Source organism: Sinohyriopsis cumingii, chromosome 15 (assembly GCF_028554795.1).
Source record: "Sinohyriopsis cumingii isolate HCF-2022 chromosome 15, ASM2855479v2, whole genome shotgun sequence".
Taxonomy (NCBI): domain Eukaryota; kingdom Metazoa; phylum Mollusca; class Bivalvia; order Unionida; family Unionidae; genus Sinohyriopsis; species Sinohyriopsis cumingii.
This window is the reverse complement of record NC_142975.1, coordinates 84938311-85200766: the sequence shown is the minus strand read 5'-3', so window position 1 is coordinate 85200766 and position 262456 is coordinate 84938311. Positions and strand designations below refer to the sequence as shown.

At 35.3% G+C, this 262456-nt stretch overlaps 2 protein-coding genes and 2 long non-coding RNA genes across 15 annotated transcripts; 2 read left to right on the top strand and 2 right to left on the bottom strand.

Moving 5' to 3' along the window:
* Positions 1-40987: 40987 nt before the first annotated feature.
* LOC149782239 (uncharacterized) lies at positions 40988-93734 on the bottom strand. The gene is made up of 6 exons (XM_089933617.1): positions 93624-93734; positions 76086-79093; positions 71332-71507; positions 67268-67434; positions 57609-57899; positions 40988-48442 (listed from the first exon to the last, which is right to left on the bottom strand). The coding sequence occupies exons 1-5, from the start codon at positions 93640-93642 to the stop codon at positions 57628-57630; spliced, it is 3642 nt and encodes a 1213-aa protein (XP_089789743.1). The 5' UTR covers positions 93643-93734; the 3' UTR covers positions 40988-48442; positions 57609-57627.
* A 225-nt stretch (positions 93735-93959) lies between these two features.
* LOC149782238 (uncharacterized) lies at positions 93960-150084 on the top strand. Of its 7 annotated transcripts, none has more exons than XR_016414288.1 (4): positions 97051-98223; positions 99888-99986; positions 104313-104583; positions 107594-107745. It is a non-coding gene; the product is annotated as an uncharacterized LOC149782238 (long non-coding RNA). The 7 variants fall into 7 exon arrangements; XR_016414291.1 differs by lacking the exon at positions 97051-98223 and adding an exon at positions 98230-98438 and having other exon boundaries at positions 99888-100111; XR_016414287.1 differs by lacking the exon at positions 97051-98223 and adding an exon at positions 108308-108488 and having other exon boundaries at positions 98445-100111; positions 107594-107710.
* On the bottom strand, positions 119010-246527 carry LOC149782236 (high affinity cGMP-specific 3',5'-cyclic phosphodiesterase 9A-like). Of its 6 annotated transcripts, none has more exons than XR_016414284.1 (14): positions 246056-246526; positions 196479-196628; positions 186025-186076; positions 172525-172627; positions 169755-169894; positions 162866-163007; positions 160892-160987; positions 155034-155156; positions 153455-153615; positions 150111-150213; positions 143129-143233; positions 136655-136801; positions 123743-136038; positions 119010-123628 (listed from the first exon to the last, which is right to left on the bottom strand). XR_016414284.1 is itself a non-coding variant. In XM_089933616.1 (13 exons), exons 1-13 carry the CDS (start codon positions 246141-246143, stop codon positions 135871-135873), a joined length of 1578 nt encoding a protein of 525 aa, XP_089789742.1. In that variant the 5' UTR covers positions 246144-246527; the 3' UTR covers positions 119010-135870. The 6 variants fall into 6 exon arrangements, 2 of the variants coding, with proteins under 2 accessions (XP_089789742.1, XP_089789741.1); XR_016414285.1 differs by having other exon boundaries at positions 119010-123666; positions 123819-136038; XR_016414282.1 differs by having other exon boundaries at positions 119010-124084; positions 124123-136038.
* LOC149782237 (uncharacterized) lies at positions 150432-157543 on the top strand. Its single transcript, XR_016414293.1, has 3 exons — positions 150432-151541; positions 155671-155863; positions 156213-157543. It is a non-coding gene; the product is annotated as an uncharacterized LOC149782237 (long non-coding RNA).
* Positions 246528-262456: the final 15929 nt, after the last annotated feature.

Below are 262456 nucleotides of genomic sequence, written 5' to 3'. Positions count from 1 at the left end.
TTATGGATGACTTGAGTAGTATAGTGGGGCAATATAGGGTCTATGGAAATCCCAGTTAAATAGGTGTCACAGCACTATGGGGTCTATGGGACTTGAGCATGGGTGGGTCTGTATAGGGTCACTAGGAATGGAACAGGGGTGACTTCACAGTACTGAACACTGGCAACAATGTTGCAAGTGGCTGGCCTCAATTGGGACCAAAGAGTGGTGGGGGGGGGGGACTAGCACGTTTGGCAGGACATAGACATATATAACACATACAACATACAGACATAGATTGATGAATATCAATCTAGACATAGATTGATGAATATAAGTCTATCACACAAACAACTATACAACCGACTAAAAAATTTTTTAGTCATGATATGCTCTCCACAATCCTCAAAAATAAACTATCCACACACGGGAAGAAAAAACTATTTTATACTCTCCACAAACCCCAAAATATACTATCCACACATGAGAAGAACAAAAAACTATTATATACTCCCCACAAACCCAAAATCATCTATCCACACATGGGAAGAGAAAAAAACAAACAATATCTACAATCCACACACGAGAAGGTGAAAAACAATATTATCCACACAAACGTACACAAACTCGTACAAACACGCATACACACAATGTACATGCACCCATGCAAATACACTACTATCCACACAATGTATGCACATGCATGCAAACAAACACACAATCACATCACATCAGCAAAGGAGTGTTTATAGTTGCACAACTCCACATTCACACAAATTGGTAACTTAAATAGTCTCTTTTCTAGAGATTTTGGGTAGCCCTGAGAAAGGCTGTATTTTTTTTAAAAACTCCAGATGCACCTGGTTAACGGTGACACCTCCCAGGCCGGGCACCACGGACAATGCCGGCTCCAGTCATTGCCCCAATTGACTGTAGCTGCTGAGCTTGCAGAGGTATCTTGAGTGGTATCATCATCCCAAGCTTCAGTTTGCGGGACCCTGAAGACTTTTCTCTGTCTTCTGTGTCAGACCCATGGTTGTTGTGGATGCTCTCGCAACTCATCCTCCCAGTTTTCCGTCTCCTGGTACTGGTGGCAGAGGTTGTGGCTGTGGTGCTGGTACTGGTTGTGGAGGTTTCCTCACCTGAGGCTTCACATCACAGAATGGCCTCAGCATTAGGTGAGGTGTGATCCTTTCTGACTTTTCTTTTTTCTATTTCCTCTCCTCCTTCTATTCTCGCACTTTCTTCTATGGCCTCCATAGCCAGTTCATCCAGGAGGCACCTGGTACACTCCAGGTGCATTTGGAGTTCCAAGAGTTCTGTGAAGCTGCTGCTCATTTTTTCACAGTTGATGAATCAATGATGAGTTGCCAGACTGACAGTCACTTCCTTTATATGTGTCAAGCATGGACATGAAGGAAAACATCCCCTGTTACCAAAACTTACAAGACCCATATTATCACAAAAAAACATGGATCATGTGGACCTAAAAGAAACACTCACTTTGTACCTACAAGCACCAACCACAATCAAAATTACACACAGACTGTTTGACAAGCTAAGGAAACGAAGTGCTTATAGACACCCTTATATTTTTTTAAACTTACTAACACAGATGGCAATTGAATTAGTATCTCTTTTCTAGTGTATTGGGGTAGCCCTGAAAATGGCTGTTTTTGGTGGACAGGGAGCTATGGCAATCTTTTATTGTCTAAGATTGCGTCCCCGTCTGGCAGCAGGCTTTCCCACAGGATAGGGTTTGCTTCGTCGGAAAGAGAATGAGAACTCTTTCATGTCTACATGGCAGTTGACAAATCCTCTGTCTGGTTCCTGTTGTTGCTGCTGTTCTCTCTGCTTCTGAAGTCTTTACTTCTCCATCCATTCTTCTTTCTCTTTATTGATTTCCTCTCTGAAGAGCACTTCTATCAGGTCTTCAGTCACTTTCAGCATTCTGACATTATCTCTTAAGGCTTCGGTATCAGGCTTTGCCTGACACGGTGTAAATTCACATAAGTTTTGTTCATCTTGGATAGCTTTGAACACATCTTCATAGAAGGATGAGTCAACAATGGATGGTCAGACTTGTCACATGTTTAGGCTCAAATAAACAGTAACACAAGAAAGAGTGAAAACAACAAGCTTTGAAAAAATACAATAATTTATTTCCCTGGAAAAATTGTAGAAATGAAAAAATATGAACTTACAGTTTTATAGAATTGAATCAAAAATAATCCAAGAATAAAATTTTAGTAGTCCTAATAACAAAATGTTATACTGATTTCAAGTTTGAATCCCGACAAGGAATCCAAGATGAAAGACGATGACGTATGCTGCAATATGTAGTGTTGAAGTCTACAGTTCCTTGTAGAAACAAGAATTATCACTCCAGTTTCTGATAACTGAATAAATTTTTATTTTAAAAAAAACCTGTCCTTGTCCATTAAAATCACATGAGCACACATATTTTCCAGAAAAAAATAACAGAATTAATCCTTTTGAGTCCACATAATTTGAAATAACTCCAAACAGAACAACATACAACTGCTAAGAAAAGGCCCAACTGTAACTGAGAATAATTCTCTAAAACAAAGATTATATAGTCTTGTAAAACGTAAACAAGGGGTCACGTGATCATCTTCTGAAAGGTTATAGAAGCTAAGTACTTGTTAAGGATCATGTCTACCCAGTGTGACCCTGACAAAAACCAATAATTTTGCTCTAAGAAATAAAAAATTAAACAAAATTGTTTACATCTTAAACCCGAAGTCCCATCGTGACCTCGACAACAACCAGTCATTTTAAAATAAAGATAGAACTTGTTTATGTAATTGCCACAAATTTTGAAACAAGGTCAGGATTTACATCAACACCAGGTGTTTATAAACTAACAGTCAATGTCAAATTATTTTCTGAAAAAATAGTATCTCTAATGAATAAATCTACATTACAATATATGTAATAAAACTAATTTTTTTTAAAACTGACAATGGAAATATATATTAAATCAGATGTAATTAAATCAAATATACATAACACTGGCGACTACCCAACTTTATATGGTTCAAGTGTGGACATGATAGAAAACATCCCTACGATTTTTGTTGAGTTGGAATGCTAGGATTGTTGATTTGAGGGAGAGGGATAGAGAGAAGTCAAAGAGCATGTATGATGATAAAACTGGAAAACAAACAGTAGACGCATTTTTTCAAAACAAATTTTTTATTCAAACAAAAATAACCAACAACTAACCATAAAAGTTTTTCAATTAACCAACTATTTTTGACAACGTTGTGAAGTTAAGCTAGACTTCCATTGATGGAAGTCATTGGGCCATTGATTTACACTACGTTTCCTAGCTAAAAGACAAAATATAGCCATAATGGTCACAAAACCATCGATCTGCATTATCAACGTTTCTAGAAAAGTGATGATCAAAATAAGTCACTAATGTTCTAAAGAATATCCAAGAATGCATTGATGAAGAAAATGTCTTCGCATATAGTCAATGATGTCGTCTTCCAAAGGTAGCAATCCATAATAATCAAAATACTCCACACAACCTTTTTTAGGAAACTAGATGGCTACCCAGCAGGTTCCTGGGAGATAACCATCATCTGTGTTGATGACATAAGCTTGATAGTCTTGAGGTTTGCAATGAGGAAGTTCATCTTTACCAAACATGACAGGATTCCAAGAAGCCATGTATGAACTGTGGTTCAAAAAGTAGTAAAGTTCCCAGGTATCAATTTTTTGTGTTGTTAAGTTTTTTCTGTGGGTTTTTTTCCACAGGTAATGATAAGTCATCAGTTCCATCCGAACTTTTTGCTTGAAAGTCTCTGATAAGTAACAGTTTCTTTGATTCGTCTCCGCACTGTGAGTCAAGAGAGCTTCATTGTGATGGATCTCTAAAGCCATCAGTGGAGGAGAGGAATGATCATGCAAGTATTTATACCACTGAATCAACAGGGCTTCTTCCGAGATGAGACTCCAAGCTTTGTCCAGATACTCGTCCAATTTTTCTTCATCACTCGGCATCAGATATTGACCGTGTTGAATTTGACTGGGATGATCTTTTTGACATCCATAGCAATCTTTCTTGATCAGTTCCGTAATTTTTTCTGCCAGGTGTTTGGCAAAACAGGAAATGTTATTCTTGTTCTGGCCATCTGGACTTCATCACTATGTCCTTTTCGTCTTTGTGTTGGGGTTCTACTTCCACGGTATCCTCTCATTCCATTTCCATAGATTCTCCACTATTCAAACAAGGATTACAGGCTTCCATAGTTTCTAATAGTCTCGAATGACTTCTCTCAAACAGTTGATTTCTATCGTATTATCAGATTCGGCCTACAGGATGACGTTCACCATGTTGTTTATGGGTATTGGCTTTGCGAACTGAAGATCCACATGAATCTGGCTGGATTTTATAGGGTGGAATGTTCCTTGTCACTACCTTGGCCTGGAGTGAAACTAAAGGCCCACAAAGTGTAACCTTCTGCATAAGCCTCGTACGTAATGCCGTGACTGGTGTTGGTTCCTAACTGTCCCATGGCTTCATACAGGGACAAGAACGATCTCAAGTAATTCTTCTCGTCACTAAAGTCAGGTACACAAGGTTTTGCCATCTCGACTGACTTCAATCTTGGACGCGTTGTAGTGCTGCAACTCAAAAGGATTTTCCTCGAAGGCTCCGTTGAAGGTTGCATTTTTGACAATACCAATGATCTAACGTTTGGTTAACTGTCCTTGGAACAGATGATCTTCGATCATGGATCGATCGATGTCCAGCGGGAATGGTGAAAGTTTTCACTTCCACGCGTCGTGTCCGATACTTTGCGTCATTCTGCTCAAAGTGTGACTGATGTCGTTTCTTACCTTAGGTAACACTTCCACATGTCTTACGTAGAGTCTGGCTTCTTGAATGACTGTTTGTAATAGACAGACTCGGCTATCAAATGGAAAGCAACACTGCTATGATTCAGTCTCAGGCGGACATCCACTTCGTTCAACAAATACTTCTCTTGCAACCACATGTCTAAATGCAAACGATCCATTTAGTTCTGAATTTTTGTTGAGTCCATTGATTTTGTTTCATCGACAGTTGAATCCCACATTGTGGTTTGGTTCTTTATCTGTAATCAAATCGGTATTGTTAAATTCTCCTGCTGTGTCAGGATTCCATACCACGCAGGCATCCAGATGAGTGTTCTTGGCTTCTTTTCCGTACGTCAAGAGATTGTCCAGGTATACTCGGTAAGGGTAAGTGTTCATGCTGCTACTGACCAGTTATTCAAGTACAAATCCACTCCACTGAACAAGGAATGCGTGAAATTGTTGACGGGATCTATTTTATCTTTGTCCTTTATATCGGGACCGTCCGTCAATGTGTCGATCACTTTCACTTTCAAGTTCAGGTAACTGCTATTTAGGTCAGTGTAATCTTCGGGCTGTCCTTTGATTTCAAACTCGATGGGAGCTGATCTCGAGTCCTTGACAGAGGAGACTTGATGAAATTCGACCCATTGGGATTCTTGCATCGTCATCATGGTGGGTGGCATGGCAAACAGATCCAGTTCTGACTTGGAACAGCCGAAAGACTCTAGGTGCATCGTTTTCCTCCGTGTGTGTTTTTTAATAATCAAAAACATCTAAGTCTCGAGCAGTTCTTTTTTTTTCTTCTTTGTCTTTCTAACTCTAGGGGTATGAAGTCTTCTGGAAGGGTGGCTTCTTCGTCTCTTTCTGCCTTGTCCTTGCTGTGGCATGAAGGAAGCGGGAATGCCTGACTAGGGAGCGTCCAGGGCATTTATAGGGGTTTCTTGTCAACCCAAAATGTCTTTGCCCTTTTGAAGCAAGACATTTGTGCCTGTTCTCAAGAAAGCTTCTTTGGGATTTTGTTTGTCGATGATGACATTTTGGAGAAAAGACAACATTGGTTTCAAAACGGGAGCCACCGAACGAAAGGTCGATTAAAGCATATCTCCTAAACCATGTCCTCAGTGTCGAGGGACGCCTCGATACACTGGATACATGGCTTACAACTCGTCAGAGAATCGTTTTAAAAAATGGAGTTTCACTGTGACTTTCCCTTTGGAGAATGGAATATTTTGTCCCAGATCTCCTTTTATAGCAATGTTGACAGTGTCAAAATACGACTTACCGACGGGTAAATAGTGAGGATATACAAATTCGAGGTGAACGTGATAGGTGTTTCCACCTTCCTAGTCAATGCTTGTGGTAGAATCCACTTTGAAAAGAATGACACGTGGTAACCGTATGGAGGTGTGTCCCACTACGTTGTACTCCACCACATCGGAATACACAAAGATCAAATTGAGTCCTTGGTTCAGTTCTAAAGGGGATCAAAAAGCATTATAAAAATCTATATTATTGTTATCTTCGGGATCAGATTCTGTGCTGCCATCTGTGGATGTCCACCCAAAATTTCAAACAAACTACCATTAAACCTGATGTGCAACGTGTTATTATCCTGCAATTTAATCAGTAGGCGATGAGCCACTTTATGGTATTCAATCTTAACACTTTTTTGGGGCTCTGTTCAGGGCTTTGCCAAACGCTGATTCGAACCTGTCAGCAATTGTGTCCACCAAATGTTCACCGCTAAAATAATAGCCTGCCGAAATTTTCGACGTGTAGATGCTGAATGATGATTTGTTGTTAACTTTGTGTCACCTGAAAACCCAACTTAATTCATCTCTTCTTGCAATTGAACGTTCAGGATTTCGACCTGGAAAGTGTTTTGAGTTTCATTGATGCTTTTGATTTGTGTAAGGTAAATCATTTCCACCAAAGCCACTTCTTAATGGTTTCGTGATCCAGTTGGATGGCCTGATGTAATTTGGCCTTATAACAACACAAAGTATTGTTGGGAAACACCTCCATGGAACTGTCACAGGGTAACGTTAAATAAAATTGGTTCTTATTGTTGTTCATAATTCCAGAGTTCTGCTGCTGTCCGATGGGTCACTCGAAGTCAGAGTAGTGTCTAAAAGAGGATTGTAATGGTGGTTGTTGTTGCTGCAGGAGTGAATGACGTTGGACGCAAGGCTCGTGTTGTTCCCGTTCGAGCAGTATTTCAGGGAAGGATTGAGAAGAAGGTAACCGATGCAACTGCTCAGCAAAATGGCCCACAATTGTTCGTCTCCTTGTTGCAAACTCAAATTGGTAATGACTGCATCGATGACACAATACACCGCAAAAGACGATTTGCGTTTTAGGCACACGTTCTCCACACCACACCCCCAAAGGTTGCTTTTGTAGATTTTGCAGAGAAGAACTCCGCGAAGGAGTGGTTATTGCGGTGGTAGCGACTGAGTCTGTGTGGAAGGTCATGGTGATAACTTCTTTTTATAGTCGTTGACTTGCGAAGCGTCGATCCATGAATCAAAACTGGGAGGATATCCTTTCCAACGCACTTTGACTTCTTTGACACGGCGTTTTCACACTTTTCGGGTTATTTGTTCGAGAATGATTTCGCTGTCGTACACATCGTCTTCTTGGTTACGCGTTGTAATTCGGGCAAGTAAAACGTTCCTTTTAACATTTCCCCGCTCATGTCTTCCAATTTATAGACGGCAGGATGACGGCCACGCAGTCGTCCAATGACTCGAAACAATTTGGTGGTCCAGTTGGGTAAGTATCTTTTGTCAAAAGTGAGTATGGTTTTGCCAATGCGCACCCAATCTCCTGTTGCCAATACTCCACTTTTCTTGGGGACTGTCACCGTCGTGGATGTACCAAACAGACGCTCAAAAACAGTCACTTCGTTGTCGGGAGTCACTTCTTGGGGGTGGGGCACGCCAATGTTTCGATGGTAAGATTGGTTGTACGCTTGGACCAGGTGCTGAAAGACGTTGATGTACTTGATAGTGCGTTGATGCGTAAAATATTTCCACATGCTTTCTTTCAAGGTGCGTTGTAAACGTTCCACGATGCTGGCTTTGGTTTCGGGATTCTCGATGGTAAAAAAAACGAATGTCTCGTTTCTTTAATTCGTTTTCGAAAGCTTGATTAAGAAATTCGGTGCCTTTGTCAGCATGCTATCGAAGGATGACGACTGATTTGTTTCAACACCAGTTTGAGGACTCGCACTAATTCACTGCTAGATTTGGAAGTCAATGGCACGACCCAGGCAAATTTAGAAAAAACGTCAATGACACAAAACAAATATTTGTAGCCACGATTGTAAGTCATCAAATGAGAGACATCGGCTAAATCGGCTTGCCATTGATGATCCATGCCCTCCACTCGGGTGCGACTTCTGGAAAATTTTCATCGAATGGGTTTATGTAAGGTGTACGTGGCTTGTTCTTGTAACCATCGTTGCATTTGAGGTAAACGGAGACTTTTCAGACGGTTTTGGCAGCACGATACAATTTCTGAACTCCTCCGTATCCCGCAGGATGGGATGGATCGTAGTATATGTTAGCTAACACCTTCTTCACTTTTGTTGATAGGTCACCCACTCTTTACTGATGCTACTCTTTTTTTTTCATGTGGTATTTTCTTGGCTTCTAATGCTTTGCGTGTCCGGCGAGCGATAGGTGTCGAGAAGGAGGAGGATGTCTGAACAAGGGTAATCGATTCTTGTTTCACTTCTGTCTTCACTTCTTTCCTTTTCTCTTCTGATGAAGACGATGTGGCCATGATCTTTTTAATCCATCCAATTCTGGATGTTGGTGGTGTTGTTAACTTGCGTACTTTTTCTGGTGGAGTTTGAAACTCTTCTTCTCCTTTTTCTGTCTTGGTCACTGGGGATAGTGGTGGTAGTGGTGACCTTTTCATGAGGGTCTTAAAATCTTTCATAGTCGGCTGAGCTGTTTCGTCTACAGCTTTCTGGTGAAAGAGTTGCAGTCGTTGCAAAAGTTGACCGCACCTTTGCAATTTTTCTGTTTCAGACAAATCGTTGAGATCCATCATTGATTGCAATTCGTGTTGTAACTGGGACATCTCGGTCAAATGAGGATTTAGAGGCAAAATGCGGGGTCCGTTCTTGCCAACTATGGTATTCCATCCATCGTGTGTAAGGTAATAAAACCAGTTTTCGTCCTTTCATCAGATTTCAAAGGTCATGTCTGAGATCTTTTAACTACAGAGGTCCTTTTTATCTTCTTGTCCCTTTTATCTTGGAGCTATGGCGGGTAAAACACTTCACATGAGTCCCAACGTAGGTCCTACTATTGCTTTAGTAAGAAGTCCTAACAGGGGTAAAAATCATCCGCGTTGCACTTACATCTTTTTCTTTTGATCAATGGGTATTTTCTTCTGGACCATTTGACGAAGAACGTGTTGATGATTGGCTAAGAGTTTTATTTTTTTCTTCTGATGTTTAGACAAAGGTATCGTGACTTTCAAGACATTCGAACAACATTCGCATAAGTATCGATGTCATCTTTGGAGGCAGTTTGAAGAATTTGTTTTCGCTTGGGTGGAGAGGCTTTGGGCAGGACGAACAACACGTCCCAATGTTTGGCTAAATGAGGAGGAAATCCTTTCCTTTTCTATCCTTTAAGGTTTGAAGATGAAGGTCTTCTGGAGATGACATCTTTGTTTGTTGGTTTCGGAACACACACACACATCGAAACTACACTGACGTCGATTACTTGGCACACGCCCTTTTATCTTTTTTGGACTATCGCTTTATCAAAAAGGTGACAATGTGTTTTCCAAAATCGCCAAAGATTCCTTCCTTTGGTTGCTCTTCCTTTTCTTTGGACGACTGTGTATTTTCTGGGGGTGACGCCGATGCTTGGCTAGGCGTTTGTTCGGATGACTAGTCTGTCCTTTTCTTTTTCCTTTTCCTTTTTTTGGGAAAGGAGCACGACGATTGTGATGGTATGTATTTCTTTGAGGGGACATCTTTTGGCGTTCCGGAACACAAAAACACTGACTCCATCCTTTACTAATGTGTTTTTTTTCTTTCTTTACTGTAATGCGTCGCCACTGATTGTCTTTACGTCGAAAGAACTTGATGACAGGCATCATACGTCATGGAAGGGTTTGCAAAGGACTAAATCGGGATAGATTTTGCTTGGACAAATCCAGTAAACTCTGCAACTTGCCCGATCTCTCTTGGACTTTGATTTTGGGGGCATATACTTTGTAAGCAGCTAATACTGTAGCTAAATAGGAGGAGGGTGTCACCGCTTGAGAAGTTCTTGGAGACGTAGGATTCCATTCTTCCATCAAGTAAGGAAGAACGGGTGTCAAATTGGGTTTGGCAGGTATCACAAACAACGGAGAAGTGGAAGAAGCTGAGGCTACTGGAGACGAGGTCACCCTCTCTGCAGGTCGTGGTTTGCGAATGTAAGGTTGCGTCCTGGCCGAAGTGCCTCTCCTGCGAGTAGAAGCTTTTTGCTGGGGGATTTTCTTTCCCGGAGCTGTGACCTGGTTTTGACACCGTTGCTCCTTTTCTTCTTTTGAGTTAGTTTGGCTTTTTGGGGAGTGGAATTTTTCTTGGGGAGGACTTTGGGGGCATTGGGATCTCATTTTAAGAGGGAGCGAATGATGACACTTCCTAGAGATCTGCTACCTCCAGGTTTCAAAATGATTTACTTTTTAGGTTGAGTGTCGATGCGGATATCGGACAGTTGCGTCGAGGCTACTTCGTTTCTGTCAAAAAAGCATTTGGTTTGATGAGGAATGTGAATGATGCCTTGCAGTAGTTGACGTGCTCTCACCGTAAACCATCGTAAGACTTGTTGAGACTGGCTTCTAAGACACGTATTTGTGGAATTTTTTTCGCGACTGATGCCGTACACGGCACGAATCAATTTGACGTGATGATGAAACTGAATGGACGTAATGTTGTCGTTGTATGAGACAGACCCAGAGGTTTTTATAGATTTATTTTGTTAAGTCGACGACGGGGACATGTACACGACTGGTCCTCCGTCTTAGCACCAATGGTGAAACAGATGGTTACGAAATCGCAAATAATCGGGGATATAGGGTTTTAAATCCATGAGTAAATATGCGTGTAGGATTTGAGTGGCATCGTGTCAGCCAAGGTGTTCCTAACTGTTTGGCTACGACTTGCACTTGCGATTTATCTCAATACATTTTAAACAAGACCACGTAATTAGCACTGAGACTAATGGTGTGATGGACTTTACTTTGTTGAACAAATTTAGGTGATGTAAATGACACTGGCATTACGATGATGCTCTTTGCGCGTAAACCACACTTTAATTTCTTCCTCGTCTTCTCCTAACATGTCGAAAATGACCAGATGGGTTTGACTGGGGTCAGACACGATCATGTCGTCTTCTCCAGGAATGCCTTCCACAAACATGATGGAACCGCCTTGACTTTTGCGCAAGAGACTGTACGCCGATTGCCACTCTTTGTGGCAATCGGCGTTCAATCACAAGATCCGTTAAGGTGGACGTTCGATCAAATGATGTTAATGTTCAATCAAACGTTTGACAAATTCTGTTTTGCTGGATCCGGCAATTAACATGTTAAAGGGATAACGAAGATACAATATCTCCCAACTGACACGATCTAAGTGTTCATCGATGACTTTGAAAGTGGAGGAAGAGGGAGCAGAGACAGCAGAGTAGCCATGCCACAGAGAATATCACTCTTGTCAGGAAGACAAACAAAACAAGAGTTTTTATACTTTTTCCGGACACGCTTATTAATTTTTTTAAATGGAACAACACGAAAGACAAAAATACATTAAAGCCAAAGGGATAAGTACAACGATAAAATACAAATCATAACGGTAATCAAAGTGGTATATAAACAAGTCTCTGTACAACATGTTTTTGGTAATAAAGGTGTAGTAGAGACAGTGTGTAATATTCGTACAGTCTTCTACATTGGATACAATCACACAGGTGTCCTCCCGAAAATTGTCTTTCGGAATGTCCATGACAGTCCTGTCCTGAAGGGTGTGGTTGTCCTCTGTGTCTGGTTCTGTTTATTCTGATACTGTCACTAACACAGGTTTGAAAGCTACTCTTTCGTACACGTTTGAAATAAGGATCAAAATTCTTGTGCATACCTGACCACTTCTTTGGTCCAAGGCTCGAAACCCCACTTTTTCATGTCAGGTACATCTGTCCAATGAGGGTGCAAGTCACAAGTTACTCACACCTCGTCGTACACATCTTCAGTACCTAAAAGTTAACGAATCTTGTTGTCCTGTAGAGGTCGAGAAGTATCCAGATGAAAACTGCAAGGCTTTTAACATAACGAGTCTCTCGTGGACATTAAAAGGGACCACTTTCATGTTTTATTTGGTGGTAGGTACTGCACGTAAAGAGTCCACAAGAAGTCGACTGGTAAATGAAATCCCAATAAGCAAGTCACTAAGACACACACCACACGTCGACTCCAATACATGGGACACAGTTCTGGTAATAAGTGTTGGTAATCCTCCACCGTTTGAATCCTCTTATTGATTTCCTTCCATTGAATATGTTGAATCACCACTGTTAAAGGTCGTGGCATGGTAGCCCGTTTTTTATACATCTTCTTGTTGGAGGAAATAAGTGTACAGATATGATCGTCCTTCACTTCTAATTGTCCATTTTTTATTTAAAATCTTCTCCTAGAGCGAAATTAATGAACATGGTGAGTAATTTCTGACCACTGCCAGTCAGGGTAACGGTCACGAATGTCAAAAAATCTTCTAATGTAAACGGTCTAAAGTGGAATAATCGGATGAACGCAGACTTGATGCAGAGAAATCGGACGAGTTTGTTGACTTTTTTCATTCTCATCTTGTGAATTTCCCTACACAGAAGTTCTACAGTCACCAATTGAAAGTTTGCTATGGCAAGTCCCTGCCAAACATCCTTGTAAATATTCTCTTGCAGTTCGTTTGGTAGTCCTTGAATCTTACTTTTAAAATGGAAATGATTTTGGCTCCATTCAAAGTCACTTTAGGACGTTCGGTACTTTGTTCCGTATATTATCTGAAAATCTCCCATCGTATCCCAATAAATTGTGAGCCATCACCGTGGCATGGCGATGACAATCTCCATAACGTTCGATGTCCTCTTGGCTCCAGGTCTCGTCGATGGGGTCTATGATCCATTGGGGAAATCGACTAGCGTGTTCGGTCCCCGAAAGATTTAACGTTCTCCAGGAATGACTAAAGATAAGCGCTTGGATGCACTTCTCTCACGCTCGATGAGCCACACAGAAATTAGGATTGTGAATGCCGGTCTCTTGCATGCATTCGAAATCGAAAAAGATGAAATTCCCTTTCTTATGGCCATCTTCCTCTTGTTTGGAATGGTATTTATGAATGTCGCATTCGTGTTCCAAGTCCACGATTTGGTGACAAATGTGACATCGTTTCTTTCCTGAACATACGTGTGCCTTGGCATTATTGGTACGTATGCCTTGTCCACAAGTAGGGCACAATCTCAGGAGTTGGCAAGCACTTTTCTGCTGTGAAATGATGTTGGTAACAGGAAGGGCTGACAAAAGTGCGCTGACAAGCATGGCAATGCACTCGTTGTTGTCCTTCGTCAAGACAGGGTTAAGAAGCCAAACACCTCTCACATTTCGATCTACAATGATTGTGTTGCTCTCGATTGTTATAGCCATAGTCACATTTCTCGCAGTAATATCTGTATCCCAGGAATCCTGAGATTCTGGTAATGGCATCGAAATGTTCATCGTGATGATAGACGTGAATGTATTTTCCGTCTTTTAAATTTTTGCATCGAAACAACAAAGGACCACGCCCTTCTTGAGAATGCAATTTCAATGTGTAGCGTGGAGCCAAGACGTCTTGCAATTTTTTCATCTCTGGAATGCCACAGGGTGTGTCTTTGGTTAGCCCCGCTTGCTGTAACAGGAGTTCTGCTTCACTTCGTTGTTTGGCTCGGTCCGTTTGTCGAATGTTGTCCCAGGCTCTTTTCCATTCTGCCGTGTCGTTCTTGTCGGCATACGTTCGTCCCACCACCATGGCACAGGATAAATACACATGGTCTTGAGTGTTGTTAATATGATCGAGGCTACGCTTGATGCTACGAAGTTCGTTCACCAATAACACTTTTCTGCGTTGTTCGGTCCCTTTAGGGAGAGACACGTGGGTCATAAACAGTGTCGCTTTTCCGTAGGTGATGTAAAACTTGTCACTGGATCGTTGCACGTGTTGAATCTTGTCGATGACTTTGGATAACTCGGTAATGAACTTTTCTGCTTTCTCCAATGGTACGTCGGATTTGAAATCATTAAACCTCACCGTGTACGTATAGTCTGTGGTTCTAAATTTTCTACAGAAGCGCTTTTCCGTCTCTCGAATGTGGAAGCACTTTTCTGGATTTACTGGTGGTGGTGAACTTTGGCTGGGTGTAGACTCTCTGGGTCTAGATTTTGGTTCACTCATGTCATCTTCAAAATCGCTGGCATGAATTTGAGCCAATACTTCAGCTACTGTCGAGTCGATAAATCACGTTTCTGACTCTTACTTTCTTCTCCTTTTTCCACATGATGCGATCGTTTCGTATTGACTGCAAAAAGTCAAAGACTACATTTTAAACGCCATGGGTCCCTATATCCATGTCAGACCAGTGCTTTTACTATAAAAAGGGTCAGTGTCTTCCCTTCCAGTATTCATTTCACTCTCAAACCGACCACAACGATGGAGGAGACAACACAGATCGAACTTCTGATCAGAGCTTTGCGAGGTGTCATACGAAAGTTTTCTTCAGAAAAGCCTAAAAATTCCCCTACTTTCGAAATAAAAGTCAAGATACTCGCTATATCTGTAAGAAGAAAGGACATTTCGGCTACAGAGTGTCCAGACGGTCAAAAAAGCAAGACAGGTGTCAGAAGAGACAAAAATCAAGATACCTTTTATCATTGTCAAGATCTTCAGAATGCTCTAAAAACATCAGGAGGAAGAGAGAGGATCAGAACAGGAAGTAGAGGTACCCTTCCAAGAGGAAGAACACAAACGATTCCGGAAGGAGAAGAAAAGAAGACGATGAGAAAGTTAGGAAGAAGAGGAAGAAAAACCTGTGAAAGTGTAGAAATTAAAAAAACAGAGCGTGAACAAAGAAACACAAGACGTTTATGAATATTTTAAAGTATTGTTTTGTGAATTGGATTGTAAAATTTGTACCAGAATAGACAAGACAGAAAATGTAAGAGTCTCTTGGTTTTAATTTTTTAGAATATGGATCTACACTCACGCATTCACGCACGTACATCATGGGGCTAAACATGGATTTTGAGTTTTAATTGATTGTGGCAAAATAAATTATATCACTTTTCGAGAGAGGTGGAGGGCCCTGAAGAGGGCCATTGTATGTTTGTTTTTTTAAAAACAACTCCGGAACGGAACGTAATCCGCTTTAACTGCCTTAAGCCTTTGCCACAGCCAAGGCCAACTTCTCGACTGGCTCCTGTCGATGATTTGGTAGAAATCAGTTGGGGTGGTATCGCAGGGGTAGTAACAGGGTTGGGTTGTTTGGCTCGGGAACGTCTTTTTCTCTTGGGTCGTATTAAAGAAGTCTGATACATTTGTTTCAGACTTCATAACTCTACTAAAATATCTAAGAATACCATCACCGTTTGACTTTCACTGTCCTCCTTCGTATGCCTTGTTTCTTTTCTCCTCCTTCTTCGTGTCGTGTCCTTCTTCTTGCCTCTTCTTTTTGTTGTTGCTTTTGAAGTAGAAAAGCTTGTTCTGCTTATTTCTGCTGCTTTAAAAATTTCTCCAAGTCTTCTTTATGTCTCTGTTTAAAATCTGTGTCGTGTGGTAAAGAAGGAGAAGGTGGCGAAAGTACTGGTACCGGAACAAATTCTTGCGAAGAAGAAAGAAAATCCACTAAATCACAATTAAAATCGACCTTTTCTGGAGGTAGGAATGTGTTCACTTTGGTAGCCGCTGCTATGCATCGCTTCTCGTCTCCACAGCCGGTGCACCCCCAATTCATCGTCTTCTTCTGTCGCATTGATTCGCTATGCACATACGCATCTATGTAGCGAACGTGACGTCACAGTCAGCTCTCTTCGGATTGGAAGACAGACTCCGCATTGTGACTGAATTTTGTAACGCGTGTTTGGATTGGTAAAATAAAAAATCAATCCGTTTCGATCCGCTCTTCCACTAGAAATAACTTCATTCCTTTCGCCTGTTCCCGTCACAAGATGTGGATAAACGAAGAATCATCTATCCTTGTATCGTCGATGATGTTCACTACGGACTTACCGGTGTATGTGAAATCATCATGGACAATTATCCGGATCACCGATACAAGCGTTTGTAAAAAATGAATTTATGTCGAGAGACAAGGCTGTTTGAAGAGAGTCTCCATCTTCGGTCAAGAAGTCATAAGAAGTTTGAGGAAGAGAAGAAGGTGTATGATATGCCCTCTATGTTAACGGAATGATGTTTAAAAATATACTCAAAGGCCCTTTTCAGGGCCACTAATGTTGCAATAAAGAAAGCATTGTTAACAGGCCAAATTTATGTATTATTTTATTAGTGAAGTGTAGTTGGAAGAGTTATATCCAGAAAATACTTTAACACTTGTATTTATCATTCATACTGATTAAATCGTTTTATATTTTACCTCTAGTTGTTCATGTATTTAGGCTGTGGGCATTGCTGACAGGGGGCTTTGGAGTCATCAAAGATTAAATGTCCACCTTTCTGCCGTATTAGCCCTAATACTGTAGAAGGTTGTGACTTGGAAATTGGACGGCCTACTATCGCAGAAAGGCAAAACATAAAAAGATATATTTTCGTTTTTTTTAAATTATTAAATAACTGATTTACTTTCACCTTGCTCACGAGGTGCCATATAATCTAAGAAATTAGAACAATATTTTTAAATATGAATGTAGAACCTATGTTATTTTCTTTTAAATCAAATATACCAACCCTTATGGAACGACCTATTACAATCCACGAGAAACCTTCAAAAAAGAAACTACTGAGCGGAAAATTTCCAAGAGAAAACTAACATTTCGTTTTGAATGGAGATGCTTTAACAACGCAATAATTTTTTTTTTTTTACAATCATTTTGACTATTAAAATTGAATCGGATACACCTTTATCTGGCAAAGAAATCGCACAGCATAACAAAACATTCTGCTACAGAAGAATATACAGAAATGTGTAGCTACCACAAAAAGATTTACAAATATATGATTACATTCAGCTCCCTTACGTCCAATCAAAAAATGCCACACATTTCATTACATACATGTGCGTCACCTGTCTTGATGTTGTTTTGCCACAACCCTTGCCAGCATTCTCAATAGTTAATGTTTATAACGGAGACAAATTTGTAAGTTAAAGAAAAAACAATTGTCTCCAATATGACTTTTATGCACAATTATGGTCTTCTTGACAATAAATACATATTTATCTAACCTACTAATGAACTAACTATGCATCTGATTGAGCTTAACAACGCTTTAGCGACTCTAATCCCATCATGTTTTTCTGATAACAAACTTGATAAATATCCTTATATCATCAATATATATATATATATATATATATATATATATATATATATATATATATATATATATATATATATATATATATATATATATTTGTATTATGAGCAAGATTTACCCTTATTAATGAAGTGATCTTAAAGACGATTGACTGAGCTTATTGCCACTTTAGAGACTGTATTTCGGTGCCTAATTTAGTAAAAAGACTAATGCAGTCAAGATGTGACAAGAGTTTTATTACGAGCGAGACCAATGCCTGTTTATGAGGTGATCTTGCATTTGATTGGCTGAGTTGTTTATTTTACAACTCTACAAATTTGTTAAAATAGGTTTTTGATCAAACTTAGTAAGAGCGCATGTCATCAAGAACTTGGTCGAGTGTGATCATGACTGAACCTCATACATATTAATAAGCTGACATTCTATGTCATTCGCTGACTTTGTCAACCAATTTAAAAAAGAAATATTTTATCAGATTTTAACAAGTTTGTTAAATAGTCTTATATTATCAAGGTGCTGAATGAGTGCAATTATGAGCAATATCTACGCATATTAATGAGGTAATTATGAATTTTATTGATACGCTTCTCTGTACTATGAAAAATGAATTCCAGTAAGATTTTGCTCCATATCGGTAAATAATTTTTTTAGAAGAAAAAAAATGATTATAATTATCGTAGACAGGTTTATAAAATATGTAAGATCTGCGCATATTAATGAAATGCCTTTCATCTGATTGGCTACGTTTGTCCAAATCTAGCAATAAGAATCTATATTTCTCATCCAATACCTACAATGCCTAGCAAATGAGTTTATATCATTAAAATTTTGAATGACTTTGATTTTGAGCAAGAGACTGCATATTAATTAAGCAATAACTGTTGTTGTTGTTGTTGTTGTTGTAGGGTTTAACGCCATTTTTCAGCACAAGATAGGCTATACATGGCGGCCAGTATTAATGGTGGAGGAAGAACCCGGAAAAACCCCGGAAAGAACCACCGACCCACGAGAAGCTACTGGCAAGCTTTCTCACATAACCACAGTAGCCGAATCCGAGACTCGAACCGACGTAGACAGAGGTGAGATGGCAGTGATCCGTAACGGTGAGCGCTTTAGACCACTCGGCCACTCGGGGCCCCAGCAATAACTGTAGAAAGAGCTTTGATAAAGATATAGTAAACCAGTACAAATCAACGTTATAATGTTTAGAGATAGTATACAAAGGCCGTGCTAGTACAATATTACACAAACCTTTGTAACATTATGGACAACTGTTACGTTGTATAAGCCAACATTATGGTCAACTGTTACGTTGTATAAGCCAACATTATGGTCAACTGTTACGTTGTATAAGCCATATGAGCAAGACCATGCCCACTTGAGCCTTCATTAAAGTTTTATCGGCACCATTAAACACGTAATGCAAAAAAAATACTTGTGAAAATAATTGCTATGGTCATTCATTGTTGAGAAGTTACAAGATTTGCCAAAGTTTGGGAGGTCACGTCGGCATTATTTTCATTTAAGACCATCTATATTTGTCCGATACCTATCCCCTATTTGGTCTAGTGGTTAGAGCGTCCGCCTCGGATGCGGGAGGTCGTGGGTTTGATCCCTGGTCCAGCCATATCAAAGACTTACAAAAATGGTACTAATAGCTTCTTCGCTTGGTGCTCAGCATTAAGAGGTTAGTGTTAGGACTGGTCGGCCTGGTGTCAGGATAATGTGACTGGGTGGGACATCATGATGCCCCAGTGCTAGACATCATTATAAACCGCCACACTGCAGACATTGAAGTTAAATGACTGAAAAAATTTTTATAAAAAAAAAACATGCAAGCAGAATGAAGTTCCCCTAAAAGATCAGTCTTACTGAGTAACAATGTCCAGACTGGAATGGTTGTGCTGGGTTTGGTGCTTTACGGCACAAGTTATTTAGTTCCAAGGCAATTGAAGTAGAGCGCCTTGCCCAAGGACACACCATGGTAGCTGACATAGGCTGATCCGATAGTAGGATCCGAACACGAACTTTCGGCCCTAACCTGGCACGCTTGCCATTGAGCCACCGCGATTCCTCTGGAGTTTTGAACCCCAGTCATTTTATAGTAAGAGACCTGTTTTCCCGACTTCTCGAGATCAAACCTGCTAATTCAATAACCAGAAGCAAAGATCGTTTACTTGACAAAGAAAGATAAGAATCGCCATTTTATGGGGAAAATAGTACAACAAAAATTAATTTATATCAAACTTTAGTATGCAATTAAAAGTCTATAATGGTTATAGACAGCTTAAATACATCAAAGATGCATTGAATAATTGAATAATCGGTGTTAAACTGAGAACAGAAGGAACAATAACATTTACAATTCTGACTAGTCCTTTAACCTTTAATTATTTCGTCTTTTCAGATAAGGCGGTTTAGTTGTAGATTATCGGATAATAATCAGACGCACGCGTCTTGTTTAGCCTTACCAAGTAAAACGCTAATCTAGTCTCAGATCAAAATGTTTCCGTTTATAATTTAATCTTTTTTTAAATCCAAGTGCAAAAGACAGAAACGTACTCAGTAAGAAAGAAAAGCAGGAAATGTCAAAATCAAGCATCATCTGAGAAAAGGTCAGCATTTTATAATGAAAAGTAACCGTTAACGAGATCAAAGCATAAAATGTCTACTAATAAAAGGTTTAGTTTAGAAATGTGTGCTAAGAACATCAGTGCTACAAAGGAAGTAACAGACATGTTTGTAAAGCTATAGCAGGTTTTCCAGCGAGTGGAATGTTCTCATTATATCAGATCGCTAGTTTATGAATATGTTTGGATGAATATAATAATGAACATTTCCGATGAATATTGGCCAACAATGCACAGTTTGGAGGAATATTACGATAAACAGTTTGAAGTAATATTACGATGAACAGTTTGAAGGAATATTACGATGAACAGTTTTAATGAATATTACAATGAACAGTTTGAAGGAATATTACGATGAACAGTTTGAAGGAGTATTATGATGAACAGTTTGAAGGAATATTACAATGAATACTTTGAAGGAATATTACAATGAACAGTTTGAAGGAATATTACGATGAACAGCTTGAAGGAATATTATGATGAACAGTTTGAAGGAATATTACGATGAACAGTTTGAAGGAATATTACGATGAACAGTTTGAAGGAATATTACAATGAACAGTTTGAAGGAATATTACGATGAACAGTTTTGAAGTAATATTAGGATGAACAGTTTGGACGAATATTACGATGAACAGTTTGAAGGAATATTACGATGAACAGTTTTAAGTAATATTACAATGAACAGCTTGAAGGAATATTACAATGAACAGTTTGAAGGAATATTACAATCAACAGTTTGAAGGAATATTACAATGAACAGCTTGAAGGAATATTACAATAAACAGTTTGGAGGACTATTACGATGAACAGTTTGAAGGAATATTGCAATGAACAGTTTGAAGAAATATTACGATAAACAGTTTGAAGGGATATTACGATGAACAGCTTGAAGGAATATTACGATGAACAGTTTGAAGTAATATTACAATGGACAGTTTGGAGGAATATTACAATGAACAGTTTGAAGGAATCTTACGATGAACAGTTTGAAGTAATATTACAATGAACAGTTTGAAGGAATATTACAATGAACAGTTTGGAGGAATATTACAATGAACAGTTTGAAGGAATATTACAATGAACAGTTTGGAGGAATATTACAATGAACAGTTTGAAGGAATATTACGATGAACAGTTTGAAGTAATGTTACAATTAACAGATTGGAGGAATATTACAATGAATAGTTTGGAGGAATATTACGATGGACAGCTTGAAGGAGTATTACGATGAACAGTTTGAAGGGATATTACGATGAACAGTTTGAAGGAATATTACAATGAACAGTTTGAAGGAATACTACAATGAACAGCTTGAAGGAATATTACAATGAGCAGCTTGAAGGAATATTACAATGAACAGTTTGGAGGAATATTACAATGAACAGTTTGGAGGACTATTACGATGAACAGTTTGAAGGAATATTACAATGAACAGTTTGAAGGAATATTACGATAAACAGTTTGCAGGGATATTACGATGAACAGCTTGAAGGAATATTACAATGAACAGCTTGAAGGAATATTACAATGGACAGTTTGAAGGAATATTACAATGAACATTTTGAAGGGATATTGCGATGAACAGTTTGAAGTAATATTACAATGAACAGTTTGGAGGACTATTACGATGAACAGTTTGAAGGAATATTACGATGAACAGTTTTAAGTAATATTACGATGAACAATTTGAAGCAATATTACAATGAACAGCTTGAAAGAATATTACGATGAACAGTTTGAAGTAATATTACGATGAACAGCTTCAAGGAATATTACAATGAACAGTTTGAAGGAATATTACAATGAACAGTTTGGAGGAATATTACAAATGAACAGTTTGGAGGAATATTACAATGAACAGTTTGAAGGATTTTTTGTCGTTGTTGTTGTAGGGTTTAACGCCATTTTTCAGCACACGATAGGCTATACATTGCGGCCAGTATTAATGGTGGAGGAAGAACCCGAACAGTTTGAAGGAATATTACGATCAACAGTTTGAAGTAATATTACAATAAACAGTTTGGAGGAATATTACAAGGAACAGTTTGGAGGAATACTACAATGAACAGCTTGAAGGAATATTACAATGAACAGTTTGGAGTAATATTACAATGAACAGTTTGGAGGAATATTACAATAAACAGTTTGCATGAATATTACAATGAACAGATTGGAGGAATATTACAATTAACAGTTTGGAGGAATATTACAATGAACAGTTTGGAGGAATATTACGATGAACAGTTTGAAGGGATATTACGATGAACAGCTTGAAGGAATTATAATGAACAGCTTGAAGGAATATTACAATCAACCGTTTGAAGGAATATTACAATGAACAGTTTGGAGGAATATTACAATGAACAGTTTGGAGGAATATTACAAGGAACAGTTTGGAGGAATATTACAATGAACAGTTTGAAGGAATATTACAATCAACAATTTGAAGGAATATTACGATGAACAGTTTGAAGTAATATTACAATGAACAGTTTGGAGGAATATTACGATGAACAGTTTGAAGGAATATTACGATGAACAGTTTGAAGTAATATTACGATGAACAGTTTGAAGGAATATTACAATGAACAGTTTGAAGGAATATTACAATGAACAGCTTGAAAGAATATTACGATGAACAATTTGAAGTAATATTACGATGAACAGTTTGGGGGAATATTACAATGAACAGTTTGGAGGAATATTACAATGAACAGTTTGGAGGAATATTATAATGAACAGATTGCAGGATTATTACAATGAACAGTTTGGAAGAATATTACAATGAACAGTTTGGAGGAATATTAAGATGGACAGTTTGAAGGAATATTACGATGAACAGTTTGAAGGAATATTACGATGAACAGTGCGAAGGAATATTACAATGAACAGCTTGAAGGAATATTACAATGAACAGTTTTGAGGAATATTACAATGAACAGTTTGGAGGACTATTACGATGAACAGTTTGAAGGGATATTACGATGAACAGCTTGAAGGAATATTACAATGAACAGCTTGAAGGAATATTACAATGAACAGTTTGGAGGAATATTACAATGAACAGCTCGAAGGAATATTACAATGAACAGTTTTAAGTAATATTACGATGAACAGCTTTAAGGAATATTACGATGAACAGCTTGAAGGAATATTACAATGAACAGTTTGAAGGGATACCACGATGAACTGTTTGAAGGAATATTACGATGAACAGTTTTGTAATATTGAAGGAATATTACAATGAACAACTTGTAAGAATATTACGATGAACAGTTTGAAGTAATATTACGATGAACAGTTTGAAGGAATATTACAATGAACAGTTTGGAGGAATATTACAATGAACAGTTTGGAGGAATATTACAATGAACAGTTTGAAGGAATATTACGATGAACAGTTTGAAGGAATATTACAATGAACTGTTTGGAGGAATATTACAATGAACAGTTTGGAGGAATACTACAATGAACAGACTGAAGGAATATTACAATGAACAGCTTGGAGGAATATTACAATGAACAGTTTGGAGGAATATTACAATGAACAGTTTGAAGGAATATTACAATTAACAGTTTGGAGGAATATTACAATGAACAGTTTGGAGGAATATTACAATGAACAGTTTGAAGGAATATTACAATGGACAGTTTGAAGGAATATTACAATGAACAGTTTGAAGGAATATTACAATGAACAGTTTGGAGGAATATTACAAGGAACAGTTTGGAGGAATACTACAATGAACAGCTTGAAGGGATATTACAATGAACAGCTTGAAGGAATATTACAATGAACAGTTTGGAGGAATATTACAATGAACAGTTTGGAGGAATATTACAATGAACAGTTTGAAGGAATATTACAATGGACAGTTTGAAGGAATATTACAATGAACAGTTTGAAGGAATATTACAATGAACAGTTTGGAGGAATATTACAAGGAACAGTTTGGAGGAATACTACAATGAACAGCTTGAAGGAATATTACAATGAGCAGCTTGAAGGAATATTACAATGAACAGTTTGGAGGAATATTACAATGAACAGTTTGGAGGAATATTACAATGAACAGTTTGGAGGAATATTACAATGAACAGTTTGGAGGAATATTACAAGAAACGGTTTGGGGGAATATTACAATGAACAGCTTCAAGGAATATTACAATGAACAGCTTGAAGGAATATAACAATGAACAGTTTGAAGTAATATTACGATGAACAGTTTGGAGGAATATTACAATGAACAGTTTGGAGGAATACTACAATGAACAGCTTGAAGGAATATTACAATGAACAGTTTGAAGTAATATTACGATGAACAGCTTCAAGGAATATTACGATGAACAGCTTGAAGGAATATTACAATGAACAGTTTGAAGAGATACCACGATGAACAGTTTGAAGGGATATTACGATCAACAGACTGGATGAATACGGTCATGAACACTTCAAGGAATATTAAAACAAACAGTTTGGAGGAATATAATTATAAATAGTACGCATGTATATTTATGAACAGTTTAAAGGAATATTACGATAGTTTGTAGAAATATAATTAAATAGTTCGGAAGTATATTTATGAACAGTTTAAAGGAATATTACGATAGTTTGTAGAAATATTATAATGAACAGTTCGGAGGATTATTATGATGAACAATTTAAAGGAATATAATAATGAACAGTTATGGAGGAATTCAACAAAGAACAGTTTGGAAGAATACTATGATAAACTAGTTTATAGGAATATAATGATCAACAGTTGGGATAAATATTTCGATGAACTGTTTGGTGCAATATGCTATTTTAAATCTGCAGCATAAATATATAATTGTTTTTCCTTTCTTAAAGGACTCTCTTATTATGCGTTACACACAGCTTCAGTTTAGCCGATGCATGCATCCATTACTAGTACATATATTTTAAAACCCTTTGTAACTAAATGATTCCAATCAGGATCAAATCCAACACCCGAGTCGAGAATTCCTTATATTGGTATTTTCTCAGTTGAGAGAGAATTCCGCAAACTTAAAAAATATACCGAGTATAGGAAACAATCTTCTGAAAGTTAGCTTTTAATTTTAGAAAGCAAAAAATATTGAATGTTGTAACAATGAAAAGCACACACAAAAAACTCGCTGAATTATTCAATTTTTGAGAATGCTTTTTTTGCTGTTGTTGTTGTTGTTGTTGTTGTGGGGTTTAACGCCATTTTTCAGCACATGGTAGGCTATACATGGCGGCCAGTATTAATGGTGGAGGAAGAACCCGGGAAAACCCCAGAAAGAACCACCGACCCACGAGAAGCTACTGGCAAGCTTTCTCACATACCCACATTGGCTGAATCCGAGACTCGAACCGCCGCAGACAGAGGTGAGATGGCAGTGATCCGTAACGAAGAGCGCTTTAGACCACTCGGCCACTCGGGGCCCCTTTTGAGAATGCACTTAAATGCAAGTCAAGACGTTAGTGAAAACTTGAGAAATGAACAGTGTATGTGTGTGTATGATTTTGATTTTTTAACGTTGCTTTAACACTTTTTCAGTCATGTCGCTACGATGCCTGCAGTGTTACAGTTTATTGTGATGCCTAGCGCTTGGGCATCATGTCGCAGACATGTAGCATGATGTCCCACCCAGTCACATTATCCTGACACCAGGCCGACCAGTCCTAACACTAACCTCTTAATGCTGAGCGCCGAGCGAGGCAACTGTTAGTACCTTTTTTGTAAGTCTTTGGTATGACTTGGCCACAGTTCGAACCCGCGACCTCCCGCATCCGATATATGAACTGACTTGATACAAATAATGTATGGCCATCCATTATTTCTAAAAAATAATTATGGCCATCATCGCATATAAAGAATACCAAATTAAGACACATATAACATATAGTAGAAGCTGGTCCATAGCAAACATGAGGATGATTCATTTACAAATTAAAATATGAAAAAATTAAAAGTTTTAGGAATCACTAGCCCTAACACACTTTTACTTCTTCACCAGTACTGCTCATGGTATTTTTATAATTGTAACCAAGACAACAGACTTGATGAATAATGTGGATGATTCCGGGAAATTAAAGACATTTTTGTTTCGTTTCGTTTTGCAAATTGTTCACAATTTGAAAACTTAAAACTAAAATAATAGCCTTACATAAAACTAAATTATCATTACATAAAACTCAAATAATAACACTACATAACCTTGATAAGCTTCAATGCACCTAAATCGTAACAACTACAAAAGCTAAATATACTAACGAGCTGGGTGGATGATTTATACTGTATGTATGTGTATATATATATATATATATATATATATATATATATATATATATATATATATATATATATATATATATATATAAAGAAGGAAGTAATACGAGATCTTCGCTCACGAGTAGATTTTATTTTTCTGATGATTTCAACATATATACTCAGTGAAAGTTTAGCTAAAAATATTCTAAAGTAAACAGGCACCATCTAAGACAATATTTCAAAAACGCAAATCCATTGCTGTCTATCGTGTAGCATTAGGATTCTATTTAATACTGTAACGGATATGTGCTACAATAATATGCAATGAATTAACATCTCACGGATCGATTAACATTCGAGATATACAAACACATAATTGTAAAAAAAAAATTGCACTGTAACAAAATGAAGTCATCTTTATCGTACATTCTAGGAAACAAAGTAGCCTGTGACGCCTGTTGATTATGATTACATATAAAAAAAAAAGGACGGTTGCTATAGCATCTGCATCATGGTAACTATGTCTAATAAGTACACAGATTGGTTCCCTCTGATCGAAAGTCACTGTATTGCTGCGTATCACATTTGCTAGTGATAATCTGAGATCTGTGTTTTCACACGTATTCAAATACGTAACTGTTAATTAAATGCTGGATAGTATTCTTAACACATTCACAGTACCGATGCCTCTCTCTGGCATGCAAAAGCGGGCATCGTATTTGGTGCTGTCCATCGGATTGCTCGGCTGTTTCTGTTACTTGCACATTATGCATCGGTAGGTCACTATTGCAGTCGATACATGTCTGATACGGTAAACATCAGTTCCACCTTTTGATGACGCGAGGAGCAGGTGGCAATCATTATAGATATAAATGGTCTTACACACACACCATCATTTATAATGTTTACAAAGCATTTAGCCAACTTTCAGTTTTAGAACATTTTTCCCGTGATCAAACTTTGACATTTAAGTAAGAATTCATGTCAAAATATATTTCAGAATCCAACACACAAATGTCACCTTCGCATCTGTCGTACTACATTCACTCTTAAGTAAACCATTGACTACTGATGGATGCATCCCCTTCATATGCACGGACGTAACTGCTTTCAAAAAAGGTGTTTTCTTTGGATCCTCCAAACATTACTGTAATTCATTCATAATTTATGGTACCGTCAATTACATGGTTATATGTTTGACATTGATGGTATCATGTTTGACATTGATCATGTCATGGGTTTGACAATGAGTGTTTCATGTGTTTGACACTGTATAATATTTGATACTGACCAATCGTGCGTTTGACACTGAGCATATCATATCTGACATTGACGTGTTTGACATTGGCCATGTCATTTGCTTGACATTTATAAATCAAACTGACTGTACTGTACAAATGTATATCAAATCTACCACATGTTAGAAATTTGTATTAAACTGACCACACTGTACAAATGTATATCAAATATACCACATGTTAGAAATTTGTATCAAACTGACCACACTGTATAAATGTATATCAAATTTACCACATGTTAGAAATTTGTATCAAACTGACCACACTGTACAAAAATGTATAGCAAAGCTGCAAGTATCATGATGTGTTCCTCTGTATATCTCACTGGCCAACTGTTCCACACCTATATAGACATAAGAAAAAAACCAGTTTTCTATGATTTTATTTCACTAATTAACAATTGCATATTTGAATACATATATAAAATTAACCATATCATGTATATGATACTGACCATATATTTGACAATGACCATATTACGTGTTTGACATTGACCATGTCATGAGTCCAACAATGAATGTCATGTGTTTAACACTGACCATATCATGTGTTTGGCATTGACATGTCATGTGGTTGATACTGACAATATCAGATGTTTGACTTTGACAGTGTCATATGTCTGACATTGTATCTCATGTCTGACATTGACCATATAATATTTTGAAGCTGAACTTGTCATGTGTTTGACATTGACTGTATCATGTGTTTGACATTGACAGCATAATAAAAGTGTTATGTGCATTGTACAAGTGGTTCAAGGATAAAAAATGGAATGCTGTTTAAGATCATTCTAAATATTAATAACAAATCAATCTGCATGGAAACGGCTTTGCTCTTCCATAATAAACTGCATACACTTGTACCATTCTATAACCATCACGTTTAGAGTGTGGTCAGTTTTATACACATTTGCACAGTGTTGTAAATTTGATACAAATTTGTACAGTGTAGTCAATTTGATATACATTTGTACATGTAGTAAATTTGATAAAAACTTTATGTACAATGTGGTCAATCTGATATACATTTGTACAGAGTGTGTTCAATCTGATCCACATTTGTACAGTGCAGTAAATTTGATACACATTTGTACACTGAACAGTAAATTTGATATGCAATTGTAAAGTGTGGTCTATCTGATATACATTTGTATGTGTTCAATTTGAAAAACATTTGTACAGTGCAGTCAATTTGATACACATTTGTACACTGTACAGTAAATTTGATATGCGATTGTAAAGGGTGGTCTATCTGATATACATTTGTACGTGTTCAATTTGAAAAACATTTGAACAGTGTGGTCAATTTGATATACATTTTTACAGTGTGGTTAATCTGAAATACATTTTACATAAATTCTCACACTTTAGCATCAAATTCTTTTCATAAAAATTAAATATTTTAAAAGTTGGATGTTTAGCTAAAAATGCTTCAAGCATGTAAAGTAATGGCCAAATGTTTTAACACAGCAAATCTACCATATGCTTACTACTGGCTCTTTATACTGAGGATTGATATATCCCACATGACTTTTTCTCACTGGCCAACTGTACAACACCTACATACAGATGAGACAAAAATCAGTTTTCTATGATTTGATTTTACTGATTTGTAATAAATTACAATTACTGTAAATAAAATAATAATAAGTTGACTGAAATGATGGCAGACACCTATAATGGAACTGAAGCTGATCCTAACACTGAGAATAATTATTCCTCACTTATCGCACAAACTAGCTGTGGAATGTCACTGTGTTTATATCATATGCCTGATGGTTAGAATCATTATGTGAAAGAGATCAAACCTAGCAGCATGCAAAGCTCAGTACATAAGTGTCTGTTCTGGCAAGCATGAATCATCAAGATGTGAACAAGTCACATGTCCATGTAAATAATCCAAGAACATAACACACACTCATCTTTGTTCTTTTCCATAATGAAGCATGTGCAAAACACAAGAAAATGGTGAAGACTATAGGGGTAGTCAATTCTGCATTCAATATTTTATATCTACGCAATACCTAAAGAGCTCACCACCCAAATTTTGCTTGATATTATTATCTGAAGTAGCAACTATGAGGGAAGCAAAATGTAAAAATGAGATTTTACCCCAATATAAATGACTTTTACATGTCTGTGGCAACAAATTTTCCATTTTGAAATACAAATATGTTTGAGGTAAAGTAAGTTCATATTGACTTTTTAACAGTTTTGAATGGTAAAGATTGTACTTATTGACATGGTGATGTAGCATTGTTTGTATTGTAGATGCTTTACTCCAGATGGCAATATACTTGTCATCTTTCCAAGCAGTCTTATGAATCTGCCATGGAAAAATTCTTCCAATACTTCATACTTTGAGCCTTGTACCAGATTGACAGCAAGTTCACTTTTCAAGTCACCATGTGTTGAAAAATGGTATTAAACCCATAACAACTTTTAGAACATTTCATATTTTTTTGTAAAAATTTAATCTAAAGCAGGATCATGTGTAACATGATAAGGATCAAAAGTTCATTGCAAACAATAAATACAAAAATAGTTAAATATAGGATTCTTCTGAATTCTCTCTGTGAATATTTTAAAAAAACCTGACATACCAAATCATGGATATCATGCATATAAAATCTTCCAAAACCCTGTAACCTGACCTTTGACCTCTTGACTAGTTAAGCCTATGGTACAATGCAAATAAAATTTACCCCAAAAGGTGAAGACAAGTAATCCATGCAAAACCAGTCCAAGTTTACCAGTAGATCTTGTTTACAGACTGCATGTATGTATTGCATGTATGTATGTATGTATATATAGGTACGTACGTACGTACATAAGTCTGTATGTATTAGCATCTAAAAGCACCTCAGCACAATAATGGCTATATCATGCCAACTAAAAACAGTTCTAAAAAGTAAAACTGAACTGCAATAAATCTTTAGGAAGATAAACCTCTCCAAACAAAGGTAAACATCAAATACTAAAAGATAAAATATAAAGGCAAACAAAATATAAATCATTAAAATACATGATTACATTATTTTAAACATAAACCACATTCCCTTAAAAAGTAAAAAAAAAAAAAAGAAAAGAAAAGGAAAAAGACAAAATACAATACAAAACAAACAAACCTGTCTCTTAATGTGGAAGAGCATTATTCACTTTCAGTGGAGAAACTGGAAGGATATGCAGTCTGGTTGAAGCTCATCCTTTTAAGGTATGTATGAGTCAGGAATGTACATCTTGAAACTGTTAAGAGGAATAATACCCATTTCCTGGGACTTGCTCTATTTGAGTGATACCACTCTGCTATGTAATTGTTTTGGGAGTTTTCATTCTACATGGTTTTGCCAAGTACATGTATATAGAACATTCTGATGTATGTAAAATCTTAAGTCATTCTAGAATCTAGAAATCTGACTGGATTTAATTTAATCCTGACCAATCAAATACCTTAAGTTTAGACTTAAAAATTAAAACATTTGGATAAAATTGGGTCAACAGATCCAGACATACCTAAAAGATTTTACAATCTGACCCCAGCCCATAAAATATTGTATTCAATTGGTTTCTCTATGAACTTCAATTATATTTCCTTTATTTATCCGGTATGTCCCCCAGGTAACCTGCATGAGGTTTGATGGAAATGATTGATTTGGCAGATTTGGCAGAAAAAGGGGTTTCCTCCTTAAAAATAGATAACATTTTTTCAAATGGCTATTCCACAGATTGCAGTATGTTTTCCAACTTTCAAGAGGTCGTAATGACTTAGTTTAATTCTGGAATGAGCAGTGGTCGATGTAAAAATGTATAATATTGCATTTGATCCTATCATCAATATATGTCTTGAAAATATTGAGTTGTGGCATCAAATATTAAACAGCAATAGTACATAAACAAATGACTCCAAACACTGTCCATATATGGCTACTTGTGATTGTTTCACACTGAAGTTATATAAGATAAAATGTACTAAATCAACAAAAGAATGAAATAAACTCAGCCAAAAAATTTTAAATAAAATAAGTACAGCATAATGGAGTTAAAATACTTAACTTTCTGTGGCTGCCTATGGATACTAACACAACAATAACAACAAAAAAAGTCATGGCAGTCTCTAGTTATGCATCAAAAGTATTTTAAAAAATTAAAAAATTCAAGATTAACCCAGAATGCTGTCCTGTAAATGTTTGTGAAAATTGTCCACGTTTTTCAAGATGGAAGACTGAGATTTACAGTTCTATTGCAATGGTTCACTGCTTTTAAAATACGCTAAAGTCTAGGTCTCTGTAAACAGCAGACTCCAACTGTAAATGGTATGTAAATAACAGCACACTGCTGTTACATTACAAAAATGATTTGTCACAGAATTAACAACAGAATTTGTATGATAAGGTAAATATGGAAACACCTGCACTTTCCTGGCTGTGTTGGCAAGCGAATAGGCAGAACAGATGGTGCATTAGTTATACATTATGAAAAGCTGGCAACTGTTTTACTGGACCAATCAATGTTTTGCTGACATCAATATTTTTGTTTTTAAATAATTAATTTTAAGAAAAGACCAGAAAAAGAAAGTGTCATAATAAATCTAACTTTATTTTATGAGCACGAGTGCAAAACGTTTTTCTGATTTTAAATCTACAGCTATATACAGCCTGGATTCATCATCAAATATGTATAGGCCTATATCTGTACAATGTTACAAGAATCTGAGGACAAATTTACAAAATATAGTAAAATTGACTGGAACACCGATTTGAGCAATTAAAATATAGCAATTTTTTCCATTTTGACTCTATTTTGTTGGCCTTTCACATTTTCTTAGTAGTCAATGAAATGTTCAAATTACCCTCTCCACTTAATTTGTATCACTACATATAGCTATTTATCCATTACAAGATCCAAGTGGTTTTCAGGTCTGGGTGCAGACCTATAACTTGTATATGCTAGCAAGGTTTTGGGACATGAAACTCCATATAAAACGATTTTTTATTTTTATTTTTAAAAAGAACATTTTTAAGAGATAAATGTGTTGGCTTGAAAACAGTCAAATATTGTAGACTGTCTGACAGGATTCATTTGCATAAACTTTTGAGATTCTAATTCTCAAATGTACCACATGCAATTGGCCACACAGTTTTTTTTTTTCTTTCATAATAGAAGTTGCTCAAAATTTGTTTCAAATATTTAAAAAAATGACAACCATACCGGACTTAAATTTTTGTTTATAAGTCATGTTGTCATGCTTTGTACCTCTAACAAATTACAAATCTTGACATGAAAGCTCAAGTTATTTTTAGAACATAAATGTATGTGAATTTCAGTTTGAAATGTAATTTAAAGCAGACTACATTTGTTCTGGTACAAATCAACAAGTTTTGCAAGTCATTGTGGGTAATTTTTTTGTGCAAGGCATTGTGGGTAACAATGGTATGATGTTATCTTTTACTAGTTCACCTCTATATCAATGAAACTTTTGCAAAGGATAACCCAATACCAGTTATACCCATAATACCATGCTGAAAATTACCCACAATGACCTGCAAAAATGACGTTTTGAGCAAGAACTTTTCAATCTAAAGTCATCTGCAATGAACTGAAACTGATGTTCTTTTAACTGTTCAAAATAACTCAGCCCGTGTTGTCATGATTCGTAGTGAACCATATTTAATTTGCTTCAGTGTTTCTTTCTTCAGAAAAAATTGAAGGAAATACCTACTATACCATGGTGAAATGGACAAAAGATTGCTAAACAAGTAAATTGTTTACAAACAATTTTTTAAAGCTGTCTTTTCCCCCAAAATTAAATAAAAAAGCATTTCTTGAAAGGCAGAGAACTGCAGCAAAACCACTGGCTCACATTACTTTTGACCATGATAGAAAAAAACAAAGAACGAAAATAGAACATTTGCAAAAGACAGCTCAACAGAGCTTACATCCAACAGAAGCAAATATTATGTGTATGTATGAATAATAAGCCAGTCCCATGACAAAATACAGGTTCCAAAGAACAATGTTTCGCCTGCAAATTATGCTGTTTGAACTGTATTTACCTGAATATAATTAGCTCTCACCTGCACAGCACAGGTGGCAGATCTGGGTCCACATTGCCTGAAATCATTTGTGGAAGCATACACCCTATCATATTATAGTACAGCATCTCTTTGTTTACACCCTTTGCATGTTTCATAAATAAGCAAAATGGCATGTTACCGGTACACAAGTTTAAATTTTTTTTAAATAGAGCATTTTACAGTGTTTACAATAATTCCATTTAAGTGATACCAATGTCACACCTGCTGTTAAAAAAAATGTGATACAATGAAAGCACCTCTTGCTGCCAGCAGACATATATCGTATTAGATCTATAGAGGTTTTTGTTGTTGTTATTACATCCACTGCTTGGAAACTGTGATGGTAATCACCTCTCACTACACCCACTGCCTGAAAATTGTGATGTTTATCACCTCTCACTACATGCAATACCTGGAAACAGTAATGGTAACCACTTCTACGCTAAATTTTGTCCACATACTGTTTAACATGTACAAAGATCACAAGTTAACAGAGGTTTTCTAATCTGGAAAGAGAAATGTGACATGCATATGTTAGGTATTATTTTGCTTAATTTTAATATATCAGTCATTTCAAAAGCAAAAATCATGAGGTCCCCACCTCATTAACTGCCAGTAAAGGAACATACTAATGAGGCAGGAAGACTACACCTCCATCAACACATTAACAATTACATGAAATTTGTTTGGAAAAGAGAAATATGCCAGTGTCTATTTCAATATTCAATTCTTTGCCTTCAGCTGTGTTACCCTCTATACCATGTATTCACAGGCTATATCAAAACAGATCACTACATGTCTATTAGCCACTCTATGCATATCCTAAAACTCAAAAGTCTATTCTGAAACAGGAGACCCAGGAGGGCCTAAGATTACTCACCTAATTCTAAATTAGTCTAAAAGCCAAATATACCAGGTAATAGCAATTTCCTGGGTAATCTATGTTAAGACACAATTTCCAGTTCATTGATTTTAACATGTGATTAGAAAAGTCTTGAAATGACTAAAACAGGAGACCAAGGTGGGCCTGAGATTATTCATCTGATTAGAAATCCTTGAAAAACTATACATTCCCTGAATTTTGGTAGAATGTATTTTATAAAATATTTCTACCAAATTTAATTGAAATAGGCCATGGAGTCAAATGATTGCTAAAGCAGCCACTAAGCTCATGACTTGAATAGAACATAAAGAACATTTCCATAATGTCTGATCCCATCACTGCACAGCTTAATGAGACATATTTTCTTTTCACAACTTCATGAAATTAAATTGGTAGTCAAAATGCTATAGGAAAGCAATCACAAAACAAAACCTTGGTGGCATATGTTTGATCAAATTGGTTCACTGAATTTCAAAGTTCGGAAATGTGCAAACTGTATTTTCCACTTGGATGCTAGAAAAAAACACTTGTAAGGGAAACCACCAAATGCAGACTTCAACTGAACATAACACAAAGAGAACTCCTACCAATGAATCTGGAGATGTAAAATACACAGTACAAAAATCATACAGTTTCTTTAGAAGGCCACTAAATCACAACTTTAGCAGAACATGCAAGAAAGATTTCTAAAACATTCCAAAAATGTTTTCCATCTGGATGCTATGAAATGGAACCAATAGAATCCACCCAAAACAAAACCTTTTTCAGAATGTATTACATGGCTGACTTGTACAAAGCTTGATCAAAACCAATCCAGTGGTTTTGGAAAAGGTGTTAAAAATAAATTTTACTTTTGGGTTGCTGTAGAAACTAAATTGTTGCTGAGTAAACTACAAAAAGAAAAGAAAAACTGAAAGAAAATTTCATAACTTACAATTCTATATAGTTTGCTAAACAATTTGTTCTGAAGGTTTGGAAATGTCAAATGAGTTCTGTGAATGATACCAAATGTTTAATAGTTGTCTATTTAGGCAACAGTAGGGTATAGTCTAGTTATGGTATTGGTCTTAAAGTAAACTTAATGTGCAGAAACCATTATCAGACTTAATATGACCATGACATCAGATTTTTAGAGCCCAGAATTTATAAGTTTCTTTATAACCCCAAAGTGCAAGCCATTCACAAAGTTTGGTCAAGGAACTGACTCTCCAATGAAAGTCACTCAGCAAAACATACTTTCCTTTTAGAATGAAAAACCATGACCTTTGATCTCTTGACCCCTTTCTTTGTCTCAGTGACCATGAAAATTTAACCTTTTGAATCTAAAATCAATAGGATTCTTTCTTACTTAAGTGATCCACAAACTTTGGTGAGGGTATTGGTTGAGAACTGAAATTTTCGTACCAACACCAATGTACTTCTTTCAAAATGATGTTGACCTTTGAACAAATGATCCAAAAATTAAATGGTTTCCTCCTTACCCCATGTATCAGCCAACTATCAACTTTGGCCCAGGACTGTGATAAAGAACACACACAGTCCTACACAAACCAATTTTATTCTTTCTGTAACAGCAACCCCGACCTTTGAACTTTTTATTTCAAAATCAATAGGCTTCTCCCTTACTCTAAGTGCAGGTCATCTGCAAAGGCTTGTAACTGGAGACTGTGGAGAACTCATGTTACCATGTGGAAAATGTTTTTTTAAACCAGTGGCCATGACCTTTGGTCCCAAACACTGAAAGGATTCTTCCATACAAGCCATCCAGCAAGTTTAAGAGCTGTAGCTCTTGGATAACTCCATTTATTGTGCAGAATCCATTTTTCTGCTTTTAATCAGAGACCATGACCTCCTCCTTCAGTCAGTTACCTTAACCTCTGACCTTAAAATCATTCAAGTTCTTTCTTATCCCAAGTATATTCCATGTACAAAGACCTGTAACTGTCAATTGTGGAGAATTCATGCTATTGTGCAGAATCCATTTTTCTGCTTTTAATCAGAGACCATGACCTCCTCTTTCAGTCAGTTACATTAACCTCTGACCTTAAAATCATTCAAGTTCTTTCTTATCCCAATTATATTCCATGTACAAAGTCTTGTAACTGCCAATTATGGAGAATTCATGCTATTGTGCAGAAACCATTTACTGCTTTCAGTCACAGTGGGTCTTGACCCTTAATCTTTTGATCCCTAAATCTATAGGGGTCTTCCTTAACCCAGGTGCAAGCCATTCACAAAGTTTGGTAACTGCTGTGAACTTTAGTTACTGTGTGAAAACCTTTCTTTTTTCAGTCTGTGCCTTTGATCTTTGACCCCCAAAATGATTCCTTACCCAATGTGCATGCCATCATCAACATCTGGTAACTTTTGATTATGGAAAACTTGAGCTATTGTGCAGAAACCATTTTTCTGCTTTCAATTTAAGTGACCTTGACCTTGATCTTAAAATTTCTTAAACCCTCCCCCCCCATGCTGATATGATTCTTACTAACTCCAAGTGCAAACCATCCACCAAGATTGGTAACTCTGAACAACTCTGGTTATCATACAGAAACGAAATTAGTGGTAAGCAGATGGATGGCTTGACCCAGAACATGATAACAAAACATGATCTGCCTTGTAGCAGTCAAATAAAAAAATGGACAAATAATGGATGATGCACAATTTACTATGTATGATAGATATTGGGTCGTACTATAACCTCACATGTCTAGGGTACCCAAAGCATGTACAAGAATTTTGCTCATTCTTTGTGCATGCACTTTTGCTATCTATACTTGCCGATCACTCCTAACTGCATAGACCCAGATCTGCAAGCACATTATGTGATGCCAGATCTGGGAGTGTGGAGTTGGACTCAACACTTATAAGTGAGTATATACAGTGTGTATGAATCCATACATACATAAAATCATTAACAGATGCTTACAAAGAGAATTTGTCAAGAAGAAATATATAGGATAATTAAGTTGGACAGATATGAGGTAGACATCTGAGATGCAGCTTTTATAAATACAAAGATTGTGTCTGCTATAGGTGCTACAAGATATAATGGATTTTGAAAATGTGAACATAATAAGAAGCCCAAGTGGACTTGAGATTTTCCGCCCACCTGACACATACCTAAATATCAATGCAAGGAAAGCTGGCCATGATATCTGGTCAAGTATGATGCTTGCTGATGTTAATAGGTCTAGTTTTTAGTAAAAGCAGCCATTATACTTGATGAGATTTGCACTATCTATATAATTCTAAAAGGCTTTAATGTCAGAATGCTTTCTATCAAATTGGGTCGAATTATATTTAGTAGTTTTGGGGAAATGTTTCAAGTTATATTTTTTTAGCAGTAATAATATCAACTGTTCCAATTTAAAAAGCCATTTTCAAAAAATGTTTCTGTCAAGATTGGTCTAATTCTGTCCTGCTGTTTTGAAATGAAATTGTTCACAAGCTTTCCAAATTTTAGCAACAGTGGCCACATCTGATGGAACCCCTGTATTATGCATAGATTTCAAGACCCTCATGCTGTCAAACTGAATCAAGTTTTGTCAAGTTTTGAGAAGTGATTCCAGAGTTATTTTTTTTATTTTGAGTAACAGCAGGAACATTTGAAGGCAGAAAAGAATCATCTGTACAAATTTTGTATACAAAATCAATTGATAGAACGAATTAGAAAAAGTTGTACATTAAATGATGGGCAAAGTTTCTAATCTTAGTATCAGCAACCATATTTGATGGCAGATCAGAATGATATCGTATAAATCTGAGGTCGTGATGCCAAATTCTCTTAGCTATTTTTAAGAAGTTCTTGAAGGAATTTCTATTTTGCAAACAGTGGCCATATTTGACGATGGATCAGCCTCGTTTGTACAAAAGTGAACGACATTCCAGGATGTTTCTATTACAGTTTGGTCAAAGGGTCAAAGTCAGCGATTTTTAAGGAGTCATAAAAAAAATTCTTTCAATTGAGTGTGACTATATCTGATGGCACAATTTATTTAAAATTTATTGAAATGCCTTTATGCCAGCAGGCTTTCTGTCAAATTCTGTTCTTTAGCTTTTAAGAAGCCAGTAAGATTTTTTTTTTTTTTTTTTAGCAATGACAGCTATATCTGATTAAACTGAGTTCACTGGCACAAATTTGAAAGGCCTATATGTAAGGATGCTGTCATCCATGTTGGGTCAGTGGATTTTGATAAGTTTAAAATAGCAAATGCTGACGTACAATAGAACACAAGCTCACCTTACCTTATGGCCAGGTGAGTTAATATTTTGAACACAGTTGAAACTGTTGCCACTATAAAAATTATAACCAATGTATCTCTATGTGCTAGGGCGACAAAAGACAAGAAGGCAACTAATACAAATCCTTGAAAGATCAACATCATAGGAAATGTCATACAGTAGAACCCTGCACATCTAAACTTTGGTGAATCCAAACCATCATCATTTCCCTGAACATTTCAGTTTCATTCAGTGTAATACCCTTCAGTATAACACTGCCCTCTTACAATGTATGTATTGTCATGGCTCCAATTAGCCAAATGCTTTTGTATCATTGCTAATATAAATTAACTGTACATCTTGTTCTATTACTTGCCTCATGAATAGTGCAGTGCTATATCAATAATTTTGCGATACAAGGCCTTTCAGACTGCAGAAAAGGATCATGAACGTAGGCAAAACCAAGTTCTCTACTGAAAACTGACATCTCTCTTTTTAACATATCAAGTTTTATAAACCTAAGAACATGACATGACATGTTATCACTTTCCTTTGGTTATTTCTGGGGAAAAAACGTCTGCATGTGAATATCTGATGCAATCACTTCCTGTAAAGTCATCATTTATACTATGTGTGGGAGTTGAGGCTTTTATATCTCCAATGCATAATTTATCAGTTGATTTTAATTTATAAGAAAAAAGCGACATAACATCATCAAATTTAGCAAATGTTTCCAGTTAAAGAAAAGTACAATCAATAGAGGCCAAATCACATTCAAATATATTTTAAAACTTAATATCTACAAAAAGAATTGTTTGTTTTCACTGAAAAGAGTCATTTGTCTGTATTGTCTCAATAGCCTTAAATGTTCCCATTAATTTGTTATTATCAATGCATCACACTAAGCAAGTTACATGGACCTGGTTATTTGCACTCTTAATTAACAGTATCATTTATATTTTCTTTAATGAGCATGATAATCAGAGTTTCATAATCATGGGTTTGTGTTATTAACCAATCACCCAATCATAATCATGGGTTTGTGTTATTAACCAGTCACCCAACAGCTCCTAATCAATACTTTTTTTAAAAGTATGGACAGACATAAAGATGGATGAATAAATAAAACACGATTCCAGGGTAGCTCTTGCATCTGATGTACAGCTTAATATTTTATGTTAATACCATCAATATCATAAAAAATTCTGACAACCAAAATGAAATTTGTGAACTGACAAAAGTTAACATTACATGTAACTCCACGAATGACATATTCAAGAGTGAAAGTTGGAATATGATGAAGGCTATAGTGGCATATGCCACCATATTACCAAAAGGAATCATGGTATTATGGCAAGATGGAATGATCAGTTTTTGAAGATTAGTTAAAACTTTCTAAACTTCATTAAGTAAAAACAGTCATTTTGTTGTGTGCTTCAAATATTGATCAAATGCTGAGTACATTATCAGGCAATCTTTAATAATCACAAGTTTGCAGTTATTTCATGTTTGAGAAATTGCATCTATAATTACTTTTTAGCAGTATTTAATACAGTATCTTAGAACTCTTTGGTTTGGTTCAATTAAGTGTTTTCTGGCACAGCAACACAAGTAGGTTATTATGTGCCACGGTTTTTGACGTAAAATGTCTCACCCTAGGACACACAATTGGCTGATAATCTCAGATATGCCAAAGGTAGGATTCACCTGCACTCTTTCAATGAGAAGTCCAGCAATGTAAACTCTGAGCCAACAAAACTCCTCTCAAAACTACTGACAGTGCCAATGATGCTGTCACTGTTAACAGTGCCAATGATGCTGTCACTGCTGACAGTGCCACTGATGCTGTCACTGTTGACAGTGCCAATGATGCTGTCACTGCTGATAAAGTGACACTGTGCCAAATTCAAAGGCAAGATAAGGACCTCTGCTGTGCCCATTTGATGTTGCAAATCTCAGTCAAAATTCAGCAGCCTGAAAATCAGTTTATAAAACAGGATTTAAATGAAGATGATTGAATACAATAATTTTCCACCATGATTCTTCATGCAATCTCAATTTGTATACAAACACACTTGATAGCATGAACATAGCAAGAAAAAGCTGTACATTAAATGAAAGGCCACATTCACTTTCTGGAAGTGTCTAAGAACAAAGCAAAATGGACAATTCATTTTGAGGGACATAATGTTTAATACAGAAAATTCCCAAACATGACAATAAACAAAAATGTTTTCCTACACTGATAAGCATGTTTGTCTGTATAGATAAAAACACAACTTGTTAGAAACTATGCAAAGCACACCACTTAGCACTGATTTCATAAAGTTACAGTCAACTCTCATTAAACCAACATTCATTACAATAGAATATTCAGATTACAATGGAAAATATCCATGTTTTAAGGATTTTACACATATTACCTTTATCTTTATATCATGTTGTACTTAATATTGACATTCATGTGAAAGGGTTTATTACCCTAGAGTTTTTGTGTGGTTCTTTATTTGTGCATTTCATATTTACTTCTAGTTGGAACTATTTATCCATTATTGTGCTGAGGGGCCATTATATATATATATATATATATATATATATATATATATATATATATATATATATATATATATATATATACACACACATACAAGATCATGAATGGGACCACATGTGTCTAAAGGTAAATTTGATCTTTTTAACCAAATATTCAGCTTCCATTTCTAACAGTAATTTCCATTAACATGAATATTTCCTTCTATATATTTTTCTTTACAACACCATAGTAACTCTCTGGAATATGTATTTAATGGGATTATTTTTGAAGATAGTATGAAAACATTTTAGTTCTCCAAACCTCCCTCCAACCCAATATGTTCTAAATGTAGGAAAATATTAAATTTAAAAATAATCATGATAATATTAGATATAAAGCATAGATTTCTTTCTCATTCTTCCTATTTGATTGTTTTAATAAGAGTTGACTGCATTTTTTATATTTTTGAATACAATACTAATCCCTCTAAATCATATTGATACATTGAGTATGTACATAAATCAACATTTTTTTTTCTTCATTGTAAAATGCAAAACTGAATAAATCCAAACACAAAGATGTAAGATTTTATGCTGTCTTCCCATATCTGGATAAATCCTAAACAAAACCTGGAAGTGTGGATATCTAAAGGTGAAAAAATACTAAACAGAGGATGATGTTGGATGTTGGACATTCTGATAGATTTAGCTATAAAAAAGAGAAGAAAAAAAAAACAACAAAAAAAAACCAAACAAGGCATATAAATACAGCAATACAAAGAAGAGGAAAAAATGAAAAATTGTACAACTGCATAAAGAAAAGACCAGATGTCTAAATAAGCACACAGACATTTCATAATGCCAGTCATTACATGACCTACAATATATGTACTAATTGTTATTACATTAAATCAATGACTACATTTCAAAATCTGACGACAATGTATTATTTTTTACAAACATGCATTTGTTGACTTCAAATAGATTAATCCTAGATGTTGAATTCTTCTGTGCAGCATGTGAAAAATGTTAGTAGTGGAAAACTTCCACATGCACCGTCGGAACAAACCTAAATGAAGCTAGAGACAAGCAACACTGTACATAAAATACTTTTTAAGGTACTGCATTTTTTTCCAATAACTAATGAAAGAAGGATGTATTGTAAATAACACTAAATAGTACACATAATTACTTGTAAGCAAAGTCTAAACCACAACAAATAATATGACATTAGCATTTCCATCATCTATTACAATGTAATGCAGCCCTTTAGGACATCTGACAGAGTTACAACCAAAATAGATTTCACTGTACAAATAAAAGATACGCTTCAAACTTGGTATTTTATTTAACAAACAATGACATACATGTATGAACCTGTAATGATAGCTGTCCACTTTTTAAACTAAATTTCTCCTAAAACTGAGATTTTACATTATTCTTTCAGATGTTACTTTTGACAATGTTATATTTATCAGCAGCAGAAATAGCAGAAAAAAAACAAAAAAATAATATAGTTTCAGCATTGCAAACTTTAAGTCTTTCCACTTATAACTTTTACTCAGTACCATATAGCCAGTCTCATGTTCATGTACAATTAAGGCCTAATACATACACAGGTATAAATTTTGTTCTTGATGAAAGAGTTGAGGAATTCCTCAAATATTCCAACATTAAAAGGAGAGCATTTTCAGCTTGAATTAAAGATATGACAATATTTCAATCCTTGATGCCTAATAATTTTCAGTGAAACATGCATCATTTCCAACAAAGAAATAATAAAGAGATCCCATAATCTCAATTTCAAAGGCAACACCTGCCAAGTGACACAGAAGAAAGATGAAAAGTGACATGAATTATCAATCCCCTGGATTAACCATCTAGTGATAAATCATTTTTTCTAATAATAAATCAGACAAACTTTCCATTGTAAGATTTAAACCAGTGTATGTCAAATTTGACGGAAAAAATATGTGTTTGTAAAACACAAATGCCCCCAACTGTACACCAAAAGGTAAAAAAATTCAAAACTGGAGAACAAAAATCTTTAAATGGCTAAAATCACATGAAAGTTCAATCAGGTCATCTACTAATGCATAAACAAATTCACCTATTTCAAATCACACAAAGGCTTTTTTTATCCTGAAGTTTAAAAAATGTGCAAAACATTAAAATTGCTATAATAACCTAAAAGTCTAATCAGATCTATGTTTAAATACAAATATTCCTACCAATCTGATTTATCTACCTCAAGTGGTTTTTGCGTAAACATGCTATCAAGGATTTTATTAAAGAAATCACAACTGAGAAAAAAAAATTCAAATTTTGTTTTTAAAAAAAATATTGCAAAACTGATGCAAATCTAATCAGGTCATGCCCCGGCCAAATTTCATTTATCTTTATCGAGTGGTCCTTACACACCTCTCTTGAGATGGATGCATAGACAAAACCAAATCAAGTCATCACTGCTGAAAGTAGTGGGGGCATAAAAAAAATAAGAAGCCCTAGATGTCCACTTGTGTACTCAGACAAACTTGGATGTGGGCCATGTGTTCCTCAAAGATACCATTCCTGACAGAAGTGTCCGAAACACAAGCTTCACATACAACACACGTTTTATAAGCTAAGTTATTCAAGTTTAGAAAGAACACTAAAATGTGCAAAACATGTTTCCCATTCAACAGCAATACAGTCATACACGATGTTATTAAATTGCATTAAAATTCACAAAAATCATAAAACAAAATGAGACAGCAATTAAAGTCAAATACATTAATTGGACACTGAAGATGGACATGCTGGTTCATTCAGTGTATGTAAACACTTTCTCTAACTGGTTGTATTTAAATGTCACATACACAAAAAGAATTTCTATCAAATACAAAAAGTCCTGAAATACAATAGATAAAATCATGGGAGCTTCTTCTTTCATAAGACCGAAAAAAAGTGAATACAACTATCTCTTAGACTGGAACAATCAAGATCCATTTTAATGGCAAGAAACATCCTTCTATCAAATCATATACAGTTTGCTTCATCCACAATCCAAAATGCACCCCGAGACATTTAACGGTTTTTCTCTAAATTTTTTAAATTGTAACAGCCGCTATAGTCAATCCTTGATCAGCATAATTTATAACAAATTGAAAGCTTTCATGCCAGAATGCATTCTTTCAAATATAGTCAAATTATGTTCATTTGGTTTTTATTAAAGGTTGCTTAAATATTATTATATTTTCAGAAAAGTTGGATATATCTGATGCCAGATGACATTATTTGTACCAACTTGCAAGCCATTTACATGAAGACGATTTGTCAAATCTGATGAAGACTTTTCTATTTTTAGTAATGAGAGTCACATTTGAAATCAAATACAGATATCTGAGAGCCCTGCCTGGTTGCTAGAGTATTTGGTCTAAACCTGTTGAGGGGTTGTTGAAACGGCATTTAACGATTTTTATATTTTTAGCACTGGCAGCCATATTTGAGGGCAGATTGGCATTATTTGTGCAAACTTCAAAGCCTTTTATGTGAAGGTGTTTTCAATCAAATCTGATCAATTCTGCTGAGCTAGAAAAAGCAATTTACAAGTTAACATTTTTGTTTGTTTTAGCAAAGGCAGACCATATTTACTGACATATCATAATGATTTGTTCAAATTAGTGCTGCCTGTGAAATTTCTCAAAAACTTCTGCTGAGATCCTGCAGAAGTAATTAAAAATATCAAATTTAATGGATGCATGCTAGACGACACATAATGAATGATGGATGAGGCCTGATGGGGGAAGGACTATACCATAAGCTTACCCAACAGGTGAATTAAAAATGTATGATCTCAATGGATGAAAAAGAAGCATGCGATTTACTTAACATAAACAATGCAATTTCACAAAATATGAATGGACGATACAAGTACAGTTGACCTGTCCATATATTCACCATATCTGTGTACAACACACCCTTCCCATTGCACAGACCCAGATCTGATGGTGAAACATATACCCATAGCACAGACCCAGATCTGATGGTGAACAATGTACCATTTGTAAATCACATGATAAATTCTTGAGTTCTGATTGACTAACTATGAAGATTTATTTCTTGAGTTCTGATTGACTAACTACAGAGATTTATTTATGGTCAGCACTGTAGACAATAACAGAAACACAGACTGGAGTCATCCCTATTTGCTTTTAAAATGCACAAATTACTTCATTTTAATACTGCAGGGATTGGGCCCAAAACATGATCAATATAAGGGCAATTACTCTAATTCACCTCAAACAGTTCCTACAATAGTATACATCATCTGCAATGCAAAGGCATGCTGTAAACACAAACCTGAATGTATTTCTAGCTTCTATAAAATTTTACATCAACCACGACAAATTTATATACATTTTCCTGCATTATTAATTTCAATGGATAATACCTTGTCAGGCATTCAACCTCTGGCTACTGAACATTTATGTGCAAATTAGACGTTACAAAGATGAAACTGAATATTTCTTCCAGGATCCATCAAGTTTCCTTCATCTTTAGCAAAGTTGTTGAAATGGCAGTTTTAATTTCTGACATACATGTGTGATTGTTGATGAACTGACTGGTTACAACAGCAAATCAACACAAAAATGACTACTTGTAAGGAAAGTATACTATCTACGGACACACAACGGCATTCAATCAAAGCTGATCTGGGCAGCAGTAAAATCCATAGTGCATTGACAGAGAGTTCGCCATGTTAAACACTGAACTAATCCAGAAATTTAACTGTCTATAAACATAAATGTTTCGCATGTCTGAAGACATAGTTATTTGCATGTTTTAAGACTCAATCTGCAGTCTAAGGTGTTGGGACATTTTTCAGCTAAGATGTTTACACTGTTTTCATAGAAAGGTCACAAAATATGAATCTCCTTCATTGCAGGAAAAATAAATCCAGAGAAAAAACATACAGAAAATATTAGACTAGGTAACTTACAATACAGTAATTAAAATCTATTACCTTATAATTACATGTTGATGACAAAAGTGCTACAATCTGGATCATGTAAAATTTTGTCCTAATTTTACTAGTGCTGAAACAACTAGTCAGCTTGTCAACAATGACTGATTGGCGACACAAATGTCGACTACAAAACCAGAAGCTACCCTACTTTTTCACTTACTGAAAGGGAACCATGGTACTTATTTGGAAGCAAGCCAGTCTCGTAATCTAAAGATCGCAAGTTGTATACCCACCCAGGCCAGCTTAAGTTGGCTGCCTCATTGTGTCACTGGGAAAACACTTTGCTCCCACTTTATCAACATGATATAGCCAATATGTTCAAAGTGCATTTAAAACATAAAACAAAGAAACCACAAAGGGACTGATGTGCTGCTGTCAAAAAGAAATTTCCAGGAATTCAACAGGACTTTCCATTAAGGATGAGCAGCAGTGACCTTATTTCATTTAGGACCAAGCTGCCCTTGCAAAGAATGTGTGTGTGTTTGAAATTTCATAGCAATCATCCAAGTTGTTTAGATGGATTAAAACTTGTGCTAAGAGAAGGATGGTTGAAAAACAGGATATCCCATAAACTATCCTGGTCTATCACCAACAGAAGTATCATTGACTCAGTTCACTAATTTGCTGGGTTTTAGTACACATCTTCCAAGTCTTTGATAAATCCAATCTCTCATTTCAGTCATAAAAACAGAAGCATATGAACATAATTAATATACTCTGAGAAAAACTATAATATTGGGCAAAAACAGCTGGATACAAAATAGGGATTATCTCAAACTGGATACGAAATAGGGCTCATCTTAAGCTGGATTCGAAATGGGGGGATCTCAAGCTGGATTTGAAATAGGGTCATCTCAAGCTAGATTTGAAATAGGGGTCAAGTTGAATTCAAAATAGGGGTCATCTCAAGCTGGATTTGAAATTGGGGTTATCTCAAGGTATAAATGTACCAAAAGGAGTTTACTAACAATATAGCTGAACTGGAAATAATGCTCTTCATCTGGGGGCTTTATTTTTTTTATTTCTACAGATAAGCTTTCAGTACTATTATGACTCTGCATGTAATCTTGCAACTGTTGTTGTTGTTGTAGTAGTAGTAGGGTTTAATGCCATTTTTCAGCACAAGATTGGCTATACATGTTGGCCAGTATAACTGGTGGAGGAAGAACCAGGGAAATCCCTGGAAAGAACCACCATCCCACAAGAAGCTACTGGCAAGCATTCTCACATACCCAGATTGGCCAAACCTGAGACACAAACCCACGCAGACAGAGGCGAGATGGCAATGACCTGTAACGGTGAGAGCTTTAGACCACTCAGCCACTCAGGGTCCCAACTTGCAGCTGCAGTTACATACAAAGTTATGAAGTCTTCTCATTCTACAGTGCCTAAGGGTATACCATATTTCCATGTCACCAGGAGTGGTCTGTACAGTTTTGACAACGAATATATGACAAGTGTTTTCTTGTTATTGGTTACCTGATACTAAATGAAAATATTTAACACATGTGCTTCAGAGACTGCAGGCTTACCCCAACATTATGGGGTTCTTTTTTTTGGGGGGGGGTAATCGTTAACAATACAAAATGCAAGAATCTAAATAACTTTTTCTGAATGACTATCAAAATCACTAGTTGTTTCAGCACTATATTTTTTTTTACAGCAATTTCAGTTTGTTTCTTGTGATATACTTATATATTTACATATTACTTTAAAACAAAAAAAGAAAAACTAACTTCAATTCTTTTGGTCAGCCTCTGAAATAAATTTCATTCATCATTTTCAAATCAAGTTCTCATCAAAACAACTTATCCCCTAGACAAAAAAAAAACAATTCCACTTTTCAGAGTCTAACCTTGAACACTCTCAAACACATTTATGGCATTCTTTTGTCTGTGACTTCACTATGGACATGCCTTGGAAACTTTGCCTCTGTGTCACATGCTGTATTATAACAGTAACAGTAAAACTTGCCACTTGGAGTCCTGAAGTTGGAAAAATCCTGATGACCACGATTTTGCTGGTGATAAAAGGTTGAAGAAAGTTCTACACTTCCTGGTCCAGAATATCCCCAACTGACTCCCCTTCCTATTCAAAATAAAATTTTATAAATAAAAAAGTGACATTTTCAAAGCATTTTCCAAATATAATGAGATCTGGTGCTAAGAAAAATTAGTTTTCCAGTGATACACCTAAAATGAAGCAACCCCCTTCTGCAAAGACAAATAAGCTTAATAATGAAAGACAACTAACAGTAACAAGGGTTCCACAGCACTGTTTTACCTGTGAAAGCAGTTATGATGATACATCTTTCTGCATGTGCAATGGCAAGACAGGAACTCCGTATATATATGAACTCAAATGTGAAATGAATATATCTCAAAGTTAAATACAGCAACTGATGAGGAGGATAAACTGCATACGATTTTCAAACTTCAACACAGAATCTAAACACAAATGCAATTTTTGATGACAAGGCAACTGTTCACATCGCCACAAAAAAGTGATACTCTCGTCACTCACTGGCCAGACATTACAGCTGTACAAAACTGAGGTGGCATTTCAATAAGGTGTAGCCACTTTTTGATAGAAGAATTATAAAATAATGGTGTAGGATCCTGTACGCTTTCCTGAAGTTGTAAATTTTCAAGCATGTGTAAGAAGCTGGTAATATAATTTATTATATACTACCTACACAATTTATCATGAAAAACCATTAATACATAAAGATATTCTGCTGCATTACAAAATGTGACAATTTCATTATAACCCCACAGCATGAGTAGTGTGAGTGCACGTTGCATTCTCACCCCTTTGGTTAGTAGTCCACTATGTAGATAACTGACATTTTTGGGCCAAAACCTTTCTTTTTTCCCATAACAGCAACTTTGGCCTTCAATCTTTTGACCCCTGAACTGAGTTGCATTTTCCTTATCACAGTTTAAGCCAATTACGACGTTTGGTCTACATATGTGATGAAGAACTAATGATATTGTGTGGAACCATTATTATTCTTTCCATTACTGTGACCCAGACCTTTGACCATTTGACCTTGTTAGTGTTCTTCCTAACCCCAAGTGCAATAATTGACAAAGTTTAGTAACAGCAGATGAAGAACTGTTATGGAAAAGAATTGTATTTCTTCTTTAGCCACAGTGACCTTGACCTTTGACCCCAAAATCTAGATTCTTCCTCTAACTGATTTTTTCATTCGATGTTTCCTTTATCCAGTGTTTATTCCAGAAATGGAAAGTGGGGCTCAATGGCCCCAACCATTCAGAAAGTGGGGTCACAAACACCTTTACTTGTTTCTTGTTTATTGTAGACATTCAAACACAGATCATTAGCACATGCACTTGTATAATGAAGTTATTAATTTCTACAATAAATATTAATTTGTCCAGCACTGTATGCTTTGAATCAATTGTTGTGCAGTCGGTCTACAGCATGGTTTTCCACAATTTATTGCCTGTTAAAATAACCCTGTCTACTGCACTGGACAGGGTTAATTTGGCCGACAAAGTAACTATCAAACTATGCTTTGGTCTCGCTCAACAAATTTTCAAAATACAAAATGCTGAAAAAGGATATTTTCTAGGAAATAGTTCAACCACAAAATATTACCTGATGACATTAATATTTGGAAATCACTCTGCTACCTCCGTATCCAGCCATCCATGAAGATAAATCTTTCGATTTATGATACATATAGACTAAGAGAATTAACTCTTACAAATTACCATTCCTTGATTCCCCTTGGTGACCATTCATATCCTAGACATTTGTGAGTTTAAGCTTGAGTAAAATTTGTTTGCATTTGCAGGAAGGATGGAATGAATGCATAGCTGCCAACCTTCCAGGCTCACAATTAGTGAAAATAGGGATAAAAAGTCGTGAATTTGGACAAGAATTCGTGAAAAATACCATGACAATAACTCCATCCACTCCGACCGTCAATACTACACTATATCAAGTTCGCAATATAAAACTAAAACACTACATATATGCAGAAATATTTATTTATCAAGACATGATACTGTGGCAGACTTGAACTTCCTCAAATGCTTGATCGTAAATTTGTTTTCTAAACAGTTCAGACTTCTTGCCGGCTGGTTGATCTTGGTGACTAAAATTACTGACAAATTTTCTGCAGCTAAGGAGGCCCTAAAGTCTTATTTTTCCTCACAAGAGAAAATACACTTTCGCTTGCACTGTTGCTGTGAGGAAAGCACAGGAGCTGCAGCACTTTTGGTCCTTCCACATGAAAATTTGGAATCGATTTTCGAGTCCGGCAACATTTGTCAGAACAAATGTTTAGCATGGTCTCCAGCTGATAAAGGTAGATTGTGTTCGACAAGAAAACTCACAAATAATGTTTCAGTGTTGGTAGCCTGCATTTCTTCCGCCAATTGTTTAAAATATTCCGGAGCTGAAATCTGCAAATTCTTAATTTTCCCAACTTCTACGTGTTTTTTGCAACCGACGTGCTTCCTCACATCGTCTCTGCGATGGCACACTGAGTGCAAAAAGCATGATGAATATCAATGTTTAATGGCAGAATGCACGGCCAATTTTTGATATATTCCAAATTAAACTTCACTTTTTGAGTAATAAAGTTCTTTTTTCTTAGTGGTGAAGACGTTTTCAAAATCGTACATGCGATGCTGAACCGTAACTCAAATCATTGTTGGTGACGCATGCGTGGAGCAAAATTCCGGTTAGGCCCCAGTTTCTCTCAAATGCATTTGTAAAACTACTCTTATACATACAGATTAAAATAGGCTAAAATGCTTGATACCTGGCCAACTGTACTAATCGGCTGTAGATCTACTAATATCACGACAAGCAGTACCGGACCGTTTTGGCAACTGCGAATATCACGACTAGTGCTTAACGGGAAATCGGTTATTTTATTAAAGATTTAAAATAATTGAGGATTGGAGAATTCGTGAATTTTTGGCTTGCGGCGTGAATCCGTGAATCGCTGAAAAAGTCGTGAAATTCACACCAAATTCGTGAGGGTTGGCAGCTATGTGAAATGTGTAGTAATGTAATCGAGTAAATATTTTTTGATAAACATAATTTACCAAAACATTCGTTTTTCCATCAGATACACCAACACTAACATTACAACAATAGTTAAGAGGAGAAGGAAATGCTTTCTTCTATCCACATTAACTAATTGGAGCAAAGTGATCAATCTAGTGAAAGGATTAACTCCCATTTTATGTCATCTATATACATGTGAGAGTGATCCCTGATATCCCTCACCTGGCTATTGCATTTACATTTAAAAGTTTCCCAGATTGAATCTAGTGAAAGTTGCAAGGTCTTGCCAGAGGATGCAGCTGTGCTGTCATGAATGAAGCATGGTATCTGTTTGGGCAGCATCCGGTTACCAAAGAGATTCAACTCACTCCGCTGCAAGGTCATGTCACAAAAATAAAGGCTGCAGAAAGTAGACTGAGTATGCCAGCCAACAGATTCCACTGTCTTGAATTGAGATGTTACATTTAATGCCCAGGCTTGTGGATATCTCTCATATTTCATGAACCGAAATCCTAATGCTGATCCCAGAACTCGTGTTAGCCACGTAATCAGTACTTATGGGGTTGTCTAGCCTTCCTGCCTTTACTGGTAAACAGAGCATCTGATGGTCGCCAGTCATTGTTCAGGTCCCTCTCCTCTCCTCTCTCAATGGATTGCGTGAGAAACTTTTCAAAATGAAGATAGGTTGTGTCATTGGTATGATTAAGCTGTTGGAATGTAACCCGCCGACAGCACATGCAGCTCACTCACTCTGGACTTGATTGGTTAGATGAGACTGAGAACACCATACCATAATAAAAAATTCTGCTGATTCTTTCATCCACTCCCCTTCATTTCCCAGAGATTGATGTGAAAGAGCTTTCTGTTCCAGTGCCCATCTGCTGCTGACCATCAAAAAGTCCTGTATCAAGTGTGCCTCACCCCCATCTGACAAACTGCAAACTGTGCAGATTTTGATTTATGGTTGATGGGGTTCTAAAGGTTTTTCTGCTGCTAGCTACTCCCTGTCTTGCCATTGAAGCAGGAAGTGTTTGAATTCAGTCAAGATCATAATCTGATAATCTAAACAACCTGGGATCAGCCAATATTGTGTCAGAACAGCAATCTGCAGACAGCACATGTAAAGGCAGCTGAGGTATGGGTATGACAAGTCCTCAGTTGTACTGAACAGGCCAAGGAGAAACTCCCTCACTGTACTCAAGTGTGGGTCTCACCTTCTCTGACAAAAAACGATACAACTAATGTACTTGGGAGGAAGGCGAATCAAACTGGTAAGAGTTAGAAACTACCTACATAAATTAATAATGCCAAGAAGGGACAATCTCCAACATCTCTACATTGACCATCCACCCTAAACTGCAAAGCAGGTAGAAAGTTGTTCATATCACGAGTTAAAATTGAACTTTTTGCAGCATATTGCCAAGCTACTCTGCCATTTGCAAGACATCCTGAAGTTGGATATATGGCGCAGTCCAATGCCTAGGTGAAGGCCCAAGAGCTGAGACTACGGCCAAATGGAATGGCATGGATGGAACTGATATAATACCTGCGGTAGTTCAAGTGAATGTATTTATAGTGATGCTGTGAATAGGTACATGGAAATACACACTGAGCAAGTTGTGACTGATGGACCATTTGTTGTATAGAACAAATGACAGATGGACCTTGCCATCTCCATCTTCTACATTGGGGGAGTAACAAACTGATGGAGTCTGTTCACGTCTGAGAGTTTCAATTTTCTGTTGGTTTTTGTAACCAGAAAAAGTTAAGAATAGAAATGCAGGGAGTCTGGTTTTCAGGCTATCTTCACCACCCATTTAACCATCAAGTTTTATCTCTCTCTTGTAAAATGTCTCCTTTTATGAGATTGCTCGGGTTCTCTGTCTTGAAAGGGGGGAGATGAAAGTGGAGATGACTGGATGATCAAGACCCAGAGCCCCAAGAAAAGAGTTTGATCAGGTCTGGCAGAACAGAAAGAGTCTGGTGCCTACAAGAGGATCACCAGTGGGTGGAAGGGATGGCAAATGACAGTTGACAAAAGGTTTGGAGGAGAAAAAAAACTTTTCTTCTCTCCCCTCTCTCTGCCTATTGGCAGAAATTAGGACAGATGGCCACCCGTGACTCGCCTGGCCATGAAAAAGCTGGCCATTGTTGCCAAGAATTACCCCTGCAGTCTTTCTGTCAAAGAACATCCCCTCTTGGTATGCCTCCTGAACAGGGTTGTGTAGAGAAGAGTTTGTGTTGCATGGAAAGCTGGAGGAGCAACTCCTGAGCTGCCTGTTTTATGAACTCCTGAATTCAACCCCCAAACAGAAATGAAGAGCTGAATGAGTGGAAGCATGTTACTGCATGATGCAATTTAAAAGAAAATTGCAGAAGTGCATCTCTTCATTTCATTTCAAGATTACAAGAGGCTGTTAGGGCATTCTCCATTGCATGGTCAGTACCCCTATTGACTAACCTGGCGATACAGCGTACTGATCCCCAAGCACTGCCACTTCTGGCTTCCTTGGTTAGGTGAAATATTGCAAGAGACGTCAGGTTGAGTAGCGAAGAAGCTGACAGGATATTCCTAACTTATATGTGGCATGAAACACTTGCCTTTCCACTTTATAAGAAAGTGAGGCAGTAATATCCTTGGCTAGGGTAGTTACATCTAATAATAAACATCAATGTGACTCACCAAAATGGCCCTTAAAATACTGGGGTCATGACTTTTATCAGAAAGACAGCCAGTAATTTGCGGCACAATCCTGAAGATGGATGTTCCTATCTTTTTCAGTGTCAGCCAAGGCCATAATCCTGTACAGAGAATTGACTGCTGGTGGCACAAGGCATTCAAATGAAAGCAAACTTCTGCACATCTCTCAGACCGCCACCTTGAAACTGAATTTCCATGGCTATATTAAAATAGTCCTCCTGTATGCTTTACATCCAGGGTATAGTTTTCCATATGGTAATTTTGAGGACAGTCCGAGGTGGTCCAACTGAGGAATGTGTCTGGTGCAGTTGGCTGGGCCAGACTGGACAGTTGTAAAAGACAGTTCCAAACGTGATGCCAGTTTGCCAAGTAGTGTTATGCAGGATTGGTCAGTACAGTTGGCTGGCCATCGAGGGTGGTGTGCTGGGATGAGTCACTGTAGGAACTGTCAAGCAGCATGATGTTTACCAGACGGAGATGACATTTTCATGATTGCCAAAACTGTATCTTTTTGTTCAAATGGTTGAACTGGTTAACCAGCTGCCAAGATGACCACATCCATCAAGTGATACTGAACTTGTAGGCCAGTCCACACAGCAAAGCTGGAAGATAATCCCACATGGCCGGTTTAAATATTCTTGAGTCCATGCATGGGCAGGGAAAGGGACTCATGTCCACTGGGCTACCAAATTGGGTCAAAAATGGTTCTAGTTTTGTTCAACTTGCTTACTGACATCCTGAACAGAGCCTGCTGTAGAATGTGTATCATACGCGAAGTAGCTATAGTGGAACTGCTTGGCATGACTTAAATGGATCTGAAGTGATCACTGCCACTGTTTTAGGTCTCTCAGTGGGGAAAGTAGGCAACATTTCAACCTCCCACATAAAAATGGCAAACAATTCTTAAATCTCATGAATGCCAAATACTTCAGGTTTGGAAGATCAAGAACTTGCCCTTTTCTTGTGGCTCTTCAATTGCCTTTTCCAGAGCTTGCCCTTCAACTGCCTTTTCTAGAGCTTGCCCTTCAACTGCCTTTTCTAGAGCTTCTCTTCAACTGCCTTTTCTAGAGCCTGCCCTTCAATTGTTTTTTCTAGAGCCTACCCTTCAACTGCCTTTTCTAGAGCCTGCCCTTAGATTGCCTTTTCTAGAGCCTGCCCTTCAATTGTTTTTTCTAGAGCCTGCCCTTCAAATGCCTTTTCTAGAGCCTGCCCTTCAATTGCCTTTTCTAGAGCTTGCCCTTCAATTATTTTTTCTAAAGCCTGCCCTTCGATTGCCTTTTCTAGAGCCTGCCCTTCAATTGCCTTTTCTAGAGCCTGCCATTCAATTTTTTCTAGAGCCTGCCCTTCAACTGCCTTTTCTAGAGCCTGCCCTTCAACTGTTTTTTTCTAGAGCCTGCCCTTCAACTGCCTTTTCTAGAGCCTGCCCTTCAACTGCCTTTTCTAGAGCCTGCCCTTCAATTGCCTTTTCTAGAGCCTGCCCTTCAATTGCCTTTTCTAGAGCTTGCCCTTCAATTGTTTTTTTTCTAGAGCTTGCCCTTCAATTGTCTTTTCAAGTCATGGGGCCAAATATCTTCTACCTACATTACACACAAAGTACATGGGTAAGGAAGACCATTTTGTGTGTCAAGGCATGTCTCATGGTTGTCCTCCAGAACTTGAAATCATCTGCATTTCTTACAGTTCACTGACAGCTGGTATGAAAGAGAGAAGACAAAATAAACAGGTGCATACAATATACATAATTGTTCACACATGCGAACTCACATTACCAGGACTACCATACAAGCGCGTAACAAACCAATTAAACTGATTAAAAAGTGCATAAATATGAATAACTTCACCGGAAAAATGCAAATGATGTATACACCATATATATCAGCCTTCTGACTTACTATACCAATGGAATTTAATGCTGGAGGGTCAAAAATTGATTATAAATTGCAACAGATTCTTCAGAAGTCCAATTCTCAGCTGGCTGGTCAACTTGGCACAAATGGGGGGACAGTCTGGTTGTCAGCAGACTGGATAGTACAATAAATGTCTGGTTTGTCTGTGCATTGAAATGGACAGTTCAGCAAACCAGAACACAGTATAACATACAACGATGTGGCCAATTGGTATATGCCATGACTGGCTGAAATAATGAATTCCTGGTCACTGATCATTGAATAAGGCCACCCAGCTGGATGGACTGACAGAATGGCAGCAGGTATAGCATTATAAGGCCTTGACTGATGGCAGAATGGGATCATCCACATCCCAAAAATACCCCATGCACCCCCACTTACAGGCACGAAGGCCACGCTCGGGGTACTTGTGCCTACTAGACAACCTAAAATATTGAGGACAGCTGCTCATAAACTCCAAGTCATCACTGGAGAAATAACAGTGATGGTGGGGAACAAGTAAACTTGAAGCCTGCAATTGTGTTGTTTCTTCTTGGACTAGACACTACGTTCAATGCCTGTGAAGACTGTGTGGCTGGCAACATCACTACCTATTGCTCTTTCATTTTGCAACTGACTGTGTTCATTGGACACATCACTTTCAATTGGGGTGAAAATACATTCTGTACATCACACTCCATCTCTCTGGACAACGTTTGTTACGTAAGAAGTGAAGAAATACTAGCAGTGTGCATGAAAACAACCAATAATGGGAATGAACGATACCTTACTGTGAAAAATTCAAAAATTCAATAAATTACACATAATTATGACTGCAACATGAACTAAATAGGCTTACACTCAATACTATACCAATTTTGTTGATTGATGGTCAATAATCCAATATGATGGTTTTCATGAGAGATACAAGATGCAATGTACATAATATCCAGCAAAAGCTAACACTGGGTAACCAACCTTCCATGAACGCTGGATTTTTAGAGATAGCAGAGCGTCTTCATGATGTTATTGTGATCAGGGAATATATTCCAGGGACCAAATGTACAAAAGTTCTTATATAATGAATGATAATGGCAATTTGACAGTTAGGTTACACATTTTTGAATGCTGTTCTCCAAAATGGTCACTTTGATATCATTGATTTATTTCTTCATCTATTTTGTTACACAGTTTATCTTCTCTCTTAAAAGAATTTTTTGTGTACATTTGACTCACTTGTGCCAATATATTTCATGACAAAGATTAAAAAATCAATTACTTAAATTTCAAATGTTGTGATTATACAGTACTTGGTTCTTTCTCACTGAAAAAAAGTGATACATTTTAGCTCTCTTCACATTAAGTTAATCTGGTTAAGAACAGATTCAAAAATGTTTGCAGTGTTAAAAATTTAAGTATTTCTCCTTTGATAAGCCAATGGTGGTTAGGAAGAGCTGTCTCACTAACAATTACAACACTGTATGTTCAAAACTATCAACATGTTTGTTACTGATGGGGATGGAATTCATTTTGATGGAAACATGAGCTTATCATAGGAGATTTAAGTGCATATACAAAATACTATTATCTACTTTACACAGGCAACTGTTTAACATACATTAACTGGAATCTTTCAATCAGAACATGCGACCCCTACGTGGGCGCATCATAGGATGCATTATAGGGCGCATCATCATAGGTGAAGGGCGAATGCCCATAGGAACTGGTCCACGCATACGGGGTCCATCGTACATATCTGGTGCAAATCGTCGTGGATGGAAGCCAGGCCCTCGCATGAATGGTCCATCAAAATCTTGTGGAAATCTGCCAGCGGAAGGTAAATCCATCTCCATGTCATCATCATTATCGAAGTCAATGGGAGGTCTAAATGGACCATCTCGTCCACGGCCTACAATAAACACAGATAGCATTCTACAGTCTACTGTTTATAGTCAGAATTAAGTATCTGGATTCATAGTTAAGAGTTTAATTTTCCAGACAATAATGTTAGGGACGATACAACATTTACCAAGATTGAACATTTTCCAGACTAAGGTTAAGGAGTTCAAGTCCATGGAGCAAAGCCCAACAGCTTCAAGTCTTTTCAGAGTACAATGGCAAACAAATGAATTTAGCAAACTGCATAGGACTACTGTTCTCACACGACTGGTTACATACCATATAAATCATTTATGAATTACAAACAAAAAATAAGATTTACATTTCTGAAACCAGAAATAGAAGAAGCAAGCCTTTAAGGCCGATCAACCAAGTTTGTGACAGTTAACAGTTCAAATAATGTTTAAAAAAATTGTTGCATATTATTCCTACAAGATGCAGTCTCAATGTTAGCCAGAAACTTCAAACATTCTGGATCTAAAGTGAAAGGATATAAAATGAAAGAGCTGTACAACGGTTATTATGATAATGCAGTCATAAAAATGTATTTGTAAAACCTTAAATCAGACTTGACTCTCAAACGGTATACTTCAAGGATTATAATATGGTTGAAATTATTGTGTAAGTAAAGATAAAATTACTTTTTTTTAAATTCTCATGATTTTGATTTCAGAGTAAGGTCCTAAAAGAGCTTTTTTAAAAATTACAAAAGTTCAGTTTTCTTGTTCAGATCATTTTGAGACTGGGGAATAAGCTTTCAGCCAGCATTTTAGTCCAAAAATGTCAAATTTACAAGCGGCCTCATTTTTTTTTTTATACATGTCCAGAACCAATATTTAATACAGTAATTTGATTGTGTCTGTTTCCAAATGTCAGGTTTTCATTACTAAAAGAAGTGTTGTCTAAAGTACATTATAACAATTTGTTGTTGTTGTTGTAGGGTTTAACGCAATGTTTCAGCACACGATAGGATATACATGGCGGCCAGTATTAATGGTGGAGAAAGAACATGGGGAAATCCCAGGAAAGAACTAACGACCATCGAGAAGCTACTAGCAAGCTTTCTCACATACCCACACATGTACCAACATGGTTAATATTATATCATTAACCATGTATAATATCATTATAAATGCTAATCTTTACAGGAAATGGGCTCAACAATGGTACGATGGAGTTTTGGGCTTCACACAGCTGGTGAGTTCTCTTTGCTGACTATGACTGGATATAACCATCAAGATCATCATATGGTCAACATAGGCTAAATATACATGTAGCTTTGTGGATTCACACCAGAATTTAACCTTGAACAAAACAGGGTACCAGACAAAGATTAAAAAAAGCATTTGACAGTAAGAGTCTCACTTCCTTTATAAACAAGACATTTTGTCTACTCTACAAAAGTTTAATCTGCATGATTAAATTGCAGTACTGTACAGACAGCATCACAGGAATAAATCATCATAAAACTTTAATAGGTCATTACATACAAGGAAACTTATGACATTAGAAGAAAGAGTAAAAGTTATTCGACTGGATGATAATAGGGGATTTTTGCCAAAATATATGTTGGAAAGACTCGATATACACAACAGTGTAACAAAAAAAGGATAATATTCTGCAGCAGTGGAAAATGGAGTAAACGGAAAGAGAATGATTCTAAATGCCAAGCGATGTTTGTAGCAAGATTTAAATGACATTTTTGAATGGTTATGCAATGTGTGTGCCAACAATATCCTACTCAAATTTTATGCATAAGAATCAAGAACGATTAATATATGTTCACTTGCAACAAGTCTATTCATAAGACAAGATTCATATTAATTAATGTTACTTTTTAAATTATATTAAATGTTTTGAAGTTAATGTAGCTTTCTTATTACATACATATATACATCACATCCATCAAATATAGCTGGAAAGGTTGACCCTCTTATACGGCCACTTTCCTGGTGCAGAAGGGGCGGCCATATAAGAGGGGGACGACTGTAGTAGTAATGAGATTTACTAGATATCAATACTGGATGCTTGAGCAAAACCATTTTTATTCAGATCCAACAAGTCATCAAATGAAGTCGTCTGGTAAAATTTACAAGTTGATTTGGAGAAGCAATAAGATTTTCAAGACAGCTGCTGTGGTTGATATAATGGACAGCATGTTGACACTGGTTTTTCATTAAGGACTAACTAGACATCATAAGAGGTGTTTTAGTGAAACCCCCATTATGATATGATCATCAATTCATGAACATGAGATCTTCAAGATGGCCACTGTGGTGACATATTACATGTCTGGACATCATTTTCATTTAGTAACATCCAGACCTTGGGATGAATTCATGTTAAATTTGATTACAATTCTGACAAGGAATAACAAACTTGTGCTAACGGACAGACACTGGATGTTTGGCAACAAAAAATGGACAGACACTGGATGTTTGGCAACAAACAATGGACAGACACTGCATGTTCGGCAACAAACAATGGACAGACACTGCATGTTTGGCAACAAACAATGGACAGACACTGCATGTTTGGCAACAAACAATGGATAGACACAGGATATTTGACAACAAACAACTGACAGACACTGGATGTTTGGTAACAAACAACAGACAGACACTGGATGTTTGGCAACAAACAACAGACAGACAATGGATGTCTGGCAACAAATGACACACAGGACAACTTTCATATAGCCATGAATTTATGTCCTGATAAAAATGTTTCTTTTTTTAACCTTTAAAATCGACACCATCTAAAATAAATGAAATGATAATGTTGGGAAGACGATAAATTTTGATGACACCAAAGCCATGTAGTTTAGTTTTTGATACTACTACTACTAGTACTAATTCCTAGATATTATCTACTCAACTAGTTGACAATAAAAACACAGTACAGTCATGAGACATCTGTAAAGGAAGACACTAATGATGATGCACAATACTTTGACTAAATTTTGAAAAATTAGATACCCCAACGCCAGGGTCCTCTCAGATTCTAGATTGGGGCCATCCCATATTCGAAGTTAGTGGCATGTTAGGCTTGTCAACAAAACATTAAAAAGTGTCACCATATTTGCCTGACAAAACAATGAGCATGCTGATCAAATGCGATGTTTTCAATCTGAAGCTCTTGAAAGACATTGGTAAATTATTAATATTCAGTCCCACATTGGGGCGACATTCATGGGTCCCTCACCCTTATGCAAATAGTTTACTTACCAGCATTGCAAAGTATGAATTGTATGGAGCAAAGCATGTGACCTATGAATAAGGAACAGTACTATTTATGTTCTCTGTATTTATTGGTTACCTATAACAAGTGCTCACAACAAAATTCCATCAATACCTATATGGTTGTTTCCTACTAGGTTCTTCGGTATCGCAGCAATTTTCTGCATAGCATCACCTATCCTTTGTTTAACCTATATACATTGGATGACCACTAGTTCTGCATCACCAGTTTTTTGGGGAAAAATGTTTGAACTGCTGGTGAGTATACTATTTTAAAAATGTACCAATGAATTTCACTTTTTCAAAACAGGGCCATAACCTATGTTCTCAAACAAAATCTATATCTTTTTAAAATCGTTATCACAAATTGACTAAGCAGTTTGTCACCTGATAATGTCCAATGATTTTATGCAAGAGTCTGATCACATGATTACCATATTTGTCATGATAAAAAGATATTTAATCTATGGTAGCAAATAACAGTCAAAATAAGAAGGATGTTAATGCTGTCATTTTCTGATGGCTTTCACAATTCACAGGTGTTGACTTGTCAACTTTGTGAAACTGATGGAAAATCATGATAGTCATGTACCCTCTATAGCAGAATGTGAATGAAGTTCAGTCTCCGTGACAACATCAAATGTATAAAGAGACGTTTAAAACGGGTTGGCAAAATAGGGCCCGTGACCCGTTTTTATCAATTAATTTACATTATAGGCTGTCTCTTTAAAAATCACATATCCAGCACACTCCCTGGAGGAAGCTGCCAATGCCTGGTTTAAAGCAACTGATTTTAAATGCATATGAACATCAACTCTACTAATTCGTCAATATAGTCAGTATTAGAGAGCAACTGGACAATGATTGACACATGAGCTGGAGGAAAACATTGTTAAAAGTAAAATCTGATAAAAATTTAAGGGAACAAAGTCGGATATAAATATTGTTCGAAAATACAGTACTGTAACGCATCAAATAATCTGGTACTTAGAACTGGTTTACATCAGGACCTGGAGAAAACACTGCTTTTAAAGAAATCAAATCTGATCAATATTTTAGCAGACAAGATTATGCACAATTCTTTTTTCCTTAAGTACACTATTTTGTCAGGAAAAGAGCAAAGAAAATGAGTTAATTTTAAATATTTTTATATTTCTTTCATTTTTTTTAAAAAAAAGTAATGCAAATCAACATGTGCTAAAATTATGGTAAAAATGTATCGCCATGTGGGCAAATGGAATTTAAGTTAAGGCAAGTGACATTTTTAAAGCCACTTGTCTTGGGCATGCCTGTGAAAAAAATTCTTTGTGCAGTGACAACTTCACTTAATGAAAACATAAGAATCTGATATCCAAACTGAGCTCAAATGAATTCCAGATCTGCACAAACAAGTTTTACTTAAATCCAACAGTAATTAGGGAAACTAATGTAGAGACAAAAGTAGGTGCATATAAATCAGGGGGTTCAACTCCATGAAATGATGATGCAGACAGAATGCTGAAAAATCAACTATGCCAGGTGCCATTAGTATAAAATTGCATTCCGAAGGAAGTTATTGTGCTGATAGGAAAGTGAAATGGTCAATCAGGGGCCATAACTCTGCAAAAAAAGACAGACATATTGAGTGATGTATAATCATATACCATTTCAAGGATCCAGTGATCTTTATTTTGATCCTATATTAGATAATAAAAAATAATTTCAAAAGTCTTGTATAATCAATATATTTAGAAAAGGTTGATCGACCTCATTTGCAATATGTTTATGCTTTTACTTTATTCAAATAAATCTGAATAAACTGACGAAAGGCACACCTTGTTGAGCTTCTCTTCAACAGTGTAAATTCATTCTGTTTAAACATGGAAAGTGAGGTATGAAGAATTAAAATTCCTAACAACAGCCACTTTTGTTTCCCCACCCACAAAACCCCATAAAACAAAACACAATGTATACTTAAATGCAAACCAAGTAATGACCCAATTATGATGCTGCAGTTACATGTACACATATGAACTAGTTTACATTCCGACTTCGTGTACAATGTAAGGGACTGGCAATTAATTTAATGGGTTAGATTATTCTTTGTGACTGGGTATTTTTTGTTTCAAGTAACAAAAGGAATGGCACAGTGTCCTTTTTTATACTACAAATCAGTGAAAGACAAATGTTTTCAAGCATTTACTCCAACAATTAGAAAATTAAATGACCTCTCCCTAATAAAGATCTGGCTTCAGCGGATGTTCTGCAAAAATCAAAGAAGTGACCAAAGTTGACATTATCATAAAATATGAGCATCAGAATATGTCAATTTCAGCTTTGGAAAGGTGTTTTTCAATCACACAAAGCCATCTGACTTGGTGTGCTGTAATTAACAAGCTTCGGAAAGGTGTGTTTCAATTACACAAAGCCATCTGACTTGGTGTGCTCTAATTAACAAGCTCAAATTATGGTCCTGTTAGTAAGGACTGTTCCATTTACACATACATGGGAAAGGCAGTTTTAAAAAAAATATATGCTAGGGTACTTTAATCTCAAAGAGTTCATATTAAAAAGATAAGAAATTCTGTATCTATGGGTGAGTACCCCATTTTAAAAGTGCCTTCCCTGTGTCCCATATATGTTTTAATGGAACAGCCCTAACAATGGAAGTGTGATTAATTGTTCCTAATTAATCTGACCTGAACATATTGTTGAAATAAATAATAATGTGGATAACTGACAATTCTTTGATGTTCAAATATTTTAATTTTGAATAAAAATTTAGGGCATTTTGTGTGAAAGTCTCCACATGTATCCTATTATTTGCCCTTTTTTATAAGATGAAAAAATAAAAACAATTATCAACATAAAAGTCATATAGAAATGATGTGTTAATAACGTAATCATAACACAGATCTAATTCTTACAATTATTCTGATGCGTTTTCTGTTGTGACTGTTAGAGTATTTGGCCATTGAGACCAAACAACAACAAAAAAAAAAACAACATGCAAACTAATTTCTTTGAATAGTATCTGGCATATTTCTGTATGTGGTATCCTGTTTTGCAGCTAGTAACTGTGGCTGAGTGGATAAAATGTGTGATATGTGCACACACTTTGGAACATAAGTTGAGTTTGCACCAACTGGTAGGGATTAAATATTCATTCTTTCTTTTTTCCTATGTCTAGCATGGTTGAATTTTCTTACCACTTACTAGCTTTTTTTTAAAAATTTCATCCTTTGAATCTTTATTTTATAATTGGTCAAATTTTTATATTTTAATTCTGAGGATTGTCTAAAAAGGTCAACATGTCAAGCATTGAAAAAGTAAAATTTGGTTATCATTAATAAGCATCTCAGCATTACTTTTGAATAAGCTAACATTGGTGAAAAATTAGAATCATGAAAAACCTTCACGCCAGAAACATCTTATTGGCTTGTTGATGAGGCTGCCAAATACAGGAATACTTAAACTTACTGAATCATGTACAAAAAAAAATGTTTCTAATGTTAAGTGCAACTGATTATGATAATACAGTGGTGATTTTGGATTCCATATTGAAAGAGAGAGAGGAGAGAGATGTCATCTACAATCAGTATGAAGTGACCTAAGTTGAAGACGGTATTCCTTCCTCATGTACATCTCTATCTATTTGGATGGCTTGTATTACTCTTTTTCCCTCTCTCTTTCGCTCTCTGGATAAAATGATTGATGTTAATTTACATTTCTCTAACATGATGTAAAATGACTTTATGCAATCATTTGACAGTAGTACTATTTCTTTATCATTTCTTTTAACCATAAAGTAATGAAGTTTTATTTTTTGGCAAGCATTTGAACAAATATCATATACAGTACTGTGCAGTGATGAATAAATCTGAGCAGAAACAATATTATGGATATCTTTCATCACGCTTTATATGCAGTACAATTCTACCCACTTATATTGACATTACTTATGTTGACAAACCGCCTATGTTGATGAAAATACAAACTCCCCGTCATGTGTTATATCATTACTACAAAATTTGTCATGCTTATGTCCATGTGGAGATTAAAAAAAATAACTGCACATGTCAACAGAACCAGTCAGTCCCAACTTGAACAAATACTTTGGTTTTTTTTATTTTCTGAGTTGATTAGCTGCCAGTTCCGACTCGTACTTTGCTCTACAATTATCTGATGTTGCCACCAGGCTTTAATGTTGCTGCCGATTCAACAAATGGACACAAGTGTGGTCCTCAAAAGTTGGTTTTCACAGTGACTTCAATAGTATGTACACCCTTCACCAAAACATACCAGTGATAATCTTTCATAAAAACAATGCACCCTTCATCAAAATATGTTGGCGCCAAAAAAGGTGACAAGTTTTCATTTCCCTGTGAGTAGCCAGAAGTTTATTCTATTCAGAAAGTGACAAAAAGATTAAAATCAGCAAAGAAAATACAGCTTAACAAAGACACGTCTCTATCTTTATTTGCTGGACTGGGTTTTCTTGTGATGCTAAGTATCTGATTCAAAGGAAGTAACTGAGTTTAGTTCTCCAATGTAAGAAATGTATGTGTAGTAAACTTGTAATAAAAGAAAGAAGAATGTTTTAAACAAATGCTGTCAGCGACCATGTTTTACTGAATGGCTATTTGTGATAAGCCTTCAAATAGTAGTAGTAGTAATAGTGTGTGTTATTAGATTTTTAACATAGCTTTAAAAAAATTTCTAGTCATAACCGCTACAATGTCTGCAGTGTGGCAGTGTGGCAGTTTATAGTGACATCTAATACTGGCGTATCATGCTGCAGACAGGTAGAATTATGTCCCACCCAGTCACATTATCCTGACACCAGGCCGACCAGTCCTAACACTAACCTCTTAATGCTGTGTGCCAAGCAAGGCAGCTGCTAGTACCATTTTTGTAAGTCTTTGGTATGACTTGGCCGGGATTCAACCCTGTGACCTCTCACATCCAAAGCAGATGCTCTAACCACTTAGGCCACCAAACACTAGAAACTATGAAAATATTCAAAGACCAAAATTTGGTTTCACAATACTTTCCAAGTTTTACACACAATCATCTTGTATTTGTCAATTACAGGCAAAGAATGTTATTAATGCATTAGTAGTGAAGTTCAACAGCCAGAGCCCTTACTATTACTTGCACAGAGATTTGATGATATCTACGTATTCAGTCACACAATAAATATTTACTTAAAACAGGCAATGGTTGTAAAATTGATGATTATTTTCTTCTAGACATGTAACTTATGTTCAGTCTGCATGGACTATTCAGAAAAGTACATATACCACCAACTGCAGTGTGAACATTTTTCAGGTTTCGGACATTTTTTCTGGATGTTTATTTGGTAATATAAATACATTATTTAATATGTGAACAACACTTTTTTGGTAATGTAACAAGAAATAATGCTTAACTACTGCTTAAGAGTTGAAGTCTGTCAGTGACAGGGGCCCCGATAATAGCATCAATATTTTACAAGTAGAGCAATATAAAAAAAATAGACTTTGATAGTTGTTTCATGAATTGGTTCTATTTCTTTTAAAGCAATCTTGGGGCCCCGAGTGGCTGAGTGTTCTAAAGCACTCACCGTTACGGATCACTGCCATCTCACCTCTGTCTGCATGGGTTCGAGTCTCAGGTTCAGCCAATGTGGGTATGTGAGAAAGCTTGCCAGTAGCTTCTCGTAGGTCAGTGGTTTTTTCCAGGGTTTTCCCCAGGTTCTTTCTCCACCATTAATACTGGCTGCCATATATATCCTATCTTGTGCTGAAAAATGGCGTTAAACCCTAGAACAACAACTGTCAGTGATATACATAAAGATATGAACTTGTTTGAAAAAAGTAAATATTCTGGCCAAACAAGTGCAAAACTCAGTACAAATGTGAACTCCTGTCCAAAGTTAACAAACTGTATTATTATTTTTTTAAACAGATTTATTCTGTGATGTCTGCTCACACAAATTTCTAAATAATCTACACACATGCTGCATTTCAATGGGATAGAATGATCCTAAGTATGGCATTTAATTTTGGAATTTAGAGCCTGAATTCTATTTTTGAGCTCCAACGTTTTGTGACTACAGGCCCTGATCTATGCAGACTCTTAATCTAACATATAACCCTAAAAGATCATCACTGCTTACCTCTTCCTCCACGCCCCCGACTATGTCCCCCATCACCACGCCCTCTTGGCTGAGACATCTTCTGTTGCATGCGCATCTTGTTTTTGTGTTTTGCTCCATTTAGATGGGCATCCATTTGCTCTTTGCATGTCACTATCACTCCACACATTTCGCATTCAAGTTTTTCCCTTGAAAAAGATAGGATGATAATGAAGATAAAATCTGAAGGAGAATCAATATTTTAGCATTAAGAACAATGCAAATGAATATTTTGCCTTAGGTGGCCAGTGTTTTTTCTCTCTTTCTTTTAAGCATATCCCATGATATCTTTGTAGGGGGTATATCAAGTTAGTCACATCTGTCCAACACTTCAAATCATGTTTTGTCACAGTGTGCCATTAATAATTTTATTCCAACTCTGCTCTTTTCAAGGGACTTCGTGAACTAAAACCAAATTTGGTATGATACTTTTAATCAAGAAGATCTAGATCATGTTCAGTGGCATTATTTTCCAACCAAATTTATGTCATGGCCCCTGTACAACCTGGAACTTTACCTTTCCATTACATCAAACTGGCATGGGCATCCATGACATGTGGACACATCACATTTCTCCGAACTGCATAGGGACAACTGCTAATATAATGCATCTTAAAGCCCCATGGCAACAATATTTCCATGCAACTCTGCAGTTCCCAGCTTGTACCCAATATCTCCATGTGAGAAAGCTAGTAGCTACTCATCCTATGAGACAGAAAGCATCTTCCCCCGCCCCCCCCCCCCGGAGTTCTATTAACACTATGAACAGAATGCAATAGGAGAGGCCTCCTTATTTATATCTCGGAAGTTTAATTTGTCTCAATCAACCTGTGTAAGTTTATCATGAAAAGACTAGCTGATTTCATGTGAATTTCCATCATAAAACAACCATATTTTTTGCAAGTGGTTCAACTGGTCACTCAGTCCCCCCCCAAAAAAAAAAACATGTTTCCTATTGAACTGGTTTTAAAATTAAGGTAGGTAGGTAGGTAGGCTTTAAAAAAAAACAAACATTATACATATTATAATGATTAGTATATATAATAGTATAATATACTAAGTACTGCAAGTGAAACCAGTCAACTTCAAGTTTCAGTCTATCACTAGCTTGCATAGTGTGTGATCACCTGATTTATGAATACATTGCCTGTCCACTGATATAGTAACATGTACAGCTCATGTGATTTTTCATTTCTCCATGCATCATGGTGGGGTAGCGACATCATAGAGAAGATTAAGAAAAAGTCTGTCCACCATCTCCTAGCACATCTTGACAGAACTGCTGTGACTTGTCATGGAAGCTACTATGCACACCATGCTTTCTCACAGTAGCATCTGACCATCACCACAGAGTGAATGTGGTGGGAATAAAATGGCTGTGATTTACATTTTATGACTCCAGTAAGCATGTGCTAAAGAGCTGCACTGAGTGAAAAACATGTACATCATTTCCATTATAAATTAACAGACACAATTTTTTTTATTTCTTCCAAATTGAATTTTAACTCATTCGGCCCCAGAGGTTTTTGTCGTTTTCACCTGAAATGCAAGTAGGAAAGACATTTTGGGGGCTATTTCTAAATACAGAGATCTCGGAAACACTTAATTACGCGTATTTGGATGCCAATTTTTGATCTGGCATGCAGAAAATCACTGAGGCGGGAGTCCTCCGTACGCATATAATAGATGTGCAGCAAAATTCAAAAGACTTGCCAGTCCTGCTTCAGCCACCTGCTTTGTGGGAAAATGTGTTGATCGATTAGCTGTGCTGATATTTAAAATGACAGAATTCAGTGACTGGCATACCCCTTGATGTACATACATGTTGCCATTATAAGAGTACATAAAAAAGAACATGATGCAATAGCTGGGCGGCCAGTTCAAAGGCTTTGACTGGCAGCCGGGTGGGAAAATGTACTGATATTTACAGTGATTGAATTCAGAGTCAGAAAGACCCAGAGATGTACATGTGGTCATCTACAAAAGTACATCAAATAAACAACTTTAGCTTTCGTTATTGTGTTCATTTCCGAATGTATCGGAATAAGTAGTGCACGAGAACATAGACATGTTGAGACTTAGACAAAATGCCATTCATAAATTTGGATACGTATTTTGGGGTTAAACGGCAAACTTATGAAGACTGTAACAACATTCAGAAGAGTGCTAAAGCTGCTAGAATTGATAGTTCGGATAGGACAGTAGCTAAGTGTAAGAAAGTGTGTGATGCCCAGCTTAGTGTTTGGAATAAATTCTTACTTGGATTGACAAAATTCAGTATCGCTCTGATGGACGAACAAGAGCTATTTAAGAGGTACATTGACTGACCATACTTTCTTTAAAAATGCCCCTCGCCTTCGCCCGGTTAGTTCAAGTGTTTGTAGCGAAATGCATTCATCAATAGATCAGTAGTTAGGCCAAGTTTTGATATCAATTACGTTGACAAACAAACTCCTGCCCATTCACAAGCATATGTTTTGATAGCTGATTGACCATTAACCCTTTTTCGAGTAAGGTAGCAACTATCAATTTCCTGCATGATATCCATAGATGATAAAACATACATATTTTTTAAGATCAGAATCAGTGATCTGGATATATATTAACTGCCTCTTGTACACTATTTCATCATAAAATTAGTTTGAAACTGTAAGTGAACCAGTAGGCCTAACAGGAAATAATGGCGGACTTTGCTAAGTCTGGGATGTACCAGTTTATTAGATTGTCCGTTTTCGTACATCATCGGGCAAATATTTCCAGAAAAATATACAAATTATTGAAAGCAAAGCCAAGGTATTAATTTATTAAAGATTTAACTTTAAACTGCAAATTATGTAGGTCAGAAACGTAGAGGACAATGCTATGTTGTGGAATTCGCGAGATGCGCTTTAAGGTCTAAGCTGTTTTCCGACTTGACAGGTATTTGCGAAAATACGGGATAAAACAGCAAATCAGATACTATTTAACCATTGCCTAAAATTACTACAAGGACGTAGACAAATAAATAAACCATAAATTTGCAATCCTGTCAATGGACTGTTGTAATGATGCTATATTAAAATGAGTGATTACATAACGGAAACCTCTCCATCTAAAAATAGATGCACTCACGTCTGTGTTGATTCCATAGGAAAGAAGAGACTGCAACTTTTGATGGTGGGACTCCTATTTTTACCAAACTGGGAGTCCTGTACTCCTTGTTTTAAAATCCTAGCGAGATCTCTGTAAATACATCGTAATACATCAGCGTTCAACAGATTTTCCATGAGAATAATGCCTAGTTGTATTAGAAACATAGTTTTTCATAGGTTATTTTGCTTGCGCATGAGCAGAAGGGTAAAAGTTGGAGTTCTATATTTTGTGCTTAATGGATCCATCATTTTCGTATCGAGACCACTCTTTATTCCAAATGCCCACCTTATCCTCGTTTTTGCAAAGGTTTACCTGTCTGTGTGCAGTTCAGACTGGTCTGCCTTAGATCTGAGGCCAAAAGGTCTAAAATCCGGACACAAAATCGCATTCCAACCACAAGCAAATTTTGGGTTAAAAAAAATCGGGTCCAAAAAATGAGGTTTTTCCCTCTGTATTTTGTAGTGCAATTAGACCTTCCAGATTATTTGGTATCATTGTAGAGCTATATCTGTCTGCTTTTTTGTAATACCACCCACTTTGGCGTATCTTAAATGACCTTGATGCTGCAGAGCTCGAAAATAGGGTACAACCTCATCACGCCTACAGGCAGGATCGGGGCTGAATGAGTTAAAGAACATCAATATTAACAGCTAAATGTCAAATGAAAATACAGTGTATCAAATCACCAAATTCTTTAGAAAGAGAGACTGGGTGGGGTGGGGATGCAGACATAAAAATCCGTATTCATATTTTCACCATATACATTTTTTTGTCAAAATAACTGGATAATCAATGCTTACATTTCATATGCAGCTACTAAGCATGTCTATCTGAAGCATGATGCATCAACAATAAAATCCCACTGTTGGTGAGAGAGAAAAAATATATATATGGAAATGAGACTGTAACCTTACCCTTCCCCTGTTGACTCTTCCCCATCTGTGCCCCCTGATTTTGTTGACTTTGCTTTTTTCTGGTGATTCTTGCCATTATAGTGCTGGACTGCTTGCTTTATGGAAGTGAAGGCTACATCACACAGCTTACAGAGGGTATCCTCACCAGGCTGCAGTTTCAGGGCTTCCAGTTGGGCCTGATGTGACAACAAATATTTAAACAGCAATAGAAGCAAAAAATTACAGGCACTTGTCACTTATTGAACCGAAATGGCCTGAATATTAATGGAATAAGGTTCATATTGATAATAGTAACAGTAAACAAATATTTCAATTAAATAATATTGTAACATCACATATACATCAATGTAAAAGCATATATAGATACGTGTAACATTGAATAAAACCAGCAAAAACTCCTTTTCTAATAACTCAGAAGATACAATATGTCAAACTGTTTATTCTATATCAACTTGATGAACCGAATAGAACAACATGCTGTCAAATTCTCGTGTCATATTGAAGTATTCTTCTCAAGACTTCATATGTTGTGGTATCTTCAATTCTGTAAACCATATGCCTACTCGTACTCCATCTTGCCATACTATTAACCTTGTTGATTAGCTGATGCAATATTGTTTTTCCCACCACGGTAATTTCAGTGCTAACAAAAAAGAAATAACAGGAATCTCTAAAGAGTTTCAGGATTAGGAGTCCTGGATGCTTCACATCTTGGAGCTCAGGAGTCCCAATCCTGCATGTATTTCTGAGTCCCTGGCATAAACTCACAATTCACACTCAAAAGGATAGAAATGAAAATGAAAAAGCACATGATCATTTCAATATGTATCTAGATTAACTTCTCAGGATTGATACGTACTATTTTTCAGACTGTGATACGTAATATTTTACAGACTGTGATACCTAATATTTTTCAGACTGATACCTACTATTTTTCAGACTGATACCTAATATTTTTCACTTTGATACCTAATATTTTTCAGACTGTGATAACATAATATTTTTCAGAAACTTTGCATCATGCTATACTCTTGCCATCTGCAAAATTAATTTTTCAAATGAGCTGGTTTCTTTACTTTTTGTTGTTGCATGACTTAAATTTATGTATGTTATTCTAGTTATCTAAGTCAAAAACAAGTAAAGGATTCTCCTCCATTATTCTATTTAATTTATTCACTTTATCACTGTATGGAACTGTGTTGCGTTGAAGTCATCATTTTTCTGCAATTTCATGAGTTTTGTCAACAGTATATGGAATTGTCTTTTTTGCAAAGCACATTATCCTCAAAAACAAATAAATGAGCTCAGTTAAATTCATGACTGCTAAAGGCTGATAGTTGCAAGGTAGTATTTCTAATTCAAGTAAAAGGATTTTGCTTTCCAGTAGTCTTACACCACTAACAAATTATTTTTAATGTACCATCTGATTTCCCCCTCTTTAAACCATGAGAACTGCTTCTCCCTATACAGGTCTCTAAGTTTTCATGTTCGCAGTTCTGACACCAGTTTATGTGCATCATTCACAATAGTCGAGATGGGGTTAGCATTAAATATACATTCCAAGTTCTATTCACTTGTGCTCTTCCTCTTTTGCCATTTATTTGCATTAGTGTGGTCTTCATAGTAAATCCGGTTCAAAATAAATGATAACAAAATTTGCAGACTCATTTTTATGAGACAAAAAACTTTTCTGCGCACATTAAAAAAGTGTATACAGATATCATAGCATCCTAGTCTAAATTCCTTGATTGCCAACATGTGTACCCTTGGATTTTGATAATTGTTTTATATATGTGATCCATTTTTGACATATGGGAAATTCCAGCATGTGCATTTATATGATGCATGTTGATCTGGCCTGAAGCATGACTCTTGATTATGCTTCAGGTGCCTCCAGCTCAATTCCATCAAAACACTTGCCGTCTTCCAGGCACAGCTAACACATCAATGATGTCATGCTTAGTTGTGCGTAACCAAGTTACGGTTATATTGTTTATTATCTTGAAAGATTTAGATAGAGAAAGAGGGAAACAACTTGAATGAATCAACTTTTGATTGCTTGACTGCCTGTCAAATAATAATCAAGACAAAACCGTGAAACATAAGGCAGTTCATCAAGGAAGTTGTCAAAGTTTAGTACACAGACCTTTTGTTTAAATGAAGATTAATTTGCTTTGTCCGAAGAAATGTGGAAAAATTCTGAATGAATTTTGACTTGATTGAATTTAATTTCTGATCAAATTATGTGAATTAACAAAACTATTAAAAATATCACAGCTCATCAAACTTAAAAAAACTGTTTAAAATTAATGTATCATGTAGTAAAATTCACCAAAAAGTGTGCACAATGAATATATCTGAACTTCTACAATCATGATCTGGCAAAGGAGTATGTTTTCTTTTTTGTCTCAACCTCATAAATGACTTCAGACTCCAAAGAAACAAAGTTTGTGTCAACTCTGAGGAGAATGAGAGTAAACCTCTTAAAGACGTTAGAAAATTGAAGGAAGAGTAGGAAAGTCAATTTCTGTTGGTGAAAAATGCATTGAAAGATGGAAATGCAGTGACGATGTGTCATCTGCACAAGGATGCTGGAAACTCAAAACCATCTGCCATGGACAGCAGTTCCAATCATCAAAAAAATTGCCGTAAATTCTCTTGCTGAAATGGTTGTTGCCACGATTTTTGTTAAAGGCTATATATATCTCTATGCAAGGCAAATGAAATGTTAATAAGAATTTCTGTTCATTCTTTGCTTGCAATATGGATGATTCTCACGTCAAAGGTGGAATAGCATGGAAAAAGCCAAAGTCGATGAAAAGTTTTTTATACCATATGTTTTGCAGCAGGTTGATTTACTGGTCTTGCAAAAACAATCTTTAAAACTAGTTTCTTAGTTATCAATGATCCTCCAAAAACTTAGCATGTGCATATCCAGGCAGTATGTGCAGTTGTATTATTGACTATCGCGACTTTCTTAAAGCTGTTGTATATAAACTGCCCGATATATTCAACAAAAACTCTCTTATGAACTGAATCAAACTCTCCCATATATTCAACAACCGAATCAAGTCATATTATGAGATAATTGATGAACTGCAGTAAAACTACAAGTGAAGCAAGGCCAACCTTTTACATATAAAACTTGCCGTCAGCAGATCAAGGAAAAGTTTTAGTTTCAAATTGTTTCAATTGTTGTATACAACGGATACTTTTGAAAATTTTGGCAAACACTGCAGCCTTATTATAAAATGTAAAAATTAATAACTGTACAGAAACTAGGAAAATAAACTCTTCCCCAAAAAGCAAGCATAAAGAATATAGAGGATAAATATGTCAAAATTCAGTAAAAGGTATATAAAATAACAAATGCAAAATGGTAAAAAATATGTCTGTTCAAAATATCTTCTACAAACAGCTTTCCCTGAAAAAGTCAAGAATGATCAAGCTTGAGCAACTGAAGGAACGAAATTTAAGTGTGTTGCAATGTCTAATGTCTATCCGCATCATTAATGTAATTCTTAACATGTCTATTGTCGCATAACAGTAAAGTTTTCATATTGGGGGAAAATACAAAATACTCTCTCTTGTTTTGTCAATGATGAAGAGAAAGTTCTGTGTGCAATCATATCCTACCAATAAGATTCAAATGCTTTCAAGGAATCTGCAGCTTTTGGTACATATATAAACAAGATTTTACAAAATATATGACCAATCTGCAGTTGTACCAATTTTGCAATTTCATTTTCTGGTCAAACCAATCAAATTGAGACAATCACAGTCACCTTCTCTACTATCTGAGTAAGAAATTACATTTACTCTTAAAATTGGGGCTTTTCATCCCATTCTGAAATATTAAGAACACAGTGACTTTGTTATTGAGATCCAGGGATTAACATAGATATTGATACAATTACTGAGGTATTCCTCCAAAAAAACTTAACGACCTGGAAAGATGTTCCATAAGAAAAAATATTTTTTAATGTTTCGAATCTAAGTAATGAGAATACAGACAGAGGATAGAGCTTATAGTTGAATTAATTTACAGAGATCGAAATGGAAGAAGATAAATCCAAAGATATTGCTGTTCATTGTCCTTTTTCCTAAAGTAAACATATTGCTCCAAATATTTTTTTAAAAATTTTCTTATCTTAATGTCATATATGACAAGAATTTAAATCAACATCTGAAACAATAACAATGGAATTATTCTAGCATTTCCTTTGAAAAGAATTTTCAACGACTGTTTCAAGTATTTATATCATTTGAAAAACAAAGAAAATTACTACCAGGCCTAATCATGTTCCTAAATTTGAGCTGCCTTCCACGAAGAAGAAAAAAAATGGACTGAAAAGTGAATGGATCGTTGTTTTGTTGTTAATTTTACTAGGACCATAAAGTTTATTACTAGCTTTAGTAATTGGATCTCAATTTAGTAAAAGAGAATGGAAATATGCCATAAGTCATATAGGAACTGAATTCCCTTCAAGCCAAATATTTCAAACAGATTGGGAATTAACTATTTCTAAAAATTGGCGTTTAAAATTACACAACACAAAAGAAAACAAATCATGAATTTCCCGGAATAGTGTTAACTGCAAACCCATAATATGAAGGATGACATGACTTTAAAACAAACGTGAACCAAAATTGTAAGCATTCAATACAGCTGCTATGCTGATGTTGTCGCTAAAAAAAGTGATACATATACATGTCTCGCTATCTGCTGCAGACAAGATAGAAATTACACTCACTTCATCATCTTCCTCTTCTTTGGTCTTTTTCTTCTTCTGTACTTTTGAATCAGCATCCTCACCACCAGTTGCTGATGATGCCTCTGCTTCAGCTGCCTCTAGTACTTTGCTTATATCCTGTGTTCCAGCCAGGAAATCCCCGCCAGACTGTAGGAATATTTTGACTTTCTTGACGTGATTCTTGCCACTGTAGTGTGTCATGGCTTGTGCTGGTGCTGCCAACTTGGCTTTACACAAAACACAATAAAATGGCTGCATTATAGTCTTTAGAGCTGTCTTGGCTTTCTCTTTTGTATCATCACCTCCTGCGCAATACTGATTAACCTGATTATGAATGACCTCAGTCATATCAAATTTTCCTGCCTGGCCAGATTCCTGGGCATTGACTGTACTTGCAGCCGAAACATCTGAAACTGGTTTCTCATCCTTCTTCACAGGTTCAGCTTCTTTTTTGGAAGCACCTTTTGCAGTATCTGTCTTGGGTGTATCCTGTTTAGCATCAGTCTTAGAAGAATCCTTCGCAGGGGTTGTTTTACTTGCAATTTTCTTTGGTGGCTCATCTGAACCTTTTGCAGGAGTTTCATCCATTTTTCTCTTCGGAGGTGGCTGCCTACTTGGAGGTTGGGTTGTTTCCATCTTGTGTACCTGAGGCGGAGGATTAAAAGGCTTTCCCTTTTCAAGGACATTTGAAGGTTGCTGATTATTCTGTATTTTAGCTGGTCCAAAGTTACCTGGTTGACCAAATCCTTCAGGCTTGCGAACTGCTGCAGTGGGTAGAAGTCCAATACTGTCAGGTTTTTGTTTGTTGAAATTTGGTTTTCCAAAACCGTCAGGTTTACGATTAAAACCATCAGGTTGACCAAATCCCTCAGGACTGCGATTGAAAGAATCTGTCTGTCTCTGATCAAAACTGTTCTGGTTTCTGTCTCTAAATGAACCCCTGCCTCTTACATTATCACCACCTCCTCTGCCCCGAAAGCTGTCACCTCTTCCTTGAAAATCATCTCCACTATCTCTTCTTCCTCCCATATGATCTCCCCTGCCTCTAAATTTATCTCCCCTTCCTCTCCCTGTATTGTCTCCCCTACCTCTTCCACGTCCTCTCTGGAATCCTGAATTCTCATTCATATTTCTACCAAAATCTTGGTTTTCAATACTGGGTTCATCCCTTCTGAAGTTTCTATTTCCAAAATTGCCAGAGTCATTTTTTAACCCAAGCCTGGATTTATCAAACCCTCCCTGTCTGTTGTTTGGACCATCTCTTGAGTTAGCAAAATTGCCCGACTGAATTTCATCTTTTGGTCCAAGTCTAGATTTATCAAAAGCACCTTGTCTGTTATTTAAACCACCTCTGGATGTTTCACTGCCATCACGACTGCCCTGAAATCCTCCAATACCTCTTCCTCTGCTTGAACCACTGTTACTGAATCTACCCCTGAAACCACCACCTCCCTGGCTTTCTGCTTGGTTGGAAAAGTTGGACTGTGGTTGACTTGAGAAACCATGTCCAGTCTGATCTGCTTTTGGCCAGTTACTACCAGAATTAGCCACATTCTGACTAGGACCAGACGTATTGCCTGCAGGTGGTGTAGAGTCAAAACCTCCACTGTAATTATTCGAACCATAACCAGGCTTATTGTATGAGCCTCCCCCAGTCATGCTGCTATTACTGTAGCCACCTTGAGATGTATCAGTAAAAGACTTTTTATTACCATAAGATGTTCTGTACGAATCTTTATTACCACCATAGGAACTCTGATTTGTATTGTATGAGCTATATGAATCTTGATTTGAACCATAGGAGCTTGGATTCGCATTGTAGGATCCTGAAGTAGTACCATAGGATGATTGGTTAGCATTGTAGGGAGCTTGGTTTGCTTGGTTTGCAGTGTATGGTGCTTGGTTTGCTTGGTTTGCATTGTAGGGTGCTTGGTTTGCATTGTAGGAGCCTTGATTTGATCCATATTCTCCTTGGTTGGTTCCATATGATCCATACGAATTTTGACCAGCTCCATACGAACCTGTGGTGCTACTGTTTCCACCGGAGATATTACTAGTTCCATATGAACTCTGGTTTGCCCCTCCATATGAAGAACTCGGTGCTGTATTGTATGCACTCTGAGGGTTATTACTTGTGTATGAAGACTGACTGGTTGAATAGGATGCTTCGTAGCCAGCCTGCAAAGGAGGCTGTGTTCCATATCCAGTAGATTGGGTCCCATACCCTGAGCTCTGACTGGCTCCATAGCTATTCTGAGCATCATAACCAGTCTGTTGTTGTGGCAGACTGCCATAAGTAGAGCTGGATCCATAGCCAGTCGCCGGTAGCTGGGTTTGACTTGCATAAGATGAACTCTGTGACTGTGCACCGTAAGTCATAGCAGGCTGAGAGGGTGTGCTGTAGCTGGAACTCTGTGTGGTCGCTGTTGAGTAACTCTGTGTGGTTGGTGCTGTGTAACTCTGTGTGGTCGGTGCTGTGTAACTCGGTGTGGTTGGTGCTGTGTAACTTGGTGTAGTTGGTGCTGTGTAACTCGGTGTGGATGGTGTTGCATAAGTCTGTGTGGTTGGTGTTATGTAACTCTGTGTGGTTGCTGTCGCATAACTCTGAGTGTATGGTGCAGACTGGCTGCCATACCAGCTAGCATCATAGGCTGTAGCCTCTGTAGCTGAAGCTGTTGCAGCTGATGTTCCATAGGATTCATACCCCGTGGCATTGTATGATGCATCGTAACTTGTCTGCGTTGTGTAGGGGTTGGTGGCATAAGCTGATTGGTCATACCCATATTGGGAATAATTGCCATAGCTTCCTGTCTGTGGTGTACTTTCTGTGGCTGGTGGCTGCACAGCGCTGGCAGCAGTGGCTACAGTACTTGGAGGCTGACTAGTTCCATAATTACTCTGTGGTTGAGTGGTTCCGTAGCCCGATGTTCCGTATGACTGGGTAGAATAATCATACTGTGAGGAAGTGTACGACTGTGGTTGCTGGTAGCTCCCATACTGGGAATAGTCTGAAAAGAGAAAAATAATATTTGTTGGAAGCTGATAAACCAACAGATTTTGACCAATTAATCTGGAATTGCCAATTCACACACCTGTTTGATTAAAAAATTAATTAATTCTTGAGTGCTTGTAAACAATATCTATGACAAAAACATTTTGCTCAAAATTCAAAATGCACAAAAAATTTCCTATTTTCCATCCCTATCAATATTTACCAGATAAATCCCCCCCATTTAGAAATTCTCCCTCCCCCTTTTTTTCTTCTTCAAAGTTCAGTCCTAGAATAGACCCTGGTGGAATAAAGAATCAATCTAATAATAGTCGGCCTGATTTCATTCACATGTTAATGTTTCACTATGCAATTTATCGTAGCACTATAAAAACAAAAATCTTTCAACCTTTGCATCATGCACATTTTATCAATTTGACACTAGCCTGATAGAATTATTTTCCTAAGGCATAAAAATATGCACAGATCTCTCTAGTTAAACATATCCACAATATCAACCTATTTGTCCAATTTTATCAAAATTGGCCAGTCAATAGTGTTCATTCCAGAAATGGAAAAGCAGGGCAAAAATTTGGTTTAATTTACCCACCCACCCCAACCCAAAGAAACGACAGGGGCCATGAATATCTTTATTCAGTTCTTCTTGTTTGATGAATTCTCACATAAAATTGTCACAGAAACTTGCTCTGAATCACTCATTGTGGAATCAGACCATAACAGTTATTTTAGATGACAAAAAAACATTGGCAAAGTGTGCTATCGCCTAATTTAATGACGACCGATTCAAAGTATATAATGCTGGAAAAGTTAATCCCCTGTGACCACTATCAACCTCTCCCAGTAGTGAGCCTTTCATACTGGGATCTGAATTCCTCATGCTCAAGCAATCTTTTCTCCATCTGGAATTTATTTTAGACATTCGAGTCCACATTTTTTACTCTCCATATACTACTCTGGAATATTTTGTCTTTTTCTCCCCTTATATTTCTTTATTTCGATGATATATGGACAATAGAAATTAATTTGAAAAGTCTAGAACATTTCGTACAATTATAAAACTTGCATGCTGACTTGATGAAAGGCCCATCTTTAGCTTCTCTTAAACAGTGCAAATTTATCCTACTGTTTAAACATAAATAGGAATCCTTCAAGGTATGGACAAGTAAACTCCTGTTCAAAAACACAAAACAACTAAAATGAAAACATTGAATTTACACTTAAACGTGAACCAAGTGTTTAGTCCTTAAACAGTAATGGTCCAGTTATGAGACTGAATCAACATGCACCAACTATCAACTAGTTCAATTCTGAATGTAAGGGAGTGGCTTTTTAAATGTATGGAGCTAAACTGTTTTTGACTAGTATTTTTTTATTATTTCATTCATCACAGGATAATATTGTTTAATTTTGTTTCAAGTAAAGCAAGGAACAGCATGGTGTCCTTTTCTATACCACAAATCATAATAAGACAATAGTTTTCAAGCATTTACCCCCCCCCCCCGAAACTTAAATGGCCTCTCCCTAATAAAGACTTCAGCAGATGTTAGCAGAAATCAAGACAGTGACCACTGCAAACATGGTTATAAAATGTTAGCATCAGAAGCTGTCAATTTCAGCTTCAAAATGGTGCGTTTCTATCACACGAATGACTTGGCACATTGCATTTAATACATATCGCTCCGATTATTGTCCAGTCATTAACAACGATTTTTTTAATACTGATTCACATTTGAACTGTCAATGAATCCCGACCACTCACGGAAAGACATACGTCATGCATGATTTACAATCAGATACCATTTCAAGAATTGAGTGATCTTAATTTCTATCAAAAATATTGGGGCAATAAAATAAACAAGAAAAGAAAAAAGGTTTTGTCTACTCTGTACATTTAGAGAAGGTTGATCTACTTCTTTTGCAAGATGTTTATTTTTACTTAATTCCAAGAAACCCAAACAAACTTGCACACTGAGCTGATGAAATGCATTGATCTTCTCTTGAACAGTTTATCTTGCTGCTTATTCATGAAAAGTAGTACTCTAAGGTTCACACAATGAAATTCCTGTTGACAGCTATTTTTGTTTTAAAATACCCTTACAAGAACAAGAGCAAATTCTATGAAGGCCATACTGACTGTTTGTGCATCACAATTTTCATTCAAGACCAACCAGACCATATTATGAGTGTGTGGAGAGTTTCAAGGCAATCCTTCAAAGTTTAGAAGGAGTAGCTATAACAAAATGGTCCTGATGGACAGATAACGTGTAGCTATAACAAAATGGTCCTGATGGACAGATGACGAGTAACTATAACAAAATGGTCCTGATGGACAGATGATGAGTAGCTACATCAAAATGGTCCTGATGGACAGATGAGTAGCTATAACAAAATGGTCCTGATGCACAGATGACAAGTAGCTATAACAAAATGGTCCTGATGGACAGATGACGATAAACACAACAGTGTTACCACAAATTGACTAGTTGCATCGAATACAATGCTGTAGATTAGTTGCATCAAATATAAAACTGTCTATTTAACAGACCACATTGGATCAGAAAAATAATAAAATTGATGGTCACTGTCTGAACAGTGCCTTTCAAAACAATACTTAATTCATCAGGGGACATTGACAAGGACGACACCAATACACCGGCATGTTAGATAATGCTGAATAGCAATACATTTAAGTAAAAGTAAACAACACAAATTACAAAACTGAAACTAACAAGCAAATAACAGTAATTGGCTAAGTGTATTAAATGCAACTGATTTAAGCACTTGACCAAGGTAGAATAATAGGAACTGTATTTGTAGATTTCAGGAAAGCTTTTGACATGGTGGATCATGAAATCCTTTTGAAGAAACTGAAAATCTACCAGTGTGATGAAAGAACAATTAGATGGTTTACTTCATACTTAAATGAGAGAACACAACATGTTTACATAAATAATGTTCCGTCTGAACCTGAAACAATTAGATATGGAGTACCACAAGGCTCAATTCTAGGTCCACTACTATTCATTTTATTTATTAATGACCTACCACTTTTACTAAGAGACTCAATATCATCTACAGATCTCTATGCAGATGACACAACATTGTCAGACATCCAAAACACAAAGCATGAGCTCGAAATTTCTTTACAGAATGCACTAAACAAACTGGAAAACTGGTGCACATGTAATGGCATGGTGGTAAATACTGGTAAAACTAAAATATTACTTATCTCAACACGGCAAAGAAGGACAAATCTTGATAGTGATGAACTATGTCTGACATGGAAGGATACAAATCTGCAAATAGTCTGTCATGATAGGCTACTTGGTGTTCTGGTAGATAATAACCTATCATGGACTGAACATATCAAACATACCAGTAAAAAAGTCAATTCAAGTTTATGGCTTCTCAGTAGGATAAGACATTTTCTCCCTGAAAGGCACAGGAAACTATTTTATAACAGTTACATACAACCCTATTTGGACTACTGTAGTACAGTATGGGGTAATTCAAATGATAAAAACATAGCAAAGCTGGCACATCTTCAAAAAAGAGCATTTGGGCTAATATCAATCCAGAAAGAAAGCAAGGAAAGTTTAGCTGATAGGTTAAAAATATTACCTATTAAAGACCGAATCTGTTTGAGAAAAGCCAAATTAATGTACAGGATATCTCAGAATAGTGCTCCTGAATATTTACAATCACTATTCCAGTATAGGCTACCTGGTAATACTCCCCACCTGCGATCCATGTCTACCAAACAGTATAAAATTCCCAAACCAAATAAGGAGTTATTTAAAAAAAGTTTCCAATACTCTGGAACTCTGCTCTGGAATAGTATTCCAGCTGAGATTAGAAATGCCCACTCTATTTCCTTCTTCCAAACCCAATATATTCAGTGGCTTCAGAGATGCAGCTTAAATAAATAAATTCCTTTGTATGAGGGCCTCAAGGTAGATTAGTTTTTAGCTAATTGTGTTACCCTCTTTAAATAAGGTCATTATTATTATTATTATTATTATAACCACGTTTGTACGGTGCACGTTGTAACAATCATTTCCTGATGTTTCAAAAATAAAGGAAAACCGATGAAACATTAACAAACAATTGTGTTGTAGATGTGTTCATATATTATATGAAGTAAAGATTGCTGTTAAGAAGAAAATGTCATGTCTGTAAAAAATGATACTTCTGACTAAAGTGAAACTTCTTGCAAACTCTTTTTTGGGGTTATATTCATTTACCATCTGTACCAGATAAAATATCTAAACTTTTAATAGAACAATTTACTCGTATTTTTTACACACACTCACTCTACTCGTTGTAAAACCCAAATCTGCATCCCATTTACCTAACCCGTCTTATATTACTTTCCTCATTTTGCTTCTGCCTGCACACGACCAACATTTAAAACTCTGTCAGTGAGCTTCTACTTATAAATTTCAAGAACATGCACAGTTAGTTTCCATAATTAATCTCTTTGTGGAATATACAGATCAATTATTAAAAGAGAACGTGTCCTCTTCCTGAACAACCAACTTTTTATATAACAATATAATAATCCTTCAAAGATATCACACTACTCTGAAACTTGACATCAACTGTAAGAAACAAGTTACAGGGCTTACTTCTGATGGTAGTCTGTCTTTATATGAATATATGGGTAAATGTACATGTCCAGCTCCCCAAGGAAACTCTAAAAATAACTGTGATGAATACATTCACACCCCTGCATATGTAATGGACAAACTCCTTGCAACAAATAAATCTAGCACTGCTTTTTAAAAATTCAAAAAGTGCTCTGAGCTAAGAAGTTTTAGAAGTTTCTAACAAATTTGAGACAGCTAATATGGAGATAAAAAGGAAAACAGAACATATAAGTGGTAACAAAAGAATTATTGCAGATAATGTAATAGAAATTGAAAACCAAGTAAGTACAAATCATCCCATTATACGATATTTTGTTCACTGATGCACAACTGAGAGACTTAACAGTGACTTCTTATAAGCAGTTGACTGTGACCAGGACTGACACTGCCGATGCTCCACTGTTTACTGGCCCCATTTTTATTCATGACAATACAGTAAAAACTGTTATGAGCGACCACTGCTATGAACGACCACCTATTATTTCCAACCAAAATTGTAATGCACAGATCGATTTTATTATATAAAAGCTGTTATGAGCAACCACCTGCTGAATGTGACCAGTGACCACAATGTCTTGGCAAAATATGCATTTCAACACTGCTATGAATGACCGCATTGCAAAAAAACAACAACAGATCGACACCAATGAACTTCACTTAAACCTTTGTAAACAAGAGAGCTCGGGATACATGTACAGGGCTGAGCAAATCCCATAGCCCGACATCCCGGACTAGACATTTTTGAAGTCGGACAAGTAAAATTTTCCAAGTCGCTAGTCCGGGACAAGTGCTTTTTAAAAAAGTCGGGCTAGTCCTTATTTTCGTGCTTTAATCACTATATCTGCCTTTATTTGGCCAATCATGCCGTCTGGGCGTACTGAATACTTGATTCTACCCCTCGTCGTGTATACATTTACATTCTTTTACCGCTTGACTGCATATTGGACTAAGCGACCAAATTATCAGCAAATCAAAACATGTCAAACAAAAGAAAGCCAGCATGATCAATTAGCAGTGTTGTAAGCGGTTTTGTTGCAATGAGTTTACTCAATCTAGATCATAACTAGCGGCTCACTATGATTTTAATCCAGCGAGTCAGTGGAATTAAATTAATGAAAGGTACTTTACCGACATCAGTGTTGGTTTCCTTTATGAACTGATTAAATGACAGTAATGATTCTTCCACGTGCGATATTGTGTTTGAAGCGAAACAATTACGCTAATTAATGAGCTGTTTCAGTTCGTATTTAAAAGAGAAAATTGATGTTATGATCACTTTAGAAGTAGTTGTCAAGCAAGCTGATAGTTACTCTGTGGATAAAACGAGTTTGCTAAATTATTTTCGCAAGTAAGGTAATAACGGCGATTTGGTGAAGGTAAATTTGTTTGAAAATGGAGGGATAAAACGTAAGACGGATACTAAGTGTGCGGTAGCTATTTCTGAGTGTGAACGAGGATTTAGTTCAATGAACTTAATCAAGACTTCTTTAAGGAATTCCTTAAACTAAAAGACTTTACAAATGCTACTGAACATTTCTGCAAATGGACCAGAGCTTGAGGACTTTAACCCAGACACAGATCTATCAACTGCTAGCTTAGTGCTGGTGCAAGTGGCAGACATATACATGGACATATTTTCAAATCCATCAGTTAAAACATATACACATGAACCTGAAGAAGCCAAATATATCACAACCAATGTTTTTGAAAAATTAAATTCTTTTAAGAAATAATTATGTTGTATATCGTTTTGTTTGTTTTTTCTATGGATTAAGCATATACGTCTCATCAAATCTCGGCAAGTGATTACCATTTTGAGACCAGTGAAAAATAAGGTGGGACTAGTGACGAGTAAGGTGGGACTAGTGAAAAGAAAGGTGGGGCTAGTGAATTTTCTGAAACCACTTGTCCTAGACTAGTGGTTAAAAAAAAATTTGCTCAGCCCTGATGTAGCATGCAAACAAAGTGCACATTAAATTACACTACAGTTGAACAACCATATAGCAAGATAAATACCACTAACCATCATTTAATCCTTTGTAACAAGGACTGCATAAATAGTAAAGATTGTTCTAATACGGTATTTTTAAAACAATTGGCTAGCTACCAGTTTTGTGAAATTTACAAGTCCAGTATATGGTGTCATTTGTAAACTGCAGTAAACCAGACTAAAGTAAATGTCACTAACCACCATGGTAGTGACAAAGTCATGTGAATAGCCAGTAAGACTAACCATTTTTTCATCAAAAGGGAGTAATGATGGACATATGCAGTCAATTTAGAGATTTTGTATTTTTTTCTTTATCTTTCTGAAAACCCACACAACGCCAATAGTTCTAATGTCCCAGTGAGAAATCATTTGAAAGGGTTTCAGTGTAGGGTTGAGTACATCATTTGTCTTTCCAGTTAATCCGTAAAGACTGGGCAGGGGTGGGGGTGGTGGAAAGAGCTCTCTGTCTTTAATACTAGTAATTGAGAATCATTTCCGGATTCTTGTTTTTAAAATTTCTTTTGTTACAGGGTTTCACCAAGCCAACATTTATTTACCTAGGTGCAGATGGTCGCAACCATTGTTTATCAAGCTACAGCACTGATGATTTAAACTTCATCTCAAAATAAATGTATTGTTTCTTGATAAGTTAATTATATCTTTTGGTTTCATTCATTGGTACATAGTATATATTTATTCTACATTTCCCCAAAACCTGATAAAAACCGAAATACATCTAGTCATTACTACGTCAACACTAATAACAATGGCAGAACCATCCGATGAAAAAAAGACAAATTCTAACACTGGAAGAAAGAATTAATGTAAGTGAAAGAAGTGAAAAAGAGGAGACCGCTCTCAAAATAGCAGCCAGGTAAATCGGGTATTTCTCCAACTGCGGACACTGATAGTGACAAGTCATCTATTGGTGAAATTCTCCTTCAGGTTATTTCACATTCTACAGTCATAGAACATTTAATGGAGATTAAAGAATATGCTTTACAATATGGCAATCCCAAACTTTTGCTTCTTTGATCAGAAATGAAGATACATGTTCAGACCAAAGAGCTGAGTAAAAAATATCAACAAAGAAGTACAATGGATTTCGTAACGAAACAAGATTTAGTGCATAGAATAAGATATATACCTCATAGCTAACTGTGCAATTTTTGTTACATTTGAAACAACTCTAAAATGTATTGCCATGTGAAGTTACCTTATGGATATGATAAATATTACCTTTGTTTTTTTTCACAAATCACATACATGAACATGTACTAATATATATACATATTCATGTGATGTTCAAATATAAATTTGATTCACACTGTTTGAAAATGTATATCTTTATTATATAAAGTTATTTTAAGAGGAATGCATGCAATATTTAACAAGACTTATGGATAACGGATATATGTACAGTGAGTATGGGCATTTTTTCTTGTTCAACAATGCTAACTATTGACCCTGGAAACCAGTCCATTTTCAGACACATCTTATGAGAGACCACCTGTCTTGAGAGACCGCTTTGGTTGGCAGAAGAGGTGGTCTCTCATAACAGGTTTTACTGTAGTAGCTTTGAATCTTACTCTCAGTTTTTTTTTCTATCATAAAGTTAAACAGATTGATGTGGACATGACTAATTTAGTGATTGGGAAGCTACAACAAGAAAACAGTGAAGGCCATACAAATCCAAAAAACCACCCATGTTTTTAGCTCTCATCATTTACAACTAAATGCAAAACATAAACTGGTAAATGATGCAGTCGACAAGACAAACTGAGACAGGATTCTAAATAAGCTCTTCGGAGATGACGGACTTTTAAATGTCAATTACATCTTTTATTTGGACATTATCATGGAAGAAATATCACACAATTTCACGAATTTCTGATATATTTTTAAAATACTTTGATCAAATTTTTAAAGATCAAATTAAATCTAAGGTAATCCTGTCAAGAATGACGTATTGAAAAGAAATCATTGTCAAACAATAGCTGCAAATCTGTCAACCTTATATTGACACCAAGCTGCAAATCATGGCATTTAATGGACATTATACATGACAAGTTTAAAGGCATCATATGTACCAGACAATATTGACTCACAGCCTATGGAGGGTGACTACCGCCATAATTCAGCCATTTACAATTTGCATCAATGAACAGAAAATACATTTATGGAATTATGGTGATAATCCCCCTCCATAATGGACAGTTACAGACATTTTCTGATATCTAAAGCCGTGTGTGGGCAGCCAAATGAAATCGTGAACATGAAAGATTTTCGCAAGTTGATCCAAAAACTTCAAAATATGGTGATTTTCATCTGAAGGAACAACTATGATTTTGGCATGTAAGAACAGGGGAAAGAAACCTAGTCAAATAAAAGGACAGTGAACGAACAGGAACAGCAAAAACAACAGACTGATACTGACACAAACAGGTGGGTTTTTATAGACATTATATTTTGGAAGCGTTAACATATATGTTACATTGCATTATTTACATAATTTATAAATGCTATTTGTGACATTTAAAATTTCTCTCTGAACGTCAACTTCAAATACTGTTTCTATGTGAAACAGAGGTCTTGCTAGGATTTTAAAACTAGGAGTCCAGGACTCCCATTTTGGTAAATATAGGAGTCCCACCATCAAACATTGCAGTCCCTTCTTTCCAAAAGAATCAACACAGGCATGAGTGCATCTATTTTTAGATGGAGAGGTTTTCGTAATGTAATCACTCACTATAATATAGCTTCATTACAACAGTCCACTGACAGGATTGCAAATTTATGGTTTATTTATTAGTACACGTACTTGTAGTAATTTTAGGCAATAGTATCTGATTTGCTGTTTTTTCCTGTATTTTTGCAAATACGTGTCAAGTCAGAAAACAGCTTAGACCATAAAGCGCATCTCACGAATTCCACAACATAGCATTGTCCCATATGTTTCTGACCTACATAATTTGCAGTTTAAAGTTAAATCTTTAATAAAATAATACATAAGCTTTGGTTTCAATGATTTGTATATTTTTTCTGAATATATCTGCCCGATGATTTAAGAAAACAGACAATCTAATAAATTGGTACATCCCAGACTTAGTGAAGTCGGCCATTATTTCCCGTTAGGCCTACTGGTTCACTTACAGTTGCAAACTAATTTTATAATGAAATATTGTATAAAAGGCAGTTAACATACATCCAGATCACCGATTCTGATCTTAAAACACAAGTTTGTATGTTTTATCATCAAAGGATAGCATGCAGGAAATTGATAGTTGCTACCTTACTCGGAAAAGTGTTAATGGTCAATCAGCTATCAGAACATGATGCTTGTGAATGGGCAAGAGTTCATTTGTCAACATAATTGATATAAAAACTAGGCCTAACTACTGATGCCTTGATGAATGCATTTCGCTACAACACCAGAAATAACCGAGCTAAGGCGAGGGACATTTTTAAAAAAATGGTATGGTCAGTCAATGTACCTCTTAAATAATCACCGGGTAAAGTCGTTTTCACTTTCCTAACAGAAGAAGGCAAAGTTTACATTAGGAAATGATCACAATAACGAAAGCTAAAGTTGTTCATTTGATGTACTTTTATAAATGACCACATGTACATCTCTGGGTCTTTCTGCCTCTGAATTCAATCACTGTAAATAGTGCATTTTCCCACCTGGCCACCAGTCAAAGCCTTTGACTTGCCACCCAGCTATTGCAACATGTTCTTTTTTATGTACTCTTATAAAATGGCAACATGTATGTACATCAAGGGGTCTTTGAATTCTGTCATTGTAAATATCAGCAGGTGGCTGAAGCAGGACTGGCAGGTCTTTGAATTTTGCCACACACCTATTACATGCGTACGGAGGACTCCCGCCTCAGTGATTTTCTGCATCCCAGATCAAAAATTTGCATCCAAATATGTGTAATTAAGCGTTTCCGAGATCTCTGTGACACAATAACAGCCTAGTAGCTTTTACTTCCATTCTTTTATATTTCATCACATTGTGTTGTACGTATAATTCTTAAATATTCATTTGTGTTATTTTGCCTGTCTTAAATATTGACATGCCAAGCCATAAAATACAAATCTGATTACACTGGACAACAAATTTTTACAAAAGTCATGTTACTGAAATAAAATTAGTCAATTCTTATCAATTTTTATGTGCTGAACACGAATATGAGTCAAATTGCAAAATTGGCTCTAGTTTTTTTGTAATCTGCAAGAAATTAATGTTTACATAACGAAATGCATTCCAATAGTAAAAGGTCAACTGTAATAGCCTACCTATAAAAAATCAAGTCATTGACTACATCTTAGATTTCTTCGCCTGTCTCTTGTACAGCTGTTCGGGAGCATCTCTGAGGAGTGTCCAGCAGTAGTCAGCCAGCATTGTAGTGGACCATTTTCCCTGGTATCTTTGTTCCATTGTTGCGATATCTTGATGAAAACGTTCGCCGTGTTCATCACTAACAATACCACAGTTGCTAGGAAAGAAATCCAAATGGGAATGAAGGAAGTGAATCTTTAGAGACATATTGCAGTCAAGTTTCTTATACTTCATCAACATGTCTTCTACTAGTTCCTTATTGTTTTCTGCCCTAACATTTCCGAGGAAGTTTGTAGAAACTAGGCGAAAAGCATTCCATGCTTGTTTCGCGTCACCTTCCAGCAAGTTGTTGAACCGGTCATCTTTGAAAAGCTCTCGAATCTGAGGACCCACAAAAACTCCCTCTTTAATCTTTGCTTCGCTGAGTCGAGGGAATTTTTCATGCAGGTATCGGAATGCTGGCAAAGTCCGGTCAATGGCTTTCACGAAGTTCTTCATCAAACCTAGTTTGATGTGAAGGGGTGGTAGCAAGATTTTCTGAGCCTCAACCAGAGCTGGGTGTTGGATATTCTTCTCTCCAATGGCTACATTCTGCCTGTGAGTCCATTCCTTCCTCATGTAGTGCATTTTCCTTGCTCGGCTATCCCACTCGCATAAGAAACACATGTATTTTGTATATCCTTGCTGCAGTCCCATTAAAAGGGCAACTAACTTCAAATCACCACAGAGGTGCCAGCTGTACTTGTTATACTCAATGGAATTCAGTAGCTGCCTTAAGTTATCGTATGTCTCTTTCATGTGGACAGCATACGCTACTGGAATAGATGGAAGAATGTTTCCATTGTGCAAAAGCACAGCCTTGAGACTCAGTTTCGAAGAGTCCACAAATAGTCTCCATTCTTGTGGGTCATGAGTGATTTTTAAAGCATTCATGAGGCCCTCAATATCGGAACAGAATATCAGATTACTTTCCTTTCTGAAGAAAGGCTCCAATTGCTGGTGGCGCTTTCGATATGCAGTAATTGTGACATCTTCTTCTAGAAGATTCCATTGTTGGAGTCTTGATCCTAGCAATTCTGCCTTGTTCTTTGATAAGTCCAAATCACGAATCAGGTCATTTAGTTCTTCCTGTGTTATTCTGTGTGGGGTTGATGATGCACCACAGTGAAAATCTGGATCACTGCATGCTGATGGACCAGGAGAAGAACAGGTCGACTCACCTTTGTCTTCGTCAGATGAATCAAGAGAATATTCTGCTGGAGGTTCTGGAATAGGAAGTCCCTCACCATGTGGAACTGGTCTCAATGCAGACGGAATGTTTGGGTAGACTATTCTCGACTTCTTTCGCTTCGTTATTCCGCCGGAAAGAGGAGGAACCAAGCAGAAATAACAGTCATTTAGGTGGTTGCTTGGCTCTCTCCACACCATTGGGACTGCAAACGGCATTGATGACCTTTTGCAATTCAACCACTGTGAAAGCTGTGTTGTACATGTAGCACAGCATATATGCGGAGCCCAAGGCTTGTCTTGGTCACCAACCTTGCATCCGAAGTAAAGATGATATGCCTTCTTCACTTGAGAATTGATACTTTTCTTCTGGTTGGCAAATGTCACTTCCCCACAAATATAGCAAAAATTGTCCGCGGTATTAACACACTTTTGAGGCATTACTGTTCTTTATTGTACGTAAATGGATAAAATAATAAGTTTTATGTAACAGTAGCTTGAACTGTCTCGCACAACGTCTAAAATATTTTAAATGCTGAACCTATCTGATTGGGCTTTATATAGTACACTGCTTACGTCAGCTTCAGCAGCCGCCTGGCATTAGTATAATAGGCCTACACATGTATAGTACACTGCTGACGTCAACTTACTTCAGCAGCCGCATGGCATTAGTATTGCATTGCATCAGAAAATGATGCAATCAACTGTGGATGATGTGAGCATGATGGTATTATGCAATGTTACATCATTATTCCAGATGTTGCTGCAGTCCTACTGGAGAAATTTACACAGTGAAACATAGAAAATGAGGTATATGAATATCTTCAAAACGAGAGCCAATACAAATTTTTCACGGTTATATTCGTGTTCGGCACACCAAAATACTACAGATTAGGGCCTTTTCAAGTCAGTAATGATTTCACTGTTGACCAGTGTTATTTTATAAGACCATGATTTTTTTCATACACAAAAAAATGAGCAGCATAGTTAAACAAAGTCTGATTAAAATAAGATCTTCACTGTAATGGGTGAGGCAGTGGAGATCTGATTTTAATCAGATTGGGTTAAACAATACTAATGCTTTAGCAGCACTGCTGAAAACAATCATAATACACCTGCTCATACATGCCAAAACTTGATTCATGCAGATATCCTGCATAAAAATTTATTGTTCGTAATAAACATATTTTATGTAAGGTAATAAAATTTGTGTACTTACACATTTGAAGTACAAAAGAGTTACTGCCCCCTGAAAATCACTCCCCACCAACATCAAAATACACACAAAAAATTAAAAAGTTAAATAACCATTTGTATAATATTAAATGAAATGAATGGAAATAAAGGCATAACAAATTTCAGAAGCAGAATTTGTACTTTAGCCTTTGTTCTGTTATAATCTATTTTTTTCCCAAGATTTTGTTTGTTTCGGAAAAGTCTGACCCTCTCTTAAATGTTTCAGAAGTTGTTTCTGGACGTCAAGTGGTGACATTTAAGTGCCACTGGCTCCATTAAGATAGTTTTGTAGCAAACTAAGTAAAAGCTTACTATTAAATAAGTGATCAAAATCAAACACAAAAAATAAAAGTCTGAGGAGTACTCACGAGTTCAACCAATCATATGCAAGATAACCTCATTAATATGCATGGGTCCTTCCCATAATAAAACTTTACCAATATCTTTGGTAATTAACAAGTCTGATTTGTATTAATATAAAAAACTCTGATTCAAAACAGCCTTGATTGTCAACAGGCTCTGCCAATCTAATGCAAGATCAATAGCAAGGGTCAGAATCGCACGAGTTAGTAGCCTTGTGTTAATTGGTAGAAACGGAAATTAGTGCTGTCAATGGATTCCATTTATTAACAGAAACAGATGTCTGTGTCGCACGACTAGAGAGCATGTTATCATTTAATGCAGATAGAGATTCTAATTTAAAAAATTATTGCTGGACTGGGTCTAACCTAATTGACCGCAAAATACTTTTCTGAGACGTTACTCATTATAGTAGCTCCCCGAAAATAGGTTCAAAATATTTTAAAGAAAATCCTACTAGGTTATTCCATGCAATAATTTACATGCATAAGATGGATGGACTCGCCATACACTTTTGCCAACTTTAAATTAGGAATGCTTCTGATGTTGCTATCTAGGAGGCAACAGTAATGCAGTTTAATTATATATGAGCAACATTTATCTAGTGTGGCCTACCACACAACGTGTTTTAGGCCGCAGCAATCCAAACAGGTCATTGGATAATGGAGCTTGAGCAGCTAGAAAAATATTAAACAACTTTGTATAAAACATCTTTAAATACCTTGCTGACTCGTTGCCATAGTGAACTTTGCCTAGGATGTTAAAAATACAAATCTTTTTCTGTCAAATCGCCAAGAATTAGCGAATTTTCGCCAAGCAGTTATCCGCCATAACAGCCTATACTGCAGCAAATTGCTTGGTATAAAATCATTGCAGGAAAAAACGTTATTTAACAAATAACGACAGTTGCTTTAACAGAAAGTTAAAATATTATATTTAAAAAAAATAATTTTGATTAAATAATTTTGAGCTTGTAATAATTAACTGAAATTAATAGAGTTTGACGCGATGTCTACAATTTTAAATTGGCATCCGGTACCTGTTTATTATATTTTCTCCGGTGTCGTGTAGCTCCGCTAAAACGCGAAAATTATTTGCGTTGTAACTCGCACAATGCAGACAAAGTGAGCATACATTTCATGTATTTCACCTGCTTAAATTGACATTTACAAAACTAATAAATTAGTATTGATGTTTACAGAATAATCCATTTAGATAATTGTACATTGACAACGAGGCTAATATTGATACAAATATAATAACTTGACTATTTTAATTATACATGTTTTAAAATAACCGTTGTCAATTTAGATGACCTGTGATTTAGTTCTGTGGTTTAACTTTCCATTCGCCCATTTATTTCCTTATTTTACAATTTGTTTCTGTCATATATATTTTCTCTTTTTATGCATGGATTTTCATCTTCAAAGCAATTTGATATTTATCATCATTTTGAAGTTGAGCCAATCACTGTGATGACAGTTTGGGAAAAGATAATACATCAACTTGAAGGAGAATCTTGACATTATTCTATCAAACCTTGAAAGTGAAAGTATGGTTTTGATAAAAACCAGGTGAAGACGAGTACCAGGCATAAATTCCAGGACTTTGTAATAAGATACATAATAAAAAAAACTTTTATCAGAAACCAACTTTTGCCTTTTGTGTTACAGTGATTGTACTTGAAGAACCTGCAAAACTCCTAGGGGTCAGAATTGTCCATCAGTAACAGAAATTTTTGCCAACATTTATCAGTAATAGCTAAACAAGCCTTGATACAAATACATATTCTGAAACAGATTTGACATCATCTGACACCAGAGGCTTGAAAGGCCTATTATACCATGCATTTATGATCCGAAATTACTATTTTTGTCCCATAGTATGGCATTTCTGTTGCCCAACCAAGACACTGTGCTAATAACCAATACACTGCACAAATAAACTTAAAAAGTGGCATTTAATTTTGGTAGATAGCAGTACTACGTATAATGAACTGTTAAAAGCAGATGCATGCACTCAGCATGTTAGCTACGATGTCGTAGCCTGAACTTGATTTTCTTGTGGTTGAGGTAAGGGTACTAATATTAGTACTATCAGCATGTAATATGGTTATCAGGACATTCAAAGTCTTCCATGCTTGCACGATCTTGTGAAAAACAAAAGTCTTAATATTCTTTCAGGCATGTAAATATAGGCAAACTCAAAAACAGGTATAGTAAAATTATTTGTATGAAATTCAGATGATACATTTACAAGAACAGGTGCTTCTTTTAAGAAATTTGTCAAAAGTTCTAATGGCATGAAATGCAGTTATGTAGTGTGTATATAAGAAGTGTGCATATATGTAGTGTGTATATATGAAGTGTGTATATATGTAGTGTGTATATATGAAGTGTGTATATATGTAGTGTGTATATATGAAGTGTGCATATATGTAGTGTGTATATATGAAGTGTGTATATATGTAGTGTGTATATATGAAGTGTGTATATCTGAAGTGTGTATATTGCTTTAGTTCAATCAGTGCTGACTTATACTTTGCTGGCATTTTAGTACAATGTAGGTATGCATGTTGCATCTATGAAAGAAAAAGAAGAATATATATATATATATATATATGGGTTCTTCCTCTACCAAATATACTTGCCACCATGTATAGGATGTGGTGAAAAATGGCTTTAAGCCCACAAACTATGACCATGTATTTTCTCTGCTATGTGACATGCAACTATGTGTTACTCATGTGTTTCTAGGTATGTTCTTTGTTACATCATGTACACCTCTGTATTAATCTGTATCTTTGTATATTCTCTGTTATGTCATGTACAGCTATGTGGTAATCTGTGTATGTTCTCTATATTGTCATGTACAACATTATCACATTAAAATAAATGTTGTGTCAAAACACCTATCCACTGGACATGAGGGAGGCAGTAGACTATGTAAGAGGTGATAGTCACTGAGGTTTTTGCACTCAAATGCAAACCAAACTTTCTTTGCCTGTTCGTAATCTTCTGAAATACCTTCTTATGATAATGATGAATAAAACACTTTGATTGGTGGTAACTGAGTTTCAGTTATTGTTCCAGTCATTTATGTACTCAAATGGATAAACACCTTTCCTCGTTATCAAATCCATATTGGTTGGACAGTATCGATGAGTGATTTTGAATGTTTCCACTGTCAGATTGTTCACTAGTTCAAGGACAAATTCATAAACTGTATGAAATTGATAAATTGCAACTGTCCCATCCTCAACGTCATGTGTTTTTCCTTATTGTTGGGGATCACGCTTAGCGGTGAGTGTGATGCTGTGGCTACTGTTTTTATTATTAAGTGGCCATCATACCCAAGCAAGTTATGAACTACCACAGGAATTTTGGTTTTGTTGGGGTACATTCTCAACTGCAAATTACAGTGTTGTGTGCAGCACTTCTGTACGCACAAGCAATATGACAGTGATCAGGAACCTTGGAACTGGGACTTTTATTTTCTTTGATGGATGAGCTTTTATTGGTGGAAGGACTTGTTCTTTCAATGCAAGCTTTTTCAGAAATCCAGCAATGAGTGGCTGCAGAAAATTCACGAGTTTTATCACCAGTCATAATTATGTCTGCTGGCAAATAGAGCTGCTGCTGAATCCATTTTGCTGTAAATTTGATCGATCTGAGAAATGCCTTAAATTATCATGTAGAGAGCTATGCACTGGTTTGCACTGTTTGATTGATATTATCATTATTCAGAGATGGCCGCATCTACCACTGAGAAATTCAGACATTCAAAATAGTAATGACTGCTGAGCAGTTCTTGAGTCTTAAATTTGTATGCAACGTGTGTATAGATATTTTTACCTTTGTGCTTGCTGTGACAGTTAAGTAAAATGAGCAAGATTCTATATCTATATTAAAAAGTATCAATGTAAATTGATTCTGATTCTTTCATTTGTTTCAGCAGCAATGCATCAATCTGTCCGCAGAGAGAATGTGGCAGCCTTTATCATAACTGACCATATTAACTGTGATACTTAGGATAAGTGTTTCAAATTTCTTAAGAGAATTTTAGCCATCTGCATGGGAAATTTGATATCACCAATGCTGAGCTGACCCAGCTGTTGCTGGTATTACTGAGGCATATCTTGGCGATCACTAGCTAGATATAGTCCACTTTTCTTACACCACTATTGTGCTCACATGCAAATTGCCTTAGTTGTTGTTCCATTGTTTTATTTGTAATTGTTGTTGTTGTGCTGCAGTTGCAGCCAGTGGTGGTGGCATCACTGCAATTATGGGTCTCAATAATTTAAGTATTTTTGCCTTTCTCATATGACATATTCCATGCTGCCATGCAAGTTGTTTTAGCTGTGTCACAGTAAGTATGTTTATACTAAGTAGGAAAGTGTAATTGGGAAAGTCTATCTATGACTTGTTTTATTTTTTGTATTTTATCGGGATCACAACTACAGTTGCTTCAGTTCTGGTTATTATTCATTTATTTCTGTTTTATTGTGTCTGTTCATACTTGTGTAGCTACAGGTGTTTATGGATTCAATTTATTTCAGCGTATTTTATAGTATCCATAGGGCTGGCAACGTTGATTATTTGATTTGCCTCTGATGCCACATTTAAGACAGGACCGTGCCCCTTACATAATACCTGCACCTGTGACTTACAGTACTCATAATGGCATGTTCTGACACTGAGTTAGTATTTTCCAAAGCTGACAGCTTTACACGTGTTGTGTCCTATTGCCATGGAGCTTCCTACAGGATTCATACGGTCTTTGACAGTTTGGAAAAAATTAGGTAGCATTTTCAAGGCCTTGAAAGTTTGAGAAAATGGGGCAGATTACCCTGAGGTCTTTAAAAAGTCTTTGAAAATTGAAATAAACCCAAACATTTTAATTTCTTTCTTTCTATAATCACAAATAAAATTGTCCAAGGTTGTTAGATTCGAATGTAGTCTAGTTTCCTGGTTTCTTTATTTTGATGACTGATTGAGTTTCATTTCATCATTAAACAATATCATTAAATAGTATTTTGCATTCATTGTTTTCTCATAACATAACTTGTATACAAAATGTTTGCGAAAATATCTCTTGGAAATCTGTTTGTGGTCTTTGAAAGTTTGGGAAAAGTCTTTGAATTTATCATTTAGAATTCTGTGCACACACGTGAGCGTTTTATCAACCTGAGATCACCATGCTCATAGCGCAAATGTGTCCATCGCCACTATATTATATCCCCAGTTGGAATATCTTTAAGGCTGGGTGGAAAGAAATCATCATAAAATCCACTATTACCATCATCATATGGATATATGGTAAGTCAACATTTAAAAACAGGTATTCTCAGATAAAATACCTAATTTTTTACTTTATCAAAAAGACCGTTAAAGTCATATAATAAGATACATTCCATCATGGTTTCAGGCCAAACAAGCTTAAATTACCTGTCAATGAGTATTATACCAATTCCAACTAAACAACAGAGTCCCATGTGCTGGTGTCCAATAACATCAAATTTCTTCAAACACAGGTAAATTTCCTGTAGTAATTTTGCTTCATCATGTACTCTTCATGCATAATATATTGTAGATTATTTTTATTTGCCTGAAAATCTGCCCACATTTAGTTCATTCCATTATTTAGGTCACTTCCAGGTTAACCAACCTATCAATCTGTACTGAGTATGTTTCAGAGAATGCATACAACATTTTTTTAATTCTTTTATAAACAAGTATGATGCATTCATATGATACAGTGATCTCAGATCATCCATCACATTTGTGGTATTCCAATCATTTGGCAGATTTATGCCATTATTAGAGATATCCGTAAATTCTTTCAGTATATATTGGGAGTTGATGGCCTGGCTACTGCTCAACATTTGCATATAAACTAAGTATTTCTTAAATATGAAAATATTCACAGCACAACTATATATTTTTCTTTTGACAGTACAAAATCATTATTAGATGTGATATAGAAATTATACAGCAATGTGGAGAAAAGTAAATACAGAGTAAGTATAGTTAGAATCAGTAATACAAGCCTGTCTATATTTAGCATTGATCAAAAAAGTAGCTGCCATTGTGAGTTGCCTGCACAGTATTGATTGGTACCATATACAACCAGATCCATTCTACATTCAAAAAGTAGTGTGAAAGGCTGGTGTTTTATCATGGGGGTATAAGTCGAGGACGGGTGGAAGGCCACAAAGAGGCCAATGGGGCAAAACACCCACTTCATGATACTCTAGTCATTCCTAAGAAGAAGGAAAAAATAATGGACCTTTGTGATTTGTTTGAAATGTTTTGGGTTTGATTCTGACGAACATACCAAACATGCATTTGTCTGTGTCGTGATGTATTTTTGCATTTGTTTTTCATAAGATATAGACACATGTTTTTTGTTGGAGAGACGGGTATTTTTATTTGGCAATATTAAGTAATATTTATTTTCTGATTGTTATTTTTAATAGGACATTGAAAAAATATAAATAATAACTGGGTACTGGACTTCACAACATATGTCTAAACTGCCTCAAACCTGCTCCACATCCCATTTGCCTCAAACCTGCTCCACATCCCAATTGCCTCAAACCTGCTCCACAACCCATTTGCACTATTTTTGCTGTGGTAGTGGCTGCTGCCCCTGATGGAGTCTCAGTGATAGTTGGTGTTATGGGAGGTTTATAATTCTTTGACTATGTAAGTCTCTTTCTCCTGAATTTCTTCAAAGAGAAGAGACTTTTTACACTCCTTTCAGTTGTTTTAGCCTGGGGAAGAATGTGCTTTCAAACACAGTTTCTGAAGTTCGGTGTACACTTACTTCAGCCTGTTCACAGGTCATCGTTTTCATCTCTTGATGCTTTTTCTTCTTTTTTGTGTACAAAAGTTTGTTCTTTTAATCATTGTGAAAAAAGTTGCACTGCTCATTCTTTTGTTTATGTCAACATCTTCTGGCAGTGATGTTATTATTGCAGGAAAAGGAGGAGGAGAAGGTACCATACAAATTCCTGAGATGATTAAAAAAATGCAGGTCAAATACAAATCCAAGCCATTATCTGGAATGGAATTATTGGGTAGTTATGTATGCGATTTGGGGTAAAATGAACCTCTTTGGGGACAAGGGTATTTAACATTATACCTAATAAATGGACCTCTATGGATTCAAAGGAAAATGTAATGGGCCACTATGGAGCGAAGGGTAATTTTTTTTTTTAGACCTTTCTGCAGTTTTGTGTCTTTGAGCATGTATGGGATGAAGGGAATTGTAATGTTAAAATTTTTCCTATTGTTTAAAATTATGGGTCTGTACTGGGCGAAAGGAAAATGTAATACTAAAAATGTCCATAGGTTTAACATTATGGTTCAGCATGGGGTAAAGTGAGAATGTAATGGTAAAACTACACTTACTATCCAACATCCTGTTTGAGTGACCAATATGTTATCTAATAGCAGCAACCAACATTTACCATCAAATACTTCACACTTACTATCCAGCACACAATTTAGTGACCAACACCATGCATATACTAACCAACAGCCCGTGCTTGCTATCCAACACACCTTTTTAGTCGCCAACAACCAGTTGCCAATGAGTACAAGTACTTGCACATGTACATAGTATAACACACAAATGGAGGGGGTTACGTTTTCATTTTGAAAGGCAAAATATACAAAAACATACAACATTTTGATAATGTTTAAACAGTATCTCTTTTCTAAGAGAATTTGGTGGCTATGTAAGGGGTATTTGGTTTTGGGCACATCAATTTTAGTATCCACATGTCTGGGTCCAGGCTTCACAGGCACCACATCATCTCCATCTATCTCCACCCCAAGGACTGATGGAGACAGAGAGCCTAAAACTAGGCTTTACAAGCCATTAGCTACAACCTTTACAAAAAGAGGAAGGATTAGGGCTAGTCACTTCCTTCTGCATGTACAAATAGCAAATGAATGTTGAACATGAACACATTTACAAGACTGACAACTTTAAGAAATAAAGTAACTTCCAAAGATCTAGTACAGTATCATTTTGCAATCGCTAAATACTATTTTCTGTACTAAAGAAAATATATATACATCATATTCATTAAACCCCATGTCTATTTTTACAAGTGTGTAGAGAAATCACTTCCAAAACAAGTCAGTCAGTGTTAAAGAAGGAATCCAAGACTGCACTGGTGAAGGAAAATATACAATATTCCACACACACACACCTATAAAATCTCGCATTATTGAATTGATTGGATACAGTATTTCTTCTCATGATGTCTACGATAACGACTGCCATAAGATGGGTTATATAGGAATCAAAATATTCCACGCCATAGACATTGGAAAAGTAGATGGCTTGCCAGTGGGTCCTGGAAGATGAATATTGTCTGTCTTGATGAGATAAACTAGAATGTTTTTAGTGGTTTTTAGGGTTTTTGCAGAGGAAGTTCATCTTTAGCACACATCTGATGACAGAAATGGGAAAGAGCGCATGATGGGTAATGCTTGATAGTGTCAGTTAAACATTCCACAATTGCAAAAAAACCACTGCAACAACAACAACTACAAAAGCACAGACAGAATTAAATTAGACATGCGGGTCTTTGGCACATGCCGCGTTTTGGGCTTGGAATGCATTTAATACCAGTGGAAACAGTTTTGCCCTATACTGCGTTTGAATGAGAAGAACAGTGAAGACTGCATCATTTTTTTTAGTCATTCGAAAATTAAAATTACATGAAGTATAAAATATGTAGATTGATACTATATTTTTACTACATGTAGTTGAATGTCAGACAAATTATATAGGTCATTGAAACCTTTGTCCTAACAACTATTTTATTTGCTAAAAGGCTAGTCAGACCGTTAGAAAATACACATTTAAATATTATCTCATGAGATGTTTTTATATCACCCTTTCATTATTTGAACAGTGCAAGCAAATAAAAGATAATCCTTTCTGCTCAGCTTTGTATCAACACTCACAACATACAGATTTTGTTATGGATGATACCTGGTAAAATTGTTTAGTATGTATTCTGAGAAGTATATAATTTTGCCGTTCGAAAGGAAAAGGACATGTTGAATTTTATGGACTGATATGCCTTATCTTCCATTAAACTCCGCAAATGTCCCAAGGTATGAAATCTTAACAGTCTAAGTATACAGTCAAGGTATGCAATATAATCTGTTGCCACATGTCCTTACAATTATTGTAGAATAAGTATTTATGTGTTTGTGTTTTTTGGATTTTTTAACATAGCTTTAACAATTTTTCAGTCATATCGCTATGATGTCTGCAGTGTGGCAGTTTATAGTGATGTCTAGCACTGGGGCATCATGTCACAGACATGTAGCGTGATGTCCCACCCAGTCACATTATCCTGACACCAGGTCGACCAGTCCTAACACTAACCTCGTAATGCTGAGTGCCAAGCGAGGAAGCTGTTAGTACCATTTTTGTAAGTCTTTGATATGACTTGGCTGGGGATCGAACCCACGACCTCCTGCATCCGAGGTGGATGCTCTAACTAACCACTAGGCCACCAGAGCAGTAATAAGTATTTAAAAAGTAATTTAAAATGATCTGGTCAGAGAAAGAATATTTCTGTCATTTTAAAACATGAAAAGGTATGTGTTGCTGGGTGAAATCTTAAGTTGTGAAACCTAATCGAAACTGCTAAAGCAACACAAAACTGGAAGACCAACACAATGTACAGAAGGTTGGTAACTTATGTGTATTTCTCAGATTCATATCATTTTTGAAAATTTTCTTGTGTATTTTCTATTACAAAAACATGTCAAAATTAATATTACTTATTTTCATTATTGTATATTTCCATACTAAACAGCAGAATCATGTAAGTAAATTATAATGAAGTCTAATCTATCAGAGTTCATAGTGCAAATTAATGTGAGGTAAAAATGACCTTGAAAAATTGATGAAAGGATGTGTTTAAAGGCCTCGTAACCTTGGTGAAGTGTAAGGTATGGCACTGTAACCTTGATGCAATGTGATGAATGGCCACTTAATCTTCATGCAGTGTGATGAATGGTCCCGTAACCTTGATGAAATTTGAGGAAGGTCATGTAACCTTAATGAAATGTGATGAATGGCCACTTAAACTTGCTGAAACATGATAAATGGACACTTAACCTTGATGAAATGGGATGAATGGTCCCATAACCTTGATGAAATGCGATAAATAGCTGCATAACCTTTGGTGAAATTGTCGAATGGCCATGTAACCTGATGAAATGTGGTGAATGGCCTCATAACCATGATGAAAGGTGATGAATGGTCCAGTAACCTTGATGAAATGTGATGAATAACCTCATAACCTTAATGAAATGTAATAAAGGACCTTGTTACCTTGAAACATGAATAATGACCTCTTAACCTTGATGAAATGTAATAAATGACCTTGTAACCTTGAAGAAATATGATGAATGACCTCTTAACCTTGATGAAATGTAATAAATGGCCTTGTAACCTTTATGAAATCATGTGATGATAGATATAATTAATTTTTCACCTGTAAATATGTGTGTAAAGTTTCTTAAAAGTGACACGCAGTTATACTGTTTATTGGCGAGACTATTTCTTCCATAGAACCCCTAATTTTCCCAGATAAGTTCCTTAAACCAAACCAGTTTTTTTTTATAACTACTGATGTAGGCCATAATGAGTGGAGACCATTTTTCATTAGGAATATCAAGATCCATCTTGTATTCCGAAAGAGATTGCATGGGATGATATTTCTGTGGATTTGTGATATTTCTTCCTTCAGGTTCCACTCCACAAATATGGTCATGACATAAACCGTTACCAGTCAGTCAGTCTGTCTGTCTGTCTGATCCGGTCACAATACGTCTTGCTTTTAGGTCAAGCATATTTTCCACAGGTGATAAAGAACATGCTGCTGGAGTAAAGATTCTGCTCAGGTCATTATCTTTCCACTGAATTTGAGTGTTATATTTATACATTTATCTAAGGGAACGACAATTCCGATGTTCAACTAGCGCAAAAAAGCAAACAAACTCAGGTTATCTAATTTTGTGTCACTGAAAGACAAATCAAAAGTGTGGATTTGTATAGTTTTGTCCATGTCATTTCCATGCCGAGCCAAGTCAGTATTGAAAATGTATCTTTGTATTTGAGTTGGACTCTACTGAGTATCTATGTTTCTTTTTATTTGATGTTTTTGTTTGTAATACAACTTTGCATTCAGCTTCTTGTCTGTGCGCTTTTTGTTCTGTAGAATGCAACTTTAACGATTTCTTCGCAGTGACTTTTTGTATCTGTCGCAATGCAAGCTATGTGAGTTTTATAAGTATTTGTCAAATTAAATGTCTGAAATAGAATGATTTAAACAGATATTGTGTGTCCTGTTTTTAAATTTCAGAGTAGCAGTTATGATGTCAAGCCCATATATCCTCAACACTATCACCAGGACTTGTTCATAGACAAAGACCACCCAAACACAGGGACACTTGAACAGATGGTATCAGGCTCCTTAAGTCCAATCCCATTCTCACAAAGATCTACACAGCCTCCATTTTGTTCATTTGATTCCGAGACTGACATTGAGGTGATTGACTTATCAACACAGTCTCCTGTGGTGAAATTGTTATCCCAGTATTCACTGTTTAACCCGTTATGAGGAGAATTTTGTGGTAAGGATTGATGTTTAAGAAATGTTTTTTTTCATTCTAAGCAGTGAAGCCTGTTATATGATGTCATATTAAATGACCAAAGACTTTACTTACAGCAGTGGGATTTTTTATACAAAGATCAGATGAATAATATTATTCCTGTTGATATTGCTTATTTCTTAATTAGTCAATTTAGTTGAATGTTTACTCTGTTTTCACTAAATATGTATCTAGAAGTGTAACAGATAGAAGTGTGAAGTTTATTTTTTAATGAAAGCAAAATATGTTAAATGAACATATATTTTATTTCATCAAAAATAGTATATATTTTTTTTATAGCCAAGTCCAGTGTTAAAGAGAAATCCCCAAAAAAGATTTTCTTTTGGTTCTGTTATTGAAGCTGAAAGCTGTATTGTAAGTTTTTGTGATGTTGTATAGTAACTAAACTATCACAAACAATAATTAGACTGTGTTCTCTTTCCGAAAGCAAAACTAGATATGTAAATAAAATAAAAAAATTTATTACACATAAATTATATATTTGTCTCCCTATCAGAAAAATAAATATTTAACTTTAAGTTAAATGAATTATGCCCATGAAAAAGGGAAAGTTTAACTTGTGAAAGTTTCTAATGAGTTTACTGTGAATATTAAAAATCTTGTTCGTCATGCATACTTGAAAATGGAAATGAAGATAACCCTATTATTGTCGGGGGAAAAAGTGAAACATGCTTTCTTGGTAGGAAATGCTGTAAAATGGTACATTGGCCAAGTAATATCTCAGGCAAACCAATATCGAAGAATGATGCTGTAAACTCTAATTCTTACATCATCAATTGTTATGTGCATGCAGTCATCTAGTTATAATACACTTGTCACACTCTGTAATTCTTCTCAATTTCAGTCAATTATAATGTGCTAAATTATTTCCTAAAAAGTGATATATTGTTTTAAATGTATAAGTTATGAAAAGAATAACATCATTAGTAACAATCTTTTCAGAAATAATATTCTTTGGTAAATTACAAAGAGATGTTATTAGAAAAGTACCAGTACTGTCAATAGTATGTGCAAGAACTAATTTTATTTGTTTTAAAATAAATGTACACTTAAATATAAAAATGTAAAATGTTGCTTGAGTGCTTAGATCCAGTATTACCTTCACTAACTGATGTTATTAATACCTCTCTCTCATCCGGAGAATTCCCATCATTTTTCAAAACTGCCATTGTAAAGCCTCTCCTGAAGAAACCACCACTAGACCATAATGATTTAAAGAACTACTGCCCAGTTTCAAATCTCCCATTCATGTAAAAAAAATCTTAGAAAAGGTTGTTCTATCCAAGCTTGTATCTCATCTGAATTCAAACAGTCTTTTTAGCAATGTACAATCTGCATATTGCCCTTGCCACAGTACTGAAACTACTCTTCTAAAAGTAGTTAATGACATTCTCTCTGCATTGGATAGCGGAAAGATTACAGTCCTCACCCTCCTTGATTTGTCTGCAGCATTTGACACAATAGACCATGATATATTACTTCACCGTCTCCAGCATGTATTTGGCATTCATGATTCAGCCTTACTGTGGTTCAAGTCCTACTTGGTCAACAGGACACAAATTGTATCTGCAAATGGAATACACTCCAGCCCAGTTGATCTATGTTGTGGTGTTCCACAGGGGTCCATTCTTGGACGTGTTCTCTTCATTCTGTACACTCAGCTGCTCTCAAGTGTCATAGATCATCATCCAGTGTCTCACCAATTGTATGCTGATGACACCCAAATATACAAATCTAGCCACCCAACTGAAGTTGATGCTACCATCCAAGGTGTAGAGAGGTGCATTTCTGATGTGAAATCATGGATGACATGTAACAAGCTGCAGATGAATGATGACAAAACTGAGGCCATTCTGATCACAACATAAAGACTTTCTCATTCACATCCTTTACCTCAAACAATAAATATCAGCAGTGCCAACATTAAATAAAGTACTCTCACATTGCACCAACATATCATGAACATATGCAAGGCTGCATATCTTGAGCTGAGACGCATCAGCTCAATTCGCAAATATCTTTCAGTTGATGCCACTAAAACACTTGTGTGTTCATTAGTACTTTCAAGACTGGACTATTGTAACTCAATTCTGTCTGGTTCATCTCAATATCTACTCCAGAAACTTCAAAAAGTTTAAAACACAGCTGCTTGGATCATACTTAGAGTACCACAATCATAGCACACCTCCCCGTTGCTCTGTACGCTACACTGGCCATCCATTCGATCCAGAATCAAACACAAAATTTGTTCTCTGTGCTATGTTTCACTGTCGGACTCTAGTCCCACATACCTATCCGATCTCACCCATGTGTATACACCAGCAAGATACTTACGCTCCTCTTCTGACAATCGTATACTCATTATTCCAAGTATGAAAACAATGTCATATGGACAACATTCTTTTGCATACCAAGGCCCAGCAATGTGGAATGAATTGCCCACTGAACATAGACACAAAGACACAGTGATCACATTCAAGAGGGCTCTCAAAACTCACTTATTTTGACTGCAGGAACAAACTTAAAGACTTAATAATGTTTCCTACCTGAAATATTCTCAGCTTTTTTATATATTTTTTAATGTTTTTTCTAATTTTATGGTATTTGTTTATGTAATAATATTATTATATGTTTTTTATTTTATAGGTGTTGTCTAATGTTGTAAAGCGCTTTGAGCTTCTAAAGATTAGGCGCTATACAAAGTCCACGTTATTATTATTATTATTATTATTATTATTATTTTAGGGGCAATATTGTTTATATCCAGTTGATTATTTTATGGTATTGTCTGTTTAATGGAAAAGTTTGAATTTACTGACAGTGAACGGTTTTTCATGTAACTGAGTTTTTCTCAACTATAGGCTATTAAACCATGCTAAAATATTTAATGTGAAAAAAGCACATTTTATGATAATCCAGGGATATTCTACTAATGAGAAAGAAAATTATTTTTCTTTTATATTTATCGCAGGTTCCAGGCTACAAAGAATGGTATAACATCAAGTATGCTGGAGACAGTGCGATTAATTTATTCATATCACCTGTTTGAAGATTACAAAAGAGGGGATTTAAAGATTGTTGTTTAATGGTATGTGCATTAACATTAAAATATCTTAAGAATCATTTTTATAAAAAGTTTTGTTCTTTATTTTTTATTGACATTTGAAAACTGAGTTACTTGACCAGATTTCTTGTCATGTACATGTTATAATTGCCTAAAGTGGAAACCCCGAAAAATGAGAAAAATAACCAGTTTCTGATCGATCTTGCCACAAGTGTGCTTATGTACCCAGGCAACCAGTTATACATTTAGATATTTAAATGTGTTTTGGACTTATTTACAGTTTTAAAATTTTCATGCATACAAATGGAATTTTTGCCTAATGCACCAATGAGTCTACATTTTGGCAGACACCTTGTTTTGATAATCAAACTTTAAAATTTTGTTAACATTTTAAAGAATTATATATTTTAAAAAGGTTTTCAGATTTTGACTTCTCAAGACTTGAACTTTCCAAAAATATATGATTTACACATGCTTTTTAACATTTTGAAAATTGTGTTGAACTAGCTACTGTAGATGTAGTCCGATAAATCAACCCTGCAAATCTGTGTTGATACTGATGGACAATATGTGGATCTGATGTGACCTGTTCATTAAAATGTACAATTTTGCTGCATGCAGATATTTCCAGAACAAACCTGCGTACACTTTAGACACATACCGGTAATTGGTAACAGCCATATCAAGGACAAAATTCAAATGGCCTAAGGACAGATGGTTGTGCTATTCCAGGTGGATTTACAAGTCACCAAACATATGATTTGCTCCAGAAATATAATGTTAATGTGACCAAAAGAACCTTTCAGCCGACAGTAGCTACACAGCCACAATAAATACCAGTAAGTGTATAAAATGTACACCGATGTGTGCAACCAAATTTGGATGCAGATAATTGCAGCTTTTAATGAATAGATGATATCAGCCCCTCACCTGAAAATCAAAATCATCATGGGTGATGGGCTGATTTATCGACCTACTATAGATGCAGATGCACATCAGAAGCACACATTACGTAATTCATTCGCTCATTTTATTCCCTCCTTTCTTCTATTTTTCTTCTTAATAATAATAATAATAATCATTTCTTTTACTTGATTATCACAAGTATTCTACATAATGGGTAACATGGACATTTCGTTATGTCTCATCGGTCTGACCGATCTACCTCTTTTTATTAATTTGCACTATTTGAACCAGTCTATACATACTAAAACACAAATTGAATATGAACAGTGCCTGTCAAGAGTCAGAATCAAACACAAACAAATAATTATAATCGAGTTATTAGGCACAATTTGATTATCTGTTGTCTTATATGGGATTTTTTTAATTATGATGATGTGTAATTTTTATGGTGAAAATTGTTGTAGTGGTGGCTGAGAAACTAAATATCAATTCTGTAGTTTTATTTTTCCTTGACAACTACTTGATAGTTTTTCCAAAATATGATTGATGTTGGTCAAGAAAAAAATGTATCATTATTTAAAAAAAAGATCATAAAGTTATAGTGCTTTATAGCATTTAGATCCAATATTAATTAGTGCTATAAAGAATAGTCTGGTTTCTGATTAATTATTAATAGTGCTGTAAAGAATAGTCTGGTTTCTAATTAATTATTAATTAGTGCTATAAAGAATAGTCTGGTTTCTGATTAATTATTAATAGTGCTATAAAGAATAGTCTGGTTTCTGAATAATTATTAATTAGTGCTATAAAGAATAGTCTGGTTTCTGATTAATTATTAATAGTACTATAAAGAATAGTCTGGTTTCTGATTAATTATTAATTAGTGCTATAAAGAATAGTCTGGTTTCTGATTAATTATTAATAGTGCTATAAAGAATAGTCTGGTTTCTGATTAATTATTAATTAGTGCTATAAAGAATAGTCTGGTTTCTGATTAATTATTAATTAGTGCTATAAAGAATAGTCTGGTTTCTGATTAATTATTAATAGTGCTATAAAGAACAGATAATTATACTGGTTTCTGAAGTTCTAAAATTGGCAATGTTTGGAAGTAAGATACCCTAATCCTAAAACTAGCAGAAACAACATTTTCTAGTTTTGATCCTCCTATCATGGAAGAAAATGCTGCAAACCAGCCAAGAAGGACAGTTTGGTCCACTTTTAGCTATCTTTCCCGTTTAGTTTTACTTCCAAGCCAAAGAGACATATATCCAAGAATTTAGAACCAACATTTTGAAGTCAAGCGAGTTCTGTCTGTCACAGGTGTCAAAAAGGTAAAAGCATCTCTATTTGGAAACTTCTCTACTTGTGAATGGATCAGATCCAGTCATGACTTGTATTAGCATTATGTCCTCTGCATGGTACATGTATCATGGTAACTTTTCGTGTTTTTTTATGCTCTTAATGTGTCATCTATCTCTGAAGGGGTAAAAAAGAAGCTGATATCATTTAGTTAAAGAAATCATAGAATTTGTCATTTTGTATTGACTCTTTCAATAGAGTTACTGTTGATTCATTACAGATATTCATTCATTCAAGTATTTTAACAAGGTGTCCAGAGTTTTAGTGCAGAAAAAAGACAGGTGGGCAGTGTCCAGTCTTTGCTTAACTGAATCAAACAACTAGTCATTAATAAGAGTTCAAATTATGACTGTCTACATACAAATGAGTGCTTCAAATGATAGTCATTTTGGTTATGGACATTTTAATATCTCTTAATATGTTGTCTTAATAATAATAATAATAATAATAATAATATTGTGGAACTAAGAATAACATCTTCAGTGACCATCCTCCCACATATATACATATCAGTCTACTGGGATTTACATGGATTTCAATAACTCCAGTTCTTGACATGCAGGAAAGAGATCTTCGACAACCAGATGTTTTCATGACATTTACTTGATGTCTTTTCTTTGGTTTTAAAACAAATTACACAATCATACAGTATTATCCTTGAGAATTTTCATACTTTCTTCTTTCCTTTCTTTTTCTATTCTGATAATATTTACGTTATTTTCAGTCCCATGAGCATTATTTATTTCCGTCTTGCTTTGTAGCTTTTAGTCATCTCCCATCTCAGCTGAATTAGAATCAGCATTTCACATACATTTTCTTTATTACTGAGGCTAAAAATACCAAATTTAAGTTGTTAAAATCATGGATATAATTGTTTCTTGCAAAATCTTGATAAATACATAAAATTTCTATGTAGGAAAAAAAATTCCTTCATACAGAGATTATGTTTCATACATACAGCTAACTACAGACATGCAAACAGAGAAGTCGGATTTGCAGTTTCATCCTTAAAATTACAAACATTTAGAGTTTTCTTTTAACTCTGATATTTATTTCACGTTTGCAACATACAAATTACACATTAATGATTTTAGGGATGAAAACACAATAGCCCATTTCTACTCCCAACCCACCAGGTAAAACTCAAGCTTCTAATGCAGGCAAATGGATATTAAAGATCGGTGTTAGTGATAAAAATAAAGATGAACTATGTGTCTTCCATTGTATGTATTAGGTTAGCAGCATCTGTAGTGTTGTGGGGATGGTGTGGGTGGTTCATCAATAGTATGTGTGTATATGTAATCATAGCTTGTCTTAATTATGACTAAAATTCGCTGTAAATATGGTAATATTCAAATACAGAGTGGTATTGAAAAAGAAAGGGTACCAAATTCAACTAAAATATTTGTATTGATGATAGCAAAAATAAACTATTCCAGATATCAATAGCAAACAGTTTACTTCCAACTGCTGGAACAATGATGAAAATAAGAGCAGTGTTTAGTATTAAAAACGTTACACCAGTCTCCATTAGACTTAACCCTAGTGTTATTGGACAGGCTAGTATGGTATAGGGTACAAAGTGTCTTATAGTATGGTATAGTCTATAGTATGGTATAGGGTACAAAGTATACTATAGTGTGGTATATGAGCTTTAATAATAATAATAATAATAATAATAAGGGCTTCAACACCCATCCCTGAAGCACACAGATCTCAAAATCCACGTAACAGTAACACATATGAAATAAGCCAGATTGCAATCAATGTGGAGGAAACTCCAGGACCCAAGTTTATGATAGGTGCAACAAATTCTTTTGAGTTCCACAGAACCCATAACCAGACTGGCACCTCCATAAAGTAATGATAGGTAATTTCCAGGCACAAGTAGAAAGGTTAGAACAGGAACTCTCTGTACTAAAATCAAAGAGTCTACACAGCATTCAAATGGATAAACTAGGTGCAAAAAAAGTGTGCCAGGAAACCCAAACAACACAATACACAAACATGTCACCAATTAAACAAGATGAGTCTCTTCTACAGATATTAGATGGGCAGAGACAAAAATTAATTACAGCACATACTGTAAACACTGACCATCATGTGTCTCACTCAACATCAAAACCAGGTACAGAAGAAACTGCTCTAAAGACAACCTCCAATTACCCACAGCATGAAACTAAATTAAATACAAATACTGAATACAGCAGTCACCAAACTCTCAGTCAGTCTAGTCATGGAAATCAAGAAGTCCAAGCAATGCATCTGAATCCCCCACTTGTCAAAATCACCAACATAATTAAAGACAGAACTCTTCTCATAGGATCATCAATAATCAAAGGAGTAAGAACAAGAGGGTTAAATAAAACTGATGTAAAAACCCATAGAGGTGCAACTATTAATACTATTGCAGAAAAAATATTGGAAATGGATATGTCACCATATCATACTGTAATTATTCTCATTAGTGGCGATAATTACAGTAATGTCCAATCTTTAAAGGGCATTGAGGATGATTATGAAAGCTAGTTGTATGCCATCAGGTCCAAAAACACAGAGTGTAAAATAATCATCTCAGGTCTACCGCCAAGAAGGGATGTACTTATGACTCAACTAAATGACACCCTAAGTATGTTGTGTGAAAATTTCCAAATACTCTTTGTTACACAATGCAGGACCTTCTTCAAAGTCAATCGAGTGAACCAACAATTATACCAGCAAGACCAAATCCATTTGTCCAACAGAGGTACTGCCATGCTCGTTAGGAATATAGACCAGTACATAAGACTTATAAAAGGGGTTGGGCATGAGTCAGAAAACTGTTTGTATTGTGGAGAGCACAGTCATGTAACACAGTGGTCTCTGCATGGAAAACAGATTTGTTGCCATCTTTGTAATGAACTAGGACATAAGCAAAAGTTGTGCACAAATCAATAGGTAGAAGGCAATGATGTGCAGGCATATGCAATACATATCCAGCAACAAAATGCATTAGAATATGTGTATACTTTTCAATGTAATAATTATAATTCTTAATAAACAGATTTCAGGCACTATCTGATTTGTGTACAAAGTGCAACTTGTTAACATGTAAACAACTATGTGATACTGTTCAAGTTACTTCTCCCTCTGAGGCTTCTTAAGTGTCTAATATATCAATGTCTTCCTGTAGGTATGTAAATCAGTCTCATTGAACATTCTCATGTGTCTACTACATGTGGTCATGGTACAACAAATGGATCTTGTATGTTATCTTCTTCATGTGTTTATGTAAATAATCAAGGCGATGAAAAGAAATCTGTCAAGTCTAAAAACAACACATTGCATACTACCTTGTCTGAAAATCAGTCCTCTGATCAAAATTGTTATGTCTTTGGCCTCTTCAAAAGAGGTCTGCAAGTAATCAACCTAAATATTCAACACATCCTCCCTGAACTGAATGAGATAAAGTTAATATTACAGCAAACTAGATCAGTCAGTATTCTAGGTCTATGTGAAACCTTTCTTTCTGATGATAATGATGATTTGGGTCTCCAAATACAGGGGTTCAACTTTGAAAGAAAGATAGGGAATCCATGGGAGGTGGGGGTATTCTTCTCTATATAGACAGTTCCATTAGTTATAAAAGATGTGTTGATCTAGAAACTATTGGGGTAAAGAATATCTGGATCGAAGTAATCCTTGCCCAATCAAAGCCAATACTCTTATGTTCAGTTTACAGGCCACCTAGTTCCACAGCTGATTGGATTGATAGATTTGAGGTGCAAATTTAAAAAGCATTACTAAAGGAAGATTTAGAAACTATCATATTAGGTGATTTTAACATTGACTACATGAAAACTCCACCATTAACATGGATAAGTAACTTTGAAACTTACAACTTTACTCAATTAATTAACACCCCAACTAGAGTAACAGATAAAAGTGCTACTATCATTGATCATGTCTATACTAATAAACCTGAAAATATAAGTGAAATTAATGTGCCAGTGTATGCACTGAGTGACCACTACCCAGTCTGTATAACTAGACATGTTCCGAAATCATCTAAAAATGGTCAACACATTGAAATACAATACAGGGACTTTAAACAGTTTGATGAGGAAATGTTCTTAAATGATTTAGTTTGCAAACCCTTCTAATCAGTCTGCAATATAGCTGATGTCAACACTGAATTAGACAAATGGTATGGATGTTGAATGCATCCTTAGACAACATGCCCCAATTAAAACAAAAAGAGTTAAACACCAAATTACACCCAAATGGATTACCCTTGAGATCAATGGGCTAGGTACCTAAGATATTTTCCACAAGAAAAAAGACATGAAAAGGTACATAAAGTGGAGGAATAAAACTAAGCACCTGATAGATAAGGCAAATGAGAACTACTATAAACAGGCTATTGATGAAAGTAAGAGTTCCAAGACATTGTGGAAGCATCTAAAAGAGCTGAACCCACCCAGGAACAGTTGTCTTCCCCCATGACTTAATCAAAATGATGATATTGCAACATCTGTACAAGACATTATGGAAATGTTCAACAGTTTCTTCATAAGCATCTCCAGCAACAGTATTCAGAACCAGACTAACACCCCAATTGAACTTGATGCTCTTCTATTATTTATAAGGGCTAAAATTCCTGATGATAATTATTTTTCAATAGCTAATGTTAGTGAAGCTGATGTTTTTGATATGCTAATTAAGGTTAATATTAATAAATCCTCTGGATTGGATGGGATTGGTCCACGAATTCTTAAAATTCCTGCACCAGTAATAACAAAATCACTAACACATATCATAAACTTAAGTATAATAAGTGGTAATTTTCGAGAAACACTGAAATGTTCAAAGGATACATATATCTTTAAGAAAGGAGGATCCAGGGAATTACAGACCAATATCAATTTTACCTGTATTGTCAAAATTATTTGAAAAGCATGTAGCCATTCAGGTCTATACATTTTTTTAAACATACTCTCTATTTCATAAAGTGCAGTCATGTTTTAGAAAGTACCACTCGTGCCAAACAGAACTTACTAAATTAATTGATCTTTGGCTGAAGGAAATGGATAATGGACATGTGACTGGGATTGTTTTCTTTGACTTCAAGAAAGCCTTTGATCTTGTTGATCATGAAATTCTTCTGCAAAAGTTTAACTGTTACAGGTTCGACAATCCTTCTTTAAACTGGTTTAGATCATACCTAAATCAAAGGTCTCAACAAGTATACATTGGCAATATTAGCTCTCAAACTCAACACTGTTCATTCAAGGGTCACCTCAAGGCTCAATTTTAGGCCCTCTCCTCTTACTTATTTATATAAATGATCTACCATTAAATAATGAATCCACAAATACAGATTTGTTTGCAGACAATGCAACCTTTTACACATCTAGTTCTGATACTGAAGTTATCCAAATGAGATTAAACTCAGACCTTATTAGAGTCCAAAACTGGGCACAACAAAATAGCATGGTAATTAATGAAAGTGAAACAAAATGTATGATTTTGGGGACATCACAAAAGCACACAAGTCAGGGAACCCAGAACTATCTCTTGCAATAAATATCATCCATTAGAAAATGTCAAACATGAAAAGCTTGTAGGTGTGACTGTAGATAATAATTTATTATGGAATGACCATATTGATAAGCTTTGTAAAACACTGTCATCCAAAATTGCCCTACTCTGCAGAATCAAGAAATATCTACCTATGGACACTCACAATCTATACTACAAGTCATATATTCTTCCAACAATGGATTATTGTTTAAAGGAATGGGGAAACTGTGCTAAATCTGAGCTTGACAGGATTTATAAACTTTAGAAACAAGCAGCACGCGTAATTTTAGGTGCATCTATTGATCGTCCCTCAAAAGCATTATTTACAGTACTCAAATGGTTCACAATATATGACAGGATAGATATTCACAAGGCAGTTATTTTATATAAATGTCTACACGGAACTGCTCCAGAGTATCTTCAGGACTTATTCAGGCCTTTTTCAACACAATACCAGTTGAGATCAATATCACATGGAAACCTTCATTACCAAAACCAAGAACTGAGCAATTTAAAAAGAGCTTCCAGTACTCTGGTACAGTTCTGAGGAAATCAGAACCATCAACCCAAGAGAAGCTACTGGCAAGCTTTCTCACATACCCACACTGGCCAAACCTGAGACTCAAACCCACGCAGACAGAGGTGAGATGGCAATGATCTGTAACAGTGAGCACTTTAGACCACTCAGCCACTCGGCGCCCTGCTATATGATATAAGATGACCTAGAGTGTGGTATATTGTATAAGGTGATTTATAGTATGGTGTATGGTATAAGATGGTCTATAGAATGGTATGTGGTTTAAGGTGACCCATAGTATGGTATCTGGTATAAGGTGGTCTATAGCATGGTATGTGGTATAAGGTGATCTAGAGAATGTTATGTGGTTTAAGGTGACCTATAGTATGGTATATGGTATAAGGTGGTCTATAGCATGGTATGTGGTATAAGGGGACCTATAGTATCATATATGGTATAAGCTAGTCTATAGCATGGTATATGGTATAATAATAAGGCAACCTATAGTATGGTATGTGGTACAAGGGTCTATAGTATGGTACATGGTATAAAGTGACCTATAGCATGGTATGTGGTATAAGGGTCTTTAGTATGGTATGTGGCATAAGGTGACCTATAGCATGGTATGTGGTATAAGGGTCTATAGTATGGTATGTGGTATAAGGTGACCTATAGTGTGGTATGTGGTATAAGGTGACCTATAGAATGGTATGTGGTATAAGGTGACCTGTAGTGTGGTATGTGGTATAAGGTGACCTATAGCATGGTATGTGGTATAAGGTCACCTATAGTATGGTATGTGGTATAAGGTGGTCTATAGTATGGTATGTGGTATAAGGTGGCCTATAGCATGGTATGTGGTATAAGGTGACCTATAGCATGGTATGTGGCATAAGGTGATTTATAACACGGTATGTGTTATAAGGTGGCCTATAGCATGGTATGTGGTATAAGGTGACCTATTATTTAAGAACATACTTATTGGTTCCATTAGCACCAATGTAAAGAGGGTTATCTTTTTAAAAAAAAGTGGTCAAATTGTTTCTTGAATACTGGCTATTCAAATTCTTTCAAAGTTGATGATTGTGATGATACTAAATCTGATATCTTAACCACTTTGTCTATTTCAAAGTCGATGATTGTGATTGTATTGAATCTGATAACCAGTTTGTGTATTTCAAAGTCAATGATTGTACGGTACTGAATCTGATATCTTAACCACTTTTTGTATTTCAAAATATTTCAAAGTAGATGATTGTGATGGTACTGAATCTGATATCTTAACCAGTTTGTGTATTTCAAAGTCGATGATTGTGATGGTACTGAATCTGATATCTTAACCACTTTGTGTATTTCAAAGTCGATGATTGTGACAGTACTATAAATCTGATATCTTAACCACTTTGTGTATTTCAAAGTCGATGAGTGTGACGGTACCCGAATCTGATATCTTAACCACTCTGTGTATTTCATAGTCGATGAGTGTGACAGTACTGAATCTGATATCTTAACCACTTTGTCTATTTCAAAGTTGATGATTGTGATGGTACTGAATCTGATATCTTAACCACTTTGTGTATTTCAAAGTCAATGATTGTGATGGTACTGAATCTGATATCTTAACCACTTTGTGTATTTCAAAGTTGATGAGTGTGACAGTACTGAATCTGAAAACCAGTTTGTGTATTTCAAAGTCGATGATTGTGATGGTACTGAATCTGATATCTTAACCACTTTGTGTATTTCAACGTTGATGAGAGTGACAGTACTGAATCTGATATCTTAACCACTTTGTGTATTTCAAAGTTGATGAGTGAGACAGTACTGAATCTGATATCTTAACCAGTTTGTGTATTTCAAAGTCGATGATTGACGGTACTGAATCTGATATCTTAACCACTCTGTGTATTTCAAAGTCAATGATTGTGACAGTACTGAATCTGATAACCAGTTTGTGTATTTCAAAGTCGATGATTGTGACGGTACTAAATCTGATTTCTTAACCACTTTGTGTATTTCAGAGTTTTTATTTGGATAAACTTCGTTAGGCAAAACTTCAATGATCACATTAAATATATACCAAAATATCAGTGTACCCATCACACGTACCTACATTATGAGAAGCATTAGTTCTGTTTGTATTCATCCATCTTAGAATAGTTCTGTTTACCTGTATACGTACATATTAGAATAGTTCTGTTTACCTATATTTGTACATATTATATAGTTCTGTTTACCTATATACATACATATTAGAATAGTTCTGTTTACCTATATATGTACATACTAGAATAGTTCTGTTTATCCATATATGTACATCTTAGAATAGTTATGTTTACCTATATATGTTCATATTAGAAAATTTAGCTGTTTGCATTTTTAAATATTAGAATAGTTCTGTGTATCTGTATCCATACATATTAGATGATTTGTCTCCAATTTTCTATAAACATAAATAGTAGAAGAATTAGCTCTGTGTTTGTAGCGAGACCACTATACTTTGAAACTTAATCCTTTTTCCCATTGTTGTTTAAGCACCAAGACACATGGAAGATCCAATTTAGGATTAAACCCAGCAATATCCATCAATTTTGCTTCCTATCCACTCTTTCATACTTTATCATAAAAAACGTAAAGATCCACTTTTTGAATGATTTAATCCAGAAATTTCTATCAATTTTGCGTGCTATCCACTCTTCTACACTTTATGACAAAAAAACATGCAAGATCCACTTTTTGACTGATTTAAAGTTAACTAATTATGACATACATGTAAGAGGTTTGAATGGTAAAAGTACCCCCCCCAAAACAAAAAAAATCATGCAGATTTAGCATCTTACCCCCCCCCACCCTTCCCCTGAAGAATGGTTGGTTGCAGATGTGCACTTACAAATACTACAGTCGGAGTGCTATGAGGGAATGTGCACACATTATGTCAAAAACTCCTCCTCTGAGAAAAAGAAAACAATAACTGAATTGAAATTAATAATAAAATAAGTGTATTGTTTTATTTGGCATACAGGTTAATATAATTAAAAGTGATAAAGTGAAATATTTGATCTGTAAACTAAAGTAGAATGATCTACAGTGATTTCTTATCAAAATAAATTAATGTACAGAAATCATAAGTCGGAACTACATATAAATCTTTTAATATTGCAAAAAGAGTGTAAAATCTCATTTTACAAAGATTTACAAAAAATATCTTTGACAGAGATGTTGCTCTACTAGATACAGGTATTATATATACTAGGTCAGAGAAATGTAAACTCCATGTACTGTTGATCATTGTGTGTATCATATATAAATGTACTTGCTTATAAATTGAGTCCAACTGCAAACATAACAGACCCAGATCTACTGTTACATAGTCTGTTAGGAGTAATCAGTAGAACAAAACACACAGACCCTTAGTTGATAGTGCATTATGCAATGGCAGATCAGGGTGTGTTGTTTGCAGTTTGACTGGACTTATAAGGAATTATTACGGTAAGTTGGATCAAACTGTTAACAACATTAACCATGATCTGTCATCACATCATAAGCCAGCAGATCAGAGTCTGTGTTGATTGTTCCACTGATCAGTCATAATAAACTGTATAGACTCAGATCTGCCAGCAAATTATGTGACAGCAGATAAGAATCAGCGTCCTTTACAGCTGGATTTAACTTGCAAATATCTAGCCTTCCGTGGAACACGAACTGAACACAATGTAATGATTTTCCCTCAACTGTACTGGATTTACCCAAACTATTAACACAAAAACTTTAAGACCGAATGTAGGTATGGACAAAACTGTAAGACAGAATCTACATATTGACAAAGCTGTATGACAGAATCTAGATATTGACAAAACTGAAAGACAGAATCTAGATATTGATAAAACTGTATGACAGAATCTAGATATTGACAAAACCATAAGATAGAATATAGATAGTGACAAAACTGTAAGATAGACTCTTCACATTGACAAAACTATGACAGAATCTAGATACTGACAAAACTGTATGACAGAATCTAGATACTGACAAAACTGTAGGACAGAATCTAGATACTGATAAAACTGTAGGACAGAATCTAGATACTGACAAAACTGTAGGACAGAATCTAGATACTGACAAAACTGTATGACAGAATCTAGATAAAGACAAAACTGTATGACAGAATCTAGTTACTGACAAAATTGTAGGACAGAATTTAGATACTGACAAAACTGAAGGACAGAATCTAGATACTGACAAAACTGTAGGACAGAGTCTAGATAAAGACAAAACTGTATGACAGAATCTAGTTACTGACAAAACTGTAGGATAGAATCTAGATACTGACAAAACTGTAAGACATAATCAGCAGGCAGATATTGACAAAACTGTAAGACAGAATCTACATATTGACAAAACTGTAAGATAGAATCTAGATACTGACAAACACCTCTGCGGTTATAAAACTGGCAGAATATTAGATATGCAGGAATAAGTCCGGCTCAACTGTAAAAATCCCAAAAGATCCTGATCTGCCACTGCATAATGCAGCAGCAGCAGATTAGGTTCTATGTTGGTTTTTTTTTAAACATGTAATCCTGATAAAACTGCCTAGATCAAGATCTGCCAGTGCATTGTGTCACAGGTTATCTGGGTCCAGCTAGTATTTGAATACCGGTATATATGGTATGTCTTGAAGGATACCAGTAAAGAAGTGAAAATTTATGTTGCATAAAGTCCTATTTCATGTACAAATAGTATTTACAGACATGTGGGTTAAAATCTTTAGTAAACAATAGAGAAAAATAACAAGATGGGGATTCCACATAAAATATTTCAATATGTACATAAAAAAAGACAACAACTTTGAAATACTAATTAGCTGGAGATGCAGTAAAAAAAAACTATTTAAATCTATGGAAAATTGACATAAAGCAGTCTGTATTGCAAACATTCTGTGAATAATATCAAGCATTTGTGTAAAGCATAATAATGAACTCATAAGCACCAAGTGATGGTTGAGGTACATGGGAGGTAAAACATACTACTGTTTAAACCAGATTAGTTTAAATTTGTTCATTTTGTGTAGACTTTATTTGATCATATATTTAAAGATTTATAAATCATTACATGTAATTCCAATATGTTGGTTATACACTAGTGCTAAAAACTTTTCAACACAAATGTTAATTTCATGTGTCAACAGGAAATGCACACTATTTCTCAGTCGACAAATTTGGGTGCATTGCCTTGTAAAATTTGTAAAAACTCGTAGGCTTATTATTGGTAGAGGCTTTATTAAATGAAAAAACATTTTGCAACAGTAGCAGATGGGCCTATTACCAAGTATGGGCTTATCATCGGACAATTAAGATAGTAGAATTACTAGCTAAATCTGCCACATCTATTCAAACAAAGTCAAACAATGTTTTACATTATTTGGTTCAAACCTTTGTAATCTCTTCTTTCTGACCTTGATACATTTTTGGGGTTAAAAGTCACATGGAAATCTTCATTGTCATTAGGTGTATGTAGACTGTACTATGTTTGAGATTTCAGATTGTTGTTGTTACATTGTTGTTTTGGGTTTACTGACACTTTTCAGCACAAGATAGGCTATACATGGTGGCTAGTATAACTGGTGGAGGAAGAGCCCAGAAAACCCCAGTAAGAAACACATACCCATGGAGAGCTACTGGCAAGCTTTCTCACATACCCATACTGGTGATATTTTGGATTGTAAATTTTCTTACTTGTTTGCATGTATGTTATGTACTCCCTCATGATCATACTATCCATGTGTGCCGACACAAAATATACAACCTAATAGTGAGACGACAATGCTAATTATAAGTTTACTACCACATAATGAAAAGGGATCCATGACCATACCTGTATTATAATGAGTGTCCTTATAATGGGGGTCCTGTAATATCACTGATCTGAAACATATGGCCAAATCATTAGCCCCTCATTATAATTATTATAATGAATGGACTTATAATGGGGGGGTCCTGTAATATCAATGATCTGAAACATATGGCCAAATCTTTAGCCCCTCGTTATAATTATTATAATGAATGGACTTATAATGGGGGGGGTCTTGTAATATCAATGATCTGAAACATATGGCCAAATCATTAGCCCCTCATTATAATTATTATAATGAATGGACTTATAATGGGGGGGTCCTGTAATATCAATGATCTGAAACATATGGCCAAATCATTAGCCCCTCCTTATAATGCTGATAAATGGAAGTCATCAAGATTATAGCTGAGGTCACATTATACTAAGACAGATTATGGATAAAATCCTTGTTCACCACTAAGATGGAAACCGTGACCATATCTATGTTATATCACTGTAATAACTCTAAATATTGTAGATTCACTATTTTTCTTGGAATACCAATTTTCTTTGAGTTATGGTTTCTAAAAAACATGAAGTCACAGACCTCATTGAACAATTAATAAGCCTTCCATGAAAACAATGGAACCCCTTCCTTAATGCACAAATTTTAGTACCAATGAAAATGACCTTTTTTCACAAAATTGTGAATCAAGTGTTCTGTGCATCAACTGAAGGATGAGCAAAAGATATGCACAATGAATGTACAGTTCACCCTCATTATAATGTTATGTACCAAACTGCAGTATAACAAGAACTGCACACAGCATGCAAAAATGCTGCCAACCCGCTGGTCCAATGCCAAATAATTTTGCTGCTGTCTTGAGCAAAAACATGAGTAGTCAGTCCATCTGGCCATTTTAATCAGTAGTTAAATCAAGTACATTTAATTTACAAATGTTATATATTTTATATTAAAAATGAATGACAGAAACCAAGTGAAAAATAACTGATGGTGAACTATCTGTAATGACCATTCACAATTCTGGACAGGTTGAGAAAATAAATGACCCATACACAGACTGCGTTCAATAAACACATCTGCTGTTTAACACTCTTCTGCATACACTCTACGTCTGATGACAAATATTACAAATCTTACTTCCTATTCCAATGCCAACATATAGGTAAAGCCATCAAATGCTAAAAAACAAAAGCACACCCATGAAAAAATATTTAAAATCAACAGGACATTACTAAACTAAAAAAATGTTTTTAAAATAGTTGCATTTCCTGAATCCAAGCTAATACTATGACAATGTTGTTAACTGTTCAGCCATATTCTGCTGACCTGGATTCAACTGATCCAGTACCAGCAATCCTCTGCTGGCACACATTTTCCCGTAAATATAATTACTTGGGCAGCTGTACTCTGGATGCCAGAACCTGATCATTGGAGGCTGGGTATAGTTCCGATACCACTACTGATGCCAAGGCAATGGATTCGAATTGTTAATCTTATTCATGATTCAGAATGGCCATCAATGACAACAAGTGACTGTGTTGTTGCAACCTCTAGTTGAGTTATGTATGGATCTGTGTTGTTGCAACCTCTAGATGAGTTATGTATGGATCTGCATTGTTGCAACCTCTAGATGAGTTATGTATGGATCTGTGTTGTTGCAACCTCTAGATGAGTTATGTATGGATCTGTGTTGTTGCAACCTCTAGATGAGTTTTGTATGGATTTGTGTTGTTGCAACCTCTAGATGCGTTTTGTATGGATTTGTGTTGTTGCAACCTCTAGATGCGTTTTGTATGGATTTGTGTTGTTGCAACCTCTAGACGAGTTTTGTATGGATCTGTGTTGTTGCAACCTCTAGATGAGTTATGTATGGATCTGTGTTGTTGCAACCTCTAGACGAGTTATGTATGGATCTGTGTTGTTGCAACCTCTAGACGAGTTATGTATGGATCTGTGTTGTTGCAACCTCTAGACGAGTTATGTATGGATCTGTGTTGTTGCAACCTCTAGATGAGTTTTGTATGGATTTGTGTTGTTGCAACCTCTAGATGAGTTCTATATGGATTTGTGTTGTTGCAACCTCTATATGAGTTATGTATGGATCTGTGTTGTTGCAACCTCTAGATGAGTTATGTATGGATCTGCGTTGTTGCAACCTCTAGATGAGTTATGTATGGATCTGTGTTGTTGCAACCTCTAGATGAGTTACATATGGATCTATGTTTTTGCAACCTCTAGATGAGTTATGTATGGATCTGCGTTGTTGCAACCTCTAGATGAGTTATGTATGAATCTGGATCAGCACGACAGTAAGCAACATTGTCAGTAAAAAGATGCAACAATATGCTGAATTTAATCAAATTCATTAAATACATGTCATATAAATATATTGTTTTGTGTTTTCCATTTGTTTCCATGATACAACATAAAAATAATCTTCGTGCATTAACTATAATTTGCATTATGATGAAATGTGGGACCAGTTGATTTTTATAGACAACACAATTAGCATTCTCACACTGCTGGTCCTGTCAGCTTGCATGATATCTTGGCAAGTTTCACACACCAACTGCTTACATACTTTATGGTGGTATAATGGAAATGATTAAAATCTGGCCAATAATGATTTTAAAGAAAATTAAAGACATCACACTAGGTTTCCTACAACCCATATTGTCATGCAACTGACAGACAAATTCTAGCACAGTAGTTTAATTTGGCCATGGAACCCAAAGTAGTACCACAATATAATCAGAAAGTAATTATAAAGATGACATTATTTTTTGATGAGCTGTATATGAGTCAGTTTAACTTTGACCTACCTCATCATTGTTTTGTGGACCACAGTGTGATATTACTTTGACCTACCTCATCATTGTTTTGTAGACTACAGTGTGGTAATTACTTTGACCTACCTCATCATTGTTTTGTGGACCACAGTGTGGTAATTACTTTGACCTACCTCACCACTGTTTTGTGAACCACAGTGTGGTAATTACTTTGACCTACCTCATCATTGTTTTGTGGACCACAGTGTGGTAATTACTTTGACCTACCTCACCACTGATTTGTGGACTGCAGTGGGGAAATTACTTTGACCTACTTCATCATTGTTTTGTCAGCTGAAGTGGTAATTACTCTGCCTTCAAGGCAATATACTCTACGGCTCCCACAGACACCATTATAATGAAGGATACTGTATCACATATTTCATTACAAGGTGTTACAGTCCACACTCCAATTGACAGTGTTACAATGAAGGATGCTGTATATTGTATTTCATTACAAGGTGTTACAGTCCACACTCCAATAGACAGTGCTATAATGAAGGATACTGTATCATGTATTTCATTACAAGGTGTTACAGTCCATGGCTCCAATAGACAGTGTTATAATGAAGGATACTGTATCGTGTATTTTATTACAAGGTGTTTTAGTCCATGGCTCCAATAGACAGTGTTATAATGAAGGATGCTGTATCATGTATTTCATTACAAGGTGTTACAGTCCATGGCTCCAATAGACAGTGTTATAATGAAGGATACTGTATCATGTATTTTATTACAAGGTGTTAAAGTCCATGACTTCAATAGACAGTGTTATAATGAAGGATACTGTATCATGTATTTCATTACAAGGTGTTTCAGTCCACACTCCAATAGTGTTATAATGAAGGATACTGTATCATGTATTTTATTACAAGGTGTTTTAGTCCATGGCTCCAATAGACAGTGTTATAATGAAGGATGCTGTATACTGTATTTCATTACAAGGTGTTACAGTCCACACTCCAATAGACAGTGTTACAATGAAGGATACTGTACCAAGTATTTCATTACAAGGTGTTTCAGTCCATGGCTCCAATAGTGTTATAATGAAGGATGCTGTATATTGTATTTCATTACAAGGTGTTACAGTCCACACTCCAATAGACAGTGCTATAATGAAGGATACTGTATCATGTATTTCATTACAAGGTGTTACAATCCATGGCCCCAATAGACAGTGTTATAATGAAGGATACTGTATCATGTATTTTATTACAAGGTGTTAAAGTCCACGACTTCAATAGACAGTGTTATATAATGAAGGATACTGTATCATGTATTTCATTACAAGGTGTTACAGTCCACACTCCAATAGACAGTGTTATAATGAAGGATACTGTATCATGTATTTCATTACATGGTGTTTTAGTCTATGGCTCCAATCGACAGTGTTATAATGAAGGATGCTGTATATTGTAATTCATTACAAGGTGTTACAGTCCACGCTCCAATAGACAGTGCTATAATGAAGGATACTGTATCATGTATTTCATTACAAGGTGTTACAGTCCATGGCTCCAATAGACAGTGTTATAATGAAGGATACTGTATCATGTATTTTATTATAAGGTGTTACAGTCCACACTCCAATAGACAGTGTTATAATGAAGAATACTGTATCATGTATTTCATTACAAGGTGTTACAGTCCATGGCTCCAAAAGACAGCGTTATAATGAAGGATACTGTATCATGTATTTCATTACAATGTGTCACAGTAATTGGCTCCAATAGGTGTTATAATGAAGGAAACTGTATCATGTATTTCATTACAAGGTGTTAAAGTCTACGACTTCAATAGACAGTGTTATAATGAAGGATACTGTATCATGTATTTCATTACAAGGTGTTACAGTCCATGGCCCCAGTAGACAATGTTATAATGAGTGATACCATATCATGTACTTTATTACAAGGTGGTCTCACTACAAGGCTGAATACTCTGGCTCACACAGACAATATTATGAGTGCAGTAATTATAGGTTATTGTAACTATACGTACCGATATCATTGGTGGCAAGTGACTGATGAGCTTACAAATCAACCAAGCAAAGACAAGTCAACCTGCAGAGTTCAACAGTATATATATACAATAACCTGTTTATTATATACTTTTATTTATAATTAGCTTTAGTTTCTAGATATCTTACTACTACTGGAAGCATAAAATCTTGTAATCAAAATCTTTTAATATTACTGTAAATATACAAATCTTTTAACATTACAGTATGGATAAAAATCTATTAATATTACTGTATGGATAAAAATCTATTAATATTACTGTATGGATAAAAATCTATTAATATTACTGTAAAGATAAAATAACAAACATGAAAATAAACACGCTCTCTGTATTCTTTGCTCAACCTCATTCCTGACACTCATGAAAATATGAAGCAAACTGAATGGCATCCAATCTGATTAAACTTGACATCGTCTTATAATACTTAATATATTCTGCTGACCTTTGGAATTCCCATTCCACTTATTTTAAAAAAACTTTGGAATTCCTATTCCACTTATTTTAAAATACCTTTGGAATTCCCAATCCACTAATTCCCATTCCATTTATTTAAAAAAAAAAACTTTGGAATTCCCATTTTACTTATTTTTTTAAAAACCTTCAGAATTCCCATTCCACTTATTTTTAAAAAATCTTTGGAATTCCCATTCCACTTATTTTAAAAAACCTTTGGAATTCCCATTCCACTTATTTTAAATTACCTTTGGAATTCCCATTCCACTTATTTTAAAAAAACCTTTGGAATTCCCATTCCACTTATTTTAAGGCTGCTCCAGAGGCCTAGTGGTTAGAGCATCCGCCTTGCATGCAGGAGGTCGTGGGTTCGATCCCCAGCCAAGTCATACCAAAGACTTACAAAAATGGCACTAACAGCTGCCTCGCTTGGCGCTCAGCATTATGAGGTTAGTGTTAGGACTAGTCATCCTGGTGTCAGGATAATGGGACAGAGTGGGACATCATGCTACATGTCTGCAACATGATGCCCCAGTGCTAGGCATCATATAAACTGCCACACTACAGACATCATAGTGATATGACTGAAAAATTGTTAAAGCTACGTTAAAAATCCAAATCACAAACACACACACACATATTTAAATTACCTTTGGAATTCCAATTCTATTTATTTTAAAACGGCCTGTGGAATTCCTGTTCCACTGATTTTAATTAACGTATCAAATTAAGTACTGCATGTTATATTGGGGAGAGTCATCATTAGAAGCAAATAAGTTCTAAATAAAATATTTCCCTTTTATAAATTTTTAATTTGATAGGTGAGTTGAAAGATAAACAGAACATAACCTCAAATCGATGTCCAGAAGATCTTCATTATGCTGGAATGTTCAATTTTAATCAAATTGAATGACATCACAATGTAAAATTTCAATGATGTCATAATGTCATGATGAAAATTTTTATTGTCATAATGTCACGACATAAAATCTCAATGATCTCATAATGTCATGATGTAAAAATTTCTATGATGTCATAATGTCATGATGTAAAAATTTCTATGATGTCATAATGTCATGATGTAAAAATTTCTATGATGTCATAATATCATGATGTAAAATTTCTATGATGTCATAATGTCATGATGTAAAATTTCTATGATGTCATAATGTTATGATACATATACTTATCAATGATATTTACCACTTGATATATACAGAACAAACTGTTCAACTGATTTTTTTTTCAAAGTCTACAGGACAAAATTAATTAAGTGATTCAGAAAATATGTGCATTTCCTATAACATTAGAAAGGTACAAGAGAAGTAATAATTCAATGCCTTTTTCAAATTTTCATTTTCCATTGATACAAGAAAAGTAACTAATGTGATTAAATAATTCTTTGATTGTCAAAACAAAAAGTTCTCTTACAAAAGTATTAACTCAATGATTCTTTAAACTATTGTGTATTACTGATGGTATCCATTTATTCTAACAAGTCAAAACATTTACTTCAAAACATTCTAATAACTATAAACAGATTAATCAAAATACAAGCTATCCTGAGATAAGTAAAAAACTGAGATTCATATAGAACTAAAGTTATAAGTGGTGGGGGCATTACAAATGGCCCCACTCCCGACAATGGGGGCATTACAAATGGCCCCACTCCCGACAATGGGGGCATTACAAAGGGTCCCACTCATTATAATGTTGTTGTATGTGTATTAAAAAGAAGGAACTTGTGTTTGGAACCAAAGTTACAAGAGGATATAAGTTCTAGGGCCATATCTCCTCTAAATGATTGTTTTGAATGCTAGAAATTCTCATCAACATAAAGCTGAATCTCAAATTTGGATGAAATACAATGTACAGTCCTTGGTACGATAATGCTGCAGAAGCACAAGACAACAGAAAATCAAGAGACATAACTCCTCTTACTGTTTTGGAATGCCAGAAACCAAGCTTATTTAGCCTTACAAATATGCAGGTACATTATAAATTTTGGTTAAGATCCCGCAATCCTTAGTAAGGTTATGCTGAGGAAACCAGTCAGGAGGATGGGTAAGCAAGGAAAAGAGTCTGTTGACGAAACTGTAGAATGCTGAAAATCAAACTCATTCAAGGCATCATCATGCCAAACTTAAATGAAAATAAAATTCATTCAAGGCATCATCATGCCAAATTTGACCAAAAATCAAAATCATTCAAGACCTCATAATTCCACAAGTAACTGAAATCCAATAAACATTGTGGCAAAGATATACTGCAGAAACCAAATTAAGGAAGATGAGAAACCAGGTGGACATAACTCCTGCAAATAAATTGTGATTCACTATAAATCAAACTTAATCAAGACTTCCTCAAAGTAAAGCTACATGCAAAATTTGGTGCAGTCTAATTATCCTTGCAAAAGTTATGCTTCAGATACAAAAAATCAGAATAACACTCAGGGGCAGTAAATCCAGTCAATGACAATACAAACAGAGAATGTACCTCTTTCAAGATATCAATACAAAGCTACATGCTAAATTTTGTTGAAATTCAACAGTCTTGTATAAAATTGATGTTGCGGATACAAAAAGTCTGGAAGACAGACAATCAGGAACAATAACAACTCTAAATGACGACAAAGGAAACTGGAATTTCAACCTCTGTTAAGGTCTCATTAACATAAAGTTGAATGTAAATTTGGGTTGAAACTTGAGCATCCTTGGTCAAGTAATTCTGCTGAAACCAGCATCAAGAGGATAAAGATTCAGCAGCCATAACTCCAGTAAAAGATGTCAATGAATGCTAGAAATCCTGGAAGGCCTTATCCATATACATTCTAAATTTGGCTGAAATCCAACAATACTTTGTATGCTGAGGAAACAAAAGTACAGAGGATCGGTGATCAGGGAAAACAACTTTTGTAGCTAACATTATGGATCACAACATTTTCAACATTATGGATCATAATTTCTCTACAAAGCCAACTGGATGGACAATTACAGATCACAATTTCTGTATGCAGCCAATAGGATGGACAATTACAGATCACAATTTCTGTATGCAGCCAATAGGATGGACAATTACAGATCACAATTTCTGTATGCAGCCAACAGGATGGGCAATTACAGATCACAATTTCTGTATGCAGCCAATAGGAAGGACAATTACAGATCAAAATTTCTGATAAAAGCCAATAAGATGGGCAATTAAAGATCATAATTTATGCATGCAGCCAGTAGGATGGACAATTACAGATCACAATTTATTCATGTAGCCAATAGGATGTACAATTACAGATCAAAATTTCTGATAAAAGCCAATAGGATGAACCATTACATATCACAATTTATGCATGCAGCCAATAGGATGGACAATTACAGTTCCTAATTACAGCAAATGAGGTCATGGAGAGTTGGAAAGGGAAGTTACTCAAGGCACATGAATATAAAGCTGCTTGCCAAATTCTGGATGATACCCAATAGTCCTTGATAAAGATATGATGCATAAATGAAAGTCAGATGACTGGGTTATTAGGAACCATAACCCTTCAAAATAATGATATAAAAGGTTGAAAGTAGAACTTGTTTGAGATCTCATCAACAGAAAGCTTCGTACCAACAATTCCCAACAGAGACAGAATAACATTTTTGATGCCTAGATAGAGGGAAGGAACATAACACTTCAACCAACATATTTATTACATACTCTGAGTTTTTATAGGATTTTGTAAAATGTATTGAAAAGGAAAACAGAAAACATATATAAATCCACAGACAGTTTGAATACAACATTTTCTGAGAATTCTAGAACCTGATCACAAGATTCACGTTTATATCTCAAACGTACATCAAAACATACACTGAATGTGCAAAAACCACACATAATATCTGCAAGCCCCACCTTTGTTTACATTAAAAATCTTGTCTGTATTATGAGAAAATCTTTTTCCACCAAACAAAAGTGCCAATTTCATGACTAAATTTCTTATATTAGAACATACCCTGCATTGTCATCCAATTTATGTAAATTTGGAAATGAGTGGATGAATATGACTGGAACATGTGATGACTGACGCAGCCAAATATCGATGACACAGCACAATGCTGATGATGCAGCCAAACATTGATAGCACAGCCAAACATTGACAACACAACCAAACACTGATGACACAACCAAAAACTGATGACACAACCAAACACTGATGCCTGATACAACCAAACCCTTGGTGCCTGACACAACCAAACACTTGATTCATGTAAAAGTTGAACTGCAAAAGATTGATATTGATCATTTGTCACAATTTTTGTGGACATTTACAAGCAAATATTAATATAGTTATAATACATACTCAATGAATTGCTTTATTCTGAATTGCAGATCTTTAGTTGTGTTAGCTATCTGATGTGCCAATCTTTTAACACTTCAATATAATGTTGGATACTGTTGCCCTAACTTTAAGTTATGTAAGTATTATGATTTTCTATATCCTATGTACATGTATGTATATTAGAAAGGTTTTAATACAACAATCAAGCTTTCTCTGAAAGCAATATATATATATATATATATATATATATATATATATATATATATATATATATATATATATATATATATATATATATATAATATGTATGTATGTATGTAGATGTGGTGACCATTTGTATAAGGTCAGAAGTCATTTCGAATTTAACTACATTATGCCCAGTGGGGTCTTCAATCAAATTTGTTATAAAAATTATTTAAGCCAAAGATCAACATCTGTCACAGACACATACCTGCATGCAACATATCTAACATGAGTTGTTTTCGGCATATGGTCAATGAGCTTACAAGTCAAAACAAGAATTCCACCTGACAAAGTGCATATCTAATACAGTGATGATTGTGTATTCTACTTGATAAATTGCATCAGTTACCACAATTTTATTTTTTTTTTCTTTACTCCAATTCATTCCTAATTTCTGTCATGACACACATGAATACATTGGGCAGGCTGGACGACACCAGAAAGTAATTATTTGGATCATGCCATAATGTTGACAATGGTGTCACTATTAATGCCACATACTGCCTGATAATGATGTCTACAGGAAAATATTCAGTTATTAAGTCAATGAGACAACATTTGAGTATATTAGATAAAAAAAATGATGTTTACAAAAAAACAAAAAAAGTGGAAAAGTTATACCCAAGTCATGCTACCATATAATGCTAGGATGATGATAAGAAAAGGACAGAAAAGCTAAAAATAGAAGGTACCTTATTAAAACACAAACTGTTCTGAAATCAAACCGAATCCAAAAGCATACAGAAAATATGGCATGTAATTTTGTGTGTATATATAAATAATATATTTTTCATATTTTCTGGAACATAATATGCACTTCTAACTGCAGTGCGCACTCAGATTGGCCTTCCCATAATGCATTATTAGATCAAGGTCTGTGCTGCTTGTTTTATGATTTCAAGAAATAGATTTAACTGGCACACACATTTTTTACTGCACATTGGCATAAACAGTTTTATATGGCACACTATCCCAAGACTTAAAGACCCCAATCTGTGATGTACAATCAACTGCATGTCAGGACTGGGTAAATATGGCAAATTCTTGTACATCATTCAGCTGTATATTTGTCTTGTATATTTGTCAACTGTATACTTATTTTCTTCTTTCAAAGCAGAGAATTTAATAATTAGGTATTCTTGCATAGTCCAATCGAACTCCAAACAACACAGATGCAAATTTGCCATCACATAATGCATTGACAGATTTGTCACCAAACAGTTTGTTAGGACTAATTGGAAGAACAAACAAAATTGATCCTGATCTGCTGGTGCATTAAGTGACTGCAGATTAGGGTCCATATTGTTTCTGCAGTTGAATCAGACTTGTATGCAAATATATACAGTATTTTTTTTCCTTTGTTGGAACTGGTTGTGGCTTTAACTAATCTGGCTCGTTATTTTGTGAATATCACAAAACACAGACATACAGAGTGGGTTTCAATCTTGAGATGTTAATCACGCCTTTTTGAATGTGTTAGGTAGCTTAGTAACCAAAATTAATTCTGGGTGTGTTTGATCACATTACTGTACTTGAGTGAGTTTTCACACAGTTATCGAGTATTCTCATTTCAAACATAAATGGAACATCCAAAATTTGTCCTGATAACATGGTTTACATTGATCAAATGTTTCTTCATTAAACATTACTAGTGCTTATGGCAAAAGCAATACACTGATAACTTATAAATGTATATACTAAAGTAAGAATTATCCAGGTAATGTAGGCTTGCAGCACAATTATTTCAGCTATAATTGCACTTTATGAGAATATGATTACATGTACCATTAAGTAACAATTATTGAGTTTATTTCACTGCTCAATGATCAATAACCACTCCAGAAAACACATGTGACAAAATCAGTGTTAAAGAACGTGGACATTTTCCAACGAGGCCAACCAAGAGGTGGGATCAAACGTAACAGTATCATGCTATGACATCACAATGAAAGCTCTACTTATCGGAGTATTTTTTTGCTATGCCTCTGTACTGGTAATGTTTCAACCTAATGTCTACTTTTCTTGACTAGGTTTAGTACTTGAACACCTTTGTAAAAGTTCTCAGTGATGGATATATATTTGGCCAAAAGTTTTGTGATGATATAAAAGGTGCACATTGCTCAAAAATCAGGAATGAACAGACTCTGGTAAAACTACAAAAGTATTACATTTTAGAACAATAATTACTATTCTATTTCAGATCAATAAAGGCACCTCTATGACCACATGCACATTTTAGAAGAGTTAGCTCCCTTGGTCTGTAAGAACTCGATGATTTATTCTCTTTCCCAGATTGCAGCCAGTAAAAAGATATACAAGATCCATTTATGAGACTTAATTTATCCCAGAAAGTCACCACGGTAGTTTTGGAGACTAATTTAGCATGGTAAGTTACACATCTGGCATTAAGTTAGGTGGTAAAGATACACCAGGCATGTATGGTGTTGCATTAAGTGGTAAAGATACACCAGGCATGTATGGTGTTGCATTAAGTGGTATGGATACACCAGACATGTATGGTGGTAAGTGGTAAGGATACATCAGGTATGTATGGTGGTAAGGATACACCATGCATGTATGGTGGTAAGTGGTAAGGATACACCAGGCATGTATGGTGGTAAGTGGTAAGGATACACCAGGCATGTATGGCGTTAAGTGGTAAGGATACACCAGGCATGTATGGTGGTAAGTGGTAAGGATGCATCAGGTATGTATGGTGGTAAGTGGTAAGGATACACCATGCATGTATGGTGGTAAGTGGTAAGGATACACCAGGCATGTATGGCGTTAAGTGGTAAGGATACACCAGGCATGTATGGTGGTAAGTCAAGTGGTAAGGATACACTAGGCATGTACAGTATCAAGTGGTAAGGATACACTAGGCATGTATGGTGTTGCATTAAGAGGTAAGGATACACCAGGTATGTATGCTGGTAAGGATACACTAAGCATGTACAGTATTAAGTGGTAAGGATACACTAAGCATGTACAGTATTAAGTGGTAAGGATACACTTGGCATGTATCGTGTTGCATTAAGAGGTAAGGATACACCAGGTATGTATGGTGGTAAGGATACACTAGGCATGCATAGTGGCAAGTCAAGTGGTAAGGACACAACTGGCATGTATGGTGTTAAGTGGTTAGGACACCTAGCATGCATGTTGGTAGTTCATAAGACTGATTAAAATATACAACATGCACAAATGGTGGCAAGTTCTCATATTGATTTGGCCCATAATGTTGTGTGGTCAAGATACACCAGGCAGGCATTCTGAAGTTTGTGAGATTGATTTAGCCCATAAAGTCAGGTGGTACTCACACATAGCATGCATGATGGTAATTTGTGTGAAACTCATTAAGATACTGGTCAATAATGTTGACAATGGTGTCACTATCAATGGGTGTGTGATTTTAATAGAGGTGTGTGCTTATGAAGGGTTGTGTAAATATCATGCCAAATATAGTATCTTATATTTTCAACTGACTTGGCATCTGCGTAATAAATGAAATCACCATCAATGAATATCAATGCAAATTTTTTGTCACACTGTTAACAATGAGCTGCTAATTCAAGTTCCATTGAAGTAAGCAGATTCACTTTATTTAAACCTTTAATTCAAAATATCAAAAGAATAAAACAAACAACAAGAACAACAACAACAATAAGGATGACAACTGATCCTGAGCATAGAATAATAAATGAAAAGTAATACTATCATTGGAGTTTCCGATTCTTTCTACACCTGTCTTCATGACTTCTCTTGAAATTTCCAAGAGTGTATACAAATACACTACATCCATAAAAACTACAGTACAAAGTATACTGGAAATAAACCTGACAATTTTTTTATATAAAATCACCCTTAAGAACTCTGTGACAATCACAAGCATAAGTACTTCACAAGATTTGTCAACCACCAAAGGAATGTTCCTTTTCAGAGTCCAAAAATCAACCAACTGTGGCTGATCCTGGGTCATTTCTCTTCTTTTTCCAGCTATTAAGCTAACACACATTTTGGCACAAACCACAAATACCCTTAATCTTTGCTTGTCTGTTGCAAAATATCATGTGATTTATTGCATTGTCCAATCACATTCACTGATATTTAATGTCAGTGACCTTTGACCCTGTGACCAGAGTTTGTGTGATTGGTCAGTCCATTTTGTTTGGGCATTTCATGGGATGAGTCTTTTTTCTTCTTGCTATTTTCTTCTTCCAATGCCTTCTGCATTTCTGTGTAGTAGTCTAAAGCCTTCCGGACTGGTTCAATAATATCTTCCTGCAACAAAATCAGAAATGTTAAAAAAGTCAGTTTTGTGTAGTAGTCTAAAGCTTTCTGGACTGGTTTTAATAATATCATCCTGCGACAAAATCAGAAATTTAAAACAAGTCAGTTTTGAAATAAACTACCATTTATAACTGATCATTCGACATTTGTTTTTAAAATTCTTGTTTTTTTTTTATCTTATTTTAATATCAAATAAGGTTTCAGCAACATCTGTGTTTGACAGTTAAACTAAAAATAGAACTGATAATTCATTTTTTTTTTACCAATCCAAAAATTTTACAGCAAGTGGCTTCCTAATATGGGGATATGAATTTGGTGACTGTTGAGAATTTATTTACAGTTTTGTCAATGTGGGTTTTCTGATACTTATTATATGAAAAGCCGCTTGTTTAAGGATAGAATGAATATCTCTGGCAGTAATAAATGAGTGTCAAAGAAAATTATAACATTCTAATCAATCATTTCTGCCGCAAATTTCCAAAAAGTAATATAGTTGGCAGTTTACAGGAATGTCAGCATGTGTCTTCAGCCTATGGAAACATGGGAGGGATGGCTGGGCTAGATAGCCAAAAAGGGAGGGTCTGTACTTGAATCCTCTAAGACTCACCTCTGTTACTGGAAACAGTTGCCCAAGAGCTTCAAAAAGAGGCAGCAGTACGTATTTTATGAACCCGATTTGGGATGAGGATTTGGTCACCTTATCGCGGTCCATAAAAGGAGCCACAGGAAGCCCTTCAAGTTTTTCCACATCACTCTGAAAAATCAAAATCCCGATTTTTATACTTACACTATTTATGTAATTTTATACAAGGCTTGTCAACAGAAGTCATTTGGATCATTTGATAGTATCTAACTTAAAAATCTAATTAACAAGTTTTCTTTGTCTTTTCTACCAATGTATTAATCTCTGCAAGAATCTGTATGTAATAATCAGAATTGCTACAATTTAGTTAGCTTGTTCTTATTAGATTTCTGAAGGTTTGGGTTTTATAAATAAATCTTCATTGCTTACAAGAAGGAAAATTGATGACAATATTATATAAATAACACCCTAGAATAGTTATGAAATTACTCCAATTAAGTTAGGTGTTCTAAATTTTATTTATTTCTTAAATACAAATGTTACCAGTGCAAATGCTAATCAACCAGTCCCATCAATGCATATCACCTGCATAGAGTGGAGAAAATTATGTTGCAAACAATGCTTTAGAGTAAGAAAATGAAATGAATGTATTTCTGACATTGACAGGAACTTCATTCATAATGGACAGTGTCAGAAGTCAACACTATGACACTATAGCCCGTTCTACACAGGATTTCAAATTTTATCTTATCTGTAACTCTAAATTATCTGGTCAGCATCATTAAATGCAGCTAAAAGTACTTAATTTGTTTAACAAGAAGTACATGGATTTAAAACAAATTAGGTATTTTTACCTGTATTTACAAGAAGTACATGCATTTAAAACTAATTAGGTATTTTTACCTGTATTTACAAGAAGTACACGCATTTAAAACAAATTAGGTCTTTTTACCTGTATTTACAAGAAGTATATGCATTTAAAACTAATTAGGTATTTTTACCTGTATTTAATGATGCTGATCTGAAAATTTAATGAGTGACAGATAGGATAAAATAGAACAAACTACAATGTACCGTATTTACCATATGTTTTCGGACTGCAACAAATAATTACTTTTTTTGTTCTCTGAATGCATATTAAAGTCTTTAATTAGGTGTCCAAAAACATACAGGTGAAGATAGATTTATTCCCCCCACAAACGTCCGTAATGAAGTTACCGTTAGCTCACATGATGACGTGCTGCCATGAAGTAAAACAAGTATTTTGTTTAACACCACAGAAAGGATAATGAATGAAAAACAGGCATTACTTGCCTATTTTGACTATTTGATACATGTCCATCCATTAGAAAACACAGCCATACATGTATCGACAGTAGAAATACTGGTACATGTATGATGGCTAATCTTAGAACACCAAGGGTGAGAGGCTCCATAGGGTGAGTGTTGTATGCACACCTAGGAAGGGTAAAAATAATAAGCAAGTTTCAGAATACGAGTCGGCGTGATTAATATGTTGGTATTTTTAAAAATAAAGGTTATCTATTTGTTGTGGTTCTCCCTCTTTTTTTTCCACCTAGCCGAGGGTAGCTTCAAAATGAGCAGAGATTGCTGACTCAAAACAACTGACTGCTTAAAGATTGTTTTGATGCATGTCGGAGATTTCAAGGTGTCTAGGTGATAATTGTTAATAATATAACTTGTGGGATTTCTTTGACAGGTGTGTTCGGAAATAAAAGGCAGCCATCTGGATTTCATTAAAAGAGCACACCATGTACCAATCATTTAGCACCCACAATTAATATTTATTGTCTACAAAGAGGTTTATTACCTGCAGAACAATAACTATGTTTAAACCTTGGTATATAATGCCTCGGGGATAAGGGGTTTGTTTTGTTGCTCAATGCCAATGAATTTTACTAATCCATACCGACTCTCTGATGTATTGTTTAATGACATAAAGCAGAGGTCATGGTTTCTAATCAAAGCCATAACTGTCACACCTGTTTGAAGTGGTTTCGTGTGTAACAATGTCTACACTGACAACCAATCATATATTTTCTACACTGACAACCAATCATATTTTTTTAGCCGATTCAAGCTATTAAGATATAAAGTATAAATAAAATACCTACCACTATCAAAAGTTTATATACTGGATAGCTGTCGTTGTGAAACATAATATTGTTAGTACTGTAATAATTTTGATGGATAAGTTTATCATACATTATGCAACAAGCAAGGAGGCACTGTCTAGTTTGTGGAGGGACTCCCCTGCCAAAATCGTCTCCAAAGAGGCCAGTAGGCCATCCACAGAAGTGAACTTGAATTAATGATTCTGAGGATGCATTACAAAAAGAACCACCTATGAAGAAAGCTGCTCTAGATGACGAGTCTGATTATCTTGAACCTGAGAGTGCTCCGCCCGGTTCTGAACATGGTCACTATAAACATTATACATTAAAGCAAAAGCAGGATATCGTTAACAATGCAAAACTTTGGGAATTAGACCTACAGCAGAAAAATTCAAGATTCTGAAATCCACGGTGAGTACCTGGATGAAAATTGACTTTTCTGCAGATCTGAACTTGGAACGGGCAATTGCCTAAATGTGGATGACCCATTTCATATGGACAAGCTATGGATGACAAGATAGCTCAATGGGTGCTCACTCAGCATGACTTACAAAGTCCATTAAGTGTTGAGGGAATATGTATATATGCCAGGGAGCTTGTCTCAACAGACTTTCCAGAGAGCAAATTCCATGCCAGTCGTTCTTGGGGAGAGAATTTCATGACAAGACATTGGTTTCTGCTCAGAAGCAGGACCTCTCTTGCCCAAGGTTTATCCAAGGATTTATAAGAAAAGATTGGTTCGCTCTACAAGTTTGTGATGGACAGACATGAGGAGGACAAGTCTGACGATAAGTTTATTACTAACATGGACTTTGAAAACGGTGGACAAAGAAGGAATGAAAAGCATTCTGATTCATACAACTGGAGCGGAGAAGAGACACATTACTGTCGTTTTAGCCATTGCAGGTTCTGGCAACATATTACCCCCAATGATTATTTTCAAGGGAAAGAGACATCTAGATTTGAAGGCACCAAAAGGGTGGACGATCGCAGTTCAAGAGAAAGCATGGATGGACGAAACACTAATGATGCGATGGATTCAAGAAATTTATTTGCCATTCACCAGAAGAGAGTGATCACTGTTAGTTAATGACTCATTCCGGGCTCACGTCACTGATGATGTGAAGAAGCAGTTGCGGCACGGAAATGTTGTGCCAGCAATAATACCAGGAGGCTGCACATCCAAGTTGCAACCTCTTGACGTGAACATCAATAAACCTGTCAAGAGTTACCTCCGCCGCAGCTGGAAGGAATACATCAGGGATGCTACGAATGCATTAATATCATCGAATGAAAGCAGCAATGGATGGATCAATACAGCCAGCAAACAGATTGTATTGGACCGGGTTGTAAATGCCATGGACACATTGAAGGAAAAGCACACAATGATAATGAAATCTTTCAAGATGTGCAGCATCAGTGTCAATCTGAGCAGAAGTGAAAATGTGCTAATCAGAAATGACAAACAATTAAACAATATGGATGATGATAGTGATACAGAATTTGAGAGCTTTTCGCCTGAGGACCTAAAAAAGGCTACGGACAAGCTACTTGAAAATGAATAATATACTTAAATATTACAGCATTAAATCATATTTCTTTTAATTCTTTGATATTGCTGATTTTTGTGTATGGCTTAATATAAAAATATTTATCTATCTATCAATCTATCTGCACACACACACACACACACACATACATATGATTAAGAATTTTAAATTACATTAAATAATTGATGACCAAATGAAGCAAACTTTGTATAAGTTAAATTAACGGCAAACATGCTGTGAATTATACAATAAAATGATGCAACAGATCTTCCTCGATTGTGTCCAAAAACATAAACTGTAGAAAAACTTATAGCGAAGCAATGTCTGAAAACTTACATGGCATTTAAATATTATATTTCCCCCCCCCCCAAAATGGGGTGTCTGAAAACAAACGGTATCTGAAAACATACGGTAAATACGGGTAATCCCATATCAATATCGTTACTGTCAGTCATCAACTTAATCCATACACAATAATAACTTTGGTTCAGCATTCATTTATATAGTAAATAGTTAAATTGTTTCCATGCACTGTATAGAATGTTTAGTTTTAGTGGGTTGGTGTGAGTGAAAGACATCAACTACAGCATGTTAGATCACAGTCATCTAAAAACAGAAATCGTCAAAATCCAAACCAACCCAGTTCCCCAGCAAACAAACACATGGTTATTAATTTGTTTTGAAAAAAAGTAAATAAAAGCACCAATGGTATACAAAAAAAATTTAAACTCCATAATGCCCTGTACACTGAAAAAAAAGAACTTCTCAATCATTGTGCCAGGATTAAATTCTTCAAAGTGATAAGCCAACTCTCCTTCAGGTTCTGTGTTGTTGCCAATGATCACTGATCAAAGTCGGCAGGGATATGGAACTATGACTGTATGAATAGATAAGTCACTGATCAAAGTCGGCAGGGATATGGAACTATGACTGTATGAATAGATAAGTCAGCTTCTTACAAACTGATGTTGAGACAGTTGCAGTAACTTTCAAGACTTAAAACACTTTTTACAATTTTTCAGTACATGAATACTGACAGTCTCATCTTTTTTTGTTACAGAGGCAAATTTTATCAGTAAAAACTGATATATATCAGTGTAATGTAACCTCTTGCTTAAGGTATAGGTTAAGTTTTGGTTTGATGTTTTATGGCAGAGCAACACAAAGTAGGTTATTTAGTGCTGAAGCAATTGGAGTTAAGGACCTTGCCCAAGGACACACCATGGTAGCTGATTTGGGTTATTTCAATGGTAGGATTTGAACCCAGACTCTTTTTCTCACAAGTCTGGCACACTAACCACTGCAACTGCAGATCCTTCATGTATGTAATAAATCTTATGATTTTGGATGAATTTTGTATTTAAAATTTCTACTTGATTAATTGCATTTAATTAGGATTTATTTTACTTGATTTTAACCCATTGATAATGTAATTAAACATGAAATAGAAAAATAGTTATTATTACATGGCCTTGCTAATAATGTACCCCCAGTATGGTAGTCCTTCGCTACAAAGTACCTGCTTATAACACAGTATCTTATAAAGAATGGGTATGGCTAGGGATCACATTTTGTTAGTTTTAACAGCGCATTTAACACATTATTGACTGTATTATGCAGAGGAAATGAGAGCTATGTCTTCCACATGGACACACAGAGGCAGCCAACCTACCACAGTATAATGCAATCTTGTTTATAATTGCTATGTATATTTAATTTATATTGTGTGCTTAACCTTTGTCTGCAATTGAGGATAGATTCTGGCCTAACTGTCATTTTTTAAAAAGATGTTATTTCAATTTGAATTCAAGGCCTAACCTTATTTGCAAACTTAGAATGTTCTGGAAAACAAATTTGTGACCCACATCATAGGCATTTTATTCCATCTTAGGTCAAGTGAAATTAGTACATATTGGTTTGGTAAACAAAGTCTTAATTCCTGTTTCTAAGTTCAGTCTATGGAATGATTTACTGCTGTGTTCAGATATAATTTGAGAGGAATCATTTATTTAAATTATTCATTGGAATTTCAAAGTGCTGATTGACTTTTTGGACTAAAACACAACGTTGGGATTATTGTGAATTCATTCAAGGACATTCTTGATTAGATATATTAAGACTAGTGGTACATCAGCTCATTCAAGACTATTAGTACATCAACACATTCAAGCTTAATGGAATTCATTTGGAACATATTAAACTTTTGGCTTTGTGATGATAGAGCATTTAGGATTATTTGGGATTTAATTTACAATATTGCAAATTCTTCTTAAATTTTCACTTTGTAATTTAGAGAAATAAATAATTTGTTAATTTTGATAAATTTGTTGGTTTCACTTTCTTTCTGCAACATAGTTTAAAACCGTAGAATTGTAACATAGTGTACTACACTTTCATGGTCCTCAAGAACATTATAGCAAAGAACAGTTGTTCTAGGTGACTGCTTCTATAGCATGGTATACTTAAATATTAAGAATAATCAATATATACTGAATTACAGTTGGTTCCATTACTTTGCAAGCAAAAGGTCATAACCAACTATATTATGCAGTGGAAACGTGCTCACCTTGCACTTCTATGGTACCAAGTTGGGCCTTGCTACCTGCACATGCATAAATACATATATTTGTGTGTTTGGCAGTGCTTCTACATTATTGGTTTTCACCTGGTTCTTTGATTTCATTCACATCAATGCAAGCAAGTGGACCATGAAGAGTACGTTGCTAAAGTCACGCCATCATTTTGCACAAATGACAAAATTTAAGAAGTGTTTTACAAATTTAATTTCAATTTTTTTGTTGAGGTTAAACTACCTGGTTGAAAAATTCCTGCAGTAAGCATTCTATCCAAGGTTCTGCCACTTCAAGTGGTCGAGACTCATTTGAAATATCTGCTGCCTTTATCAATATCATCATCAGCTACACAACAGAGAGAGAGAAAGAAAAAAAAGGTAATCAAACAAAGGGAGACAACTTTGCCCAAATAATAATATATAAGGATGACTGATTATAATAATAATTAAATGACAGCAAGAAAGCTGGAGAAAAGAAAAATGTCAGAATTTCTCATACAGATGATAGTCATTTCTTTCCAATCAAGAAAATAACCAAAAGAGCTTTGGAGTTTCTCATAAGAATTCGAAAGGTTTTTAACTTTCAAATATGGGATTCCTTTCTTTGCTGTTAAATGTCTATATTTTTGGCAAAAGAAATTATTCCAGATTTGAAGATATATGAACTATATTAAACTCTACATACAAATAGCCATAACACGAATGACTGATCACTTAAAACAAATCACAGCTATTACAAATGTAAAACTGACACAATCTGACCTCAAATGCCTGTGACTAATAATTATCTCACTTGATATCTATGCATAAAACAGGCCTAAACCTTCAGGTTTGAATTTTTGACCTTCCATGAAATAAAAAAAAACAACTTGATACTGTTCACTGGAGGTGTGTGATTTCAGTGTCAGAAACCATGATCTTAGACCTATCCCCCCCATCCCCATCCCCAAAAAAACTTATTAGCAGGTTCTGCCATCAAAGTGTTGTAAACCTATAAAGTATGATGGAAACTGGGGCAATGTAAGTTGTTATATCTTATGTATACATCATGTGACCCTGAACACTGATCTATCAATCTAACTTAAAAGGGATGCATCACTGAAGCTGAAGGAATATTGGATGCAGTAAACTTGAGGAAAAGGAACCTATAATGTGGAACCAAAAATGACAATTTTATCTCAAGTGACCTCAACTTTTTATGTCTGGGTCTGAGAATCAATTGGGTTGGGTCTATTATCAAGTGCAGACAACCTATGAATTAGTTTGATGAAAACTGCATGCAGGAAACTTACATAGCAGAAACCAGTAATAATTACCGTACTGGCCCCAGTGATCATGAAATTCTACCGCTGAAGTATGACCTACAAATGAAGTTTGATGAAAATTAGGCCAAGGAAAGATGACTTGTCATGCAGAAAAGAAAGTCATGCATATCTCCAGTGACCTTGACCTTGGTTCAAGCAGCTCCAAATTCAGCAAACGTAAGCCTCCACCTCTGAGAGAGGGACATATACCAAGTTTGAGAAAGAAAAAAAAAACAACCATAGGAAATAAAATTTCTGTTGTGGAAGCCATCATATCAAGAGAAAGATGGAGAGATGGATCTTCTTATTGCTATATCCACAATCACTAACCATCAGGGGAGATAACACATATCAAATTGAGTGCTACAAGAATCTATTAGATCATTTAGTAAATTTAAAGGATTTGGGATATACAATTTTAATGATTTTGTCACTGGCAATACACACATCCCAGAACTATATTGTCATTGGCAATACACATGTTCTAAAACTATACTGTTACTTATATGAATAAAAGTTTTGAGATTTAGAAATCTGGCTAACTTTGCAAAACATTCTGCATGTGCTTTTGTGACATTTCTATTTATATTTGCACATTACTATAGGTCTTGTGTATGAGAAATTCTTGACAGGATGCAAGCAAGTCCCTTGGTTATAAATCTCTTAACATGCAAAGTATTCAGAAAAAGAACTTTTTATTTGTATATTTTTTATACAATGTAGCAATAAAGATTAAACAAATTTCAATGGACTTACTTCAGCTGCTTTTTTACTTAAAGAACCAAAAAGATCTCCTAGGACTCTTTTGCTGTTCCACTGACCATATGAATATAACGATCTGGACTTTTTCTGTTCCACTGACCATGTGGACAATGATCTAGACTTTACATATTTTTCAAAATTAACCAAGGGACTGAGACTAGAAAAATTAACAAATGATTTCTGGTACTACATGATAGACATGTATCTAGAGACAGTGAATCATGATGAAATACCATCTAATAAAATATGCAATAAAACATAAAAAATATACATATATAGACACAAACACCATTCTAACTATTGAGGAAAATATTGTTTTTCAGATTTCTTTACTGAAGAAATTATACCCTCTAATCTCTAATCTCAGTTTTGTTGGGTGTTTAATGAAAACTGACAATAACACAAAATAAAAATAAATTTTTTTAAATAATATATATTTGGAAAATGTTCAACAAAAACTGTATTTGAATTTATCTGAAGAGTTCCCCAATTTTTGAAAAACTTGTGATGTAATTTGAAGAAGAAAATCTTTTTTTCTTTAATTTCTATGACTGCCTATTAAAATTTTCTTCAATATAAAAATTAAATCTTTAAATAAATTGAAAATTTCTCATTATCCTAAACAGAACAGCCTCTGCAATAAAGAAATCTGGATAGAAAGATTCTCAAAATGAGAAGAAATCACACTTCATTATGACACCATAATTCTCATATGATAACCCCAGCCACAACTTGAACAACTATGGAAAATAAGCACACAGCTTTTTAATGATAATCTAAAGCAATCTCTACTTTTCAACAATGTACATGGTAGATCCTCTGGGTTTTATCATTCGAAAAATATGGTTTACTACAGAAACAAACCCATCCCAACAACACCAAAATAGTAAAAGTAAAAAAAAAACAATATCTATTTTGAAAAACCTGGTTAAAGAATTCCTGAAGTAAACAATCCAACCAAGGTTCAGCTACACCCATAGGTCTTGCCTCATTTGATATGTCTGACACCTTCATTATAATCATCATAAGCTAGTAACAATGAAAATAAAACAAACATTTCAATTCACTGGTCCATACATTGCCTCAAGGTATGAAGTATATCCCTTAATATAAGGTCAAAAGGTGATTTGAAGTTATTAACTTGCTGTATTTGATGCATTCAGAGCAAGAAAGACCTGCAGCATTTGCAATATGCCCTGGCCTTTCCACCAATTCTTGGAAAAACGCCTCTGAAAAACTATGGCATCATCACAGAATATAACAGCATTCATTGCTGTGCCTTACCAATTGACATATTCTTTGCTGAAACATTTCCAGGTTTCTTTTTTCAAGAATGAACAAACAAGTTACAAGATCCTTGAATGACATCATATATATATATATATATATATATATATATATATATATATATATATATATATAAAGAACACAAATCATATGGCGAATAACAATCCTTTCAAGTGCACTGGATCCAGCAAGGGATCACATTTGTCAGGGATTGATTAAGATAAATGTATTAAATTGACTACGAACAGTGCAAAACTAGTATTTAGTTAGCCTAAGCACTTTCGACTCTTAATGAGTCTTTTTCAAAGGCAAATACAAAACATAGACAAGACAAACAAATAAAACAGACAAACCATTGTCTTTGTAAAACTTTACATGACAATGACTTTTTGTGGATGCTGAAAGATATTTTATATTGACCTAGAAACCAATTTCTATATTTTTGTATATTTTTTTTAAAAAGATTCATTAAGAGTCGAAAGCGCTTAGGCTAGCTAGATACTAGTTTTGCAATGTTCGATGTCAGTTTATTATTATATATATATATATATATATATATATATATATATATATATATATATATATATATATACACACACATATATATATATATACACACACACACACACATGTATGTATACATATATATGCCAGACAAGATGAAAACACAACACTACATGTGCAGCTTTATGACCAGTTCGCAGCTGTGTCTGCTTTATACAAGAGTAAAAAAAAATGCAATTTGGGTGAAGTATTTATCAGAAATGTTTTGCTACATTATTAGAACTCAAAATATACATGGATCTAGGTAAAACATGTACATATATGTCATAAAGAAAGTCTGATGTATTTCAGCTTGTAGTCATGTGACTTAACCCCATATAAAGCCTTTTCAATACACTGATAAACAAACTCTAAAACTGCTTCAATGGCATGTCATCACAAATCCTCATAAATGAAATCCTTATTCCACCTCCTCTCCAAGCCCCCTCTGTATTCACTTCTAATTAGAAATACATGTCTTCCTTCTGTGTAATTCTATGTTATTCTAGTCAGAAAATATTTTGAAAAAAATCAGTGTAATTTAATTTTTTTTACTTTCTACCAGGAATCCCTTGGACTGAAGCCAAAAGATGTTCCTCTCAAAGATTGCAAGCACAAAAGCAAAAAAACTCCGAAATTTTGTGAATTTCCACCCCGTGTTTTAGGATATGTGGTAATAGGCAGACAGACAGATGGAAGGTGTCACAATACCCCTCTTGCTAAGTATGGAGATAAAAACATATCAAAGTATTGATTCCTCTATTCAGTGTATAAAGTCACCGAACTGATATTCATAAAACTGTCCTTAGCAATAAATATGGTTGAATCAGAACCAAAGTCCCTTGAAGGGACAGATGCTCTACTCTCTGGATTAAAGAATTTCCAGGAATTCAAGATAAGATCATTGAAACCATCTCTGATATTTTTGCGCAATAAGATTTTCAAACTAGCCACTGTGGCAGCCATATTGGATGCTAGATCAGCTCCATTTCCATGGAGAACAAATCAGGCACCACTAGAAGACTTTTGTGAAAATCTGATGTTCATATGACCACACATTCAGGAGAATTAGAGACAAGATTTTTCAATATGACCATTGTGACAGCCATATTTGAGGTCAGTTGGCATCATTTTCATTCAAGATCAATAAGCCATCATAATCAGTCTTCTGGCAAAAACCCCATGTCAGTATGACTTATTTCCCTTTAGGAGGCATATCACTATCAAGATGTTTAACATAGTTGCCATGGTGGCTACATTGGATGTCAGATTGGCACCATTTGTATTTAGTACCAAATGGACATCAGTCTTCTGGTCAAAAATCAATGTCGATCTGACTTTCCATCTAGGAGAAGTAGTGATATGTTGGTCACTGTGATGGCCATATTGGACATCAGATTTACACAATTCTTATTAAGATCAACTAGACACCATAAGATTTCCAAGATGGCTGCCACAGCAGTCATATCAGAGATCAGATTTGCACTATTTTCATCTTGGACCAAAAAAAAATCATTTGTCTTTTAGTGAAAACACCAAGTTAACATGACCATCTGTTCAGGAGGAGTAGCAATAACAAGATTTTCAAAATGACTTGTGGTGACCATATTGATCACCTAAGTGGCACCATTTTCAACGAGGACCCTTGGGATGAATGTGTGTATAAAGTTTCAGATAGATGGATGACAGACAACAAGCCATCTCATAGTTTTTTCTGGTTTATAAATAGTAGAGCACAAAAATGATATCAAGTCTACATAAACTGTTGATTGTAATACAGTTTTTATTATAATAGGAGGTTTTCTTATTAGGGTCTAAGAGTACAAACTGATGTTTCATTTGTCCAACAATAAACCAATAGTCACTATGAAAAAGATTTGGTACTGTCAAAATAACTTCTTCCTTTAAACTTTGTAAAATCACAAATATACTCTTGTTATTATGAAAACCATCTCATATGTACCCCAGAGGTATCTTTGGCAGTCTAATTTCCTGTGTACCCAAGAGGTGTGTTTACGCAGTCTCAATTCCAATGTACCCAAGAGGTGTGCCTGGAAGTCTCATCTCACATGTACCTAAAAGGTGAGTTTAGCAGTATAATTTCATATGTACCCAAGAGGTGTGTTTGGCAGTCTCAATTCCAATGTATCCAAAGAGGTGTGCTTGGAAGTCTCATCTCATGTAACAAAGAGGTGTGATTGGCAGTCTCTTTTCCTATGTACCCAAGAGGTGTGTTTGGAAATCTCATTTTATATGTGCCCAATAAGTGAGTTTGGCAGTCTAATTTCCTATGTACCCAAGAGGTGTGTTTGGAAATCTCACTGTATACGTGCCCAATTGGTGAGTTTGGCAGTTTCATTTCCTATGTACCCAAGAGGTGTGTTTGGCAGTCTCATTTCCTATGTACCCAAGAGGTGTGTTTGGCAGTTTAATTTCCTATGTACCCAAGAAGTGTGTTTGGAAATCTCATTTTATATGTGCCCAAGAGGTGTCTGGTAGTCTCATTTCCAGTGTACCCAAGAGGTGTGTTTGGCAGTCTCATTTCCTATGTACCCAAGAGGTGTGTTTGGAAGTCTCTTTTCCTATGTACCCAAGAGGTGTGTTTGGAAATCTCATTTTATATGTACCCAAGAGGTGTGTTTGGCAGCATCGTTTCCTATGTACCCAAGAGGTGTGTTTGGAAGTCTAATTTCCTATGTACCCATGAGGTGTGTTTGGCAGTCTCATTTCCTATGTACCCAAGAGGTGTGTTTGGCAGCATTATTTCCTATGTACCCAAGAGGTGTGTTTGGAAGTCTCATTTCCTATGTACCAGAGAGGTGTGCTTGGAAGTCTCTTTTCCTATGTACCCAAGAGGTGTGTTTGGTAGTCTGTTCCAATTAAAACTTTGTGACCAAAAAAACCCAAATAATATGTTCTTGTTTACTTGCAAAAAAAGTCACAATAACAAAAACAACTTTATTTCTATAAAATGATCACCAGATTTGTTTCACCTTCATTAAAAAAAGACTTTCTTTTACCTCAAGCATTATGTGAAAGTGCTCAGCATCACTATAATATCTTGAAAGAAAATGTTTCTTCTTAGCAATACACTTATGCTTGTGTCCATGGTCATCTCAATTCATAACTGTGTGTACATTTTAGTTACACGTTGGTCAGAACAATGACTTCATTTCTTCACCTAAATCACAAACACAACAGAATCATAACCAATAATTAAAAGCATTTTTTATAATACTAACTGAAACATATCACAGATCATAATTTTTTAAGAAATGAATGTCGGTAATTTTTAATTGGAAATTACTATACTACTCCAATACATACCACACTTTTATGTTCCTTGTTCTTGAAATCAAAGTCTGGAATTATGGATTTGAAAGTGCTAAGAATCTCATTATGTTTGGCCATATCAGTTGACAGTATGCACCTGAAGACAAAATAATCATTCCATTAAATACGACAAAAATAATAAAACAATTTGCTCCATGCAATATGTAACACCCCCCCCACAAACTCAAGTATCTGGTCATGCCCATCATGTCCACATTTTACAGGTTCAACTGTGTCCAGTGGCCCCTCATTATAAAGCTAAGAGTACAGATTTATGTTCTTATTTTGAGTTTAATGTTATTTCTCAGTCCAAGATAGGCTATACATGGCAGCAAATATAACTGGTGGAGGAAGAAAATGGGAAAACCCCAGTAAAAACCACCTACCCATGGGAAGCTACTGGCAGCTTTCAAACACAGCCACATTGGAGGAGTCAGAGACTGCAGACAGAGGTGAGATGGCAGAGACTGGTAAAGGTGAGCATATTAGACCACTCAGCCAAACAATGCCCTGAGTACTGAGTTATAGGTGAGGTCACCTTATACTGAGATACATTACATGGAATTATACAAAGATACATTACATGGAATTATACTTAGATACATTACATGTTATTATACTTAGATACATTATATGGAATTATACTGAGATACATTACATGGAATTATACTTAGATACATTACATGGAATTATACAGAGATACATTACATGGAATTATACTGAGATACATTACATGGAATTATACTGAGATACATTACATGGAATAATACTGAGATACATTACATGGAACAATATAATTCAACCAGCATAAACTAATCCATGACCATACCTGTGTTATATCAGGGACAGTGTTATTCTAAGGGGCTTCCCAACGGATTCCATGACTATACCTATACTATATCTGGGACTGTGCTATACTGACAGGCTTCATAATGGAATCCATGACTATACCAGTGTTATATCAGGGACAGTGTTATTCTACGGGGCTTCCCAACAGAATCATGACCATACCTCTGCTATGTCAGGGACTGTGTAATACTGAGGGGCTTTACAATGGAATCCATGACCATACCTATTTAATATCAGGGACTGTGTTATACTGAGGAGCTTCATAATGGAATCCATGACTATAACAGTGTTATATCAGGGACAGTGTTATTCGATGGGGCTGCCCAATGGAATCATGACCATACTTCTGTTATATCAGGGACTGTGTTATACTGAGGGGCTTTACAATGGAATCCATGACCATATCTGTGTTATATCAGGGACAGTGTTATACTGATATGTGGTATATGAGGAACCACTGTACTTGAATGCAGAAGCTTGCTAGGTCAGGTCTGCTCTGAATTGGACAAATGAAGGGGTATAATGCAAGAAGAGTCATCAAGGGCCATTTATCCATAGGATACTGATGGATAGAAGGTGAAATAAGAGTACTAAGAATTACACATTATATGCCAACTCTGTATTTAATATCCCTCTGTCTTAAAGTTTATGTACAGAAATCATTTTTCTTCTTCAGTCACCATAACATTTTGATGCAAAATTCAAGTAGCTTCTTAATACCCTACATGCCAGGCATCCACAAAGTTTGGACCAGGTCTGTGATGTTTAACTAATGCTACTTTGCAATATTTTTCTTTTTCATTCAATGTGACACTAATCTCTGACCTTTTGAACCCAAATCAAAAGGCATCTTCCTTACTCCAAGTAAAAGTTGAGGTATGTGATGCAGAACTTATGTTACTGTGCAAAAACCATTTTTGTATTCTTTCAGCCACAGTGACCTTTACTTTTCACAGTTTTACTCCAAAATCAAAATGCTTCTTGCACACCCAACTGCAAGCCATCCATAATATTAAGTAATTACAGATGATGAAGAAGTCAAGTTACTACATGGAAAGCATATTTTTTTTCAGCTTAAGGGATCCTGACCTATTTTGAGCCCAAAATCAATGAGGTTTCTCTTACCCTAGGTGCAAGCTATTGACAAACTTGGTACATGTAGATGATGGGGAACTCAAGCTATTGACACATTTGGTACATGTAGATGATGGGGAACTCAAGCTATTGACAAATTTTGTACATGTAGATGATGGGGAACTCAAGCTATTGACACATTTAGTACATGTAGATGATGGGGATCTCAAGCAATTGACAAAGTTGGTAAATGTGGATGATGGGGAACTCAAGTTATTGTACTAAAGCTAGTTGTCTTCTCTTTGTCAAAGTGACCTTGACCTTTGGACCCTGAATACAATTGGGTTATTCCCTACCTCAAGTGCAAGCCATCCACAAGGTTTGGTAAGTGTAGATGGTGGAGAACTTGAGTTATTGTACAGAAACCATTTTTTTTTTCAAACACAGTAACCTTGACCTTTGACCTTTTTTTATCCCAAAACTGACAGGGTTCTTTCTTACCCCAGTTGCAATTTATCCACAAAGGTTCTTAAGTATATGGTAGAAAAATCAAGTTATTGTGTAGAAACCATTTTGAAATTTTCAGGTACAGTGACCTAGACCATTGAATTTTTACACCCAATTTTTATAAGATTCCTACTCACCCCACGAGCAAGCCATACAAAATGGTTGATAACTGTATATAGTGGACAACTTGAGTTATTTTGTGGAAATCAAAATGATAGCATCCAGATGGTCTGACAGAAAGCATCATAACAAAATACTCTCCATCTTATGGCAGGCATGAAAAAGTGGCATTCCTTCAAAGGATGAAATTGAAACCTATATAAAAATAATTTAAATATGAAGCAAAAACTTTGATGACTGAAACATCAATCACTCAAATACCCAGCAATAACTTGAACTCTGTCTCAGTGCAATGTTTTTTTATTATAAAAAAACATTCAGAACTATAAAAACTATGAAAAAAATACTGTTGCCTCCTGGTCCTTCATGTTTTCTTATTTTTTCTGTAATTTTCGGATTTGATTAATTTACCCTAACCAGAATCCTTTGAAAAAATAAAATAATTTAGTAGATGTGATTTGTGTTCAAATTAAAGTAAATCAAACTGATCTACAATTCTGTATCATATAAGGTCTCAAATTTTGCTTCATATTACTAACTTTTCTATCAATTACAATTTTCCAAAATTTCTTAATTCTTCGCTTGTACAGTACTCCTAACTGGAATTGTTTTTAAGTCTTGTTCTTCTGTGAATAAAACCTGGAGGATTGTTTTTTAATTTGAGAAAATTATATACTTTTATTCGAGAAGAATAAAGAGAGGCCTTCAATTTAACACTGTACTTTGCAGTTTCCTTTTAAAATTTGGAAACTGATCTAGAAAACTGATTATTAAAAATATTCTCTTACTTGATCATTCCTTCTCGAAACCTCCTGAACTGGTCTCGAGTCAAGTTGCATAGGAAATTGCTATGTTTTTTCTCAAGAATCTCAAAGGCAACCGCACAGTGATGATTTTCCAAAGGTGAAATATCGTTATAGCGTAAAGCTAATTCTGTTTTGGCATTAATCTGCAACAGAAGACAAGACACAATTTAAATTTACTAGTGTGTGTGATAATATCTAACAATATGTATTCATTTATAAACCTGGTCCAACTGCAAATAACACAGACCCTGATCTGCCGTTTCATAATACATCGGCAGACCAGGGTCTATGCTATATGTTAAACTGATTACTCCTAACTGTACAGACCCAGGTCTGCCAGCAAACCTGGCCCTGTGGAATTTGCAGTTGGACTTGACTTGTGATATGGTTGGTAATTTTGATAGTGGAGATGGGCTTATTGCCAAGCTGAATCTTATAACAGGAAAATTGCAGTATATCCCTATCAATTATGTCATAGAAGCCTTTACACAAATGAGAATGGTTTCGAAATTTTTAAAAAATTATGTTGTAAAATCATTTCCAGTGATTTTCTAACACAGTGGTGGCTGAGCAAAAAATAACTCATTTTCTTTAAAATTCATGAATTATTCCTCTCCCCCCAAACCCAAATTGAAAAATTGTAATTGTCGTTCTTTTAGTAAAATTAAAACCTAATACTTGTCTTCAATCCATTTTATAAAAAAAAAATTGTAACACTGCCATGACTGAAATGACAAATTATATTTCTGAATCAGAGTTGCAAAAAGAAGATGGGTAAGCATATGGGATTTGTGACAAATTGTCTTGCTTTGTATGTATTTGGAATCAGTTGACAATCTGAATTACTGGTGTGCATTGGGGATTAGTTAGCAATTTTACTTACAGGTATGCATTAGGGATTAGTTAGCAATTTGACTTACTGGTATGCATTGGGGATTAGTTAGCAATTTGACTTACTGGTATGCATTAGGGATTAGTTAGCAATTTGATTTACTGGTATGCATTGGGGATTAGTTCACAATTTGACTTACCTGGTAAGCATTGGGGATTAGTTTAGCAATTTGACTTGCTTGGTAAGCATTGGGGATTAGTTAGCAATTTGACTTGCTTGGTAAGCATTGGGGATTAGTTAGCAATTTCACTTAAATGGTAAGAACTGGAATTTTTTTTGGCAATGTGACTTACTACATATGCATTCTGGATTAGTTGGCAATTTGACTTACTTGATAAGCATTGGGGATTATTTGGCAATTTGACTTATTTGGTAAGCACTGGGATTATTTGGCAATTTAACTTATTTGGTAAGCATTGGGGATTATTTGGCAATTTGACTTACTTGGTAAGCATTGGAATTATTTGCCAATTTGACTTACTTGGTAAGCATTGGGATTATTTGCCAATTTGATTTACTTGGTAAGCATTGGGGATTATTTGCCAATTTGACTTACTTGGTAAGCATTGGGGATTATTTGACAATTTGACTTACTTGGTAAGCATTGGGATTATCTGACAATTTGACTTACTTGGTAAGCATTGGGTATTATTTGGCAATTTTACTTACTTGGTAAGCATTGTTGTATCCGGGGTGATCCAAATCATGGCAAATGGCTGAGGTAATGAGGACTAAAATGTCAATGTCATCTAACATTGAGGGCAAGTTTATTAGCCATGTTAGACCATACATCTGTAATAGAAAGAAAAACAAATCACCATGATGTCCCTTTCTTTTAAAAACTGCATACTTTTTACATATGTAAAAGAAATAAATGTATATCAGTGTATCCCCTAGGGGTGCAAGACTGAGAGTCAATAATCTCCTTTGTGTCAAAACTTGGGGTCCGACTGAATAAAAACTAAACTTTGGTATCAAAATTGGGAGTCAAATTATAAATTTGGGGGTCTCTGAAGCACAAATGAGGGTAAAGGGAAACATTGTATATACACATACCCAGCTGAACAATTCTGAAAGCTTATAAACTGAAACATATATTGGTAGTCACCATGTTATTATCACCATGATATACAAAGGAAGTAATAAATAAAAAAGAGAACAGGTGAACTTATGGACATTACTGAATATAATTGTCATGGAATTGTATAAATCCCTTTATTTATTCAATACATGTACTCGGGTTTCATTTTTTGTGTGCAACAATACCCAAGGGTGATTTATGTATATTGTATATATTTCGAAACAGTGAGTTTGGTTCATCCTATGCCGCATGTGCGAAGTGCTTTCGATGGGAAAAACCGAATACTTCCAGTGCACAGACGATGTATGGCAGCATCGTCTTTGTATAAATGCCTCACCTTTAAACTAAATCTTCACATTACAGAAATTCTTGTCAGTGAGTGGTCTACTTGAGGACTTACACATCTTCAGCTGTAGAGGTATGTGAGTTATTTATTAATTTCTTGTGTATAATTTATAACTATTGTCCTACCACATTTTTGTATATTTCTATGTAGCTTCAGCTTACATAGCATAATGCAAATATTTTCTATTCTTGTTTGTGACTTAGCAAGATATTTAAAGTTGCAATAGAAAGTTGCATTTTAAGAAAAGTTTAGTACCGTAGGATTCTTGTTGGGCACGGGTAGGTTCACTTCTGAACTGTTGATTGTTTTGTGATTATTGTGCTCATAATGTAATCTGTGTAGCTTACCATATATAACATCATTACATTTTATTGTATATGCCCATGTCGTGCATAGTACATGGTGTTAGATGTATTTTCAGCTGATCGGAGTCACAGCTGTAGAGCTGATCAGAGTCGATGTGGTACCAGCTGGAGAGCTAACGACAGAAGTTGACCATAACAGCTGTAAAGCTGAACCATAGCAGCCATAGAGCTGAGTTGAGTAGCAGGTGATCGGGTGTTGCTGACCAATTGGTGAGCACTGATTGCTTGAGTGACCAAGGAACTGAATGGTGATCGGTGTCTACCTGGAATACTGACTGCTTGATTGACCAGTGTGACTGGTAGCCAACTGTGCTGGTGACGGAGTGTGTAACTTCATACATGTTATCTTTTAGCTGTGGGCTAATTTTGGGGTTTGCAATACCCAGTGTTTTGGGATTGTAAAGATATTTTGTATGATATAATGTCCCTTTGTTTTTATCATTTTACTATTTGAGTAAAATACCTCATTTGTCATTATACGAGTGAATTCATTTTTACTATTTAAGTAAAACACATCATTCTTTACATTGAGTGAAATTACTGTGAATCATTCACCTTTGTCCTTGGGGCCCCGAGTGGCCGAGTGGTCTAAAGTGCTCTTCGTTATGGATCACTGCCATCTCACCTCTGTCTGCAGCGGTTCGAGTCTAAGATTCAGCCAATGTGGATATGTGAGAAAGCTTGCCAGTAGCTTCTCGAGGGTCGGTGGTTCTTTCTGGGGTTTTCCCGGGTTCTTCCTCCACCATTAATACTGGCCGCCATGTATAGCCTATTGTGTGCTGAAAAATGGCGTTAAACCCCACAACAACAACAACAACCTTTGTCCTTGTACTGTGTAAGGTCATTTATTTTGTATTTTCATTTGTTGCATTATTAGGTTTGTGCAGATTATATTAATTTGTCCAATATTTGTATCTTATACACATGTATTAATCATAATTCTTTTCTCATTTAAGTCATTCATGATTAAACATTGTACCAGTATCAACATGTGTTGATGTAGCATCACCCACAAGCAAATCTCATTTTCCTTTCTGTCTGCATTAATGTAGCATAATCTGCCATCAGGTTGTTTATTTCATTATGCTTGTGTTAATGTAGCATAATCTGTCATCAGGTTGTTTATTTCATTATGCCTGTGTTAATGTAGCATAATCTGTCATCAGGTTGTTTATTTCATTATGCCTGTGTTAATATAGCATAATCTGTCATCAGGTTGTATGCCTGTGTTAATGTAGCATAATCTGCCATCAGATTGTTTATTTCATTATGCCTGTATTAATGTAGCATAATCTGTCATCAGGTTGTTTATTTCATTATGCCTGTGTTAATGTAGCATAATCTGTCATCAGGTTGTTTATTTCATTATGCCTGTATTAATGTAGCATAATATGTCATCAGGTTGTTTATTTCATTATGCCTGTGTTAATGTAGCATAATCTACCATCAGGTTGTTTATTTCATTATGCTTGTGTTAACGTAGCATAATCTGTCATCAGGTTGTTTATTTCATTATGCCTGTATTAATGTAGCATAATCTACCATCAGGTTGTTTATTTCATTATGCTAGTGTTAATGTAGCATAATCTACCATCAGGTTGTTTATTTCATTATGCCTGTATTAATGTAGCATAATATGTCATCAGGTTGTTTTTTTTCATTATGCTAGTGTTAATGTAGCATAATCTGTCATCAGATTGTTTATTTCATTATGCCTGTATTAATGTAGCATAATCTACCATCAGGTTGTTTATTTCATTATGCCTGTGTTAATGTAGCATAATCTACCATCAGGTTGTTTATTTCATTATGCCTGTGTTAATGTAGCATAATCTACCATCAGGTTGTTTATTTCATTATGCCTGTATTAATGTAGCATGATCTACCATCAGGTTGTTTATTTCATTATGCTTGTGTTAATGTAGCATAATCTACCATCAGGTTGTTTATTTCATTATGCTAGTGTTAATGTAGCATAATCTGTCATCAGGTTGTTTATTTCATTATGCCTGTGTTAATGTAGCATAATCTACCATCAGGTTGTTTATTTCATTATGCCTGTATTAATGTAGCATGATCTACCATCAGGTTGTTTATTTCATTATGCTTGTGTTAATGTAGCATAATCTACCATCAGGTTGTTTATTTCATTATGCTAGTGTTAATGTAGCATAATCTGTCATCAGGTTGTTTATTTCATTATGCCTGTATTAATGTAGCATAATCTGTCATCAGGTTGTTTATTTCATTATGCCTGTGTTAATGTAGCATAATCTGTCATCAGGTTGTTTATTTCATTATGCCTGTATTAATGTAGCATAATATGTCATCAGGTTGTTTATTTCATTATGCCTGTGTTAATGTAGCATAATCTACCATCAGGTTGTTTATTTCATTATGCTTGTGTTAACGTAGCATAATCTGTCATCAGGTTGTTTATTTCATTATGCCTGTATTAATGTAGCATAATCTACCATCAGGTTGTTTATTTCATTATGCTAGTGTTAATGTAGCATAATCTACCATCAGGTTGTTTATTTCATTATGCCTGTATTAATGTAGCATAATATGTCATCAGGTTGTTTTTTTTCATTATGCTAGTGTTAATGTAGCATAATCTGTCATCAGATTGTTTATTTCATTATGCCTGTATTAATGTAGCATAATCTACCATCAGGTTGTTTATTTCATTATGCCTGTGTTAATGTAGCATAATCTACCATCAGGTTGTTTATTTCATTATGCCTGTATTAATGTAGCATGATCTACCATCAGGTTGTTTATTTCATTATGCTTGTGTTAATGTAGCATAATCTACCATCAGGTTGTTTATTTCATTATGCTAGTGTTAATGTAGCATAATCTGTCATCAGGTTGTTTATTTCATTATGCCTGTGTTAATGTAGCATAATCTACCATCAGGTTGTTTATTTCATTATGCCTGTATTAATGTAGCATGATCTACCATCAGGTTGTTTATTTCATTATGCTTGTGTTAATGTAGCATAATCTACCATCAGGTTGTTTATTTCATTATGCTAGTGTTAATGTAGCATAATCTGTCATCAGGTTGTTTATTTCATTATGCCTGTATTAATGTAGCATAATCTGCCATCAGGTTGTTTATTTCATTATGCCTGTATTAATGTAGCATAATCTACCATCAGGTTGTTTATTTCATTATGCCTGTGTTAATATAGCATAATCTGCCATCAGATTGTTTATTTCATTATGCCTGTATTAATGTAGCATAATATGTCATCAGGTTGTTTATTTCATTATGCCTGTATTAATGTAGCATAATCTGCCATCAGGTTGTTTATTTCATTATGCTTGTGTTAATGTAGCATAATCTGCAATCAGGTTATTTATTTCATTACGATTGTGTTAATGTAGCATAATCTGCCATCAGGTTGTTTATTTCATTATGCTTGTATTAATGTAGCATCACCCACAAAAAGATCTTGGATTTTTACTTGATAAGATAAAACTACCACTAGTTATTTACAGTTCTGATAACCACTTAGCTGCTAACATTTTATGTTGCACTAATATGGTAAAATTTAAAGCTCATTAAAACTTGATGACACTGAAGCATCTCTCCCTTGTTTTAACCCAGCAGTTGGCATCCGTAACCCCCAACCACATTATGTACCAAACCAATACATAACAAGAACTGTATATATACTTAACCATAGTATGGTGGAAATAACTGAAGTGTGTCAAATAATAACATTATACAAACAAAATAATAATAAAATACTAAGCTTCATGTTGTTTTCTTTCAACCCATGTTGTCAAAAATTTGACAAACAAGTTCCAACACATTGGTTCAATTTTGGTCTTAGGATCTACAGCTGTGCCATGTTATATATCATATCATGTTTTACCAAAGCACATTATAACAAGGGAGAACAACAGTATATTGTCGTTTACTGTATTAGTTCAGACTTGTAAGAATTGGAGCATACGAACAAGCAAATCTGTGAATTCTTTCCTGTCCTAAAACATATAGCATCAGTACTTTGACCTATGACCTTAAAAACATGACCAAAACCATGATAATGGTGATAATACAAAAACTGTATGAAGTGTTATAAATTGATAAATTGATCAAAGTTACAGGGTGGAATAGAAAATACAGCAGTCAGACAGATGGGAAAACTAATGGATGGATAAATGAATGAATTGACAGATGGAATAACAACAACTATGCCTTCCACATTTTTGAAGGAAAAGACCTGTTGACCAAGCAGGGCACTTGCCCTTCACTGCTCCTTTTGACCAAGCAGGGCACCTGCCCTTCACTGCCCCTGTGACCAAGCAGGGCACTTGCCCTTCACTGCTCCCTTTGACCAAGCAGGGCATGTGCCCTTCACTGCTCCTTTTGACCAAGCAGGGCACTTACCCTTCACTGCTCCTGTTGACCAAGCAGGACACTTGCCCTTCACTGATCCTCTTGACCAAGAAGGGCATCTGCCTTTCATTGCTCCTGTTGACTCATATGGACACTTACCCTTCATTGCTCCTGCTGACCAAGCTTCAAATGGGTAACAGCTTTGCCAGTATAATTAACTTATTGCAATGGACTAGAGTCCAGTCCTGAATTGCACTGTTTTGTCAGTTGCCTATCACCATGGAAACCCAGATTAAGCTCTGCCTTTATATCCTGATAGAAAAACTTACACTTACAAATATAATTAGGGACGGAAAAGACAATAAAATGAATACTCACCATCTGAGCAACCATAAAACAATGTTTGAAGTTATGAAAAGGCACTTGGTTGTAGTGGCGATACACCTCAAACAACCACTGGGCCAATACTGGGAACTGAAACAAATATAAAACTAAAATTACACTGTAATTAAAGAAATCAAAACCTTATTTCATGTAAAATTAATAAGAAAAAATTCTCATTTCTCAGTACCATGTCAGTGGTGAAATTTTCTGTAACCCCTTTTGGAAACCATATTTTTTAACTAAAAATAGTCAAAAATATATTTAAAAAAACATCTGGTCATTTCACTTATTTTTCATTCTTTCTGTACTGAATTCAAACATCATCACAGATGCAAGTAACTAAACTGCGATCTGAATTACTATATCTTTTATTCTACAGAAGTACATGTTTACTGTTATTTGGAAGGGTCTATCTTTTACCTTCACATATTTCACTTAACATTATACAGCCAGGATTGTGCTTATGTACCATTAAACCACACAGACACACACACATAGACACACACACATACACATGCACACACACACACACACACACACTTTTGCAATTATCTGCATATTCTGCATCTTACTATGTACAGAATATACCTAGACTTGTGAAAAGCTGTCCAATTTTAAAAAATCCCATAGACTTCTAAGGAAATTTTCTTGTTTTGAAGATGCTATTAAAATGAAACATCATGGTGGATTTAATTATGCTATGTATTAAAGCTGTAAACAAATCCAGCTGTCAGGATCTACATTTTGTCAAGTTAAAAAATGTATGGTTCAAAATAGAATCAGCACATTAACTCTCAACGGAAAATAGTACAAAGATGTTTAGCACTGTGGTCTATGGGGCATTGACTCGTCCATATTTTTAAGTATTATCCCAAATCTAAACTTACGATATTCATTTAAATTCATTAATTTTGTTACATAATATGAAGATATAAAGAATTTCAACTCTGAATCAAAAAAGCGTTTTTGTTTAAAATTCTTTAATTTGCACACGACTTTAATAAATGTAAAAAATGAACCTCTGAATCAAAGAAACGTTAATTTTTGTTTATAATTCTTTCTTTTTGTTACATACCTGTAGTATCAATAAATGTAAAGAAATTTCATATGAATTATTCAACCAAAGATCAGTGTAATCACTGTCTGCAGTTGGATGGATATTATATGAGAAATTATACCAATTAGTTCTGTTCCTATTAACTGATTTTGTCAAGCATCTGCTCACTTTCAGTGAAAAAACCCCAATTAATTGATTTTCATCAAGCAGTTGATCACATTCTGTGAAATAAATAACTGATCTGATTTGGTAAAGCATTAGGTCAATTTCAATGAAATAATAAATAAAGATTAAAGTTTATGTGATTAGCTTTGGTCAAAATTCAGCTGTGCACCAAGTTCTGCTGATTATGGATTTTTGGCGCATTTCAAACTGAATTCTGTTTTGGATAAAACATCACGTAAGCAAATTAATTTGATTGGTAATCAATTATCTATGCATCAGAAGATAATGATGTTTGTAAAGATATCTCTTATGTTGAATAGGGATTGACCTCTATATTGAACTAGTATGCATCTTTGCATAGAACTGGGATTTAAGTCCCTATTGAACTAGTATGCATCTTTGCATAGAACTGGGATTTAAGTCCCTATTGAACTAGTATGCATCTTTGTGTAAAACTGGGATTGACCTCGATATTAAACTAGTATATATCTTTGCATAGAACTGGGATTTACCTCCATATTGAACTAGTATACATCTTAGAACTGGGATTTACCTACATATTGAATTATTTATACATCTTTGTATAGAACTGGGATTTACCTCCATATTGAACTAGTATACATCTTGTTGTGCAGAACTAGGATTTACCTCTCTAATGAACTAGTTAGTATATATCTCTTTGATGAACTAGGATACAAGTCCAAGTACATTTGATATAGTAATAAATACAACACTAGTATAGATACCTCAATGTTGAACTTGGATATAAGTCCAAGATCTATGTACATTTGCTGCAGCAATACAAGCATCTCAGGTTCATCCCACTGCCAGTTGTCAAATGTGGGTTTACGCAAATACTGCCTCACCTCATCAGTAATCTGTAGATGACTGAAGGAAAAAAATCTCTATAAAATACAGTAGTCCCTCACTATAAAGTACCTTGGAATAGAGTTACAATCCCTCCTGGCCATGGATCCCATTATGTAGCAAGCCAAAACTGTATCTACAGCTGAGCTATCTGATTAATTGCAGCAGAAACAACTGATCCAACCAGATTGCTCGTAATATTTACCTAGATAGATACTTGGCAATAATCACAGTGACCTCCATAGATAAGGTTACTTGCCACATGTAAGATTTTCCAATTAATTATTAACTCAAACAAGTTTTTCTTTTGAGACAAAGTTTGTATATATAATGTAAATCACAATACTGAATACCAAATATGTCAAATGAGTTCTCTTATGGATCAGATTCTCTTGCGAAGTGCAAAAACTCTTTGATCCACAAGAGGGCAATTGATTAAAACACTGCTTCAGCTGGTGATATATGCCAAGGGTCAATGTGGAAGAAAGTGAATCTTGGCAAGAGAAATGATGAATTACAGTATTTTTATTCAATAAGACATGATGCCCACCTTGCAAATCTGTTACAAAAAAGGGGTTGGATTATCATTGGAAAAGTTTCCAAAACAGAGATCTTCCTGATTACAATGCCTTCATTATAATATGATTCCAGATATAATGTGGTATCATGATTGACACCATTACCAAAATGAAACCACTGTATTTGAATTGACCTATCGCCAGTTGTCAATCATTCTGCTCGATTGACCAATCAGCGAGCGCTATTATACACACCTCCAGACACTGTTTACGTCCGCCATTTTCCTCTGACAAGCTGATTCTGTCAATATCGACTTGGCTATTGTATATATTTGCTAATTCCGCAACGGTTTGGAGAAGTCGCCCCACTTCGCCTGGAGAAGTCGCCCCAAGGATCATATATAGTAATTCTGAGATACAGCCACATGGTTAAGGCTTTATTTATTGTTGTTTTTCTTCAACTTAATAACTTATTAAATTTATAAAATTTGCAATTTTTCAACTTTTCCATTTGATCAACTCCGCTTCTGTACTTAACGAAAAATAAGTGTTATCTGTCCCTTTTGCTCTGCTCTTCAAATCATTAGATGCATTTTAATAATATTTGTAGAGATAGTGTTATCAATATTTTTTATTACATTTACATCTAAAAATGAAACATGCGTACTAGATGCAGTATAAGTAAATTTAATCGTCGGGTGAAAATGATTTAGGCGATCAATCATTTTTTTCAGTTCTTCAGTTGAATGAATCCAGATCATAAATATGTCATCTAAAAATCGTAATTCGTATTATTAAATTGAAAATAATTATTTTCCAAGATAAGTTTTTATTATTTTACAAATATCTTTGCTAGATAGTGTGCTATTATTAGGAATGTTATCAAGAAAATATCTGCATGCTTCAATACCATCTGCATGCGAAATGTTGGTATATAGTGATGTTACATCTAATGATACAAGGATTTAAATTATCAGATAGATGTGGAATAGACTTTGACTTTTTAATGAAAGTAGTTGTAACTTTAATGTGTGAAGGAAGTGATTTCATTAAAGGTTGTAAAACACTATCAATAAATTTTGATAGGTTTTCAGTATATGAATTACAACCTGATATAATGGGTCGTCCTGGAAAATTTAAAGGTAAAGCATGGTCAGGATTTTTAGGAGTTTTGGGTAATATGTAGAATTGAGGTGTACGTATGTTAAGAGGGAAAGTATCAAATTCCTCATATACGGAATTATTATTTTTGAGGTGTACGTATGTTAAGAGGGAAAGTATCAAATTCCTCACATACGGAATTATTATTTTTAGCAATCTCATTAATGCATGTTGAAATTTTTTATTTAATTTCTAACTGACGTTCAACTTCTTTAACATAATCATCTTGATTAACAATAATAATAGTGTTTGACTTATCATCCTTTTTAATCACTATGCTGTCGTCATTCATTAGATTATATACAGACTTAATTTCGTCCTTATAAATATTACTGTGATATTGCTTTAATTTAGTTAATATCTTTTTTGTGATCGCATATATATATATATATATATATATATATATATATATATATATATATATATATATATATATATATAAATATGAATCACGTAAAAGATGACTTAATTGTGTTATAAAAAGGTTATTTGGGTGACAAGTTTTGGGATGACTTCTCCAACCAATTGGGGCGACTTCTCCAACCACTCTGGGGCGACTTCTCCAGATACGTGGGGGCAAGTTCTCTGCATACCGACGTAACTTAGAGAAGTGCAAGCAATGGATAAATGCTCTCGCTTTCTGTCTCTGTCTCAATGTTGTTTCATATGGCAAATACTGCTCACCAATATCGTCTGGTATATCTTTTAATGTTATCATGCACGCCATTTTCACAGAATGTTTGTCGGAGGTTAAGACGTTGTCAAGTCACGTGTTCGGTAGACGGAGTGATCTACCTTCTGGCGTAAGGTCAATTAGCCCATCAATGCTATGACAATATGGGCTGAATGACAATATAATGACTCTCAGTATTAGAGATATAATGAAGTGAAATACTTAATTTACATCAAATAATATTACTATACATATGACTGGCATATTTTTTCACAGGTCTATATTGTAAGAATTTTAATATCTAGGATCTGTACCAGGTCTATATTGTGAGAATTTGAATATCTAGGATCTGTACCAGGTCTATATTGTGAGAATTTGAATATCTAGGATCTGTACTAGGTCTATATTGTGAGAATTTGAATATCTAGGATCTGTACCAGGTCTATATTGTGAGAATTTGAATATCTAGGATCTGTACCAGGTCTATATTGTGAGAATTTGAATATCTAGGATCTGTACTAGGTCTATATTGTGAGAATTTGAATATCTAGGATCTGTACCAGGTCTATATTGTGAGAATTTGAATATCTAGGATCTGTACCAGGTCTATATTGTGAGAATTTGAATATCTAGGATCTGTACCAGGTCTATATTGTGAGAATTTGAATATCTAGGATCTGTACTAGGTCTATATTGTGAGAATTTGAATATCTAGGATCTGTACCAGGTCTATATTGTGAGAATTTGAATATCTAGGATCTGTACCAGGTCTATATTGTGAGAATTTGAATATCTAGGATCTGTACCAGGTCTATATTGTGAGAATTTGAATATCTAGGATCTGTACCAGGTCTATATTGTGAGAATTTGAATATCTAGGATCTGTACCAGGTCTATATTGTGAGAATTTGAATATCTAGGATCTGTACCAGGTCTATATTGTGAGAATTTGAATATCTAGGATCTGTACTAGGTCTATATTGTGAGAATTTGAATATCTAGGATCTGTACCAGGTCTATATTGTGAGAATTTGAATATCTAGGATCTGTACCAGGTCTATATTGTGAGAATTTGAATATCTAGGATCTGTACCAGGTCTATATTGTGAGAATTTGAATATCTAGGATCTGTACCAGGTCTATATTGTGAGAATTTGAATATCTAGGATCTGTACCAGGTCTATATTGTGAGAATTTGAATATCTAGGATCTGTACCAGGTCTATATTGTGAGAATTTGAATATCTAGGATCTGTACCAGGTCTATATTGTGAGAATTTGAATATCTAGGATCTGTACCAGGTCTATATTGTGAGAATTTGAATATCTAGGATCTGTACTAGGTCTATATTGTGAGAATTTGCCATTATTCTCTTTAGATACAGTAGCAGGGTTTGCCGAATAATTTGTTGTTGAAAAGTAAGGAGTGGGCTTATGATAGCCTAAAACCATTACAAATACTTTAGGAGGAAAGATGGTGAATGATTGACACATTAATATAGCAAGGAGAAAGTTAATGTAAGCTAAATTAGGTAACTGTTTCTGAAGAGCAACAAAGACAATTTATAAAATTTCATTTATAAATCCTGAACAATTCAAGCAAAACATGTTTATCAAATTAATATCAGCCTTTGTTTGATGATTTGGTCAAAATTAAAAAGAAAATGTATCTTCTGGAGTGTTTAAATCAATAAAACAGACAGACTGATGTTGATTATATGAATATTCCTTCAACATACTTGTTACAGTACAGAAAGGTTAAATCAGGAAATTTGCAAATCTTATCAAAAGATTTCACTTCAAATCCGACAGATTTCCATTGATCGAATTATCAACATGTGAAAAGGAGAGAAAAATGCAGTAATGAAATGAATTTCTACATCTTTATACTTAAATAAGGTTAGGCAGAATACAACCAAACAAGCACAATATCCAAACAAGTACCGTACTCCCATAGAAGTCCAGTCCAACTGTAAACAACACAGATCCATAAATGTGATGGCAGATCAGGGTGCTTGTTCTACGGATTACTCCTAACAAACTGGATAGATCCAGATCTAATAGAATATTATGTGACAACTGACCTGGGTCTGTGCAGTTTGCATTTGGACTCAACATATAAGTGACTATATACAGTACATTATTCAAGAGAATAACAGAATCACAACTGTCTGTGCACACTAATATCATTACGTCCTATCTTGATTCTGTCTTGGTCCAATTTTCTATTTAAGCAAGCCAGCATCAACATTTATTTGCAGAAAAGAACATGATGATTACATCTTCATTACTGTTAGGAAAAGTATATATATATATATATATATATATATATATATATATATATATATATATATATATATATATATATATATATACACTTAAATGGCATCACTTACTGTCAGCTGCAGCATTTAAGGTGAAATGTTTGGTTCCCATTCCCAACTCCCTGATTTAATTTGGTACTGGGTCAATAAATACATACTTGGGTCCATGCTAGTGGGCAATTTGGTAAAACATCCTTAAAGCCTTGTGCATACTTTATTACAGTAGTAGGTCAATTATCTAGCTTTAAAGTCGTCATTAATTTATTACCCAAAGATGCCCTAAAAACCAAAGTTTATTGCACCTGGAATTGATTTCATGCCATAACCCACCCCTCCTTTGTTTCAACAAATTGCATTATTAATCAAAGTAAATATAAATGTTTGTGTTAATTATAACTTCAAAGAAAGTGTTAAAAAAAGAAGCTGCAGGCTCTGTAATCAGTTTTGGTGCAAATTTGATGACCAGCAATGCCAGAAGTTACAATGCTCTCAACAAAATTTAAATTAGCCCATGATACTTGAAAAGTTAATTTTTTGTAGCCCAATCAAAAGCAGATGCCTTCTGCCAAATGGAATTATCCAGGTCCAATGCTAATAATATCATTATCTAGGTCTATTACTAATAATATCAATTATTTATCCCAATGGAATTATCCAGGTCCATTACTAATAATATCAATTATTTAGCCCAATGGAATTATCCAGGTCCATTACTAATAATATCAATTATTTAGCCCAATGGAATTATCCAGGTCCATTATTAATAATATCAATTATTTAGCCCAACGGAATTAAACAAGGTCCATTACTAATAATATCAATTATTTAGCCCAATGGAATTATCCAGGTCCATTACTAATAATATCAATTATTTATCCCAGTGGAATTATCCAGGTCCATTACTAATAATATCAATTATTTAGCCCAATGGAATTATCCAGGTCCATTACTAATAATATCAATTATTAAGCCCATAGAATTATCCAGGTCCATTACTAATAATATCAATTATTTAGCCCAACGGAATTAAACAAGGTCCATTCCTAATAATATCAATGATTTAGCCCAATGGAATTATCCAGGTCCATTACTAATAATATCAATTATTTATCCCAATGGAATTATCCAGGTCCATTACTAATAATATCAATTATTTAGCCCAATGGAATTATCCAGGTCCATTATTAATAATATCAATTATTTAGCCCAACGGAATTAAACAAGGTCCATTACTAATAATATCAATTATTTAGCCCAATGGAATTATCCAGGTCCATTACTAATAATATCAATTATTTATCCCAATGGAATTATCCAGGTCCATTACTAATAATATCAATTATTTAGCCCAATGGAATTATCCAGGTCCATTACTAATAATAACAATTATTAAGCCCATAGAATTATCCAGGTCCATTACTAATAATATCAATTATTTAGCCCAACAGAATTAAACAGGGTCCATTACTAATAATATCAATTATTAAGATCAATGCTGCAGACTATAAACATTGTTTGACTTGTTTCTGAAGTTGCCATTTTATGTTTTACAACAACTGTGGTGAAGCTCACTCAAGAGTACATAGCGTTCCATCAGTATTGTAATCATCTGACATGTAAATATGCAAAGACAGAAATTTAAAAGCACATGTACGTTATACATGTACATTATGAGCTTTCTACATCCATCTTTCTCTATTTTCACTAACTCTGCATTATTTTAGCCAAAGATAAAGGTTATTTTGGCCAAAACATCAGAGCCCCCCTGTTCTCATTTTAACTACCTTAATAACATTAAAAAAATGTTGATAAACAGGTGAGACTGCTATATCCAGTACAATAAGATTAAAGATATAAATGGCTTTAAGTAAGATTATCAATAATGGCATACAACTGTAAGACTGACCGAATTAAATTGTTTTATTTATCTTCATGTGTATCAAAAACTGAGATGCAAAACATTGGGGCATGAACCATCATTGCATCAATAAATGTACATCCATTGTGTCAGTAAATTCACATCCAAATGACAATTGTGTACCTCATTTTCATGAATTTTTATTATAGACAGATTGCTTATGCCATCTGCTTACCTCATTTTCATGAATTTTTCATAGACAGCTTGCTTATGTTCCTCACTCTTGCACAGTGTCTTTTTGTCCCAGAAGGGCTGTAACGTTGTACCTGATGTCAGGTCCTTAAATAATCCAAGCCAGCTGAGATGCTCAACACCCTGAAATAAAAAGACAAAGTACAGCCTCACTGACTTATTATGGAAGAAATAGTCATGTTGATGATAAGCACTAGAAAGCATATAGAAAATTAACATAGGAGTGTTTAATATTTCATTCAAATTAACATAGGAGTGATTAATATCTTACTCAATATATTTTTTTTTATCTATCTGTGTCAATCATGACCACAGCTTCAGTTATCTGTTGTTAAGTGGTGTGTATGGAGATGACTAGTGAGGCCAATCTGGGAATGGAAATCTCTCCTGGATGTGGAGCACACAGGGGTTGGTAGCTTTGGCTTTATGAGTGACACCTTTTATGTCTGCCTCCGCAATTTTCCGCTGTTCTGTTGTGCGAGAGCCAGAGGTGATCATCAGGAGGGTAGTCTTGTGCAACAGTCCTCTGTGAGACACTGTTGATATGCAGGTTTTTCAAGGACACCTTCAGCGAGTCCTTGAAGTGCTTCACTTGTCCTCCAACAGTATGCTTTCCCTCGCAGAGTTTGCTTTTTTTTAAAATCCTGTCCTGCCCATCTAAACTGAGCCCTCTGGAGCAACGTGAAGACAGAACTCATACCGGCCCTCATGAGAACCTCAATATCAGGAATTTGTCTTGCCACCTTATCTGCATAATCCGTAGGGGGCAACTCATGTGGAACTGAGTTGTCAGGAATGTCTGCTATAGACAGTCCACTTCTCACTGGAATACAAGAGGATGGTGAGCACTGCAAAGAGGTTACACTTTCAGCCATAATCATAAGACTGATTCCTCTGCAGTCCCAATCATTTCCATGTAATCTCCTGAAGGCTGAGCTGGTTTTGGCAATTCTACTCTTGACCTCAATGACCTTGATGTTGACTGCCCAGATAAGTGAAACTGTCAACACCCTTCACTGTGATACTGGGTTCACAATGTAAGCTTCCCAGGAACTGATTAGTACATGACTTCATCTTTTTGGTACTGATCATGAGACCATAGTTGTCACATGTCTCAATGAACCTATCCAAGCCATCGGATCCTGGGGCTTTCCACAGGACAGCTGACTGATGGCTTTCTTAACCTCTTGCACTCTAGGCATAGTGTCCAGCTCAGCATTAGTTTCCACTTCAGGCAAGTGTTCTATGCCTTCATCATAGATGGATGATGGATGGGTGAGGTCATCACTGACGTGTGCAGCCACTTGCTCCAGGATCTGAGCCTTGTCAGTAAGCAGTGTTGTCCCATCTGCACTGAGGAAGGGAGAGTACCCAGAAGACTGGGGGCCGTAGACAGCTTTCAAGGCATCATAGAAGTGCTTTGAACATGTCTTTCATATCATCTGGTTTGGTCATTGTTAGAATATAGGCACTGATCAACATGGCACTCTTCTTGTTTCCCATTGGAAAGTCATTAGGCAATTACTGAGGCCCTTGGGAAGGCCAGAATGCTTGAGCACTAGATTTTATTTCACTGTGAATCTGACACCTGCCTCACTGCCATTCCAGCAGAATGTATAGCTGCCACCCACTTCTGACAGTTGGCCCTTCCTAGCAACCAGTGCAGTCCAACTCTCTGGTCTATCAGCTTTGGAATTGTCCAAAAGAGTTTGAACATTGCATGTGCCTAATTTGAGCACCATCATATTTTTCCTTTTTGTTGATGTTTGACTGCAAGGATGGACCAACTGCCAGCCATGGTAAACTGGCCAGGGAGAGATGAAGCAGTCTATGCTTAGGACATCTTTTCTAGCCCCTTCCTCACGCTACACAGGTGAGAAAAGTGATATTAAAAAAAGGGCTGCTTGATAAGCAGGGGGCTGCCAAGTTCCACTGCTGCTTCAGTCTAGCAGAAAGCAACCCTATGCCCTGAGCTGTGTGCAGGTTCATGGCTGCAGCTTAAGTGTTATCCTCACTTGCTGTTTTGTCACTTCCTCATTGCCACAGGACTTGGAATTGTGTGGTATGGGTTTGAAGCCATGACATGCACTAGACTTGGATTAAAGTGAGGGAAAGTGATTAATATTGCATTCAAAATTAACGTTAAGAGTGATTAATATCTCATACAAATAACACTGGAGTGATTAATATCTCATTCAAATTAACATTGGAGATCATTAATATCTCATTCAAATTAACATAAGAGTGATTAATGTCTCATTCAAAATTTACATAGGAGAGATTAAGATCTCATTCAAAAAGTATGAACACCAAATAAGTCTCATACGTTTCAAACTTCTGACATAAAAAGACAAACACTAAGGTGGATCAAAAATCAAGGCATGTGAGACCATCTTAGCTAGCTTGACATTTTCAAAGAACAGGATGGGGTTAGGATGAAGCATGGTCCTTTCATTGGAAAAAATGCAGTAATATTTCTCAAAAGTTACACTTTCAAGCAATGATGAGGATTCTGAAAGGTATCTCAATGTCAAGAAACTACCAAGACTGGTCAAATGGAAGGGCATGCATGTACAATAAATTGCCTTTTCTTTGAGATGTCATTAATCACCATAATAACGACCAAACATCTTAGAAAGTGCATTATTATTGACATAATAATAGCAGTATATAGGTAAAATTAAGAGATATAGTTAATAAAATTAAACATAATTTGAACGGTTATTTTCCCAAAAGTTGGTTGCCATGGTTACCTGTAATTTGTCTCTGAAGGTTTCCATTTTCTCCTTCATTTGCTGAACACTCACTGGTAGTTCTCCACTATCTATGTAAACCTTTCTTTCCAGCTGACAAAGCCTGTAATTCCATTAAAAGATATTTTGTAAATTTAGGCAATAATAACATAAATACTATAATTACTAGTGATGGGTGCATCACAAAGGCCTTGACCTCTGTAATTAGCTTAGCAAGATCTTAAACATTACAAGTATTGTTGGAAAACCAGTTTAGAGCAGATAGGCATTCAGGGGCCATAACTCTACTAAATGAAAATGTTACACATCATTCATTCACGGGTCATAACTCTACTAAATTATAATGTAGAACACATTAAATTTAACTCAAGATCTCATTAGTAAAAATATTTTTTTTGAAATGCAACAAAGCTTAGTAAATCTATGCAACAAAAATGATAGACTGTAAGACAGACAATGTGGAGCCATCACTCCTGTAAAGATGTCATGGAATGCTTCAAATCAAAATAACTAAAGGTCTCATCCAAGACATGCAAAATCTGGTTTAAATCCAAAAACATTTGATGAAGTTATCTTGTAGAAACTAAATTCTTGAGGTCAAGTAATCCAGGAGCAATAACTCTTCTAAAAGAGACTATACCTGTTCAATGGTAATTGCTCTAAGTTAGTGACAAGCGAACAGTCCATGTGAAGATTTGAAGTTAACTGTCTGGGGATATAACTCTATTCAAAATAAAGTGAAGATTTGAAGTTAAATGTCAGGGGATACAACTCTATTCAAAATAAATTTTAAAAAATAAATTAAAAAAATAAGAGGCATGCCTTGGACCTGAGACACTGCAAAATTCAATTTCAGCAATCTGGTGAAAAGAGTGGATTAGATTACAAAGATTACTTCCTAAATATAACACTTTTCATGGGAGTCTGAACAGTGGACTGCCTCATAGGTGAGACTGTCTTATTCATACAGACAACTAATTCCATTCTTACAGACCATAATGCAAATGTCTGGCCAAATTACTTAAAAGTTTAAGCCAGGTATGTTATATAGAACTAATGTTATTGTGTTGAAACCAGTTTTCTTCTTTCATTCTGTGATCTTGACCTCAACTTTCCAACCCCAATACCTACACTAAGACACAGTGCATGAGCACTAAGACATGGTGCATGAGCAATGCCTACACTAAGATATGGTGCATGAGCAATACCTACACTAAGACATAGTGCATGAGCAATGCCTACACTAAGACATGGTGCATGAGCAATACCTACACTAAGACACAGTGCATGAGCACTAAGATATGGTGCATGAGCAATACCTACACTAAGACATAGTGCATGAGCAATGCCTACACTAAGACATGGTGCATGAGCAATACCTACACTAAGACACAGTGCATGAGCACTAATACATGGTGTATGAGCAATGCCTACACTAAGATATGGTGCATGAGCAATACCTACACTAAGACATAGTGCATGAGCAATACCTACACTAAGACACAGTGCATGAGCACTAAGATATGGTGCATGAGCAATACCTACACTATGACATAGTGCATGAGCAATGCCTACACTAAGACATGGTGCATGAACTATGTCTACACTAAGAAACAGTGCATGAGCAATGCCTACACTAAGAAACAGTGCATGAGCAATGCCTATACTAAGAGAGTGAATGAGCAATGCCTACACTAAAACATGATGCATGAGCAATGCCTACACTAAGAACTAGTGCATGAGCAATGCCTACACTAAAACATGATGCATGAGCAATGCCTACACTAAGACATGGTGCATGAGCAATGCCTACACTAAGAACTAGTGCATGTGCAATGCCTACTCTAAGACATGATGCATGAGCAATGCTTACACTAAGACAAAGTGCATGAGCAATGCCTACACTAAGAAAGTGCATGAGCAATGCCTACACTAAGACATGGTGCATGAGCAATGCCTACACTAAGACACAGTGCATAAGCAATGCCTACACTAAGAAAGTGCATGAGCAATGCCTACACTAAGAACTAGTGCATGAGCAATGCCTACACTAAAACATGATGCATGAGCAATGCCTACACTAAGACATGATGCATGAGCAATGCCTACACATAGAACTAGTGCATGAGCAATGCCTACACTAAGACATGGTGCATGAGCAATGCCTACACTAAGACACAGTGCATGAGCAATGCTACACAAGAAATAGTACATGAGCAATGATACACTAAGAAACTGCATGAGCAATGCCTACACTAAGAACTAGTGCATGAGCAATGCCTACACTAAAACATGATGCATGAGCAATGCCTACACTAAGACACAGTGCATGAGCAATGCTACACTAAGAAATAGTGAATGAACAATGCCTACACTAAGACATAATTCATAAGCAATGCATACACTAAGATACGATGCATGAGCAATGCCTACACTAAGACATGATGTATGAGCAATGCCTACACTAAGACATGATACATGAGCAATGCCTATACTAAGACAGTGCATGAGCAATGCCTACACTAAGACATGATGCATGAGCAATGCCTATACTAAGACAGTGCATGGGCAATGCCTACACTAAGACACAGTGCATAAGCAATTCCAACACTAAGACATAATTCATGAGCAATGCTACACTAAGAAACAGTGCATGAGCAATGCCTACACTAAAACATGATGCATGAGCAATGCCTACACTAAGACACAGTGCATGAGCAATGCCTACACTAAGACATGATGCATGACCAATGCCTACACTAAGAACTAGTGCATAAGCAATGCCTACACTATGACACAGTGCATGAGCAATGCCTACACTAAGACATGATGCATGAGCAATGCCTACACTAAGACACAGTGCATGAGCAATGCCTACACTAAGACACAGTGCATAAGCAATGCCTACACTAAGACACAGTGCATGAGTAATGCCTACACTAAGACACAGTGCATGAGCAATGCCTACACTAAGACACAGTGCATAAGCAATTCCTACACTAAGACACAGTACATGAGCAATGCCTACACTAAGACATGATGCATGAGCAATGCCTAGACAAAGACATGATGCATGAGCAATGCCTACACTAAGACACAGTGCATGAGCAATGCCTACACTAAGACACAGTGCATAAGCAATGCCGACACTAAGACACAGTGCATGAGCAATGCCTACACTAAGACACAGTGCATGAGCAATGCCTACACTAAGACACAGTGCATAAGCAATGCCTACACTAAGACACAGTGCATGAGCAATGCCTACACCAAGACACAGTGCATAAGCAATGCCTACACTAAGACACAGTGCATGAGCAATGCCTACACTAAGACAGTGCATGAGCAATGCCTACACTAAGACACAGTGCATAAGCAATGCCTACACTAAGACACAGTGCATAAGCAATTCCTACACTAAGACATGGTGCATAAGCAATGCCTACACTAAGACAGTGCATGAGCAATGCCAACACTAAGACACAGTGCATGAGCATTGCCTACACTAAGACACAGTGCATAAGCAATGCTTACACTAAGGCATGATGCATGAGCAATACCTACACTAAGACACAGTGCATGAGCAATGCCTACACTAAGACACAGTGCATGAACAATTCCTACACTAAGACACAGTGCATAAGCAATGCATACACTAAGACACAGTGCATAAGCAATTCCATAACCAAGACATGGTGCATAAGCAATGCCTACACAAAGATAATCATAGGCTATAACACACTTTGCCACCAATTTAGTTGAAATTTAATAATAAATGCAAATGCTGGAGTGTTCACAATGTTGTGTATTAGTAATGACGATGCTTAGACGATCAAGGGCCATAACTCTAAGAAACGTGCAGAATGTTGATCCTGTCCAAGTTCATGCTAAGATGAAGCTTTACTGCAAATCTGGTTAAAATCTTACGCAAAACATTGAAGCAAATTATTCACAAGGCTGTGCATTTGCAAAATATATACCAAGAACATCAAGGGCCATAACTCTGTGAAATATGGGCACAGTACCACCATCATTAAATCTCTTCCTGAAATAAAGCATGAACTCAAATTTGCACCCTTGATACTATATTAATCAAGTGCATATCACATGTTCCTGTTACTAACTGTTACAGGTTTTGACACTCATGTAAAAGATATATAATTTCCTTTTCAAAATTAGAGAGTCAGTATTATCATAAAATCTATTTTGTACCCCCTTGAGTTCTTTACTTTAACATCACATAGGCACACAGCACTGTGGTACTCTTAGGACAACCAAACCTCTCTAATGGATAACAGGTTCTTTTAACAGCATTTGAATGGCATAAATATCTAATCATGATAAAGTCATGGGACTGATGGTGTGAAAAGCTGTAGACTATTGATGACTGGAATTGGTAGATATTGATTGGTTTAATATATAATTAAATTAACAACCCTGACTATGACACCTTTTCATAAAACCTTCATTATCCCAAAAAATCTATTTTCCTGTATCTTTTTTTAATGAATTGCCTGAATAAAAGCATTTTACCATTAAGCAGGGCTAAATATCAATGGCATGTCAAGCAAGCCAATAATCAAAGTGCTGAGAGTACTGAGAGCTAAAGTGAGCTCAACATACATAAGATCAAATGGAAGAACTTACCATAATGATGGCAAGTCCTGGAACACTCTAAGTCATGGAACACCCCTAATTATTTTCAAAAGTATATCTTTTATGACCAATAAAAGTTGGGACACGAAATCACAGCAATTTTTTCATGTGCAATATGTCTTGGGACACCATAGATATTTCTATAGATCAATTAACATATTGTATTGACTGTAATGTCAATAAAAAAAAGAATGGACTTCAGGGTTGATAAGGGACTATCCTTATGAATTATTAATTGGAAATGTTATATATTAACATAATTTGTTTAAAAACATAAATAAATATGTTTATTATACCTGTTTTCATATGATTTCTACCTAATTCAAACATATATAATCCGATCAACTGATGACACAAATTGAGCATTTTCAGGTTGTTTGACCATATTAACAGTAACTTTCCTTTATGTGCTATAGTTTATTATTGTCAACTTAGGCATTATTACATTACAATTGTCAAAAGTCACCAATAATTACATATTATTTGCCTTGAAAATATAAATACCCAACTCATTCAAAGGTAATAACAGTATGACAAAAACAAAAATAGAGTTTGGTTCAATGCTCAAATTTAGTGAGCCTTCTACATCATGGTGTCACCGAATATACACTGATGAATGAAATAAATCACTTGGTTTTGAATCATAGGCACCTCTGCACTAAACATCAATAATATCTTTAAAAAAAACAACAAACAAGTTTCAGAAATAACGCTTTGAAAATAACTAAAAACCATATAAATTCAGAGGAAGTTTGCTTTGATGTAAGCAACCTTAAAAAAGTAAAATTTTACTCAGTGACGAAAATCATGATAATACTGAGTAAAAGGCAATTACACTTGGAAAAACCACAACAGTGATGGCTACAAATTCAATACATGATAAAGAATTTACAAAGTGATTAATTTTATACAACTACTGTGCATGGCATCTTGACCTTCTCAACCTACTTTCAATTTTAAAACAGTTAATTGGTGTGGAGTAACGTAGTAGAACAAATGGGTACCAGCACTGCCACCCAATTTAATCTTAACCCCGCCAGTTTGAGGGTTTAAATAATAATTAGCCTGGATTCCAGTCAAAAAACAAAAGACAAATTAGTAAGTTATAAACAAAATTAGATGCCAAAACAAACAGCATGCTAAAATCAACAGTGGAATCACTAATGTACAGAAAATTATAATTCTGTGTTAAGCCAAACACAAAACTAAAATGGAATCGTGATGATCTTAGTCAATCTATATTCAGAATTTTAGTCAAAATAATAATCATTCTTTAATGACTACATGACAGTTATGTGAATATGAGCTGATTATGTGCCTTATACAATTAAACAGGTGTCTTTTCATACAGATTACATCACTCTGTAGGATCGCTTATATCACTGAAAAATGGCAAGGATTGCTTATCACGCTGAAAAATGCTAACTTTTGAGCAGGGATCAAAGTAAGTAAAACAGTAATGGACAGCTAGCTAAAATGCATCTAATATTTTTGGGAATAAACAAAGATATAAGTGACACTATGCAGGATTTTCAGTGTCAGTACTTTACACCATAGTACAGGTCCCCTGTTAATTATGAAGTCTTTGTTTACCTTTAAGCTTTTTCGTACCTGAGAAAATGGAAAATATGAACATGCAAAAAATAACTTAAAATAACTTAAAAATAGTCACAGTAGTTAATACCAGTTTGCTGATGTGATAGCCAAACATCAACTGGTGGTCACTGCTGTATGGCAATCTTGCCAATTTTGTTTTTAAATGTTTTGTGTGTATAAGTGTTGGGACACCAAAAATGTTACATTTTGTATCAGCATTAAGTACTAGGACACAAAAGTTTTATTTGTATTTTTATACCCCAAGACTCCACAGATATTGTGTTTCTGGGTCCATTCTATTATCATCAACATAATGGCATAAATAATCCTAATGTTTTTATATGTCTCAAGAATTTATATTAACATCTGTAACACTGCTGAGAAAGCACTGTTGAGAAGGTTTTGTCTTCTATTGCTTCAATTATTATAATCAAGGGAACAAAATCAGGGGAGATAACTACAATAAGGGCTAATCATTTATGTATATATTTGATTTACCTCTCAAGACATAAAATTTACTACAACAGAAGGATATATTCTTCATTACTAATTATAGTAAGACATTAAGTCTATTGCTTCTATCAGTAACACAAACTATATTTGGTAAATGAGAATCGACACTAAATCAAACACATTAAGAAACCAAAACAACCTTTAAGACAAAATAAATAACTGCGTTCCTCGGATTGGGATGTCTGCAGTCTGTTAATGACATTATGATAATGATCAAACAGAAATGACAAGGAATCCTTGAATATCTTGGTATTAACTTTAGGCAAATATTTAGAGAAAAATTTTACAATAGTTTAAGTTGAATACAGTTAGTGATTAAGAAAATATATGGTTTTTAAAAACACAGTCAATGATGCCACTAATGCCATTGTTGTCAATGATGCCACTAATGCAATTATTGTCCCCGATGCCACTAATGTCATTGTTGTCACTGATGCCACTAATGTCATTGTTGTCACTGATGCCACTAATGCCATTGTTGTCAATGATGCCACTAATGCCATTGTTGTCAATGATGCCATTAATGCAATTACTGTCCCTGATGGCATTAATGCAATTACTGTCCCTGATGCCACTAATGACATTGTTGTCTCTGATGCCACTATTGCAATTGTTGTCAATGATGCCACTATTGCAACTGTTGTCTCTGATGCTACTAATGACATTGTTGTCAATGATGCCACTAATGTCATTGTTGTCACTGATGCCACTAATGCCATTGTTGGCACTGATGCCACTAATGCCATTGTTGGCAATGATGCCAATAATGCAACTGCTGTCTCTGATGCCACTAATGACATTGTTGTCACTGATGCCACTAATGCCATTGTTGTCACTGATGCCACTAATCACATTGTTGTCCTGATGCTACTAATGTCACTGTTGTCACTGATGCCATTGTTGTCAATGATGCCAATAATGCAATTATTGTCCCTGATGCCACTAATGTCATTGTTGTCACTGATGCCATTAATGCCGTTGTTGTCACTGTTACAAAGTGACACATACATCTTGCCATTTACATGCAATACAAAAAGGAATAAGATGGATTTTTTAAAATAAAAAAGCAGACTGACCTGTGATGATGGTAATGTCATTTATGCAAGTACTTCTCATGTCTAGCAAGGATCAGATTTTAAAATCTCTTCATTTTATTGTCTTGACTTTTCTGAGCAAAATGTGTCCATTTGTGTGTGTGTGTGTGTGTGTGTGTGTTAGAGAGAGAGAGAGCACATGATGTCATCAATCAACATCAGTGGTATAAACCCAATGCTGAAATTCTGAAGCAAGCTCATAACTCGATAAGTTCGGTGGAACACTTGTCAGTTTGATAAAGTTAACTCCCTTCAGTGGTCAACTTCATTACAGAATGAAAATTGATCCATTCCATTTGTAATTCAGATAAGGAGACATTGAACTGTATCTATTACTTAGTATAATTGCAGATTCCCCAGGGAGCCAGATGATATCAAATTAAAGTATTAATCTTGTAGTAGCTTCCCTTTGGCATTTAATCATTTCATATACACATATGTTCATTTTCCATTAGTCCTCTATTACAAAACATGGTTCACCAGAATGTGATCTCTAGCCCGCAGGATGTTATTTGTTTGGCTCACTGTTGCAACACTGAAAAACAATACTAGCTATGGGGTAAATATTTGACTGACAAGACAGCCATACTTATTATTTAACATACTGTCAATAGTGCATGATTTCATGTTGTATGTAGAAAAAGGGGTTGATTTAAGCCCAGAAACATTTATTTTTGGTCTACAATACTCTAAGCACTGTTTTTAAATAATTGCCAAATTGTTTGTTGTGAGTAATTTTATGGGAAGTCAGTCCATTCACGGTCCTCTTTCCTGTTCAATAAAGTAACATTTGTGATGCAGCTGTCACAGCCTTAGATATGAAATCTCTCAACTTTTGTTCAGTATACCATAAATACTCACTTATAAGTCGAGTCCAACTGCAAACTGCCCAAACCCAGATCTGCTGTTGTATAATGCACCAACAGATCTGGGTCTGTGCAGTCTGCTAGGAGTAATCAGTAGAACAAACAAAACAGACCCTGATCTACTGGACATTATGCTACATCAGGTCTGGAACGTTTTTGACTAGACTTATAAGTGAGTATATATGGTAAGATCTTTACATATCTGAAAATCAGAGGTTGTAGAGATTTGTATGCATTTTGGATTGGGAAGTTGGTATGACTCTAAAGTGGGTAATTACAGAAAAGATCTATGTTGCTGTTTGTTGATTTGTTTTCTCTACTCATTGATAAGTTTGAAACTGTATACAAGTTGATGGATATACAGTTTTCATTTTGATAGGTGGCATCTTCGCTAGCCAAGGTTCCGATAACCCTATCTACACCTTGGCAGATCGAACAGCTATATCGGTGCTTTGTCCTAGCGAAATCTATTGGATTTCATGTGTTACTTCCTTTAGTTTGTAATGCCAATTAACCAACAGCGTGGTGCATTGTACATCTGCCAAAAATGGTGGTTGCAATTGACCTAAAAATGATACTTTGGAAGCTTAACGTCGAAAGTATGACTATGTACAAGAGGGAAGCCATGTCAGGTGTGTTTGAGTGAAAGGTATTTGTGCAATCATGGAACCACACTGAAAATTGCATATTTATTAGTCCATTCAAGTTGTGTGCTCCCCTTGTCTTGATCACGTGGGAACAGTGTTCAAATCTGAACAACTTAATTTTGGTTGGATGTGGTGGCTTGCTGCCGCATCCAATGAAATTCACAGACACAAAGCACAGAAATATCTACTCGATATGCCAATGTGTAGATAGTGTTATCGGAACCTTGGCTAGCAAATATGGATAGGTTTTGGCTACAATGGGTATATGCATGTGTTTGCCCCAGGTCAAAGCTGAAAATTGTTTAATACTATCTATATATAACTTCCTACATGACTTGCTATGTTACACAGGCAGGATAAACTTGAATCATCTCCCTTTGTGGAGGGTGAACCTTTCATGTTGAGTAGGCATGCCACAGTAAGCACATCAAGGAAATTATTCAACTGCAGATTTCTTCTATTTATTACCTAAAGAGTCAAGGATATCGATGAAAATTCCGATTTAATTTATCAATACAAAAGATTTACATGTGTTCATTCTAATCTGTTTTCAGGAAACTAGAAAGAAAACAAAGTGACCTATATATTTTTTTTTCTGCAGATCTGCATTGACTGCACATTATATCAAATGTGAATAATGTCTTTAATGCAATATCCTTTAACAGACACCTCACTTAGACATCCACCTCTCATACAAAGCATTAAGTGTCTGACTTTCCCCAACTCTTATTTTCCACTTCAATTCTACCTCGCTTAAACATCCACCTCTCTTAACAGCCAAGTTAGTTCCAGCACCATTGATGGCTGTTAATGAAAGGTTACCATCTACCAAGTTTGATCGCTATTACAAAGTAATTGTAATATTTCAAACCAAATTTGACCCCTATTTCTAAATGTAATATTTCAACATCTTTCCATCCATTCATTATCTTTCAAGAGCCATTTATTTATAATATGTGGCCCAGACAGTGTAACAAAAATGATTTTGCTTTGCACCTATGCAGCTATGGGTTTGACCTTTGCTTTCAGCACATGCAAGGGTCAGTTGGTGGTCAGATCTCTAGAAAAGATTTTAGTGAATCTAGTATTTTACTCCATACAGCAGAATATTTTGTAAGATAACATTGCTAAACCAGATATAATCTTAATCAACAGGGTGTTTTCCATGTCTCTAAGAAATGGTCCAAAAAGAAAGACTTACTCTGGGTGCACTCGATTATATATCTCTTGGACAGCTGTGACTATGATTGAGAAATCTGATTGCTAATGTGCGCAAAGCATCTGGAATTCATCTTGATCACAAAGTTTATATTAATCAAATGCACCATGGAGCCTAAACAAAAGAAATACGATGACAACAGTGGATACAATGTTTAAAATCAAAATGTTTTGCTTACTTTGAATTACTTTTTTTAAAATTTCATCTGTTTTTAGTCACAATTTATTGGCACAAAATCTGTTAATTTGTTGCTTATCCACCCAAGGCCTGCAAAATGATCACAAACATTCATGAACTGGCATGAACTGTTAAAGAATTATTCATTAACTGGGTTCATGAACCATTCATGAAAGTTCATAAACAGGTTCATGACCTGTTCATGAATATGCATGAACTGAAAATGGTCAATTCATGAAATTTTGAATTCAAGAACTGTTCATGAACAGTTCATGAAATATTCATGAACTGAATTCATGAACAGTTCACAAAAGTTCACAACTGGGTCATCATCATTCATGAAAAAGTGCATGAACAAATTTATGAACTATGATGAACAAAGTTTCTCATGAATGATACATGACTTCATGAACAGTTCCTATTAAAAAATTTGATTATATGACAAACTTACAAATACTGAATCATAAAATTACCTTAGATGTGGGGTTTTCAAAACAGTACAAAATGCAACGTATTATCTTAAAAACTTTATTTAATTTCAGATAAATTTCTAACATGCAACAAAGAACATGTAAACTGACTCTTAGCAATACTTTTTGTATGTTCTGTAATTTTTCTTTGAAAATTTTTCAAGAGATACTGGGGCAGTTGTGTTCAATCAAATGTTGAAGCATAATTAACTTTTATCATCAAGGGGCTGTCTTTCCATGGGTTTCTCCAGACTTGACCGATCTTTTTCCCTGAGATTGACCTGTCAGATAACTCTTTTGCGAAGATGTTCAGGGCCTATAATTTAATCGAAATCCTGCCCATTGTCACTACTCAATGTCTCCATCTCCAACTTGAGCTGTTCCATCTGATTACTGTTTGGATCTTTAACATTGCTACAGAAGTCACTACTTAATGTCTCTTCCATCTTGGCCATAGGTACCTCCAGTTTTCAAATTTCATTCCTTAACCTACCAACTTCTTCCTTTTATTTTATTTTTCCGCTGTCTGATCTGAAAGACAGATAAAGTTAGATTATTAGTACAGATAACCTCTGATCAACATTGTCTTCAGCTTTTAGCATATTATTACTGTACCCCACTTTATTTACTGAAATAGTTATGATCCAGCTCAAAATTATTTAATCCCTTACACTTAATACACAACTTACTGAGAATTTATATTATTGGAGAATTTTGTCACTAGTTTTATTTTAAATGAAGCTGACTAGCCATAGGTATAGTCACAGGAGTCAAATGTTTTAATCAATAAAATATGACAAAATTTTGGACAACATCGTATATGAATATTTTTAGTACAGATAAGGTTATTTTTCATGCTTTCAAAAATTAAAATGTCAGATTTGTGTGGTATAGGCCCTAATGTCACTAATGCATCCACTTGACTCTGCATGTTGTGTACTGCTGCTTCCAGTTTCATCACATTGTTATTTGTTGCCTGTACTGTGTAAAATTTGACACATTAACTAGCTTATTTTGTTTGGTTTTAATTTACCAAATTACACCAACTCACTGAAATAGTAATGTCATGAAACAGAAGACAATACTGAACAGCTAAATTTCTATCATCAATGTATGGAGATCAAAACCTGGGGGTATGATAATGTTTAGTGATTTTCAAAAATTCGAAAAGCATGTTTAAATTGGGTCAGAAAAAATTATTTTGTCATTAGTTTGGTTAAAACTAATATGATGACATATAAAAACCGGTAAAATATCCATATAACTTCCACTGAAATAATTATAACTGACCAAGAAAATGATACTCACCACAAAATTATGATGATCCTGGCTGAGTACGCTTTTCTGCCTAATTTTGCTCTCACCAAATCATTTCCTTCGTATTCTTCATAATCGCTTCTCTGCACTTCTATTTACTTAAAAGAAATGATATTGAAAATATTCTCATCTGTCCATTCCACGGGAGTCCACCTTTTTGTTCGATTTTTTTTTATTTGTTGCAGAACCATTTGGGTGCTCTTTTGTTTGTGGGGAAAAGGAGGCTCAACTGCTGAAATCTTGCGTGTATATTAACCAATCATATCATGTCTTCTTTCAAAGTCATCCAATCAGGATAATCGTTTACATATTTCGGTTTTGACGGCAAATTGGCAACCAGTGACTAAGTCAATAGAATATGCAGTTTATGACAGTAATGGACAAAAACATTACAACAAAGTCATTGAAAGCTTTTATAGCAAATACATTTTGTTCCTGCTGGCCTGAAAATATTTTCTCATATTAATCCAAAACTACTCAGGTGAAGTACACAAGTATTGAATAAAAGATCTCTATGAACATTTATACAGTATCATATCATTTAAAGAAAGAAAAATTATTCACCTTTATTTAAATTTCACTAATATTGTGAGAAGTTTGTATGATGAATTTTCATGAACATTTTATGAATATAATGATATAGAAATTTCATATACATTATTAAGAAATATCTTGGTGGTGCATCAAAGTACTTGAATTGTTCATGAACCAAGTTCATGACATTTCAGGAATTTCAAAGATATTATAATAGCAGTCTAAGTGTTTTGTACATAAAAAAGCACAAAAATTTCACAACTATTGAGATAGCAAAGAACAAGTTTTTAGAAATAACTGTACAAGTAGCATCAAATATATACCCAAATAATATTTTAAAAAAGAAACAAAAACTGCTTTTGTACTAAAAATGGTGAATTAAAAGGGTTTTTAAATGGGTCTACACATTACCTCTGTTCTACGGCACTGACATCAAGTCCCAACTGCTCAGCTAAAGGCACACCTGCAAGGTAAGATAACTCTTACTTCAAAATTATACACAATGGATAAAATGTAACTGACACACAAAGACAGACACAACAAGAGTCCCTAAATGAAACTGACACTCTACTGGGAAAAAAGAATTTCCAGATAAGACTATTTCTTCCTTTTCACTGCTGAGTGTTGAAACCATCTAAAGGTATTCTTCAGCAATAACAAGATTTTCCAATTAGTTGCTGTGGTGAACATGTGGAATGTCCAATTGGCACCATTTTCATTCAGGACCAAGTTGGCATCTTTTGAAGTCTTTTGTTGAAAACCCTGTGTAAATATGACCATCCATTCTTGGTAAGTAGTGACAAAAAGATTTTAAAGACAGCCACTGTGGCAGCCTTATTGAATGTACAACTGGCACCATTTTCATTGAGGACCAACTAGGTACCATATAAAGTGGAAATCCAGTGAAAATCCAAACGCTGATATAGCCATCCATTTGGGAGGAGGAGAGAACAATAATTTCAAGATAGCCAACAGGGTGGCCATTTTGTGGGTAAGTTTGCATAATTTTCATTTAGGAAAAACTAAACACCATAAGAACTTTTCTGACTGAAATCCAATGTCAAAATGACTTTCAATTTAAGACAAGCAGTGATAATAAGATGTTCAAGATGGCTGCTGTGATGGCCATAATGGTCACTCAATTGGCAGAAATCTCATTTAGAAACAATGAGACATCGTAAGAAATCATTTAGTGAATACCCCATGTTGATATGACTACTCAAGTCAGGCATAGTGACAACTAAATTTTCAGGATGGCCACTGTAATGGCCATATCAGAAATCAGATCAGCATGATTTTAATTTAGGAAATCAAAATGAGCTGTCTAAATATCCCCAAGTGAATAATAACAGGATTTTTTAAATGGCTACCATTATAAATGATCATACTTGATCCCAGATTGGCACCATTTTTATTCAAGACCAAATTGATATCATAAGAAAACACTCAGATGACCATCCATTCAGGAGGAGAAAGTGGTAACAAGATTTTCAAGATGGCTCCTGTGGTGGCCATATTGGATGTCAGATCAGTGTCGTTATCATTTAGGTCCATCTAGACATTATAACATTATAATAAACCTTTCAGTGAAAACTTCATGGTGATAAGGCGTAGCATTAAGAAGAATTTCAAGATATCAGATATTTTAGCAATTTCTATTTGATGTCTGTGACCGCTCCGGTGGCCTAGTGGTTAGAGCGCCCGCCTCAGATGCGGGAGGTCATGGGTTTGATCCCAAGCCGAGTCATACCAAAGACTTACCAAAACTGTACTAACAGCTGCCTCACTTGGCGCTCAGCATTAAGAGGTTAGTGTTAGGACTGGTCGGCCTGGTGTCAGGATAATGTGACTGGGTGGGACATCATGCTACATGTCTGTGGCATGATGCCCCAGTGCTAGACATCACTATAAACTGCCACACTGCAGACATCGTAGCGATATGACTGAAAAATTGTAAAAGCTACATTAAAAATCCAAATCACAACACATCACATCACATCACACTTAGATGCCTCTGTAGCCCCATTTTTATTTAGACTCTGGGATGAATGTGTGTGTAAAGCTTCATGGCAACTATAATGGATATCAGAGTAGCCCCATTTTTATTTAGACTCTGGGATGAATGTGTGTGTAAAGCTTCATGGCAACCATAATAGATATCAGAGTAGCCCCATTTTTATTTAAACTCTGGGATGAATATGTGTGCAAAGATTCATGGCAACCATAATAGATATCAGAGTAGCCCCATTTTTATTTAGACTCTGGAATGAATGTGTGTGTGTGTTAAGTTTCATTGCAATCCTCCATGCAGTTTAGGAGAAGCAACAACAACATATATGTTACAGACGATAGAAGTAAGACCATCTCATAAGGTCATCTGGTGTGTTTTTATGTGGCAATCCTTTCCAATGAAATATTCTTTCAAGAAGAACCCAAAATGTATCAGATCATTAATTATACTGTTTACGAGAAACATTAGCCTTAGATTTGTATTCTTAGAAAAGTCTGGCTTTTTTTCCTGAAAAAAGTGTTTAACTAGTAAACTCAAACATCTTTGGTTTTGAATTTGATTGATAGAAAGATATGATCCATCCTTTTAATTGGATAATCGACTATGTTTGTGATCGCTCTCATGTGTAACCTAAAAGGATCTTCTCATAAACATAACGGAGATTCATGGATGTATAAAAAGGCAGCAGTCAATGCCTTTGTGCAAGGTCTAAACTTACCATATATACTTGCTTACAGGTCACATTAAAGCATCAAATGCAGAGACCCCGAACTATGTCACAAAATTTGTTGGCAGATCTGGGTCTATGCGGTATGGTAATAATAATCAGTAGAACCAACAATGACGACGCTGATTTTCCAGCGTATTGTGTCACAGCAGATCATTAGTCTATGTTGTCAGCAGTTTTAGGACATGACATATAGGCAAGTATGCATGGTAAATTTAAAGTGTTGTCATCCTGATGTAAACATCTCATTAATCAACAACTCTATATGAGTGAAATTTCTATAAAGAACAACCAAGGAGCAAATAAATGAGTCCTTTGTGGAAAGGTGCCTATATATAAGTCAAATACTATGGGAATGCATGGGAACAATGTTACCCTCGCTTTTTTGCACATTCAATTACCTTTTTGTGGTTGCCACTCTCCCCCACATCTGAGTAACATGTGTTCCCTCACTTCTTCATTGAGTTTGGTCAATTATTTAGCACTACACCAATGTATTCCATATAATACTTGCAAATGCCTAAATAACCATACACCCATCTTTTTGTCAAAACTCACATAAAAATAATCTTTTTTGAGCACACATCTCTTATCCTATCGTATGCCTTTGTGGCAGGAGTGGCTACTCAAAACAAGAATTACAAAAATGTGTGTGTTTGTGTATATATATATATATATATATATATATATATATATATATATATATATATATATATATATATATATATATATATATATATATATATATTTATTTATTTTATGTATTTAATAAAAGTGATTTAATAAGGCATTATTCCACACATGCCTCCCTGGACTGAATTCAATCTTTCTATTTTTCAAGTTAATTTTGCAATCTAGTAAAATTATGATTTATTTCCAGAATAATGGATACATAAGTGGCACGAAAAGCAGCATACATGTACATGATACAGTAAGTTAAAAATACACCACCTAAACATACATACTAAAATAGGACCTCTTCTGATTTCACAATTCCATGTTAAATGTGATAAACCAATGGGAAAACACAAACAACAGAACTCTACAATGATTCAAAATGCATGGCCTAATTTAGACACAGTTTACAAATTTGTGTCAACCAGAGTGTGAATGACAGTTGTTAAGTTTACATAAATTTGGTTTGGTGTAAATAAATAATGACTTAACTACCTCATGTAAAGCAATAAAATATCTCTCTATAATGGTTTTCTCAGGGCTTATATACTTGTATGTAAGACATTTTCTGTTCTAATCTAAGACATATTTCAGTGTAGTTTTCTAAAAAGGTACATTATTCAGTCTCTTTAACAATCAGACGTATACAAGGTAAACCAAATTCAATACGAAACCTGGATAATCAAAACAGTAAACATGTGCCATGATAAATGTGAAAATGATTCAGTTTTAATAATGATTTTGGGGAAAAATTATTATTTCATTCAATTACATCACATTGATAAGGTACCATATTTTCATGACATTAATAATTATATACTAACTTATAAGTAGAGACCAACTGCAAACTGCACAGACCCAGATCTGCCACTTCAAAACGCAGCACCAGATACTAGTCTGTACAGTCTGTCAGGATTAATCAGTGGAACAAATAGCACAGACCCTGATCGACAAGCCATTATGCAATGGCAGATCAAAGTCTATGCTGATTGCAGTTGGACTTATAAGTGAGTGTGTACAGTAGATAAAATAATTACCATCTGTCAACACCGTCTATTACACATACAGATCTGACATCTTGATATTCTATCCAAAAGGGGACCAGTACTAATATTATTAGAAAAAATGTTTTCAATCAGAGAAAATTCTAAAATACATTCCTGATTAAAAGTATTGTAACCTTCAGTATCAAATATGCAGAAGAAATACCCATAACAGTAGGGTAAAGAGATATCTATGACAGAAGGATCAAATATGCATGAGATATCTATGATGGTTGTTGTTGTTGTTGTTGTTGTAGGGTTTAACGCCATTTTTCAGCACAGGATAGGCTATACATGGCAGCCAGTATTACTGGTGGAGGAAGAACCCTGGGAAACCCCGGGAAGAACCACTGACCCACGAGAAGCTACTGGCAAGCTTTCTCACATACCAACGCAGAGCCTGAGACTCGAGCCCACACAGACAGAGGTGAGATGGCAGTGATCCGGAACAGTGAGCATTTCAGACCGCTTGGCCACTCGGGGCCCCCATCTATGATGGTAGTATCAAATATACGTGAGAGATATCTATGACAGTAGGGTCAAATATGCAATAGAGATATTTATGACAGTATGATCAAATATGCATGAGATATCTATGACAATAGGATCAAATATACATGAGATATCTATGACAGTAGGATCAAATATGCATAAGATATCTATGATGGTAGTATCAAATATGCATGGGAGATATCTATGACAGTAGGGTCAAATATGCATGAGATATCTATGACAATAGGATCAAATATACATATCTTTATGATGGTAGTATCAAATATGCATGAGAGATATCTATGACAGGAGTAGGGTCAAATATGCATGAGATATCTATGACAGTAGAATCAAATATATATATATATATATATATATATATATATATATATATATATATATATATATATATATATATATATATATATATTACAGTAGGTACAAATATGCATTAGAGATATATATGATAGTAGGATCAAATATGCATGAAATATCTATGACAACAGAATCAAATATGCATGAGATATGTATAACAGTAGGATCAAATATGCATGAGAGCTATTTATGACATAAAATAAGCATGAGATATCATTGAAAATAGAATCAAATATGCACAAGAGAAATCTATGTCAGCAGGATCAAATATGCATGAGAATTATCTATGACAGTAGAACAAATATGCATGAGATATCTATAACAATAGAATCAAATACGCATGAGAGATATCTATGACAGCAGGATCAAATATGCATGATAGATTCTGATGACAGCAGGATCAAATATGCATGAAATATCTATGACAACATAATCTAATATGCATGAGAGATATCTACGACAGTAGGATCAAATCTGCACGAGATATCTATGATAGTAGGATCAAATATGCAAGAGATATCTATAAAAACTTGATCAAATATGTATGGGATATCGATGACGGCAGGGTTAAACGTGCATGAGATATCTATGACAGCAGACTCCACCATGATACAGTGTACTTTGAAAACATGCCATGAAATCAGAATGAGATAGATGAAAAATCTTACAGAATATAAAGCTATCCTACACAAAAATAAATGTAAGTGCGACAAATTTTCTTGCTCATAGTTTTGGAATATTCATGGTCAACTGAATGGAATGTAATACAAAAACCTAAGTAAAAACTTTATGACAATGCTTTGGACATGTTTTCACAAGAAATGACAGGAACAGTAATAACTAAATAAGCTGAAGGGGAAAACAATGAAGATCATATCAATTATTTTGGGGTTCAATCAATTATGTTTACCTGTTTGGTAAAAGTTAACCCTCAAACTTTTCTTGGCATTTTGTATCAATGCACATGGAAGAAAATGTTCAAATATCCCATAAAACTTTGCTTTCTGTACCAGTCAGATGTCTGGATTGGCTTCAGTTTTGTGGGTTTAATGCCGTTTTTCAGCACATGATAGGCTATACATAGGGACTGGTATATCTGATGGATGGAAAACTGATAATGGGAAACTGCTGGCAAGCTTTCTCACATATCCATGCTGGCTGAAGTGAGACTCAAACTCACACAGAACTGAGGTGTGAGTGATGTGTTAAGGCAAGTGCCTTAGACAATTCAGCGACCCAGGGTCTCACAATTCACTGACCCGAGCCTGAAGATTCTGCCACCCAGGGCCTGAAATTATCAAAAGAGTGAAAAGAAAATTTGCATAACATTATATTAGTGATATACAGACTCTATACAACCGTACAAATTCAAGGAAGAAAAGTTATTCTTTTTTTTTTTGATTGCTAAAATTGCTTTTGAAAGTATTCACAAAAGCTAAAAATAATTTGTTGTCTTACTTTTCATATCATTTATCAAGTCATTTTATTTAGTTGGCACTGTATAGTTTTGTATTCTGCTTATGATTAGTTCTCTAAAGATAAAGAATATTCCAGTTTTTCTTCCCTGGTTATACTTGCCACTTAAAAAAGCCATGTAAATCTCAGGTATTGTTATTAAAAAAAGTTTAGTTTCCTTTATTTTGGTGTATAATTGATGGGTGTAATTTGGATTATAAAGTATACAGCTTGGCCTTACATTAGATGTGCCCCTATAAAAAATGCTAGCTCTGTTTGGTTATTTTTCACTTCCTAGTCTTCAGAGGAAAATTGTAAAATAAAGAGTTGACAACTGTTTTTTTTATATAGTATTTACACACATGTATTTTGTAATTCAGTTGTTGCACTTTTCAGAGCTAGTATTGTCTAGTCTGGCAAAATTCATTTTCACTGTTTTAATAATATCTAAATATAGTGTACAATAGATGAATTCAGGCTGATTTTAAGAGCACAAAGGAGCAGTCACTTTAGTTAGTTGTGTGCTTAGATCACATACAGTATCTACAAAGTACAATATCCAATGAAATATCAGCCACATTACATGAAAGTAACATTGAAATATCCCAACATTCTCTCCATTGTCCATGTTGCAAATGTAAACAATTCATCATACACCTGTCACTTTCTGAAAAGTTCATAATATAGAATGCTCCCTTAAGAAATCTTCAAACTGACTATATCTTTCAGAGTTATTTTCCTTGTCAAACCTGTTTCCCTTGTCTCAACCAGTTTACAAAATGGCACAAGCTACACGCACATTCTTCCTGCCAATGACTTTTATCACTGACTTAGGGACTTTACTATTTTAAGGTAGGGTGTGGACTTAGGCAAGGTTTCATGAAAATATCTGTAGGGGTTAAAAAGTGATAGCCAGGATAAGGAAACATGTCACTGACTTACAATGTTGTGCACTTTACTTTGCGGCAGGGGTATACACAACACTGTTAAGTCAAAATGTGTTGTGACCCTTACTTTGAGGTGGGGGGTTAAAAACAACACTGTTTAATCAAAATGTGTAATAGACTTAAACTTCATTAAAATATCTTTATCAGTTCAAAGGTTATATCCATACATGGATAGAGGTCACTAATTTATATTTTCCCTTCTCATGACCATGACTCTTGAGACAGGTGGCATCACTAGGTTATGTGGCATGCATCACTAGGTTATGTGGCATGCTATCTAGTCATGATATACAAGCTTATTAAACTTTCATTAAAATATCCAAAGTGGCTCAAAAATTGTTCTCTGGGCAAAAATATAAAGCAGATATACATTTTCCCTTGCTTTAACCATCACCTTGAGGTAGGGGGCATTGCTATGGAAACATGTATCTAAACATGATATATGACTGGCTAAAGTTCCATTAAAATATGTTAAATAGTTCAAATGTTATACTCTAAACAAGTACCGGGTATATGTGTCAAGTAAGTATATTTTCCCTTCATGTGGTCCTGACTTTGATTCAAGGGGTGTGATTATGGTATGTGACACACTGTGTGATTATGCTGTGATACACTGTGTGATTATGCTATGTGACACACTGTGTGAGCATGGTATGTGACACTGTGTGCTTATGGTATGTGACACACTGTGTGATTATGGTATGCGACACACTGTGTGATTATGGTATATGACACACTGTGTGATTATGGGATGTGACATACTGTGTGATTATGCTATGTGACACACTGTGATTATGCTATGTGACACACTGTGTGATTAAGCTATGCGACACACTGTCATGATATATATAGTTGAGAAATGTTTCACAAAAGTCTCTCAAGCCACTACATAATTATACTTCCAAATGTTAATGGACAGACAGGTGAATGGACAATACCATTAACACAATATGCCTGACTTAAGACATGCATATCCAAAACAATTACCAAAAAACTTGTCCTATTTGCATAAGTATTCCAATATTACCATACTAACTTAATTCTAGCTATTTTAAAGAATTGTATTCCAATTGAGATGTATATGCAGTGACAGACATGCATGTCCAATATAATTATTCTAACTAGATGTACCTGGAATGACAGACATAATATCGTATTGAGCTATTCTATTTCAGTTTTGATCAGCTGTACGTCCAGTGACAGACATACATATCCTAATGCACTATTATGACATACATATCCTAATGCACTATTATGACAGATATACATATCCTAATGCACTATTATGACAGACATACATATCCTAATGCACTAGTATGACAGACCTGCATATCCTAATGCACTATTATGACAGACATGCATATCCTAATGCACTATTATGACAGACATGCATATCCTAATGCACTATTATGACAGACATGCATATCCTAATGCACTATTATGACAGACATGCATATCCTAATGCACTATTATGACAGACATACATATCCTAATGCACTATTAAACTTCAATTTGGACAAGATGTACATGCACTGATAGACATGCATATCCTAATGCACTGTTTTGACAGACATGCATATCCTAATGCACTAATAAATTTCAATTTAGACAAGATGTACATGTAGCAACAGACATGCATATCCTACAGCACTTCATAAAAATGTTTTTCTTATATTACACACAACATACATTCCTTGTGTCCCTCTAGATCTTTGATGCAATGAAAGACCAGAATGTTTCCTGTACATTTGTCTTTCAATAACGTTTCAAAGACTAGGATAAAAACCAAATAAACAAGCTGAATTCTCAGATTCACCAATTTTTAATTATTTTATTAAAGAAATTTCCCCAAAATTGGGTCTGAGGAAAAAATAAATTCTTACTGTTTACCTTCTCTGAATATGCAAGATGAAGTGATGATGAAGTGAATTCCCCAAAATACCCTTCTTCAAAACTGTTCAAAAATGTCCTCAAAATCGACTTGGAGTGAAAATATCAAATCTTATTATGCATTGTCACGACCCACTGATCTAACGTACACAGTATCAATAAAATAGTGTGGGAGAAGTAGTAACAATGAACATGATTGGCAAAATACTTATTCTATTTTTTATATGTAATTTATTAAGAAATTTCTAAATGATTAGACCCAAAGAAAAAAGTCAAACCTTACAGTGCATCTACACCAACCACATCTCAGGGGCCCCCGAGCGGCCGAGTGGTCTAAAGCGCTCTCCATTACGGATCACTGCCATCTCACCTCTGTCTGCGCCAGTTCGAGTCTCGGATTCAGCCAATGTGGGTATGTGAGAAAGCTTACCAGTAGCTTCTCGTAGGTCGGTGGTTCTTTCCAGGGTTTTCCCGGGTTCTTCCTCCACCATTAATACTGGCCGCCATGTATAGCCTATCATGTGCTGAAAAATGGCATTAAACCCCACATCAACAACAACAACAACCAACTACATCTCAAGCTTCCATAGATCCATGGAATTCCACCAAGCAGTGACAAAGAAAAAGTGATGACCAGCTTTGTCATGGTGGACAGACACACTGGGGTGGCACTATTGCTACAAGTGATAATGCAGCTTTGTAACAATCAAAATTCTGCCAAAATCTGTATTTTTGTTAAGTGTAAAACACAGTTTACAAATGAAGAAAAAGGAGGATGGCTGGAAAAGAATTATTACAATATTTTTCCAGTACAGATTCTTCTCTGAAGCTGCGTGGTACATGACAACGAGTAACTTTACATTCTTTCCTGTTTTATATACTACCTGTTTCTACTTTTTTGTGTGTGAAGGTAACCATTAAATGCAACAGTTCTTGTGATATTACAAAAAAGGATAACTTTAGTGGTGAAAAATTCATGAAAATCAAAAGCAAAGAAGGTGTTTTTATTGGGAACAAATCATGAATAGGGCATTTAATATAATTCCATACCAATATTTGGATAAGCATCATACATTGATCAATACAGTAATAATTCCCTACCAATCTTTGGAACAGGATCACATATTGATAAATACAGCAATAATTCCGTGCCATTCTTTGGATAAGCATCACACACTGATAAATACAGTACTGTACAAGACGTTTTCAGAAGCATTTCTCGCTCACTTTCTGAAGCAAAAACATCTTACCAGGACAGTGAACTGCCACAACCTCCAGTCTGTAGCGATCATTCGGTGTGTTTTCTGGTAAACGCGGTGATATGTTCATAAGACTTCCCTTGGCATTATATAACTTTAGAATGTCCACTGGCCCCGCTTCAGCAGCTGCTCTAAACGTTTCTAAAATAAGAAAGAAAAATATTTTCCTAAAATACACAGCCAATAAACATTCCTACTGTCAAAAAAAAACCTTGAATTTTAATATTTGTGGCTAACAAATAATAAGTCATATTGCCCAATTATAGCGACTGACAATGCCTGCCTATCTGGTAATTCAACTTTCTTAATCTGATTATTTTACAATTGTTTCTGTTATTTTAACCAATGTTGAAAAGCAAAAGACTAAAAAGCACCTGACATTGTTTCAATGGAAATGCTTGTATAAAGTATTGCATCACTGTTTTTTTATCTCGCAGTCTTAAATCAATATGTGCTGTGTAATCTGTAAGGACAGAGAGAAGATAGAAGCACTAGTACTGTATTACCAAAGATGAAAAAAAAAATACAATCATGGATGAAAATCGAACATAATACTTAATTACAATGATCCATCATTCAAGTTCAACTGCAGTTAAAAGTATTTTTTTCACAAAATTGTACATTCTTTGTTCTATGCAATTCTCTGTGATTTCAGACTTAACCACAGTTGTAACCAGTCTCAATGAGTAATCTACATAAAGCAAAGATAAATGCAAGCATTTACAATTATAATTACAGGTCACAAAAATTCCTGCCAACATTTAAATCCTCCTGAAAGCACAGTTCAATTTATCCACCCATTTTTAATCCAAAGGAACATGAAAACTTTAATCCATGAAACCCTACGCATATACACTAATTACATCACAGTGCTAATTAAACAATATGCATATTAAGTAATTAGAGCACAGTGCTAATATAGTAATTATAGCGGTGCTAATAAAACCCTGCACATATATACTAATTACAGCACAATGCTAATTAAACTCAATGCAAACATATGAATTAGAACACACTGATAATTAAACACTATGCATATATACTAATTACAGCACACTGATAATTAAACACTATGTTTTATAATAACTGCAACACAATGCTAATTAAACACTATGCAAATATACTAATTACAGCACAATGCCAATTAAACACTATGCATTATAATAATTACAGCACAGTGTTAATTAAACCCTATGCATATATGCCAATTACAGCACAATGCTAATTAAACACTATGCACATATGCCAATTACAGCACAATGATAATTAAACACTATGCATATATGCCAATTACAGCACAATGCTTATTAAACACTGTGTATATACACTAATTACATCACAATGATAATTAAACCCTATGCATATATGCAAATTACAGAACAATGATAATTAAACCCTATGCGTATATGCCAATTACAGCACAATGCTAATTAAACACTGTGTATATACACTAATTACATCACAATGATAATTAAACCCTATGCATATATGCCAACTATAGCACAATGATAATTAAACACTATACATATATGCTAATTACAGCACAATGCTAATTAAACACTATGTATATACACTAATTACAGCACAATGATAATTAAACCCTATGCATATATGCTAATTACAGCACAATGATAATTAAACACTATGCATATACACTAGTCACAGTACAATACCAAAGCTCATACTTCACTGATTTTTGGACAAAACCACTCAATAAACATTATAAGAATCAAGTCTCTTGGTACACACAAATGTTTCTCATGTTAATAAGTTAGAAATTGCACAATTACACAAGTCCAGCCTTTTCAAAGCCATAGCTAATTAGAATTGATCTCTCACACATTTTTTTAAGCCACTTTCCTCCACTATACACACCAAAGGTTGCCACAGCTTGCTGACGGCATGAGCATTGGGGACAGTGCTTGGTTCTTACATGGAATTATGGCACCATTCACTTTAGATTATCATCACAACCTCGTGATGGTGCAACTTTATGGACAGTGGTTTAAGTAAAAATAATAAAATGTTACAAAAACTGATTTGCTTGGTGTTGTTGGTTGTGTCAGCACTGTTGAATGTTGATCAGACAACAAAACATTGAAAAGAATTTATCATAACTGGTGTTTGAGTTGTTCTTTTAATGTAATACTGTAATACTGGTGTTTGAGTTGTTCTCATACCGTAATACTTTTGTTCTGTATCTGAGGTATTTGAAAAAGTTAATCCACAATGAGGTTAGTCGACAAAGTGGTTAATCCACATAGAATTTAATCGACAAAATAAAAACCCATAAATATGCAAACTATCATAGAGGCAGAACAACAAATTTAAGCACGTACAATTTAAAAAAAAAAATAAAATCATGAAAAAGAAAAGAAACTACAATATCATAATAATCAGTTTGAAACATTTGTAAAACCACGATTTAAAACCAAAAGACAAAGCTCATTGGATTTAAAAATGTATGACTTAAAACCCAAAGACAAAGCCCACTGAATTTTCAAAAACAAATTTTTACTTTAAAGGGAAATTGATACCAGCAACCTTACTGAACCATCCACTACATGATTTGTATTCCTTTTTCTCTGCTGACTTTTGTTTTTACTTGTGGAGAGATAGTGCACCCTTACATGTTAATTATTAGTTGTCGATACAAAATGTATACTTTCATGTTAATTGTTATTTGCAAGGACAATATGTACCCTTACATGTTAATGATTAGTTAAAGAGACAATATGTATTCTTACATATTAATTGTTAATTCCAGAGGCGAAATGAATCCTTACATAGTAATTGTTAATTCCAGAGACAAAATGAACCCCAACATGTTAGCTGTTAGTTGTGGAGACAAAATGTACAATACCTTCACATTTCATGGTAATTGTTCCTGTCAGTTTAAAAAGTATATTATTATACTGAGTCAGCAGTAGGTAATGACTGTGCACTGGCTTCATGCAACAACTGATGCAGACAACCCTCTACAAATCTACATTGATATCCTTCAAAACTGGACTGAGTTTATAACCTTTCAAAGCATGAGAAAAAATTTCAAAGAATTTAGAGCAGTGTGAGATAAAATCTCAGAAATTTGAGCAATTTCATTCAAACTCTATCAGTATAACTTCTCGCATTTTTGTTGAAGCTACAGTTTTATTCTCCTTTTGAATATTTATGAAATTTGTTAAAGTACATCAAAAAATAATGACCACATCAAATTGTCAGTGTTTTCATTAAGGATTGTTGTTTAATTAATATTAATTAATGCATGCATAGACCACACAAGCAATGGCCTATTACCCTGGTACATATGAATTGGAATAAGAGTTTAGTTTTATTTTGAAAATGGACATTAAAGAACTACAAGAAAAATGAAGACTAGAAAACTAATAAAATTTCACACAAAAATTTTGGACACCTGAAAAACCCATCGCCTGCAGCAAGAGACAAGTTGAAAATTTAGTTGGCCAATTAATTCTTTTTTTGGATTTGCCAAGGATCTGATAGCAACAAAGGCCCATATTTGATGACAGTTGGTCAAGTCCTGAAATGTATTCTTGCCAATTGGTCAAATTTTATTGAGAAGTTTGAGATAAGTTTGGGGGGTTTTTTTAATGGAGAGGGGACAGTAAATTCTGCAAGATAACTGATACATTCGATGCTGGATAAATATCATTTGCATACAATTTGAAAGGCCTTCCAGCTAGGAAGCTTTTATGAAGAAGTTGTTCAAAGGATTTTCTATTTTTAGTAACTGCAGCCATAGCTGATACTGAATTAGCATCTCTTAATGACTTCACGTGATGATGCTTTCTGTCAAGTTTGGTTGAAAATGGTCAAGTAATTTATGGGAGCTGAAAATATCAACTGATACATGACTGATGCAAGTGCATACCATAAGCTAACATTGTTGTATGGCCAAGTCATCTTTAAATTTGAATCCCTTTGAATTTATATGAAAATCTTGATGTCAGTCAAGCATAAGGTTTTAGATTTTTTTTCAGCTGTTTTGTCAGAACTTAGGTGCCCTGAAAATAGCACATGTATAACCTTTGGGATCCCTAAATCGAATGCTCAGAGTTAGCGTGGTCCACTGGTTGTGATGCTTGGCTCATGACCACATGGATGTAGGTTCAATTCCCACCATCATATTGGGCAAAGCATATTACTCTCCTTGCCTTGGCACAATGAAATCTTGAAAATATTACTGTACCCTAACACACACACACACACACACACACACACACACACCAATACCTCTCCCATGCAGTTTTTTCTCATCCATCAAAATGTGATAGAATTTAATGATTGAAAAGTATCAGTGATGATATCAGTGTTATAGTGATCTGTTTCTAGGTCATGAATCAACAGCTACATAACTGGTATCTAAGCAATTTGTATGGATTGTAGATTTCCTATTGAAAATCCATGAAATCAACAGCTTTTTAATAGTATCTTAGCTATTCTTATGGATTGTAGATTTCCTACTGAAAATCCATGAAATCAATAGCTATTTAATGATATTTTAAGCTATTCTTATGGATTTTAGAATTACTATTGAAAATCCATGAAATCAATAGCTATTTAATGGTATCTAATCTATTCTTATGGATTTTAAAATTACTATTGAAAATCCATGAAATCAATAGGTATTTAATGGTATCTAATCTATTCTTATGGATTGTAGATTTCCTACTGAAAATCCATGAAATGAATAGCTATTTAATAGTATCTAAGCTATTCTTATAGATTGTAGATTTCCTACTGAAAATCCATGAAATCAATAGCTATTTAATGGTATCTAAGCTATTCTTATGGACTGTAGATTTCCTACTGAAAATCCAAGAAATCAATAGCTATTTAATGGTATCTAAGCTATTCTTATGGATTGTAGGTTTCCTACTGAAAATCCATGAAATCAATAGCTATTTAATGGTATCTAAGCTATTCTTATGGCTTGTAGAATTACTACTGAAAATCCATGAAATCAACAGCTTTTTAATACTATCTAAGCTATTCTTATGGATTGTAGATTTCCTACTGAAAATCCATGAAATCAATAGCTATTTAATGGTATCTAAGCTATTCTTATGGATTGTAGATTTCCTACTGAAAATCCATGAAATCAATAGCTATTTAATGGTATCTAAGCTATTCTTATGGATTGAAGATTTCTTACTGAAAATCCACAAAATCAATTAATTTTTAATAGTATCTAAGCTATTCTTATGGATTGTAGATTTCCTACTGAAAATCCATGAAATCAACAGTTATTGAATGGTACCTCGGTAATTCTTATGGATTTTAGAATTACTATTGAAAATCCATGAAATCAATAGCTATTTCATGGTGTCTAAGCTTTCTTATGGATTGTAGATTTCCTATTGAAAATCCATAAAATCCATGAAATTGTCTATGAGCTGTACGAATAGAAATGTATATGGAGCTCCGTAAGGTCTATCAGCAACACATTCCAAAAGTCTGGCTGCTTGTATGAAGACCTGTAATGATCAGTGACCTTATTAATCCATTTTTAATTTGACAACCAAATCACTGTCAATCTTTTGCAGCCTAAATGATGATTGTTTGATGAAAAAAGCAATAATTCACCCTAATGACTGTTAAAAACAGACATCTGATGAATGGCTGAGCCTCTGACTTACCATAACAAATTTAAAAAAAGAGTTATCTGTAAATGATATATCCCTTTGGTCCCCCATTTATGATCCAGTACTCTCCATCTAAGTACTATTTACAATTATTATTATGGTAACATAACAAAATACTGAATGTGAAAAATTCTAAACATCAAAAGACACCTCAACACATCTAGCTTGCCTCAAAGTTGATTGGCTTCTATCTCTAGCACTGGGTAAAAGCACATGCAAGATTTTAAGAAAAAATGCTTAAGAAAACATGGGATAGACAGAGGAACTAATGAATGGACAGACAGATGGATGGATGGATCACTCCTAACAAACTGTACAGATCCCAGCTCATTATGCAATAGTAGATAACAATGCAGCTAGTCTAATAAGTGAGTATATACCGTACACCAAGATAAAACATAAAAGATAATGATATTAAAATTCAGTAAAAGGTAAATGAAATAAAAGATAAAGGTAACACATGATATTGTTATGTGGTTTAATGCCATTTTTCAGCACAGGATAGGCTACACATGGCAGCCAATCTAACTGGTGAAGGAAGAACCCCAAGAAATCCAGGGAAGAATCACTGACCCACAGGCTTTCTCGTATACCCACATAGGTCGAGCCTGAGACTTGAACCCAAGTGGACAGAGGTGAGATGGCAATGATTGGTAAAGGTGAGTGCTTTAGACTAATAGGCCACCTGGGGCCCTGGTAACACATGTATTTTCTTAAAACATTATGGTCAAAATGTTCTATATAAACTGCATTCTGGATGTCGCTCCTTCAATTCAAAATATTTTTTTGTTTTAGAACAACCTTTAATGTTTCACCATATTCGCCACATAACTCTGGTGACATGCAATGGCTTTACATCTTTATCCTCACTAAGACACAGCAAGGGGGACAACTCTTACATAAAATAATCTTGACACACTGTAAGCAAAGTGGAGACAACTTTTACACATGATTGTGAAATAGGTCTATTAATTAAAACAGGGTCTGTGTTGATGAGAGCTAGGACATGAGGGGGTTTGATTTTAATCTGACAATATACAGCATCAACAACAAACAAGAACAAAAATAACAAAGTCAATCATAAATGAATCATACTGCTTTATTGCACAAAATACTCTATGGTAATATATTAACCACATTTCCTCCATTAAATTGACAATGGTGACATATAAATTTCTTCTCCAATTTTATAAACAGCATACTAACATTACCTTTATACTACACTTAAAATTCATAAACATAATTAACTACACACAGGTGATGGCATCAAATTTCATACAGGATAGAGCTGGATAATACAGTATGTTTAGTTCACTCTTTGTTATATTAATTTTATGTGGATCTGTTATGTCTGTTCATGTTTCTGTGTGTAATGGTTTCCGAGCACAAACTCAAGAAAATACTGATGAACACTTGAGGTACTACATCAGGACTGGGGTTAATTTCCTGAATGAAATGGTAGTCTGTACACAAATCTGCAAACAGCCAAGGACTGGTTCTTAGCCATCAGTCTGCAGTAATTAAATAGTCAAATATTTACATCTATTAACTGTGGCCTGTATACACTTCAGAAGTACTAGCCATGGCTCTTTTTTGTGTTAGGGGGATAGAAATAAAAACATAAATACAGTAGAATCTTCCTTAAAAGACCACACCTGCTGCTAAAAAATAATGGTCTCTCAAAAAAGGTTGTCTCTCATGACAGGTCATAATACCATATAATCAATAAGTCTGTGCAAGAATAAACTGGTCTCTCAAGACAGGTGGTCTTTCATACCTGTTGTCTCTCAAGAAGGTTTTACTTACTGCAGGCAGCTTATTTCATTTATTAGATGGTCTGCACCAGCTGCCGCATGACAGCAGTTACTGTCTGACTGTCATTTATTCATAACTGTATATCCAGAGTGAATACACACATGGTAGCTTAGCTACTAACATAAAACTGCTGTTTAGAATTTAGAACATTTGACAGCCAAGCAGTAACTTGTCTTGCAAGGCAACTGCTGAAAACCCGTTACCTCTGCCTTCAAATAAAACAGACACTCCTGCATAAGTTGAGTCTAAATGCAAGCTGCACAGATCTAGATCTGCATTCACATGATGCACTGGAAGATCTGGTTCTGTGCAGTTTGTTAAGCGTAATCAGTGAACAATCAACATAGACCCTGATCTGCTGTTTATACTATGGCAGATATGGATTAAAAAAGACAACATGGTGAAGGACAGTGATGACTGAGTTGGAAAAGATGGGACTTCCTAGGGCAAGGCACAAGCCATTGCTCAAGACCGACCTAGATGGTGGAAGATAGTTGCAGCCTTATGTCCCTGACTGGATAAAGAGAACTAACTAATAATCTAACTAGAAAAGGATATCTGTTGTTTGCAGTTGGACTCAACTTATAGGCGAGTACATATGGTACTTCTCATTTTTGTTTATCATCACAATGATTTTGTGCAATTCTTCATTTTATTAGAGTTTCACTTTAAGTTTGAACCATATAGCCCTTATGGTACTGATGTGCCTTTAAACGTTAATATATAATTACATTTTTGATATACAGGGGACCTATAAGTTTCTTATAATTGGCGTATTTAATGAAGTAAGTGAAACATCAGATTATACAAGTATTAAATAAAATATTAGATACAAAATGTCAATCCATGATTCACCTACATTTCATCTGCTGGTGACACATTAGCTGTGTATGGTGGCATAAGTCATCTTGACAAAAACTTCTGGTGGAACGAAAGCAGTTTGTTTTTCTTCCATTACATATAAGCCAACTTCCGGCAGAAAAAAGCAGTTTGCTTTTCGTTCATTACATATAAGCCAACTTCCGGTGGAAAAAAGCAGTTTGCTTTTTGTCCATTACATATAAGCCAACTTCTGGTGGAAAAAAGCAGTTTGTTTTTTGTCCATTACATATAAGCCAACTTCCGGTGGAAAAAAGCAGTTTGCTTTTTGTCCATTACATATAAGCCAACTTCTGGTGGAAAAAAGCAGTTTGCTTTTTGTCCATTACATATAAGCCAACTTCTGGTGGAAAAAAGCAGTTTGCTTTTTGTCCATTACAACATATAAGCCAACAATTAAAGTCATAACTTCCTTCCAGATTTATCAGTTTCATTGAGTCATATCAAAATAAAGAAAAATTTCACCTAACTTTACCTAAAGTGTTTTAAATACAAAAAACAAAAGTTTGAAAGAAAATTTTCTAATCTAATATGGACCTTAGGAATCAAAATTAGAATAAACCAATGTGTGTGTGCAGTAGGTGTGATCCTGTGACTTACTTCACCATGCATTTTCTTTCTTTACCTGTTCTGGTGCTTTCCCGTTTTATCAGTATTCCAACCAACTCCATAATAAGGCACATTTATCAAGGGTCTATTCTAGAACTGTTAATGTAAAGAATAAAAAGTTGGACTTGAAAATAAAATGCATCATTTTCAAGTACTGATATTATTTTTCATCATCATTTTTGGGTAAACTCCCCACATATCCTACAATCTTGTCTTGGAATAGATTCTGATTTATCCTTTATCTTGCCATCAAGCTGCAAAATATTTATTTTTCCCAAAATCACAGTTTGCCAGTTGTTGGCAAATGCTTTACATGTGTGACATACAAACAGTTTGCAAACATTGCTTTTGAGTAGCAAAGGGATAACAAACAGTGACCTAGAAAAGTTTTTGCAAATAATGTAAAATGTGTCTACAAAGACCACTGAGGCCACCTTTCTTGCAGTATCAGATTTGCAATGTTCCAATTTATCAATTCCATAGTGACAATACTGTCATGAGACCACTGTGAGACCACATTTCTTGCACGACCAGATCTGCAATGTACCAATATATTGATTACACAGTGACAATACTGCCATAAGACCACTGTGAGACCACATTTCTTGCAGGACCAGATTTGCAATGTACCAACTTATTGATTACATAGTGACAATACTGTCATGAGACCACTTGTCTTAAGAGACTATAAATTTTTTGGCATATGGGGTGGTCCTTCAAAATAGCGTCTGCTGTAACATACTCAGATATTTTTTCCTGCTGCAATTGTTTTGCAAACAGATACAAAACGTTTGATTTAGTTATGGTACACTAGCAAAGGTTTGATTTAGTTACAGTACACTAGCAAAGGTTTGATTTAGTTTTAGTACACTAGCAAAGGTTTGATTTAGTTACAGTACACTAGCAAAGGTTTGATTTTGTTACAGTACACTAGCAAAGGTTTGATTTAGTTACAGTACACTAGCAAAGGTTAAGAAAACAAGGACTTGAACATTTCTTACAGTGCATTTATTTTGAAAACCCGGGCTTTGATATCTACACGTTTGATGCTGCTCAGACCCTGCACACAAAATACTGTCAGCAACTCATCTTAAGATCAAAACCAAAACTTAATCAATTTATTTAGATTGAACTTTTATTTAATTATTAATATTTATTACCAGGAAAATCTACTAAAGTAATAGTAAATGGTTATCAAAAAAAAAAAGTTGCAAACAACAAAATCCAACTTCTGACCTTACAACAATTTGAGTGACTGTATTACTTTCACTTCAAATTTTTTTATATACAATTAGTGTTCTTCCATGCTATCTTTCACAACCGCCCATTAATCAATGTTTTCTATTATGAAACTAAAAAACTTATAATGGGAGCTAAACAAGTATTATTACAAGTGGACTGATATAAGATTAACTGGAAATACCTAATTTTCACCTGAGATAGATATCTCGTTAATGTATAAGTATCTTAATAATTTTTAACTAATAAATAAATACATAAGACTACATTCAAATACCAGAATTGTAAAAGTTTGATGAGAGTTATGAAGTATTTGCTGTACTACAAATGAACCATTTGTGATTCCTTATTTGATCACACATGCCTGTTCCTTGGTTACTCTTCACAACAAACTAATCTTTAGTGCATTTTCTCTACAAAGCGAAGGACCATTTCACTGAGTCAATGAAAACCAAAAGCTTCATGGGTAAATTACTTTAGAATGGGCTCAGCCCAACCAAATGAGATTGTTGAGAGCGAGTTGCAAAATACAGACACTAAAACTTGCCAGTTCTCATATGTGCGAGACAAACAACTAAGGAGTCATTTGAAATCTATCTAAAATCATCCCTATACTATGACACTACAACCCCTGCATAGAAACAAAAATTCCTCAAATGTCAGCACAATATATAATCATAAGACCAAGAATGCCCCAATGTTTGAATGTCTAGCTTTAACAGTATTGGAGGAATTCAGGACATTACACATTTATGAATGGACACACAGAATGTGTTACATAGTGTAGGAGGAAATCAGGACATTACACATGTATGAATGGACATACAGACTGTGTTACATAGTGTAGGAGGAATTCAGGACATTACACATGTATGAATGGACATACAGTGTTACATAGTGTAGGAGGAATTCAGGACATTACACCTTTATGAATGGACATACAGTGTTACATAGTGTAGGAGGAATTCAGGACATTACACATGTATGAATGGACATACAGACTGTGTTACATAGTGTAGGAGGAATTCAGGACATTACACATTTATGAATGGACATACAGACTGTGTTACATAGTGTAGGAGGAATTCAGGACCTTACACATGTATGAATGGACAAACAGACTGTGTTACATAGTGTAGGAGGAATTCAGGACATTACACCTTTATGAATGGACACACAGACTGTGTTACATAGTGTAGGAGGAATTCAGGACATTACACATTTATGAATGGACTTACAGACTGTGTTACATAGTGTAGGAGGAATTCAGGACATTACACATTTATGAATCGACATACAGACTGTGTTACATAGTGTAGGAGGAATTCAGGACATTACACCTTTATGAATGGACACACAGACTGTGTTACATAGTGTAGGAGGAATTCAGGACATTACACCTTTATGAATGGACACACAGACTGTGTTACATAGTGTAGGAGGAATTCAGGACATTACACATGTACGAATGGACATACAATGTTACATAGTGCAGGAGGAATTCAGGACATCACACATTTATGAATGGACATACAGACTGTGTTACATAGTGTAGGAGGAATTCAAACAAGGAAACCTTGGATTATATTACTGTTATTCAACAAAAGACTGACTGGCACATAATTACAATGCAGTTATTAGTACATTAGTACAGTAGAGACTACTGGCCACTACAGACACATCAACACCTTCAGCATTGGAAATATCTGGAATATCACTAAAATTTATGCAGAACCATATTTATTTGGACTTGTCTTAGTAAATCTCTGATTATTTAGGATTTAATTAGCAATACCATAAGTTCTTTTTATATTTTCACTTTGTATTCTAGGGAAATAAATTATCTGTTCAATTTTACAAATCTTGTTGCTTCTCACTATTTTCTAATGCTTAATTTAAGCCCATAGAGTCGTAATAATATGGACTTTATCACATACTGCAGGAGTTCAGTATATTAGACATGTAGAAATGAACGGACATACAGACTGCTTCACAATATCCCCAATGCTTCTACTGAACTTAAAGTCTCAACAAAACTTTTTTATAAATTGATTCCTTTTTTTTTTTTAAATTCCCTATCTGACTTGAAAACTGTATATACAGTACATTCAGTGTATTGATGATAATTTGTACTGGTGCAGCATGCTGTTGTGTGTAATTCAATGAACTATGCCATGGAATTCACCTGCCTCTATTACTTCTCTCAACGGGTTTAACTTGCACTCAGATCCACTCAAGAGTGGATTCTACATGTGTAGTGGGGTGTACTTCAGAGGAATGTTACACAAACATGAGTGGAAAATGAATCAGGACATTACACATGTATGCATGGACATAAATACCATTTCACAATATCCACTATGCTTTTTGAAAATGAGAGGATGAAAAATAAATGCAAACTTTCACATTAATATTTTTTGCATGTAGGTCACATATCAAAATGGTTTTCTTGCTGTGCCTATAAATTCTACTATCAAATACTTTGTGCATAAAGGTCATTGAAGGTCACTAAACAATAATAGCTGAACTATCTGTGGGAGGACAAGTAACCATTTTAATTAATAAAGATGAAAACTAATTTCAAAAATTGAACACAGTTCAATAAAAACTGTGGATCACTGTATATAAGCAAACAAATCTCATGATTAATGATGGTTGCCTTTGAACATAGTCCTAAATAGGTCTCATTTTATACCAATATATTAAGCATTGGATACAACCAGGTAATGCACAAATACAGTTGGGACTGAAAGTGTCAGTTTCCTGATCCCAATTTATGGCAATGAAATTTGAGGAAGGGATTAAATTCTAAGGCTTTACACAAAAAAATATGAATTCCATTGTGTTCTTGCATTAATAACTTGGTCTATTACAATCTTATTTCCTACTACTTATTCTGCAGCCAAGTTTGTCTCCAGCTGACATGCTGGTTAACAAACACAATCTTGCAGGAAACACGTGTGTGTTCACTGAGAGAACCATAACTGAGTCCTGTTATACTTAATGAGGTCAATTAAATCTACTAAAACAAGGAACTTAAAGTTCTTTGCATAAGGAAAATATCTGGATAAAATCACTCATGAAAATTCATGAAACGTACTGCATTCCTGTTCACTGAAACTGGGGCCTTAATTTCACTGGGTACTGTATGTACTCAAATGCAAAGTGCACAGACCCAATCATGCATTTCATCTTGTGCTAGCAGATATGGGTCTATGCAGTTTTTTAGGAGCAATCAGTAGGATAAACAATACATACTCTGGTCTGCTGGCACACTATGTTACAGCAAATCAGCGTCTATGTTGTTTGCACCTGGGCCCAAGAGTATTTTTGGTAAATGAATACTCTATGCAAATAAATAAAATTTAAAAAAATCAAAGTCTATATATCAGCATTAGACAGAAAAATAGATTAGGTCCATAGATGTGGTACATTACTGTTTGTGTGTGTGTGTGTGTGTGTGTGTGTGTGTGTGTGTGTGAGATTTGGATTTTTAACTTAGTTTTAACAATGTTTCAGTCATATCGCTACAATGTCTGCAGTGTGGCAATTTATAGTGATGTCTAGCACTGGGGCATCATGCTGCAGACATGCAGCATCATGTTCCACCCAGTCACATTATCCTGACACCAGGCCAACCAGTCCTAACATTAACCTCTTAATGCTGAGTACCTAGCAAGGCAGCTGTTATTACCATTTTTATAAATCTTTGGTATGACTCGGCCGGGGTTCGAACCCATCATCTCTCACATCTGATGCTCTAACCACTAGAGTGCCAAAATGATCAAAAATCTGATGCAGCATGTATGTCTTTTCAAAGGGAAAACAAAAACCAAACAAACATGTGGCAATAATAGGGTTCATAAACTACTGATCATAAACTACTGACCATATTAAATGCTGAACAACAGTATAGTGTAGAAGTCTGATAAAAAATTTGATGATTGTGTGTTCATGTTGTTAGGGGGAATAAATAAAACACCAGTAAAACGTGAGTAATAATTTAACTTTATGTAAGTTAAATATATTTTTGCCAATTCATTTTATTTGTGCATTTAATTTGGTCAAATAATGATATATCTTGTTTTCTTACCATCTATATTGTCACACATTCCACATACCAATTTAAGTACAATGGTTTAATTCTGGTCAAGGGGTCCATAGTGCTACTTCTTGAACCATATTATAATGAAGGGTGTTATAGCTAGGGAAAGGTGTATCTCGTTTTCTTTTAAATCTGTTCTGTGACCTATGCTACAATACCTTCAAATATGCCATAACAACCTGTGTAACACTCCAAGCTTTATGTATTATGTACAGTTGTTTCTTCGATAACTTACACATTACATCCATACCTATCCACAAAATATGCAAAAATTTCTAAATCAACCAGTGCAAGTAAATAAAACTTGTTCTAAAAAATTTAAATTCATCTGAACCAAGAAAAGAAAAAAGAAACTATTGATATCATGAAAGAATATATCATAATAATAAACAGAGATTCATGTTTCACTGTAACATGTCAAAACCAGTATAATAAATTGGTAATTTATACAAATTCTTATATAAACCAACCCAAGCTGATAATCCAGTTTCATACAGAACTCTTAATATCATCAGGCTGATAATTCATGTTTTTGCAGGGCTGTTAATATAATAATAATAATAATAATAATAATGAAGACTTTGTATAGCACCTAATCTTTAGAAGCTCTAAGTGCTTTACAACATTAGACAACACCTATAAGATAAAAAAACATATAATAGTATTATTACAAAAAACAAACACCATGAAATTAGAAAAACATTAAAAAATAAAAAACATGCTGAGAATATTCCAGGTAGGAAACATTATTAGGTCTTTAAGTTTGTTCTTGCAGTCGAAATAAGTGAGTTTTGAGAGCCCTCTTGAATGTGATCACTGTGTCCTTGTGTCTAAGTTCAGTTGGCAATTCACTCCACGTTGCTGGGCCCTGGTATGCAAAAGAACGCTGTCCATATGACATGTATGAGGAGACTTATGATCCAGGTTTATGGTTGTTAATTTCATAATAATGCTGATAATTCCAGTCTGTATACAGGGCTGTAATTGTCATAATGAGGCTCATGATCCAAGTGTAAATACAGGGCTGTAATCATCACAAGATTGATGATCCAAGTGTAAATACCGGGCTGTAATCATCACAGGGAGGTTGATGATCCAAGTGTAAATACAGGGCTGTAATCATCACAAGGAGGTTGACAATCCAAGCGTAAATATAGGGCTGTAAATATCACAAGGAGGTTGAGGATCTAAGTGTAAATACAGGGCTGTAATTATCACAAGGAGGTTGAGGATCCAAGTGTAAACACAGGGCTGTAATTATCACAAGGAGGCTGACGACCCAAGTGTAAATACAGGGCTGTAAATATCACAAGGAGGTTGATGATCCAAGTCTAAATATAGGGCTGTAATCATCACAAGGGGGCTGAGGATCCAAGTCTAAATACTGGGCTGTAATCATCACAAGGATGTTGAGGATCCAAGTGTAAATACAGGGCTGTAATCATTACAAGGAGGTTGATGATCCAAGTGTCAATACAGTGCTGTAATTATCACAAGGAGGTTGATGATCCAAGTGTAAATACAGGGCTGTATTATCATAAGGAGGTTGAGGATCCAAGTGTAAATACAGGGCTGTAATTGTCACAAGGAGGTTGATGATCCAAGTGTTAATACAGGGCTGTAATTATCACAAGAAGGCTGATGATCCAAGTCTAATACAGGGCTGTAATCATCATAAGGGGGCTGATGATCCAAGTCTCAATAAAGCGCTGTGATTATCACAAGGAGGCTGATAATCCAAGTCCGTATACAGATCTGTAATTATCACAACAAGACTGATAATTCAAGTCTAAATACAGGGCTGTAATTATCACAAGCAGGCTAATGATTCACAGGGCTGTAATTATCACAAGGAGGTTGATGATCCAAGTCTCAATAAAGAACTGTAATTAACACAAGGAGGCTGATAATCCAAGTCTGTATACAGATATGTAATTATCACAAGACTGATAATTCAAGTCTAAATACAGGGCTGTAATTATCACAAGCAGGCTAATGATTCACAGGGCTGTAATTATCACAAGGAGGCTGATGATCCAAGTCTCAATAAAAAAACTGTAATTAGCACAAGGTTGCTGATAATTCAAGTCTGTAGACATATTTGTAATTACCACAAGACTGACAATTCAAGTCTAAATACAGGGCTGTAATTATCACAAGGAGGCTTATGATCCAGGTTCATATACAAGGTTAATATTTTCAGGAAACTGAAAATTACTACCAACAGACCTGGTGAATTTAACCTATGTCTGGTCATTATAAACCAGTACAGCCACAGTGAACATTATGATTAACACTGAACAATGATTTCTCCTGTGATAAAATTGAAGCTGACTAGTGTACTGTATCCCTTCTGTACCCATCTTCATAAAAGTTTCCTGCATCACTTATCACATTTAAAAATTAGTTTTCGCTGCACACACTACTGCATGCCTGTGTGACTGGTTTTATATGCCAGTTGAATAACAAGTTGTTGCCAGTCACTTTTAAATTTATCTTAAAAAATTGTTACAAAGACAGAAATGTCAGAAAAGAAGCAGGAAAAAACAACTTCTTGATCTAGAACGCCATATATTAAGTTATGACTTAACAGAGGTAATGGACATGAGGATAGCACTGTTAAATGTACAGCATAAATGTACACCTGGAAATGTACAGCTGGAAATTTCAAAGTTGGTATTTGCATCAAACTATTCAAAATTTTAAATACAATTGATATCATCTTGAGTTAGAGTCAATGAAAAAAGAACCCCCAACAATTTTTAATAATGAATATTTTGAAATGTTTGCAATCCACAATTACAGGTCGCTTTCAGAATCCAGAAAGTACCCACTTGTTACAGTACATTATAGAACTCAAAACAGCAAATTTCATTTCAGAGTGGCTACCATATATTCCTTCATTTCACACATATTTTATTAAAACCTTTGGGCGGTCAAACACACATAAATGCACACACAAAGATACAAATAAAATTATGGTGAATTAAGTATATTTTGTGGGATACCAATTTTTGTACACTTTTGTGGCTGCTACAAACCAATCAGAAAACAGTGATCTGAAATAACAGGACTCCTTCCATAATCCACAAATAATACTGCTTAAGTTATTTAGAAAGGTAATAAAAATACGCTTTAAAGCCAAGCCACTAGAGGTATGTATGGCCAGAGGCATGGACCATTGTTGCAAAAATGAAAACATGTTTTGGACTCTTCCTGTTCACTTAGTGTATGTATAATTTGGAATCTTAGCAGTGTCCAAGCTATTACCCTGGGACAAGCATCCTATCCCAGGGGCATGAATCTGTTTGAATGTATCTCTAATTTCATCTCCTCACGCCCTTCCAACCTATATATGGTTTTAGGGCGGGAATCTCAACAGTTTTTATCTTATGACATCTTCCACCTCACTAGCATTTGGTACTCCAAAAGCCTGCTGAATCTGTTAAAGATGAGACACATCATCTTTCAAGTCCAAAACTACAATCTTTTAGAAGTTATGAGATTTTTACAAAATAAAACCTCTAGCTTCACCCACAAGAGTAATATCATTGTTTTGGTGTCTTTATCTTCAACCAGGTAAGAGAAATGGTATATATATATATATATATATATATATATATATATATATATATATATATATATATATATATATATAGAGAGAGAGAGAGAGAGAGAGAGAGAGAGAGAAAGAGAGAGAGAGAGGATTACAAATATATACCAGACAAAATGGAAAGTGCTATTCCTGGTTCTACAAGAGAATTCTTGATAATACTAACATAATTTTATAAATACAAAATAAATAGCATTAATTTGAGTTCTGTCTCAGGAAATTGGAATGACTGTAAACAGATGAGAATTAATTACTAGGTTGACATGTTGGGTGTGTCTGCTATGCATCAATGCCTATTCTGCCAACTCTGTAATATCATCATTAGGTGATTTGTGCATTTTCAAGATGGTATAGGGATGAGTTCTTACAGGCATGGTGATGGGTGCCGATTACCTGTAGACCCTGGTTTAAATCTAGGTAGAATATGAATTAAAATTCTCTAACCTGTATGAGAGTGTTATTTTATGTGTGTGTGTGTGTCTATATATATATATATATATATATATATATATATATATATATATATATATATATATAGCCTAACTGCATATTCCTCTAAACTACAACTTGCACTGTCAGTGTTTGCAAGCTAGAAAAACAACTTTACCTAATGTAATCCTATTAAACATAGTGTGAAAAAAAAGAGAGCAGAAATATAAACACTGAAGTGACTATGTTGTTTCTTGTGCTACAGGCACCATCCCAGTGAATTCAAACTGATGATGATGATGCCATGTCAGTTACTGAGGTATAAATAATTACCCTGGCAAAATTCCCAGAATTTGTTCATTCACTAATGCAAAATAAAACAAGAGGCGATGAAGGAGGTGGCCTATGTATGATAAGCACTATAGTAATACTCAAACCTTAATAATAAAATTTGTTTATTTGTCCAATGAAATTTTGAGAAAATTAACAGTGTAATTCTTCAAACATCATGCAGTATGCAGCAGTACTTTAAAAAAATATATGCTTTGCATGTATCTTAAAAATTCACTGCTACAATCACTGATTGTTCATTTTATGACACATCAATACATGAAAGGTTATACTGTGGCAGAGCATCTGAGAAAAGTGCCTTGCTTACATCATAGGTGCAAAGCTAGCCTTGTCTGGACAGGATTTGAACTCCATCCCTTCTAGTTGCAAGCCAACATTCTAACCAACAACTAATGGTAAGTCACCTTCCACATTCCAGCCACATACCATACTTTGTCTTACAACTACGACTGAAGTTATGTAACAGAAAGAAGTGAAACCAAGAATTTAAGTAAAATCAACAAACAATTTATTTCTCTAAGTTTCAAAGTGAAAATTTATGAGACATTTACAGTATTGTGAATTAAATCCAAAATAATGCTATGTCTTATGACAAGTCCATAAGAACAGAAAGAAATTCAATAGTCTTGAATCTCCTGATGTACCACAATGATGCAATCCAGAATGTCTCTGTATAAGTTCTCAGTAATTCCAAAATAATGTGCAAATCCAAAGTCAATGAGCGCTTAATAATTCCAATGAATAATTAATAAATTCTACTCATACAATAAATGAACACAACTGTAAAATCTGATAATAAATGAATTCAAGAGACTCGTTTATGACAGGACTGAATTATTCATTTATCAAATACACATTTTCACTTGTCAGACCTAAGTCATTCCAATGGAAAATTCCAATCAAACTGTAAACAAATCTTTTTCCAGAATATTATAAATTCCAAAAGTTATGTCAACATATTTTTTACAATCTAATATCATGAACAAAGCATACCTGTACATGTTATTTATGAATAACCAATATCTTAAAGTACAATTTACAATCATGCACATACGTTTAGCACAATATAGATAAATATAACATTTGAAAACAGATAAAATTAGATCTGCCATCACAGCAGATTGGTGGAACTATGCATTTATATTTAAGATTCCAAGCAAACACCACCTAGACCTTGATCTAACAGTACATTACAATGACCCTTCATATTAATGTGCCTCAATATAGCACATTACCTCATTATACCGTATCTCAGTATAACACTGTCCCTTTTAAAAGTCAGGTATGATCATGAATTCCATTACATGTATATTACATGCATGCATTAGTATTACTTTGTATAATGTACCCCAGTATGAGATTAACTTCACATATAAAATGGTACTTTCATGGTGGGGTCCCATGTGGCTGAGTGGTCTAAAGTGCCTGCATTTACAGATCACCACCCTCTCACTACTGTCCGTATGGGTTTAAGTCTGTTTCACCTTTGTGGGTATGTGAGAAAGCTTGCCAGTAGCTTTCATTAGTTCTTCCTAGTGTATTCCATGGGTTCTTCCTCCAGCAATTATACTGGCTGCCATGTATAACCTGCCATGTGCAGAAAAATTATATTAAGCCCACAACAACAACAACAATAACTAGTATGGCTCCCTTAAATATTGTAATTGCTACTGATAACTGTATATAATCATGGAGCTTTTACATTAATATGTGCTCACTTATAAGTTGAGTCAAACTGCAAACAACAAAGAGTTTGATCTGCCCAACGTAATTTACCTTCAGATCAGGGTCTGTGCTGTTTGTTCCTGTGATTACTCCTGAGAGACTGCACAGACCCAGATCTGCCAGCACATTACGCCATGGCACATCTGGGTTCTGTGCAGCTTGCAGCTGGACTCATGGGTTCTGTGCAGCTTGCAGCTGGACTCATCTTATACGCAGGCATATATGGCATATGGAGTTTCATTTTTGCCCCAACATGATTGATTGCTTGGGAAAGATTGAGTTCTTAACTCTTTTATAATTTTATATTATTACATAGTCACAGATCCAAGCAATCCAAAATCATGCATAGACTAGTGTGCATTTACTTGCACTATGTTTATCTGAGCAGCCATCCACATGTAAGGTTAATTACATAGAAAAATATGCGAAAAAGTAATAAACTGCAGATAACAGCTGAAGGAGTTTTAAAAACAAAATTCAACCCATTTGCACTGGTTGAAGATCAAGGGGACCTCCTATCAAATACAGAACATCAAGAAAAGTGTTTGTTCATGAATGACTTGTTTTAGCATGACTCAGTTGACGAGATCACATCGGTTTTTCCAACAGGAAGACTACGTGGCAGATTTACAGCAGATTTTCATAGAGCTCCAATGCATATTTGTTGACTTTTTTGTTTTCTTCAACAAAACTATTATTGCATTTATCAAAATAGCATAAGAGTATTCCATTTTCATTATTTGGTAAGCGGCAGAAATCTCAAGCACATAATTTTACATCCAGTTTCTCATAGTGTTCATAACACTACAACGTACATGTACCAACAAAACAAAGTGACGTCACATCGACGACATCATAATGTAATTAACTTAAGATTTCAAGCTTCACAACAGATTTTACAGACAGTTGACTATCTTAAACCCACTGATGTGAAAGAAAGTAAATCCAAACTAGAAAAATAACAAAATACAGTAGCTGCCAGCCTACAAGTTGATACTTTTTGATCAGTAAGTGTCTTATACTCCAAATCAACTGGTGTGTAGATTAAGTCACTGAAATTGATTTCATATAAATTTTCATATGTGAAAAAAAATATTTATTTTCAAAGTATGAAAAATAATGTTAAATGTAAAAAACAAACATTTTCATTTCGGTGAAGAGATCATGTACAAAAAAATATAGGAACCAACATTGAGAAGAATTAAAATAATATTTATATGATCATAGGTATTAAGTTAATGTACATCTGACTTTGCACTCAAAGCAGCATGCACTAGCAATACATTCTGTTTAAATTTATGTGTGTTAAAATAGGAAACAAATAACCATGACAAAGACAGGAATATTCCATTCTTCTTGTGATCAAAATAAAATATGCTCTGAGAGATAGAGAGATTTCTTTGTGCTATTTTTAACAATGTATCTTAATGCCTTCATTTTTGTCAAATGAGAAAACAGTAATAAAACAGACAATGGAAATTACAAAAACACATACTGTACTCATTCAGTTTCAAAGCTATATAATTTATAATTAAAGAGTCACATTATTTATTTATTAAGCAATATAGACTACAATTGCACTGTAAACTCACTCTCTCAAAAAGCTAAATATAAAAAATGCTCTGAATGCATACATACTTACTGATGCTGTGTTATTTTGCCTCTCTCATACACATACATACATACATACATACATACATACATACATACATACATACATACATACATACATACATACATACATACATACATAATGAGCCTTTATCAAGTTCTTTTATTTTTTATTACCTAATTTGATAATAAAACTACTGTTGCTGTAAGAATAAAATTTGCACATAACCTTTTGACAATAGGGGTTCAGTCTATGCAGACATTTGTAACAAATACTGATACATGAAGAGACCGTCTTAATCATCTCCCCACTTAATCTGGAACAACATACAGTGACACCATTAATATTTTTGAACCTGGAAGGTACTAGCAAAAAAGACGAAGCCAAGACACTGATCTGTCTTTATCTTATACTCAACACTGACTTGTATACAGATGAACCGAAAATTTACAAAATTTGTGAATTCAAAATAATCCTCATCTGCTTATATGCCAGCAAATACGGAACTTTTAACAAGAACATGCTGGTAAATACGTAACTTTTAACAAGAATACTCAAAGAGCACAAGAACAAAAGTGCTCAACATAAAATTTATCAAAGAGATTGAATTTATTTCCAATTTGCTGCACAATAAATTTAAAGTTTGACAACTGCTTTGAATTTCAGTCTTGGCTAAGACAGTCATGCATGACAGTAGTATTCACAGATCATTTCCAAAAAATATTTCAAACTCTTCTAGAGCAGAAAGACAGAACATGCTTTCCAAAGCGATCAATAAAAGAAGGCTTAAGGATGATTGGTTTTTTAATATCAAGAGCAGCTTCAAACCTTTATTATATCATGACATCAAGATCATTCACATAACTTGTTACCTTATGAACTCCAAGAGATGAGTTTGTTGCGATGCCTGTATCTTATTAAAGTAATGAAATAGAACAACAGGTCCAAGTGGCAATGAGATCACTCATTTACCTGACATCCACCTAATCACCTGATGGAAGAGCCAAGAAATCTAGGTCAGCTGGATGCTTTCTATTCAAATTTCCCCAATGGTGTTGAGTGCATATGTTATGAAAACAACTGTTTCAAGGTTTCTCTACTTTTTATAGCTTTATCAATATCAGAAGGCACACCAACACCTTTGTTCCATTAGTAGAAGGCTCTAATAACTGCCAAATTATTTTGTATTAAAGTTGTCTAAATTCTGTTTGCATTTTTTCAGATCAAGTTGTGTAAATGTTTCTCTTCTTTTAGTAATGGCAGTCATATCAGATGGTGGAACAGCATAATTTCTAAAAATCGCAAAGGTGTTCAAATAAGCACATTTGCTATCAAATTCTGTCAAATTCTGCTAAGAGGTTATTTTTATTTATATTTAGTTATTTTAAAAAATTCTATTTTTTGTTTAAAGTAGCCATATTTGATAGCAGATTTGCATCATTTGTAAAAAGTTCAGAGCCAGAATGGATCAAATTCTGTACAGTGGTTTTTGAGAATTCATTTACAGGATTTTCAGCAATGCCACCCATTATAATGGCAACTCATCATTTTCAAAACTTGTTAAAGCTCTTAATGCAATAATGCTTTGTCAAATTCATTCACATTCTTCTGACTTCCATGTCTTCATTCAAGGATGCACTCTGTCAAATTTAATCCAATTCTTTTGAGTGATTCTGGAGATTTAGCCATTAAAAAGACAATTTATATTCTGTAGTGACAGTTAAGGCAAATTTTATGGTGGATCAGTACAATTTGCAGAAATTTGGAAGGTCTTCATGAAAGGAAGTTTTCTATTGAAGTTGGTCAAAATATTCATCAATTTTGAAGAAACAGTAATTTTTAGGTTTTGTATTATACATAATAGGTTGCATGGTGGATCAGCAACACTTGTAAAACTAGACAGGTCTTCATGCTAGCGGGCTTCAAAATTTTATTATTTTTAGTAACAGCTGAATTGTTTGATGATATACTGGCATACTCTACATAAATATGAAAACCATAAAGCCACGATGCTGCGTGCAAAGATTGGCTGAAATTGGTCAGGCAGTTGTTACGATGGGAGTTGAAAATAGAAACTGCTGACAGATGAATGACAGGTTTTTCTATTTTTAGTAATGGTGGCCATATTTGATAGTACTGTATACTGACATCCGATATAAAAAATTAAAAGATCTTGATCTTAGATGCTTTTTGCAAGCTTTAATTAAATTCTCTTCTCTGGATTTGGAACGGAAGTCATTTAAATGTTTATCTTTTTATGGTAATGTTGGCCATATTTGATGACAGATTATCATTTGCCAAAAAAAGAAAACACTTGATGCCTGGAGATGCTCTTTGCCAGGTTGGTTTTTTAACTGTTCTCACAGTTTCTGAGAGGAAGTTGAAGACAGCAATTGATGATTGACACTAGACAGACACTGTATGATACACAGGGCCATGCCATAGCTCACTTGGAATTAGGGCAAGGTGAGGAAATATTCAAACTTTATAAGATTTCAAAACAGCTCTGTGAAAGAAAATATTAAAGTCAAATAAAAGCACATCAGACCTAGAGGAAATGATTTATGACTTATCATAAACAGACAGAGCAAGCTTTCTTGAACCTGTCTTATCTCAGGACTTTGTGTCATACTGAAAAAATGTACTCACCAACACTTTTCTTTTTGTAATTAATGAAAGGAATCTATGAACTGTGCAGATCTGTTGAATTTTGATATACTGTACACTCACTTATGAATTGAATCAACTACAAACAGAACACACCCAAATCTGTCATTACATAATGGGATGGCAGATCTGGGTCTATGCAGATTTGCTATGACTAATCAGCAGACCAAACACCACAGACCCTGATCTGCTAATATACTATGCGATGGTAGATCAGGGTTTATGTTTTTTGCAGTTGCATTCTGCTCATACATGAGTATATATGGTACTTATTCAGTTATTTTTTTTATGAACAATTAGTTACAGGGTTGAGTGTATGCACCTGATGTCACAATGAACAAAGTTACAGGGTTGAGTGTATGCACCTGATGTCACAATGAACAAGTTACAGGGTTGAGTGCATGCACCTGATGTCACAATGAACAAGTTACAGGGTTGAGTGTATGCACCTGATGTTAAAATGAACAAGTTACAGGGTTGCGTGTATGCACATGATGTCACAATGAACAAGTTACAGGGTTGAGTGTATGTACCTGATGTCACAATGAACAAAGTTACAGGGTTGAGTGTATGCACCTGATGTCACAATGAACAAAGTTACAGGGTTGAGTGTATGCACCTGATGTCTCAATGAACAAGTTACATTGCTGAGTGTATGTACCTGATGTCACAATGAACAAAGTTACAGGGTTGAGTGTATGCACATGATGTCACAATGAACAAGTTACAGTGCAACTGTTATTCTTAGATGTGTTCCCAATTTTTGCATGCTGTAGATTCCAATATGTTTCTTACCTTAAGTGGTAATATTTTACTTGGTTCCTTTGAAAAAGACTAATTAGTCAAGAAAAATTACTGATCATGTGATAACAACAACCAGGTAGCAAGTGGTGCACTTCAGTACTTCTCCACACACACACACACACACACACACACACACACATATATATACCATATGTACATGCTAATAAGTCTGGTCCATCTGCAAAAACTGCACAGACCCAGATGTGCCACTGCATAATGCACCAGTAGATCTTGGTCTGTGCAGTTTGTTAAGAGTAATCGGTAGAACAAGCAAGACAGACCCTGATCTACAGGCACACTATGGTATAGCAGATCAGGATCTTTGTTATAACCGAGTATAGATGGTAATCACACTTGTGGATATATATTCAGCTAAAGAACTGCAAAAGAAAATACATATCAGCCACAAATATTAAGTAGTTTGGATCACTTGGACCCAAGGTATATAAAAATATCAATTATTCAACAAATTATACACTTTGATTTTTCACAATCATCTTTAATCCATTTCTCATTTCATATCACCTTTAATCCATTTCTCATTTCATACCATGGGCCTTCTAGGTTCTGAATGAAAATAATCTCATACAGGAATACTGATTGCTTACAGGCAGATCAACTGTAATACATAATACTGTATGCACACATATATATATCACACACATGATTTCCATCAACTCCAAGCTACAATCAATCACCATCCTGGCAAATCAGGTTCTACATTAATTTATTCTATTAATGAATTGCAGCAAACAGTATTCTGTATTTTAATGATTTGACACTTTCTATCTTTGTCCTTGTTTTGTATACCTTTTTATTTATACCTAAACATGCACAGTACTATATGGTCTAACAACTGTTATGATGTACGAGTAAACCCCCACCCCCATCTGAATCACACCCACACACATCCTCCGATCTGCAGGGATACTATGCAATTGCAGATCTGTGTGTAGGCTCTATGAAGCTTGGTGGGTCTTTTGTGTATATAAATATGGTAAAAGGTTATTGTAACACAATTCCCTAGGACATAACACAGTGTATTTGCATTTCATGCTGACCTGATCACCAACATAAATGGATTTAAATTTCCACACTTAGTGACTTTTATTTACGATAAAAATAAGTGACATAATTTTATGTTACTAGAAGATGAAGTACAAATTGTAAGGCAAGACTATCTATAAATCATTCAATTAATATGAAGTGCAAATTGTGAGGCATGTGTGTGTGTGTGATTTGGATTTTTTAACGTAGCTTTAACAATTTTTCAGTCATATCGCTACGTTGTCTGCAGTGTGGCAGTTTATAGTGATGTCCAGCACTGGGACATCATGCTGCAGACATGTGGCATGATGTCCCACCCAGTCACATTATCCTGACACCGGGCCAACCAGTCCTAACACTAACCTCATAATGCTGAGCGTCAAGCAAGGCAGCTGTTAGTACCATTTTTGTAAGTCTTTGGTATGATTCGGCCGGGGATCAAACCCACGACCTCCCGCATCTGAGGCAGACGCTCTAACCACTAGGACACCGGAGCGGTTCAAACTGTGAGGCAACACTATCTATAATTCATTCAATTAATACAAAGTGCAAATTGTAAGGCAACACTATCTATAAATAATTCAATTAATACGAAGTGCAAATTGTAAGGCAAGACTATCTCCATAAATAATTCAATTAATACGAAGTGCAAATTGTAAGGTGGAACTTTCTCTATAAATCATTCAATTAATACGAAGTGAAAATTGTAAGGCAAGACTATTTCTATAAATCATTAGGTTATTACGAAGTGCAAATTGTGAGGCAACACTATCTCTATAAATCATTCAATTATTAAGCAATGAAGACAAAAGCTTACATTTCTGTGCTTAAGTGATACATATTTTATTTGTGCATGTGTGGATTTTTAACGTAGCTTTAACAATTTTTCAGTCATATCACTACAACGACTGCAGTGTGGCAGTTTATAGTAATGTCTAGCACTGGGGTATCATGCCTCAGACATGTAACATGATGTCCCACCCTGTCACATTATCCTGACACCAGATGGACCGGTCCTAACACTAACCTTTTGATGCTAAGCACCAAGTTCGGCAGCTGCGACTACCATTTTTATAAGTCTTTGGGTATGGTTTGGCCGAGGTCTGAAACCGCAACCTCCCTCATCCAATACCATATTTTATTTTCACAGTGAAACTTTATATTAAAGGAAACCTAAAGGATAAATACTCTTATCTCTTAAGTAAGCTTATGGTGATGGGTCCTTTGTTCTTTAAACAGCATCATGAAAGTATATACTAAGAATAGTTTTTCTATGCTTTCTGAGACACCTGTATTTCTTCTATGAAAAGGTCATACTTGCTATAAAAAAAATTTTTTTAAATTGTAATTCATAAACTCCTCCAGCAATGACTTCTCTGAAAATTTGTTACATTTTAAAAAAAGAAAAGACAGTAGCTAATTATGAGTATGGTAAATTGTTTCAGTTTTAATCTTTGTAATTTAAATATCATTTTTCAGTTTTCCTGCTTTTAGAACACATTTATTTAGTTTACCATAACATTATTTCACTCAACTGTTGACACTTTTTGGGAAACTATTTTGAACTGTCATTTTCTCTGTAATTTGCCATTTGTCAGCCTAGCCTTTTCTGTTAACAAACCTACCTTTATTTATTTTTTAATGTACTGGGTAACATTTCACTTCCAGAGCATACCATGTCACAAATTTGTATATAATTGATTTATTCTATAAAAATGATCAAAACAAACAAGAAAATAGATGTGGAATTCACCCATTTGCAGCAGGATCAGACATTTAGTATCAACCCAAAACTATCCAGTAATATGGTAGACTGGTTTGAGTTTCCTGAGAACCAGACCTCTGGCATTATGGTACATAGACTTGACTCTCCTGAGAACCAGACCTCTGGCATTTCCTCAAAACCTGACCTATGGCATCATTACATGACTATATTTTAGGAAGAGAAAGAGGGATCATTAAGTAAAACACATAAAGGATATTGTCATGGGACACAATGCTTACAGACATCCAAATACAGTGTATTCAAGTCTTTACTAAACAAGTGCAGCTTATATATTTGGTAAGAACAGTCTGATACATATACACTTATGTACCATATTCAGTTGTCAAGCATCAAGATATACATACAGCTAACCCCTGACCCAAGAGTGGTTGCATAGCAACTCGAAAATGCATAACTTTACATGTTTTGGTTTCAGTGCATTTAATTTTTATTGAAAGAGATGTAATTTGATTAACTTGAATATTCCGTGTGCAAGGTTGAAATTGCTTAAATCCAGATAAACCCGTGTGTGTGTGTGTGTGTGTGTGTGTGTTTGTGTGTGTGTGACAAAACAAACCAGAAAACTTTTAACCATTTTAACCCTTGTTCTCATTATTTATAAGATCAGGTGCAGAACCAAGAGTTTCAGGATTTTATACCTGCCTATGTCATGCTGATGTAGTGCCATTAAAACTGACAAAAATTGCTATAATGTTGTTCAAGTACCATTAAAATCAACAAAAATCACTATAATGTTGTTAAAGTACCATTAAAATCAACAAAAATCACTATAATGTTGTTAAAGTACCATTAAAATCAACAAAATCACTATAATGATGTTAAATAACCATTAAAATCAACAAAAATCACTATAATGTTGTTAAAGTACCATTAAAATCAACAAAAATCACTATAATGTTGTTAAAGAACCATTATAATCAACAAAAATCACTATAATATTGTTGAAATCCGAGCTGCTGACAGGATTTATGGGCCCTAGGAAAAATTATCCAGTAGGCCCCTATGAATTACAAATTGTGAGGGTGGTGGGCCCCCTGACCATTATGGGAACCCGGAATTTTGTCCTACTACTGTTGTCCTACCCTGTCTGAGGCCCTGGTGAAAATTAGCTGTACATGTACCATTATATGTGAGGCCACCTTGTACTGGTTGATATAATACAAAGAACTACTCTTACATAATCCCAGACTTAATAATGTAATGGAATTCAGGACTATACCTGATTTAATAATGTAATGGGATTCAGGACTATCCCTGACAATAATGTAATGGGATTCAGGACTATACCTGACTTAATAATGTAATGGGATTCAGGACCATCCTTCACTTAATAATGTAATGGGATTCAGGACTATCCTTGACTTAATAATGTAATGGGAATCAGGACTATCCCTGACTTAATAATGTAATGGGATTCAGGACTATCCCTGACTTAATAATGTAATGGGATTCAGGACTATCCCTGACTTAATACTGTAATGGAATTCAGGACTATACCTGACTTAATAATGTAATGGGATTCAGGACTATCCCTGCCTTAATAATGTAATAGGATTCAGAACTATCCCTGACTTAATAATGTAATGGGATTAAGGACTATATCAGTCTTAATAATGTAATGGGATTCAGGACTATATCAGACTTAATAATGTAATGGGATTCAAGACTATATCAGGCTTAATGATGTAGTGGGACTTATAAGTGAGTACATATGGTATCATTTTAAAGTTAAATGACCTTGGTACTTGACTGCATTTTACAGAAAACTATACCTTTTCAAGAATGTGATTTTTCATACTGAGGATACAGTATGTACTTGCTTATAAGACAAGTCCAACTGCAAACAGCATATATCCAGATCTGCTATCACAATTTGTTAGGAGTAACCAGTAGAACAAACAACATAGACCCTGATCTACAGAACAGGAACATTATGCTACTGCAGATCAGGATCTTTACTGTTTGCGGTTTTGATGTGACTTATATGTGAGTATGAACGGTATGTTAAGCCCAACTGCAAACTACACAGACTTAGATATGCCATCTCATAATGTTCTGGCAGATCTGGGTCTGTGTAGTTTGTAGCAAACAACATAGACCCAGACCTGCTCGTAGAACCCTCAACCCTCAATAACTGTAAAATTGATGAAAGTGGCTTTTAAATTCTTTCTGATAATAGTTTTTTGTATGATTTTTGGTCAGCAGAAAATCTCAACATAGTGAAAGAACCTAGTGTTCTGATTAGTTCTGATGGTAAAGCATTCAACAAGCTCACAAGTGGTCTCAAGATCAAAACACACATACACAAGATATTATCCTTTGCTATCAGTGACTTGTTATCATGTCTGAATCAAATAGTCAAATTAACTTGTTCTAGAAAAACACATCACAAATGGTTTTCATTATACTGTGATTTTTTATATAAAGGCAAACAGAATACTGAGAGAAAAAAATTGCGATGTAGCATTATTTTTTATTTCTGTCTGATATTAATACAGTTTGTGTGACCTTGTAATGGGCTAACTCACAGACAGTCTACAGGTAATCTTATAATCTCCTAAAACAGTTATTAATAGATGAAGCTCATTAGCTTATTCAGGTGAGGGGCTCAAATGAGGGATTTTCTTCTAGAAGTGTACCTGGTTCTTTTATATCCCCAACAATGATTTTCATTGTCTCCACTATGGTTAACTGGGCAAAAGAGTTGTTATACTGTTTATGAACAAACTATATACCTTACCTTTGACTGTCAAGATATATAAAGGATTCTGTACATGGCACTGCATGCAATACAGATAGGTGTTACAATTAATGTCACAACACAACTGTCAAAAACTGGAGTTTACACAGATCGTATCTTGTTGGAGTATTCCATAAGCACCTGCTTACACACAGATCTAATTTGAATATTATAACATGAACAACATATACAGTAATAATTAGTGAATGTTATTTTCGAATGTGTATTTTTATATTTATTTCATTTAATTTTGTAGTTCTTGACTTACTGTAAACCCACTGTAATATTACTTTACATACATCAAACAAATTGTTTATTTTTGGAAGAAGAAAAAAACATAACCCTGCCTGGAATCAGAGAGCCATACCAGTGCAGTACCTTTATTGTGAGGGTCTTAAAGTGTACATTTTCATGCAAAATACACTATAAATAACATCTGAAGGTTTATGTTGGTTGGTTAATGGCACTTTATTTGGCTATATCAAAGCTATATAGGAATACAGTTTTCAAAAATTGGAGGGAGTCCTGGGTGGCAGAGTGGTCAAAAAGTGAAGGGACTCTAAGGTGGCAGAGTGGTCAAAAAGTGGAGCGAGTCCTGGGTCACCAAGCAGAGTGGTCAAAAGCATTCACCTTTACCAGTCACTGCCATCTTACTTCTGTCCACATGGGTTTGAATCTCAGGCTCAGCTGATGTGGTTATCTGAGAAAGTTTGCCGTTTTTACCAGGGTTTTATTGGGTTTTTTCTCTACCAGTTACACTATGACAGCTCCGGTGGCCTAGAGGTTAGAGTGCCTGCTTTGGATGCTGGAGGTCATGGGTTTTAACCTGGCTGAGTCATACCAAAGACTTACAAAAATGGTACAAACAGCTGTCTTGCTAGGCGCTCAGCATCAAAAGGTTAGTGTTAGGACTGGTCTCAAAGTATTCCAGACACCATTTCTAACCACGATACAAAAACATAAAAAGTTTCATGAAAATATCTCAAAAGAATGTACTGGATGAACAGATTGACAGTCAGGCTGAATCCAGTATACCCACTCCCCAACTCTGCTTGTTACTGTGCAACAGCAGTAATGTGTTATACGGAGGTAAGTTAATATAGTATATAAGCAAAGCTTAACTCAAGATCGCAAACGTAGACTGGTTAAATTTATTTCAATCTGTAATATGTCATTCAAATTCTATTTCTAGCAAAGTGTGTGTGTGTGTGTGTATGTGTGTGAGATTTGGATTTTCAATGTAGCTTTAACGATTTTTCAGTCATATAGCTATGATGTCTGCAGTGTGGCAGTTTATAGTGATGTCTAACACTGGGGCATCATGCCATAGACATGTAGGATGATGTCTACACCCAGTCACAAAAAATATCCTGACACTGGGCCGACCAGTCCAAACACTAACCTCTTAATGCTAAGCGCCTAGCGAGGCAGTTGCCAAATTCACTGACTCTTTTCCCTATGTTCATCGACTCTCTACCCTTCAAAAACCATGATTTTTGTTGAAAACATATTCTTCCACTCTACCAATTCTTTTAACTATTACAAAGTAATAAAAATGAACTTATTAATTATACTTTATTTACACCCTGAAAGAACATAAAACTGCAGTATATGCACAATAAAATATTCAGGACTTTTACAGTAATATTTGCAATAATTATATATTATTACTTATAATTACTTATATTTAATACTTGCAATTATTACTTCATAAACTACATTTAGTACAAAGTAAATACAAAATTTTGATAATATTCTGGCAGAAGATAAACTTAACTGCAAGCAAAAAATATAAGCTCTTCACTTTTTCAGCTAAAATTTGTGTTGAATTACTTGAGCAAATACGTATATGACTCATTTTTCATATTTATATACAATAAAAATGGTAAACTTACTATAGTACTTACCCTACTTACACATTACTCGAACCAAATCAAATATTTTTATTTCAAACCTAGTTCAAACAAAATATGTTCCTATCATTACCTATATATATAAGCAATTAAGCTATCCAAGCTTGCAAAATGAGACGGGTAAACAGAACCAACACTTTCATTGTTATTTTCCCTTCGTTGACAAAAGATAGGACATAAAAAATGCTTAATAACTATTTGATTTAATGATGATGGCTTATGTTTATAAATACATTAAATACTTGACAATATGACGGTTTATGACTTCGTTTATATCAAATTTTTCCTCTACAATACCGATCACTTAAAGTGAGGTATCATACAGTTCAGAATAAAACTGTACTTTGTCAACTCTTGCTAAACAATGGTTTCAGGAAAACTCCTAGTTCTGTTATTAGTTTTTCACACAATACCTTCACTGTCAATTAAGACATTTCCATAAATCTGTTGAGATTTAAGGTCAACATAATTAGTGCCAACTGATGATCCTATCATATTCACCTACATACTGTAATAAAAGAATTACCCCTCTTGGCCTATATTAGGAGCTCTCTTCCTTAGAGGTATATTGTCTCTCCCAATATGGCCAGTATGAATAAAGTATAAGTAAGATTCATTTTTGAACCTGATTTTATCCATTCAATTAATGAGACACAAAGATCACGATGCTCTTGGTGGCTTTTAGGATCTGTTTCCTCCTACAAGGAAACTTGGGATCAATAAATGAGCACTCAATTGGCAATGGTTGTTAGCTCTAACCAAAAAATCGGTGTCTGATAATTAAAGCTTGTCAACATGTGACATCTATTTCCTTCTACATGACATACCAGAACCAAGTTTATCTACAAAATTCCATGAACTCATTAAAATATTGCTATTGCTCTCCATTTTAAATATCGGTACATGTATTGAAACAAATTTGCAAAAATTCTAGCACAAAAGTTATGTTTAATGAATTAATATAAAACTAGAGACAGAAACCATTGCAAATCTCCGCACTTTTTAAGCCCTTCTCTTCCATGCTCACCCTGATCCAACCACCCCTCATCCCTGAACCCCATTCCAAATCTTAAATGTTTGTTATCCTCCCAACTAAACAGAGTACTTAATATGGTCTCATTCCCTCCAATGGTGTAGACTGAGTTCAGGTTTAAAGGAACAGTTTATATTCCCTATGAAAATGTGACTTCTGACCCCATTCCCTCCTCCCCTGCCAGGGTTCAAAACCATTCTTGTCATCTAACAGTTATTACAATATAGTTTTCTCCATTCTAAAATTTCACCAATGGGCTTGAAAGATCAAAAACCAATGACAAGGTAAGTGTTATTATGAGTAATACAATACTCAGTGACTCCCATGGATTAGGTAGTGCTATACTCTGTGACTCCCATGGATTAGGAAGTATTATACTATGTGACTCCCACTGATGATGTTATAATGAGAAAGTACTATGCTCTGTGACTTACTACAATGTGTGATTCCCATGGACAATGATACAATGAGAATTACTACAATCTGTGATTCCCATGGACAGTGCTATAATGAGAATTACTATAATCTGGGATTCCCATGGACAATGCTATAATGAGAATTACTACAATCTGGGATTCCCATGGACAATGCTATAATGAGAATTACTATAATTTGGGACTCCCATGGACAATACTATAATGAGAATTACTACAATCTGTGATTCCCATGGACAATGCTATAATGAGAATTGCTACAACCTGGGATTCCCATGGACAATGCTATAATGAGAATTACTACAATCTGGGATTCCCATGGACAATGCTATAATGAGAATTGCTACAATCTGGGATTCCATTGGACAATGCTATAATGAGAATTGCTACAATCTGGGATTCCCATGGACAATGCTATAATGAGAATTACTACAATCTGGGATTCCCATGGACAATGCCATAATGAGAATTACTACAATCTGGGATTCCCATGGACAATGCTATAATGAGAATTGCTACAATCTGGGATTCCCATGGACAATACTATAATGAGAATTACTACAATCTGGGATTCCCATGGACAATGCTATAATGTGAATTGCTACAATCTGGGATTCCCATGGACAATGCCATAATGAGAATTGCTACAATCTGGGATTCCCATGGACAATACTATAATGAGAATTGCTATAATCTGGGATTCCCATGGACAATGCTATAATGAGAATTGCTACAATCTGGGATTCCCATGGACAATACTATAATGAGAATTACTACAATCTGGGATTCCCATGGACAATGCTATAATGTGAATTGCTACAATCTGGGATTTCCATGGACAATGTTATAATGAGAATTACTATAATCTGGGATTCCCATGGACAATGCTATTAATGAGAATTGCTATAATCTGGGATTCCCATGGACAATACTATAATGAGAATTGCTACAATCTGGGATTCCCATGGACAATACTATAATGAGAATTACTACAATCTGTGATTCCCATGGACAATGCTATAATGTGAATTGCTACAATCTGGGATTCCCATGGACAATGCTATAATGAGAATTACTATAATCTGGGATTCCCATGGACAATGCTATTAATGAGAATTGCTATAATCTAGGATTCCCATGGACAATGCCATAATGAGAATTACTACAATCTGGGATTCCCATGGACAATGCTATAATGAGAATTGCTACAATCTGGGATTCCCATGGACAATACTATAATGAGAATTACTACAATCTGGGATTCCCATGGACAATGCTATAATGTGAATTGCTACAATCTGGGATTCCCATGGACAATGCTATTAATGAGAATTGCTATAATCTGGGATTCCCATGGACAATGCCATAATGAGAATTACTACAATCTGGGATTCCCATGGACAATGCTATAATGAGAATTGCTACAATCTGGGATTCCCATGGACAATACTATAATGAGAATTACTACAATCTGGGATTCCCATGGACAATGCTATAATGTGAATTGCTACAATCTGGGATTCGCATGGACAATGCTATAATGTGAATTGCTACAATCTGGGATTCCCATGGACAATGCTATTAATGAGAATTGCTATAATCTGGGATTCCCATGGACAATGCTATAATGAGAATTACTATAATCTGGGATTCCCATGGACAATGCTATTAATGAGAATTGCTATAATCTGGGATTCCCATGGATAATGTTATAATGCATTTAAAGACTGGCAATGACAGTCATTTAGGTTAAATCAACATCGGTAAGTTGTGTCAGACTTACTTTCAACATTTATCTATCTATAACTGTTACCAAACTCATAGTAACAATACGGACATTGTGAAAATCCTTGTGTAGATAAAAAGTCAATTACCAAGTCAATAAAAATAACACAAAGTTGAGGTGCCTATCAATTTCACAGAATTTTATCCATCATTAATCCTTAATCTTACACATTTTCAATCTGAGAATTTATTAAATAAAAATAATGTAATTTCAATCTTCACAAGAAAAATCCACACTTCTGGATCATCCATTGGCATATCTGTAACTCAGACCAATCTTTTAAATTTTGGTAATGATTTTATTATTGGCTATTACAGTCCACCAAAAGACTGTAACAGCCAAATAGTTAAATGATTTTCAAGACAGAGTAAGTGGAGTTGCATCTGTAACCAAGACAACTGTGCAGAAATAACCATGTGATCAGCACACAAAACACCAAACAGCACTGACCTTGCCTGGTCTACTTTCCTGTAATGCACTAAGAATGAAGGTTTTTGCAGTTAAGTGTACTTTGCATATGGTAACCTTGTCAGTTCAAAGGAATGAAGCAGAGGATGAGGTGGGGTGGGAGGACTGAATTAACCTCTGCTACATACCACTCTCTACCTTATTTTGGTATATAAAAAAAGAAAATGCAGTAAAAAGGCTGGGTGCCTTGTGTTGAGAGACACACAGATGTCAGGATATTCCCCCCCCCCATTTGGTAGACAATTGGTGGTACATGTATTTGATATATTCATTAAATGTTTTCCAACTTTGAGTAATATCAGCTGTATAAAATGAAAGACATTCATGTTAGGAATGTATATCTATTACACCTGGTCTGATAAAGCAGGGCAGTGTGGGAGAGAAAGTTGTTCATTGATAGATTTTGTTTATATTAGTAACAATTATTCACACTTGATGGTAGATTAATGTCATTTGTAAGCTTTCCACCTGTTGCTTATAAAGTGACAATATTTCTAGGGGATCCACACCAGGAACATCTTCAATGCAAGTTGTACTAAGAAACATTCAAACCAAGTCTGATTACGTTCATGCTCAGTCTGACCACATTCAAGCCAAGTCCAATCACATTCATACCAAGTCTGATCACATTCACACCACATCTGATTACATACACACCAAGTCTGATCACATTCATACCAAGTCTGATATAATTCATACCAAGTCTGGTCACAGTCATACCAGGTCTGATCACAGTCACACCACATCTGATTACATACACACCAAATCTGATCACATTCATACCAAGACTGATCACATTCACACCACATCTGATCACAGACACACCAAGTCTGATCACATTCATACCAGATCTGATATCATTCATGCCAAGTCTGACCACATTCATACCAAGTCTGATTACATTCATGCCAAGTCTGATCTCACTGAAAGCAAGCTGGATCACATCCATACCAAGTATGATCAAATTCAAACCAAGTCTGATCACAGTCATACCAAGTCTGATCAAAACAGGCAAGACCGCTCTGAGGAAAAAGTTGAAAATAGATTCTGTTGCTATGGATGCTATGCCATTCCTACTGGAGTCATATCAGATGTAATTTTTATAGTGCATGTGTTAAGAAACTATCCAACCAAGCATCACTGAAATGGCTCTGTTGCTGCGGAGAAGAATTTCAAAATAGGTTAACTGTATGGTTGCTATGAAAGCCACATTGTTGCCAACAGCAAGCCACCCATAACATAATTTTGATAGAGTATGTCCTAAGAAACATTTCTGCAAGTATGATTAAAACTGAATATGCAGTTCTGGATAAGAATTTGAATGTAAGTTTTCCATATCATTGGCATATGGAAGCCACAGCATTGCCATGGGAGGTAACCCAATTTTTTTAAAATAGAGAACATCTTAATAAACCTTTAAACCAAATTTGATCAAAATTGGCTCAGCCATTGTAAAGAAGTCCAAAAGAATTTTTTACCACATGGTTGCTAAGGAAAAAACAATGGTGCTATGGAACCAATTGAAACAAAATCTTGCTAAAGCATACCCTAACAAACGTTCCTACTAAGTCTTATCAAAACTGGTTCAGCCATTCTGATGAAGATGGGTTATCAGTATAATCACTATGGAAGCCATGCCAATGCGAACAGAGTCACCCTGGACTCAGTATTTTCATGTCATAAGAAACAATCCTACCAAGTTTACCTGATAATGGCATGGCTATTTTACAAAAGAAATTTAAAGCAATGTTTCCCCAACTGGTTGCTAATGATGCCACCCTATTGCTAGGGGAGCCACCCCATACAAATTTTGGCAGAGCAGGTATAAACAAGCATTCCTACTAAGCTTGACCAAAACTGGCTGAGCTGTTCTGGAGAAGAATTTGAAAACTAGTTTTCCATTATTGTTTCTACGGAAACTACTCCTTGTAAAATACTCCAAACACAGTTCAGGTAGAGCATAACCTGAGGAACATTCATACCAAGTTTTATTGGCCAAGAAATTTTTGAGAAAAAGTTGAAAATAGTAATCTTCATGGACAACACATGAAAGACAACACGTGTGACATAAGGGCAATACCAGAAGCTCACTTGGCCCCAATTTCAGGTGAGCTAAAAATAAGCCACTAATGTATGGATGGCATACCAGAAGCCCTTGTGTACATGCATGCATGGATGGCATACAAGAAGCCCTTGTGTACATGCATGCATGGATAGCATACCAGAAACCCTTGTGTACATGCATACATGAATAGCATACCAGAAGCCATGTGTAGATGCATGCATGGATAGCATACCAGAAGCCCTTGTGTACATGCATGCATGAATGGGCATACCAGAAGCCTTGTGTACATGCATGCATTGATGGCATACCAGAAGCCCTTGTTTAAATGCGTGCATATTCAAGAAATGCAGCTCAGCTCTGAAGGATTTTGGAAAACACATTTTCACAATAATTTGTAACAGACGAGTTTGTACATACATAGAAAACTGAAGATTATATTTTGAAAACTAAAAGTCCAAACCCAGAAACCAGGCCAGGTCATAGATTAAGCAGAGATTGTTTTTCATTGTGGTTTCAATGCAAAAACTGAAATACTCCAATATGGAATCTAATTGGATTACTCCAATAAGAAATCTAAGAAAAATGAAGCAGATGTTTATCTGCTGTGCATGATCATTATTTCTGGTTGGTTATAGCCCTGAGATTGAAGTCTCTATAGTTGATTATAGCCCTGAGACTTAAAAGTCTCTTTAGTTGATTGCAGAACAGAGATTGAAGTCTCTATAGTTGATTATAGCCCTGAGACTTAAAAGTCTCTTTAGTTGATTACAGAACTGAGATCGAAGTCTCTTTAGTTGATTATAGCCATTAGACTAAAGTCTCTTTAGTTGATTACAGAACCGAGATTGAAGTCTCTTTAGCTGATTATAACCATGAGACTAAAGTCTCTTTAGTTGATTACAGAACCAAGTTGAAGTCTCTTTGGTTGATTATAGCACTGAAACTGATGTCTCTTTGGTTGATTAGAACCCTAATACTGAAGTCTCTGGTTGATTAAAGCTCAATGATTGAAGTCCCTTTTAAGTCCCATTGAACAGAATTCAGGTGTATCTGAATATAACCTTAATTTTTGTATCAAATTTGTTTAACCATAATTTACCTTGTACTCAATTTATCCATCAGACCAGCTGCTAGTTTCACTGTATTTTACATTATTTACCTGTACTCACTTTATTCAGAATACCTGCTGCACATTTCACTAGATGTTACATTATATTACATACACTACATCTAAACTATTTGTGATTTGTCAGAGTATGAGAAAAAAAACTGAAAAATAGCTATAGTTTTAAAATTATACACGTGGGAATCTTCTTTATTCTAAGTGAAAACAGAACTGTGGAATCTCAGATTTGATTAAAATCAGATCTTCCAGCTATGCTAGAAATCTTGCCACAGCTATGCTAGAAATCTTGCCACAGCTATGCTAGAAATCTTGCCACAGCTATGCTAGAGATCTTGCCACAGCTATCTAGAAATCTTGCCACAGCTATGCTAGACATCTTGCCACAGCTATGCTAGAAATCTTGCCACAGTTATGCTAGAAATCGTGCCACAGCTATGCTAAAAATCTTGCCACAGCTATGCCAAGTGGGAACCAATCAGGATTATCTGATTCTAATCCGACTGGAGGAAATCTTCAAATTTTCAAACTAGATAAAAGATTCTGTTCAGGTAAATTAATGATATTATGACTACATTTTTAATGCCTGTTAAGTGCTGAATGTTCATCCACTGAAAAATCTTTGCTGAAAATTAATTAATTTTTAATTTAAAAAAAAAGAACTTTGTTTGTTTTGGCAAGACACCTTCATCTAAAAGATACCTAATTTTAAAGGACAGCATGTAAGGTTCCCTTTGCTCTGACTTTCAGCATTATATATATATATACACTGTCTCTTTGGACAAAAGTACATCATCATACATAATGACATAATTAAAATAATTAAATCATTTGTGATGAAGGTATATGTTGTTGTATGATGTATTAAACCACTCTGTGTCTCCTAGTAACAGCAATATTTGCATGGCATACATTCTAAAAGTAACTCCCCTTTCCTAAAACCAAAATATCTCAAAATGTCAGTTTATAATCCAAAATGGCATTAATTTGTATCAGTGTATATGAGTACATGTGTTTGTACATGTAAATTATATCAAGTTATTTAAAACGATTGGGGCAGGTAAATTTTTGAAAACCATATGACAATGATTTACACTGCATTAAATGTTGACTAGAATGAAGCAGATAAGGCCATCCCTGCACAAGGTACATGTAAATCTACAAAAAGATTGGAAAGCTGAGCAGAATAAAGTGTCTCAAGCCAAGTCTTAATTAGTGGACGATAATTATCCTCTTCTCATTAATGTATACATGTACATACAACTTGCAGCATGGAATACTAAGTATGACCTAATAAACACAAACTTTGCAAGTTACATTTTGAAATGGCTATGGCAAAATTTATTTTAATGACTGCATATGGAAATATTATGAATGGCCGTTTGTAAGTCAGCTGGACTGCAAAAAAACACAGACCCGGATCTAACATGACTTAACGTTCTGTTTTTGGTTTGACTTGTCACTCCAAACAAATTGCACAGACCTAGATATGCTGGCACATTATGCTATGGCAGATCTTGGTCTATGCAGTTTGATGCAGGACTTGACCTATAAGCAAGTATCGATGGTATATAGCATTAGCAACAAGTTCCTTCCCTTAGACATGGTGAGATTAAGTTCAAGAATTTTTACTTTTTAGCTGCTTAAGTGCAATATATATATATATATATATATATATATATATATATATATATATATATATATATATATATATTGTAAAACTTAGATACTAAAGCCCAAAAATAGTTCCTGACTCACAGAAATGTGTGAAAACCCAATAAAGATTATCGATTTTCTTTAAATATGCAATATAAAAAACAATGGGACTCTTGATAGGACTCTAAGTGCTATAGAAATAAAACTAACTGGGGCCCCAAGTGGTCAAGTGGTCTAAAGCACTCAACGTTATGGATCACTGCTATCTCACATGTCTGCATGGGTTTAAGTCTTGGATTCACCTAACATGGCTATGTGAGAAAGGTTACCAGTAGCTTCTTGTGGGTCAGTGGTTCTTTCCGGGGTTTTCCTAGGTTCTTCCTCCACCATTTATATTGGCCACCACGTATAGCCTAACTTGTGCTGAAAAATGGCATTAAATGCTACAATAACTACAACAACAACTTGATGGGACTCTTAAGTGCTAAATGAATAGCTATGGAAATCCTGACTGGACTCTCAGTGCTAAATAAACAGCAATGGAACTCTTGATGGAACTCCAGGTGCTGTATAAATAAGACTGGGACTTTTGATGGAACTCCAGGTGCTGTATAAATAAGACTGGGACTCTTGACGGGACTTGGAAGTGCTGTATAAATAAGAATGGGGCTCTTGATGGGACTCTTAAGTGCTGTATAAATATGACTGGGACTCTTGATGGGACTTGAAGTGCTGTACAAATAAGACTGTGTCTCTTGATGGGACTCGAAGTGCTGTATAAATAAGAATGGGGCTCTTGATGGGACTCTTAATTGCTGTATAAATAAGACTGGGACTCTTGATGGGACTCGAAGTGCTGTATAAATATGACTGGGACTCTTGATGGGACTCTAAGTGCTGTATCAATAAGAATGGGGCTCTTGATTGAACTCTAAGGTCTGGGTATTTTGACAGGACTCTAATAAGTGTTAAATAAATAGCACTGGAACTCTTGATTGAAGTCTCAGTGCTAAAATCCTCACAAAAACATGATTTGACCCTAACCAGCCATGGAAAAAATACAGTGAGAAAAGATAAGTAGGAATGGTAAAACTTAAATAAATCCAATTTAATTGTTCTCTGCCAATACCCACATTCCCATTTTAATATTAATGTCCATTGTATTTGCTTAAACTATGTGGAAGAGGGAAGCTGGAAAGTACAGTAATACCATACTCGTCTTCCACCTCTTTAATCCTTGATTTGATCACCAAAAACTCCAAGATGCAATTTTCTTTTCCTCCTGGCATACCTGATACCATTAAATAAGAGTTATATCTAACTGAATAAACCTTCCGCCACATTCATAAATAACACTAAATCCTGACTTGAAAGATCAAAGTTGAGAGAGCTCAGCTGCTACAGGTTTTTTTGACCAAATTCCTAAAGCATAGATAAATGTGTTTACAAAACACAGGATCTACTCTAGAACCAAAAATTTATGAGGACATTCCCCCCTCCATTTGATAAAATGGGGAGAATTTTTTTAAATAACAGTAGTAGGAAGTGGAGGAGATCCATGCTGCCAATTAAAAGTAAAATTCTATCAAAATATATCAAATTCCAAAAAAAAAAAAACAAAGCTAAATAAATGTAAGCATGAGGCACTAAACAACAAAAGTTAAGATGTCAAGACATTAAAATTTGTACAAATTAAATAAAAAAATAATAAAATATAACGTAACAAAATATGTAAAATTCTTAAAATATATGAGCAAAATTTGTTATATAAAGCATATCTCTTCAAAAAGCCTAATAGTTTCTCTGCTGGTATATAATCATAAATGTTCTTCATCAAGTCCATGGTGGAAGGCAACATCTTACAAGAATGTGTTCTAGGGTCAATGGACACTTGCAGGGTATGCACTCTGGCCAATGTTCACCCTCCAGGAAGTATGCATGAGTCATACTGGTCATATATATTATCTGCATAAAAACATCACCTCATCTCAGTGACATCAGGGATGCTGGTCTCCAATGATAGGTCTGCTGACTCCTATACAAGGGACGCCACTCTCAAGTAATTGATCTTGATATTCTGATTTTTGCACAATTTTCATTCCAAGAATTAGCCAAGAATGAGGAGCATTTATAAAATAGGTGAAGTATGTGAAATTTTCCAGTTATAAATGGGTGACAGCAGGGTAGCTCTGGCTGCTTTATCTGCTCTTTAAATTACCCTTAATACCAATGTGACTATTTTCCCCCAGATACATGTACATGAGAAAATCATGTTAAAAATATATCGGATAGCAAAAGCTTCTTAAGATTCAGGTGTTGACAAGGCTTTCAAGGGGCAAAGGAAATCCAAAAAGCTGACAAAGTTTACTTTCAGAAGGGATTAAAATGAAGAAAACAAGGTAGAGCTTAAAAGTATGTTCTGTGATTTTTCACACATTTTCTCAACTTTTTGTCATGGGTTTTCCAGAAATTAGTGTTAGTCCTGCAAATGTATATACTAAAATAGAGCCTGATAATGTGATGACCTTTACTGAAAGCCTACCTGTCTTGAAAGACTGGCATGCAGAATGGGTGTGAAAACAATAATGTAGTTACTACATACATAGGTCCCTCACTATATGGTACTTCAGTACCATGTTGTCTCACATAACATTGGTATGGTCATTGGTCAGACCTATAGGGATGCATGCAGTCTTGATATTAGCATGCAGTCTTGATATTAGCATGTAGCCTCGATATTAACATTTAGCCTTGATATTAGCATGTAGCCTTGATATTAACATGTAGCTTGATATTAGCATGCAGTCTTGATATTAGCATGTAGCCTTGATATTAGCATGTAGTCTTGATATTAGTATGTAGCCTTGATATTAGCATGTAGCCTTGATATTAGCATGTAGCCTTGATATTAACATGTAGCCTTGTTCTTAACAGGCAATCTTGATATTAGCTTGCAGTCTTGATATTAACATGTAGCCTTGATATTAGCATGCAGTCTTGATATTAGCATGTAGCCTTGATATTAACATTTAGCCTTGATATTAGCATGTAGCCTTGATATTAACACGTAGCCTTGATATTAAAATGCAGTTTTGATATTAGCATGTAGTCCTGATATTAGTATGCAGTCCTGATATTAACATGTAGCCTTGATATTAGCATGTAGCCTTGATAATAACATGTAGCCTTGTTATTAACAGGCAATCTTGATATTAGCATGCAGTGTTGATATTAACATGTAGCCTTGATATTAGCATGCAGTCTTGATATTAGCATGCAGTCTTGATATTAACATGTAGCCTTGATATTAGCTTGTAGCTTTAGTTGATATCAACATGCAGTCTTGATATAAGCATGTAGCCTTGATATAAACATGCAGTCTTGATATTAACATGTAGCCTTGATATTAACATACAGTCTCGATATTAGCATGTAGCCTTGATATAAACATGTAGCTTTGATACTAACATGCAGTCTTAATATTAACATGTAGCCTTGTTATTAAGAGGCAATCTTGATATTAGCATGCAGTCTTGATATTAACATGTAGCTTTCCTTGATATTAGGTTGTAGCCTTGATATTAACATGTAGTCTTGAACATGCAGTATCGATATTAGCATGTAGAATTGATATTAACATGCAGTCTTGATATTAACATGTAGACTTGATATTAGCATGTAGTCTTGATATTAGTATGTAGTCTTGACATCAATGTGTAGTCTTGATATTAACAGGTAGTCTTGACATTAATGTGTAGTCTTGATATTAACAGGTAGCCTTGATATTAGCATGTAGTCTTGATATTAGCATGTAGCCTTGATATTAGCATGTAGTCTTGATATTAGTATTTAAGTCTTGATATTAACATGCAGTCTTGATATTAACAGGTAGTCGTGATATTAGCATGTAGCCATATTAGCATGTAGCATTGATAAGTGTGCAGTCTTGATATTAATGTGTAGCCTTGACATTTACATGTAGCCTTGATATTAACCTAAGTCAACCTCACTTCACCTGCTTGTGGCTCCCTTTAACAGCATTATAGTGAGAAAATGCTGTAATTTGCTTGAACTTGTTGCACAATCAACATATGACAAATAATGTAAAAATTGCATTATTGGTCTACTTCAGAATCAGTTAGCTATTATGCACTACACAGGTTGTAAACTGATATACTTACTTACTGAAACCCTGTTATAAGATCTCATTATGACCGGTATTGTAAAACTCATGGTACTAATTCATCTCTATAGATCTCATTATGACCGGTACTGTAAAACTCAAGGTATTAATTCATCTCTATAGATCTCATTATGACCGGTATTGTAAAACTCATGGTACTAGTTCATCTCTATAGATCTCATTATGACCGGCACTGTAAAACTCATGGTATTAATACATCTCTAAAGATCTCATTATGACCGGTACTGTAAAACTCATAGTACTAATTCATCTCTATAGATCTCATTATGACCGGTATTGTAAAACTCATGGTACTAATTCAACAATATAGATCTCATTATGACCGGTACTGTAAAACTCATGGTACTAATTCATCTCAATAGATCTCATTATGACCGGTATTGTAAAACTCATGGTACTAATTCATCTCTATACATCTCATTATGACCAGTACTGTAAAACTCATGGTAATAATTCATCTCTATACATCTCATTATGACCGGTACTGTAAAACTCATGGTATTAATTCATCTCTATAGATCTCATCATGACCGGTACTGTAAAACTCATGGTATTAATTCATCTCTATAATCTCATTATGACCGGTACTGTAAAACTCATGGTACTAATTCATCTCTAAAGATCTCATTATGACCAGTACTGTAAAACTCATGGTACTATTTCATCTCTATAGATCTCATTATGACCGGTATTGTAAAACTCATGGTACTAATTCATCTCTATAGATCTCATTATGACCGGTATTGTAAAACTCATGGTGCTAATTCATCTCTATAGATCTCATTATGACCGGTACTGTAAAACTCATAGTACTAATCATCTCTATAGATCTCATTATGACCTGTATTGTAAAACTCACGGTACTAATTCATCTCAATAGATCTTATTATGACCAGTACTGTAAAACTCATGGCACTAATTCATCTCAATAGATCTCATTATGACCAGTACTGTAAAACTCATGGCACTAATTCATCTCAATAGATCTCATTATGACCGGTACTGTAAAACTCACAGTACTAATTCATCTCTATAGATCTCATTATGACCAGTACTGTAAAACACATGGTACTAATTCATCACTATAGTATGGAAACATGAAATTAAAAAATTTCAACAACTTTAAACTTCTAAATGCTCATGATTAAATATACATTTATCAGTATAGACAAAAGGTGAAACAATACAACTCTCATGTGTATCGATAAAATTCGCGATACATAGCATATCATACGATAAATTACCGATACAGCTTATGGTCAGTCAGTGGTAAATTGGTGCCATTTTTATATGTGCTGACATATTGGTTGTAAATCCAAATATAGACAGACATAGACTTATCAGCCATATGCCATTCTCGTCCTTGACAAGACTTTTTTTAAATACGTACTTCTAACCAGAATATATGCTAGTTGTCAGTGATTTTTATACAGCCGTTTATGCCATTTCAAACTGCTCCATTTTATCAGGAACAGTATTCACCTTGGTCAAAATGCCCTTTGTTTTGAATGTTTTTAAAACAGCTTATTACCAATTTCATGTCTTCATTTAAAGTTCAAAGGCATTATGGTGTTATCTAAAAAAAAAACAACAACCAAGCACAATTTCCTTGTGTAAGGAAAATCTTATCTAGAACAGGCCTGAGTGTGGGGACAGTGATGGCCACCAATCAGATCCATTATATTGTACCTCCTGCAGATGCAAAACAATAGCCACAGTCTCAGACATTCGTTTCTAGAGTAAAATTGTACATGATGAAAATGCCTATTCCCCTTCAATCAATTAACAAGGTGACTATAACTTGTTCACTCCCGAATCTGCCCTCTTGCTAATTATGTGCTAATTTTATTAATCCTGTTGGCATGTTGAATTGTTTATATATGTGTGTATATATATATATATGTGTGTGTGTGTGTGTGTGTGTGTGTGTGTACATATATATATATATATATATGTGTGTGTGTGTATATATATATATATTATCAGTGCAAAGCAAGTTATTCTGAACTTGTTTCCCATTTACAATTTAGGTACTTGACAGATCATTTAATAGCCACTTTTGCACAAAGTTTCTCTGTTTATCTATATCTACTTAGACTGAGTTTGGATGCCAATACTTACGTCACGTCACACAGTGAAAAAGCTACAGTTAGTTCTCAGTGGCGGTTATTGGTCTTGAACAAAAAAATAACCACCATTCAGAACTGACTGTAATAAATTTCATTGTGTTACACATCGAAAGTGTCAAAACATCACATAGCGTAATTGTTTCATTTTGTTACACATCGAAAGTGTCGAAACTTCACATAATGTAATTATTAACTCATCAGTAATGTACTTAAATCATCCATGGGGAACAAATCTGGAATGTCTTCTTTACACGGCTATGTTATCAGTGGCTGAAAGTTTAGATGGGTTAGAATAATTTGCATGGAATGGGGGAGGGCTGATTTTTTAACCACATGAGCTAGCCACTATGTGTCAAATTGTTGAAGGCGAGTGGTTGTCGATAATTCTTTTTCTACTGAGAGCATGAGTGCATGTGCATGCTACAGCTCCCAGTGGTGAATTTTCAATCTGAAGAATCAATAGGTAAACGAATAATAATTATTCACTACTGCCAAAGATTAAAGCATAATGTAAGTATCAGTTTGTACGGAATCTTAACCTCAAAAAAGCATCATTTTACCACAGTATAGACATTTCCTAGACTCAAGTTACAACCAGGATAAGCTTTTACTTCAGTTATCAACCAATCCTGGCTAGCAAAACCCATATATGCTCTACTTTATGTCACCCACTTCTAGGCTGGTTCCCATTCTTCCACATCATTAGTACTGTCAATGTTGTATGATTCCCCTACAGCAGAATTTATAGAATATTCCAGATGCCAATATATTACATAACTGTCTCCATCATGAAATCTGGGAACATCCGGTACTGTCATAATAGCTAGATGACCATTGGTCAGTGTAAACTGATTCCCTCCAGCAATATATGTAGGTATGCATGCATAAGTATCTGTCATTATCAGTGTACATCTGTATTGTACAAATGATGGATGGATTATCAATTATCATTGTGGGATTACTGCCCATCTATTAATGGACTTAAGAACTATACAACACAATGTTACTCCAAATACTGGTTTGCTTTTGGAAAAGTAGAACAGCTAATACAAATAATATATAAAAAATATTTTAAAAACTGGTACCTGAAAAAATCAGAACCTAGTTCTACATTTTAACCAAGATAGCTGGATAGTTTCAACACTACATGCAAATATCTATCTTCATCAAATATTGTTATGTGTAGGTAGGTAGGGAGTTAGGTGTGAATGAAATAAATGCATAAGATTAGTGCAAATTTTAAAAAAGTTTATATCGTACCTATCAACAACATAGAAATTCAATATTTGTTCCTTTGCATATTCTATATATCCATCTTTCTATCTATAAACATTCATCGATGATAAACCAATGCAAAAATATCTCTAAAATTAGTTTATGAGCATTCTCATCCAGTAATGAACACCCTTACATTACATCTGTCACTCTGCTACACATTTCCCTATGGGAGCCTCTAAAAAGTTTGTAAGCTACTTTGCGGGATCCTCGACTTAGTCAAGCCTGTTAGATTACACGATTCCTAAAAAAAAAATTAACCGTACCAAGTCACCTTTGAAAAAATATATCCGAATTCGAGTTAAGGTACCCGGATTTTACCCACGCAACGAAGCAAACCCCTAATTTGCGGCTTTGCATGCATTTTAACTATAACGTAGCACAGCCCCCTTTACCTCTCAAATCTTCTGTGTTTTCGTCGCTTCGAAATTCCGCTTGCTCCTCCCTTCCATTCACGGTAAAATAAATAATTTTAGTTGCCATTTTTTTTTCATTAAATGGCACTCAACATAAGTTAATTTAGTTCCACATTTTCTTCGAAATTCATTCATACACCGCTGATAGGTCCATTGATAACGTCCATATACGCTACTATGAAGTCGGTCCTGTGTTGTTCCGTAACTTGGCCCAACGTGTTTTCCTGCATAGTAAATACACTGGATATATCGAAAGGGGAAGAGCACCTATTCACTTTCGCCAATGAAATTGTATTGGTTCCTCTAAGATTGCAAACTCAATAAGTAAATAGGAGTCTACCACGATAGACACAAGACCAAGCTAAAATATATTGTTCAAATAACTTCCAAGATGTTTAATTTCAGCTACTAGCACAGTAACATAGTTTTATATCTGTCATAGCTATAGCAACATTATTCTCCCTTTCGATTTCGGGTTGCCACGTGATCTCATCTATTTCTTCTGTCAGCTATTGACTCCGTGTTCCAGCCAGTGGGTGAATCAATGACGGTTTTCACGTCAGGTGTATGATCTGATGTTAAATAGGCGAGAGGAATTAACGTTTTTTTGAAATAATGCAAGACGTGTTACTCTCAATTTTCGCCTACGCACTTAATGTTACTTAGTTCCTTTTACACAGTCTATTAATTCACTTTAAAAAAAGAACACATTTTGTTGATAGTCTGAACCATTTTTCCTCCACTATTTCAGCATTTACAATAATAAGTAAACTGTTTCATAGCGTTCTGTTTAATACACAGTTTCACACAATGGGTTATTTCTTGCAGACTTTGTTTACTCTACTTTTGCCCATATAAGATATGAAATATATCTATTTCGACAATTATGTTTGGAGTTTTACAAATTTAAACGTTGTCAAGGTAAATGAAATATGACTGTTCACTATTATTTTCTAAAAGAATCCTCAAATATTTTATTACATTATCCCGAGTATAATCGGATATTTAAAGATATATGTTGATACTCTCTCTCTCTCTCTCTCTCTCTCTCACACACACACACACACACACACACACACACACACACACACACCAGGAATGCACAAAGTCCTGAATTCAAGTCCACGATCCCCTATTCCATTTATTGTACGTTCACTGCTTCTGAAACAAAATACAGAGATATTGTTGGTTCGTGACTCTAAGGTACATTTTTCAGAGTGTTCTATTGCACTGTGATCTAATACGCAAATTCTAATGGTTATTGCAAATTACAAATTCAAATTTCTCTCTTGAAAATAATGCAAGATCATGCGGTCAAAACAGCGTCGGGTTATTTGTAACATAGAAAGGACTAGCAATTCTGATTTTACAAGTCTCGAAATTTTCACAACAATTTCCGGTCTGATGTTTCCGTGAATTTACATAAATCTGAATCGTTGAAGGAATGAAAAGATGAATTAATAAATTAGGAAATTGGTAGGTAATTATTCTTAAAGTTTTGAAAACAAACCAGTGAGGGCTTGCGTAAATAATGCGATTGGGGTGATATGAACATGTGCAAAGTGGTTGTTGAAATTTGATGATAATGGGAGAAAGGAAGACTGAGAAAAGAGCGAGAATAGTGCTACTTTGGTATTCGCGCATTTTTGTCGATATTTGATTTACTTTGTATTTTTTAAGTGTTACATTCGTAACCTGAGCGGAATAAACATTGTATTGTAATGCATTGCACTGCACTGCATTGCATTGCATTGCATTGTATTGTATTGTATTGTATTGAACTGGTCACTTGGAATTTGATTATCGTTTTATTCTTGCACACGTTTATTGGGTATTATGCACTCTTTGAGTAAATAGACACAAAGACGTGTGCTTTGGTTCCCTTCGAACAAAGTCAGAGTCCTTTTGAAGTGTTTGAACCCACCCACCCATCATTTGATCTGATCCGGCGCTGCGACTAGGAACTTAAAGCTAGTGTTCAGCGTTTTCAGTTTATTTTGTTTTCCGAACAAAATCCGGTGAATTTGCAGTGTTTATTTTCTAAACATTCAGACCGGGAAGAAATCGGGTTAAAAACATTTATTTAAAAATACGAATCCGTAAAAAAAAAAAAACATGATTTCATAAGAACATACACAGTTTAGTAACGTTGTTCGCTGCCTTTAAAACATGGTATATTAAATTTTGAAAGCTCGGAAACGACGAAATAGGCGGGATACATCAAACGTTTTTTAATTTGCCGAATTGGTGCCCAGGGTATCCAAGTAGTCTAAAGCGCTCGCCTTTATATATCAGTGCCATCTCATCTCTGTTCGCGTGGGTTCGAGTCTCGGGCTTGGCCAGCGTAGATATGTGAGAAAGCTTGTCATAGCTTTCCGGGCAGCGATGGTTTGAGGCATGTGTGCGAAATGAAGACAATGGGCCCCCAAAATCTAATTTCTATATCATTGTAGAAATTCTGTGAAATATTCATAGAGAAATACAGGTTTATTTTCCAAATCAAATTTAAAAAGAAAACAATCTGCTTTGATTATAATGTTTTAAACAAACTCTAAATTGTTCGGCCCCCACCTCCCCCTCCCCCACAGCTTGCGGGCCCCGTACGACAGATAATTTTCGCACCTCGCTAAGGCCATTACTACTTCCCGTGGGTCGGTGGTTCTTACCAGGGTTCTCCCGGGTTCTTCCTCCACCAGTTATCCTTGCCGTAATGTACAGCCTGTTATGCGATGAAGAAAAAAAATATTAAACCCAAAACAATACAAGGCAATAACTTTCCGACCTCCAAGCTGTCTCTCTTCTAAGTTTACGGGACCGAGATGCTTCAGTCTCACAACCTGCGTCTGTTCTGTGTTCGCAGGATCGATGTGCTCCGATCTCACAACCTGTGTCTGTGGAAAGCAATCCTCTCATAAGCAGTCAGTTTTTAAGAATTTTTTTTACCCTTCTCGGAAAAATTGGGGTAGGGGTGGGATGATAAACGGACCTAAATAAGTAAAAACGAATGCTTTTACTTAAAAATAAACCCCAACCCCCACCCAAGGTTAACTTATAGGTGAAAATAGATAAAAACCGAAAATGCGGAACATTGCTCAGGCACTTTCGGCTTCAGAGTGTTTCCACCCTAATCAACGGTGTATTTCCCATTTAAAAGCCAACGGGGGACAATGTTATTGCCCGGATCATATAAATAATAAAATAAAATATGAAATGAATGGGTGGAATAATCAGAGACCTTAGCAGAGATAATAAAATATAGCAACACGAGCCCCATTTGGAGAATATAACAATTTAATCAATGATAAAAATTAAATTGAATATAACATTTGAATTATACGATTTCTCATAGAAATATAATTACCACATTTATTATTAAAAAAATACAATCAGCCGCTCTGTTTATACCGATAAGACAAATTTCATCATGAAATTGAGTGAACTATCGATCTCAAAGTACCCAGCATGCCTGCATAACCTGGATGTTTGCCGGTCCCTCAGAACTAAACGATGACGTCAGGTCAGCGTCGACATCTCTCTCTCTCTCTCTCTCTCTCTCTCCATGCCCCGGCGAGTCATACCAAAGACGTATCAAAATGGTACCAGCAGCTGCCTCGCTTGGCACCCAGCATTAAGAGGTTAGTGTTAGGACTGGTCGGCCTGGTGTCAGGATAATGTGACTGGGTGGGACGTGATGCTATATGTCTGCAGCATGATGCACCAGAGCTAGACATCACTATAAACTGCCAGACTGCAGACACATCGTGGCGATATGACTAAAAATTTGTTAAAGCTACATTCAAAATCTAAATCTCTCTCTCTCACACACACACACACACACACACACACACACACACACACACGCCTCATCTTGAATCAACAACAGTAATGTTTCTCCTTTCTTTGCCTCTGTATGGGTACGTATAAGTACCAATTCCCCCTTGTGCTTTCGGAGACTCGCTCGTTTCTACGTAGCCGAATCTCTCTGTACCTTTACGTTCAGTGTCCCTCAAACTTCCAGACACCCGTTCCTTGGACAATTTATATCAGGAGAACACTTTTAACTCTCCCGTAGTCAAGAAGTTCCCCTTCCGCAGAAAAACTTGGGCAGAATAATTTCGCAAGGGAAAATATTTAAAACTATAAATTTCGTCTTGGACCCACCCCCACCCCGTTATTAAGCTTAGCTAATCAGGGTTATAATAATTCTCTACTCCGTACATATTAATTAAAGCAATTCCTGGAAAACTTCACTTTATAACATTTAGTTCAGATGTCACAAAACTGTCTCTGGATTGTCTCCATTTTGTTGTATTTTCGCTACTTAAACCCATATTCACCTTGCCTCTCTATCTGCCTGACCTTTATCCCAATATATTCTAATTAAAAATCAATCTAGCTCCAAAACAAGGATGTTAAACCATTGCAGTTTAGCAATTTAATATGCTATCTAGCCAATTAGTCAATCTAATTTGTTTCGTGTCACATTGACAGCGGCGAGATTCATTAATTTATGTGTTGCAATAACACCTTTCAAAATTAACACTTACACACTCGATAAAACTTTCACATAAATAAAGCATCCCCGACATATGCAGAATGTACAGTCATACGAATTCACAATCTCTCACCATATGCCTCCCTCCCCATTCTTACTTACACGTAATGTCTGAACATGACAGTACTGTGTAGTGTCATTTTAAACACAACGAAAAGGCGAATGGCGATACATCTTCGCTAGCCAAGGTTCCGATATGTTAACCGTATCTACACCTTGGTGTTTGATATTTTAGTTCTTTGTCCTAGCGGGATCTATTGAATTTCATGAGTTGCCTGCCTTAGTAAGTAATGCCACCTAACCAATAGCGTGTAACAACTGTGCATTGTATATCGGTCGAAAATGGTGGAGGCAACTGACTTCAAAAGGATACTTTGTACGTTTAACATCGAAAATATGACTAAGTACCGAGAGAAGCCTTTACATGTGTATTTGCTTATTTATGAGTCCATTCAAGTTATGTGTTCCCCTTATCTAGATCATGTAGGAATAGGGTTCATATTTGAACAACTTACTTTTGATTGGATGCGTTTTCTTGCCCCCTCATTCAAAAGAGGTCACAGACCCGAAAAACAGAAATATCTGCTCGATCCGCCAGTGTGTAGCGTGGGTTAACATATCGGAACCTTAGGTAGCGAAGACGATAGCGACGCAGCTGCAAATAACTGATTTAATGATATTTCTTTATTGCCAACGTATTTTGCTATTACTTCCGCCACCTTGAATTACTCCACAAGTATCGGCCTGTTAACGGTGAGTGCATGGTCTCATGTGCGGTGCGTGATGGGAGGCCAGGGTACCAGGCCAATCTTTCTGTTGATTTTGTGCAGACGAATGTGCACGTGTACGAATTTCCTCTGATCATTCTCGTCCCGTTTTTGTTATCGGACAGTTATGTCGGGATGTGAGGTCAGAGCATATTTCTATTGAAATCATTGAATTCACCGAAACCATGCGGCAGCGCCATGGGTAGTCGCGTTAAACAATTAAACGATGTTGTAACGAACATTACCTGCCCGATCTAAATCTTCTCATTCCTAAGAATTGAGGCTTATTTCATACGCTGAAAGTAGAGACAGTTAGGCTTAGCAGGATTGAGAAAAGTAATAGGTCTTGTGAATTATGACGGAAAAATACTGTTTATTGGTAGAAGATGAATTCCATTTTGCTTGTGTTTGTCCATCATAAGACCATTGAAGAAAGAAATACTTTAATATGTCTTTCTTGCCAACACGATCCATCTGTAGAGTCATAGTAATACAGCAATTATAAGAAATCTTTCTTATAACATCAATTTGGCTTTTCCTCTTAGACAATCTTTGATAACTCAAACGAATGGTGAATAATGTACTTAGAGGTAGTTGTTATTGTAGGGTTTAACGCCATTTTTCAATACAAGATAGGCTATACATGGCGGCCAGTATTAATGGTGGAGTAAGAACCCGGGAAAACCCCGGAAAGAACCACTGACCCTCGATAAGCTACTGGCAAGCTTTCTCACATACCTAAATTGTCCGAATCCGAGACTCGAACCCACGCAGACAGATGTGAGATGGCAGTGATCCGTAAAAGGAGAGCGCTTTAGACCACTGGGAACTACTCGGGTATTCATATTTTAAAGAGGAATCAAATTCTAATAGTTTAATGCAGGGGCCTCAAACACGAGGCCCGCCAAGCCGTATCCTATGGTCCGCAAAATGATTGGCGTCACAATGTGTCATGAGAGATAACAAAGGTGGTGCGGCCCTTGTGCCATCGAAAATGCCCTCAAGTGGCCCTCAGGGTGGTTTGAGTCTGAGACCCCTGCTTTAATAGTAGGTTGTACTTTAACCAGTAATGTTTGTAGTTTCGATTGTCATGTCACAAGCTATGTAAAGAACATAAGACAAACAGAAACATTTTGTTTATCTCATAATTTTAGAAAAGGCATATTTTATAGTCATTCTGTGACATGTAAGACACATCACTGGTTGGATTTACAGAACTTACTGCGACGTTTACGGCATATAAATATTGGATTTACAGAACTTACTGCAACGTATAAGACAAATAACTGGGCGGATTTACATAAATTACAGGGACGCGACAGACATAACACTTTGGTCTGATTTACAGAATTTATTGCGACGTCTAAAGACATAGCACTGTCGGATGTACAGAACTACTGCGCAAGATGTTGAACCTAAGGCAGATACCTTAATTTCAGCTATTTTTTCACATCCATTGTAAATTTTAAGTGAGGTTACACACACACACACACACACACACACACATTATTGCTGATTACAGCTTTGCATCTGCTGGGCCTTACATTGTGTATAATGAAATACGAGTTCTAAGAGGCACAGTACAGGGTTGTCCACAACTTTCTTCACTAAAGTTATCGCTAAATCATCAGTAGTCTTTCATATTATACCGTCACGTGTTTTCCTCGTGAAACATTTAACCAACCGCTATGAACTCTTCCTCTCACGCCTTGAACACGCATGCATATCGTCGCGTAGATGAAATAAACTATTATCCTTTATTGTATATTTGTGAATATTGTTTTGTTGTTGTTGTTTGTTTTTTTTTCAGCCTTGCAACGTGTCTTATGGTTTATTTCAAGGGATATTTATTGAGTTATTTACGCTTGCCAATTAATTTCGAATGTTTCTGGTGTGCCAAGCTGCTGAAAAAAAGGCGAATGCTGATTGAAGTTCGTCAAAGCAATGGCGTAATAATGAGTCTTTTTATGATCGGTTGTTGATGGTGTTACGGAAATTATTTTTAGTTTGGGATGTTTTCATGAAACAGGAGTTTTCAGGTATTTTTGCAAAAGGGGTTGGTGGGAGGGGGGCAGGAGCATAGCTGCACGAAATTTTACTAATGAATTCATCAATTAAGTCTACTGTGAATATGAAATTAACTAAATCTAGTTTTCACATTGCATATTAAACATTTGAACTGATTTTCTTCTTCCTGTTTTTACATTTTTTATTTGCTCTTGTAATACTGAATCCTTCATTGTTTTGCATTTTTTTTTTTTAAATCTGTACAATGTTAGAAATTAACGTTCAACGGGCACTACTATCTTGTATTATGCTGCAGTGTAATATATACTGCATGTATGCCTGTCCGTCATATTTTGTTAGAGGTTGGATTGTTGGGTGGACAGACGGCATGGCGGACATATAGCCGAATATAGTAGATCGCGAAAATACAGCATTACTGGGAAGATCTAGCTTCTCGTGGGTCGGTGGTTCTTCTCGAGGTTTCCCCGGGTTCTTCCTCCACCATTAATACTGGCCGCCATGCATAGCCATGCGTGTGCTGAAAAATGGCGTTAAACCCCACAACAACAACTGGGAAGATCTCACACAAAGTGAACTGTAATTCTGCAGATGTTATTGGCTGTTTATATTTTGCACAAGTCTCGTTTGACGATTAATGGCGAAATCGGCTTTCCAAACTGAAGGACACGTGCTGCTTCTAAAGAAGGAGAATCTGGTATAAAACTTATACAGGTGTAAAGTTTTGCAAACCACTCAGATCCATTAGGCAGTATATTGATACTTTAACAACTCCACCGTCATTGCTATTAAGCGGTCTTCAGCAGGACTTAACCTTGTCAGCCCCATAGAAAGACAGGCAAAGAAGTAATATCGACTTAGGAAAAAAGGTGTCATAGGTTTAAACTAGTGCATTTTCGTAATACAACGCCTTTACTCGCATAATTTCACTCTTCCCCTATCTTCTCTTCTATAAATGTGCCTTGTTAAATTTTTCGCTCGATTTTAACTTCAGCCAGAGTTAAGCTTATAAACGCCATTGTCAATAGCGAAATGTGTTTTCTTCACTTGTTTTTCTTTTCTTTGTCATTAGTTTTCTCGGGGCCATTTTATAAAACGTCAGTGATTTCTCCATAACTCTCACACCAGTCATTTTCGTAAGGTAGTGGGAAACGGTGCATTTGTATACGAGATCATTATTCTTTGGTACATCCCTTATATTATATTTCAAGAAAGGCGCGTGATAAATACCATACAGCCCTTTATCTCATTAGAGGCACGGAGATCATGCTTTATGACAATGGTCCTACATCGTATGTATTAAATTTTGCATGTATCAACAGACATTACCACCGCACATCCGCCAGTGCACAGCCTCGCCAAGTGAAGTTGGTAAAACGCTTTGAATAGCTGTATAACCAGTGTAAGCGTTACGTAGCTCAGTCTGAAACAATGTAACATATAAAGTGCAATTGATTATGGCAGTTGATACTGAAGTGAAACGCTTACATTATCACAATTTAATTTTGGCAATATTAATGAACAATTTCGTTCAGCTCTCGGCATCTGGACTGTTCGTGATTTTCTAGCGCTAAACCACTTTTAAGGGGGAGAAGTAAATTCATTGAATTTAGGAGGTACTCGCGCGACTGCGATTTCTGTAGAAAACATTGATGAAGCTTTTCTCCTTAAATAAATCTGCTCTTTTGCACTTTTTGTAATTTACCATGAAATAAAAATTCTGCTTTATTCTGTTATGTCCTTCTCTTTCCTTTACAGAGAATCTGAAGTCTTAAAAGCTGCCCTTTTAGGAAGAAGGTTCTAACGATCATTAACAAACAGGAAAATTTACCCGCCCCCATCGCATTCATAACTAATTTAGAGTATCACATAAATTGATTGGATAAAATCGTACTTGTTCCGGTGGTGTAAGCACGGACTGTTTTCATAGGTATGTATGTATGTATGTATGTATGTATGTATGTATGTATGTGTATGAGAGAGGCAAAATAACACAGCATCAGTAAGTATGTATGCATTCAGAGCATTTTTTATATTTAGCTTTTTGACAGAGTGAGTTTACAGGGCAATTGTAGTCTATATTGCTTAATAAATAAATAATGTGACTCTTTAATTATAAATTATATAGCTTTGAAACTGAATGAGTACAGTATGTGTTTTTGTAATTTCCATTGTCTGTCTTATTACTGTTTTCTCATTTGACAAAAATGAAGGCATTAAGATACATTGTTAAAAATAGCACAAAGAATGGCTGAAATCTCTCTATCTCTCAGAGCATATTTTATTTTGATCACAAGAAGAATGGAATATTCTGTCTTTGTCATGGTTATTTGTTTTCTGTTTTAACACACATAAATTTAAACAGAATGTATCGCTAGTGCATGCTGCTTTGAGTGCAAAGTCAGATGTACATTCACTTAATACCTATGATCATATAAATATTTTTTTAATTCTTCTCAATATTGGTTCCTATATTTTTTTGTACATGATCTCTTCACCAAAATGAAAATATTTGTTTTTTACATTTAACATTAGTTTTCATACTTTGAAAATAAATATTTTTTTTCACATATGAAAATTTATATGAAATCAATTTCAGTGACTTAATCTACACACCAGTTGATTTGTAGTATAAGACACTTACTGATCAAAAAGTATCAACTTGTAGGCTGGCAGTTACTGTATTTTGTTATTTTTCTAGTTTGGATTTACTTTCTTTCACATCAATGGGTTTAAGGTAGTCAACTGTCTGTAAAATCTGTTGTGAAGCTTGAAATCTTAAGTTAATTACATTTTTATGATGTCGATGTGACGTCACTTTTTTGTTGGTACATGTACGTTGTAGTTCTATGAACTCTGTGAGAAATTGGATGTAAAATTATGTGCTTGAGACTTCTGCCGCTTACCAATAATGAAAATGGAATACTCTTACGCTATTTTGATAAATGCAATAATAGTTTTGTAGAAGAAAACAAAAAGTCAACAAATATGCATTGGAGCTCTATGAAAATGTGTGTGTGTATATGTGTGTGTGTGTGTGTGTGTGTGTGTGTGTGTGTGTGTTCTGTTCATATATAAATTAAGAGGAATTATTTATTTAAATTAATAATTGAAATTACAAAGTGCTCATTAACATTTTGGACTAAAACACTACTTTGGATTTATCAAGAACTCATTCAAAGATATTCTGGATTGTGTCATTGTGTTAAATGAGGGCATTTAAGACTACTGGAATTCATTCGGAATATTCTAAACTTCTGGTCTTGTGATAGGACATATATGATTATTTGGGATTTAATTCACAATACTGTAAGTGTCTCTTACATGTCTGCGGCATGATACCCCAGTGCTAGACATCACTATAAACTGACACACTGCAGACATCGTAGCGATATGACTGGATATTTGTTAAAGCTACGTTACAAATCCAAATAAAAAATCACTAACATAAACACAATTTTCACTGGATATCAGGAAGGTTAAAAACAATCTCTTAATTTGAAGTCTTAAAAGCCGTCCTTTTAGGAAGAAGGTTCTAACGATCATTAACAAACGGGAATATCTACCCGCCCCCATCGCATTCATAACTAATTTAGAGTATCACATAAATTGTTTGGATAAAATCGTACTTGTTCCGGTGATGTAGGCACGGACTGTTTTCATATGTAATATGCAGATTCGTGCGAAAGATTCACGTCACTTTTCACTCTGCACCAGGCAGCTCTAGCGTGTTTCCGCCTGAAACAACGGCTGATTATAGAGAAATTCACGGGTATTGATGGCTGCTGTTAATGTTGTATCTAGGTTTTGAGCAAATGCATCATTATAATTAATTAGTAATATGTTTTCCAAAATATCTCGCCGTCAGGTATAGGCTGACTGTTAAGTACGTACATCTGCTCATTGTTATTGCTAGAAAATAATTTCTTCACAAGTTTCTGGGATTTTGATGAATGAATTTTTTTTTTGGGGGGGGGGGGCGGGGGCTCAGCCCTTTTGTGTACAAACTAGCCTGAGCATACTAGGATATTGAATCTTCATACATTCTACATTATTTTCCTGTTGTTCTTATGGGTTTTTTTTTGTGTTTTTTTCTGTTGTTATTTTTTTGTGTTTTTTTTTTTTATCACAGTCGCGTCCATTCAAAATGAACTTTGTGGTATCGACGCCGACATTTTCCATTACTTTTGCCTGTTGTGCAGCGAGCGTTCTGATTGGTTGCTACGCCCTGTTGCTAGGATGGAGAGAATAAAAGTTGTGTGCTAGAATTCCCGGCGCGGGAGATTCAGTTTGATTTCGCAGCGTTCAGCTAGACGTTTCTGTTTCCATCAGTTTCCATCTTTATTTACACGTTTTGAAAACCAGATCCCTTGCATTGAGGATGCCAAATCTTGAGATGGTATGATAACATAAAAATAATAGTTTAAACATAGCGATATGATTATATTCAGATAATTTTTTGATTGGATACACTGAACCCTCCATGCAGTTGTTTGTACACCTCGAAACTTGTTCTTTTTATATTATCAGCTTGAATCTATTTTCTAAGTGTGCGCATCTCTCACAAGGTCAGAGTCAACGCACATTATGGTGTGATAGATACTGAGCGTCATTATCAGGGCCGCAGAAAGCGATCACGGGCCCCGTGTTACGAAACACCCGTGCCTCTCCAAGTTCTTGTTCAAACACAATTTTTCTTTTATAAAATTAAAACTGTTGTTCGTTCCGTGCCTCCTTACGGGCCCGGGCATCGGAGATGTATCCCCGGTTGCCCCCACCCCCACCCCTTGTCGGCCTTGATCATTATACTTATATCTGGAATGGGCACCGTCTGGGTAGTACCTTATCCCATTTAGTCTAGTACTTTCAGATTCGGGGATTTGTAATGAGTGCACCTTGTACTACTGTTACTACATTGTTATTGTTATCTAATTCGACTGCACCTTCGTCGTGTACAATATACGGTATACTTTTGTGTAGCAAGCAATTAGTGCACCTTTACTTGTGTGTCTCATGTTTGCAGTTTCTGCCAAGGTTATCACCAGTGTTCGACGATGTACATGCTATAATATTTGTTGTGCAGATCATAAATGCATAGCCCATTGGAGAAAACAACGTCTATTTTGAAGCCATTGAATAAATATAACGTCTTATACATCGGCCTAAAAATATTAGATTTAAAATCTATCCGCATAACAAATTATCCATGTAAACCATAATGATAAGTTTACATTTACATTCTGTAAAATTGAATTGTGATTAAATATATTTATTCACTGAAACAAATCATATCTATATATATTAGCAACGGATATATTTGTGTTGACAGTTTCTGTTTTTGTTACCTCTTCTCTTATGACCAAATGTAGGGGAAACAAACATGTGACCACCATTTAAATCTGCTAAAAAAAATAGACCCGGATAGGCGTTTACATTTGGTGTCAGAAGTGGGATCCTGTTAATTGATACATATTTGTGGGTTTTTGAAAAGATACATTTACAGTTATCTTTTATTTTAGAAAAGAAAGAAAAAGAAACAAGTGAAGTTGGATAGTAAGATAGAAGAATGAATTATTCTGGTGAGGTAGTTTTTCATCCAGCTCATCACTCTCAGTTGATGTGAATGAAACAAGACAACCCATTGCAGAACAGTTTGCAGTTCAGATGAGAGTAGTGATGGGTCAACATTATACAAGGCTGCCTAACACAAATGTCAGATTTTAAGGAATGAGATTCTTGAACGATTTCGATTTTCGCCCAAAATACATCCAACGCCACAGTTGTAATAAAATTGCACATTTCTGACGATATTTAAATAAAGGTTAAAGAGGGTTGTCAGGTTCAACAATGAGAGAAGATATGACTCAGTGGAAAAGAAAAACTGCAACTAGCACAGGGCAGTCCCGCGGAATTAGACCCGTAATATCAAATGATAAGGTTATTAAGCTTATTCAGATAATGATAATGCAAATGCAACCTATATCAATCACATCCATTAGTTACTTTCTGTTGATGCCATTAGGCGAAACATTGTAAAGGTACAACCTCAGCCCTTTGATGGGTGCGAGGACCTCGAAGATAATCTTTCACAATTTGGAAATTTCGGCAGAAATAAATGGAGGATGGGGGAATTATTCGAAAAAAAATCCGCAAAATTAGCCACCAGCTTGGAAGATAGTGCCCGAGCGCTTCTAAACGAATTAACTCCAGTTCAAAGGATGGATTATGAACCATTTACTCGTGTATTATATGCACGTTACGGGTCAGCCGACTGTGCAGAGATGTATATAGCAAGATTGCAAATGCGTGCTTGGGGCAAAAATAAAAGTGCCCCTGAATTAGACCAAATGATCAAAAGGTTAACACAGCAGACGTATCCAACGGCGCCATCATCTGTCATTGGCTTTCCGTCTCTAGATCAATTCTTCGATGCCTTGCACGATTCTGACATGAGACGTTGCTAACGCGAGGCTCGCCCCAAATATATTAACGTAGACATTCTTGCTGTTCGTTTAGAACATTATCGTATCGCCGACGGGCAAGGAAAGCGTACGGTCAGGGTTGTAGACTTCAGTAATGGTTAAAGTTTGCCATCAGGTAAATTAAGTGTCGGAGATGGGAAACGGAAATAAAAATTGAGAGGTAATCTAGAGAGAGTTTGGTGATGTAAAGCGGGGAAAATCCTCTTTAGCCAAATATATACCGGATTCTGTTAAAACAACCGATATGCAAATGAAAGAAATAAACCTGGAAAGAATTATTTTAATAAAAAATAAATTAAAAATTAAAAAATGAATAAACAGAACGTAAAACATCGGCAAAATAAAGGGAGACAAGACAATAATGAAACTAATAACCGATCGAACCAGACGGACCAGGACCGTAATATGTAGGTTAACTGGAAGTGGTCGAGATACGGGGCCGGAATTCGACGGATACCCAATGGCCTATGACAGTTATGTTAAGTGAATCATGGACAAATAACCAAGGCTTACATGCTCTGAATGAAGTCGAGCAAATAATATAGCAATGTTTATTGATACCGGAGCAAATTCGTTTGAATTGTTCTTAAGTATACTAATTTGCATAATCAAATTATAAATATATGTATTAGCAGCTGATAGCCACCTTAATACATTTATTTTGTGCTAATAGTTTCCGCTTTCGTTGTCTGTTTTATGATCAGAAGCAGGAGACCCACAAACATGTAACCGCTGCTCAAAGGAAACCTTGTCAGGGATTTACAATGTTTTTTTTTTTATTTTTACTTTTACTTAGAAAACACGTGTTGTCATGCAGGTAGCACTGGAAATTAAAAAGAGAATTGCAACCTAGAGAAAATGCGCTGCTTGATATTGCATGATCTCTCAATATCTGTATGGTGCATTGGCTGTTCCTCATGCTTGACGATAAAGCTTGGGAATAATTAAAGGTGAAGTGACCTGACTATGCAGGATATTCCACTATACCGTCATTTCATAAATCCCTTTTCTCAGAGTTTATAGTTTTTCTGCGATACAACGGACAATTTACTCTGATATTGATATCGGAAACTACAACTACAATGGTAATACTTATTAAATGAAATTATTTTATCCAGTGATTTTTGTAATTTTTAAAATTCACGTTTGAAGTTATGTATCAAACAAAACAACAAAAAGAAACCAATAAAACAACGACATAAGAATATGTATTAAAAAAAAAACTCGTTTCATTCTCACAGTTTAACAAACTGTCTCATATAGTCACTCAGCAACGTGTTAGACATAAACTTCTCTAATCCTATATATATATATATATATATATATATATATATATATATATATATATATATATATATATATATATATATATATATATATCTGCAACGTGTAAGACATAAGACTACTCGGATTTACAGAACTTACTGTAACGTGTAAGACATACGGCTACTCCGATTTATATAACTTACTACAACGTGTAAGACATACGGCTACTCCGATTTATATAACTTACTGCAACGTGTAAGACATAAGGCTAATGGGATTTATAGAACTTACTTCAACGTGTAAGACATAAGGCTAATGGGATTTATAGAACTTACTACAACGTGTAAGACATACGGCTACTCGGATTTATAGAACTTACTACTACGTGTAAGACATAAAACTAGATATGTTTCACTGTAGACATCGCTAAATCATTACGCCTAATAATCATGTTAAATCCAAAATTTACATTTTTTGCTCATTAATTACTTGATCCACAAGCATTAGCTCCCGTATTCAGACCATCGCGTACATGGGCTAAACTGAACCTAATTAATATCAGATTTCCACTGTCCTAAGTGAAGATCAGACAGCGACCACTTAGGGATCATGTTCTGGTAACCTACGTTATTACCATAATCGATAATTTTATCAGCCAGTCAGATGATGTCTTATATATTCGAGATTGAGCAGTATAGCTGAAGAGTATTGGTGTGTGCCTATCGATCTGATCCACTTTTAAATTTCTTAAAGTTGCATTTCCATTGACTAACGCAAAGGTCACCAGAAATGACCCATAAGCGGTCGCTGTCCAATCTTCAGCCAGGACATTAGAGATCTGATTTTAATCCTGTTGGGGATAAATCAAAAGAGTTCATGGTGTCATATTTTGTAGTAGTGCTTATTTTGTAATCATACATTGTTTTGTGTCTTATTTTCAAGTGATTAATTTTTGTAGGGGTGGGGTGCATTGTTTGGTCTATCCGCGATATGTTGCTACAGGACAGATGTTTGAATGGACGGACGACAGGATGTTCAAATCAGCTGACTGGAGGATATTTTAAAATCGACCATTTGTGCAAAGATCTCATTTGTTGACGCAGATTCACATAAAAATAAACCGAAATTCTGCTTTTGATTTTTGTTTTACGTACGAATTTCACTTGCCGATTCATGGCAAGAAATCGGCTTTCCAATTTGAAGGACAAGTGACACTCACAAAGGAAGAAGAAAATCTATACCGGAGCAAAGTTTAGCAAACCACTCCGAGTCATACAGGTACTTT

Coding starts and splice junctions, on each gene's coding strand:
- LOC149782239 (XM_089933617.1), bottom strand. Junction 71,508..76,085: donor AAGAAGAGGAAGATGATGAA/GTGAGTGTAATT, acceptor TTGTCACATCAG/GCCCAACTGGAAGCCCTGAA. Junction 67,435..71,331: donor GAAGAGTCAACAGGGGAAGG/GTAAGGTTACAG, acceptor ATCTTTTTCAAG/GGAAAAACTTGAATGCGAAA.
- LOC149782236 (XM_089933616.1), bottom strand. CDS start 246,143: ATGGCAACTAAAATTATTTATTTTACCGTGAATGGAAGGGAGGAGCAA. Junction 163,008..169,754: donor GAAAAATTCATGAAAATGAG/GTAAGCAGATGG, acceptor TTTTTCCTTCAG/TCATCTACAGATTACTGATG. Junction 160,988..162,865: donor TATCCAAGTTCAACATTGAG/GTATCTATACTA, acceptor TATTTGTTTCAG/TTCCCAGTATTGGCCCAGTG.